This window comes from Carassius gibelio, chromosome B24 (genome assembly GCF_023724105.1).
Source record: "Carassius gibelio isolate Cgi1373 ecotype wild population from Czech Republic chromosome B24, carGib1.2-hapl.c, whole genome shotgun sequence".
Taxonomy (NCBI): Eukaryota; Metazoa; Chordata; class Actinopteri; order Cypriniformes; family Cyprinidae; genus Carassius; species Carassius gibelio.
This window is the reverse complement of record NC_068419.1, coordinates 21,045,444-21,333,801: the sequence shown is the minus strand read 5'-3', so window position 1 is coordinate 21,333,801 and position 288,358 is coordinate 21,045,444. Positions and strand designations below refer to the sequence as shown.

The following is a 288,358-nucleotide window of genomic DNA, read 5'->3' as shown; positions in this document are numbered from 1 at the left end:
CCTCATACTCACTTCTTCAGGTGAAGCTACTGTAGATCACAAATGATTCGCAAGAACATAGATGCATTTAAGTAGATCGGGGATTTTAAAGTCTTTAAAATAAAAGGCTGTAAAATGAGATATTTGAGACAACTTTTTATTCCAAAATCTGTCAATCTTTTTGTTGATCAATCACTCTCCCAATTAGCCTGATTTGAACTTGTCTCTCTCATGCTGAATGCTTATGCCTTTTGTAGAACCAGAGGAGATCTGGAATGACTCTGACCCCAGGGTTCGAGAGCTGGTGTGTGCTCAGTGAACAGTACTAGGCCAGTGGCACATGCTGATGACATATCAAGTGTTAGATTTGTGTGACCCAGATTAGGCCAGACTAAGCCTCCAGCCCTGGGCACAACACGTCCACGTTCAGCCCCCCTGCCACCAACAGACAGGAATACACACATTTAGCCAGCAGACAGGAGCTGAGAGCCAAAATAAACTAGAAATAAAAACTTCCAATGAGATACATAACCTGAATATGCTGTAGACATGTAAGCGGATGAAATTTGGCCAAAAAAGTTTCAACTAAGGGTCTCAGTAACTGTTTAATAAATCTCCCCGAGTGCTTTAACATATAACAACATTAAAAGCATGTCAATTCTTCCATTAAAATATAACTACTTTTTTTTTGCCTGTTTCTGCCACAGAATCCATTTTTTTTCTTGCAATTCTGAGAGTTATAAACTTGAATGAAAAAGAGTTGTGAAATTAAAAGTCTCATAGTAGAAACAAATAAAAACAACTGCTAGATGTAAAAAAAAAAGTCAGAATTGTGAGAAAGTCAGTCACAATTTAGTTTTATCTTGCATTGCAATTTTTTTGAGAATAATAATATTATTAATAATAATAATAATAATTTATGTATATATGTACTATATGTAAGTATTTATTTGTTTGTTTGTTTCTGTGGTGGAAAAGGCTTCCATATAATTTAGCAAGGATGCATTAATCATGATCAGAATTAAGTAATAATAATAATAATATTACAAGAGATATTTTATTTAAAATAAATTCCGTTCTTTCTATATTTTTTCACATAATCATGAAAATCATGAGGTCTCAGCGTCATTACTGCAGTCTTCAGTGTCACATGATCCTTCAGATCTTTCTAATATGCTGATTTTCTGCTCAAGAGAAATAATTATCGGTGTTGAAAACAGCGTTGCTGCTTATAATATTTCACAAGAGTTTACTGATCAAATAAATGCAGCCTTGGTGAGCATAAGAGACTCCCTTCAAAAACATTTTAAAATCTTACCAACCCCAGTCTTTTGAAGGGTTATGTACTTTGTTGAGTATTTGGTGCTTTTATTAGTGACATATATTATTGTTGTTGTCTTGTGGATTTTGAATACTGTGCTCTTAACAATGTCCTTTCAAAAAGCAGAAGGCTTGTTGTTTTCATCTGTAATCTTTTATTTTTTTGCTGCTGCATTTTCCGATAAGGATTCACTTTAATAGTCTAAGCATTTCTCCAGCCGTTTCCATGTAAGCGTCTGACACCCGCTGTTTGTGTGGGGTGCAGCGTGTGATAAGCAGAGATGTATGCCCCCCCATTAGGGTAATTAATCGCTGTCAGAAGCAGAGAGCGTGCTCCTGGCTCGCTAGCCGTTGGGCTGGAGTACACCTCCTCAACCCTGCTCTCCCTCTGCTAATAGCCCCCTTCACCAGGACACCAAATGATGGCTAATTAGCTCTATTGTTCCACAGCAGGGAAAGCTTGTCAGGTCCTCTGGGACACCGTTAAGTGTCTATCTACTTACTTATCTACATTTACAGGGAAACGCTTTTTTGGCAGCCTTCACAGACAAAGCTTTCTCACATGAGCACAGATTCACTGAAAATGTCACTTTTACTCCTGCAACCTCAAACTGAAACACATGAGATCAGGGATAGCTGTCACTATTTTTACCTCGTTGAATATTTCTTAGCCTTTTCTCGCTCCCTGTTTATAGTCACAAACTTTAATATCTACACTACAAAACCATATGAAATATTTCCACTGTTACGAAGAGACAGTTCATTTAGCCTGCAGTGGGGCATGGTGTCACTCCATTTGAGAGAAATTGTAAAAATGGAGATGGTTGTTTACTGGCATGGATTGAAGAAAAACACATAATGATAATGATAATAATAATATCAACAACAATATGAATATGAAATGTGAATAATAAAATAATAATTAAATGAAATAGTACCTAAAGGAACAAACAGGCCATGCTTCATAACACGTATCTATTTAAAGTGTATTATGGGCTATAGTGGCTTTCCAACTAAATGTAAAAAAAGTTACATTATAAAAAAAAAAAAAAAAAAAAAAAAAAAATTCTCATACAAAATGGAATACATGTGTCTAATCCAGTGTAATTACTGGATTAAAAAAGAATAATAATAATAAAAAAAAAAAAAAAATATATATATATATATATATATATATATATATATATATATATATATATATATATATATATATATATATATATATATATATATTGTGACAACATTCCTCAATTTGAACTTTATGAAAAATAATTGTAGATCGTACGAAAGATTAACTACTCTTTTTTGTGCTAGCCATCTGAAACCAACATTGATAACCACTAAATGTTACATTTGAATGATTCATATAGACCCAATACATTTTTCAAAATCAGGAGAATGTTTTCCGCCAAAATAAAACCTCTATAATTTTTAATTCTGAAAAAAAAACACAAAAATTATTGATATATTGCAGTTGTTTAAATAATAAAGTAAAATAAAATTACTTTGCAATACAATAGTATTATTGTAATATATTTATTTGTTGATTAAATTCAGTGTTTATAATGTAATAAAAACAGCATTTTTATAATATTAATAATAATTTATTATATTATTTATTATTATGATTTACAGTTCTTCCATAAGTGACAACTTTCCGCAGTCTCTTTAATAGCATATGCAAGTATACATTTTAGGAATATTGACATTTTTCATTCTGCATACTTTATATGGTCTGTGCTTGAAGCGATTCATCTGAACAACAAATGGTTTTAGGCAGTAATCTAATAATTTTATCAAGTGAGGAGTGCCTTTTCCCTTTGAAATGAATGGGATTAATTTGCTGTGAGTGGTTGTCTTCTCGTTGCTCTCTCATACTTCTCTTTGTCTGTTTAAATGTTTTTCTCCATACAGAAATCCTCCACCCACCCTACACCAACCAGAGCTCTGGTCAAACGATTTTAACGATTTTCTATGCAAGTGAGTAATGCAGGTTAAATGTATTTGTAGTTCGATCTTCAGCATTGGCAATTACAAAGTTTGCTGGTTATTAAAGTTTTGTTCGTTTGTCTTCTTGGCACTGGTTTTGTAGGTTAATTACTCTCATAAAGAGCCATGCCTCAGCATCAGCGTCTCATAATGCCTTGTAATACTCAAATTATCTTCCTGCTGTTTTACCAGAACATTGTTTGTAACCGAATTCATCTCAACAACCTTTAGCTTGTTTGTGTTTTTCCTCAATCTGGTCCTTATCGGTTGCCGTTTGATGTGATATCTTGGACATTTCAACACAAATTCGCTCATTTTTCGATTGTGTCCCCTCCAGGTGTCTGATAAAGGATTTTGAGCTCAGGCCCAGTGTGTTTGACCTTCTTCAGCATGTCTTCATCAAACAGATTGTGGGCCGAGAGAAGACGCTGCAGAAGCAGCTGATGGAGCTTATCGACCTCAACCAACAAATAGGTGTTATCGAGAAAACAAGGTAGTTCCACACAAATATCAGCTCTAGTGCTTTCTGTGAGTCAAACAATGAGTTTCACGTGTCACAAGTTTTAATTTGAAATGTGTTTCTAACTTTTACAATTTAAAGGCTCCTTTTATTTCATCAAAAATGTTGAGAGATCTACGGATTAAAGCCATTTACACTCACATTAAATTAAACTTCCAGCCATATTAGTGACATAGAACAAGTAACATTCTACCTATTCCAGTGAAGAAAAAAGAAGTACGCTTAAATTTATTGAAGTGTAGTAAAAATATATTTTAAAACTGGATTTCAAATTGTATTGTAGATATATTAATTACATTAATAAGGGTGCCAATATTAGTGGAGGGCACTGTATATATTTCTCATTCTCTGTGCCATCTGTGCTTAATAAGCAAGGTTTATGATACCCTTGTTGTCAGATTTGATTTCTATTTATTGAAACATAATATGGCAAATTATACTTAAAAATTTAACTATTATTGACTTGACATGCCGTTTCCATCTAGAGCATGTTTAAACATGTTTTAAACAATTTATAAATAAGTCAAAACTCAAGAATAAGTCCTCTGTAATCAGTCTTGAAAGCCAGAGATGCATCAGAATTACTTATATTTTTAATCTTACATAAACGCGTTCATAAAATTATAAGAATCTCTGCTAACTGGAGTGCTAGCCATTATAGCGGCACCATCACAAATCCTGCTATGCTACTAAGATATTAACTTTATTTGTATCATTTAAGCCATCTGGGAATATCTGAAAGGAGAGACAGTGATTCCAGGTATGAGATATTGACTGTTAGTCCCATGGGTTAGATCAAATCTACTTCCTGTGGATGTAGCAGTTAGCAGCTTCCTGTCCCGATCATATGTTGTGGCGACTTCCCTTGCAGCTTACCCAAAAGTGTTGACTGTGTACCCAATGGTGTGTTTTTGTGATTCATAGAATGTTGTTAGGCAGCTCATTTTTGCTGCTTCAGTGTATTATACTCTTTTAACCCTCTGATGCTCCTCATTTGGGAGTCACACTTGTGATCTTCACCTGACACTTAATATATCATTAATGACCTCCATTCATCTTCAGAACACAGTTAAAGATATTTTAGATTCAGTCCGAGAGCTTTCTGTCCCTCCGTTGAAAATGTATGTACGGTTTACTGTCCATGTCCATAAATGTAATAAAACATCTTCAAAGTAGTCCATGTGACATCAGAGGGGCAGTTAGAATTTCTTGAAGCATGGAAAATACACTTTGTTCCACAAATAACACAAATTATGACTTTATTCAGCATTGTCTTCTCTTCCGGGTCTGTTGTGAGAGCGTTCACAACACTGCAGTGTAGTGATGTCCGAATCATTCGATGATGAAAACAGCTGTTCAGCTTAATATTTTGATAGAAACTAAGAGTGAAGCTTTATTTTCAGCTTATATATATATATATATATATATATATATATATATATATATAATTGTTCATTTCTTTTAGGTGGAAAAAATCTTACTAACCCCAAACTTATAATAATAATAATGTATTTTGCATGCCTGTTACAGTACCTATTGTTAGTTTTATAAGATGCTAACTCAATTTACTGTGATAATTTTACTACATGGCTTTTGAAAAAATAAATCTATAGAATAAAATAACCTTGAAATAAAGATTTTGAAATTAAATATGGGCATCTTCAAATGACTTTGCAATATAACCATTGATTTTCATTTCATCATTACCTTTTAATGCCTTTATCAATAATTTCAACAAGGTGATTTGTGTGAGTAATTTCTGTGATTTCAAATTTCATGGTTGCAGGCATGAGCGGATCCACACCAAAAAAGGCAGCTACATGAAGTCTCAAAGTCAATCTTGTGACGACGTGGATGATCTGGCAACCCTAGAGGTTCTAGATGAAGTAAGAATGAATACAGGCCCCACAAGAGAAAGGCCAAAGCGCGCGTACACACACACACACACACACACACACTCACACACACACACACACACACTCACAAAGGTTTTGATCATCAGTACAAAGACTCAGGAAAGAATTCAGGAATTTTTTTTCCTTCTGTCAGACAGCCCATTCATTCCAGCTGGAATATTTTGTACTTCTTACATTTTCCAGTAGCGTTTTCCAGAGGGACTGTCAAGTGACCATAACTCATCCAAGCAGTCTCATATTTTAACTGTCAAGTGAATAAATAGACAGATTAGTGAACAATAACAGAGTTTGTATAAAAACACATTTAAGGTGATTTATCAATGTGGAGGGCTCTCATTGACACTAGATATATTTTCTCATCCATTATGGTAGCAGTGCTGACAGGAAGCACTTGTATTATGCTTTTGTCCTTGGACTGATATCACCAGATGGAGACCTGTGATGTGTGTAACTGTCTTGAATTGGCATACTGGCCGCATATGGCAGCAAAATGTACATAGTGTGCCATAATCACAATGTAAAGAGCCATTAATGCATCAGTCTACATAATGAATCATCTCAGTGTGTCAAGGGTTGGCCACGCATGAAAATGTGATATTAGATGGTTATGTTGTTGTGTATCGGTGTGCAGTGGTTTGATGGGATGGCCATCTGTGATTTTTAATTGTCTCTCTGTTAGAACACAATCACTGAACAGCTACAGAGACGTTACGCAAAGGAGCAGATCTATACCTACGTTGGAGACATCCTCATAGCGGTTAATCCATTCCACAAAACGGAGCTGTACACACCAGAGGTGGGAGATATTTCATTATTGAGTGCCATCAGCATTTCATTGTCTACTACATTCCTATTTCGTTGGCTTTCTTCCTCGCCTGTCAATCTGTATCTGTTTTTTGACATTGTGCCTTCTGCAGAAAGAGTGTATATTTAATTCTCCATTTTCTTGCATTCACATGCTCTCCTCTCTCTAGATTTCCGTGTGAAAAAGAAGTACACTTTAGTATACTTAAAAAAAAGAGTGCTTATTATGGAAATAATATACTTTAAGAATATACTGAACACTTAATTACATGTTACACTTTTGTTTCAGGAAATACAGTTGTCTAACATTTTATGATTCTCTGACAGCATTCTAAGGTTTATATTGGAGCCAAAAGAACGTCCAACCCTCCTCATATATATGCAGTTGCAGACATCGCTTATCAGTCCATGGTGTCCTATAATGCTGATCAGGTATGTTCCTCTGTGGTCCTAGAATATGTTTCTTTAAAATATTGTAACCTGCAATTGTTCCTTCAAAGAGATATTTCTACCTGATTTAACCCATATGAAGTAGTTTTCAAGTATTGTATTAGGTTTAGACAATGCTAGTAAATAATATTTGGTAACACTTTAGTATAGGGACCGATTCTCACTGTTAACTAGTTGCTTATTAGCATGCCTATTAATATATAATGTTGGCTGTTTATTGGTACTTATAAAGCATGTTGTTCATGACCATATTCTACTGCCCTAATCCCACCTCATACCTAAACTTAACAACTTCCTTACTAACTATTAATAAATGGCAAATTAGGAGATAATTGAGGCAAAAGTCATAGTTAATAGCGTGAATTGGACCTTAAAAAAGTGTAACTTATTATTTTAAGATTTAGTTGTTGTATGCGTCAGTATGCCCAGTCTCATGAAAATGTGTAGAAATAGTACGCCAAATAAAAATGAAAACTCATGGTTCTGACACACAAAAATGGACTTTGGCATGCATATAATATGCAGTTTTCGTGTGCTTATGAGAAAAAATTTGTTGGAGTGCATATGATAGGCAGATTTCATGTAGACAATATGCATCTACCCCACAACCCCAAACCTATCCATTACGTAGTGTATGCATGCCAAAATTCCATATTTGCGTATCAATACAACGAGTTTTTGTTTTTATTTGGCGTATATTTATACGCACTTCTGAACTGTTTGTTTCCGTGTGCAGTGCATTGTCATTAGTGGAGAGAGCGGTGCTGGGAAAACAGAAAGTGCCCATTTATTAGTCCAACAGCTGACCGTCCTTGGAAAGGTTCGGAAAGTGGCTTTACGTTTTCACTATTGTGTTATGATATGTTTTTGTAATAGAATGTCTTTCATTTCATTTAATGCTTTATTCTTCTCACATAATGACATAATTCCAACTGAATTATTGTTCTATCTTTTTGTTTCTTCAGGCTAACAATCGGACCCTTCAAGAGAAGATTTTGCTGGTCAATAGTCTGGTGGAGGCCTTTGGAAATGCCTGTACTGTGATTAATGATAACTCCAGTCGTTTTGGCAAGTATCTGGAGATGAAGTTCACCTGTGGAGGGACCGTGGTGGGAGCTCAGATCTCCGATTACCTGCTGGAGAAGTCTCGGGTCGTACACCAGGCCGTGTAGGAGACCATCTTTCTCATATTGCCTGAAGTTCAGCATTAATACAGAATTAAAGTGCCCCTATTATTAAGGGTAATGAAAGGTTAATATTTTGGTTTTGGGATTCCCCAATAATAGTAAACAATAAAAAACATCTAATCTAATCTAATCTAATTTGAGGTGATTGGTCCGATTGGTCTCATTTTCATTTCATCATAAGTCTGCAATGCCTGATAAAGCAGCGTTTATGAGCGCAGTGCTGCTTTGCTTGCAGCCATTACCAGGGAAACCGCTATTTTTATCGCTCAAAAAGCACCACCTAGTGGCACAGAATGAATTAGCATTTTCATTCAGACCAACAGGAAAAGACCAACATGTGGGCGGGCAATATTGGGATTTGTTTTAAAAACGACTCATTTCAATGATTCAGAGTTGACCATTTATTTTAAGAGACAATTACTTTATACACGGTGCACTTTCAGATTTAAAACGTTTCATTCACTTAGAGTTGTGTTACTGCATGAAACCTAATTTTCTAAAATACATCATAGGGGCACTTTAAATATCGAATGATAAAGACTGACTGAATTGACCTATATATGACCGGTATAGACTTTTTTAATAGTTTAATAGTTATCCTGTTTTATCAAAGTACATTCAGTTAATAGGGTAAAAATCATCTGTTGAAAAAAAAAGTAAATAAATAAATTAAGCAGCATGTAAAATAATAATAATAATAATTTATAATAAGTTTTATTTATGAATTTTTATATTTTATACAGTGCATTCAATAGATTTTGTTCAACAAGTAAATAAAATTTACTATGCTCACTTTTTCTTTTATATATTTTGATATGTGCAGGTCAGAATAAGTATGTTGTTTAATGTTCTTTCATAAATATAACTTTTACACTGAGTGACATTATTTCACCCACATTTTGACTTCAGGAATTTTATTTTCCCAAAACTTATGTGTAACCTTAAAAGTATACTTTACTTTTAGACTTTTAATCAGTGTGCTTACTATGTACATAAAATTGCTTTTAATGTAGCCATTTATATATGTTTATGAATGTTAGTGTAAGCACTCACATATTGGAAATTAAGAATATTCGGTAACACTTTATAATAACTGCATGCTATTAATCATTAGTTAAGCATTAGGAAACAGTTAATTCATCATTTATAAAGCATTAATAGACATTAATAAGCAGTTTATAAATACAGATATAAATGCTTTATACCTATATTTAAAAGCATATCTATAATGTATTTAATAATTGTTTTTTCATACTTTATTAATTATCAATTTATCATTTCTAAATTAAGTATAGCATTATTTACACACCAGTTATTAAGGAGTTGTCAATGGTTCACAAGATCACTTAGAAATTGTAAAAAAAAAGTAAATGATTAATAAACTATTTAAATGTGCATTCATACATCTTTTATTCAGACATATAGTAATAGTTACTTATAGTGTTAATAAATGGTTTATTAAGATGTATTTCTACTGTAATGCAGGGTTAATTCAGGTATTTATAAAACATATGGTGTTGTTAGTTAACTATTTTTGTGAGCTCATCTAAAGTGAGGACTATTTAAGCCTTGTAAAGCTTTTACAAATGATATTTAAAGGCTGTTAATATTTCTATGTTCTGTATCACTGTGTGGTGTTTGTTTCCGTTTTTTGTTTAGAAGATAACTGAGCCTTTAAATATCCTTTATAACTGCTTTACAAGGCATAACTAGACTCACTTTAGATGAGCTCACATAAATAGTTAACTGACCACTACTAAATGCTTTATAACTACCTGAATTTACTACATTTCTTGTGAATCACTAGCAACTCCTAAATAACTGGTTTGTAAATAATGCTATACTTCATTGAGAAATGATGAATTGATCATGAATAAAATATGAAAATACAATTATTAAACACATTATAGATATGCTTTTAAATCAAGAATAAAGTATTTATATCTGTATTTATAAACTGATTATTACTGTCTATTAATGATTTATAAATTATGAATTATCTGTTTACTAATGCTTAATTAATGATTAATAGTGTGCAGTTATTATAAAGTGTTACCAAATATTCTTTTCTTTTTTAACCAGTTTACTTGCTATCAATTACCGCCAAAATTTCCTCTCAACTGCATAGACACTAAATTCCATTCTATAACCAAAGATTCTACTTTTTATTTTATTTTATTTTTTTTAGAGGGGAACGTAACTTCCACATCTTCTATTATATCTATGCTGGTCTGGCTGAGAGGAAGAAACTTGGCCACTACAAACTGTCAGATAGCAAAACACCAAAGTAAGTTCTTGAGCACCTGATAACAGTCTGCCTTTTTTATCCGGATCCTCATCTGACGTCCTTATTTCTGTTTTGTACTCTCTGTTTTTCTCTATTCCAGGTATCTCCACAATGAGAATTTTCAATTAGTGCCCGACATTGTGGGCAATGCCTTCTATAAGGAGCAGTTTGAGACAGTGGAGCAGTGCTTCAAAGTCATTGGCTTCACCCTAGAGGTACACAAACCTAAGTGTTTACAATTTAAAAAAGGTTCAATACTATAGTGAATTTTTTTTAGAATCTTTATTTTTAGAATCACATTTTCAATAATAATTGTCACTTAGAACATTTATTTACTTTTTACATAATTTGAGTTCTTTATATTGGAGTTGATAGCCCTGATTTTCATTATACTAAAATGCAAATGTTTCTTTTGGAGAAGGGGCTAAAATGTTATTTGATTACTAAATAATGAGGTGTAATAGACAAGCGGAATGCTGATGTGCAGTGACCGTGAGAACAGCCTGCCAGTGCTCTGAATGCTGGCGATGGCCTGTGTGGAGGGTTATGTAGAAGTTGTGACCCAGTGCTCTAATGCCATCAGTCTCCACAATTACCATCAGGCGAATCAGTGATGCATGCTGGAAAACATTACCAGTGCCCATTTTGTCTGGAAGGCCACATCAGAGCTTATCTGTTAAATAAGATATCAGATATCCCAAGATCATGAAACCGTCACAATAGAGCGCAACGTAGTAGAGTGTAACCCAAATAATTTCAATGTAGATGCACCACAAATAATAGTCTGTAGAAGGAACAAATGAGAACTTATGTTTAATAGCCCATTTTTATGTAAATGAACAAAGCATGTAAAATATTTGTATGAAATATATATGAGGAAATGGAACAAACTTAGACGGACTAAATCCAGAAGAACCGTGGCAACGTCTCCAAGATGCTTCAAGAAACCTACCTGCAAAGCTGCAGTAAGATTTAGGCACTTGTGTAAAAATGCTGTAAAATGAAAATAATGTAAACAATAATCTCATAAATCTTCTTTATCGGTTAACTTCTATTAACTAAATTAAATCAACATTGGTGTGAGAATCCTTTGCATTTAAAGCATCTTTTTTAGGTAGGTTTCTTGAAGTTTCTTGGAGGCTTTTCCACAGTTCTCCTGGATTGAGTCTGTCTCAGTTTGTTCTGTTTCTTCATGTTATTCCAGACGGATGATGATGATGAGATCATATCTCTGTGTGGCACTGGCTGCTGTCAGACTCAAAATCTCAAATCTCATTGGATTAATACAATTAATGGGAAAAAGAATGTTTGGAAATGTAAACATATTTATTACTGAAACACTACAGCAAAAGATAGATATCAGTCTTTTAGTTGGTGAAAATACTAGTGTTCTGAACATTTTGACCACTGTGTGTGTGTGTGTGTGTGTGTATATATATATATTGGAACACCTGTTCAATTTCTCATTAATGCAATTATTTAATCAACCAATCACATGGCATTTGCTTCAATGCATTTAGGGGTGTGGTCCTGGTCAAGACAATCTCCTGAACTCTAGACTGAAAGTCAGAATGGTGAAGAAAGGTGATTTAAGCAATTTTGAGCGTGGCATGGTTGTTGGTGCCAGACGGGTCGGTCTGAGTATTTCACAATCTGCTCATTTACTGGGATTTTCACACACAACCATTTATATGGTTTACAAAGAATGGTGTGAAATGTGAAAAACATCCAGTATGCTGCAGTCCGGTGGGCGAAAATGCCTTGTTGCTGCTAGAGGTCAGAGGAGAATGGGCTGACTGATTCAAGCTGATAGAAGAGCAACTTTGACTGAAATAACCACTCGTTACAACCGAGGTATGCAGCAAAGCATTTGTGAAGCCACAACACACACAGCCTTGAGGCGAGTGGGCTAAAACAGCAGAAGACCCCACCGGGCACCACTCATTTGTAGGAAAAAAAGGCTACAATTTGCATGAGCTCACCAAAATTGGACAGTTGAAGAGTGGAAAAATGTTGCCTGGTCTGATGAGTCTCTGATTTCTGTTGAGACATTCAGATGGTAGAGTCAGAATTTGGTGTAAACAGAATGAGAACGTGGATCCATCATGCCTTGTTACCACTGTGCAGGCTGCTGGTGGAGGTGTAATGGTGTGGGGATGTTTTCTTGGCACGCTTTAGGCCCCTTAGTGCCAATTGGGCATTGCTTAAATGCCACGGCCAGCCTGAGCATTGTTTCTGACCATGACCATCCCTTTATGACCACCATGTACCCATCCTCTGATGGCTACTTCCAGCAGGATAATGCACCATGTCACAAAGCTCGAATCATTTCAAATTGGTTTCTTGAACATGACAATCGGTTCACTGTGCTAAAATGGCCCCAGAGTCACCAGATCTCAACCCAATAGAGCATCTTTGGGATGTGGTGGAACGGGAGCTTCGTGTCCTGGATGTGCATCCCACAAATCTCAATCAACTACAAGATGTTATCCTATCAATATGAGCCAACATTTCTAAAGAATGCTTTCAGCATCTTGTTGAATCAATGTCACGTAGAATTAAGGCAGTTCTGAAGGCAAAAGGGAGTCAAACATAGTATTAGTATGGTGTTCCTAATATTCCTTTAGGTGAGTGTATATGTGTGTGTGTGTGTGTGTGCGTGCGTGTGAAATATAAATCAGTAAATCTAAAATATGTTGTTTTAAAGCTTTTTGTCAGCATTAATCTCAGATCTTGTACAAAGAAATGCACTTAAAGGAATAGTCAACCCAAAAATGATAAGATAATATTAACTGCAAAAATTATCCCTTGTCCACTAGTGAGCAAGTGATGAAATGTTACATTTCCCCAAAAGTTTTCCGATGAATAAACAAACTCATCTAGATCTTGAACGGCTCATTTAAATTTTTGAACTAATCCTCAAAATAGAATTGAAGATGTAGTGTATTTCTAATCTTAATAAAAGCCTGATAATATCATATTAATGAAATGAAATGCCCCATAGGTGTTCTTAAAGTGAGTACACTTTCATCATTAATTTTCAGTATTACATTACATTTAAAGAGGCAACTTATTTTCCTAATAAATATTCCTTTTAATTGAATGCCAAGGTGTGCTAAGAACCTTAGTTCTGGAATCACTAAAGAAGCGGACAGTCACTGTTGGGCTTTATACCACTGAAATACAACTGGGTTGTTTAAACATAGATGTGATGTCATTTAATAAATCATGTTATTCATGCCTGGTGTTGCTTTTGTGGGATGTTTAATTGAATGCATTTTGTTGACTTTTTTTGTGTCATAATCTTATTAGGAGCTCGGGACTGTTTACAGTATCTTAGCTGGGATCCTAAATGCAGGAGATGTCGAGTTCACGTCAGTCGCTTCCGAACATCAGACGGACAAAAGCAACATTTCCAACATGGCCGTACTAGAGAGTGGTAAGAACGGTCTCATCCACTCTGTACAGCACAATCTTTAGATCTGAGCCTGAGCACAGTTATATAATCGGTCATGGGCGTTGTGCGTTTATGTAATTCTGAAGAGCTGCTAGAAACCCTAAGTCAACCCCTATTTGCATCCCTTTAGAACAAATCTCCACAAACAAGCCTAAGGTGGCTTGTTGCTCTTAGCTGACTTAATAGATTTAGAGAGGTTTATGGTAATTTTCACCAGCTTTCCCAAACCAGCTTATCAAACTCAAACTAGCAATCCACGTTTGACTATTTAAAATAGTAATGGGTACTATTCAGTATTAAATAGTAAGCCATTGTAGGGGTTTTAGTGCATCTGTAATTATACTGTGGTGATTTCATAAAGTGTCTAGGCTAATATTGCCCACAAACCCTTGCATGTGTTCACATGGTTCACAGTTGATGTTTATACTGCAGAAAAACAAATCATAATAATAACATTAAGGCAGGAGACAGCTGTTTTAAATATGTGAAGCTAAAAGTGTACCATAATTAGAAAAACACACATTTACTGATTTGTGCAAATTAAAAAAAAATATATAAAAGCTGGGATATGCACTACCATTAAAAAGTTTGTGTTCAGTAAGGCTTTTTATGTTTCATCAAGGCTGTATATATTTGATCAAAAATACTGAAAAAAACCCTTTGATTTTGTGAAATATTATTGCAATTTAAAATAACCGTTTTATGTTTTTTTGCTTCAAAATAGAATGTATTCCTGTGATCAGATTTGTATTTTCAGCATCATTACTCAAGGTTTCAGTGTCACATGATCCTTCAGAAATTACTTTATATGCTGATTTATAATCATTGTTGGAAACAGCTGAGCTGCTTAATATTTTTTTGGACCTGAAAAAAAAAAGTGATAGTAAAATTCTATTTTGAATAAATGCTTTTCAAATCAGTTTCAACATTGATCATAAATCAGCATATTAGATTGATTTCTGAAGATTCATGTGACACTGAAAACTGGAGTGATGGCTGATGAAAATTCTGCGCTGCGTCACATAAATAAATTATATTTTAAAGTATATTAAAATTGGAAACCAATATTAGAAATTACAAATATATTGTACAATATTGCTTTTTTTTTCTGTATTTTTTATTAAATAACTACAGCTTTGATGAGCATAAGAGCCCAGATCTCAGACATTTGAACTGCACAGAATATAGCAACAAATTTCAAAGTTAAACCCTCTGCTAAAGCTAACTGTATGTTCCTGTGGCTAAGTGGTAGAGCATTGTGTTAGCAGTGTAAAAGGCCCTGGGTTCAGTTCCCAGGGAACACACATACTGATAAAAAAAAAAAAAAAAATTATAGCCTGAATGCACTGTAAGTCGCTTTGGATAAAAGCATCTGCTATATGCATCACAATGTGAATGTATTTAGAAAGAAGTGAATTTCTTGCATAATTACCTTAGTTTATATTAACATATTTCATTTATTTTTTCGTTGTTGATGTTTTCTTTCTATGGATTTAGTTTTAGTTAAATGTATAACCCTAGTTTGTGGTTTACAATTTTATTGTATACCATAATTTAACCATAATGTTACATGATGCATGTCTCAATTGTCATGTTACATGTACTTGTAAGTATGTACCCAATGCAGTTTGCAAAATGGGCATATTGTTGTCATGTTTCTATGTGTTTGTACGTTCAGCTGCATCGCTGTTGTGTATCCGTTCGGACGAGCTCCAGGAAGCGCTGACCTCTCACTGTGTGGTCACACGGGGTGAAACCATTGTCAGATCAAACACAGTGGAGAAGGCCACTGAGGTACGAGACGCCATGGGCAAAGCTCTCTACGGACGCCTGTTCAGCTGGATCGTCAACCGCATCAACTCTCTCCTGAAACCAGACAACGACAGCCAGTCAGGGTGAGAGAAGAGAGTGTTCCCGATCTGTGAACCACAGTTTCAACAGATGCAATCCAATTCTTTCAATGCCACCATCCAGCAGAAACTTTAGAACTTCCCCTTACTGACCAGAAACTGGAAAGATATTCTTCCATCCTTTGTATCGATGTGTGAATGACAGATTTATTTTTTTATTCCATATCAATTTGTTTCTCAAGTCTATCCTTGAATTTCTCTCCAGGGAGGAAGACATAGGTCTAAACATTGGTATTCTGGATATCTTTGGCTTTGAAAACTTTAAGAGGAACTCTTTTGAGCAGCTCTGCATCAACATTGCCAATGAGCAGATCCAGTTCTACTTCAACCAGCACATCTTCGCCTGGGAACAGGTACATCCTGTCTCTGATAAAGTCATTTTATCCAGTCCTGGATTGTTTGGAAGCTGTTCTAAGCCTTTTGGGAGCATTTGTAGTTTTTTCCCTCTTTTTTTTTTTCTCAGCTTAACCTTATTTCCATTTAAATGGTGGTAACACCTCATCATTTATCATATCACGGTGTTGTGAGAAATGGAAGGAAGGGGAGTGGAATATTCAGTTTTCTTTTGACGCAGACAAGCGTGACAATTCCCCAGACTGACTGTAGCCTTGAGGGGGAAAGTAATTTGGTGCCTCTAAAGGTTTGCAACTAACCCACATTAGTGCCTTCATAAATCATCTGAAACAAGGGTTACGTCAGGAGCCGCTGACTTTGCTTGTGCTTCTATAAGCAGACAGAAAATGCTGCTTAAGGTAAACGTGTGGATGTGATGGCCACATTTCTGAGGTTGATGCATAATTCATTAGTATTTATATGGGTAAATCTCACAGACAAACATATTTATTTGCTAGGCAGTTGCTGTGAGGGTGCTAGGGCATCAATAATAATAATAATAATTATTATTATAAATATAGTGCTTTGCAATGGCAAGCACCACTCATATTCTGTGTATACAAATATGTCTACTTTTTATTTTATTTTATTTTATTGTATTATATGTATGTGTGTTTGTATGTATGCAGAAGAAAGAAATATCTTATGAGTTATAGTACAGTAAAACAGTAATACAGTAAAAACTTTATAATATTATTTTAGCACCATTAATGCATTATTTAACTAATATGATCACAAGGAACACATGATAGGTAAAAACTGATAGCCTGAATGCACTGTAAGTCGCTTTGGATAAAAGCTTCTGCTAAATGCATAAATTTAATTTAAATGTATTTTATTTTATTTTAATTTAATATAGATACATAGCAATGAAATTTTCATTTTTACACTAATGAAAATATGAGGGAAATGTAATTAAAATAATCAAAAACAAAAGAAAAGTCCAAAAATATGCTTTTCTGTTATGTTGTTGCTTCAAATCTCTGCCGTCTTTGCATCCCTGAGGCTTGTATGAGGCTTGTATGTCAGCAGCAGTCAAAAACGCAAAAGTTCCCCCCTTGTGTTTTAAAAAAAGTTTCACAACATTTTCAAAATGATTTGCGTTCAGACATATCCGCGAAAATTACCAAAAACGCTCTATTACGTACAGTATGCCAGGCCAGTAGTTGGCAATGTCACCTTGTTAGTAAACAGTACCTGTAGGGAACTGACGATTATATGATGTATATGATGCGTCTCCGCTGTTGTAATATTGGTGAAGTAAATCCGTTAGCAAACTCTTGAACAGCAACAACCATAGACTCCGCCATTGTTTTGTATGTTTGTTCGCACTTGCCTATAAATTGTCACATAACCTAACACATACTACGCATGCGCATGATGTAACCATTTTCAAAGATTCCTGTATTGGGTTTTTACAGAGATATTATTATTGTGGCGTTTTGAAAAATGTGCTCTTTGAAACACGTTTTCAAAAATATGCGTTTTCAGTCCCCAAAACGACGTTGTCTTGTAAACAAACATGCAAAGTGCATAAAAAGTTTCCCATTTTTGCCTGAAAATGTTGTTGTGTAAATTGCCCCTTACTGTCCCCCAAAAAAAGCTCTAATCCACACCAGACATTGGATTTCTTACAAGCTTCTGTATGTTTTTGATGCATTTCGCCCGTGAATAATTAGGTCCACGTGTGAATTGTAATTTATCAACATGTCTGTCTTGACTCTAGACTTCCATGACATTTGTGCTTTGGGTTGAGTGCTCTGCTCACAGGAAGTCATCGTGTAGCAGCCTGACACACACTGTAGCTCAGATTTAGGAGGATTCAGAGCTCAGGCATCAGCTAGGAGAAGTCTGAAGTGTTGTTGCAAGCTTACAAATATTAGTCGATCGGGAATGCATTTCTGTTCCTCTAGGAGAAATTCAGGTGCAAAACAACAGCAGCATCAAGCGTAAAGGTCACAGAAAACATCACATTCAGAGTGCAATAAAACAAGACATTTCAAAATATTAATGCATTGTCTCAGAATAAAAGAGTTCTTTTAACATTTTATGTAGAATTTGTCTCGCATGACCAGAATTTTTACTAGCAGCATGAAGTCTTGTGAACTTGCAGTATATTCAGGAAAGGAAAGGAATAACAGTAAAGGAATAACTGGTTGACATGGGTAGTGTAAAAACAGTAATATATAATACAAAGCTGAATTTTACCATGAAGTGTCACATGATCTTTCAGAAATGATTCAAATATGCTGATTTAGTGCTCAAATGAATTATATATGGGGATTATTTGTTGAATAGAACATTCAAGGAAATTGCATTTATTTGAAATATGAATTATAATTTTAAAAACTCTTTACTGTCACTTTTGGTAATTTAATTGCATCTTTGAAGGAAGAAAAAACATACACAAAATAAATTAAATTAAATTAAATAAAATCCCAGACTTTGGAATGGTATTGTATTAAATATTCAGAGATTTGATTCCAATAACCTCATTAAATAATTTGGTTGCTCTGCAGGATGAGTATCTGAATGAAGACGTGGACGCTCGAGTGATTGAATATGAAGATAACCGGCCGCTGCTGGACCTGTTCCTTCAGAAGCCCATGGGCATGTTAGCACTACTAGATGAGGAGAGTCGCTTTCCTCAGGCTACTGACCAGACCCTCGTCGGCAAGTTCCTCACAGCATCTGACCTTCTCCCTGAAACATCATAGAGCTTTAGCTTTAGTTGTGTTCATCTAGTGTCTTATGACCAGGGACACTTACACTGTCACACTCAAACACACACACACACGTACACACAGACCACAAGATCAAGAGAGAGACTGTCATCAAACATTTACTGCTTGCAAAATTTGTATCTGCTTTCTCCAGATGACACTCTCAACGAAGTCTTTGACTGACAGCTGAATAATTCAACATGCCAACACTAGACACTTAGCTGTTTTTCCAAGACTTAACTTTATTGCGTTATACTGAGTGAAATGATGGATGAATTCATTCATGTGTGTCTCATGGTATCACAAATTGTTGAATTAATTAATGAGGGCCGGATCGGTAGCGAACAAATACATGAACAAATGAGTGTGTGAGTGTCTTAAATGATGAATGGTTAAATCGACACACTACGTAAATGATGAAATACATTTTAATATTTTAATTTTAATACACTCGTAATTAATAAGCGTTTGTCTTTTGTTCAACCAGAGAAATTTGAGGACAACTTAAAGTCCAAAAACTTTTGGAGGCCAAAGAGGGTTGATCTGGGATTTGGAATCCATCACTATGCAGGCAAGGTAGAAATATTATATTCATCAATATTTATTTCTGCATTTTTTTTTTTTTTAATAGAACAGAAACAATGAAATGAAAGAGAATTAAATTTTTTGTTTACACGAAAAAGGACAATTCTGACATCATTCACATTTCTATAAATAAAGGATCCAAAATGGATTTTCACAGCAGTGTCAGCTTAAAAAGAACCATTTTGGATTCCCCAAACAAAGCGTTTTTTTATCCAAACAGTTTTTATTATAGTGTGAAGAACTTGTCCATTCTGCTGTACAGAAAATGAAAACACATTTGTTAAAATATCTTCTTTTGTGCATGTAAGGGTGAGTAAATGATGACTGATTTTGTATCGCTCTAAACCAGATGAATCTGTGAGAGTAATAGTATAGTAGCTGTAAATACATCTTGTTTCTCGTGCGGTTAGGTGATCTATAATGCCGGCGGTTTTCTGGCTAAGAACAGAGATGCTCTGCCTGCTGATATTGTTCTTCTGCTGAGGTCCTCGGAGAATGAACTGATCTGTAAACTGGTTACTCACCCGCTCACTAAAACAGGTTTGCTCTGACTTTGCACTTTTCAGAAATATTGAAAGCCTACCTACTGTTTAGATGCTTAATTTTCTGTCCTTTTTAATACAGATATATTATTTTTGTTGCTAAAGCACTAACAAATCCATACACATTTATTCATGCGCTTATATAACTTATGGTGTGTGTGTGTTTCATTCGTCCTCTCTGTATGAGACAGATTTTCTTAACAGTGACCTCTAACAATGTGTAATTATTACATTATTAAGTTTTTTATTATTATTATTGTGCTGCCAGAATAAAGAAAAAAAGGGACATTTTTGGTTGCTTTGAGTACATCCATCAGTTTCCACTACTTTAGTCCTGCAGTGTGAATACTTCTTACAAATCACTAATCACAAATTTATTGCACGCCAAATGTCTTGGTTCACCTAATTATAATACTAATCTAATGTAACACAAAGTATGAAACGGTATGACACAGATGCTGTTGGTAGATTTGAGGTTATTTTTAAACCAAAATATTCGTCTAACTGGTGCTTCTTTATGTGACCCACTAGAGAAAGCAATACTACTGTAGTGTATTTTAGCATGGCATAAGCAGCCAAATGGAAAGTATAGCCACATTCTATTAGATTACACTGCATTATAGGCCACACCACTATCTCACAGAATGGAAATGACAGTGCAAACACCATCCTGTCTGAAACGTTAAGCAGGGAGTTTGATCCATTGGTCTGAACGAATGAATGTAGCACTCTCTCTAGAAAAGAAAATGTGCTCACTCCCATGTGATCTGACGTGATGAATGGAGGTCGTCTGACTGACACAGTCGATTACGTCCTGTGAGATTCACTGGGGATTGTTTCCAGGAAGTCTGCCGGGATTTCAAACCTAAGCCTCATTCATAAGGCTTTTGTTAGCTACTTGACCAACTGTGAAGCTTATTTATCTGTCAGCATTGACCTCTAAAGACCATATATCCCAGTGCCTTTGAAATGGTTAACCTTGCAATAAATTGTAGATCATCTTTGAAGAACATGTGATCTAATCTAGTGAAGTGTCAACAGCAGATTTCTAATGTGTTTGGTTATCATAGTAAAAGCAGATATTTGCCCTGACCTCTCTCTTTGTGCAGGTAACCTGGCTCACACTAAAGGCAAGGCTGCGGGATCTGCTCATATGGGCACACAACAATCACAACGCACCATTAACTTTGCCAAGGTACCCTTATTTTGACCTCTTCTCCTCTCTGTACTATAGAGCTCCTAAAGGGATATGGTGATTGTAAAAAAAAAAAAAAAAAGTAGATGGAAGGAAAATTATGTTTCAGTGTATTTCCATTCACTCACAGAACAATTGCATTCTCCCATAAAACTTTGCATTCACCTGACAAGCTTAGCTATATGAGGTGTTAGGAAAAACATAAAATTTCACAAAATTCTGTGTTTTTGTAAGTGAAAACATTGTTTCTAAGGGGACACTGCTTTGCTAGAGAATATAAATGTTAAGTAACCAAATACAAAGTTTCTCAGGGAAGGCAATTGTTTTGCAAGAGATTGCAAATGTTCTGGAGAGAATGCAATGTATTTTTTTTTTTTTTTTTTGGAGTGAACGCTGTTTTTTTCAGGGGAACGCAGTCGTTTTGTAAAAGATTGCAAATGGTTATGAGGGAATGTTAATGTTTTGTGAGTGAACGCAACATTTCTTGTGCAAACAATAGTTTTGTAAGAGATTGCAAATGTTTTGGAGCGAACACTGTTTTTTTCAGGGGAGCACAGTAGTTTTGCGAGAGATTTCAAACGGTTGCGAGTGAATGTTCATGTTTTGTGAGTGAACGCAACATTTCTTGGGGAAACACAATAGTTTTGCAAGCAATCGCAAATGATTTCTGAGTGAACGCAATGTTTCTTGAAGGAAAAATAGTTTTGCAAGAGATTGCAAATATTTTGAAGTGAATGCAACATTTCTCTGGGGAACACAATAGTTTTGTAAGAGATGGCAAATTTTTTGGAGTAAACAGTGTTTTTCAGGGGAACGCAATATTTTTTCGATAGACTGCAAACGGTTGCAAGCAAATGTAAATGTTTTGTCAGTGAATTCAAAGTTTTTTTGGGAATGTGATAGCTGTGCGATAGATTGCAAATGTTTTGCGAGTGAACAGAAAGTTTATCAGGGGAACACCGTAGTTTTGAGAGAGATTGGAAATGCAATGTTTCTCAGTGGAAACGCAGTCATTTTGCAAGAGATTGCAAATGTTTTGGAGTGAATGAAACATTTCTCTGGAAAATTCATAGATGGCAAATGATTTGGAGCGAACGCAGTATTTTTTGGGCAATGCAATATCTGTGCGGTAAATATTTTGCAAGTGAACAGAACGTTTCTCAGGGGAACGCAGTAGTTTTGCAAGAGGTTGCAAATTTTTGTTAGAGATTGCAAATGTTTTGTGAATGAACACAAAATTTTAAGGGGGAATGCAATAGCTTTTCAAGAGAATTGAAATATTTTGTAGCAAGTTCAACGTTTCTCGGAGGAACACAGTTGTTTGTCTAGATATTGCAAATGTTTTGTGAGTGAATGCAAAGCTTCATGGGGGAAAACAGTAGTTTTGCAAGAGATTCCAAGTGTTTTGCAAGCAAAAGCAAAGTTTCTCTGGGAAATGCAATAGTTTTGTGAAAGATCATAAATGATGATAAATAAGGATGCAAATGTTTTGGATTGAACACAATTTCTCAGGGAAACACAATACTTTCGAAACATTAAAATATAATTTTTCCTCTCAACACATTTTTTTTTCTTTCCCATGACCATGTTCTCTTAGGGGCTCCATATTATTCTGTTATTTCTACTCTACCTTTAAGACCCCTATATGTAAATTATCTGTGTTATTGATTGGATAAATTTAAGATATTACCGAAGTTGCTTGGTGTTGATGTTTTAATGTGGGCATTCATAAGGCAGTGGGTTTATGTTTTTGGCTAGGAGCTTGAGAGGTTTCACTTTTTGGAATGTACTAATTTTCTTTCCACCTCTATTTTGTCTCTCTGGCTTTCCATACTACATACACATCAATGAAATTTCCATCCCTCCTTCATATAATGTCTTCTTTCTAAAGCTGGAGGGTCTTATGTTATTCAGTACTGTATCATTCAGTGAGGTAATGATCCTGTAGTATTTGTGTTGTACATTAGAGATGTGCCCAAAAAAGATATGCGTCTTTAGCCAGACAGCACTGTGTTCACCAGTTTTGGGTGTCTGTTTGTATATATGTGGGTCTTTCTCAGAAAACTGTGCTTTTTTATCATTTTATTTGAAAAAGTTACTTCTGAACTTTCAGGAAATCATTGTCCTCACCTCAGGCACAAATTACCAGCACAGTACTACCTGAGACATTAGCTGATCACCCTAGGTTGATGCATCCTTACAATTTTCCGATTTGGTGTGTGTGTGTGTGTGTATATATATATATATATATATATATATATATATATATATATATATATATATATATATATATATATATATATATATATATATATATATATATATATATTTATTATTATTATTATTATTATTATTATATATATATATATATATTTTTTTTTTTTTTTTTTTTTAGTTGCTATGCTGTTAATCCCAATATTGGAGGAGGAATAAAAAAGTTGTTTCCTGAAAATGACCCATGTCTGTGAGAATGAAATAGTTTCTTCTCATGTGACCCTACCAGCTGTCTAATAGCTAATGCATTTGTAGATTGACTGATTTACAGCTTGATTAGTTCTTATAATACACATTAGAATTGTGTCCCTGTGGAATTTAGGATAATTTCCTTCATGTGTTTATGTGCAGTCCACTCCTTTTTTAAAATATCTAAAATATAGAGGTTTTTTTTTTTTTGTTTTTTTTTTTTGGCATTTAGTTTATTATTCCCAAGAGAATAATTAGGAGAACACATGAGCTACTTAGAGCTCACATTCAGGTTGCACTCTGAAATGAATGAGCATTTTAAACACATTGAAATGATGTCTTTGATGACGACCTGCATACATTACCATTTATTTGCATATTTAAGCATGTTGTCTTTAGAAAATTTCACATGAAAGATTCCATCCATTTTAACCCACGTAAAATAAAAGCACCTGTGTCAGTGTATGATTCCGCTTTGTGTTCAACACTGAAACACCTTGATAATATAGCCTGGTGAAATATTCATGGCCCTTTCAAACAAGGAATCTGGCCTTATTGATGATTGTAATAAGTAATTAATGCTTCTTAGATTGCTTTTGCAAATAAATCCTGCAATTAATTTCATGTTATTTCTTTACTATATCATATCAGACCGTCTTATCATGATTTTTATGCATTTCTTTTTCAGTCTTGCTCTCGGAAATTAACTCCCACCCATGACAAAACAATGCTTGCCTTGCCTGTTGACACTGTACAAACGGTGATTTTGTGTTTACCCTGTCCTTTGGCTTTGTTGTATACGATTTTCCAAGAGGAGAGATGCATAAATTTACTTTAAAGATATAATTTTATGTTGATATTAAAGAACCCCAATATCCCTATTGTAGATTTTCATGACCACATGTTTTCAGCATGGTGAATATTTTGTGTTTGCAAAGGCGGAGAGCACAGGAGAGACCACACATCACCCCAGAGAGACCACTAACATGAAGACTCAAACTGTGGCCTCTTACTTCAGAGTAAGACTTTTGAAGACCTAATAATGATAAGAACCGATAAAAATATTGTCACTCTTGACCACCATATTGCTTTGTTCACTGTACTTTGCAGTATTCTCTAATGGACCTGTTATCAAAGATGGTGGCAGGCCAGCCTCACTTTGTGCGTTGCATAAAACCCAACAATGATCGCCAAGCCCATAAGTTTGACAGGGAAAAGGTTCTAATCCAATTACGCTACACTGGTATTCTAGAGACGGCCAAGATACGCAGACAGGGCTACTCTCACCGCATCCTCTTCAACAACTTCATTGAAAGGTTGGACTGATACTACATATTACTGTGCGTCAAGTTTATAAACCCCTTTTCCACCTAAATGGTGTTTATGTTGGTGCTTGAGACAATACTCTGCCAAGGGACCCATCCCATAACTGGTCTGTGTTTCAAATGACTTGAGAAATGAAACATGACAGTGTGAATGCATAACCCCACTTCAAACAAAACCATTATGGAGCCCATTATAGCTCATCATGATCTTTGGTCTTAGTTTTAAAAACTTATTTTTACATCCAAAGTAACAGCCATCAAAACTGGCGAGAACCACGTTTTAACAACCAATAATGGACCACTACTTCCGATACCAACACTAGCACATTGCTGGTGGAAAAGGATTGCCTCTTTAGACCATAATTTCTCAATTGTTATTTTGAGAGTTGCCTTTTACTAACCATTGGTCTTTTCAGATACTCTATATTAGCATTTAGAGCCAATGAGGAGCCAGCAATGAATCCTGAGACATGTGCTGTTATTTTGGAGAAGGCCAAACTAGAGAACTGGGTTCTGGGAAAAACAAAGGTTTGTGACTCAATGGCTTTAATAACTATCATCGTTGTTCAACCAAGCTCATAAGTCTGATGGTTATGTGTTTAGGTATTTCTTAAGTACTATCATGTGGAGCAACTGAATCTGATGGTGAGGCAGACCACAGACCGAATTGTTCTGGTCCAAGCATATATACGGGGCTGGCTGGCATTTAAACGATACCGTTTGATGCAGGAAAAACGAGAACAAAGTGCCGTGGTGTTGCAGTCAGGTGTGCTGCTGATCTTATTGTTGTTGACTAGATGTTAAAATGCAGAATCCTCTGCAGAACAAGCTCTAAATTTTCCTTTCTTCTAGCATACAGAGGACACAAAGTTAGGAAGCGAGTGGCTGATGACAAAAGCAAAGCAAAGTCAGAAGCTGTTATTACGCAATTCCAAGCAGGTACGACAAAATACATATTAAAAATGTATTGAAGAAACTCAATTAAATGAATTTAGAAAGAAAAGACTTGAACTAAATCATGGCATGTTCACACAGTTTGCAGAGGATATCTGGCAAGGCAGAAATACAAGGAGTTGCTAGATGAGAAGAACAAAGCCGCTGCAAAGATCCAGGCCCATTACAGGGGGCACAAAGAGAGGAAAAGCTTTAAGAGGAAAAAGTAAGTCCTGTTCTTATTCCAGATGGTTTTATCCTCCTACTTGTAGACAATGCAAAAATTTTCCATCAAAGGTTCATCAATTCAGTTTAAATTCCATCTCATCAAGCTCTTTGTCTTACTGGTTCCTTGTTTTGGTTTCATTTTCATTTTCAGTCTCTAACTGTTTAACAAAAGGTATGTGCTAACCAAAAACAATTAATGCAGACGTCCTAGAAAGTCCATTCTACCAAATTTGCAATATAGTATCAATTGCAACCGCCATACCAACTTTTTTGGAATGAAAAGAGAGAAGGCGTGAAGTGAAAATAGAGACGCCCAGTGATACCGGGATATTGACAACCTTGAAGAGTCATGAAGGTCATTGGTACACACGAGCCGCTTTTCCATCAAAATTACCTGGAACAATTTGTCCCAGGAAATGTTTTTTTTCCAACACCTGTTGGTGTCTGTGTTTCCATTGCGGTCTAAAGTACCGTGAAAATTAGGAAAATAGTCTGGTGATGTAGGACTGCGCGCAACTGCTCCTCCCAGTCTAGGGCCATCTTTCAGTACAAAAATTTGGGATTGCATCCTCAGCTGTTTGGACTCAGGTGTGTGAATTCCCAAAGAATCGGACAACACAAGTCTGATAATTCTACAAATGGAACAACAGTGTGCTTGACAACGTCAGTCAGCTAACCTTGGCTCCTGCAATTTCCCTCACTGTTTTTTTTTACAATAAAACGAAATATGATATCAAACACCAGTTCCTCTTTTCATTTTCATTTAAACATAAGCTATTTATAGGCGCAGAAATGTAGTTCAGGGAACATACATACATATCATATTAATATATTAATGGAATAAAGGCCAAACATGACCTATTAGATTAACCCAAAGCAAATTATATCTCATGTTTAACCACTACAGAGACATCAGAGCCAGTGGCAAATGTCGAAAGGATTAGCCGATTTGATGATGCTCTCACCAGTGTACGAGCACTGAGCACCCAATGATCACGTGGACCTAACGTCTCTAAAATCAGGGAAGCACATTTTTAGATAGTTGCAGTCTTTTCAAATAAACCGCAAATTTTTGTTTTAAATAACTATATTCTCGCCTGTAGTACTCTTAAAACTACATTTCATGACACTATAACAGTAATATTTTGAAAATTATGCGAATAAATGTTGGTTGAAATAATGTTCCATGAACTCAGCCAATCAGCATGTTCAGCGTCCAAGTCCCGCTGCCGAAAGTTCAGGACCATTGAAAAAGTACTACCTCTGAGGGGCAAATTTTTACCCAGAATTTTTAGATCCTGGTTCCTGCTTTGGAAACACACTGAGTACTTGCCTAATGTCCCTAGATCCTGGGGAAGTTCCTGCGATGGAAACAGACTTCTAGAGTAGAATCAAGAATTCTACAGTGCTATGGTAATATAAACTGATTTATTTTACACAGGGAAGCCATGCAGAAGGCAAAAGCTGAGAAGACAGAGGAAGTGACGGAGGCCCCATCAGAATCAGAAGGTCCAGTTACAGAGGAACCTCCACAGAAAGGAGGTGAAGTGGAAACGGATGAAGCTGATGAAAAGGCTGCTGTGGTCCTCCAGAGCAACTACCGAGGTTACAGGGAAAGGAAGAAATACAAGGAGCATCGGGAACGTAACAAGACTTTAACAGGGGATGAGCTGGCCATTTCCTCATCCACACCTGAAGAGGTCACTCCTGGAGAAGATTTGGATGCTATACAAGAGGAAATACAGGAGAATATGGAGGGAGAAGTGAAGGAGGCTGAGGAAGAGGCTGCAAGTGGAGGAGATGAGAACAATAAAGAGGAAACAAAGGCAGCCACTGTTATCCAGAGCAACTTCAGAGGTCACAAAGAACGTAAAAGACTCCAAGAGGAGGGGAAGATGCCAGTTAGAGGACAGAAGGAGACAAGTAGTCCTCCAGTTGAAGATGAGCTTCCTATTCCAGATCCACCACCTCCAGAAGAACTGATGGAATTCACTGAGGACATGGAACAGGAGGATGAGGCTCCAGCTGAACCACCAGGAGAAGATGAAGAGGCCAAAGCCGCTGTGGTTCTTCAGAGCAATTTCCGTGGCCACAAAGAGCGTAAAAGGCTCCAGGAGGAAGGCAAAATCCCCAAGAAAAAGCCAAAAGAAGATATGGCTAATCCAGACGCTTCTGAACCAGACATTTCTCTTGAGGAACTCCCACCACCTCCATTAGAATTCGAGCAAGAGCTAGATTCCAGTCACTCTCCAGGGGCAGATGAAGAACATGCTGCAACTGTTCTACAGAGCAATTTCAGAGGCCACCAGGAGAGAAAGCGATTGAGAGCAGAGAGAGAAAGAGCCAGTGGAAAAGAGGTTGAAGAGATGGAGGAACAGGAGGATGGGGAAGCTCTGGACATCACAGATGTTCGGCTGGAACGGAAGGGGGTTGAAGGAGAGGAGGATTCTCAGGCTGAGGAAAACCAGTATGATGAGGAGCAGGCCGCCATTAAAATCCAGAGCAATTTTAGAGGTTACAAAGACAGAAAGAAACTGAAAGCCACGTCACATAAACAGGATGAGGAAGTGGAGTCACTCTTCAAACAGGTAATTTTTTTTTTTTTTTTTTTTTTTTTTTTTTTACCCACAAAGGACAAATGTATCATAATTTAATCACCCCGATTATCAATCCAAACCTGGACTAATCTTTCAAAGAGTAGCATCCTAAATATGAGACTTGATCTAAGATATATATTCTTTGCCTCATGAATTTTTTGAGGCTTTGCACAAGATTCAGTTGATAACATTCTTTGTAACCTGCTCAGGTAACCAAGGTCTCTGAAGATTTCTTATCACTGCAGAAGAAGTTAAATGAAATCATACTTGCCCATCAGCTCAACCCCAGCGAAAATGGGATGTTTGTGAAAGGACAACCCATCAATGGCTACTTGAGCTACTATCAACCACCAGGTAAATGTCCTTCATAAATTTAGGTCCAGTCATGACTGACATCTTAGTAATTGTAATGACTTTTATGTAATGACTTAGAATTGTTGACTTTTACGTATTACGTAAAGCAAGTATATTTTGTAATAATGTCAAATTAAAAGTTTTACTTTAAGGTAAATTTTAAATCATTGTTTTAATGATCTTATGTCATGTTTTTAAGAAGTACAACATTAGTACTTGATTTTTACTTTGTGATTTGTTATTTAGTTTAACATTCGATTCATGTTTTTTTTAAATGTTCTAATCAACAAATGTGTGTTTACAATATATTTAAATACATGAAATACATGATTCAATAGAAACAGCATAAATGTATGCTTGTCATTACATGGGGAAGTACACTTAAATTAAAAAAGGCAAAAGAATAAAATATGGAAATTATTATGCACTTATATTCATATATACAGTGGGGATCGAAAGTTTGGGCACCCCTTGCAGAATCTGTGAAAATATGAGTAATTTTCAAAAAATAAGAGAGATCATACTAAATGCATGTTATTTTTTATTTACTACTGTCCCGAGTAAGATATTGTACATAAAAGATATTAACATTTAGTCCACAAGACAAAATAATTATTATAATAGTAAGTACATGTAATGTGTAACAAGGACACCTTAAAATAAAGTGTTACCAAAAACTCTACCTTAATTAAACTCCTGCAGTATACTTGTTGCTGTCTTTTTTTTATGAGAACATGAAGTTTCCTTTTCTCTAACGGAGACTGATCTTATCAAGAATTGGATGTTTAGTGCCACAACATGCAAATTGGGCTCAACAAGATGTGTCATCAGAAATTTTCCCCCAGCTGAGCAAATCTACTGTTCATTTGATTTCTGCTGCGATATGTCTAATTACTTTTGGGAGGATAATTCTTGCAGATTCTATTATTCCTGATATGCACCTTGTCTCTAAATGAAACCAGATTATTCTGTCAGCAGTGATTAAGGTTTCTGTGTTGACAGATATGACCTCCTGAGCTGTTTTCCTCTTAATCTCATCTGTGAAAGCTGAACTTCTACAAAAATCTCGTTTAAGGGATTGCATTTGCTTTATAAATACTGTTGTCAGCTGCCCCATGTTTATTAATGATTTATTGTGACTGTAAAAATGTCTTGTTTGGAAGCTCCACAGTCTAAATAAATAATCTTAACGAGAGTCTTTCTGTGTGGAAACAATTATTATTGTACAAATATTATTGTTTCCACTGGAAGTGCCCTTTTGAATGGCAGTCACATTTCCATGTACATGAAAGGTCTTTAAATGCTAATCGCATTGCATGCAAAAGTGCCCCAGCAATTAGAGCAAGCATTAATATAAGAGCCGCAAATTGGCTTTATACCTCTGAGCAATCAAGAATTGGCGATGACCTTTCAAGTGACACATTTAATAAATATGACAAACTCTCCAGCCTGTGCCCGCTGGTCCTGATGGGCATTGATTAATTTTCTTTTTGCCGGACCTTTCTACATGATAAACAGAGCCTGAGTTAGCAGACGCTATTCAAATACACCAAAGGTCATTTTTGTACCTTTAGGTGTTGATTGCAAAGAAAGATCATATTTGATAAAGTATTCTGTATCAAAACACACTTCTTTGACAGTACTTACTTACAGTCTACTTATGTTATGTTATGGTAACATAAGGTAGCTACATGTATTAATGTTATTTTCAGTGGCAGGTTCAGGGTTAGTACCAACTTAATTATTATTACCTAGTTATTGTAAGTACTGTGATATATTAAACTAAATAAAAAATTTTTATTTATATTTAAATGTAAGGCCCTGCTTTATAAGTGGCCTTAGACTTATGAATGAACCCTAAGACAAACCCTAATCCTTACCCAACCCATATAGTAAGTACATGTAGTTAATTAATATTACTGAGTATTGAAATAAAGTATAACCGTGTTTTGCAATAAAATATTAATATAGTGAGTACAATTTGATCTAAGTACACAGTAGTTAAGGCCACTTAATAATGTACATATAAAGTGGAACCAAATGTACTATTTTTGTATTTTATGAATGAGCTTATCCATAGTTTAAATCATATTTATTAACTGAACAGATGTAATTGAAAGTATCTGTGCTGATTTGAATTAATTTGAAGAAATGCATTCTGAAAATATTATTTGTATTTTAAATAAAATCAAAAAGATGCTAATAGTTCATAGACTGTAGAAATTTTTATTTATAGAAATTTTACCCATTTCATTTATGTAAAACGATGCATATCATTAAAGCTGCAGTCAGTAACTTTTGATGCTCTATTATGTCTATGAAGAATCACAAAGGTACTGGGTTACTCCGCCGCGGTACCCCCGAAGCAATCTAAAATAGTCTGAATATAAACACTTATTACAGGTGCACCCTAGTGATTCAGGACAAGCTAAAAACACGGTTTGGAAAATGGATTCATGGTGTACTCGCTTATTATATACATTTTGTATACTTTGAACACAAAAAAAGTTACGGACCGCAGCTCTGATTGGTTGTTTCTCTTACCGCTCCCGATAAGAAACAACCAATCAGAGCTGCGGTCCATAACTTTGTTTGTAGTCTGTCCGTAAACTGTCCTGTGTTTATATTCGGACTATTTTAGATTGCTTCGGGGGTACCGCGGCGGAGTAACCCAGTACCTTTGTGATTCTTCATAGACATAAACAGAGAGTCCTTCTGCAACACGCAAGCAGTTCTGTTTATTAACCGCTAGAGCGTCAAAAGTTACCGACTGCAGCTTTAAGTGTATTACTCAGTTTATGTTAAAACTGTGTAATCAAGTGTATGGGATTTTTATAATAATAATCAGTGTAACTAAAGGTACACTATTTAAGCCATTTAGTGCAATATCTATTTTTCTGCTCAGTACAAGTTGCATTGTTAGCTTAGCAACTTGCTAATATCAAACTCTGCTGGAGTCAGTTTGAGCCTCCTGCGCAGTTCAAGTGAAGCCCATGCTGAGCATTTCATATCAGGAATTTATGAGGTTCAGTATCAGCTAGGTTCATTCTTATTCTCATTATTTCTTTTACTTGTCTGTGTCAGTGTTGGAACATGTTGTGACTGGACGGCATTTCTGATTGATAGCAAGGCTCAGGGGTTAAACAATGCCGTACGGTTTGTTCGATAAGAACAAAGGGGTCAAAGGTCAGCTTGCTGTTGTGTGCTGATCCTGTTCTTCTGTGTAGCAGTGGGGCTCACCACCAGGGAATTACTTGTTCTCTTTGCTCCTTATTCACACCGGAGACCTAGAACACTACATATGAGATCAAATCTTGAACAGGTTTAAAAGTATTGACTTGAGATATTGCATTTCCTATTGGTATTCACTTTTATTTTTCTCATCTACAGCCGACACAAAGCAGTCACGAACGTCTCGCCGCACACAGCAACCAAAGACCCTGAACACACCAGAGGACTCCACGTACTACACACTCATTCACGTGAGTCAGCTTCACACAATGACTCCGCTTCAGCTTTAATGATCTTTCTCACTTTCTCTCTTTTTCTGGTCTTTTCCAGAGGTCTGTTCAGGATGATAAAAGGAGGCCAAGGAAACAAAGGTAAATCAATTAGCAGAAGTGTTATACTAAACAACAATGTGCTCTCTCCTGTGAAGCTGCTTCTTTGCAGACAGTGACAAAAGCTATGGAATGGTGTACTGTACACACTAGTGTACCGCACACTCACTGAATATCCTGTTTTACTTGTGAATGCTATATATCAGTTAAGGCTTGAGCATTTCATGTTAACTTTAAGAGTGAGAAGGTCAGTAGGAGAGACAAATCTCTGGGGCTCTGATAACCGGCCCATGTTCTGTCAGAGAGAAATAGAGGAAGAGATTGGCAGTGGAAAGAGAGAAAGCTGAGCGAGAGAGACAGGGGACCAATAAGGTATCTGGGGAGAAAAAGGACGAGCTGAGGACATGCAGGTAATGAAGGTGTACTGCAGTACAAATGTGCAGAACTAGAGAGACAGAGCAAAGAGATGGAACAGAACACTCTGTTTTCCTGCACTGTGTAGCTGCCACTCGAATAAAACCTTACAAACCGCACCCAAGTCCCATTTTACCTCAAAATCTAAAGATAACAAAAAGAAATCCTATTCTGCTTGAAGAAAAGAAGCATATATTTGACCATTGGGATTTTTGCATGTTTTGCTATTCTTGGCATTCGTTTCATGATGTTCATGATGCATGATCTTTAAGACTGTTTTATGGTAATACAAAAATAAGTATCAAAATGTTTTGTCATTTTTATATGAACATGTTTTGTATTAATGTTTTGTTTGTTTTGTCACATTTTGATCAATTTTATAGGTTTCCACACATTCTCCATTTAATTATTATGTTAGTTATATAATATAATTAATTCAGCATAAAGTCAAAACACCAAACAAGAAAATACTTTGTTTAAATGATGATGATGATGATGATGGTGACGATGGTGATGATTATTTTATTTTTATGGTCATAAATAATCTTTATATGGATATTTTCTTTTTGACATTCATTTCATGATATGTATATGTTGCTCTAAACTTAGGAAATGTCATGAAATGAATGTCATCATAATCAACCTCATCAACATCATCATTAAAAAGTGTTTGCTTGTTTTTTAATTTTAGTAATATTTGGTATGCTGAATTAATTCTATTTATTATATAACTAACATTAACATTATTTTAAGTATCTTCATAAAACTATTGCATATGATCACTTTAATTATCTTTAAAACACTTTCATGGTAATACAAAAAAAAATTAATAAAATAAAAATAAAGGCTAAACATAAAGTATTACATTTTTCCATTAATGTTTTATATTAATGTTTTATTTTTGGCATTTTGACATTCATTTGACGAGGTTTTTCAAACAAATTTGCAATATAATATAATAATTATATAATTAATACAATTCATTCAGCATAAAGTCAAAACACCAACTTATTACTAAAATAAAAAATAAACTCTGTATTATTATTATGTATAACGATAAACATTCTGTATAACTATGCAATATATAATCATTTCCGTATTAATATATTTTATATTAATGTTTTACTATTTCAAGTATAATATTATAAATAATAGTAATAATAAATGATATTAAAACAATAATTGTTTTTGACAGACAGGAAGTGCATCAGTAGGCCAGTGGAGCTGACTGATATAATTGCATCAGTGGTCTGGCTGGCAGGCCGTCGGCTCTTGGCTTCAATGGTTTCATAGATCTCTATTTTCATTACATAACGCTGCTGATAAACCCTGAGACAATGAGTAAAGTCCACTGAAAGAACATTTCCATTTGAGTCCATCACCGCCGAAAAGCCAGCTATAAATCAGAGCCTGTCCTGAAGGCCGTCACTTACATACTGCAGAACAGCCATGACATCCTCTCAATACGACATAATGGCCACCCATTTATAGCAGCCTGCTAGGACAAAATAGATGTTATTTATGATCTGGAGCAATAAACTTTGTCTGAATGCAAGGAGGGGGGGGTTCGGTAATAAAGAATTCACTAAAAATAATGTCAGTGGATGATGTGAGTTCTACTGAAATAAAAGTAGTTCATGATTATTCTGAGTCTTCTGAAGAAACAGATCAAAGACTTTGGCCTGTTCCTCACACGAAGCTAATAGTTCCAAATCCATCTATTTTCACCAGCCCCAAAAGGCTGGACAATGATGACCAGTACTACCAGGGTTTGTCCAGCACAAAGTCCACAAGCCTGCCCAGTGACAGACGGCGCTCAAGCAAGCGGAGATCTTCCACTGAAAGAAGACGCTCTTCTGAGAGACCTCTGTCTGATGTGCCCAAATCTGATCTCCCTGAGGACCCGACGGAGAAAAGGTGAAAGAACATTAAACATTTGCATCCTTCTGTCGGTTTAACAAATACGTTGACCTCCGTGCAGCACACAGCACTGCACATGATAAATGTGTTTGAGCATAAGATGCAGGTATCAAAATGTAAAAACCTCTCTGCTTTCTTTCTCCTTTCTCATTTGCGTCTTCATTTCCGTGTGAAGTCACGCTTTATCTGAACCATCTCTGTCCACAGGCCCTCGTTCTCTAGAATGCCCTCTACAGAGAGTCAAAGAGAGGACAACCCTTATGACTACAGAAAGATACTGAGGAAGACCTCCCAGAGACGAAAGCTAATAACACAGCCCTGACCATCAAGCTTCAGAACTTCTGTAAATAGTGTCAGTGACTGATGAAGTCAGCAGAAAATGCTGGTTGTCCTAAAAGGGATGACATTTCTGGCATCATTTACTCACTGTTATGTCATTCCAAACCCGTATTGTTTTCTTTCTTGTGTGAAACACAAAAGGAGAATTTTTGAATAATGTACCACCTGCTCTTTTCCATGCAGTTTTCATGAGTCAGGTTTGAATCACTTGAGAGGATTCATTCACAAATCAGACTGATCCGGTACAACTCACTGCTCACTGGAGGGGAAGTCTTTTTTTGGGTGACCTGTGTCTTTAATTAATATGCCATGTTTTCAGTCCATTTATTGTAACATGGTATGGTTTTCCATGAAAACACTGGCTTTAGTTTAAGTAGTTACACAAATAATGACTACTTAATGTGTTTTGCTGTACAGAATGTAATACTACTTGACTAATCAGAGACTTGAATAAAAATTATATTTCTTTTTTGTTTTTGTTTTTTATATGGACAGAGCATTTGTGTTGCTCTTGTTTGATTTTAAACCCCAGTTTAGCAGTTGGTGTTTTCTGTAAGCCTCTCTGTGAATAAAGATTTGTTCTCTTAAAATTGACCTTTATATTTGCACAAGTTAGGTTATATTTGAATTACTGTCTCTACTGGTAAGTCAGACTTGCCACCTCATTTATTCACAAACATACAAATATGCGTTATAATAATTCCCCAGATGCACTGGTGATTAAATATTATATTTAATTAAATTTGTTATTAGCCTAATTAAATGATAAACAATGTACATAATGGCTGATGTTAAACCTTGAGCAGACTAAAGATATTATAAATATAATAAATACTATATCAGCTCATTTCGTTTATGCGTCCTTTTTTATGCAAAATACATGATATGCTATTAAAACATTCTGGATTTCATGTTAACATAACAATGAAGAAATAAAGATATGGTTTAGGGATACAGATTATTTTAAAATATTTAACGCAGGTTACTACCATTATTCTAACACAAACTCCTAATTTAATTTCGTAACTGATGGAATAAATCAGTCTATTTTAGTGTGATGCTTTTTATTTTTTATTTTTTGAGTAACATGGACTGCAGTTAAACAATACCTTTTTTCCCCCCAATGTAACTCTCTTGGCTTTTCCAGCCTCATGCAAACGCTAAATTTCGACTTTGTTATTTTTGCTTAACCTGTTATTTTCTACATCCTATATTATAATTGTAATTGATTTCCGTTTTATTTGGTTTTTCATTGTATTATATGCATGCGGAATAAATGGCCTGCTGTGTGCCATTGCGTACGATCGCCGCACACAATTGAGAATGGTACTGAAAATAAAGAAATTCACAGTAATGTTTTTATTACTTCTAGTTTTTCCTGTTCATGTTTGAAACTGAATTCTAAGTTTCCTTATTAATAAGAAATGTTTTAATGATAAAAAGGGGGCATACAGTAGATATAGATATGTCATGGTCCATGGAGCAGCCGGGCTGCTCCTCCTCCTTCTGATGAAGTCTGCTCACTCCTAGAGTAAAGCAATTACAGAACCTAAAAAAAAAAAAAAAAAAAAAAAACTTGTGCCTACAGCACAGATGCGGGTGGTGCGCCAGGAGGGGCATAAACTAGTGTGTGTGTGGTCACGATTAACGACGCAAAATAGTTCGTCATGACCCGATTCGCGTCGGAATTTCTCTGGTGACGTGAAGCAGATTATCTTTACGCCACAAGAAGCTTTTATTACCACTAAACTTGCAAGTTTGCCCGTTGGAGAGCCGGGGAAACGGACTGCAAGAAGTGCTTTTTAAAAATGTTCTATGCACTCTTGACTTGCATTTGCAGCTGAGGCATGTGAAAGAGAATGAGAGCTATTGGATGCCTGCGTCTCCATCAGTGCCAGCGTTTCTCCATGAGTTCAGTGACGGTCTCCAGCTGCTCCAAATCATTGCGCACGGCGCACCAACTGAATCTAGACGCTCAGCCTCGGCTGTTCTCCATCTGAGGGCTTTGAACATATTTTATGAGCACCACAGAAATTAAAGCACTTGATTTGACTCGTTTGGACAGGTGTGATTGTAAATACATCGCGCACGCAGCTGGGTTTCGATTCAGCACCACGGCCGCGGACAGCTCCTGTTTCCCCGTGACGCGCGTCTGGATGGCTGCTGCTCGCGTTTCTCTGTCGCTGCTCTGATCCGCTCCGTTCGCGATGGCATCTCACGGGTTTTGGTTTCTGGGTGCTGAAAACGCGTCTGGAGACGGCAGTCAAAGCCCGAACACTCGTAAGTGGCATGGCGTTCAAAAAGAAGATTGAAAATATTCTGCATGATTGTGTTTATGTATCAGTGAGGCTATGAGACAAAGAAATGCGACATTTGTTGTGTCAAGGTTAATTTAAAACCTTGTCCTTGAAATATCATGTCAGTTGTGTCGTAATAATAATAAACAACAGATTTTAGTTTGGTATTTTAAGCCCAGTTCCTCGCCATGGATTATTGATGATGTTAATGGAAGTTTTATGACGGATATGGTGTTCAAATCCCACGCGCTTGATCGTTTCAGCCAGAGCATGGTGTCAGGCGGCGGCCCAGAAATTCTCCGGAGGAATCGGCTCCAAATTATGTGGTACGTTTCTTTTTAACATGAGGTTTACATTTGAATCTCATCTACCTTCGTAAAATGTGATATGGTTACGAAAAGCGCGAGATTACATTATCAATTTCATGTTTTCCTACTGAACTGTTCAATGTTATTGAGGACATTTATTTTCTTCTTAGTTTGTGTTTAAACACAAACGAATTGGGTGCTCTTAAAAAAAGTTACTCTTTCCTACAGTGTGAGATGCTGTTGTGTTATTCAATTAATAGAGTAATCGTGTCTTCTGTAGCTCTGTTAAATGTCGGGGAGGCTGAGAAAGCAGCTCAAGCCCCAGTTAAAGCAGAAGATGGGTCTACAGCCGAGAGCTGCGGCTGTAATAAACCCTGTAACTGCCCCAAAGCCGCCGTGTGCTTCTCTGATCTCTATTCAACAGGTAAACCACAATCACATCGCTATCGTAACTGAAAAACTGTCCAAATTACTCTGATGATCTGTTTTCATGATGGGTTATGTTGATTACATGACGTGGTTTTATTCGATTTAAATATATTTTATTTAAATTTATTTTTGTATGTTGTATGTTCACCCAGACTGCTTTATATATATATATATATATATATATATATATATATATATATATATATATATATATATATACATTTATATATATATACAATTTTAAATGTCATTTCTGAAACATTTATATATATATAATTATATACAATTTATGTGTGTAAAAATAACTAAAATAACATTAATATAAATAACATTGTTGTGTAAATTATTGTATTAAATGTAAAAATGCATTTCGGAGATCTTGTCCTTTGTTTCTTTTTCAAGGTTAAATGAAGCTATTTTACTCTTGATTCATGCACTGCATGCAGTCATCTTTTTTATTTCAATGCACTCGTGTTATTTATTCATTCATTTGTATTATTATTATTTTATTATTATTTATTTTTTTACAGATCTTTTACCTGCACTGGATGGGGACGCGAAGACCATGAATTTCCTGCAGGAGGTTGTGGATATAATGCTGGCTTATATAGTGGAATCTTTTGACAGGTCAACGAAAGTGATCGATTTTCACTATCCAAACGAATTGCTCCAAAGGAATAACTGGGAGCTCTCGGACGAACCCGAGACTCTAGATGATATTCTGATCAGCTGTCGCGCCACGCTAAAATACGCCATAAAAACGGGTGAGCGTTTTCATTTGTAAATTGTAAATTATAGCCTATGCTCTGTAAAAAACGTTAACCTGCAATTGTTGCCTTAAAAGGATTATTTCTATTGGATCTAACCCAATAAAATTCGTTTTGTTGGTATAAACAGGCATTCTTGACTTGAATTTATTTTTGAGTGTAGCCTAACATTTTTATATACACTTATAGGATATATTTTATTGTGTTTTCTAGTATTAATATTCATTATATCTATATATAATCTAACTTACATTCTGCTATTGATTGTCTCGCTTGTAAAACATTTGTTTAGCTGACCGAACCGCAAGCATCAGTGTGTGTTTGTGCCTGAAGGCGAAACGAATCAGATCAGAACATGATGTGACGTGAAATTAAATGAATGCGTCTAGAGACGGTTTTATTTTCTCTGGTGGCATTTTAACTGACTGGTATTATATCGAAAATTTATTGTCGTTTTGGGAATAATTATGAATGATCATAAAGATTGATTGAATTCCTTGCTGTCTGCGCCGGCAGACAGCAAGAAATCCCGTTTGAGCTCCATCTGAAGTGAGCGACTATTAATAGAGGGCCATAAATAGATTATAGATTAGTGGAACATGAATGCTTTTGTACATTTAAATGATTAATTTTGTATTCTCCCTCTATGTTATCTCTATCTTCAGCACACCCCAGATATTTCAATCAGCTCTCCACTGGGTTAGACATGGTTGGCTTGGCTGCCGATTGGCTGACTTCCACTGCCAACACCAATATGTGAGTGTGGGTCTCCTTCCAGTAAAATACAAAGCAGGTTGAGATCATTTCCATTTTCTCTGCCTTCATAAACATTATTTTGGACTGGTCTTTGTGGTGGCTGGCTTAACCCTACAGATATCTGTTGAAAGGAATAAAGTGAAAAGCTGCTGAATTCAGACGAGCAAAAATAACCTCCACTCTCTCATCTTGTGCTTTTCACAGAGAGAAAATGAGACGGAAATTAAAATGACATTCAGGCTAATAAGAACAATCATTTTGTGTTGGAAATTAAAGTTTTAATTTAACAGATGCTTAATAAAAATAACTATGTAATAACGATGCAATTACAATGTAATAACGATGCAATTACAATGTAATAACAATCTAACGTTTTTTTTTTTGTGTAGGCAAAATACAGTTTTGTTTATTTGGTTGTTTTAGATATCAAATGTTAAACCTTTTAGAAATTATTCTTTACAAAAATTATGCACATTTTCATCATCGTCTTTAGCTTACTGCAGTGACACACCGCTGGAGAACCTGTAGGCTGTTGCCAAATCCTCTCAAGCATCAGTTGCGAAACAGGTTGTCGTGATGTTTGCTTGTCGTGACTCTTTTGTTTTTTCTGGCTTGTGTAACTGGGTCATGTGATCTCTGTGCAAACAGGTTCACCTATGAGGTGGCTCCAGTCTTCGTGCTGTTGGAATACGTCACGCTGAAGAAGATGAGGGAGATCATTGGCTGGCAGGATGGCCGCGGTGATGGAATATTCTCTCCGGGTAAGCAGCTGTCAGTCTGCGTGACCTGCCTTAAGATGTTGTGAAATGAGTGCGAAAATGAGCAAGTACGGGAATCGGCCAAAAGTGTAAAGTTGTTAGAAGAAGATGCCTTCATTAGTCTTTGAAGTGTATATATTATTATATATATATATATCAAATTTAAACTGAGAAATGATGAGGACGGTCACATCAGAGTAAATGACATTCAGAGCCTGAGTAAAAACTGTCCGAGGTCAAGCTTTACCTGAGTTATGGAATGAAAGGCTTGCTTTATTGTCCTCTAGGTGGCGCCATTTCCAACATGTATGCCATGCTGCTGGCTCGTTATAAAATGTTCCCCGAGGTGAAGGAGAAAGGAATGTCATCCGCACCAAGACTGGTGGCCTTCACATCTGAACATGTACGTCTGTTCATTTACTTTCAGTATCAAGAGAGAGAAATAATAATATACTGTAAACATATAAATAGTCATTTTATTTTAAGTCAGAATGTAAATCGTGAAAGTCATTTGTCCAAAACACTCCCCAGATACAGTACATAATGTTAATACATACATTACACTAAACTGTATTTATGTCCACATTTTGATTTATTAACAAAGTGAGTGAGTGAGAGAGAGCAGTCAGAGTATAATTCAGACATTTTACATAAAAATGTATTTTCTGTGTTGCCCAGTGAAATTAATTTATAAGAGTAAAGCGGTATGGAGAACAAAAAAAGAAAAAAAAGAAATATTTAGGAATATTTTTCTTTCAAGACAGCAAAATTGCATGTCTTGTGAATTTATATATAATTTCAAAAAAATGGCTTGATTATAGAACATTTTCATATATGCTTGTAACTGTTATTAAATAATAACATTATTATTATAGCAAATAAAGACATTAATCACTATTATATTGTTTTTTGGAAGGTTATTTCAAATTGTATATGCAATTTAGTGCATTAATGACTGATTATGATTTTCAGAGCCATTTTTCAATCAAGAAAGGAGCAGCTGCACTTGGAATCGGTACAGAAAGTGTCATCTGTATTAAAGCAGATGAAAGGTTAGTCTGGATTATCACTACTGATGCATTACTTCATGATCGCACACTTGAGAAATGCACGTCTTATAATCACTAAACCATATGACTTCTTTACTGCTCTCATTTCTTCCAGGGGTAAGATGATTCCTTCCGACCTTGAAAGGAGGATTATTGAAGCCAAGCAGAAGGTAATTTCAATGACCGTGTCTCCATGACCATCTCGTGTGTCTCTGTTGGATCTGTTCAAATAATTTGTGTGGTTCTTGTGGGCCCTTGAATAACTCATTGATTTCTTTCTCACAGGGATACGTGCCGTTCTTTGTCAGCGCCACGGCCGGCACCACGGTTTATGGTGCCTTTGATCCTCTCATGGCTATAGCGGACATCTGTAAGAAGCACGATGTCTGGATGCATGTGGATGTGAGTAGATCTGCTTTCCTGGACTCGCGTGAACTTTCTGAAAGTTTCACCTGTGCAATACCGACAGTGGACTGGGATCCAAGAGTGATCTCAGTGTTGGCACATCTGAAGAATTGTTCTCTGGATGCAGAACTGAGGACTTTTTCAATTGCACTGCATTACAGATCTCAAAGGGATTAGTTCACTTAAAAAAGAAAATTATGTCACTCTCCCCCTCGAGCTATTCAAAACCTGAGTTTATTCAAAACCTGAGGGAGGGTTTTTTTTTTCTTTTTCTGGTGAACTCAAAAGACGATATTGGAGTATTATGGAAAAAAACAACTTGAGAATGAGTACATGATGTCATGATGATTTTCATTTTGGGGTGAACTATCACTTTAAAAGTGTGCTATTATGCACTTTGACAAAGTCTTGATTTGTACTAGAATAGGTTAGAATAGGTTTGTAGGATAGCCCTAATAATACATTTTTTTGTAGTTCTTGAAGAGTGTCTTCTGTTAAAGAGAATATCTCCTTTTAGAGTGGACTTTGAGCTTTGTAACATTGCAGATAATTTTATGTTTAAACAGCAAGATTACACAATAAGACTAAGTGAGATTGAATCAGAAAAGTGCAAAAAAAACAAACAACTAGAACATGTTAAAACCTGTAGTGCAATTCCCTATCAATAAATCCAAAGAACAAAGAACACCCTAGCACCCAGAACAACTGCAAAAAAAAAAAAACTAACTCTCCAAACACCTCAGAAACTGCATTGCAACAGACTTGCAACCAATAGAAATGCTCCAAATGGCCACCAAGTGATTCATTAAAAACCACTCAGAACACCTCACCTAGCAAGGAAGCACCTAGCAACACCCAGCCACCACCCAGAATTTTTGGCTGCAGCATATTTTGCACAAAAGTAATCTCCAGAACATGTACAAATGATTTGTTGCTGTTGAACCAGCTGCGTTTGAAGTGTGGCATAGGGATAATTTAGCAAGCATGTAATAAATGTCATCTTTTAGAAGTGTAGACTGTTTCTAATCAGAGGAATTACCTTCAGTCAGTCTGTGTGAGTGTGTACATGTGTGTATTCACTCTCACGGGGCTGATAAGATTAATAGTGTTATTTTATTTTCATTATTATTCATTTTTCTCTGGTGTTGCTGTCACCCCTGGCATTGTGGCAGCATGTTGAAGCTCATACGCGTGCACTGCGTTTGAATCCTCTCAACTTCATTCATCTGACCTAAAGGCAGCAGCTCTATAGTCTCAAATGGGCTGTCAATATAATATACATATAATTTGCTGAATGTTCTACAGAAGAAATACAATACATATTTTAGATAATAAAAATCAGTATTACGGTTTTTTGTATATGCCAAGATGAAACATCCTTTATTTAAATGTGAAAGACAAAGCGTGTTTCTGTTAACACATGGTAAACTTTAGTTTACTTTTAAAACTACTTTTGTTTCTGTATTCATACAGGGAGCATGGGGCGGAAGTTTGCTAATGTCCCGGAAACACAGGTGGAAGCTGAATGGAGTCGAGAGGTCAGTATAATCTGCAGGTTCTTTGGATTCAATGTCTTCTTCAGTCAAGGAAATCGATCCATCTGCTTCTATCAGCTGCACTTCTTCATCTATGTAACTCTTTTATATCCTAAGCTAGCCAGTTCACGGTCTCAGCAAAAGCTCTGAGAATGTTCATTTTTAGCCCTCCTCCTCCCCAGCACCACCTGTCTAGATCTGCTATGAGGGGTTCTTCTTTATATTTTGCAGCAGCATGTTTCCTAAAATCTTTATGTCTGAGCAGGTTTATCAAGTCTTCATACTCGCTCCGCTGTGTAGCGCATCTAGTCAGCCAAGATCAAACTTACCATACACCTTATTCTTATCAATAAATGCATTTAGAGAGTCGGCATGACTGAAATATGATTGAGACATCCACAAACTTCAGTGTGAAAAGTTTACCCTTGTGAAATGAAATGGGTTTGATCATTTTTCTGTTGACTCGATGTTTCACTGCACAGCACAGAGCCTCAGGGAGAAATCTTGTCTCAATCAAAATAAATGATTATATAGCTATTCATTCATTTCAAGGACAATGACTTGGTATTTTAATTCTTTTCTGTATGAACTGACAATTTTAGGGCTAATTCTATGACCTGGAACCCTCATAAAATGATGGCTGTGCCCTTGCAGTGCTCGGCTCTGCTGGTTCGAGAGGAGGTGAGGCTGTCTGCTGTCTTTATCAAAACCAAAACATATTATCACATCATATTATTACAGAGACCAGTATTAAACCACTAAGTCATGCTTACAAAACATGACATCTGCCAGTCAATACAACTAAAAGTAATTATTTATTTATCTATTTGACATTTTTTGCCCTTCTCTTCATGTTATCTGTCCCAGGGTCTGATGCAGAGCTGCAATCAGATGCAGGCCTGTTATCTGTTCCAGCAGGACAAGCAGTACGACCTGTCCTATGACACAGGGGACAAGGCCCTGCAGTGCGGCCGCCATGTGGACATCTTCAAACTATGGCTAATGTGGAGAGCTAAGGTATTAAGAGCGTCAGGTTTTGTATTCTTAAAAATAACATTTCAAAATATTAAGCTATTTTGCATTTCCAAGAGTGTGCATTAAAGACATTTGGGACAGTGATTCATTCAAATAGGTCGGTTGTATAGTGAGATTTATTGAGGTTTATTGTGTTATTACATTGTTTGTTCTCTCATTTCTCCTCTGAAGGGCACTATTGGTTTTGAGGCTCAGATTGACAAATGTCTGGAGCTTTCAGAGTATCTCTACAACAAGATCAAAGACAGGGAAGGATATGAGATGGTGTTTGATGGAAAGGTAAGTCTGATTAAATGCATTTATTTCTTTAGGCCAACTGCTGCATCTTATCACCAGTGCTTTTTATTTGGAAGAGAATTGAGGAATTAGAAAGGGAAGGAATTAAGAGGAATGTTCAAATGAGTAAATACATGGGCTTTTCTGAGCAAACAGAACTTTTTATCTCAGACGGCACGTAAACGGACCACAGACAGTCTGTGCATTGACCGCCCTCAGCATATTATCCTCAATAGTGCCAATAATAATGTCACAATATAGCCACAGTAATTCTGACAATTTCTCTTTTTTAGAGTGAGGTTACTGTACCACAAATTGAATTGATTTTCTGTGGCAGTCTACTATTGTGATATAATCGTAATATTATATAACCCACCCCTATATGGCTTGAGCTAATGTGTGGGCTTTTCCTGTATAAATAAGTTTCAGTGTTGATTATGCTTTTCGTTAATAGTCAAAAGTCTGAATATTTTGAAGTGAACATGAAAATTTATCAATAAATCATCAAATCTTACTAACCCCCAAATTTGAAAAGTAGTGTATAATCATAATTAATTAAGAGATACCGCTTAAATACTATTTCATATATTGTATTTATTTATTTTTAACGTAAAAGTTTTTTTTTTCAGAATTATTGAAATTTATTCTGAATGTAAAAATATATACATATATTCAAATTAAATCAGTTTGTTTCATTTATGAAATGTATTCCAAAATAATTTCCCAGAAAATAGTTCATGTGCATAAAAAATGTGTTTTTCTAAATTCTATCTGATGTGTTTTAAAAATAAAAAATCCTCTCTGAATTTAAACGTAAGGCCTGCATTTCCAAGTAATTTTGTCAAATGCAGAGCTGATTGTGTGTGCTAATTCATCTAACATGAAATGTTTCACCCTTGAAATGACTGAGCAGTCGTTCGAGGCTCATTTAAATGTAAATTGTGTCTGGTGCCAATTTGATAAAATGATTTGGCTGGAGGCTCCTTGCTGAAGTCAGTGTAGTGCAGGGCGAGGAGGGTTGCCGTGTTGCAGTATGATAGAAACCCATTTAACAAAACATTTCAGCTCTCAATTTCATGTTTAGCAAGCTCTTTTTTGGTTTTAGCATGCCGAGGTATGACTCAAATCAGTGTTTTGTCTCTATGTCCCACCATTTGAATGGCTAATGAATCCCTTTCACTGGTGCATGGAGGCATTCTTCTCTAGTGTGGCCCCTGGAGCCTCACAATGAGGACGAGGGCCTCTAATGGACTGTAGTGTCTGTCTATGAGCTACCTGCTCAAGCGCTCAAAGCCCTCATAGCAAAGCCTTTTGATTGAATAGATTACATGGCTGCTTCCAAACTGACAGCGACAAAAATTCCCATTATGGCCCCAGACGGCCCCTAATCACATATTCCGTCACGGATCTTTAATGGACTCCCCAGAGTGCTCTATTTATGCAAGCGTGTGTTGTACGTTAAATTGAGTGATAGGTGTGTGTATTGCGTGAACGTACGCTGATGCTATCTCCTGGCCGTGTGTCCTTGCAGCCTCAGCATACCAATGTGTGTTTCTGGTACCTTCCACCCGGCGTCCGCTACCTGGAGGACAAAGTGGAGAAAATGAAGCGTCTGCACAAGGTGAGAACAATTGGTGATGTGAACTGAGCTTTGACGTTTCAGAAGATATTGCTTTTGCAGCAGTGGTACAATGAAAGAGTAACAAAAATGTAAATTAATCTTCATGCTCTGTTTTGGGGGTTGGAAATACCCTATGGGCATTTGAATAAGCCAAAAGCATATTTAACATTGAAATTACACATTTTTTGTATATTTCATTATACTGTCTTATGAGAATTCAAGACTTTTTTAGACGCAGCTCCTCTATATACAGTTGGCACCATGTCTTACGATGACATAGATAAACTTACAGACATAAGGTCCCTGCGGTGATGTCATTGTAGGGGGAGGGGCCGCTCATCAGGTGTCCTTTTATTGGCTGGCTGCTCTACAGTCACTCCCATGCCAGCAAAGCTCTAATCGGCTATTAGTCTGAACAGATGGTGCTCATGTTAGTCATGCACAGAGTCGCTATCTAACCCTGCCCACCAGGGCCGTGCACAGACCTTTTGAGGGGCATGTGCTGAAACTGAAAAAGGGCACCCCCCTCCCTTTTTTTATATCAAGATTATTTAGTAAGCCTGCATAACAGGAAGAAATGGTCACATCTTCATGACAAATTCATTAACACCAAATAATAGTCTCAAAAGCTTTAGATTTATTCACGATTAATAACAACCATAATAATAATATTAGATAATTAGATAATATAGATAAACAGGGTTTTAAGGGCTTCTTTAAACCTAATTACAACAGCTCTTGTGTACTCCCTCTTTTTTAAATTGCATTTATAGCGAAAAAAAAATACTTGACTCATACATAAACATGTTAAACAAATAATACAAATTAGCTTATAACACCAAACAGAAACCAAAATCTTTTTTTTATTGAACTTTATGCACTTTTTTATGAACTTTGCAAAGAAAAAGAAAAAAAAAAATATATATATATATATATATATATATATATATATATATTCTCTTTTTTAGCTATTCTGTTTGGTTTTATAAGCTAATTTGTATTATTTGGTTTACATGATTATGAATGACATTGAGAAGAGGGGAAGGTGAGCAATGAGTCAAGTATTTTTGACAAACTTTTTTGAAATATAATTTAATTATGTCCAACTCAATTCCAGATTATAAGAAACTATAGCCATACCGTTACTATAACATATCCAACATCCGCCTACCATGTTTTACTACATTTTATACATGTGAGGACAAACGGAGAGTATACCAAAACATGATTAGCTTAAATGTTAATAAATTAAGTGTATCAGTAATCATAAATCAAAGAAGAAATTTCTTAGAAATATATTTTATAAATGTTATCTAGGTGACGAGGATCACTCGTCGCTTTGTGTAAGTTCCAGCACGAAACAGCGCGGGGGCGCACCTGTTATGATTTTCCGATGGTAAAAACAAATTATATGTTGTTGCATTACTTATCAATATATAGTTTTTGACCAGCGAATGTGTGCAAATGTGAATTTTTTTCTGTCCGTCATTAAAACGGCGACGGCGCCTGCCGCTGCGGGCATCACATTACATTTTCATCTACAGGTTACAAACTAGTTTTTGTAGCTATATAGACGGAGCGCTCAGTTTTTCCTGTGGTAAAATGCATTTGGCCAAAATCGCATTTTATAAATGATTAAATGCTACTGTATGCACAGGCCATTTAAGTGTTGGCTATGTATTGGCTATGACTAGATGGCAAATGCTAGCACTCTCTCTCAGGCGACACCCCACATGTCTCAGTCAGTCAGTCAGTCAGACATCAAATAAATAAAATATGAGCCTTTACAGACATAGTGTTTAGTAGTACTTATCTAAACAACAAGATATTTATTTACCCTTCGCAAAACTTTGTTCAGCTCAGCTGTTGTCTACTGTGCGGCTGCTGTGGAACTTCAGTTGATTCAATGAATATAGAGGGGGCGGAGTTATCAGCTTACTGACAGCTTGAGGATCGAATTAGATTTACACAAGCTCGTTTTAAGAACTTTCATTTGCTAAATATTTGTAAAACAGACAGACAGATGTAAAGTGTGACCAATAGCATTGATAAAAATTTTTTTAAAAACACCACCAAAAAAAGGGCACTTCGGAGTGTAAGGGCAAAAAGGGCATGTGCTCTGCACAGGTTGAGCCCTGCCTGTGCACGTGCCTGCTGCCCACAAACCCCTCCTCATCTACCTGAAACTAGAACACTTATTCTTTGTCCTTTTCAAAGGATAAAATTGGTTTCTGGAGACTCTTGAGTAGCAGGATATTCACATAGGTTTGAGTATTTATGGTGCAGGGACAATGCATTTTTTAAGACGTATATGAAAAGACACTGGACAGGTTCCAGTATATCAAGGCTCATTTCCTAGAGATGAACATGGTTTTAAGAGCTGGATACAGGCCGCTGCTGATAATAGCTGTACACCTGCAAAAGATTTGAGGGGAAGTGAGTGTAATTATGTGGTGATGAGCGGCTGTGTGTCTTTTATTCAGATTACAGTTCCACATACTGTCCAAAACTACTGCTCTAATCAAGTGAGTTCGGCTCAGGTTAAATCAAGGACAGTACATCATGCTCATTAGGAAACACTGGATTGATATTACTGGTCGAGATTCAGGTCAGGCTTTAGTCTAAAGTATTACAATTCTGCAATGAATTTAGCCAGAAAGGGGTTCATGTTTGTAAGATATTTTGAGTCTTGTCCATTGGTGTTTTGGTTTTATTATTACCTGTATTATTAAATGCAATCTAAATAAATGCAACAATTACGTTTCGAAACGTAATCAAAGCTAATAAAGTATTCTCTCACAGGTTGCCCCTGTAATCAAAGCCAGAATGATGGAGTACGGAACGACCATGGTGAGCTATCAACCGCAGGGCGACAAGGTCAACTTCTTCCGTATGGTCATCTCCAACCCAGCCGCCACCTTTGAAGACATTGACTTCCTCATTGAAGAGATTGAGCGACTGGGACAGGATCTTTAAAAACCTAAGACGCCAAAACCTGTTATTCTTGTGTCCCCGGATGGATCGAATATTTGTTGTGAATGTAACGGTAAATCTTTGATTCCTCTTCTCCAAAGTCATATAAAGATAGTATTATTTAAGAAAATAATAATAAAAAAAGACAATATGAAAATATCTAGACGTTAGTATTGTAGCGTTGTTGTGGGCTTCGTGGTCCAAAGCCCTGTAAAAGTGTTACCGTCTGCTTTTACTGTCTGTCTTAGTGTCTTTGACATGACTTTGTTTGTTTACATGTGTTTATTGAGAATATGAAGAGTTACTAGCTTCTTATTCAGTGCAGGTCCTAAGTTTCTATTTGAACAGTTATTCAAAGTGCCAGATTACAGATTATATAATAATAGAGACGTATTATCTAAATCACTTCATCGTACCACAAGTTTTTGTATTCTGAGACAATGTTTGACTTATGTTTGATCAATTTCTCAAGATACAGAACCATAGGAAGAGTTTGGAAAGAGTTTCGACCAACTGTATTGAGTGTGGACATGAAGTTCATATATAGTTTAAATTATTCTCAAAAAACAAGCCAAAATATAATGTTAATAAAGCGCTCTAAAATTATATTTACAGGAGGCTGCCAGTGTCTTTAGTGAACAGCAATGTTATATAAACATGTCTATACAGTCGCATATTATATGCTACCGTACTTCTAAAATTTGACCAAATTAAAATTATAATTATTACTATTATTATCTTACTATAAAAACATTATAATCCTGTTTGCAGGATAAAATCTTTAAAATGCTTCCCTCCCCCTAATAACGTGCAATTATCTAATAATATTCTTTATTTCTTTACTCGGAAATTCAGAATTTCCAACGTAATACTTGGAAAAGTGCAATAGAGTGGCATTTGGATGGCAGACGATCTTAGAAACTTCTAGGTAGATGTTCACTTTTTAAGCAAACAAAGTGAAAAAAGAAATCAAATAGGCATATAAATTTTTTCGACAATGTCCCCTGGAATGCAACAATAGCACATGCATATCAAGTACTGTATTAAAACATGAAATTAAATGACAAATTTAGTCTATATATGGAGTAAAACACTTTCCTACATAATAGCAATAGATTTCTTAATTTACCGACCCATTCATGTACTTATTTAGCTTTCTTATACAAAATTATAGATATTTCAGGGTATATTAACAGAGCTAAATTTAATGTTATATATAACCTCCAAAAAGAAAATAACACATAAGCATAATAAGGGTTCTGCCCTATGATAGTATGTAAATAATCTTTTAAGATGTTCTTGATCAAGTACATATCTATGTGAATACATCACTGTATTGTATATAAGGCAGAGTCTATTTGTGTGGTAAATAATATTTTCTCTATTCAACAGATATTTAATCATAAATGGTAGATTCTGCTTGAATGTGTGTGTGTGTGTCAGATGTGTTGAATATGATGACTTGTGTAACTGCAAAGATGAAGGATCTGGCTTTAAATCCACTTGAAGCCTCTGCATTTTAACATATTAACTCAAAATGATTATTATAGCACGTTTCAGTGGTTATGAGAGCCATTTCTGAACCCGTGCTGGTTGTATTTGTGCCCAAGTGATAAACTTGACATCCTGTGCCAATTTGTATTTTTGTGTGTTTGTAACTGTATTGCCTTAGTATTAATTGCCAGTATTGTCTAGTTCTCCTAAAGAGGAGCTTGTGCACTTTAGCTTATATGTATGATGATCTGTCCAATGGATGTTCTTAGTTTGATGTTTTATGAAACTGAGCGTTGTCTGAATGTGTCCCAGCTTGGACGTCAATTCGAGATGAAAGTTGCTTATAGCTGAAATCCTTTGTACATTTGCTAATGCTACGTTACTGCCTGTATCCTGTAATAGTCAGCCCTGCTGAAAAACACAGCTGAACCCAGCCGAATCTGGTTTAATATTGGTAACAGTGCATTTCCTAAAAGTATCTTAGCTTGAATATAATTAGTTGGTACCAACAGTTTGGCATTTCCTGAATTTATAGTTCCAACAAACATTCGCAAACAGCAACGCAAAATTTTGTTAACATGTGGTTAGAAATATAGTTTCTTGTTATTATGACATAAAGACTTATGGAGCAAAATAAGTATGCTAACACATAGTACAATCTATAGCTATACAATCTATACATTTATAAATTTAATTCTACGACTTTTCTTTTTTTTGCATACTTGCTCTAGTACCAAGAAGGAAAGAACCAAGAACCAAAGTACTGAAGCAGTCCTCAGATGCCATGTGTATTTATTTACAGCAATAATTGCTTTAATTTGTTACCTGTTTGACGTCAATTTACAACAGTTCTAACCAATGTGATTCAAAAAACGAATGCGCAACAAAGTTCCTTTCTGTTTTGGAAAACTCATCGCTAGCTACTTTCTAGAAAGATGCATCGTACTAAGGTGGTTAAGCAGTGAGTAATGTCATTGTACAGGAAACGCACTCCTGCTCAGGCAGGAAAACCAACTTAAACCAGCTAATCCGGCTAGTTCCAAAAATTAACCATGGTTTTATTATAGTAAAAGTGTAGTAACCATGTTTAATGGGAGACTGAATTGCGTGTTGCAAACCCATGGTTAATTTGTGGTTACCATCGTTTAACTGTATTAACTGTGTTTTTTGTTTTTATTTGTAGTAAAACCGTAGTTAATTTTCATAAGGGTAAAGCTGCTTTTCAGCATGGAAGGAATGCTAAGTTGGTAATTTTCGAGATATGAGTGTTCTTTCTGTCCCTTTTCAACAAGCTGTGTCACATAGTTTATGTATTTTAAATCTCTCGTATTCATGACAAATGCATCGACATCCTCACCGTGGTAGTCTTGGAACACCCACTGTGCCGTCTTTCCCCGCTGCTGCTACAAACCTGCTCTCTTTGCACGTGCATGAATGCCTTGCCTTCCGAGCTTGTGAAATACAATCCCAGATATCCACATATATATGTATATTTAGTGCAACCTGGTGTTAGTTTTAGTGGCGATATGGATAGCTTAGCTTCAAATATATAGTACACTGTTGCTAGCTTGCTCACTCTGTGTTAGCATTATCCGATGTATTTATCTGCTAAGCAAGCATGTTCTGCGTGGCTAGAAGTTGTATGCTTTCGCGACTGTATACTGTATCTCTATCTTTCTCTCTGTCTTTCGCTTTGGATGTTTTCCGCAGCTTTAATATTAGCGTGTGTAGTTCCTTGGCATGCCTCTATATAAGCATATTCAAAGTCTCGATGTGTCTCTATCGCACTCTCTTCTTCCTGTGTCTCTCTTTCTCTTGCTTTGCCCTGTAGCAGCTCTCAGACCTTTAAGAGCAGTGTATTCCCTGCTGTTTCACGGCTACCTATCATGTCCATCAGTTTGTCATATGAGGAACTCATGTGCTGTCATGAACCTGACCGAACAGGGTAACACCATGTGACTGAGTGAATTCATTTGTTTTGTTTTTTCTCACTCAACATTGCTTGAAAGTAAAGTGATTGTCTGAGGATCTGATGTTCAGAAGAAAATAACAAACAACTAGTGTGTTGGAATTATATAGAGCGAGGCAGATAATAGACCCTCTTGAAATGTGTTTTACTTTCATGGGAAACGCCAATAAATGTTACTGCCGAACAAGTCTGTCTGGATTTTTAATTATCCTCATCACTTGATTTGAAAGACAATGGGCTCTTATGACTAAGTACCCTCCCAGAAGTATTAGATGCTTAACTGAAATATACTTTAATGCCATTTCTATTGAAACTTGTATGTCATGTATTTGAATATATTTATATTTACACATTTGTAATAAAGTTTAAGTTTTATACATTTAAAATATACTAACTTTAAAATATAGTCTACTAAATATTAGAGCTGTCATGATTATTTTGGTAGCTTAGTAATCGGTCGATTATTCTGACGAATAATCATACAATTATTATAATTAAAAAAAAATTCGTAATAGAAATATACCTAAGCAAACAAATAGCCTTTAAAATGATGCCAATGGTGTGATTAAAAAAAATAAAATACTTAACTGTGCAATGAAATCCTTGTTTAATATTGGACTAAAGAGCATGTAAAGGGTTAGTTCACTCAAAAATGAAAATTAGCCCATAAATCACTCACCCTGAAGTAATCCTATGTGTATATGACTTTCTTTCTTCAGATACAGTAAGAGTTATTTTAAAATTGTCTTAGATCTTTTAGGCTTTTTGATGCCACTCAGTGGGTGTTGGATTGCATCGGTCCATGAGAAGTTTAATAAATAGCACATCCATAAAAATACAAAAGAATTGTCTCACACTGCTCTGTGGGGTAAAAAAAGGCCTTCTGTATTGAATCTATGTATTCATAAGAAAAATATCCAGATTCAAAAAGTAATAATTACTTTAATCTAGCTGTTGTAAAATGGTAGCAGCTCCTGTGGAATAACGTATGAGGTCAGCATTGCGCATGCGCCGATGAGTCTCATGAAAACGAACGTTTGTTAACAGGAGCAAAGGAAGCAAAGTTTACTTACTTTAGCAAAGATAAACCAGTCTCCTCTTGGCTTACATTGTAATCCTCCGACATTCTTCTTTACAAATCCTCATTTTGTACTTCTAATTAGTGACGTTGTTTTGATTTGATCTCTTCGCTGCATTTCAGCGTACGTCACTTCTGAGCGGGGTGTGCACAAAGCTGACCCTATACGCCATTCCCCCGGAACTACTTCATTTATAACAGTGAGCGCAAACTAGACAATCAAATGTAAACTCAGAGCAAGTTTTATTTTTCTTTATTTTGAAACTATTTGAACAAATAGCATATTGAGAAAGATATTGATGTATTCTTCTATATTTGTGAAGGTTTATAAATTATTCTTTTTGACCTTACAAATCTGATGAAATGGTGCACGTTGTGGTTCCAGATGAACATTATAATACACCCAAACTCACAACAATATGCACAGATGGAGTTTGAGATGCTAAATGATAACCGTTTGTGTGGAGCAGCATTTACTGTGAACAGCGTCGCCATAAGTACGTAAAGTACATGCATGAAAATAATTAGAATGCATATATTAAACCTGCATAACATTTATTAATCGAATCTTAGTGTTTGTCAATTTGCAATAGCATTATTATGCTTTATTCCGATTTTTAAATGGGTTTAATATATCATGCAGCCTAGGAAAAACGGGCTAATAGTTCGTTTCATGGATTCTCGCCTTTGGAATGCACCACTTCCGATATTTTGCTGGTTACTTGACACAGGCAAAATGTATTTTATTCATAATTAAACATTTGTAATGAAGTTGTAATTTATTACATTTAAAATAAATTAATGCATTTAGCAGACACTTTTATCCTAAGCAATTTACAGTGCATTCAGGAACATATGTTCCCTGGGAATCGAACCCACAACCTTTTGCACTGCTAACACAATGCGCTACCACTGAGCCACAGGAAGTCAATCAATTATTGTATTATATTTCTTGAATATGTGGACATCAAAACGTATAAACTCAGAGTAAGTTTTATTTTTTATTTTGAATTTGCGATGAACAGATAGCATATTGAGAAAGTTATTGATGTATTCTTCTGTATTTGCGTAAGTTTATAAATGATTTACCTTACAAATCTGATGAAATGGTGTATGTTGCGGTTCCAGATGAATGTTATAATAAACCCAAACTCATTAAAATATGGATGGAGTTTGAAATGCTTAAATGATAACAGTCTGTGTGGAGCAGCATTCACTGTGAAAGGATTCGCGCTGAGACACACTAAAAAATAAAAGATAATTAGAGCACAAATATTAAACCTGCATCACATAAATGTATTTGATTGAATCGTAGCGTTTGTCGATTCATAATAGCATTATGCTTTATTACGATTTTTAAAAGTGTTTAATTTAACATGTAGCCTTGGAAAATGGTCTAATGCCGCGTTTCCACCGAAATTACCCGGAACATTTTTACCAGGAACTTTTTTTCCCAGGAACTTTTTTCCCCCCAGACCTGTTGCTTTCTGCGTTTCCACCGCGGTGTAAAGTACCGGGTAGATTAGGCAAATACCCTGCAAACACGTCCACTTGGGGCCCACATGGGCCTCACTTGGGCTAGTTGGGCTTTGGCTGGGCATGGGCTTTGTTGTTGGGCCCCACATGGGCAGTAGATGGGCTAAACTCAGTGGGCTCCAGCTAGGGCTCCACAAGATATTATGTTTTTATATATATATATTTAAAATTAATTATGTCAGACATGGATGCTTTTTTTAACAATAGCCACTAGGCTAGGGTCACTTTTTATATGAATATTATTAGACTATTAAGCTATTTAGAAGCCATAGCAATTTAATAGTGGTCTGAAGCACTATACTACTTTCAACAGACAAGTTTGCCACAGCAGGTTGCACAAAATGTTCAAACCTAAGCAGTGCGCACTGTGTGCAGCGCACATCCGGAAAGCTCCACCCCCATCACTGAGCGAAAGAAGTTTGCCCAGCAACAATTTTGCCGCCTTGAGTCTGCTGTCCGTTAAGGATCCATTACGGTGTCGACTGGACAAAAGACAGGTAAGACTCTGCTTCAATGTATAATAAACAGGGGATGATTTTACAGTATGATGTATGTTAACCAAAAGCTTTTTTGGAAAGTATTAGTTAAGAGGCCAGGGACTAGCTTTTCGCGAATGTAAACAATTAAACCTGGTTAAGTATGCGTTGAACAGACGAGTTTAATTTATCAAGTAAATATCATGCATAGCTTATTTTGAGTGGTTGATTTGAATACATTGTTTAGAAGGATTTGATTGCGAACTTGTTAGCAAGGCAGTCGAACAGGCAGTTAGCAAGCTGTTAAAAAAACCCTCTAAAATGTCCATTTCTCCGCTTTTACCATCTGGTGGCATTTTAATGTTTGCACTTGTTGCATTTACAGTTAAAGCAAAAACACTGATGAAAGTCCATTTGATTGTCAGCAATGTTTTATCGGCTAGGGTGTTGTGCCAAGGCACTCATTGCCGCCTGGATTTGCATCCCATGGCCGCGGGAGCACGCAGAGAAGCGGAGTTTAACTGCTGCACTACGAATTCACCTCTTAAATGGAACAAATAGCGACGTGGAAGGGTTTTCCATAGTAATAAGGGACTCATTTATCTAAATAAATATGTTTATTTGTCTGTTACATTAAGGCGACGTGTGAATTGTTTAATGCGTCGTTTAATATTGTGGATTAATCTACAGTGTTTTCCTAAGTTCCATATTGCCATGCACTTTAGCTACAAAGGCCGACTGATACAGGGGTTTTCCTACATTTTTTCGCGGCCGCCATAGCAAAAACATTTGTCCCGCCATTTGATCGGTGAATGACTGCTGGGGCGAAAATAAGAACGAGCAGAGAGAGAGAGAGACACGCCCGGCCGCGAGCGCACACTCTCACCGTCTTCAAACAGCACGAGCGCTGTCTGGCTCTCTCTCCCTCGCGCATATTAATCGAAATCAATTGAAACACGATAGTAAAGGGTTCGGCCTTAACAGAGAGATAAATGCTATCTTACAAATAGTTTACTTATCAAATTGAAGGCTACTAAGAACAGATGGTAGAATCAGCCACATTAATACCAGCTTACCAAACTATATGATTTGCAATTGTACTCTAGAGTTTGTCATTCCCGATCCCCTGTAATCATAGCTAAAAACTAAAATGCTTTTTTTTATTTTCTATTTTTTTAATATAGAATAATGGAGTGTTCAGAAAGAACTAAAAGGAGGAAAATATCAGCGAAAGTGGAGGAACATTTGCGTCTCCTTGAAAAGGAGTCTATGATTGATTTGTTGGCACATGACTCTGAAAACGAATACCAACTGGATGATTTGTTAGAGCATACTGAAAGCGAAGATTCCATGGACACTTTCTACGATGCTTGTGATCAGAACTGTTTTGAGAATTCATCAATTGATTTAGAAGATGAAAATTCCTCAGATTCTTTTTATGATTTTAACATTTCCTCATTTGATGATTTGGATTCTGAAAACCGGGTTCCAGGTGATATGCCTGGTTGTGATAGTGACTGTGATTTGCATGGAGATGTGTGTTCTGACTTGGAAGATGACAATGATGATGATTCGCATGGGATTGCAGAGTGGGCTGCAGAATTCAACATACCACAAACAGCGCTGTCTGCACTTCTTAAAATCCTAAGGAGAAAGGGTCTTGATATCCCAATGGATGGCAGAACTCTTATGTCAACTGACAGATCTTGCAATGTGGCGAATATGGCTGGGGGGTCCTACTACCACTTTGGAATCGAAAATGCTCTCATAGCTGAACTAACATCTTTAGGACATTTAGCAAATGTGACTGATACTCTCACACTTCGAATTAACATCGATGGATTGCCCTTATTCCGTAGCTCCAGTTTGAGTCTGTGGCCTATTCTGGGTATGATTAAGGAAATTCCAGAGTGTAGTGTCTTTGTAATTGGAGTGTACTCTGGTGTGTCCAAACCCGCAAATGTGCAAGAGTATTTACAAGAATTCATTGTAGATATGAAAGCAATTTCTCAGAGTGGTATTGTGTACAATGGTGTACATTTCAGGGTACCATTACCTGATGCTTTTATTTGTGATGCACCTGCTCGTGCCTTTCTTAAATGCTCCAAAGGCCATACGGGCTATTATGGGTGTGAGAGGTGCACTCAAAAAGGCCAGTACATTAATGGGAAGGTGGCTTATCCTGAAATATCAGCAGAGCTCAGGACAGATGAGCAATTTGGCAGGCAAGGCTATCAACAGCACCAACTGTCAGCCTCCCCCCTAAATGACCTGGGTATAGGTTTAGTTACCAGTTTTGTGTTAGATTATATGCACCTTGTCTGCTTGGGGGCAATGCGTAAGTTAATATTTCTTTGGTTGAAGGGGCCGCTGAAATGCAGGCAATCTATGAAGTTTTTTGTTGTAATGTCAGCATTTATGGTTTCTATCAGGCAATATTTACCTAGCAATTTTACAAGGAAACCACGATCTTTGTTTGAATTCAGCACATGGAAAGCTACAGAGCTTCGGCAATTTTTACTTTACACTGGGCCTGTTGTTCTCCTCAATAATATACCAAGTATAATGTACAGAAACTTTTTACTTCTATCAGTATCTATGAGAATACTTCTGAGTCCTGCCTTATGTTCTCCTGACAATTGTGACTATGCTGAGGAGATTTTGAAACTCTTTGTAACAGATTTTGCTGCAATTTATGGTGCTGAATTTGTCAGCTATAACATGCATTCATTGATCCACCTAGCTCAAGATGCACGAAATTTCGGCCCGTTAGATAGTGTTTCAGCTTTTCCCTTTGAGACATTTTTAGGTAAACTGAAAAAACTTGTCCGTCGGCCTCAAAACCCTGTCCAACAACTCGTCAGGCGAATCCATGAGAAGCAGAAAGTGGCAAGCCAAAAGACCACATCAGTTTTCAGCCCACTTAAACAGCTCCACTTTTCTGGACCATTGATTAATTCAATTGCAACATGGGAACAATACAGGCGTTACAATGATGGACAGACACTGATCTCCTCCTCTCGTGGCGATGACTGTTTTTCTGTAGGGGGAAGGATTCTTATTGTGCGGAACATTTTGTCACATTCTGGAACTGTTAAAGTCCTGTGTAATTTCTTTGAAACTGCCAAATCCTTTTTCACCTATCCAATGGACTCATCATGTCTTGGAATTCTTTTTGTTTTTAATTTATCTGAAGACTTGCAGCTGTTACCTGTGGAGGAGTTAAAAACAAAAATGGTGTTATTGCCACTCAAGACTGGATACGTGGCATTGCCACTCCTGCACTAGTGTGCTATTTATTATTATTTTTTATTGTTTGTTTTAATTTTTTTTTGCATGTATTTGTTTTTCTTTAAGCATGTTACCTTTCGCGATAGTTGAATTAATAAATAGTGGAGGATTGGCAGTTATACCGACCAAGTGGTTTATTGGGCCTGAGGAGGATGAATGCTACTGGCCACCAGCAAGGATGAACATGGCAAAGGCGGTCATAGAGCAACAGGACCCTCACACTGACTGGGCGACATACAAGTTGACTGTCAAGAGAAAAGTCGGTAAGGTGTCCATTTGTACGAGATTATCTGACATAATGAGTTCACTGTTGGTTCGGTTTAAATTAGCTCTGAATGAAACTAATTGCCACTCATTTGTCTGTCTCCCAAAGCAACGTATGAAATTGCCCGCACAAAATTAGTCGAGTATGAACAGAACACAGATGTACCAACGGAATCTGATTCTACAGAGAATATGGGAAGGGGGAAGCGCAAAAAGAGGTGAGGGTATTTGAACTACTACTACTACTAAATGGATGATGAAAATTTGAATTTCCCAATGACACAGGAAGGACAAGTTTTGTGGGAGTTTTGTTAAGTGTACCGTATTTTCCGGACTATAAGTCACACTTTTTTTCATTGTTTGGCTGGTCCTGTGACTTATAGTCAGGTGTGAGTTATCAAAATTAATTTGACATGAACCGAGAGAAAACATTACCGTCTACAGCCGCGAGAGGGTGCTCTATGCTGCTCAGTGCTCCTGTAGCATACCACTGAAAACAACTGAAATCTGTTAACTGAAATATTAACTTAAAGACAACTGAAAAAGACTGAATGCAAACAAAATGCCCCCAAAAGAAAATCCTATTCTGCAGATTACAAACTGCAGGTAGATAAATATGCAGCCGATCTGATAGGTGACAGGAGCACTGAGCAGCATAGAGCGCCCTCTCGCGGCTGTAGACAGTATTGTTTTCTCTTGGTTCTTGGTTCTAAATCAATGCGACTTATAGCCCAGTGCGACTTATATGTTTTTTTCCTCGTCATGAAATATTTTTGGACTGATGCGACTTATACTTAGGTGCGACTAATAGTCCCGAAAAATACGGTATTTGGCTCAAAGCTGTCAAAACTAGGGAGGTAGACAACAGATATACAATTAACCAATAATAAAATTAAATGTAATCAATTAATAAAAGTAACAATCACATGTTTAGAGGGTTAAAAGAGATGTATACAAATGGATGTGTGCATGCCTGAAGGTGGAATGGGGTGTTGGAACAGATGCTAAGGATCCATGTGAGTGTCTCTCTGGTACCCAGAGTGTTGTCATACTGTATATAGATCAGTCATGGAAATTCTCTGGTGGAAATGTGTACGAACCCTATGTTTAGTGGTATCATCTGTTGTCCAAAATGTATATATATATTTTTTTAACCAACTGTTTTTTAAAGTGCTTTAACTCATTGATGTGCTTGTATATTATAAATTTCTAGACGAGTGATTTTGTCCAGTGACGATGAGGATGATGTCAATTGGTCCGGCAGCCAAATCAGGCCTACACCTCCATCCACCCTCAGGTAATCACCTCCATACTGTAAATTTTTTTTACCATTTAGGTGATGATCATTTCCTTTGGTTGGGTTGTTTGATTCTTGGCTTTTTTTGTGCGAGTTTGGGGTCTTTGAACAGTGTTTAGCAAAACACATAATTTGTTGCTTTGAAAGAAACCAAGATGATCAAGTTTTCAGCCTCATAAACTAGAATAAATCACTAATCTTATTTCTGACAAAAAAGATTAGAACATCTGAACCCGTTTATTCTTAATAAGAACTTTTGTTTCGAATAGACACAAGATGTTGAATTGCCTCAACTTCAAAAGATTTTTTTTTTTTTTTTTTCTATCACAGACAACTTATTTTCAGTTCGTACTGTTATTTACAAAAGTTGAGTCAAAAAGAAAAAGCTAGGAGAAATTAGTACTAAGTTTTTTTTTTTGTTGTACGAGATTTTTACAGTGTTGATTTTTGTATGGTGCATCCACCCTGAGGTCTGTGCTGACACCTCCACCGCCTCCATCCACCCTGAGGTCTGTGCTGACACCTCCACCGCCTCCATCCACCCTCAGTTCTTCACCATCATCTGCTAGGCCGACACTTCCACCACCTCTGGGTAACCTGAGATGGCCTGATGTTTCAACCCATCACCACGTCACCATGTCACCAGAAACCTCTCAAAGACAAATCAGGGGCAACATGTTTGTTCGCATCTTAACACTGATTGAGGAGATGAAAGAGACACAAAAAATCCAGGGGAGGATGTTACAAACGCTTCTACAACAGCGTGGCAACATCGGCACCACCTTCTCTTCTACCCCCGAGGGTTTCCCCCTAAAGACAGTTAGGGATGTGGAAATCATGGAAGAAAAACTGGCAAACCCAAACTTCATGTCCGAACTGGTATGCATGTTAAGTCTAGGGTAGTGCAACTCAATTAAATTTTATTGGGGGGCTTGCAGTGAATTTGATCTGAAACTTCCCAAGTGTGCTCACAACTTTTTGACAAGTTTTAGATAATTAGTTTATTAAATTAATAAAGAGACAAAAAATACCTTGAGATATGTTTGGTAATTGTATCTGAATGAATTTAAAGTTAATTTGCTATATTTCAGATCAATATATTTGTTTTCCTTCATTTTAATTAACACTAACTTTATTCTCATCTGAATTATAAATACTTTATTTCTGTATAAAATAATACTACCATTAAAAACATTTGATTTTGATTTTTTTAATCAATGTAGTGATGCCCCTACCATTTCGATTCAATACGAATACATGTACCGTTCCACGCCTAGCTCACACCCATGCTTCTGGCAGTTCTTTCATGTTGAGTGGTTTACTCCAGTGAGCAATATACTGTAGATAAATTTGCTTTGTATTGCCTTTGTTCCCCCTCAGGTTGCAGCTGTGACTGACATAGGAGGGGGGACTGTTGACGAGGCCACAAAAAGGATGATGACTTTTCTCCTAGACCATGGCCTATCCAGGCAGTATAACTTTGTGGGCCGAAATGGGAAGAGAGAGTTCAAGGCCTTAAAACTGTATGAAGTAATATATGGTAGGTGTGCATGTGGATAATGTTTTAAGTTGTACCCATAATAGAAAGGTGTCACAATACCCTAACGTTATAAACATGTCAATTTTAAATATTGTGAATGAAGCGTTTGTTGTCCTGGCTGAGCAGTGTGTTCGCACATGTCTCTCAGTTGCTTAGCTTGTGTGTTCAAGAGTGTTATTTCTAATAATAATCTTAATTTATATAGCTCTTTTTTTAACATAGTTGTCTACAGTCCTGGCTGAGTGTTGTGTTGGCACATATGAATTAAGTCATCGTTATATTTGTTTCTTGAAGGAGGCTTAAAGAAAAACGCCATGACCAGCCAAATCACCCGTAAAGATGCCGAGAAGGCGGTCTCCAAGTGGCTCATTGGTGCTAGGGACCGGGGGGGTAATAGACAGGCCCGACAGTCAACCCCTCAACAAGGACTTCAGGCTTCAGGCTCGTTTGAGGTGGAAAGAAACAAATTCTGTTTGTGACAGTGAGGGAACACTGTGCAAAAGCATGTTGTCATAAATTTTACTTAAATAAAATGTAATTAATTCTATTACTGGTATCCTTGTTATTTTAGCTTGTTTAACCCAAGGTGTTCGGGTCTGTGAGACCCATTTTCAATGTTTGCTAAAAGAAAAAGTTACGCTATTTATTAACTGTGTCCTCCTCCTAACTGGGCCTGCTGTGTCTTGTCTGTGTGCGCGAATGTTTTTTTTTCTGCACCTGCTATTCACACACAAAGTAACAAAATTGTTACATTTCAAGCACTTTCACCTGTTCTAAATAAAGTTCTAAGAAATGAGCACCAATAATGATAAAAAATCTTGTTTCTATTTTTTTTTTTTTTTTTTTTTTATAATTGAATTTCCATGTTTTCATCCATCATATGATCATAATTGTTATCTCACAGGGGTAAATGGCGAATAAGAACCATAAATTATGTATATACCATTGGTAATATTGAGCTAAAGTAAACATCTGTTAACTATTTTTACATAAATTGTTGTGGCTGTATTGATTTAAAAGCCTAATAATGTGGTGGGTCCACCAGACTCGGGGATATTGGCTGTGTAACAAAAATATTAACATCTTACAACTGTTAAAGAACTGTATGGACTGACTGTAAAATAAGAATTAAAATTTGAATTTGTTCAAATTCCAATTCCCCAAAAATAATAATAATAATAATAATGGTTATTACCCATATGGGTATAATAGCAGGGACCCATAATCAGCCCACATGGGGCCCAGCTAGTGTGGGCCCCAGATGGGAGAAACCTGGGATGCCCAAGTAGGTTTTAGCTAGGGCCCATGTGAAGCCCACCTTCAGCCCATCTGGGCTTGCCCACATGGGGCCACCATGGAACCCCCGGACAAAATTAACTGGGCCCCATCTGGGCAGCCCAGATGGGGCCCACTCACCAGCCCATATCCATCCCTTATGGGCCCCACATGGGTGTGTTGACAGGGTAGACTGGTGACGTAGGTCTGCGCGCGTTTCTCAATACAAAGTACTGCTGATTTGTTTGTTTTTTTAAAGTACGCTGATTTTGGACGTGCATCCTCGGTAGTTAGTTCAGACTTTGTGCATTCGACTCGGGAGTGTGATGTCCGCGACGACGCAAGTCCGGTAAATCTATAAACAGCAGCATACTTGATAACTTCAGTCAGCTCGTCTTGGCTACTGCAATTTTCCTATTTACAATAAAACGAAATGGGATATAAAATACCACTGCCTCCTTTGGTTTTCATTTAAGCATAATAACAGCTGCAGAAATGTACTTAGTTCAGGGATATGTGTATATGCAGCCATTACAATGAAACGAAATATTATATAAATTTGCCTTTTTTATTTTCATTTTAACATATAGATAAATTGAATACAGACCAAAGAAAACCTGTTAGATTTACCCCGCAGCTGAATTATATGTTATGTTTAACCACTAAAGACACATCAGAGCCAGCGGCACATATCAGAAGGTCTAGCCGATTTGAGGCTGCATCTCGGCGGATACATGAGGACTGAGCTCCCGCTGATTGAGTGGAGCTCACCGTCGCAGAGATCGGCGAAACACATTTTTTAAATAGGCACGGTCTTTATAAATAAACCATAGATTTGCGTTTTAAACAACTACATTCTCGCCTGAAATACTTTTAAAATTACATTTCATGACACAATAACAGTAATATTTGAAAATGATCCAAATAAATGGTGGTTGAACTCAACCAATGCTGCGTGAACTCAGATGGCTTTGGCTACTGTTATTTTCCCCTCAGTATATTTACAATAAAACGAAATAGGATATAAAATACCACTGCCTCCTTTCGTTTTCATTTAAACATAATAACAGCTGCAGAAATGTACTTAGTTCAGGGATATGTGTAACGTTATATACATCCATTACAATGAAACGAAATATTATATAGACTTGCCTTTTTTATTTTCATTTTAACATATAGATAAATTGAACACAGACCAAAGAAAACCTGTTAGATTTACCCCGCAGCTGAATTATATGTTATGTTTAACCACTAAAGACACATCAGAGCCAGCGGCACATATCAGAAGGTCTATCCAAGGTGAGGCTGCCTCTGGGCGGATAGATGATCACTGAGCTCTCCCTGATCGTGTGGAGCTCACCGTCTACGAGATCGGCGAAACACATTTTTAAATAGGCGCTGTCTTTATAAATAAACAACAGATTTGAGTTTTAAACAACTACATTCTCGCCTGAAATACTTTTAAAATTACATTTCATGACACAATAACAGTAATATTTTGAAAATGTTGATCCGAATAAATGGTGGTTGAACTCAACCAATGCTGCGTCAACTCAACCAATCAGGATGTTTAGCGCCAAAGTCCCGCCCCCGAAAGTTCCTGAACTTTAAAAAAGTACCACCTCGCCAGCAGGGACTTTCTGGGGGGCATTTTTTTACCCGGAACTTTTATTTAGTTCCTGGTTCCTGCGGTGGAAACACACCAAGTACCGGACCAAGTCCCTAGTTCCTGGGTAAAGTTCCTGCGGTGGAAACGCGGCTTTATATTGCGTTTCATGGATACTCGTCCATGGAATGCACCACATCCAGTATTTTGCTGGTTACTTGACATGGGCAAAATGTAATCAAGGGTTTTAATTATTTTAATTATTTAACCGAGTACTCTAATTGAATTTGAATCGTGACAGCCCTTCTAAATAATTCTAATGTAGGCTAATATCAAATAACACACTACAGTTAATATTATGATCAAGTATGTTACATGTGCTTTAGTATGTTAGTCAGCACATTAAAATAAGTGTAGCCTACTTATTTAAAGCATAACAAAAAATAATAATGATTACAAAATATTAGAAATATAATTGAAATCTTTAAATTCAATATGATTACATAAAGTACACTTTTTGCCAGTGCACCTTTTTCAGAAGTGTATATGCTATTTTTCGGTAGTGTTTCTGGATTACAGCCTGCTGAAAATTAAAAGTTTTTTTTTTTTTTTTTTTTTTTTTTTTTGTTACATAAAAGTTACATAAAGCCATATAAAGTGAAGTAGCATGTGAAGAGGGTGTTCAGTAAATATTTCAGAGCACAGGGAGATCTGGTGGTTTACAGGCATACAGTCATGCCTCTCTTGAATATCAAACACTCACACATCGCCTGGATCTGTACCACATTACAAATGGCAGAGCACTTGACCTTCAGTACTGTCAGTATTAACAGCATTTCATACATGCCTCCACAGAAACGCTTTTGTGCTGTTGAGGGGTATATATTCAGCATTTGTACTGCTCAGTGTGCTGTCATCTTCAGTGTATTCTTATTTGATTCTGAGTCAAATGGTAGTAATAAACCAGCACAAACTGCAACTTCTCTCTTTCTCTCTCTCTCTCTCCCTCTCTCTCTCTCTCTCTCTCTCTCTCTCGCCCTCTCTATCTATCTATCTATCTATCTATCTATCTATCTATCTATCTATCTATCTATCTATCTATCTATCTATCTATCTATCTATCTATCAGTTGGTCTGTCTCTCTATCTCTCTGTCCCTGTTCTACTTAATTCTGTTGTGACTGATAGTGATTTGTAGTGGTAGATTATTAATAAACTAGAAAGTGAACACTAGATTGCTATGATTATTTGAGTCATTGGGGATGTAATTTCACATTTCATCAGGGTGCGTAAGATGTGTTGTGAAGTAGTAGGGCTGCCAGAGGATGTGACAGGAATAATGAATTGCTTTGAGTGTTGAATCATTAACTGATGTCAGCCTACAGGGGGCACTGTGGCGCCACTGTGCCACCAGAATAATAGTTTAACATTTGTTAATAATAATAGTTTAACATTTGACATTTGTTGACATCCAAAAGTCATATCCCAGCAGAGTGAATATTTTTATATGTTTATATGAATATGTTTGTATTTGTGTAGGTTCTTTAAAATATGTTTATATGTAATATATATATATAATACTGAGCAAACAGTGATCCGTGACATTAGTTGAAAATTGTATTATGTTGAATATTAAAGCTTTGTGGACACATCATTGCTTTTAAATTTGTGGAGTACAAATTATAGTTTTGATTTTTAGGTAAAAAGATACAATAATAATGTAGTTGTTATTATTATACTATATTCATGTTTTTCATGCATAGTGTTGCTATTATGACATACATTATCTTGAATTAAAATATGGGCAATTAAATATAAATATTCACAATACCTGTATTTAAGTAAAATAACACATTTTACCCTGATACTGCTCTGTCTGTCCTTGCATATTCAGTTATTCAACTGAATAGTCAAAATATTATTTTAAATAGAAGATGTGATTTAATATTTTACATTAATGAAATGTTAAAAATATATAAATAGCTATTAATAAAAATGTTATCAAAGGCCATTTATGAAATTGGTAAAAGGGAGGGTTCTTATCCCAGTAGTGTCTCTTTGAGTAATTTTACTTTTCATGCTTTAAGTAAATTAGCTTATATTTATCTTCCTTAATAACACACTGGCTGATGCATTATCATCCTGCACATGCCAAACTGTGTTTAAATATTTGACAGTTTTAAAGTAAATACACATTGTTCTTAAAGGAGGGTGTTTTACCCTCATCTTATGCAAAGATGCTATGAAAGAAGAAAAGCATGTGTGCTATTCACAGATAGCTTTATAAATACCAAACCCACTATCTGAGACACTTCTGACACTCATTTCACATAGATGTGCAGCTGCAGACTCAGCTTTACTGAGGTTTGCTCGTGCATGGCAACACCAGAGAGCAAAAAAAAAAAAAAAAACACTCTGCTGTCACTTTTCAGAGATGAAAAAGCCAAATATTTCTGCCTGTTTTCTTTCTCTCTGCATACATGACATACATTTTCCAAGCTGCCCTTTGTTCTTTTATTTTTGTTCTGAATTGTTCTTGACAGTCAGTCACAGTGTTTACATGCAATCATCCAGAGTTCTCAGTTTTCCTCTTTGGTTTTCTAAATTTTTTTTTAGTTGCTTTCTTCTGTTGCTGCTTAAAAATACTATCTTCTCCCTATATAGTCATGAGATCTGTCTCAGCTATACATAGAAACCCATCAGTTTCGCTGTTATCATTTTAGCCCTGTTTCTTCTCACTTCACTGCAGATAAACCGCATCAGCTATTTCTGTGATGTGATCAGAAACATCACCACCAAAAGCAATTCTGCTGAAGTCTTGACTTTAGAGTCTCACATTTACTTACTTTGGGAATTCTAATTTAAGGCCAAAGGGGCTTTAAATCTGTAGTTTACTTTCTGCTTATGGCCTTCAATGTATGTAGAATGATTAAATGCATGCCCTGTCTTCTGAAAGTTTGTATGGTATATTTTAATTACATTTCAACCCTCCAATGCCTGATATACACTGATCAGCCACAACATTAAAAACAATGACAGTTGAAGTGAATAACACTGATTATATTATAACGGCACCAGTGGATGGGTAGAATATATTAAGCCATCAGTTTTTGTATTTTATGTGTTGGAAGCAGGGGGAAAAAATGGCAAATGAATAGATTACTTTGACAAGGGCCAAATATTGACGGTTGGATGTGGTTTCTATGGGGTTTGCTCGACCAACATACAATACATGGAGGCCCCACTTCTTAACTTGAGGACCTTCTGTTAATATTTCAGTGCTTGATACTACAGGACACATTCTGAGGAGTCCATGCCTGAACACATCAGAGCTGCAGCACGAGGGGGACCCACACTATATTAGGTGGGCAGTTTTAAAGGAGACATGACATTTATTTATTATTATTTTTATTTTTTTGTTTAGTTCTTTTTCCTTAAAGGGGGGGGGGGGGGGTTAATTGGTCGTTTTCACTCAATATCCTGTTAATCTTGAGTACCTATAGAGTAGTACTGCATCCTTCATAACTCCAAAAAGTCTTTAGTTTTATTATATTCATAAGAGAAAGATAGTCTGCACCTATTTTTCCCGGAAAAACACGACCGGCTGGAGGCATGATGTGTGGGCAGAGCTAAAGAATCACGAGCGCCAGTAGGCTTTTGTGTTGAGAGCATGTGGAAGCTGTGACATTATCGTGAGGGAAAAACCATCATCCAAAACAAACCATGGCTTACAGTCAGATTCAGCCGTTTATTTATGATCCAGAATCAGATCCGGAGGCTGAAATTTAACAAGAGCAGCATCAGCAACGATGTCTCTATGTGGTATGTACTGAAACTGTATATATTTGCTTAGCGGTTTTGGAAAATGACTAAAGCTGTGTCTGAAACCGCTCCCTATCCACTATATAGTGCACTATATGGGGTGTCAGCCATTTTGTAGTGCTGTCCGAATTCCAAGTTAACGATTTCATTCCCTACATTTGTCCACTACTTTTTACCTACAATTCATTCTGATTTCGAGTGTACAACCGATGTACACTCGCTGAAGCACTATTTCCCACAATCCAATGCGGAGTAGCGTCGAGCTGGAAGAGAGAGCGGGAGCGAGCGAGTTTGAATGAGAGATGAAGTTTACATCTTTATTATTTCTGTTTTGACGTTTTTCCAACATTTTTTATATTAAAATATGTTATGTAGGCAATAACCCAGTTTAATATTTGACCAGTTTAATACGTTAACTTACAAAAATGATGATAATTTGGTGGATAATTTAAATTTTTTCGTTAATAAAAGGTAGTCTATTCTGATGTAAAATTAACGGTCGCCTGAGGACGCTCTACAACCATCTTATCTGAGCTCAAAACCCTGCTTGAACAAGTGTCAAGATACTGATAATAATAAATACATAATTCTGAACGTGTTTATGTGTGTTTATTTTCGTTCTCAGTACGTTATTTTAATAGCATTTAATGATTATGAACACAAAAGCATTACAAAAAAAAAACAATTAAATAACGTTACCATCGCTGAAACCACGAAGCTGACGCGGAGGTATGTATAACTGCAATATAAAGTAATTTTGAGTATTATTGCTATTAGTATTATTTTCTAAAATTAGGTACATGTAATATAAAAGTAATGTTACATATGGCAATGTTTTTGCAACCACTCCAAGTCTCACACGCAGTGTAGGCTGTACGTCACTGTCCGAATCTGTTCACTTATTTTTTTGAGTGAGCGATTTCAGACACAGCTTAAGTTCCACTTTGTCGTCTTTTTTTTTTTATTTATTTATTTTTTTTTAAGCTGTACATGTGGAAAGTGCAGTTTGATGACAACATCGCATGTTGTTTACTTGATGTGCTTACGCGCCAATAGCTAAGTTAACAACACAGAGATATTTGAAGCAGTTTTACTCACCGCATGCGGTTCCAACACACGATCGTGACCCTTTTCAGTTGGGACTGCATTATCCTTAAGAAATAAACGATGTGCAAATCCGGCGTCAAACTGGGCCTTGTTTGTAAAACAAGCATCTTCGAAATGCAGGGGAACAAACACAAACACTTGCACAACTCCGTTGATGCTCTGTAAAAATAAACTCCATCCACTGGTCCCTTAATGCTGTTTTTTCTTTGGTAATCTGTGCAGGGTTGTCTTGCCCTGGCAACCAAAAACACACTCCTTTTGTGACATTTCGCGACGCTCTCACTCTGATCAGTGAATGTCTGTTGTGCTCTCAGTGCTGTGCTATTCGGGAGCGTACGATCTTCCGGCAGAAGTGCCCTCAGGACCCATATAAGGAAATTCCGCTCCATCTAACGTCACACAGAGCCATACTTGAAAAAAACTTTCCGAAACTTGTGACAAACCGGAAAGAGTATTTTTGAAACAGAAATACTCCTTCAAATTTTTGAAACTTTGTCCATGTTTAGCATGGGAATCCAACTCTTTAACAGTGTAAAAAACTCAGTATGCATGAAATAGCATTTCACCCTGCCTTTAAGGTTTGATTGTGTTTATGGGGAGCAGTCTAACATGTTGCTTCATTAAAAAAAAAAAAAAAAAAAAAAAAAAAAAAACATGATTTTTAAAATAATTTATTTTTTTCCACATTGCTCTGTCCCTTCTCCTATAAACGCGCTGATCATTACCTGCTTTTATGAAGCTCCTCCCACAGAAATACGCAATGGGCTCAGATTGGTTAGCCGGTCCAGTGGGTTGTGGTTGGCTAAAACGACTTATAATGGTGTCTAAATTAGCCGTTTTTGAAGGCATTAAACTGTCAGAATTTTTTTAATACGATCTCTTTATTTGCATTTAACTTTCAGCATCATAACTTTGCAGACATTGTTTATGCTCAAACAGCAAATTACACACTAATGATAAAAAAGTCAAATCGCAGTCAACCACCCCTTTAATATGTAATGAGGTTCACTTATAATAAAAACTTTTTTTTTTCTTTTGCACAAATGTATTTTTTTTTTTTTTTTTATGTATGTGGAAAAATTCTGATTACCAACCCTCATTCTGTCCCTATGTCTAAAAATGTTCTGGTTTTAGGGGCAGGACTTTTAAAACTTGTCAGTAATCATCCAAATCATGAAATGATTTACTTACAGTGATGCAACTGCAGTCAGATCTAGTACAGCTGCAAACTCTCCATTACACGTTGCCTCACTTACAAATCTGAATGCTGAAAAAAAATAAAAAAATAAATAAAGCATAATTCTCCGACATGATCTGGGCAAATTTGATTTCTCATGTCATGACCCCTGTAATGTCATGGATCAACAGTTTTTTGATACTTTTAGAATTGTTCAAAATATTCACACTGATGTTTTGTGTTCTTGAAGGAACCTTTTTGAAATGGTGCCGGTGTGACAGTCTGAGGAAACACAAATGGTTGCCTTAAGTATATTTTCCTTTTTACAGAAACCTGTAACAAGAAAAGCAGATGCAAACTATTTCCTAAGGAAACATAGAAGCATCTATATTGGGGTGCTAAAGCACAAACAGTGCGGCATTACAAACTGTTGACTTTGATAGATTAATTTAGATTAATAAATTAATTTCAGATAAATAAAAAGTGATTTTAAAAAAATGAAAACCTCTAAACAGACTGTCCCCTCTGCTGACAATACTAGGCTTCAGTTGTTTTTTAGGCAGTACTGTCATACATTGTTTTGCTTGTATTGCTTTACTGGACAGTTAATCCAAACCAGATGTGTGCTGCAGGGCCTTCACAGGACGATATTCAGCCCAACAGCCCAGTGTGGCAGCAGTATATCTGATGCGGTGTCACCCCTGAACATCCTGGGGTATCTCCTGACATGCAGAAACTCCAGCCATGGGTTCGAGAGGTCAGATTTCAGAGGAATCTTCAGCAGTAAGATCTTAGAAATTTCCAAAAGGCAGTCCTTTACGCCTGTTTTATCATTGCAAGGATTCAATATGCAAATACAAATGTCAACCCAAGGTCTAGGAATGTATAATTTTTCAAATTGTCAGTTTATAGATAACCAGGATTCATTTTTGCCCTGTGTAAATTATGAGCTGTGTGTAAAGTTAAACATTTTCTTAGCTATATACTGAGCTACCATTTAAAATGTTGGTGTAAGGTCTTATGAAGTGAAGAGTGGTGACCCATACTCGGAATTTGTGCATTGCATTTAACCCATACAAGTCCACACAGTTGTGAACACACACACCTTGAACACACACCCGCAGTGGGCAGCCCTAATTTTTAATTTAAATACTTTAAAAATATATTAAATGTAAAAATTCCACAATATTGCTGCAACGTGGCTGTTTTTCACATAATGCAGCCTTAGTGAGCACAAGACACTTCTTTCAAAAGCATTAAAAAATCTTGCAGACCATAATCCTATATATTTTCTATAGGCTACAGACTCACAGTGACATAAGCTGTGCTCAGAGTATTCAGCTTGTGACTGTATATTGAAGGTAATTTGTTTACAAACCATTTAATCTCTCAGTGGTTGCTCCAGAAGGAAATTAACCTCAGCACTCACAGGGGAATGGATTTGATCTCAGCTCTTAAAAACTACACCAAGTACATCTTACGTCCTGTCAGAGCCTGAGCTCTCGATTGTTTCAGGAAAAGAGAATTCTTTCTGACATGTTTTGGAACAGTTCTAACACATTCCTGTTCTTTCACTTGATTTTGTTGTTTTATATTCTTGGCTCCTTCTCAGTTCTAATTGAAAACAAAATCAGTCAATGTCACTCAGTTCCTGTGAACAAAACAGCTTTGGAATCCAAATTGAATTTTGCTTTTTCTGAAGAAAACCTTTGTTGTGCTACATTAAATTTACATTTAGTCATTTAGCAGACGCTTTTATCCAAAGCAACTTACAAATGAGGACAATGGAAGCAATCAAAATATTTTTTTATATCATTACATAATAAACAAAAACAAAACAGAAAGAGTAAAAAAAACAAAATAGAGCAAACTAGTGTCAGAGGCCTTTTTTCATTTTATTTATTTATTTATTTATTTTTTGTTAACTATAATACATAAAAAAGAAAACAGATAAAATACAAATAGATTAGAGAAGAAAGTTTTTTTTTTTTTAAGAAAGCAAGCAATAAGTAAATTAATAGAGTGCACACTAAAAAGGACATGATTTGGCTATATATATATATATATATATATATATATATATGTATATGTATTTATAATAGAATTAGAATAGTGAGTGCTAAAGTTAGAGAGTCAAATAAAGATGGAAGAGATGTTTTAAGCTGATTCTTGATGAAGGCTAAGGACTCAGCTGCTCGGATTGAGTTGGGCAGGTCATTCCACCAAAAGGGAATATTTAATGTAAAAGTCTGTGAAAGTGATTTTGTGCTTCTTTGGGACATACACATAACACACTAACACAATTCTAATATTCAAATCCATTAAATGATTTTTAAGCTGCTTTAATTAGGACAACCTGAACTGGGAACACTTCCAATAATACATGATGTACTTACTAGATTGTTAGAAGAAGGGCATCTACGCTAATATTAATCTGTTTCTTTCTTATTCCAAAGTCACCGTAGCACCAGATCCAGTCTGTACTCAGATCAGATGGTCTTTGCAGTCATCTGGAACCAGTACATATCCAGCCCAGATGGTGGATCAGTACCAATAGTGAAAAGCCAGGTTTTCCAAGAACTGAGCCCTGAGGTACCCCAGTAGTTAGATGTTGCATCTTTGACACCTTACCGCTCCAAAATACCTTGAACGCCCTATCAGAGATAAGACTCAAACAACTAGTATGTCTACTATGAGAGTGTGTCCTTTTAGCAATGGAGACATTAGCAGAGAAGGAAGATAGGAGTGACTGATACACATTAAGGTCAGTAGGATTTTTTGTTTGTGCCATACTCTTTAAGCAGCCCTGAGTTTAGAAAGATGCTCGCGAAGAACAACAGATAACCAAGGGGCAGAAGGGATGGTACAGCCTGGCCTGGAAGACAAGGGGCAGAAAGTGTCTAAATAAGATGTAAGAGTGGAGTAAAAAGTATCAGAAGCACTGTTAGCATCAAGAGATGATAACTGTTTAGGGTGAGGATACGAAGATGAAACCATAGCAAATAGCCAGGAGTGAGAGTGAGTGTATGTTATTATATAACAAAGACAAAGAAAACCGATAGAGTAGAAAAATATGTCTGTTTTGCATGTAATGTTGTTGCTTAGATCTTGCTAAGTAGTGTATTTTGAGTGTTGCTACAATATGTGTTTGTTAAGGGTGTTGTTGGAGGTTGCCATGGTATTACTATGCAGTTGGTAAGATGTTCTGAGCGTTATTTGTGCACTCCTGTGTGGTTGCTAGGGTGTTCTCATAGTAAATTAGTAGTTGCTATAGTGTTGCTAAGTTGTGCTTTTTTAAAATGTTGTTGTGTAGTTGCTAAGGTGTTGCTAATTAGTCTATTTCAAGGTGGGTTGGCATTATTATTCAGTTGATAAAGTATTCTGAGTGTTTAGTGCATTGCTGTGCGATTTCTAGGGTGTTCTTGTGGTTAATAAGTGGCTAAGGTGTTACCAAGTAGAGTAAAATTTTCTCTGAGTTTTGCAATGTAGTTGATAAGGTGTTGCTAATTAATGTGTTTTGAGTGTTGCTACAATAATTAAAGGAGTTGTGGGTGGTTGTCATGGCCTAACCTAATGGTTGGTAAGATGTTATAAGTATTTTTATTATGTTGCTGTGTGGTTGCTAGGGTGTATTCATGGTTAATAAAGTGTTGCAAAGAAGTGTTGCTTTTCTTTTCTTTTATTCTTAATTGTGTTGTTGTTGGTTGCCAGGGCATTAATATGCTGCTGCTAAAAATTGTGCTTTGAGTGTTTCTACAGTATGTATGCATTACTATGCAGTTGGTAAGATGTCTTTAAAAAAAATCCATATCTACAGATTTAGAGCCTAGAGGTTTGTTGAAATCATTAACCTTGAGTATGAGAATAGCAAGAGTGATGCATCTTAAAAATGTGCTAAGAAATATGAAGTCATGGTTTGTGGCAAAAACAATCATTACATCTTAATAAAGTCACTTACTTAATCTATATTTAATTAACAGAACTCATTTTTGTCAATGTTCTAACTGAAATCCAAGCACAGCATGAAATGAGTGCCATCACATTATAGCTGGGCAGTGATTAGAATACCACACAGACACCTAATATGTTTTCCATAGAAACACGGTTAGTTCATCTTTATGAGTTCATTGGAAAATGATGCTGAGTGGGAGGAAGCTCTTTGTGGTTAGTGAAACTGAAAAGGCTTTCATGAGCTGCAGACTGTGAATTTCTCTCTGTTTGTGTGTGGTGACCTGCTAGCCTTCATTAACATGCCTCACTAAACAGCCTAATGAGAATACAGAGATGAGATGTAGGAGAGAAAGAGGGAGAGAATGAAACTAGCGATAAAACGAAAGAGGTGTATGAGATAACAGTGACAAAAATCATCACATAATATTTCTGAAAAAGGTCATGTATACTGTTTCTATGCCTCAAGTTCATTAAAAACAGATAAAGGTGGCCATCTACAGATCTGCTTGACAGACTGGAATAATTGTATCTTTCAGTTTAAAACATTGCTTTGTGTATTTTTTTTGTCACAAAGTGAAATACATGTGAATCAAAAATTGCCATGCTGTCAAATTACTTTGTTTCCTTTGAAAGGATGTGTTAAATGAAATCTGTTTAAAATATTTTTTTTTTTTTTTTTTTTTTTTTTGCACTAGGACATTATCATCTTGAACCACGTTCTCATAAAAGTGAGTTATGTTTTCATAATTCACTTTGTGTAGGTATTCTTTAATGAAAGATTATACGTTTTGTTTTTTAGATTATTAGTAAACTACGAGTTACTCTCTATGTAGAGCATTTGTTACATGCTGTCAATCCTTTTGTCACAATCGAACAAAAATGCATTGCCATTTTATGCACTCACGAAAGTCTATTTGAAAAGCTATAGGCTATCCTCTAATGTAAATTATGAGTATTCCTGTATACACTTTTTTCAATTTGTTTATATTCTAAAAATACACATTCTAACCAGAATGGAAACTTCTTGATCACTCACAGAGCAGTTTTGTTTGTGAGAGCATCCAAGCTGTTGTGTTTAATTCATTTTAATTTCGTATTTAATTTGTGTAAGAGCAAATGGTTTGTTTCTATGTGGACTAATGAGTATATGGTCAGGGATGCTTGGAGAGGAACACACTGCATAAACACCACACATATCAAAATAATTATCTTGTCAAGAGAGATTTTTCCCAGTTAATCCTTCCTTTGGCATTCATAACTGTTTTATTTTAATCCACAACTGATCTTCATTTTCTGTTTTCCAAGGGTTCACATGCATGTATAAACTCCTTTCGAAAGTCCTCTGTATTTGTATCTTTTTGACTGGATATACTGTATCACAAGTCTGTTTGTAAACTGTAAAACATACTGTATAAGCCAATCTAAAAATCATATTTCGAAACCAACCAGCAAAAATATCCCTTTCCAAACTACTGTGATTTTCAGGATAGTTATATGTTAATTATTCATACAGCTCTCTCTCTCTCTCTCTCTCTCTCTCTCTCTCTCTCTCACTCTCTATAGTTGATATCTGTCTCTTTTCCTAACCATAGTGTTTTATATGGATACTTTTTGTATGCAGCAACATCTCATTTGATCTACGGCAGAAACATCTGGTTCCAGCACGCCACACACCTGCTTTCCATTCCCAGAGCAGACAGATGCATTCTATTGTTTCACACAATCAGTTTTCTCACTAATTTAAGCACTGTTAGTCATGTTTCGGCAGGCATTCAATTGTTTTTCAACCAAGTTCCTGAAAACTTTTGCCAGATAAAGTATTGCTGATACATCAAAGGCACTATTAACTCTGATGAGCATGATTCTTTATCACATTTTCACAGTTCAGTATGACGTCCTGTACCGTTTCAATACTGCTATCTGAAGTTTCACCAAATTGCTGACCTCTTGAGCTTGATGCTGTGCCCAGTGGAAGGATGTCTGGTGCCCATCTGGAATCAACCCACTATGGGTGGATCCTGAATGTATGGGTTAGCAAAAACTGGTAGGGACATTTACCTCCAATTATGAAGTCGAACAAATCCAATAACAACCACATGTAGCATGTGCTAGATTTAAAAAATCAACCAAAACTGACATTATCAAGCAATGTTTTTTTTATTTTTATTTATAAAAATGAAGTGGAAATAACCTGTTCTCTACTAAAGTATAGAACTGGGTTAAAATATACTGTAAGAGTAGTACAGTCCATTTAGACTTTCAAGTAGATTGTATTTCATAGAGCCACCAAAAAGCTTTAATAAAATATTAAGAAGCATATTTTTTTTTAAATAAAAGATTACACTCTACATTAATTCTACAGTAAATGAATGGTATACTTTGGTTTTAACGTGTTTTACAGTGAAGGCAGACATGATATTAATGTTGCCAAATGTTTGTTCACTTCACTGTAATCTGTAGTTTGAGCACACGCAGAAGCAATTAAGCATGGTATGCAAAGACACCAAATGGCAGACATTTTGGCAGAGTAATAGAAGACATATGCCACTTACACCATAACTTAGCATGAATGGACAAATTTGTAAATGTTTTGTGTTTTTTCTTATTAATTACAATGTCAGGACATTATGGTCAGCAGTATTCATTCATAGTACTAAATTTAAATATTCAAGAGCTGAAAGATGCATAATGATTTCATTATTTTGTTATTTTGATTTCTATAATTTCTATAATATTTTCTATCATTTTAATCTTTTATATAGATCAAGCTATATTATTTGAATCCCAGTTGTTTCAAAAGGGCAAACACAAAATTGCGCACTGTACAAAATAATGCACCTCAGTGTTGATAAAGTGCAACAAAATCATCACATCAGCTTACAAATATACATTCTTTCTCTTTAACAAACACACTTTCTATCAAACATGCACAAAAATACTGTATGCACACATTTAAATGGATTACTCCCTTGGGAAAAATTGGTCACTGCTCAACCAGCCAAAGCACTGAAAAAGTACTTTTTAAAGGTTGTATTAGTTCATTATTCTAGCCAAGAAAAATGTAAATGTGTATTTATGTTTAGGTAACTGAATTTTTACAATGATACATCCCACCTTTCTCCTCACATAATGCCAATGAACATAAAATCTGAATACCAGAGGAGTATTAATAGCACCTGTGCATTTCAGCTTTTAAAAATGAGCCATTTTTTGGAAAGTTCATCTGTTTAAAGTTCTCTACTTTGTCTTATGAAAGCACCAATTTTTGCAAAGTATTTTTTCAGTTGATTCCGGCACCTTAGATCGAAATTGCATACTTGGGATCATGATGCCAACCAAAGAATGGAGATGTTGGTGTCGCCCTCATGGGTGATCTGGTTGATCCGGCCACGAATGCAATCCAGAGAAACATAAATGGCAGTACCATTCTGCACTTCAAAAGAAGTTCTCAGCCCCACGCTGGCCCACTCACTACCTTCAGGCATATGTCCACCCACCTGCTGGACCAAGGATGCGGCCTGACTTCCATCTGTATCTTGCCGGTAAAGGGTCAGCTTGACCACATTGCAGGAGTGGATCAGTTTTAGGTTGAGTGCCACACTGACCGTCCCAACATCTGAAAACACAAAGTTCCTCTGAGTATGCGGCTCACCAGATCCAGCTAGTCGAATTTGGTCTGTATTTGGGCTCATCTGCCTAAAGAGAAGGGGTTTATTTCGCACTGCCCCAGAGGGTAGACCTGCTCTTGAGACAGTGGCTGTGAACATGGAGGAGACACCGGTAGGGATCCATATCAAGCTCAGCATACTAATCCCAGAACTGTCACCAAAGTAGCGGACATTGCACTGAGACGGGGCAACAATTTCAAAATTGAGCCAGTCTTCACTGTCCACCCTTGTGGCCCCAGAAAGGTTGATGGAGGTGTCTCTGTAGTTAACGCCAGACTTGAAGGAGCGTAGCACCTCCTGGTTAGTGCCATTTCTGTTGACATAGACAATCAGTGTGAAACCATCTCGAACACAAGAATGGCCCATTGAATAGATGGCCTGTTGGAGTACAAACTTTACCATGCCGGTCTCCATGAAACGAACCCCGCGGCTGTCATGGGTCAGAGCCACTATGTAGGGATCAGAGACAGTGGCTATACGGAAGGTGGGGCGATAGTTACTCTGGTAGTGGGCTGAAGTGGAGATCTGAGCAGTCATGGCCACAGCGCCTGTGTCATGGGATAGCCAGAGCAAGCTGAACGAAGCTCCGCCAAGCTCATAGGCTTGGATATCTTTACTCTGGTTGCAGTATTGGTTGGGACTCTTCAGCACAAGTGTCAGAGTATGATTGGGTTCCACCTCAACTGCTGCACTTACAGTGACACCCTGGAAGAACTTCCTTTCAGGCTGCTCAATTCGAACCCCGCTGAGATCTCTAGCCTCCTCTTCACTGCCATTTATCTGTATCCCGACTTGGAGAAAGTTCCTGCAGCTATGCTTTAGTGCAATGTTGTAGTCTATCCAAACCAGTCCATGTTGTTGCAGGATGAGGTAATCATCATGGTTGGTCAACAGGTTGTTTCCTGCTTTGCCACGGATATTGAGCTGTAGCCCAGGATAGATGGAAGTACTCTTTGACTTTGTAGGCGGTATGGCAATCGAAGCCGTCCAGGACTGTGAGAGCATGTTCTCAGTCACAGTTCCACATACAGCATCACTGGTAAAAGTGCAAGGAATGCCAACAGGCTCGCCATCACAGTCTGAACAAGCATGGCACTCCTGAAGTTCTTGATTGTAGAAGTACTCATGACCACACAGCCCTGCGGACATCTCCCTCTCAGAGACGCCGAGACAACGAAACCCACCTGAAGAATGAAACAAAGAGAAGCTTGGTGAATCCCAAGATGCCGTTTAAAGACAGGCATCGAGGTGGCATTAAGTTTTCTTTTTTTTTTACCTGGGGTATTAAGACATTTTACTCGCTCTCCACACAGGCTTGGTAATTCTAGGCATTCATCCCTGTCCTGTTGGTAGATATTTGTTACTCAAAGACATGTTAAAGATTAAGACATATAACTTGGTCTGCTGTTCATTGAAATCTTATGTGTTGCATGCATAATGCAATTGCTGCCACATTGTTACCTGGCACATCCTATCAGCATTGGGGGAGCACTGTGACACCAGGAAGAATCCAGGGGGACACATTGTGCAGCTTTCACATTGCGGTGGATCTTTCTGGAAGTCGCAGTATTCTTCAGGCCCACAAGCAATTTGACAACCCAACACTGGATGGCCTGCATCTCCAACTACATTCACCACTTTGGCATCCCCATCTACCTTATGCACAGCATAGGACTTTTGCAGTTGAGTACGTGCTTGGCTCTGAAGGCCGGCCAGGTGGCTTTCAAAATAGCTTTGTAGTTCTCCCTCCATGCCTTTGAACGAGAACTGCTTGACTGTCTCAGAAAGCAGACCGTACTGAGCCTTCACCACATCCATCTGCTCGTACATGCGGCGTTGCTGGTTGAGTATCTCACGCTGCTGGGAGAGGAGGGCCCCCTGCTGTTCCACCAGTCTCTGCTGCAGATCACGGATCACTACTTGTTGAGCTCTCAAAGCCTCCACCAGTTTCTCTTGTCCCTTTGCCAACTGAAGATGCAAGATAAGTGCATCCTCGGAAGGGACCTCATTCTCTCCTGTTAAAAACAGGAAATAGTTATATATATATATATATATATATATATATATATATATATATATATATATATGTGTGTGTGTAAGGCGCTTGACAACAGGGACTTGGGGTAATAATGCCACTTAATTGGACAACAATGCCCCTGCACAAACAAATATAATCTATTACGTCTGTTGCTAACAAAGTGAATATGAATAAACATTAAATGTGGCGTTATATTAAGATCTGCTCATGTTGTGCCGTGTTTCATTTTAGGTGTTTTTACAGTGTTGCGCATTTTAACCAATCACGGAAAATTCTGCAATGCAATGGCAAAACAGAAGAGTTCAGATGAGTTCTCACTGAAACTCATCAGTTTTGTTGAGCGTGTGCCCGTTCTTTGCCTGAAATCCGGACTCTTGCGAATTCCCTCATCATAAACAACAAAGTGCAGAAGTATGTACAAATTCATTTCACAGTTTATACATTTTCAGAGATTATAACGATAGTATTTTTATTTTTATTTATTTTTTGAGAGAAAGAGAGGGTGCTTAAACTCGCAAGATCAATGTTAGTGATAATGTCATATATAGCAATATTTTTTTCACTGTTTAAATAATCGTGGAAAGGAAACATTATATAATTATAGATTTCTGGCATCATTACTTAATTGTAATCTCGTTAAATACAAATTTAGTCCCATAAATTTTTAACCCTATATGACCCCCATGTCTGGTTCTTGCCTAAAAAGACATGTTTATGATTTTTAATACATTTGGCTGCTTTTAGCCTTAAAATGGAGTGGGTTCACCCTATGGAAAGAGTAACTAAGTGTACAGTATATAACTCAGCAAGTGTATAATTAGCTTTAAGAAGAGAACAAACTGTACATTTAACATGCCTTTAACAGTGGAATACACTGGTCTTATTAAACTGGATTGTAAACATATTTGGATTTACATGAGAACAACTATTTGGGAGTAAAGCAACATTCAGAGTTTATTTAAAGATGATCCAAACAGGAAATTCTCTGAATCTAATAAAAAATTTTGATATGTGAAGGTCAAAGTTGGATCACACATTTTTAAAACCAAGTGCTATTTTTTTTCCAGTGCTAAAACTTTTTTCAATCATATGGAAATGGATCAAAGTAGTCTGCAATGTCTTGACAGTTGACTGCCAGCAGTTCTGCTGCTCTACCACTCTCTCTTTAGCCAAGCAGATGTGTACGTTTGCAATAATAGTTCTATGGCAAGCTGTCAAATTCCCCTATTCAGTGATGTATTGGAATTCCAGTACTGATGCGAAAATTGAATAAAGTATGAGTTTCATTGAGCCTGATAGTTTGTATACACTCCCCACCCTGTGGCATGCATCTCATATTTTTCAAAGTACATCAAATATCTCACACAAGCAAAAACAGGTCTGCATCCTTCTCCAATAAAGAGCATTATAGAGATTTTCTCCGCGTAGTTTGAAGTGCATCATTAAATAGTATGAAATAGAACCAGTTGTCTAGAGGGTATTTGTGAAATTGATATAAATTAAAATAAATAATTTACAATGTATTATTTTATTATGTAATTTATGTATTTATGTAAAACTAAAATAATCAGGTGGCTACACATGTTGGAAGCAAATAAATATATATTATGAAATTACCATAGTTGACGACCAAAAACCTTGTGGTTATAACATGCTACTTTTTTTTGAAAGTGGAAAAATGCATGAAAATTAAACATTCAATGTACTCCAAATAATACCATGGTATTACCATGCTACTGCATATGTTCAACAAAGCACATGGTCATACAATGGTAGCTATTTTTTGTAAGTGGTATACACAGTCCAAAGTACTTTAGACAATACCATGATATTATGTGTTTAATAAAGCACAATGTAATGCCATGTACTTTTTGTACAGTTAAGTGGAATAAGCAACAAAATAACTTGTGCTGTATGTCATTTTTTATATGAATATAATAGCCCACTCTGTTTACTTAAGTGTAACACCAGTTTTAAAACAAGATTCAAGTGCAGAACAGCTGGAACCACTGTTTCAATTCACCTGGTTTGATGTCACAAGTGAGCTGAACTCCCAGAGGAGCCCCACTCTCTGAAGCGGGATATCCAATGTCCGGAAATTCCCCCAAAAACTGAGCGGCTCTGTCTGCCACATGGATGAGGGGAGGCTGGCTGGTCCCGAGCACACATCCGTCTCCAGCACAGGATCTCGGTCTGGGGTTCGGTCGTATCCTAAGAGGCAGACGACACTCCGTTCCTTTACATTCTCTGGTGGCGTTCATAACATGATCTGGTCTTTGAGGAGTAACGCAATCTGGGCACACAGCACCAAAAACTCCAGCGACGCGCGTCTGGACGGTTTCCCTTGTCTTGTCTCCGGACCGCGCGCGCTGGGACAAAGGCGTTGCGTGATGTTCCGATGGAAAGCTGGAGGGAGCATGATGGTGATTTATTGATCTGCTCTGTGTTATCGGATTGTGCTGTCGCGGTGGTCTGGACGATCTGCCTACCGGACAGTGTGATCCAGAGCAGGGTCTGGGGTCTCCAAAGTCCCCAGAGCGCGCAGAGCAGAACGTGCACAATACACAAACCAGGAACAAAAGCGACTTTTTGGGTGGCGGCATTATTTAATCATTTATCCACCTAAATAAAGAAAATAACAATTATGACTTGTGAGAAACTACGCGTTTAAAAGAGTATACTGACACTACACACCTACTAAAAGCACAGCAAAGTCCGTTATCATTTAGTCCAGTCTGATCCGGAAGATAAAGACGGTTTTCATTTTGTATGTATCAATCCGCAGTTAGACTCTTTAAACAGCAAGATGATTTTACCTGCAGCTGTCTTCTGTTGGAATGTCAGTGAAAATATAAACAGCAGGAGGTGAGCGTCTCTCCTCCACTGGAGTGTGTGTGTGAGCCACTCTAAACACTTCAGAAGGAGAATGGGCTGTGTACCAAAAATAGTGAGCTCCCTATCAAGTCAACATTTTAGACATCATATGTAAGCGCAGCATTTTAGGAATCACGTGTTTACATTACTGGTGCACATTGTGCATTTGTGGCCAAATCAGGCATGCGCACATGCAACATTTTAAAGCATAAAATATGCAATAACATACCTTTTGGGCAATGTTAGCAGTAAAACTTTTGTGGCACAATCTATGGCATTCTGTTTCAAGAGTGTTTAGATAGAAAGCTTCTGCTCACACATATATAATGCCTAAAACCAAAGCATGTGTGCTTTTTTTACTCTGTGCTACAGTAATTAAACTCAAATGTGCCGCATAAAAAGTCTAAAATTCTGCATGCATCTACAGCATCCCAATGTTTCTAAAATGATAAATAATTCTGCAAGCACCAGTTAATGTCTCAAAACTGTACGTGCAAATCATGGCTAAAAATGTTGTCTAGTTAGGCAGCTCTCTAAGTTTCAGGATGCAGCCCTTATGTGGCATTCCAAAGCCTTAATTAGCATCAGGTTTCTCCAGCCAGAGTTTAACCCCTCACTCTCCCTGGCTTTCATCTGTTTTTCATCCTTGATGTTTATTTTCCCTTTTTCGTTTAGTGTATGTTCGACAGTGTTCAGCTTGACACTTTTAACACCGAAAGCCTGAATTACACTTAACAATATCTCACTGTAAATGGTGGTCCAGATGGAATTAAAAAAAAGAAAAAGTTTTCTTATTTTAAACTAACTATTTCCTCCAATATAGTGATTTGACCACAGACGGGAATTCAGTTGGTGCTGTGGAAGTTTGTAATAGAGGCGTCATTGTGGGTAAAGGAAAGTTGTGTTACGACCAGTGTCACCTTTGTTTGTGACCATGTCAGTATTTTTTTTAAAGATAGACAGGCTTTTGATTGTTTAAACAGCTGTTGTCTGTCATTCAGAATCTGTCAGGCAGAAGAAAAAGTCTTAAAAGGTCAAAGTTTATTTGCTAGAGTTCAGCCGGCCATACTAGACACACATTTGGAGAGGACAGACAGGAATCCAGAGCTCTTAATGACTGAAAACTAAAGAGCTTTCATTATAGTGTTCACGGCTTCAGGATATTCTACGGTGCATTGGTTAATCCAAATACATATTTAAAAGCAAAATGAGATTATTGAGTTATTGTTGTCTATAATGTTATATATCCATTTTTAAATATAGATAATCACCCAAAAATGAACCCTAAGCCTTCAAATTGTTCCGAACTTGTATTTCTATTTTATTTTTTCTTCTGCCTTTTAACATTGTTTAACATTCATTTTTATTATTATTTATGGATGTTGTATTCACTATTACACATAGCTGTTTGGATATTTTGAACAATTCTGCCACCATTCACACCCCTTTGAATGTTATGTCAGCTGACGTGTGCTTTTGCTTGGGCACAGGCTTAGTATCTGGATATAAAAAATGTGAAGTTTGAGTTACTGAGACATTTTAATTAGGCTACAATGGATGGTTTAAGCTGTGAAATCTGTATTTCCCGTTATAATGGCTGTAATGAACCACCAGAGTGTGTGATAGTATTGAATAGTACAGACCTGGGTTAAACCAGAATAATGAGTCGACTGTGGCCTAATGGTTTTAAAAGACCATGTCCCCTCACACCCCACCAGATGGGCTTTTGAAGTCACTTGAGACCTAGTGTACTTCTCTGAAAAGTGCTGAAGTATGTCTGTTCATTGTCAGATCAGGCCATGACTCATGAGCCATGCTGTCAATTTATGCCAAATCATTAGTCTGCTTTCATTCTCTGCATAACATTTGACAGCTAAGGAATAGTTCACACACACACACACACACACACAATTAAGGTGTTTTAATAGATAGTCGCTTCTGTATAAAGAAATTTAAGGTCCGTGATCCATAATAAGGCTTCCTTCAGTGAAAAAAAGTCCATCCCCTGTTGTCCTCTCACATCAACACCCACTGACTTATTCGTTTAGAACTGTTTTGGATTGTTTTGGCTGTGCTCGATCTATGCATATTTCTCACCGGATTCAGACAAGGCGATTTTTTCACTGGAGGAAGCAATATTAAAAACATCTTAATTATGGAATTTTTTTCATACATTTATGGACTGGAGTGGCGTGGATTACATGTGGGTTATTGTGATGTTTTTATCAGCTCTCATTCGGATGGCACCCATTCACTGCAAAGCATCAACAAGTGATGTAATGCAACATTTCTCTAAATTTGTTCTGATGAAGCAACAAGTTCATCTACATCTTGGATGGCCTGGGGATGAGTACATTTTCCTTTTAACTATTCTCGTAGATGAGGGCATGTGTCTTTGTGGTTGGAATGAGTCACACAATCAGTAAGAACACGCTGATATTAAACAGTATTTGTATAGTAAATCATTTTGTAGTCTCAGCAGTGCATGTTACATAGTAATTATTTCATGTTGAAGATGGTTCAACTTTTGTTTTGACATTTACCACAGTTGTTGTTGTTTGTTGTTTTTTTGTTTGTTTGTTTTTTATCATGTCAGTAACTTTGTACAGACCAACAAAAACATCATGGCATTATTGTGGTTTACATGATGTCAGATATTTCTGGTCTCATATGGTTTGGTTTGTGCCACACAGTGTTTCTAAAAAAGGGTGGTCTATTTCTCCTACTTGAGCTGGTGGGGGCTTCTAAGGATAAGAGCATATTAAAAAAGTCATAATAAGTCATAATAATTGGTAGCAAATGGTAAGATTTCAATTCTCTTTTAAGAAAACTGTGGATGCTGTAGGTTTGTTGTAATTCAAAATTACTCTGAGCAGTGTTAACTATCTTGTTACTTAAATTACAGGAGGTCCTTAAATGTCCTGAAACTGTGTCTTTCTAGGACTTGTGCTGAACAAATGTAAGTTTGTATTGCCTTAGTATAAATTCCCAAAGTGGCTTAATTGTCTGCATCTATCTACATCCAGCTGCTTCCGACTCAGCACAACAACATGGACCTGAGATTGTTTGCTCAGCCGCTTGAATGGAAAGAAACATTGTTTAGGCCTGATTCGGTTAGACAGTCTATATTCTACAAGTTTAGCTTGAAAAAGTAAGGAATTGTGGAACAGATATATTGCTGACTCTATAAACCCCATGATGTCAAATTGAGAGTTTTGTGGCTTTTATTCCCTTTCTTTTTATTTTGAATCCATCAACATTCATTTTTGGCATCTATAGTGCTGTAGTAAATAACCTTTATACATTGCATAAAACATTCTTTATAGTGAAAAAAAGTATGTTTCGATTGTTTTAAATGGTCTTCACATCAAGATGTTTTTTTTTTTTTTTGAGGAACTGTTCACTGAAAGGTTCTTTGGGGAACCAAAACTTGTTCATCTGTGGGATCGCTGTGAAATGAAGACAGGAACATGCTTTCCCAGATTCGATAGGAAATATGTCAACACTGGAGAAAACCCCATGAAATAAAGAGGTACGTTTTCTTTCCAATGCTATTTCCTTCTTTATCTGGACAAAGAATGAAAACCAAAAATAAAGTCCAAACGCACTGCTTTTTTTTTTTTTTTTTTTTGTCCTCCACACTGCAATAAATAATTTCAATTTGTGAATATTTTCTTTGTGTTGTTCAATATCCCAACACACTACATTCCATACACTATATATTATAATGCAAATCTAAATAAATCAAACAAGCACAATGAGGAATAAAGCACAGCTTACACAGAAGCCCCTTTTCATCAATTGGAGAACAAGTGATGTAGTGCTAAATTAAAAGTTTATTCTCATGAAGAAACAAACTCTTCTACATCATTGACGTAGATCATTTTGGTTGGATTATTTCTATAGCATTAAGAATTTTTATAGTTGCATGCAATTGCTTCAAAAGCAAGCAGGTTTATAAAATGACATGGCTTCGTATTATGTTGAAACGTATCATTGCTGATAAAAAGCAGACATGTATAACAATGTCATTGATCATTAACTGGGAGAAATGCTTATCAATCATTGACCAATATGTAATCTACAGAGAAATAATGAACTGGTTGGCTTGTCTTGCACACAATCTCAGCTGTGCACTTGTATGCCGCTGTTTTTCTGCGTCAGATGGAATGCAGAGACAGGTTTAGACCTGAACTTCCGTGTCAGGCAGGAAGTGTTGGTGACTAACATATGAGCGCGACAGCTCAGCAGCCTGCTGCATGTGGGTTGGGTGGTGTCCACCGTTAAAACAGGAAAGAGAAGCATTTTACAGAACTTATTCATGACCCCATATCTTAGTTATTAGAACCGCCAAATCAGCCAAGGTAAGTGATGTTTTTTCTCAAACAAATGTCAATTTTTAGGACTAGGTTCAGTGTGTTGTTGATTTTGGTCAAATGCCTGTCACATCTGACAATAATCAGGTAACAAAATGATTTTGTAGAATCTCTGGTGCCTAAAAGTAGTCTAATTCCACAGTTCTGTAGATTAATTTAATTAATGACTCATTTTGATGACTTTACTGATTGCTTTAATGAAAACAAAAAGGACTTTAAATGCTAGACCAGTACCTGAATGTTGTGAGTCGGTATATTTGACTATTGATTAGGGTCCAGACATAAAGATGACATGGGCAGATTTGCTTTTGACCAATATGTAGTTATAGACTGGACAGAAGGCACTGTGGAAAATAGCTCAAACTACTGACTCTTCTCTTCTGGCTGAATTAATTGTTAATTAATTCATAATAATATTGTTGTGACTGGTTACATGTTGCACTGTTGGACACAGCAAACAGTACAGATATCAGTACCATATCAGTGTGATAGTTGCTAATAGTTTTGGATTAACAGTAGTTTCATATATCATTAAAGCTCCTCAAAACGTATTCCTGGTTCCACTGTGAATGAATCATCAGTGCACGTTATTCCAAATGTAAAAATCGTTGTCATTATACGTTTTAATCGAAATTCGATTATTTGCAAAGTCCTCAACAATCCACTGAAACTCCCACTTTACAGAATCCAAACAATTCCTGATGGATAAAATCATTGATTTCATTGAAATATGCCACAGTATGGAAGTAAAGCTGGGAATGTCATTTCATGTTGATTTAGAATGGATAATATATGTTACATTTGGTAAAGAACAAGACTTTTTGCTGGTTTGCGTGTCCTCAGTGGTCCAGTATCTCTGTGAGTAATTATGTCTGTCTCATTTGGAGTAACACATGTTTTTCAGGTCTCTAAATTAGCAAATAACAATAATTTGTACAATAGTGACTGAAGGAATTAGAATGTTGTCTACAAAATGTGATTCAGAACAATGTGAACTGCATATGCATACATTTTAGCCTCAAAGCATACTTTTTTTTTTGTCTCTGGCTCTACTTTTTTATGTTAAAGAGGTTTAGTGTTTCAAGCATAACAGCTCACAGGTTAAAGTACACAAGCACTGTGACAGGAATCACAGAACGGCACACCAGCTGAACTAAAACACTGTGCCCGAGTGTTTGATGAAGAAACAAACAGGAGACTGTTTTTCTATCAGGTTACCCCAAAGTCAACAGTCCGTCTGGGTCTGTAATGACTGTTTTCCCCCTGACTAAAATAACTACTAAGGTATGATAGCATCTCAGTGATTTTAAAAAGCATTACTGCAGCAACATTATAGCTACTAGGCTACTCAGAGAACTGTGAAAATGAGCTGTTAAGATATTTTCCCAAATCATGGAATGCTGCAAAACAGATGCGTTTATAGGTTTATAGGTTTCCTTGTGTCTCAAAAATGACATTTTAAGGTTAAAATATTAAGTCAGTTTCAGAATCAACTCTTATCGACAGTGTTTGCTATAAAGCAGGTATCAATATTACTATTGCATCAAAAGTAGGATTTTGAACCAACTCCAAAGTAAACTTTGCCATATACTGTATCTAATTGTGTACTTTTCATGCTGTTCAAATAAGTATACCATAAATTGTGTAGCTTATCAAAGTGCTTTGCTATATATATATTGAAGTGTACTTCTTTTTCACAATGGACTCACAATAATCTAGTATGAGTTGCACACATTTATATCAGAAATTTAAAGAGCTAAAGAGTTAATGAAAGGAAAATATATCCATCAACAAAATTCATAACTTTGTTACAGTTATCCTTCAAGGTAAGACCAGTTTGACTGCAGTAAAACTAAATAACTTCCTCGATATTTAATCCAAAGCACATGTAGTTTTGAAACAGATGGAAACATTGAGCTCATTTCTTTTCCAGACATAAAGTCCTGCACAGATGCCCTTGATATGGACTGTTATAGTTACCATAACACTTAACAAAACACATGAAAATGATTCTTGAAGCGTAAAAGATACTGGTTAATAGATCAGTATCTTGCTTGTCCTCATACGTGTCAGATAACCAAAGATGTACTCAAGGTTTCAACAGAACTAATGCTGGGAAATTACACGGTTTCATTCCTTCCTGTATTGATACCGCAAATCTATGTATCATAAATCGAACAAAAGACATTTGCTTATATTTTCATGAGAATATACTGATACTATAATAATGCCCGTGCTTATCAGTTGTTTGGAAAAAGACAGGTATAAGAAGCACCGTATTGTGATGGTTGCGTAGAGATACAGTAGTGAGTGTCATCTGTTTCCGGATGCTTTCAACATCTTGCGAGGGGAAGTGTCTGTAACCACTTCCCCATGTGTAGCAGCACACAAACAGCTCTCTGATTGGCTGCACGACAGTACTTCATTTAAACAAGAAGACGCAGCATTGTTTAACTCACAGGTGCACGACTTTAGTCTGACCCATGTTAATTAAAGAGCTTGTTTTAGTTGGAGTATTAGCACAACTCTTATTTGAATGAAGAATAACGTGTGTTTTATTGTTTTGTTCAAGTAAAATAAAAAATAATTAAAAAAAACATGCATTTTTAATAGAAAATATGGTTTATATATTTTTTTCTACAATGAAAAAATATCAGGTAAACATTCTAGTTTAAAAAAAGAAAAAACATAATACAGTGAAGGAGGGCTCGAGTCCCGTCTTCAGTGTTTATGGGATTTGCCCATTTTATCATCCAAGTAAAATGTTTCTTTTCTCAGACTGAAAAGTTCGCTTATTCTCAATAAGCCGAATGAGGAATCATTCATGTCTGTGGCACAGACCATGCGATACAAGCTAGACGTCTATGTATGAAAAGTGCATTCATTCAAAGCAGTTTCACAAACGAATTGCTGAATGTGGGAGAATAAGAGGGAAGTGGGCTTAAGTCGGTTATTTTGGATCAAGAATACAGATAATGAGTGTTTTATTATAGTTGAAGCTGAAAACTCAGAAGTGAAGATAACAGATCCTTTTTTAATATGGCTCATATATTTTAACTGTGATGAAAGAAAAGTTTAATCTAAAACATGAATTGATTTATTTACTTACTGCATCTCCAATGTCTACAGTAGAATGAGACAGAGAATGATCTCTTGGCAAATTTATTTGCACATAATTCATACTTTCTGTATTATTGTACACGCAGGCAGTGCTGAGCGTTCATGAGCAGGATTCTGCATGTCTTGGCAAAGAACAAGTTATGCAAGCCATGCTTTTATCTATAGCCTCTGGATGGATATTGTGCAATGTTTAGCTTTGGGCAAGGTTTTTATTTTTATTTTTTTTACCCATGTGCACAGGTACTCCTGTTACTCTATATATGCACTCTGTATTACCAATCACATGCTGCTGTAACCATAAAAATAATGGCACCATCCAAATTCTGCAATTCTGCACAGCAATCACAAAACTACTTTTGTTGCCAGATTATGACAACACCAGTAGGACAAAAACTATTGTATCTTATTAGATGGGAGGATGTTCAGCTGAGAATGCTGACTCACTTGTAGACTCAAAATATAGTCAGGATGTTTGCATGCATGAATGTTCAGTGACGCTTCACATTATCACACTACAGGCTCATGAGACACATCGGTTTAACACACGGAGGAGAAAATAAAAGTGACAGTGTAATCTAAATCAATCAGACGGTCATGCAAAAAGTTTCACAAGCCACCAGTTCAAGAGCCCTGGGTTAGAACGATAACTGGCCCGTCTTTATTGCAAAATAAACACCGACAGTGTGATCAGGACCCAACATATAGTGGAGGATGAACCTGTTCACTGTGAAGTTTACAAGCATCACCTTAAAAGGGTCAAATTAGGCTTTTTTAAAGATAATTACTTTGTGTATTTGGTATAACAGAATAAGTTGACATGCTTTAATGATTGTAAGTCCACTATGCCCTGCATCTCTCAAATGTGTCCTGTCTCTCTCAAATGTGTCATTTTCTATAAAGTCCCTCCTTCCAAAAACGCAGTCTGCTCTGATAGGCCAACTGACCCAGATCATTGTGATTGGCCAAAAACCGCAAGCACTCGTCGGAAATGTTATGCCCCCTTCCATAACCGCGAGTTTCATCTTTTAAAATAAATGTTAACACGGGTAATAATGTCCTTAGTTTTACCATCAGTTCAAGCCCGAAAGAGGAACAGAGTCTCATGATAGACACAGTGATGAAGTCTCTCTCTTGCTCTCGCTCTCTTTCTCTCACACACACACGACGCGCAAAACTCAGAATTTGAACAGTCAATAGCAAATACCTAAACTAAAAACAAAACATACTTATAGTAGCTGATTCAGAAGTGTCAGATTGTCGTAGCAAATCTGACTGACCTCCTCTCCTAGGTTCACGAAACGGTCGTCCATAAAATGTATTGCTGTTCTGTTGTAAGTAATCTTAAAGATTCCTAAATGCATCTACTTTCGGAAGGCCAAATAAAGTGGTTTTGCTTTTACCTAAATACACAGCAACTCCCTTCAACACTGTGTTACTGAAACCACATCTTCTTTCTTTGCGTGAACATTTGGGTGGCATTACGCAAATATTTCCACATCGTGACGTAGACATGTGGGGGGCGTGTTTGAATGAGCCATTTCAGGGGGCGTGGCAGAGTCTTAACTTTGATAAAGAATATCTCTTTGGATTTGAGACTTTAGTCTTTGAAACTTCAGGGATCTTATATATGCAGCTTGCAACACTCCAAAAAGAAAGAAAAACTTGAAATCACATCATATGACCCCTTTAAAATAAAGCGTTACCAAATATTTGACCTCTAAATGTAGTGACTGACCAAACAGGATCCATTATTCCAGAAAGTATTGCACATGGATATAATAAATAATAAATGAAATTACACTGAAAATGTGTGTGTTTACATTCAATGGTCAGAATGCATTTTGTTTAAATTAGGCCTGTGTTCATACCTCAAGTTCTGTGTTGAGTTTCTGTGCTGAACTCTATTGCGACAATTCAATTCTAACAGTTCTATTGCGAAACTTGTTCTAAAGATGTTAAATTCTCATCTCCCAATTATTCCTGTTGCAGATGGATGACATTGATGCAATGTTCAGTGACATGATGCAGGAGATGGATCTCCTAACGCAGGTATGTTTCTCATATCCTCAAGAAGGGAAACTGGCTAATCAGTGCAATGTGTGCCTTTGTGTGCTTTTAAGTAAAAAAGGTATGGAACCACTTCATAAAAAGATATATGTCTAACATTTTTTAGTGTGTCAATAGAACACAGCAATTATATCCCATTCAAACAATTCCAGGTTGGATATACGATGCATTGAAAATGTGGATATTTTCTTCTTGCAAGTATGAATTAGAGATGGTATAAGTCAGATGCTAACAGTATGAGCACAAAATATGAAACAAAAGTGGGAAGCACATATATTAAGCCTAATATGCATATCACATTTGTACGTCAATAAGATTATAGTTCCTTTGCTGTTTGTTCTGTAGTTTAAAAAATACAGTAAAAAACATAGCTTCCATATTTGTCTTTCATATGAGTCGTTCCGCATTTGTCTTTTCACAGAGTTTTGAAGCAGAAATAGTGTCTGCGCCTTTGCCTAAACCTTCCTCCATTCCTGACCCTCAGGAAATGAACTTTTCCATTGGTTTCACAGATCTGAATGGTAAACAATATTTCAGCCTAATATGTTTCACAAGTGTCCGCTGTTTTACTGAGTTATTTCACCAAAAGGCTCTATTCATCAAGTGTTGCTTTTAGGAGGAAATTTGTGATTAATTAACCATAAAATTGCTTGAAATTATGTCTGAGTGCGGCCCAAAGATGCACAGATGGAGCTGTTTGAAGTGGAGAAAGTTTGCTGCAGTCAAAGCTGTACTTGTTAAAAAAATGTATTATTTTATGAATTCCTTCCTCATTTCATGTTGTCACGGAGCTCCACACATGACATTAATAAATTTCACAAATTAAGAACTTACTAATTTTTTATTTATTTTTTTACTTGTAAACCCAAAACTTTTTAATTTGAGGCCAGTCATGTTTTATGAATTCCCTCCCTGGTTTTAATTAAATCCTGACTGCTCATTTGGCGGGAAATTGTTTATTAGTGGCCACAATATACAACATAATCCCATAAAAATTTTAAATATTTACAAATGTTCCTATAGCTCAAGTGGTAGAGCATTGCGTTAGCAAGCGCAAGGATGGGGGTTTAAATCCCGAGGAACACATGTTAGGAGAAAATTGTTAGACTGAATGAAATGTAAGTGTGTGCTAAAATGAATACATTTAAATTAACTGGTGGGTTATTTGTATGTTCATACTTTCTATATCCTTTATATATTTTCACATGTTCTAATTAAGTCTAGGTGATGGGGTTGGGTGGACCTTCATGCTTATTATTAATCCTATGTTGTTGTTTTTTTTTATCATGCTTAAGGAATTCATATGAAATAGCACACCACTCCAAATGTGACATTTATTTAATTATTTTTTTACATTGTGACCTCTAAAGCATCTCTGCATGATATGGAAGACAATGACTTGGACGCCTTGATGGCTGATCTGGTGGCAGATATCAGTGCCACGGAAGAAAAGTTTGCCACAGACAGAGATGCGTTTAAGGGGTCAGCTCCAGTTGCCTCAATACCCTCCCAGCCTCAGAGTAATTTTAGCCTCCAAGCATCAGCTGACACCTCCAGACCTGCAACTTCCTTCAACTCCATTGCAGCTCAGCCCCCACCACCCACCTCCACACCATCGAAAGTAAGTATCATTCTGAATGGTATGCACACCCTCAGGCCTCATGCGGTTAACACGTACATTGTTGAAGATTACAGGGTTTATTTTAACACAGGCCGAATGTGTTTGAACATAATGGAATTTAAGTGCAGCCAACAAACTGCAATAACTTTTTGAAGTATGAACCTTATGAATGTCTACAACATCCATTTCGTAAAAAGTAGCTTAACCATAAAATGTAATTATCCTCATGAGTGCAATGTTAGCTGAGCTGGATAGTCATTGAATGTTATTTTCTGTCTAGACCAGTGCTTGGCAGAATGTACAGCAGGAGATATCCAGACGGTTTAATAATGCAGATCATCTCGGTTTTAAAACCTTATGTGAGATGCCTACCCAACAAGCACTTGAAAGCATTACAGATGTTCTTGTTCTTCACCGATGTGAAGGCTGTTCTACAAGTTGGGCAGCATAATTATATTGCCTTCTGAGAAGGATAGCATTACGTACATCTTTCTTTGGAACCCAGAATGCCTGCTGATATTTTAGAATATAGGCTATTGAACAAACTTGAAACTATTTGTATGTATTTAATTCAAATTAATCACATTACTAGCTTAATTTCTGTTAAAATTATCTGACCTCAGACTGCAAGACCAGACAACATTATACCATCTTCCTTATTCATTTTTATATTTAATCTGCAGAGAGTCAAAATAAACCTTGCATTTCCCATATACAGAGCCCTTTAATGTCACACTGACCACATGACACCACACACATCATTTTGTGTCTCCTCAGGAAGAACTAGAGGAACAGATGAAAGCAGATAAGATCAAGCTTGCTTTGGAGAAGCTAAAGGAGGCCAAAGTGAAAAAGGTGAGAGATAAAGTCGTTTGAATCGTTTTTCCGTCTTGAATGGACCTGAATGGTGTCAAGTATATTATTTATTGCAGTTAGACACTGCTCATGATGATTCATGCTGGCTTTGGATATTCTAAAACAGCTGGAGACCTTCACAGCATTGAGAGTTGCTGGATGCTAAGTTCACTGGATGCACAGCCGAGTCACAGACAGTAAACCCAAGTAATACATTGTTTCCCCACTATATTTCTGGCATACCCCATGCTCTTGCTACACCGCAATAGGACATGGATCTGGAAAGTTTGGTCTGATGTGTGCAGTGTAACATGGTGTTAGAATATTGCAAATCATATTCTTTTGTAAATAGTTCCAATGTTTCATCTGTCTTGTCTCTTCATAATCTTTAGTGTAAACTTACCTTAGCAAATGCCCTCCAACAACACCTTAATGTTCTCCTTCTCTGAACGTCCACTGGGGGCAGTGCTGCCCTGGTTGAGAAATGCGGTCTTGGTCTTGACTTAGACTCTATACTTTTCAGGTCTTGAATCAGACTTTCTTCAGGCCTCTGTCTTGACTCTGACTCAGCCTTCTTTAGGGTCTCTGTCTGGACTTGGACTCGACCCTTTCTCAGGTTTCTGTTTACACAACGTTTTCAGCAAAACAAAATGGGAAACATAGTTTATGAATGAAAACGCTACAGTTATTGTTTCCATGTGAACATCCAATATGGGAATCTTTGAAAACCTGCATGCATGCCTGTGCGTAGTATGTGTTGGGTATGTAGACATGCGCAGTACGTGTCGATTTTGAACCTTTTCAATTTTTGACTACATGGTTGTCGAATAAATGTAGCCTCAGACTTCACCCTCGTCAGGTCTCTGTCTTGACTCTGACTCAACAACTTTCAGGTCTTTGTCTTAACTCGGGCTCAAACATCTTCAGGTTTTTTTCTTGACTCAAGACTCAATACATTTCAGCTCTCAGTCTTGACTTGACTCAGGCTGAACCATCTTCGGGTCTCAGTTTTTACACTGACACCACCGTCTTCAGACCTCTGCTTTGACTCAGACATAACACTTCAGATCATTATTTTAAATCGAACTCAGTCATCTTCAGGTCTTAGGCTGGTTGACTCAATCTAAACCTTTTTCAGGTTGTTGTCTTGACTCTGATTTAACATTTTTCAAGTATGTGTCATTACTCAGACTCAACTATCTCTTTAGATTTATGCTTGATTCAGACTAAACATTTTTTAGGTCATGGTCTAGATTTGGACTTGACCATCTTCAGGTCTAGGTCTTGACTCAAGACTCATCCAACTTTTGGGCTCATTTTTTATTCAGACTTGCATGAGCTGATCTCAACTAATTAACTGTCCAAAATTATCATAGAAATGTATAGATCCATTATCATACTATCAACAATTGCATAAGTTAGGTGTATTTTTTTAGATCCATAATTGTACCATCATCAACTGTCAACAATTGCATAGGTTATGTGTATTTTTGTGTCTCGTAGTATCATGATAAAGTATCATGAAGAATAAACAGGCTCTTAAGCAATAAAAGAGCAAGCTTTGAGTAATCATTGTTTGCAATAATAAGGCTCAGACTGCAGGATGGATTAACAGTCTGGTTTCTTATTATTCTGGTTATAGGTGACATGACCCAAACTGAATTAATGCCTTCATTGAGTGATCTAAAGCTGGTTACTCAAAGTGGTTTATCCAGTGTGCAGTTGTAACATGTTGTAACAGTGATTACAGCAAGAACATATAGTTGCAATGATAACTGAAACAATGTGGTGATTACAAAATATGACTACAATCAAAATGAAACCATTCTGAATGCACTAATATACACTTTTAGCATGATTGTTGATATTCAAATTTCATGCACCATTGCAGACAAAGTAGTTCCCCAGAAAATGTATATATCCTCTAAAACCAGTGTGTGCTTATGTTTGGCTCCTACCAAGCTCCTTAACATATTTCAATTCAATTTTCTTTAGCCAGAAGTTCCACTTTGGTTCACTTTGCAGAATATTCTGACCAAGAACTGCTAAACTTGGTGACATCTTATGACCAACATAAACTGTAAAGCATCCAAAGGTTCCAAATGCAGATGCAAATCACCACAAAAAACAAACAGTATGCAGTTATGCTGTAAACTATATTTCGTTTAACCTTGTTATTTATGGTTTGTTGTGTAGCTGGTCGTGAAAGTGGAGTTAACGGATGGCAGCTCAAAGACTCTGATGGTGGACGAGAGACAAACAGTCAGAGATGTGATGGACAACCTGTTTGAGAAGACACATTGTGACTGCAATGTGGATTGGTCTGTGTGCGAGACCAACCCTGACTTACAGACTGGTGAGTATCATCCGGGTACACACAGACCTGCATGTCCGTTCACTTGACATCAGGCGATGATTTCAGATGATGAAGTATGTTTTTACTGGCGTGCTGACAGCCAGGCTGCAGTGAGCTCAGAGTACAGAGCTGACCTACCACTATACACATTCACTCTCATTCACCAAACAACAGGTGGGTTTAATTTACTGCCCCAGACACCGTCACTCAACTTCCCTATCATGAGAAAATACAGTCCTTATGATCGAAATCCCCAATTTCTCTTTCTCCATCTGCTGCGAGGCTTCATCTGCAGCCATTAGCTTGTGTTTGCTTTCTGGCTGCCAAATTCTAGATGAATAGACTGGATTTATCTTGTGTTATTCCATTCGTTCTTATCCCTAGAGAAAAAGAAGTGCACCTGTGGTGTACTTTAAAACATAAATAATACATTTAAAAACAAAACGGTACGTGAAGATAATATATTAATTGAATTAAAATGCCATGTAAAGTGTACGTAAACATTCACTTAACATAGTCTTGAAAGTCTAATTGCAAGTATATAATTTTTACTTTTCACATACACTACAAGTGCAAATTTAGTGCACTTGTTTTTCACAAGAGAAAAAAACACGTGGAATGGTGGAAACCAAATATTATATTTTAACTATTGGCACTACAAAAAAATTGACCTCTTTGCTGTCAAAAGTATTTGTCTCTTATGCTGCTTTGTGTTGGCATCTCTCACTGAAAATGAACTGTCAATGCAATCTTACCAAAAGAATGTAACTCACCAACTGTGTTAAAGATCTTTGCTAGGTTCATTTTAGACAAACATGATGATATTTCCTACTGTAAGTGAATTATAATCATGAGGGAACATCTAAGCAGCTCTGACACACAGACACAGTATACTTTTATACTCTATTGGCATTTCTTGCTTTCTACATAAACAGCTCTTCACCATCATCTACTCCCATTTATTAGAGTACTTTCATCGAGCTGAGGGACACAGGAAATCATACATATGCTCAGGGAAAATAGCTTCCATGTTATGCCTGTGAAGCAGACTCACATGGGTGTGATGCCAGTAACCACATCAAACATCAGACCACCCATAAGATCTCTTCATTCCAGTTTTTAATCAGTATATGTGATATTCAACTGAGAATCTGGGAGGCTGCAGACAGTATATATATATATATATATATATATATATATATATATATATATATACAGTATTGTTCAAAATAATAGCAGTACAATGTGACTAACCAGAATAATCAAGGTTTTTCGTATATTTTTTTATTGCTACGTGGCAAACAAGTTACCAGTAGGTTCAGTAGATTCTCAGAAAACAAATGAGACCCAGCATTCATGATATGCACGCTCTTAAGGCTGTGCAATTGGGCAATTAGTTGAATTCGTTGAAAGGGGTGTGTTCAAAAAAATAGCAGTGTGGCATTCAATCACTGAGGTCATCAATTTTGTGAAGAAACAGGTGTGAATCAGGTGGCCCCTATTTAAGGATGAAGCCAACACTTGTTGAACATGCATTTGAAAGCTGAGGAAAATGGGTCGTTCAAGACATTGTTCAGAAGAACAGCGTACTTTGATTAAAAAGTTGATTAGAGAGGGGAAAACCTATAAAGAGGTGCAAAAAATGATAGGCTGTTCAGCTAAAATGATCTCCAATGCCTTAAAATGGAGAGCAAAACCAGAGAGACGTGGAAGAAAACGGAAGACAACCATCAAAATGGATAGAAGAATAACCAGAATGGCAAAGGCTCAGCCAATGATCACCTCCAGGATGATCAAAGACAGTCTGGAGTTACCTGTAAGTACTGTGACAGTTAGAAGACGTCTGTGTGAAGCTAATCTATTTTCAAGAATCCCCCGCAAAGTCCCTCTGTTTAAAAAAAAGGCATGTGCAGAAGAGGTTACAATTTGCCAAAGAACACATCAACTGGCCTAAAGAGAAATGGAGGAACATTTTGTGGACTGATGAGAGTAAAATTGTTCTTTTTGGGTCCAAGGGCCACAGGCAGTTTGTGAGACGACCCCCAAACTCTGAATTCAAGCCACAGTACACAGTGAAGACAGTGAAGCATGGAGGTGCAAGCATCATGATATGGGCATGTTTCTCCTACTATGGTGTTGGGCCTATTTATCGCATACCAGGGATCATGGATCAGTTTGCATATGTTAAAATACTTGAAGAGGTCATGTTGCCCTATGCTGAAGAGGACATGCCCTTGAAATGGTTGTTTCAACAAGACAATGACCCAAAACACACTAGTAAACGGGCAAAGTCTTGGTTCCAAACCAACAAAATTAATGTTATGGAGTGGCCAGCCCAATCTCCAGACCTTAATCCAATTGGGAACTTGTGGGGTGATATCAAAAATGCTGTTTCTGAAGCAAAACCAAGAAATGTGAATGAATTGTGGAATGTTGTTAAAGAATCATGGAGTGGAATAACAGCTGAGAGGTGCCACAAGTTGGTTGACTCCATGCCACACAGATGTCATGCAGTTTTAAAAAACTGTGGTCATACAACTAAATATTAATTTAGTGATTCACAGGATTGCTAAATCCCAGAAAAAAAAAAATGTTTGTACAAAATAGTTTTGAGTTTGTACAGTCAAAGGTAGACACTGCTATTTTTTTGAACACACCCATTTCAACTAATTGCCCAATTGCACAGCCTTAAGAGCGTGCATATCATGAATGCTGGGTCTCATTTGTTTTCTGACAATCTACTGAACCTACTGGTAACTTGTTTGCCACGTAGCAATAAAAAATATACTAAAAACCTTGATTATTCTGGTTAGTCACATTGTACTGCTATTATTTTGAACAATACTGTATACACACACACCACAGTGTCTGGGTTGGCACCAATGCACAGGATTTGCAGCATTTGGTTAATGACTTAATGATAATCATTTTGGTAACACTTTAGAATAAGGAACGTACATATTCACTATTAATAAAGAGTTTTCCCTCAATAAACTCCTAATTTGCTGCGTGCGTAATAGTTATGTTTAGATATTGATTTGGGTTAGAGGATTTAGAATTATTGTGCAGAATGAGGTATTAATGTGTGCTTTCTAAATACTAATAAACAGCCAGTATTCTAATATGCATGCTAGTCAGCAACAAATTAATTGTGTTCCCTTATCTAAAGTGCTGCCATCATTATTTCTGAAACCATTTTTTCCCTTTTATTTTTATGCTACTTTCAGGGGATCTTTCGGCTTCATTCCAGTAAATAAGCCAAAGTCATGTTAAGTTAACCGTTTAAAAAAAGAAAACAGCTTACACCAGTTACTTTCAGAGGAAGTTTGAGCTTGCTGTTTACTTTCATGCTGTGTACTTCTCATGCTCAACAAAATGTGTGTTTGTGCAATTAATGCTAATATCATGGGCTTTTTTATGAATGTTTGTTTTAAATATTTGATCTCACTTTATATTAGGTGGGTTTAACTACTATGCATCAAAAATGAAGTGGAATGTACTTAATGTGTTCATATTGTATTGCAAAAGAGTATTGTCTTTTGCTGCTATTGAGGTGGGACACAGGTAAGGTTTGGCACAGGTTTGGTGGTATGAGTAGGTTTAAGGTGTAAGGGGTGGGGTCAAGTGAGTGATTATGAATGCAATTACATAAATTTATTACAGATGTATCAAATCATTAATCAATTTTTAGTAGTTAAGGACACCTTATATAAAGTGGGACCAAATATTTCAAGTTTCTGTGGATAAAAGTCTTTGTCAAATGAATCTTTACAGAACTTAAGTTTTAGGGGATGGTTTTGATTATCAATATTTAGTTATAAAAGATAGATGACATTTGAACTGAGTTTGAACTTTCCACAGAACGAGGGTTTGAGGACCATGAGAACCTTGTGGAGCCTCTTTCTACATGGACAAGGGACACAGAAAACAAAGTGCTTTTTCAGGAGAAAAAAGACAAGTATGAAGTCTTCAGGAACCCTCAGGCAAGTGTTTGGACAGCTATTTGTGCTTCTTGATTATACAAGTTAAATGACTAATAAATAGCTAATACTTTAGGGACCAGTTGTCACAATTATCAGACTGTATATGTGTACTCATAAAGCACATATTAATGCCTTGTTTTGCACGACTCTTCTACATCCCTTAATCTTACCATAGACCTAAATTTAGGAGTTACGGAGGCAAATGTCATGGTTAATTGTGAGAACTGGTCACTAAAGTCTGACCAATAAATACTATAAAATTGTTAAAAATAATGAATACTTTTCCCTTTCCTTTGCTTGGAATAACTGTTACATTTCTAACACTAAAACAACTTCTCTATTTCTTGTACCCTGTAAGTTCACTGAAAATGGAACAGAAATTAGGAAAGCAGTAAATCTCAGCACATTGAGAGGTTTCTCTAATGGTCGAAATCTAGAAGTGGCCATTTGTGTAGAACGATCTGTCTTTAAAGGTGCCTCGTGGTGATGTACATGGATACTTGATGATCAACTACTGCAGTTCTGCTGAATGCTAATCCATATCAAGTCAATTCCAATTTCTTTTACAGAATTTTTATTTGTGGAAAAAGGATAAGAAATCGCTAACCGACATGAAAGACAAGGACAAGGAACAGCTTCTGGAGGTACGTCTGGCTTTAACTTTGATAGAATCGAGAGGCTTTATCAAAAGATACAGATGAAGACATAAATCAATAACATCATAACTGAACCCTCTTGATCATGTAATGCAGGTCTTAACAAGTCTGATCCAATTTCGACATAACTTTTTCACCCTCATGTCATTCCAGTGTGTGTTCTGCAGAAATGTATATAGAACCACATGAGTGTTAGCGAATGATATGTCTTCATGTCTGTTTTTGCATTTCTGGGTGTAGGAGAACTTCTGTGGAGCCTCCGTCATTGTGCCTGATCTGGAGGCAGTTCTGTATATGAAGGAGGATGGCAAGAAATCGTGGAAACAGCGCTACTTCCTTCTGCGGGCCTCTGGATTGTATTACTCACCCAAAGGCAAGACAAAGGTCAGCTAAGGCAATCCAGACAGTAATACAGTGTATTTTGACCAGACATGAATTTCAGAGAAATTCAACTCAATGTACATTGCATTGCTATAGTACTAAATAGTGCTGTCAACCGATTAATCGCATTCAGAATATTTTTGTTTGCATAATAAAAGTGTTTTCTTTGTGTTTTTTTATTATGAATATATAAATACACACACATGCATTTATACATTTCAGAAATATGTCATTTTTATATATTAAATATATTTATAATATAAATTATATGAATATAGATAGCCCATGTAAACACATGTAAATACTTAAATTGTTTATACTTCATTTTTTATACTTTTATAGTGTCAGATTTATACTGTATGTGTTTGTATTTATATATACATAATAAATATACACAAACACATAATTAATGCATCAAAAACATTTATTTTGGATGCGATTAATCGTTTGACAGCACTAGTCCTAAATAATAACTGGCTTGGGGAAAAGGACAAGTAACTAGATTTTGATGAGTAATGGGTTTTTCTCCGTCTTCACCAGGCTTCACGGGATCTTGTGTGCTTGGTTCAGTTTGACAATGTGAACGTCTACTACTGCAAAGAATACAGAATCAAATACAAAGCACCAACAGACCACTGCTTCATTCTTAAGGTACGGTTTCAGCCCATGGTTTTGAAAAAGAAACACATCTAATTTAATTGAATGTGCACTTTTAATGTACTTGAAATCTTGAAACATATACATACAGTACACAAACACACACATTCCAAGTTAGAATAATTTTTAGTATATTAAGTACAAAATTAGTGCGTGGAAATGGAACTCTTTAAGTACATTATGGAATTGTACTTTATTTTTAACCTGGTATATATAATAAAATATATGTATAACAAAAGAGGGTTGCTTTAGAGGGTAAAGACAGTACACATTCTTTCAATAATCTTTTGTTGTGCTTTAAAGACTAAACTTAAAGCACATGAAGTACTAAAGTACTTGACTATGACTGTAGTGTTATAGTTGATATTAATTTGATATTACATTTAGGGCCGTATCATTCAGCCCATGTAATGTGGCAGAACGCAAGTGTTTTTGTTAGTTTCAGCCAGATGTAATTCTCATTTGCCTGTCTTGCTCCACTTTGTTTAAATAGCAAATGCATTTGCGCCCATTTATGCGCCCATGGGTGTGCTGGTCTAAAAAAGGTGTCCGCAGTGGCATTGTTGGCGCATTGCTATTTTGAGAAACTGAAAATAGACTGCACCATAGATCAACTCAAACTTGGTCTAAAGTCTGGCGCAATATTTTTCTTTCTTTTCTATAGGCAGGTGCACAACACACGTACACTTTGTTTATTACACCCACAGGGACGGATCACACAAAAAAAAAAAAAAAAAAAAAAGTAATCCGCCATGTACTAGCAAACCCACCATGATGCGGGCGCAAGGGTATGGGAGATGAGACTATGATTGGTTTATTACACGTTAAGCGCAAAATATAAGTTAAGCACATTAAACCCATATACTTTAAAATGTGTGCTTTTTCACAAAGGCATACAGATGTTTTCATATTCAAAAGTCAAGTTTTAAACTGATTTTCTTCCTAACACACACTCCGCAACCCTGGATTCATTTTAAATGTTTAAAATTTATGTAAATACATATGTAGATTTGAATGAACATATCTCTGTATTAGCAGTGCCTGTGTGTAATTGGTTCGTTTTGCAACACTTACACTTGAGTTCTCAACTATATTAACAGAGTTCACAGAGTCATATAGTTAGTTCCTGATTTATTACACATGTGCAAAAAGCAAAAGTAGATGTTCCAAGCCTAATATGGTCTTTTGTTTTCAGTGTTTGTTTAGAGCAGCAATAGTAAGAGTAATAACACAGAGAAGCTTCAGAAATCTCATATTTTTAAGGAATGTGGTCATTTTTGTTCACACAAATTGTTTGTTTATAAGGTAGATCTATTTAATAGTAATTTTAATTGCAATAAATAAATAAATAAACACTCCCCTGTCTATAAAATACACAGAATTGTGACACTGGACAATTTTAAAACCAAAGCAGAACTTTTCACATGGACATTAGCAGTAGAAACATGCAGAAGAGCTAGGGTGGTGGTACTCGTTTTCCTGTTGTTTTTCCAGAGTCTCAGCTGAGATTTAGAGGTGTTTACTAACTTGAAATCTAACTAAAAAATGGCGTTCTGTTCTCATTCTGTGAGTAATGCAAAGAAATTGTGCTTCTTGGACTTTGGTCCCTAAAGCAAATCCTTGTTTTAAAATGCTGTTCTATCAGCAGTAGTCATGGACATGAAAGCAGACATGAAAGACGTGAGGCTTATAGCACCAGAAGCTGTAGATCACATCCCTCTTAAAGCTTCCATTTCCCCCTGAGATAACAAGAAGGAGTGGTGTAATGGTGTGACTGGGTCAGAGGTTTGAAGATGACCTTACTGCAACCCTTCAAATTGCTCCACTGCTCCAAAACTACATCCCTGAATGAAATTCCTATTTAATTACTAACCTACAGTAGTAGTAATGGCAGACAAACCGGGGTTAATGGGCAACCTCAGCTTTTCAAGTCATGTGCCATAATAACAAGGATCTTTAGGTACTGCCGGCAGTAGGGCATTTATCTGATATTTATGCACCATAAATCTGCTGGGTTCTCTTTTATACGTCTCCACTAAAAGACACTTAAGCTGGTGGGTGTAACTTCCAAACCCTGGGCTGCTAAACATAAACTGTGCAATAATTATTTGAAGGTGTGTTTCCTGTATTCCTACTGCTTTAATATATAATAAGTAACTAAATGACTACCCCCAAAGATAAAAGCTAATGTGTTGCATTTAAACTTCCAGAATCCAGGAAGTGGTTGGGGGAAGCATCTTTTCCTGTTTAGTGAGCATGGATGAGAGCTGACATTAGCTGTCACAACAAAAAACATAAAGGGATAGGGGTTTGAAGCTTATCTATAGACACAAATGAACGTCTGGCCATATTGCAATAATACATTTATCATAAAATACTTTTTTTTTTAATTCATCTTTTTTTATTGAAGCTAAATTGCTTTCAGATATACAGTATCTTACATACATTCTAAAGATCAGATATAGGTTCTAAAAATATATCAGAAAATACAAACTGAGTGTCTTCAACATAATAATAATGATAATAATAAAAGTGGCATGTTTCCTGAAGATACTACCTAGTGGACGTAAATATAATGAGAACTAAAGGGGGCCTAAAAGCAAGCCCTGTGGCACTCACCACTAACCTATGTATATTTGGTTCACACAGGATGGGATCTCACGCCTTTCCAAATTGATATTTTATTATTTTAGTCTATGGTCTAGTAGCCTACTACAAGTAGTGAATGTTCAAAACTTTGTGTGTGTGTGTGTGTGTAGACAGTTTTCAGAGCCTGTCTGTAATTAAAGTCTTTGCACACAATTTAAAATACCTCAAACTAAGTTTTCTCCAGTCTACACTGTTATATTGTGTGAATTTCTCCTAACAATATGTCTAAGTAGTGAAAGTGTGACTATTGCTTAATTGTTTTTCTAATTTTAAACAAGTCAAAGAGATAATATCACTGGCTACAAAATAATGATAACTTCACTTTTGAACATCAATCCAAAGGAGACAAAAAAATACCTTACTGTATACATGATTCTGACAAAACCAGGTCCACTGACATGCTAAACTCTTCAAGGAAGCATGACAAATCATCACATTTTTTGTAATACTTTCCAAGGGTGTTGCAGGCTATGTCTAAGTTAGGAGTGTCTGTGTTTTAAGTTAGTCAAGCAATTGGGAAATAAAATGCAAACACATGATAAAATGCAATACATGATGTAGAACCAAAAATAAACCTAGCGACTCAGACTGTGCTCCAACAGAAAAGGACATGCATTATTTACACAACTTGTGCAATACTTCAACATCATCAAGTACAACACTGTCTCTGCCTCTTTTAGCAATATTTAGGACTAATCCTAATGTATGGCATTAGAGGGGTGATGGCAATCAAAAATGTGATTTTGTGATTTTATTGTGCCATCTACTGTCTCTGCTATGCAATTACAGTTCAGTTATTGTTCAGTAATCACCAATTGTCTATTTGGAGAAAGACTAATATGATCAAAACACAAACTAACTTTGCATATCCTTAATAATTTGTTACCAAACCAAAGAGAGAGAGAGAAAAAAAAAAAAACACATAGGAAATACATTGTCCGAAAAATAGTTACGTGGTTTCACAAATCATCAAGGAGTAATGTGGAATGTAATAGGGAATATAAACAAATGCAGTGTTATTAGGTGTCACAGTCTTTATATCAGAGTACACAGTGGTTGATATGGTTACTGTGATCTGTTTTTCAGCATCCTCAGATTCAGAAAGAATCACAATACATCAAGTATCTGTGTTGTGATGATGAGAGGTCCATGACTCTGTGGGTGACTGGAATACGGATTGCAAAGGTGAGTGGGAACCAAGCCATAGAGCATACATTTGTAAATATTTATAAAGTAGATAATGATAAATCAAAAGAAGACATGAAGCATTGGAATTATTATTCTAGTTTACAATACAAATATGCACAGTAAACTTTAGCTACTGTATGTTGTGTCCGGTTCTATCGTTGAACTTTGTCTTGGGCATTAAATGAATAGTTCACCCAAAAATGAAATTATTTCCTCATTCTCAAGTTGTTCCAAAACGAGATATTTTGAAGAGTGCTGGTAAATGAACATTTGCTGGTACCCATTGGCTACAAGCATCTATTTTGTAAAACATTCCAAATGTTTTATTTGGTGTTCAACAGAGGAAAGAAACTTGGAACAACTTGACATTCAGTAAATGGTGATAGAACTTTCATTTTGGGGAGAACTATCCCTTTAAGTCCTTCTACTGTTAACGGTATTGTTTTGTCATGATTTCTTTCATAGTATGGTAAGCAGTTATATGACAACTACAAGGCTGCTGTGAGGAAAGCTGCAGGCTCTGCGACCTGGGCGAACCGCACGATCCAGACCTCCTCCAGTGCATCGACACCCTCCCCTACACCTAAAGGTACAGATCATGGAGCTTGACAGATCATCAGAAAATCTATCATTGATCTTGCTATATTAACATGTTAAAATGATTCTGAGCACATTTAGAAAGGCTTGTATATATCTTTCAGCCAAAGCTGCGAATGGACATGCTCCTCAGCCTGCAGTGGAGACCAAGGTATCTCTCAATCTATCAGCTGTTTTAGTAACGGAGTACAATGTGATTATCACTAATATTATAGGTACCAGTTCTCACTATTAACTATTTGCTTATTAACATGGCTTTCCAACCCCCCCCAAAAAAGAAAATTCAGAAATGTGTGTTTTCTGAAGATGAACAAAGGTCTTAAAGGTTTGGAATCACATGAAGATGATTAATCCATGACAGAATTTGAATTTTTTGGTGAACTGTCCCTTTAACATTTTGGCTGTTGAGTAATACTTATAAATTACATATCTCGCATGACCATATTCTACATCCCTAATCCTACCCAACATCAAAATGTACAACTACCTTACTTACCTAACTATTAATAAGCAGCAGATTAGTAGTTTATTAAAGCAAAAGTCGTAGTTAATGGTTTGCTAATGCCGAAAACTGAACCTTAAAATAAAGTGCGACCATATTATCATATAAAATGGTGTTTTTAACTGTACTTTCAAGTGCGTTAACAAACAGTCATGCATTTTGTTGAGACTTTAAGTAGACTGCAAGTGCACGTTCAATACAATTAGGCACGCTTCTTTTTCAGAAGGCTATATGTTCCTTGAGAATCTTCTTGTTATATCATGATTTATTTAGAGTTCTCCTGAATGTTATTTCCGGTTTGTTTTTAAAGGGTCCTGGCAACCAAACATCATTTCCAGAGATCCTGCCTCCTCCTCCACCTGACCCCATGTTGCCTCCTCCTCTCTCTGCTCCTTCCAGCACGACCAACATTAACAAGATTCCTCCACCACCTCAATTCCCACAGTCCTCTTTTCCACCTCCACCCATGGATGACATGCCTCCTCCACCACCTCCTCCAGAAGATGAGCTGCCTCCCGACTTCATGCCTCCTCCACCACCTAGTTTGACATCTTATGGGGGAGCAGCGCCCCCACCACCACCACCACCACCTCCAGAGCCCCTTTCGTCTCTTCCACCAGCTCCTCCTGCTCCCCAAAACTTTGCATCTGCAGGTGGAGCACCGCCTCCACCCCCACCTCCACCCCCAGCTCCTGAACCGGCTGCCCACAGACCCCCCGGCACCATCAGAAAAGTGGCTCCATCTCCACCTCAGAGGACTACACCTCAACTAACAGCGCCATCAGGTGGCGACTTCATGTCAGAACTGATGACAGCAATGCACAAAAAGCGCGGTCAACAATAAACCTGAAGTCTGGACAGAGCTACTTAACATGTTTTCATAGTTGGACTGAGGAACTGACCCCAGAACGGTTTTTTGGTGTGACATTAGGACAAATTGGAATCATTTAATGTTTCTGTTGTTTGAAATGTTTTTATTACACCACAATACAAAAAAATTGTAAATACTTTGCTCTAATGCAACTACAATATAAAAAGCAATATGCTATATCATCATTGCAAATGGAATGTCAGTATACATGGTAATGCAAAGTTAACTGTTAAACAGATTCTGGCAGGCCTTGAGTTCTAATTTAAATGCATGATGCAAAGTTTAATGTGCTAATATGCAGAATGTTTTGATGCAAATGAATGTACCTTACATTGAAAAAATAAAAAATAGATTAGGAAGAACAGCTGACCCTCAGCTGCTGAGCCCAGGATGGAGGTTTACTGGAGTATCCGGCTCTCTCAGCCTCCGCCTGCTCCACAAACGGCTCAGTTAGAGTCTTCTGCAACAGCGCCACCTAGAAATAGATCATAAGATATTCTATCACATATGAAAAACAATAGTCTGTCTGAAAAAAACAACAACAAGATTTTATGTATAATTGTCTTGCCTACAGTACATTTCAAAGTAACATATTAAAGCAAAAGTTCATCTGATGTAGTCATACCTCTGAAAAGTCATTTCCCTCTGCTTTTCTGATAGCAGATTCAGCCATCCAGTTCCTCAATACATACCGTGGGTTGACTCCTGAACAATAAAAACAAAAGTCAACACACACAGAAACATATAAAAACATGACACATAAAACCATTACCATTCAAAAGTTCAGAATCAATAATTGCAATGATGCTGACAGTAATGGTTCACCTTTGCCTTCACAGGAATCAATAAAATATTCAAATATCAAAATAGAAAACAAAATATTTCACTATATTTCTGTTTTCACTTTTGGTAAAAAAAAATGCAGCCTTAGTGAGCACATAAGACTTCTATCAATTGCATTCCAAAAAATAAAAACAAATCCAAACTTTTGAATGGTGGTTTGCCATGGCGTACTGTAATGTAACAATATATACAACATAGCCCAAAAGATACCTTGCATTCTGTGCTGACGTGCTGCATCTGAGTCACTTTCCATCCTTAAAGACACGATTTAAACATCAAGATGTTCATTTCAATGCTCTAATGTATGCGAGTGTAGATTGCAGCAATTTTACCTCGACAGACGCTTTGAATACAGCTGAACCCAGTCTCTGAAATACTCGTGTGATAAGAGGTCTGACAGAGCCCACATGGACTGTTAAGAGAGACACGGTCACAGTTAATGGAGTGAAGTCATTATTATATAGATCATGGATATTGCAGCTGCTGTGGGAGTGAATGGAGTGGAAATGTACCGCAGGAATGGATCCCGTCTGCAGCTGGGACAGAGTGACTTCACTCAGCTGTCTGAAAGTCATGGTGAAGTCTGCTCCGGTGTCCTCCATCAGCTCCAGTCAACACATCACAAACCATACATTATACATTCAATTCTACAACGCTTTATATGTAATGTTACTACTCTTTGTATGTACTGCAGTTATTACAACAAGACACTAAGCTTAAATCAATTTGGTTATTTAATACTGTATAGAATTAAAATAATCTAACTCTAAAAGTTTTTAGTAAAAAAAAACATATAAATAAATGAATATACAGTACACACCAAAAGTTTGGACACACGTTCTCATTCAAAGAGTTTTCTTTATTTTCATGACTATGTAAATTGTAGAGTCACACTGAAGGCATCAAGGGCTGTTTGAGCAAGAAGGAGAGTGATGGGGTGCTGCGCCTCCACAGTCACCGGACCTGAACCCAATCGAGATGGTTTAGGGGTGAGCTGGACCGCAGACAGAAGGCAAAAGGTTCAACAAGTGCTAAGCATCTCTCGGGGAACTCCTTCAAGACTGTTGGAAGACCATTTCAGGTGACTACCTCTTGAAGCTCATCAAGAGAATGCCAAGAGTGTGCAAAGAAGTAATCAAAGCAAAAGGTGGCTACTTTGAAGAACCTACAATATGACATATTTTGAGTTTTTCACACTTTTTTGTTATGTATATAATTCCATATATAATTCCACATGTGTTAATTCATAGTTTTGATGCCTTCAGTGTGACTCTACAATTTTCATAGCCATGAAAATAAAGAAAACTCTTTGAATGAGAAGGTGTTTCCAAACTTTTGGTCTCTACTGTATGTCTCCCCATCTATCTCTCACACACACAGCTCATATTTACCTTAAGAAGAAATGCAATCACATATGAATCCTTTTCTTGATTTCCCAGAAAGCCTAACTTTGCTTTGAACAGTTCATGGAATCTGTAATAAAATACAAATAAAAAAATTATTAGAAATGACTCAGAGATTAATGCTGTGCTACGTGCAGAGTTTAATGGCATGCTCACCTTTGATGGTAGGTTTGGGAATATTCTCTCAGTGTTTGCAGACACCTGAAAAGAACAAATGAAACGATGCATGGATCAGCCATTTCATTCCAGACCAATACAATCAGAAAATAAAGAGCTCTTACTGTGACAGCTGATCTGAGGTCAGCAGTGGTTTCAGAGCTTCTAGAAGTTTCTGTAGATTGAAGAGGCCCACATTAGCCTGAGCTCCTATACTGTACCGGCCCTCATCATCAGACGTGTTGGGGACAAAATCTATAGAAAAAAAAAAGAAAAAAGAAAATGCTATCACATTGATGGGGCTTTTTTGGGGGGGGGGGGGGGGGGGGCTTTAGGTTAGTTTCATGTTCACTTAACACAATACATTAATGCAGTGATTCATTATTAATTTTTTACTGAACTATATTTAAAAATTAACATTTTATTAATTATATATGGTACGTATATATTCACAAACGTTATACGTTATGTTATACAACAAACATTAAACTATTACAGGAAAACGGGCACTGATATTTTGAAGTATGGGAAAAAGAAAGTTACTTGGGTCATATGATTCCATAAATCCAAACGGGCCATAGTCAATGGTGATAGAAAGCAGACTGAAGTTATCTGTGTTGCATACTCCTTCGTGAAGATGCAGATCATAGGGTAGAACAGTTTGGTTATTCCGTTAAATCTATAATTTAACAGATTGTGATAATTACACCAGTAAAGAAGAGTCAACGAACCATGCGCAAATCCAACGGACATCCATTGAGCGATTAAATGTAGGGTTTCATTCACCACTCCAGAGAAAAACACCTGAAACCCAGTGAAATACAGTCAAGCTGGTTAGAAAGTAGCGCTGCGCAATTAATCACATTTCTAATCGCGATTACATTTATGGATGCCACAATCACGTGATCGTTCAAATGTCAATTTAATTAATTGTTCGGCACACTTAAGATAAGTTATTTTCTTTCTACATGTTATGTTAAGGGGTTTTCCATTGTTTTAGTTTTAGTCTAACATTATAATACTGTTCATATTTGTTTTTAATCATTTAAAGAAGAAACCAGTCCGATGTATATTTGACATTTGAGGCTTAATACTATTGAAAAGCACTAAAGGTTACAGCGTTTTCAGCTTGTATATTTTCATATACAGCATGCAGTTGCATCAAACAATGATATAAACATCATTCCATGTAAATTGTGATAATCATAGTTAATAATCACAATAACAATTTCAAGGGAATAATCGATTATTATGATTTTTGTCATAACTGCACAGCCCTATTAGAAAGTATAAAATTGCTTTGCATTACAACTAAACATATGAGAGACACTGAGATACATACCACATACTTGTCAGGGTCATCCATCGCGATAGATTTAAAATACTCTTTAATTATAAAGTCCAATAATGTCCTAAAAATCAAAACACAGAAATGCAAATCATTAAAAAGCAAATAAGAGTGTGTCTGAGAATACACATTACCCTCCTGAGTTAAAGTTAGTTTACCGCAGGACATCGAACTCTCCGGTTCTGGTTAATATCTCCAGCGAACCAATACGAAACCAGGACCTGGCCAGGCGCAAAACCACCGCTCCTGGTGGACAGAGAACAAGCACATGCCATGATTTATAAAGATAAAGACTGATAAAGAACAATGTATTCATATCCAATATTTGTGTTCATCTGATTGTAGTTTTACCTCTTTCTTTTATGACATTGCCGTTATAAAACAGATCCCTCCATACAGGCTCCTCACTTACAACCAGACTGACCAACGATAGACAAAAGAAGAAAAAGAATACATGAATCAAAATAAAGCAAAATCTGAATGTGGTAAATGCAGTATTCATATTTTTCTGCATGCCCATAAATTCTCTCACACCTTACTAATTAGCGTACATACATATGAGACTGTGTATAAAACACTATTTTACACACATATAAAATAGAGTATAATGTGTATTTTACGCACCTGAGGGCTCTGCTTGTGGGAACCCCCAGAAAATGCATGGCTTCACTGCACAGGAACTCCCTCACTGAGGAGCGAATCACGGCCCGTCCATCACCAGACCTGCGTGCACGACAGCATGAATATATAATGAATAACATCTAAGAAAAATAATGATGTATTTCTTAAGATAACACACTGTATAAGTCAAATACTGTGAAAGCACAGAAGCAAAATTCACCTGGAGTACGGTGTCTTTCCTGAGCCTTTCAACTGGAGTTCCCATCTTTCACCTTTTCTGGATATAAAAGAGAACGCTTGTCACATTCAGAACACTTGTCACATTTCTAAACTGAGATATGTTCATTGTCCAGCTGCATTCTTTAATGAATACTTCACCCAAAAATAAAAAATGCCATGAATTTACTCTCAGGTCAGACAAGATGTAGGTGACTTACTTTCTACAGTAGAACACTGAAGATTATTTTTAGCTGATTTATAATATGCACGTCAATGGGTACCGTCACATTGAGAATCTAAAAAGCTGTTACAGGAAAAACTAAATGAATACTTGTAGTTCCTGATGATATATTGAAGTTTTATGACGCAAAACAACTGATATATGCAGTAAACCGAAGATTATTTACAATATTATATAACTGTAATCCATAGCCTCGGGCAAACAGCACTGGGGCTCAAGGCTTCTGTTGCATTCTGGTAGCAAAGTCATGTGTGACGTGATGCCATTGTGGTTTACAACAGATAGGGAGGACACATGTGCATACCTCAATATATCACCAGAAGCCACGGGTATTACTTTTGTGTTTTCTGTAACTGCTTTTTTGACCCTTAATGTGACGGCACCCATTACCTTGCAGATTGTGAATGAACAAGGACCATGGGTTGAGCTAAAAAAACATCTTTACTGTTTTACTGAAGAAAGTCACCTATATCTTGGATGGCCTGAGCATGAGTACATTTACAGAAGATTAAAAATTATTGGTGAACAATTCCTTTAAACATTGCGTTAGATGATGAGAGTTTCAAGATTATAGAGACATCTGTTTAAAACATTTACCTGTTTGTATATTCACCCAGTAAATGTGCTCTTCCATCCCCCAGCTGTCCTGCCCAATAACCAAACTGTAAAGATAATAATCAAACAGGTAGTTGAAATGCTTATGTCGTTGCTGTCAGGTTTGAAACATTAGTTTTACCTGATGGCCCCCGTATCTGTGTGCAAGTGGAATAGAGCCAGGAAACAGTTTTCCACCACTGACACAAAGAACAAAATCTTCCTTCTGAATCACAGACTCATTCAGATCCAAAATATTCCTCAACACATCCTGAAATACATATAAAGACAATACAGTGAATAAAATGTACTCTCATGAATACAATGGGACTGACAAGCATTGAGACAAGCTTGATTGAATTCCAGCTTCTCTTGAAATCAGTTTTATCAAAACAAGTCGAATAGGAATTGATAAGCTGAAAACTTAGATCTCTTTTAATAAATACTTAAATATAACTTATTACAATAAGTTTGCTTGTGACTAACACAGTGTACAAATGTTTAATAGCATTTAGGCATTATATGTAATAGTAGCAATTGATTTAAAGAGGTGGTTGTCCATAATTTTGTGATTTTTTTCTTGTATGGCACCTTTGACTGGCAGCTACAGGTGTACTATCAGAGAAGCACAGTTACTACAACAATATACCCGGGTTTGACTGAGGGTTTGTTACAGCACCTGTGACACAGCAGCCAAGGTCAGGGGCTCTTTCAGAGGGGTGGGCTGACACTCTGAAAACACACATCTGTTCACAGTACGAGGAACATGACCATCCACCTCATCCAGAGGAAGAGCATCTGTAAAACACAGAGAGAGAGAGACTCAGCCACAGTCAAGGTGTAAAACAGCACGTAATGCACGTACACTCATAATGTAAATCTTACCTAAAAGTTTTTGTGATAATGTCAGTGGTATTTCTCCATATGTTTGTACATTGGTATAGAAGTTGTTCTGCTCAAACTCTCGTTTATAGCAGCTTTTACTCTCACAGAAATCTTGTTCGTCCACACATGTAGCGCCAGCGACGGCCGAAAAAAATACAAATAATGTGAAACCATGTTTTGTCATTACATCAATCTCACAAACATGAAGTTATTTGCTTCCGTACTTAACCTCATCACGGAACTAGACGAGAAATCAGTACTGTTGTCTTTGCTACACAAACAATACGTCTACCCGTTTGACTAGGGGGCACTCGGTGGCTCAAAACGCCACGTGAACATCTGTTTGTTTATTTATTTTAGTGCCTACAAAATACAGCTGATTCAATCTATTAATTATTTGGATTCAGAACTTGTAGTTTTATAGATTCATAACCCTTTTTAACCCTTTTAAGCCACTTCCCCGTTTTTCGCCTATTAAACCGCATCTGGACACTTTTATCTCCAGCAACCCCAAGTCAACCATTTCATCAATAATCAATATTTACTGTCGCAATAATTTAAGTGATCTATTAAAACATGTATATATTTGTATCTATTGACTAAAATAACGATAATATAATTAATTAAAATAAATATATATATATATATATATATATATATATATATATATATATATATATATATATATATATATATATATATATATATATGTATATAATCATATAATTTGTTATATAATACATGTATACTATTTTTATAATGTTTATGTCTGCTTGTATTTATTTATTTTATTAACATTTTTTTTTAAATATTACTTATTAACACGTTACTATTAAAAATGTAAATAGTTAAAAACAACCACAAACACAATAACACTTATAATTATTTAGAATTATTATTTAGAATTTACGAATCTGACCAATTAGAGACAAGCTATGGGCCACCATACCACGCCTATTTTATAACGGTACACGTTTTGTAATTTAATTTTATAATATTATTTAACCCCTCTCTACTCACTGGCCTCCGTTACACATGTAACTATTTATAATTAAAATTGAAATATACTACTACTACTACTACTACTACTACTACTGCTGCTAATAATAATAATAATAAAAATAATAATAATAATTTATATTTAGTATCTAGAATTTACGAATTTGATCAATTCTAGACAGTTTATGGGCCACTACACCACGCCTATTTTATAACTTGCACAAGCAAATCTCTTATTCTATTTCTAAGACTGCCCTCCTCCAACAGAAGTACCTCACGTGACCTTCTATGGGAATTACTCCCTTTGGCAGCCAGCCTCAAGCGGTCAGTCGATGAAATGCAGTTTTTGTCAATTCCTTATTGGCTTCACGAGAGAGAGCGCGAGGTTGCCGCTCGGTTACACTACATCAGGAGGGCGAATGTTTAGCTTGTAATAGTTTTAATATTCGTATATCATGGAGTGGTTTTTGTAAGGAACGGGGGGAGTCGTGACTGAACTATGTTAAAGGGCAAGAATTCACGAGAGACCCTTCCCATGTTATCCGCACTACATGCTCTATTTATGTTTTTCAGGTTTTATTCCGGCAGGGCCCTGTATATAATTTTAACAAACCAATGACTATTGCAAGGTATGCATACCTGTCAAGTATCCCGTTTTGGCCGGGAAAGTCACGTATTTTACCCTTCTTTCCCGCCGTCCTCCCGTATTAGTATTTTCCCGTAAATCTCCCGTATTTTTATTTATTTATTTTTTTTACCTGCGTTATTAATAAAATAATAATAATAAAAACATTCCCAATCTGAGCTCTGTCACTAGTCTCGCTATAACTCCCACCTGTAGTAGCCTGTCGCGAGGGGTGTGTGAGGTCAGATGACATGAGTTATAACGTGGGAAAAACAACAACAACAAAAGAAAAAACAGAGACGGATGATGGATGCTACAATAGAGAGTGAAGGCACACCTGCCAAAAAACCAAAACCCATGTGTAAATACCAGGATAAATGGGACAGCGAATTTACTTTTTTAAAGAATGCAAAGTCTGCAACAAATTGGTACAACAACTCACTAAAAGAGTAAAAGAAAAGTTATGTGAAATGAAAAGAAAAACTGTTAAAGAAAAGCAATATGAAATGAAAAGAATGTGTGGAATTAAAATAAAATGTAAATGTAAAGACAAGCAATGTTAAATTAACAGAAAATATGCAAATAAGCCTTTAAATAAATGCTCTTCATATATACCCTTTTGTGTTTTAATTTGGGCTATAACACCTGTCTTAAAATGTAAGGGATACTGGAGCTTTGTTGGGGTGGTGGGACTGCTCGCAATGGGCGCTGGAAAATTTCCCTTATTTTCAAATCCAAAACTTTACAGGTATGGGTATGTCAATGTAACACATGTTTACTAATTAATAAAGTACTATTAGATAACGAATATATACATTTTTATGCATAAGGACACTGGGGCAAGTTGTTACATGGGGAAGGTGTCAATCAAAGGACTCAATTAAAACCTTTTAGTTATGACTACATAATATTTATAACAGGCTAAAATAGCTGTTTGGTGTTTTAAAATTATTATATTTTTTATTAATTGCAAAACATTTGAATTTAAAATCTTGATTTTTTTAAAATCTGAGGTTAGTAAGAGGTTTTCTATCTATCTATCTATCTATCTATCTATCTATCTATCTATCTATCTATACACACATAAACATAATTTTTTTATTTATTATTATTTTTTAAAGAAATTAGGTAACGGTTTATTTTAAGGTGTCTTTGTTACATGTGTTACAAGTACTTACTGTTATAATAACAATAAAAGAAACCTAATTACATGCAAGAAACCCGAAGCCAAATCCTAATCCTAACCATATAGTAAGTACATGTAGTTAATTAATGTTACTCGGTACTTACATGTGTAATTATTACACTGGCTGTAACATGTATACCTTAAAATAAAGTCTAACTGAACTAAAATAAAAATTCCCTCAGCTTGGTTGCAGTCAACTGATCAAAAGGGAAAGAAGAGACACTTCAAATATTACAAAAGATTGTTACAAAATATAAAATATTACAGATGTTTCTATTGCAAGCAACTATTTATCAAATAATCGTACATAAAATAGATCACAGTATCCACAAATATTAAGCACAACTGTTTTTCAAACAGCAAATCAACATTAGAATGATGTGAGTATTATATAACTATTGTCACATCCACACAAGGAGAGGAGAAGACGGGTAAGTATTTTCGTGAAGCTTTATTAGCATAGCACTATAACAGAGCAGGTAAGTGTGGTCACAGACGGTGAATCTTCAAGCACTGATCAACTGGTGAGTTCAAGTACAGAGCTAAGCCAGTACAACAAAGAGTCACTTCCCTTAATCGCTGTGTCTGAATCTCCACAGAGTCACAATTATGGTCCACAAGGAGCAGGCAGAAGATCCACAAAGAATGTCCATGCAATCTTGATTCCAGCCGGTGAGTGAGTGAGTGAGGTGAGTATTTACAAGGTGTGGTGATTGCCGGTGCAGGTGCAGGTAATTAGTATTCAGGTGACGGTTCACGTGGGCGGTGCATGGGAGATTGAGTGGATGGTGACTGGCAATGGTGACTGGGGCTGAGGGAACGAGCTGAGGGTGTGACACTACCCCCCCCCCCCCCCCCCCCCCACGGGTGACTCCAGGCACCCTAGAGCGGCGACGGGGACGACCACGACCTCTGGGAGCCGGGCGGTCCGGGTGTTGTCGGTGGAACTCTTCGAGGAGAGCCGGATCCAGGATGTCATTGCGTGGTACCCACGACCTCTCTTCGGGACCGAACCCCTCCCAATCTATGAGGTACTCCAGGTGGCCGTTCCGCCGCCGGGAGTCGAGGATCTCTTGGACCTGGTAGATGTTGTCTCCGAGGATCTCGGGTTGGTTTGGAGGGGGAGGCGGTTCCGGTTCTGTGGAGGAAGGAGAAACTGGATCAGTGTGACGTTTTAACAGTGAGACGTGAAACGTGGGTGAAATCCGGTAGCGTGGTGGTAGGTCCAGGCGGTAGGTGACGGGATTTATCTGGGAATGGATGGTGAACGGCCCTATGTAGCGGGGACTCAGCTTTTTGCAGGGCAGTCGGAGGCGGATATCCAGAGTGGAGAGCCAAACCTTGTCTCCAGGTAGATAGACGGGATTAGGCGATCTGCGGTGGTTAGCGGTCTCTGTATGCCTCCGAACTGCCCGTTGGAGATGGATGTGAGCTGAGTCCCACACCCTCTCGCTCTCCTGGAACCAGTGATGTACCGCGGGCACCTCAGAGACTTCTCCTGACCAGGGAAACAGCGGTGGTTGATAGCCTAAAACACATTGAAAAGGGGTTAAGCCTGTAGTGGTTTGGCGAAGGGAGTTTTGGGCATACTCAGCCCACGGCAGATACTGGCTCCAGGTATCCTGGTGTTGGGAGCAGTAAGTACGGAGGTACCGTGAGATTTCTTGAATCTTCCGCTCGGTCTGGCCGTTGGTCTGAGGATGATATCCAGAAGATAAACTGATGGATGTCCCGAGGAGTTGGAAAAACGCTTGCCAGACCCTGGAAATAAACTGAGGACCTCTGTCCGATACAATGTCCTCTGGAGTGCCATAATTCCGGAACACGTTGGTGAAGAGGGCTTCGGCGGTCTCGAACGCTGTGGGAAGACCTTTTAAAGGGATTAGTTTGCAGGATTTAGAAAAACGATCTACAACAACCAGAATGGTAGTGTACCCCCGTGAGGGGGGAAGGTCAGTGGCGAAATCCACCCCTAGATGGGTCCAGGGTCGGCGAGGAATGGGCAGTGGTTGTAATTTACCCACGGGAAGTTGACGAGGTGTGGTGGTAACGGCGCAGACCGAGCATCCGAGGATGTACCGGGTAACGTCACGAACCATGTTTGGCCACCAGTACTTCTGCTGGATGAGCGAGAGGGTTCGCCTGCTGCCAGGGTGTCCTGAGCCAGGTGACGTGTGCGCACTTTCCAGTAGAGGAAGTCGCTGGCTTGTGGGCACGTACATAAGACCCGTGGGAACCTCCGGAGGTGCAGGCTCCTCGAGGGTGGCGGCTCGAATTTCCTCGTCGATCTGCCAGAGGATGGGCGCGAGGAAAACGGAGGGTGGCAGAATCGAATCAGGCTCGTTGGTGTCTGGTTCTGGTGAGTACATACGGGACAGGGCATCTGCTTTAGTGTTCTTGTGACCGGGCTGATACGTGATCTGAAAATTAAAGCGAGCAAAGAAGAGTGACCAACGAGCCTGACGAGCATTGAGTCTTTTGGCGTTCTGCAGATATTGGAGATTTTTGTGGTCGGTGACAACAGTGAAAGGAAACTGGGCTCCCTCTAGCCAGTGCCGCCACTCCTCAAGGGCGAGTTTAATGGCCAACAACTCACGGTCTCCGATACCATAATTGCATTCGGCAGGAGAGAGTTTCCTAGAGAAGTACGCACACGGATGGAGTGAGCACGGTTCACCAGACCATTGGGATAACATGGCTCCAATGCCGTGATTGGCCGCATCAACCTCTACGACGAAAGGCTTGGACGGGTCAGGATGTCGAAGAATGGGTGCTGAGGTGAAGAGGTGTTTAAGATGGCTGAAGGCCTCTCGAGCTTGGGGTGTCCAGCGCAGCTGGCGCTGACCTCCTTTTAGGAGGGATGTTAGAGGAGCCGAGTGCAGGCTGTAGTTCTTGATAAAGCGTCGGTAGAAATTGGCAAAGCCAAGGAAACGCTGAAGTTCTTTCACCGTTGTGGGCTCCGCCCAGTTGGCCACAGCATCCACCTTGGCAGACTCCATCTGAACTCCCTCCGCAGAGATCACGTATCCGAGGAAGGAGACAGTAGTGCAGTGAAACTCGCACTTCTCAGCTTTTAGGTAGAGGTGATGGTCTCGGAGTCGTTGTAAAACGTGGCAGACATGGGTTTGGTGTTCTTCTATGTTCCGGGAGTAGATCAGGATATCGTCTATGTAGACAATGACGAATTGGTGGAGATAATCACGGAATATTTCGTTCATGAAACTCTGGAAGATGGATGGACTGTTAGCAAGCCCATAGGGCATAACCTGATATTCGTAGTGCCCGGCAGGGGTGATGAAGGCAGTCTTCCACTCGTCTCCCTCTCGGATACGGATCAGGTTGTAGGCACTGCGGAGGTCGAGTTTGGTGAACACCTTGGCTTCGCGCAGTTCCTCCAGAGCCGCCGGAACGAGTGGTAACGGGTAGGCGAACTTGACGGTGGCGTCATTTAGCACCCGATAGTCGATGCATGGTCGAAGTCCGCCATCCTTTTTGGGGACGAAGAAAAAACTGGATGCAGCTGGAGATGTGGATGGTCTGATGAACCCCTGATCGAGAGCCTCCTGGATGTATTCCTCCATCGCCACCTGCTCAGGACGGGAGAGTGGATATATTTTCCCATGCGGTAGCTTGGCACCTGGCAGCAGGTCGATACAACAGTCCCAGGGCCGATGAGGCGGTAATCGGGTGGCTTGTTCCTTGCTGAACACATCGGAGTAGGAGGAGTAAAGGGCAGGTCTTCCTATGGAGGTGGAGTGCAATTGAAGGTGCGGTGGCGCAGACTGTGAACTCTGGACTGGTGAACGGTGAATGTGACTCTGGCATTCCGGGTCCCATGCCTGGATTTCCCCTGTGCTCCAGTTGATTTGTGGATTATGTTGGGCCAGCCACGGCCTACCCAGGACGACGTCAACGGTAGCGCGAGGAAGTACGAGGAGGGCCAGTTGTTCCCGGTGTCCGTGGGGCAGAACGAGTTGTAGCTCGTGTGTCCTTCTAGTTATTTTGCCACCGCCTAATGGTGATCCCTGGATGGTAGTGATACGGTAAGTGGTCTCATTCTGGATGATGGGAATACGGTGCTTGGTTACGAAGTGAGATGAGATGAAGTTGCTGGCGGCTCCGGAATCCACCAGGACATGGATGGAAAGATTACGTGAGTTAATTGTTATCTGGGCTTTGATATGAGGTATGTGAGATACTGATGGGGTAATTGAGACTGTACTCACCATTGGGCGAGGCGGACGGACTGGGCAGGCGTGGATCAGGTGAGTGGCCTCGCCACAGTATAAACACAGCCGCTCCTGGATGCGGCGCCTCCGTTCAGAGGCATCTAGGCGGTAGGAGTCGGTGATCATGGGTTCCTCCTGGTCTCGTTGGGGCGAGGGCGTTCTGGCCGATGGAGAGATGGCATATGAAGCCGGGGAGGCACAAGCCGAGAGGTGCTGAGCAACATTTATTGTCTTTCTAATGAATGTCTCTAGACTGACATTATCGTCGTAAATGACCATTTGCTTTCTGATCTGGGGTTTTAAACCTTTACGGTACGCAGCTAGTAGGGCAGTTTGGTTCCAACCACTGGTGGCGGCTAATGTTCGGAAACGGAGAGTGTAGTCGTGTATTTCAGCGGCTCCCTGCTGGAGATTTAAGAGTTCATCATGGGTTGAGAGAGGAGTTAGAGCCACCCCGAACACTTCCTGTAGGTGAGTGACGAAGGCGTCGAATGAGGATAGAACTGGACTTTTGGAGCTCCAAAGAGCCTCTGCCCATTGTAGCGCTCGTCCGGTGAGAAGAGAGATCACAAAGGCGACTTTGGTGGCCTCATTGGGGAATTTACAGGTATTTGCGTTGACGAACAGTGAGCACTGCAGAATAAACCCACTGCAGCCACTCGGTTCACCCGTATAGCACGTGGGACGTGCAAGGGCCGTGCTGTTGGTGGCGGAAGCACCGGTTTCGGTGGGTGGTGAAACTGACTGTAGTACTTGGCGGAGGGCAGTCACCATTTCGGTGAACGGGTCCGGAGCAGCTCCCTGAGCTGCAGCGTTAACATCCATGGGAGATATGAAGTTCTGTTTTTGGGGCTGGAATCCTGTCACATCCACACAAGGAGAGGAGAAGACGTGTAAGTATTTTCGTGAAGCTTTATTAGCATAGCACTATAACAGAGCAGGTAAGTGTGGTCACAGACGGTGAATCTTCAAGCATTGATCAACTGGTGAGTTCAAGTACAGAGCTAAGCCAGTACAACAAAGAGTCACTTCCCTTAATCGCTGTGTCTGAATCTCCACAGAGTCACAATTATGGTCCACAAGGAGCAGGCAGAAGATCCACAAAGAATGTCCATGCAATCTTGATTCCAGCCGGTGAGTGAGTGAGTGAGGTGAGTATTTACAAGGTGTGGTGATTGCCGGTGCAGGTGCAGGTAATTAGTATTCAGGTGATGGTTCACGTGGGCGGTGCATGGGAGATTGAGTGGATGGTGACTGGCAATGGTGACTGGGGCTGAGGGAACGAGCTGAGGGTGTGACAACTATACTTTCTATAAAAAAAAAAGAAATATATTTTTAAGAAAGATACAGATTTTGAAACTGATTTTCAAAAATAATAAACACACCCGAGTGTCAAGTGTGTCAACCAGCCCTGATCTCTGGTGAGTACATTCATACTTTTATTGTTTTAATAAATAAGGAAAAACTTTTTAAAAACAAATTTTGGTTTCTCTTCATCTCATCCCTGTTACAGTGTGATAATTATGCATTTAAGTACTACATAATATTAATTAATTACATGTACATACAAGGTTAGGGTTTGGTTTCGGGTTACTTGCATGTAATTATATATAATTAAGTGTAATTATTATAGTAAGTACATGTAACGTGTAACAAGGACACCTTAAAAGACTACACAAATGTTTAATGTGTTTATTAAGTACTTCACTGTTTGTGTTTCAGGCACAGGAAGAGATGTCTGTACACAACAGGAGTCTGTTACAGCACATACAATGATGCAAAGCTGAAAGATCCTTTCTCACTAGCACAAAAAGACTTGCAAAATTTATATGATGACATAAAAAAGGTACATCCAGAGCACTTACCCAATGCAAAGTTTTATAGCATTTAATGCCTTTTATAAAGAAAAGTACTGCAACTGACCTTTTAACTTCCTGTTTCAGCACCTGAAAGCACTGTGTTATTATTACTTCGAGGTAAAGAGAAAGCCTTTCGACCAATGATTGTAATCCTGATGGCTCGAGCTTGTAACGTCCACAGTAATAAAGATGGGTGAGAAAGCCCTTCAGATGTGTGTGTATTCATGATGTGAAGCATCAGTCAGTGTTAATAAAGCAGATCTGATGTCCTCAGGGTCCTGCTGCCGGCGCGCAGCGCTCCATCGCTATGATCTCTGAGATGATCCACACTGCCAGCCTGGTGCATGACGATGTTCTTGATGATTCAGACACGAGACGTGGCAAAAACACTGTTTATAAAGTCTGGGGAGAGAGAAAAGTGAGTAACCCATCTAATCAGGAAATAGATTTGGGTTTTTTTCCGGGTCTTAACATTTTAATTTGCCCTTTCAAAAAATGAAGGACTTAAGTCAAAGCAGAAAGTATTAAATTCCTGAAGTTATGCCATTCAACTTTGTTAAGTGAGCATCTGTAACAAAATTATTTTCCACAGTATTTTTTCCCCTCAATACATATATATATATATATACACATGTAATTAAGCAAAAGGTACAGGTACGAAAAAAAACAAAACTTTTATACAATACGATTTTATCAATTTCACAAAATTACAATTATTCAGATGATTTTTAAAGAATGATCTACTTTTTTGCACACAGGCCTATTATTAGCAATTGTCAGTCCTCTGCATCAGACTCCTGTTATGGTTGCTAATTCAAGTTAATCATTTTATAAGGATAATTGATTGGAGAAACCCTTTTGCAGTTTTGAAGCACAGCTGAGAACTCTTGTACTAATGGAGCGTGGGAGTCTTTAGGTTAGTTTAGTATCTGAACATCAGCAGCTGTTTGTTTGTTTACAGGCTCAATATGGCCAGAAAGAAAGACCAGACCCATCAGTCCATTGCTGTCCTTAGAAAGGAAGGCTACTCAATGAGAGAAATTGTGAGGACACTTAAAAAATGTAAATTAACTAGTTATACCGCCTTCAGAGCTCAGCACAAACCGACTCTAACAAGGACAGAAAACGGAGTGGGTATCCCCGATGCACAACTGTGTGTAGTTTAAGACAGACGCCTCACAGATCCTCAACATGCAGCATGTACTAAATAGTACCCATAAATCACCAGTGTAAGCATCAACAGTGAATTGCCAAGAAAAAGCTGTATCTCAGACTGGCCAATAAAAACAAAAGACTGAGATGGGCAAAAGAGCACAGAAACTGGACACTGGAAGACTGGAAGAAGGTGTTGTGGACAGATGAGTCCAAGTTTGAGGTCTTCAGATCAAACAGAAGACGCAGAACAAATGAAAAGATACTAGAAGAGTGCTTATACCTTCAGTCAAGCATGGAGGAGGCAGCGTGGTGAAATAGGAGATTTGTACAGATTGGAAGTGACCTCGAGAAAAAGGATCGCTATCACAAGATTTTGCCACGCCACGCCATACCCTATAGACAACAGATGATTGAGGCCGGAGGTCTGAGTGTAGTGGAGGCCAGCACAGTCTCCGGATCTGAACACCGTTGAGCAGCTTGACCGCAGGGTCCAGAGGAAGCCAATCCATCTTGTGGGAGATGCTCCAGGAAGCATGGGGTTCAATCTCATCAGATTACTTAGAAAGGTCTGCCAGGATCACATTCATCATCTCCATCAAAATCGTGATTTCTAACTCGGGACAGTGTCAGCGTGTCCTGTTCTTTTGCTATATTTCCTATTCAGACTAATTTCATGCGTATTTCCATGGAAAACAATGACATTTCTAAGTGTTCCCAAACTTTTAAACAATAGTGTATACTGTATATACATATTCAGTTAAAGTTACTTCTATATTCTAGTAGTTTGGAGCAGAAGCATTTAAAACATATTCTTTTTTTTTCTTTTTTTTTTTGTAAAATGAATTAAAGTAATGTTGCAAGTTGTATTTTTAAACTTGAAACATTGCTAATATAATACATTTCCATTTAAAGACTATACTGACACACCGTGTTCCTTTCAATTCTATCCCAATTGTTGTTAATGATTGAAAAATAAGCAATGATATTATTATTATTTTTTTTATCTGGAACTGTTAGGCTATCCTGGCTGGAGATTTCCTTCTGTCAGCGGCGTCCATGGCATTAGCTCGTATTGGAAACACTACAGTAGTGTCTGTGCTGTCACAGTCATAGAAGACCTTGTGCGAGGTGATTTGATACGGGTTTTATAAAGTGGAACGTTTATATTTGTGACCCTGGACCACAATGATTTATTTTCAGCAATAGGCAAAAATACATTGTATGAGTCCAAATTATCGATTTTTCTTTTATGCTAAAAATCATTAGGATGTTAAGTAAAGATCATGTTCCATGAAGATATTCTGTAAGTTTTCTACGGTAGATATATCAAAACTTTTTTGATCAGTAATACACATTTCTAAGAACTTAATTTGGACAACTTTAAAGATGATTTCTCAATATTTAGATATTTTTTGCACCCTCAGATTACAGATTTTCAAAAAGTTGTATCTCAGCCAAATATGATCCTATCCTAACAAACCGTACATCAATGGAATACTATTTATTCAGCTTTCAGATATACAGTATTGTTCAAAATAATAGCAGTACAATGTGACTAACCAGAATAATCAAGGTTTTTCGTATATTTTTTTATTGCTACGTGGCAAACAAGTTACCAGTAGGTTCAGTAGATTCTCAGAAAACAAATAAGACCCAGCATTCATGATATGCACGCTCTTAAGGCTGTGCAATTGGGCAATTAGTTGAATTAGTTGAAAGGGGTGTGTTCAAAAAAATAGCAGTGTGGCATTCAATCACTGAGGTCATCAATTTTGTGAAGAAACAGGTGTGAATCAGGTGGCCCCTATTTAAGGATGAAGCCAACACTTGTTGAACATGCATTTGAAAGCTGAGGAAAATGGGTCGTTCAAGACATTGTTCAGAAGAACAGCGTACTTTGATTAAAAAGTTGATTAGAGAGGGGAAAACCTATAAAGAGGTGCAAAAAATGATAGGCTGTTCAGCTAAAATGATCTCCAATGCCTTAAAATGGAGAGCAAAACCAGAGAGACGTGGAAGAAAACGGAAGACAACGGAAGACAACCATCAAAATGGATAGAAGAATAACCAGAATGGCAAAGGTTCAGCCAATGATCACCTCCAGGATGATCAAAGACAGTCTGGAGTTACCTGTAAGTACTGTGACAGTTAGAAGACGTCTGTGTGAAGCTAATCTATTTTCAAGAATCCCCCGCAAAGTCCCTCTGTTAAAAAAAAGGCATGTGCAGAAGAGGTTACAATTTGCCAAAGAACACATCAACTGGCCTAAAGAGAAATGGAGGAACATTTTGTGGACTGATGAGAGTAAAATTGTTCTTTTTGGGTCCAAGGGCCACAGGCAGTTTGTGAGACGACCCCCAAACTCTGAATTCAAGCCACAGTACACAGTGAAGACAGTGAAGCATGGAGGTGCAAGCATCATGATATGGGCATGTTTCTCCTACTATGGTGTTGGGCCTATTTATCGCATAGCAGGGATCATGGATCAGTTTGCATATGTTAAAATACTTGAAGAGGTCATGTTGCCCTATGCTGAAGAGGAAATGCCCTTGAAATGGTTGTTTCAACAAGACAATGACCCAAAACACACTAGTAAACGGGCAAAGTCTTGGTTCCAAACCAACAAAATTAATGTTATGGAGTGGCCAGCCCAATCTCCAGACCTTAATCCAATTGAGAACTTGTGGGGTGATATCAAAAATGCTGTTTCTGAAGCAAAACCAAGAAATGTGAATGAATTGTGGAATGTTGTTAAAGAATCATGGAGTGGAATAACAGCTGAGAGGTGCCACAAGTTGGTTGACTCCATGCCACACAGATGTCAAGCAGTTTTAAAAAACTGTGGTCATACAACTAAATAATAGTTTAGTGATTCACAGGATTGCTAAATCCCAGAAAAAAAAAATGTTTGTACAAAATAGTTTTGAGTTTGTACAGTCAAAGGTAGACACTGCTATTTTTTTGAACACACCCCTTTCAACTAATTGCCCAATTGCACAGCCTTAAGAGCGTGCATATCATGAATGCTGGGTCTTGTTTGTTTTCTGACAATCTACTGAACCTACTGGTAACTTGTTTGCCACGTAGCAATAAAAAATATACTAAAAACCTTGATTATTCTGGTTAGTCACATTGTACTGCTATTATTTTTAACAATACTCTATATATATATATATATATATATATATATATATATATATAACATTTTTCCTTAATATATACATGTATGTGTGTTTATACAGGTGCTGGTCATATAATTAGAATATCATCAAAAAGTTGATTTATTTCACTAATTCCTATTTGGGATTTTCCTTAGTTGTCAGTTATAATCATCAAAATTAAAAGAAATACAATTTTGAAATATATCAGTCTGTGTGTAATGAATGAATATAATATACAAGTTGCACTTTTTGAATGGAATTACATTTACATTTACATTTATTCATTTAGCAGACACTTTTATCCAAAGCGACTTACAGATGAAGACAGTGGAAAATATGATCTATAAGTGCTATTGGAATTGGTGAAATCAACTTTTTGATGATATTCTAATTATATGACCAGCACCTGTACGTACGTAATAAATATAAACAGTCCACACAGATATAGTACTGTATGTTAACATAAACTTTTATTTTGAATGATGAATCATTTTGCAGTCCTATGTTGTATCAGAGTGAATCTCATGAAGACATGCCCAGATTCCATTTCACCAGTAAATCTTTTTTGTTTGTGTGGTGAAATATTGAAAAAGGAAAGCTTTTGAAAAAAATAAAGAAAATGTACAAAAAGACAGAAAAACGTTATAAAAAAAAAAAAAAAAAAAAAAAAAAAAATTCAAAATGTGTATTTAATAAGAAATTTATTTAATCTGCATAGTCATTTACTAAATAACTTCATGGAGCATGATCTTTACTCAATATCCAAAAAAATTTGGCATAAAAGAAATCTCTATAATGTTGACCCATACAATGTATTGTTGGCTATGGCTACAAATAAACCCACGCGACTTAAGACTGGTTTTATTAATAGAACATATTCCTTCATTTGATATGGAAGTGTTACTCATAGTCCTCCTTTAGGAATATGACCTGGACTAGTTTTCGATCTGTTTCTTGTGATTCATCCCATTAGTATAGTTGAAGAATCATCTGTAAGTGGCTGTGAACATCTTGGTTTTGTCACACAGCGTGACGGTGTGGAGCAGACGAACCACCTCACCCAGCACTACTGCCGTCGACAGAGCGAGACGCGCTCATCCAGCTGACGGAGCTCCAGAGATCAGAGGATCACATGTACACGACCTCCGTTAACCTCTGTGTGAGCTGCTCTACTGGTACAGAAGCAGAAACTGGGTCAAATCATTGTGATCCCAGGTGTAGCACAGATGGAGGTCTGCGGATCCGTGACAGATGACCACTGAAACATCCGTCCACACTACGTCCTTGGTGATGTACTTCTGTATCAAGTGCTTAAGAACAACCAAAGCCTTAAACCTCAACCTTAAACTGGCTGTTTACTCAAATTTAAAAAAAAAAGGTATTGTTTTTTTAAACCTTCTGTTTGACTCTTCTCTTCTCTTTCCCATCGTGGTAACACATGGCCAAAAATGCAAATGAACAGGTGCATTTTACATAGAATGATTTATTATAAAAGACTGTACAATTAAATCTCAGTTGACATTATAAATAGAAGTTCTGAGCCGAGTCGAGCTTCAGCGCAGATGGAATTCAGTTGGAACACTTCAAACCTCTCGAGGCATCAGCTCTGAACACCTGACATGACTGACAACGGTCAGATGTAGATTCATGACATCAGTCAGCAGACAGTATGACTCCGAAAACAGCTCAAAGAATGGAAATCGATGAAAGGTTTAAAAAAGCTGAATTAATGCCAGACCCGAGTTGAGTAACTAGTTCAGATCTCAAGACTGCGCCGGTGATGCTCCTCAGTTCATTGTTCACTGCACCAACCACAGTATTGGTAATCAAAAAAATAAAAAAAGAGTCCAGCATGTAAGAATTGTGATTGGTATTGATTAGAGACCTTTAGACACTTTACAGACTAAATATGAAAGCCATCTACACAGAATTCATGTTTGTTCATTGTAGCAAATAATCATTGTGTCATTAACTAAAAATATATTAAAATGGAAGGAGAGAATTTTGAGACTTTAGAAAAAAAAAAAAATGTGCTTTGCATTTTTGTTACCTAAAAAAATTATTATATCAATCAATATCATTAAAACATTAGAGCATACAAATAAGTAGTCTACAAATGCCTATATAAAAATGTGTACTGTAAAAACAAAGATGAAAGCAGAATGGAATTTAACGTTTAGGTTACAATACATATTTCAATTTGGTATGCATGCTTTACGTTAAGATTTTGATCCACTTTGGGCAATGACGTGTTTTAAGAGAAAACTAAAATGAATTAATTCAGAAGATGAGTGATCTTTTTTTTAATCCAAAATGTGCAAACAAATGTAAATGGAGAGAAGAGGTAAAGGAAATCAAATAAATGGTAGACTTTTAGTTGGAAATGTCATCAAAGCAGAGACGGTCATCTACTTTTTATGTACACTGGCTTCCTCCGAACAGTCGGTCGTCCCGTCTGCCCACGTCCACCCATCACCACAAAGATTCTCTGTTTGTGAGGAACAAGCACTGATCCGTGTTTCGAGCACGATTACACTGAGTGTGATTGTGAGGGCCGTTCTCTTCAGTCGGTGTAGTGCATGATGGACTCCACGTAGTTCCCGGGAAACAGTCCAGTGACGCCGCTGCAGACGCCCTCGAACCAGCCGTCGTCATTCTTCTTGATGATGTAGATGATGGCTCCTTCCATGAAGCTCAGTTCATCATCTTTGTCCTTGGTGTAGTCGTAGATGGCAACCACTGCAAAGATAAACATAATGTCAGGAAATATCGGTTATTAAATAATAAGCCTCTTCAGACTCTGCACCATATTAAAGGTGTTCTTAAGCAACAACAGGATAAAAGACACACATGTTCAATAAAGAGCTTTATTGCTTTTATTATTGAGCCATTTTATTTCCTAAGCATGTCACTATTATGTTTTCATTGATATTATTATTGATGTACATATTCATAATCATTTCATTAAATACGGATTAGGAAGTTAGATTATGTTAATAACTAACTTATATGTTAGTAATACTACTAACATATATAAATCATTAAAAATAATTTACATTTTTTATAATTTATATATTTTAGTAGTAGTAACATTTAAATTAAGTCATTAACGTAATGTAACTTCTACAGTATTTAATGAAGTTATTATGAATGCTACATGTATCAATAAAAATATCAATATAACAATAGTTACATGCTTTTAAATAAAATGGCATAATAATAAAAAAAAAAAAAATTATATTATATAAATTATATGATCATTATTTAATAAATATGCATTGATTTTTATAATTAAATGTTAATGTATTCACCTAGAACACATGATATGTAAAAATTGATAGCCTGAACACACTGTAAGTCGCTTTGGATAAAAGCGTCTTCCAAAAGCATAAATTTAAATTTAATTTAACTTTAAAAAAGAAGATACATTTTATATAATATAAACAATATGGTAATTATTTAATTAAACAAATGTTTCTAAATAAATGTTAATAAATTAAATGTTATTATATTATTATTATTATTATTTAAATAATTGTTTATAATACATAATACAATCTAATATCTTTAAAAATATAAAGTTACAAATTAATAAATGTCAAATATACAAATGTTAATAAAAATTTTATTAAAGATAACATCAATAAAACTAAAATATAAATAGTTAAAGCTAATATATAAAATGTTATGTACACATGTTTGTTAAAGGTAATAAAATACAAATATAAGAGTAACAAATGATAAAAACAAGTTACATGTTAATAATAACATTAATTATACATGTATACAAATGTGTGCAAATAAATGTAATTTGAGAATAAAGGTTAATAAATAAAATCAATATATAAACCATGTAAAATATAGCAACAACATTAATAATACATAATAAAAACATAATAGAAATATGATATAAATTACTTGTCAGTAAAAAATGAAAATGAAATCAAATTTCAGTAAAGAAATAAATTACGTAGTATTCAGCATTGATGTTTAAAACCCCTCACCTTTCTCGATGTAGGACTTGGGGGCCCACTGAGGGTCTCCGTCTGCATACGGGTCACTGTACTGCACTACAGCTGCCTCTTCATCTTCATACTCGACTGCTGGAGGAGGCGGAGGAGGCGGAGCCTCGTCAAACATGGGCATGTCATCAGGAGGAGGAGGAGGGGGAGGAGTCGGGCTATCTGCAACTGACATCCAGCAAACAACAGAGTCAGCTTCAGAGCCAATGAAAGCACACGCTCCGTGCTGGGCATGCCATCCAGCAGCTCACCGTGAACACATGCTCATGCAGACCGGTTAGTAGACAAGCACGAACAACAGCCAATCTGACAACATGCAGCTATGGATCTCTAGGGAGATAGTAACGCACATAATACACAGTACACACTCAAACTAGAAGAGGGAGCAAATGATAACCTGACTTTATCTAAACCTTTTTTGACAATACTTGAAACGTCATATCAACTTCAACTTTCTAAACTTTCATATTTCCATTTTATATTGCGTACTAAATTCTGATGGGAAATTGTTTGATTTATTGACGCTGAAAATGAAATAGATGAAAAAAATGAATTTAATACTTAAATGAATTAGAAATGTTTCCTTGTCCACTAGTTAAAATCTAGTAAAAACTAGTTTAGTTATAAATAAATACATAAAAAAAAAAAAAAAAATCATCAATAAGTCTTTAAAAAGAAACTAAGAAAGCACATTACAAAACAACAACAAACATAAGCCTAAATTATAAAAGATAAAATATTATAAGAGTACATTAATACTACTAAAATAATACTGACTTTTTTATTATTATGGTTTATACAACGTTAACAGTAGGTTAAAAAAATATTTTTTTCTGATATTATTTTCTATATAATATTTAATTAATTTGTGTTAGCCTGATTACATGATGAAAAATCATAAAATAATAATTATGAATAATTATTAAATTACACAGCTTGTATATGTATAATTCATTTTTAATTAATAATGATAGTGATAATAATAATAATAATAATAATAACAATAACAATTATTATTATTATTGATGCTTAACCTTTCCTCACAAAATATAAATGTAAAATTATATTTTAAAATATTAATATTTGGGAGCACATAAAGCCAAAATGAACTGTACTGGATCAAACTATCCCTTCCAGTCTAAGAATAACAAGCTGATCAGATAAAGTTCAGTCAGAGGTTTTAACAACAACTCATCACAATACCAGAATACATCACGAGAGGGCAGCAAAAACCACTTTGTGCTTTTATTATTAAGACAACTTTCTGAGATAAAGTGCACTCACAGAGCATTTCCTTTGCAACTTGACAAGCTGTTAAAGCGTTCTTGTATTAAATGCATAACTGTTTTAACCAATGCCGTTTTAACACTGGGTCAGTTAACAGCTTTCAATTCTTCCCATGATGCATCAGTGTTGTTTAACCCTACCCGAAGCTTGCTGGGTATATATCAAACACAAAGCTGAACACAAATGTAGTCCAGTGAATGAAGAAAGAGCGTCTAATATCACACAGGGGAAGTCTTTATTGGCACTGATTACGTCCGAGATTAAATCCCAATGTAATCCAGAATGGAGAACATTCTGACAAAAAACAAAGAGGGCCTTTCAAGAATTCTTTCTCCAAACAGTCTATTAAGCCTCTTTTAGGTTACATAAAGCAATACACACTTATGTAAATGTTTGACACACTTCTTTGCAGGCTTTAGGCGTGAGGAAAGGCTTTATTGTAGCGCACTGTTTGAATTGTTCAGAATGAACAATGTCTACGACAGCACAGACAGACAGACAGCACAGCCAGAACAGACAGAACAGACTGACGGACAGCACAGACAGACAGACAGCACAGACAGAACAGACTGACGGACAGCATAGACAGACAGCACAGACAGACAGCAAAGACTGATGGACAGCATAGACAGACAGCACAGACAGACAGACAGCTCAGACGAAAAACACAGACAGACAGACAGACATACAGCACAGACAGATGGCACAGACAGAACAGACAGACAGACAGACAGAACAGAGAGACAACACAAACATACATATAGCACAGACAGACAGACAACACATACAGACAGAACAGAAAGACGGCACAGACAGAACAGACACAGACAGACAGAACAGACAGACACAGACATACATATAGCACATACAGACAGACAGACAGAACAGACACAGACATACATATAGCACATACAGACAGACAGACAGAACAGACACAGACAGACAGACACAGACATACATATAGCACAGACAGACAGACAGACGGCACAGACAGAACAGACACAGACAGACAACACAGACACAGACAGACAGACATACATATAGCACATACCGACAGACAGACAGACAGAACAGACACAGACAGACAGACAGCACAGACAGATAGAGCTGAAGACGAGGGCAGCATGCAGTAAACCTCTAACACATCCACATGCTGGCGGGAGAAACGCTGGGGAACGGTGGCCATCAGACTTACTGTTTTCCTGTACTCTGGCCACAAAACCTGTGAGCGGGATCTGTGGGGTAAGCTGAGCCATGGGGGGAGGAGGGGGGGCCATAGACACTGAACACAAGCACAACGCACCGACACAGAGGAAAGAGAAAAGCAGGAAGAGAGAGAGAGAGAGAGAGATAGAGAAAAGCAAAAAACATCAGGAATTTTAAACTTATATACAGGAATGTAGATAGATAAGACAGACTGGTAAAGTTACATGACACTCAGTTTGTAATGGACTGGAAAAGGATGTTAATCATTTTATAGAGAAACTATTATATCACAACAAGTCATTTCTAGTGACTCTTTTAGTATCATTGAGATACTATTATAGTTTATATACATATTATATATGTGTGTGTGTGTATATATATATATATATATATATATATATATATATATATATATATATATATATTAATTACACAATTTATTATATTGTCTGGTTTAGTGTTAATCTTAGGTAAAGTTTTAGGATTTTATTATTATTTTTTTGTTTTGTTTCAGCTGTAGTTTTAGTTATTTTAGTATACCCAGGTACTGTACACTCAATAATAATAATAACAAATGGTGCTTTCACTGCTTCTGTGGTCGTAATGAGGTTAGTGTGTACGGCCGCACACCTGTGGGAAGAAACGGGCTGTTCCCTTCATCACAGATGGGATGTGCCTGCATATCTTTTTTTATATATTTTCTGGTTTAATGTTAATCTTTTTTTATATATATTTTTGTTCCAGCTGTAATTTTAGTTATTTCGTATACCCAGGTACACTTAATAATAATAACAAACGTTGGCTTGGAAACTTTTTGAAAAAAAGAGAAAGGTTTTTAGTTTTTTTCATATTTTATTTAATTTAAGTAAACATTTATTTTATATCAAGTAACTTTTTTATCTCCCTAGTTAACTATAATAACCATGGCTTGTAAAATATTGTAGCTAAGCATAATATTTTCAATTCAGCTAGATACTAATTATAGACATTCCCATTAAAGATTTATTAATTTCCATGTTTATTTCAAGCCTTAACTAACAGTAATTCTCTCTGATGAAGATATGATGCTCGTTCACAGACAGTGAGATTTAAAACCTCAGCTTTAATGCGATAAATAAATCTCCGTTCATAAGCAGGTGGCCACCGGGCCGGTTCTCTCACTGCTTCTGTGGTCTTAATGAGGTTAGTGTGTACGGCCGCACACCTGTGTGAAGAGACAGGCTGTTCCCTTCATCACAGACAGGATGTGCCTAAAAATACCCGGGAATTATGATGCTTCGATATGGCTTTCACCAAGCTAGGGCTGAATTTAAAGAAATGAAACTGTCACGATGGATCTCCAGATGTGATTTAATTGGCTGTGGGTTTGTACGTGTCTGTATATCCGTGTGTCGTTCTCCGTCTCTTACTTGCGTTTGTTCCCCCGTTAATGTGCGGCTGCTGCAGGGAGAACTGGGACGAGACGGAGGGCGCTCGGCGGTATGTGCCCGTGGCAGACACCATGGAGACGGAGGAAGTGCTGGAGCCGTGTCGGGAGATCTGCCGAGATATGGTGCCGAACTGAGACATGGGGATGGGCCCCAGACCTGGCCCCGCAGCCACAGCTGTTCATACCCAGAGAAGAAGATCCAGAAGAGGACCGTGAATGACACACACACACAAGCAACGAAAGATTCCCAAGATTTAGTAGTTTTACTATCAGGCAAACTAAGAGTGAATCTAACAAAACATGTCAAGTATATTTCCAGGTCATATTTCATAAACAAAAACTGTGAACCTTTTTTGCCATTGTGGCATTGTGTGTGTGTGTGTGTGTATATATATATATATATATATATATATATATATATATATATATATATATATATATATATATATATATATATATATATATACATGCATACATACATACATACATACATACATACATACATTATATATATATATATATATATATATATATATATATATATATATATATATTAGGGGTGTAACGATACGCGTATTCGTATTGAACCGTTCGGTACGACGCTTTCGGTTCGGTACGCGGTACGCATTATGTATACCGAACGGTTCGTTGGACTAATTCATTATATAAAAAAAAAAAAGAGAAATATAATGATATGCGTTCAACAAGGTAGCCCAATAACCCAAACGACGTAACAGGCAACGCCCCTGACACTCCCGAAGAAGAAAAAAACACCATCTTATATGTTTATGTTAGGCTACTCAGCAGGCGCTCGCTCACTCAGTACGCGCTGAAGGCTCGTTGCAAAATGGCCAATGCGTTTAACAGACTAGAAATGAGAAGATCCTCCAATAACCAACAGGTCTGGTGTTTGGGTGCACTTTGGATTCCCTTTAAGCTATAATGGTGATGGCAAGAGAGTGGTGGATAAAAAAACAACGGTATGTCGCATCTGCAACACGACAGGGTACACCAGCGGGAATACAAAAAAAAAAAAAAAAAACACCAGCGGGAATACTTGAAACATGTCAACTCATTTACGCTGACATCACCTTATTGTGTCAGTATCTGGGAAAAGACGAAAAAAATGAGAAACAAGCACGCAACAAACTATCCCTGCAGCATTTAGACACCGGTATTATAGCTTACAGGGAATCCAAAGTGCACCCAAACACGAGACCTGTTGGTTATTTTAGGATCTTATATTTCTGGTCTGTTAAATGCATTAGACATTTTGCAACGAGCCTTCAGCGCGTACTGAGTGAGCGAGCGCCTTAGGGGGCGTTCACATATCGCGCCTAAAAACGCGTGGAAAACGCTAAGCACGTCTTTCTCCTCCTTTCCAAAGCGCTCGGGCAGAAGCGCTCATGAGGCGTCTGTCTTTGCTAAGCAACAATGACGTGCTCTCTCCATGAGACGCGGAAATTTCAGCGAAGGATAAATGGATTTGCAAGCTCTAAAAATCGCTTGCAGTAGCTCTGCTACTAAATTTATTTCAAAATTGCAATCCATATACAACTGTGAACAGCTGTTCCTTCATCTTGGCTGAGTTTTCAACGTTGTTACGGGAAAGGATGAAGCTGATTGGTTGGTTCTTGTCACATGACCCGCGGTGCGCTTGCAGCATTCTGAAAAGTTGAGATGTTTTTACATTTTGCTGTATCTAAAACGTATCGAACTGAACCGAACCGAACCGTGACATCAGTGTATCGTATCGAACCGAACCGTGAATTTTGTGAACCGTTACACCCCTAATATATATATATATATATATATATATATATATATATATATATATATATATATATATATATATATATATATATATATATATATATATATATATATATTAGGGGTGCTCCGATCACAATCGGCCGATCGTTATGCGCATCTCTTCAGTAAAGCCAGTTTTCTAAACAGCGGTTAATTCCTTCAGGTGCGTGATTTCACATAGAGCAGCTGTTACTACACAGAGCCATTGTTAACTGAGAAGATGCGCAAATAAACGCTGAAAATGAACGTGATTTGCGCATCTTCTCTATTAACAACGGCTCTGTGTAGTAACAGCTACTCTATGTGAAATCACGCACCTGAAGGAATTAACCGCTGTTTAGAAAACTGGCTTTACTGACGAGATGCGCATAACGATCGGCCGATCGTGATCGGAGCACCCCTAATATATATATATATATATGAACAATTGCAAGCTTTTTAATCACACAACTCTGACTTTATTTACTCAGAGTCCAGACAAATTCTGTCAGAGACAAAAAAGTCAGATTTGCGAGATGTAAACAGAAAATGAGGGGAGAAAAAAAAAAAGTCTGAACTATGTGATATTTTAACGCGTGTTGGAAACAAGCTTCAATATGAATATTAACTTGGACATGTTTCACCAGATTCACGAAGATAGCCTGGGTGTGTGAGAAACCCAGCCTCAGATGAAAACAACATGACCAGCAATAAAACACACACAGTTAGAAAAGCCCTGAGAAAAAGTAGCAGGTTTTTAGTCCAGGTTTTAGTGTTTACACTGCAGGGCAGATGGGATTTCCTCTATAGGGAGGTTTCCTGTTGACGGTGGCAGATAACTGACACGCTCTCTCTGATAGTGATGGCTGGAACCAAGCGGACAACAAACACAGTGGACAAACATCTGTGTGACATCACAAGCCTTCAACAGTGACATATGATACAAACATCTCCAGCTGTGTCAAACCTGCTGTTGTGATGAACAGGACTATGGGACAGGATGTTGATTAATACTGTATATCATCACATCAATCCAATGGGTTACATTACACTGGGAAGATGTTAAACAGGAGGAAAACAGCGGCTCTTTCAGAAGAACCTGTTGTGAGGAAGTCTCTGACTCACCAACACAAAGCTAGAGGTTTAAAGATGTTGCTACACCGTTTCTAAGATATATCTTTATTCTATATTTGTCTTCATTATAGCTATTGTCCTTAGTGTGAACAGGTCTACAGGATTTTTTTGCTGTTATCAGACACCGCCATACTCTTTTTATGAATAATGGGAAAAACTTCCAGGCAGTTCAGAGACTTCTCCACAGTGCACTGATTTAAACTGAAGCAGCACAAAACCACCACCCAAAATAACAAAATCACCACCACCATCCCCAGATCTGAACAATTCTGAAACCCCACAGACAGACACGTGGACGGTGGAACGGGAACGCTGGTGTTGTCCGGGACAGATTTGCACAGGTGCCGACAGGGCTGGGGGAGGGGCTCACCTATAGCAGCAGCTGGCATTGGAGGGCCCTGGCCAGGGAGGGGGGGTGGAGGAGGAGGGGCCCATGCGGGTGTGACTGAGGGGTCAGAACCAGCATACAAGAGAAAACACATCTTGAGGACGATTCATTCATTAATATCAAACAGACATGTAAGCCTTGTTCAAAACCCCAGTGAGGTTCCTCGATGTCTAAAGCCCCGTTCACACCAAGAACGATAACTATAAAGATAACTATAAAGATAACTATAAAGATAACGATATTAGCGTCCACACCAGTGAACGATATCGTCTGTTTATTGTGAGCGCACGTGCGTCTGCCGCTTTAAATCCTCGAGCCCTTATAGCAGGGTGGATTCTGATTGGATGTCAATGTTTGTATCGTTCATCAGCTGGAAAAAAAGACATTCTGAAAATGATTCCAACGATACTGTTTCTCTATGCTTTTATCGTTACAGTTGTAGTGTGGACATCCGCTATTCTTTAATAATGAGAACGATTTTTAGAACTATATCTTTATCGTTATCTTTATAGTTATCGTGCTTGGTGTGAACGGGCCTTAAGACTGCATCCTAACCCATCTGTAACCTGAAAGGAGACTAAATGGACATATTCTACATGGGAAGGACGGAGTCAAGTATATGGGACACTCAGTTGACAACTGTGTGTGTACGCTGTGAAAAGGTTTTTGACCCCTTCTTGTTTTTGTTTTGTTTTGTTTTTTGCATATTTGTCACTTTTAAAAGATCCAGATCATCAAACAAACTTTAATATTACACATAGATAAGCCAAGTAAATAAAAAATGCAGTTTTAAAATAATGATTTAAATCAATAAGGGAAAAACCGGTCCAAACTGCCCTTTCACTACGTGAAAAAACGAATTGCCCCCTAAATCTAATAACTGGTTGTGCCACGCTTTACAGCAACGACTGCAATCAAGTGTTTGTAATAACTGGCAATGAGTCTTTCACGTCACTGTGGAGGAATTTCGGCCCGCTCTTTGCAGAATTGTTTTAATTCAGCCACACTGGAGGGTTTTCAAGCATGAAAGGAGTGTTTAAGGTCATGCCACAGCATCTCAATCGGATTTAAGTCCGGACTTTGACTAGGCCAATCCAAAACTTGTTTTTCTTGATTCATTCAGAGGTGGACTTGATGGTGTGTTTAGGATCACTGTCCTGCCGCATAACTCAAGTGTGATTGAGTTTCCGGTCACAAACTGATGGCCAAACATTCTTCTTCAATTAATGCTTCCATCAATTATGTTTGACTGTTGGTATGATGTTCTTTTCATGAGATATTTTTTGGTAAATTTGAGATGAGCCTTTGTGTTCTTTTTGGTCAGCAATGGCTTTTGCCTCGGAACTCTCCCATGGATTCCGTTTTTGCCCAGTCTCTTTCTTATTGTTGAGTCATGAACCTTATTTGTGAAAGTGAGGCCCGTAGGTCTTTAGATGTTGTTCTGGTTTCTTTAATGACCTCCTGGATGTCTACTATTTTGTTTCTCATCCGTTCTTGAATTTCTTTAGATCATGGCATGATGTGGTGCTCTTTAAGCATGCTTCACTTTGTCAGACAGATTCTATTTAAGTGATTTATTGATTCAACATGTCCGGCAGTAATCAGGTCTGGATGTGGCTAGTGGAATTTAACTAAACTTTCTAAAATAACATGGTTAATCACAGTTCTTTCATGATTTAACAGGAGGAGGCAATTCATTTTTCACATAGGGTCAGATACACATTGCTCTTTTAAGAATTTTCTCTGGGCTCGCTCAGAGAGTATGCCTGCACTTAAAACGTGTTCAGTGCAATCGCGAATCTCTCCTCTTCGCTTAAAGTAAGCGTGTATGTGCGTAGACTGTGTCCAGTGCGTTCGCACATGGCCAAGTACTCTACTCTTCGATTTCTTTCTCTTTGCTCTTGGCATAAACGCTGTCAAAACGCCAACAACCAATCAGAAATAGGCTTCAACGACTGACCAATGAAAACGCGACATCGTACATGGAAACTTATTAGTTAATATTGAATCGCACATGGAACACATGGAATAAGTTCACTGAAGTTCAATCAAGATGAGCCGAGATGGATCTCAGGTAACCATTTTTATTTGTTTTGATGTTAAAATGTCAAATGTATCATCTTGATTGAACTTCAGTGAACTTCTTATTCCATGTGTTTCATGTGCAGTTCAGGGGAGAAAAGAAAAGAGAAGAAAAGAAAAAAAAAAATTCCTAGAGAAAAATCTTACGTTTTGTTATACAAATACACATATATAGATACATAAGGAGTATAAGGGAAAAGACACTGCATTCAAAGGTCCTGTCAAAATTAAATAACATTAATCCAGGAAAAGCAAATCAGAGGGGCTGATTCAGTGTTGCTATGGCGACTGAAAGATTCGGGAGAGAGATGTGTGTGTGTGTGTGTGTGTGTGGTGGTGGGTTCTGTTCTTCTTAGCTCCAGCAGGTATCTCATAGAAGAACAGGACAGTGACCTCTTTTCTTACTAAACTTCACTTTTTTTCAGGCAGACCACCCTTTAAAGTTTCCCCACTTCCTCTCTATTTCAACCTGTGCTTTTGCAGTGTAGTGGCCTACTTTAGCAAACCTTTAGCTGGAAAAATCAGGCCATGAAAGCTGTAGGCATACAATGAACAGCTAATCCTGCACCATTTCTCACTCTGGAGAGCAGGACATACTGCAGCGTTAAATACCCACATGTAGAGAGTACGTCTGATTCTCAAGTTGGCCCTAACCTGTAGGACACTGTGCTTCAGATAGTGTGTTTTGGCAGGAGCTGTATATGTGGGCTGCTGCTCACCTGGGACTGAGTTGGGAATGGAGGGAGTGGGTACGGCGATGGGAACAGAGATGCTGCTGCCGCCGCTGTTCTCTCGGCTGCCACTGCCCCCGCTGCTGCCACTATAGAGAAAAACAGGACGTTTCAGCATACTATGGTACATATCATACTATCTCTGATGTATGCAGATTTTCCACACATGGAAAACCCGGCTGACATACTACATTTACCAAAAGAGAGAATACTGTGTCCCACAATGAAATTTGCCTTCCAATGTGAAGGCGATATTAACAGGGATCTTTTTCTGAGCTCATCTGATGGTACTGCCAGAAGACAGCACATTAATAGACAAAATAAAAGTGCAAAATTACCATATTAGAAGTGCAGTTTGATTTGGGGAAGAATAATTGAATTGCAATTTTTCTGATAAAAACTGAATTATTTAAAAGCTCCAGGTTTGCTGTACTCGTTTGTAAGGCTGCGCAATTTGTTCCCACCAAAATTGAGATTATATATATAAAAAAAAAATAATAATAATAATAACTAGGTTGTATTTAATGTTTTGCCATATTAGCTTATTGCATGCTATTGCATGGCAGACACAGATTTAACATTCAACAATACAATGCAAATATTTTTAGGAAATTGAACCTAGATAAAAAGAAAAAAAAATTGGTATATACACAATTCAAAACTATTTTTTTGATGTACTTGATAAAACATTTATTTTTAATGGGTCTAACAAAAGAAACCCCTTAAAGTGTGCCCTGATAAAACATAATAATAGCAATAACTGTATTAGAATTATGCAGTAAAATAAAATTATTATGGTTAACATTATTATTTCTAAATAAAAACAAGAAATATCACTATTGCAATGTTTCACTGTATAAGAACAACATAAAAAAAAAATAACATCAGGTGTATTAGCACTGTTCATTACAAGTCTGGGAATATGATTGCTGCATGTTACTTTCCAAAATGAATGTTAGAAGCGATCCAACACAGAGCTAAAACAGCTCATGAGGAGCAGCATTTACTGTGAACCAAGCTGCTATGAAACAGTGAAAACACTGAATCATGAGCTGTCAGTGTGTTAATGAACACAGCACTATGCCTCACTCTGAAAATAATCTTTTTTAAGTGGTCAGATGATGCAATTTCAAGCTTTCCTTTCTCTTTGGAGTGTTACAAGCTGTTCGTGAACAGATAAGATTCCTAAAGTTGCAAAGAATAAAGGCAAAGCAAAGCAATTTATTTGTAAAGCACCTTTAAAAACAACAGTTAGTTGACCATTGTGCTGTACACCTTTTAAAACAAGTGCAAACAAATTAAATTAAATAAAAAAATAAAAACCTTCCATTACACAGCAATATTATACAGCACCGAGACATCTGAACACACGACATTACATGACAAAGTATCACTAAATAAAAACCTATAAAAAGCCAGGAGAAAAAAAAAGAAAAAAAGAGATTTGAAAGACACCAGTGTGGAAGCTGTTCTTTTATATTTAACGCCATATAACGCCAAACTGTTCCAGAGTCTCGGAGCCATCACTGAAAAGGCACGATCGCAATCAGCTTTATAAAGAAAATATGCGTTTTAGAAAGACTAGGCATAGAGGAGAAACAATAATGTACAGTATGTGGAAAATAATGTGTTTTTTTTTTTTACATTAAACCGCATAAACACTTCATTACACCAAATACACAAAATATTATTTTTAGCTACATCACATGACCCCTTTAATAAATCACAGCCTTTGTGTTTTGTTAATTGCACAAAGCCATATTGCAATTTTGGTTTTGTTCTGATTAAATATGCTCTACTACAAATATCCAATATTGCTTGATGCCACAATGAGATCATTATATCTTTACATTAAGATTAATCATTACAGTATGTACAGCGTTTTACACAAGTAGTTGTGCACACAGAATGTATACCATAAGTACAAAACAGCAAGCCGTAAGCAGTAAGCAGTAAGCTATTTTTCTGTTCTGAATATCACAGGCTCACATGATAAAGTGACCTAGATATACACTTGCCTCTGAGACACATGGCACTACTATATCCATACGTGGTTATGCGTATGTTCAACACAGATCAATTCATGGATTATTCAACACTATAGCGCTATGAGCATCATTGCATCAGTGTTACACCCCCACATGGGCACAGCTTCAGAAATCAGGCCTGATCCTCTGTGTTTGCCATGTGTCCATGCAGCTCCACAGAAACCAGAGCAGCAGGGAGTCCCACGCTGCACTGCAACAGATCTCACTACACCAGCACTGAGTCTTTCTCGTTTCATTGTTTCAATTCTGGGATTGCAAGAATGATCCAATTTTAACTGGAGATAAAACTACATCTTTTCAAAACTAGTTGTGCTGTGGGCTGCCTGAAAGACTGTTAAACTTTCTCTTTTTTTTTTTTAAACATGTATTTTTAATTTATATGTGTATGTTATATATGTGCTGGCCAATGCTTACATTTCTTTTTTCACGATCAATTGCATGATTTTTCTGCAATTAATCATGATTAATCACATTGTTATTCGCAAAATTCAATAATGAATAAAAAAAAAGGTGTATTGCGCAATTTTATTTTAGAAGTACTGCTATTTGAACAAAAGCGCAAAAACATTTGTTTGCAAACACAACAGCCAATCAGCTGCTTAAAGAGGAGTTGCTAAAAAAAATAAAAAAATGCATGCTTAAGAATTATCTCATTATAACATACGAAATGTTGACATTATTAGTGGTCGACCGATATTTATTTTTATTTTGGACAGCCGATGCCAATATCTTGGAAAGCAGGGTGGCCGATGGGCAATATCATGCTGATATAATTTTATTTAATATTAAAGAAATTTGAAATCATTTGAAAATGGATTAAAAAAATAAGTGTGTCAAATAAACATTTATACTTTGACAATATACTTTTCAACAAATAAACAAATATTTAATAAAAATAGACTAAGTTTGCAAGGTTTTTGAAATGAGATGTTCATTAGTCATTCAAAAATTTGTTTAAATTATATAAATTTGTATTCAGCATTTGCTGAATGCTGACGGCAAACAAGAAAGTATTATGTTTGAATTTCTATTACTAACAACATAAAAGCAATAGTTATAATCCTTTTTTGTATGTATACATTTTATTTTCTTTGTTTAACAGTTCTATCTGATTATTAGACTGACTTCTGTCCATGGACAGAACTGTTAAAGATGACAGCGAACAAGAGGGAGAATGTGAGCACTGTGTGTTCAGGCACTGCTGCTCTCAGTGTTGTCAAAATAAAAGTCACGCCACGAACGCTTCAGCCAAACAGAAAACGTATTGGCTGATGCAGATATTTGAAAAATGCCAAATATCGGCCTTGGAAATTTATCAGTCAACCACTAGACACTATCAAAGATGTGTTGTGCCTATATAAATGTATTACTTTATAAATCTATTACTGATGCACTGAGAATTTCTGTTTAAAATGTTGGACACACTACTAGGCCAGAAGCCAAAATGGGCAATACATTTGTCTAATGGTATAAGATTGTACACGACAGTAATACATTAAGTGCTTAGGATATAAATTTCTCATATAGTCACACAGCCTGTCCATTAAGTTAAGAGCTGTATGAGAAACCAAATGCTTCAAAAGAGGGAGGGAATTGAACCTTGCAGCATGACCGATATATGTGGAGGGGATGATGTGGTGGAAATCTACACAAATGCACAAAAAATATCTATTGTAAACACTACTCAACATCACTAACCAGATCACTAGGTCTATCTATAAATTGAACCTTAGAGAAACAAAAATTGTTAACTGACATTGTTGTAACCCATAATGCATCAGGCACCCAAAGAGCTCAATTTGGTTCAGATGAAGACAGCACAAAAAGAGCTGAATATGCAAGAGTGAACACTTCTGGAAAGCAGATAATGGCTCAGGTGGAGACATGGAATCATACTTCATCTTAATTACACATAAGAAGCTCATATACAAATCGCTGATGCTGCTAGAACTGATGCGGATGATTAAGACTGTCAGCTACATGTCAGTACTCAAGAACAGCTTTTATAAGATGTATTTAAAGGTGAACCAACAAGAATATATATCAGGAGTTAAAACAATGAATCTCTGTTCTCTTGTGTCACTATTTTTCATAAAACTACAAACTGAGGTTGTAAAGATGTTTTTATTTTTAATTTTTGATGCTCACTAGGCTGCATTTATTTGTTCCAAAACAGTAAAAATAGAAATAATTTGAAATATTAGACTTATTTATCAAAATTAATTTGACATGAACCGAGAGAAATGAACCAAGAGAAAACATTACCGTCTCCAGCCACGAGGGGGCGCTCTATGCTGTTCAGTGCTCCTGTAGTCTACTACACTGAGCAACATAGAGCGCCCTCTCGCGGCTGGAGACGGTAATGATTTCTCTTGGTTCTTGGTTCTAAATAAATGCGACTTATAGTCCAGTGTGACTTATATAGGTTTTTTTTTCCTCGTCATGACGTATTTTTGGACTGATGCGACTTATACTCAGGTGCGACTTATAGTCCGAAAAATACAGTGTATATATGTATATATTTGTTTTTGCAACAAAATTTCAATACAGTACTAATAATGTATTTCGTGATAAAAGCTTTAGCAATTAAATAGCAACATGAAAATTTGAGTAAAAAAAAAAACTATTTCAGCATTCCACTGCTCACTTTATTTATTTACTTATTATTTGTTGGATTAATTATTTTAAAAGCTTGGTGTAAATTGGCCCTGAGAATTCTTTAAAATGTCTACTTGTGTTTGATAAAGGAAGGCTTGGAATAACAAGCAGTTTGATGGATTCAGCAGGCCACTCTCACAAGAGCTGGCGTGTGTTGCTACTTTCTACACAAATGAAAAGTTGTGTGTTATTTATGGCATTACAGTCAGCATTAACTAATGAGGCCAATTCATCAGTCATTTTCCACATGTACCAATGCAGTCCTGATTGTGCTTAGTGAAGGGGTATTCCCTCTGGTCAGGAGTGCGGTTGAGGTGTGATGACATTATTAACAGATGTTAGACGTGTGGGTGTGAAAAGTACAGACTGCACACTGGGAACATTCAGAAACACCCGGATCAGGTCAGTCATTCAGACACCATGAAGAGCATGAGCAAAATTATAAGATTCCCAGAGGAAGTCAAATATGCTGTGACATTCAGAAACAAAACTGTGGAGGCTGCTGGGAAAAGTGTGGGAGAAAGGAGTGGAAAACAGGGAAAATATGATTTCTAAATTCATCAGTAAAGCTGGTGAACATTTAATGCAATGTTTCATGTATGTGGACACAATGGCAAATAATGCGTACAAAATTACTTAAATTAAACAACTTTAATTATTTTATTATTATTAATAGCATTAATAACGGAAAAGTTTTTGCTCATTTTATTGTATTTATATTTTATTAATAAGACCAATAAATAATACTTATAGTAATAATCATAATATCAACTACAAAGGATTAATGAAAATAAACTACAACATTACAAACAACAAACAAATAATTCTCATAATAAATAAATATCAAATAGCTAATTTTGTACCATAATAATAATCATAATAATGGCAACAACAATAATAATAATACACATTATTACTAAACTGCACTAAACCATTTCAGATATAATAAATAGATTAAATAAACTTATTTTATAATAATAATAATAATAATAAACAACATTAATTAAAATTGCACTCAATCCATTCAAAAAAATGAATGAATGAGTGAATGAATTAAACTCAGTTTTGATTTTTGGGTTACCTGTGGGTTCTTGTTCTCTGGTTGAGAGATGCCGTGCGTCCTGGACTGTGTTGGCTGCCCAAGCGAGCTGGACTCGTCATGTAATCGTTGGGCACTGTTGGAGGTTTCACCGGCTCAAGTGTTTTATAAGGAGTGTTACGCCTGCATATGCATTTAAAACAAACAACCAAAAATATTAGAAACTTAAAATAATAACATGATTTATGGCTTTGTTACTGAAAACAGCTGTCAGTGTCAAACTATTGTCTGATTTAACAAACTGGTCAGAAACCTTTTCTTTCTTCTCACAATGAAACACATGAGGAAATCAGGTCTTACCCAAGAGTGCCTCGTCCTGATAAGGGTGGGCTGGGAGGTTTCTGTGTCGGGGGATTGGTCCTGGAGAGAGTTCCTCCTCTGATTGACTGATTGTTGCCGTGTTGCTGATTGGACAAGCAAAACATCTGTTTAAGCATTTGAACAGAGCCTGACCTCAGATATTAGAAATAAGACCAAAGAAATGGAGATGAAAATACTCTTTACCAGACAAAACTATACATTTCAGCAGCAAATGACATAAAAAGTCAAATAAAAATTCCCAAAAACTAAACATTATTTGTTAACTAATTCATTGTGTTGCTATTTCTATTATTATTGCAATTAATGTTATCAAAATACAGTGTCATCATTTTGCTAAAACATACAAACAAAAACGTTTTATGCATTGTTTAAGCATGGTTGAAAGCTGTTTTTTGACGATACAATTACTTTCATGAATACATTTTTTTTTGCATAAGAATACTTTACGATTTAACAAAAAAATAAATAAACTAAATAAATAAAATAATGAACTCCTGTTTATGTTTAATGAATAAGAACCATTGATTCCAAATGACAAACACAACTAGAGGTCGAGTTTTTTCATTGGTCAATGTAAATATTTTGAATATGTATCAGACAAAAAAAATTACAATTAAATAGTTTAATGATAACAAAAATGAATGTTGCCATAAATAAGTAATTGTACAAAATATATTTTACATTTAAAATAAAAACAAAACGTTCATCATTAACATTTATTAATAGACATAGAAACAAACACAATGGGACAACTAACGGTCTTTGACAATCTCAAAATGCTCAAATGAACCGTGCTGATATCAGTCTATCACATCATCTTATATACAAAAACCAGACATTAACTATGAAAATAAAGTGCAAACAAAAAAACAGAACTGATAACAATGTAAGAGAAACTAAATTTGTCTGGCATACCAAAATGTAATCACATAGACAACTGCGTATTTCTGTTGCATGTGTACTTGATTTAGTGTTAAAACGTGTAATAATCTTTCAGTGATACAGCTATTTCAGATCACTTTTGCAGTGGGATCGATCTACAACTACTGCACATGATGAGGTTACGAGGAAGGGATGAACACAGAAATATGAATATGTATCACAAGGGACGATTGAAACAGTTGATCAGTAATGAAGGTAGGGGTGCTCCGATCACGATCGGCCGATCGTTATGCGCATCTCTTCAGTAAAGCCGGTTTTCTAATCAGCGGTTAATTCCATCAGGTGCTTGATTTCACATAGAGCAGCTGTTACTACACAGAGCCGTTGTTAATAGAGAAGATGCGCAAATCCACTTCATTTTCAGCGCTTTTTGGCGCATTTTCTCAGTTAACAACGGCTCTGTGTAGTAACAGCTGCTCTATGTGAAATCAAGCACCTGATGGAATTAACCGCTGATTAGAAAACCGGCTTTAATGATGAGATGCGCATAACGATCGGCCGATCGTGATCGGAGCACCCCTAAATGAAGGGGTCATAGGACAAGTACACTTACCTTGGTTTTAAGCCACTAGCGTGGGCAGAAGAGAAAAGACAGTGATTTATAGAACAAAAAGAGGAAGAGAAAGAGAGAGAGCATGTCAAAAACCAGCATGTCTCAGTCTCAGAATATCTCCGCACCAGACATTCATTTCATCTCTCTGTCCACACCACAGGGCTCTTTTTAGACCGTATTATTTGGGTGTGACCTGTGGTATGTTGGTGTCATCTATGTGATTATCAGAAAAATGAATAATTTCAGGATACATGGTAAGAAGAATACAAACTTCTCTGTGAAGACAACTTAGTCCACTAACTCCAGAAAAACAGGTATCTTACCAAACAATAGCTGTGAGTACAGTGACTGTCCTGCACCACATGCACATTGGGGTATAACTAATGCACTGTCCCGTATGAGTAATGAGAGCAGAAGTAACCGGGACAATGCTCATAACTTAAGTAGGCAGAAAATAGAAATTATATAGTGTATAAAATCATTAACAAGTGACTATTTCAGCAATAAAGCTCTTGAAGGCAGGTTATACTGACTCTAAAAGCTGATGTTAGGCACAATTTTACAGCATACCTGCCCCAAACAAATAAATCAATCATAATATTATTAAGTAAAGAAACCAAACAAATACAGAATCTAGATAATAATAATACAAATAATAATAATAATAATAAATAATAACTATTAATAATTTATTAATAACTAAGCTGTTGAATTATTAGCTAATTGTGATAAATCACATCCAAAATAAAAGTTGTTTACTTGTAATTGGCATATGTTTATGTATAAATACTTTAAATACACAAACATGCATATAAATATTTAAGAAAAAAGGTTTATATTAATTTTTTTATAAGATAAATTATTTATTTGTAAATACGTGTAAATATTTTCAATATATAAATACTATGTGTGTGCAATTATATATACTGTACATAATAAATATTAAATATCAATAAATAGATGGATAAATAAGAACAACCAAATAAATAAATCAAATAATAAACAAAAGAAACAAAATAACTAAATAAACCAAATATTATATAAATTCTAAACAAATAAACAACCTAAAGAGATATATTCATATCAACAGATCGACCCTCTACACTGCGGGTAAATCAGTCGCACAGGGCGACTAAATTATGTCTAATATTAGCCAATGGGTAATAAATTCTCAAATTTTACTCGCTAGTGTGTGAGTTGGATGCTAAGTATAAGTTAAGCACAGATAATATTCATTCGCCAAACACTGACTGAGCACTTCAGAGTTTCACTCTCCATCACGTGATTTGTGCTGTTTTTCCATTCATCTGAATGGATGCGCAGCGCACCTGTATTTGACGTACCATAAACTCTAGTGTGAAGGTGCATGACTCGCTATCGCTTTATCTCACACACGCCCGCAGAGAGAGAGAGAGAGAGAGAGAGAGAGAGAGAGAGAGAGAGAGAGAGAGAGAGAATTGCGCTGATTTTAAACGATATTCTTTATTGTATTTTCCTGTCAAAATAACGGCATTACTTTGGAATTCTTCAACTTTTAAATAATGCCATTTTATTTGTGCTAATGCATAAACATCAATCTCATTGGCTGGCGCTCACCTATTATCGTCCGTTTTGATTTCAGCAAATTAGTTTGTGCAAATGCACAAAACTTGATTGATATTCATGAATCCAGCAGCTCATTAATCCTTAGAGGGTTTTATAGTTCTTATTAATAGAATTTGTATCATAATTATCTTATCAGTATTTATTTTTTTTTTCCAATTTTTATTTTTTTACAGAAACAATAAATGACCAAAAAAGCAGCACCACCAGTCCAGTTAAAATGTTCAGTTTCAATGACTAATATGCATTCAAACATGGTTATCAAGTTAATTTATATTACCAAAGTTCTATTATTATAGTTTATTATAATGCTTGACTGACTGATGTTAAAAGTGTACTTTCTGTAGATTCAGTCGGGCGAGTAAACTAAATAAAATCACTAGCCAATGGTGATTCAATAGTCAATGTGTCTGTAGAGGGCTGAGAGATAGAATGTTTGACTTAAAAATCTACACACAAATACATTCAGTTAATATTAGAAGAGCCCTATGGTGTCCACAATGCAGAAAATGTGGACAGAATCAAGTCATAATCATAATTTTTGATTAATACAATTTCATTAAAATGCATTAAAATGCAGTCCAAATGGAGTTAAATTTAATTCATACATATCACAACACATAGGAGATCCTAAACAGACAAGTTTCTGATCTAAGCAACCGTTAAGAATTTCCTTCAGCCAATAGAATGGTTTCGGGTTCAAAGGGCACAGGATTCTGGGTGAACTGAATCTTACACAACATCAGTTCCACGACCAGATACACAGATGTACATGTGGTGTTCATTTAGATCTCAGTGGAATCGGTAGAGAGTAAAATCCTGCCTGAGCCAGACAGAAATACGACTTAATTTATCACACTCTGACAGCGCCAAAATCCTCCACACGTTAGACTGCGAAAGCACTTAATGTTCACTGAAACAGATACACTAGTAGGCAAAAAATATATATAAAGGAAGTAAAATAAACTAGATAAAAAAACCTTTTGAAAACAGCGTCTGAGATCTCTTCTGCATTCCTGCGGCCGCTGACTAGACTGAGTATCAACTGCCATTGAAAATAAATCTCATCTTTTGCAAATACAGTCAGTTTGGCTGAAGATGCTGTAATTGCCCTGTCAGGTGAAGGTTATGGCTTCTCTTACTGAACGACAGCAATGCAACAGTGTAAAGGTGTAATAAAAGACTGCCAGGATATTCAGTGACAGCAGAACGCACAGGACACGCAGAAGAAAAGGTACAAAATCTGTCACTCGAACAGTACCTTTTCAAAAGGTGTAATAAGTGTAATATTAAGGCGCTAACATGTACTTTTAACATACTGTACTAATATGTAGCATAATGTAATAGTATGAACCCAGTAAGGGTCAATAAAGCACAAAAGTCTAACTTTTAAAAAAGTGACAATCCAGAACTGTGAATCAAACTAGGCTAATGATACATTTGAAACTTTGTAGTGGTAATTTACCCAAAATGTTCATTGTACTGCACAGGCCAAAAAAATAAATACAACGACACGAAACTAAACATATAAATGACATTTGTGTATTTTTCTAAACTACATATACACGCACACAAACAACTTCATATTCTTAATGCATCATAAGCTACCTTTCTTGAATAAAATAAAATAAAACAAAACTAACAAAAAAATAAATAAAAACATAACAAAAATCAACCATAATACTAATAAGAAATATTAAGGAGCAAATTAGCATATTAGACACTGAAGACTAAAATAATGACCATTTGAAAATCTACTCGAATACACAACAGTTATTTAAAAATTGTAATAAGATCTCAATATTACTGTTTTATTGTATTTTGTATCAAATAAAATGCAACTTTGGTGAGCACAAGAGGCAGTGATGTCATGTTTGTGTTACTGAAAAGTTGACATTAATAGTGATTTACTGTCAGTGGAAACAACTGGCTACACAAACAACCAGCAGCTCGATCTAACCCCAGTAAATGTAAACAGCACACACACTAATATTGATTATACATGAGGCACATCTAATAAACTCTCATAATCGATTGGCTGTTGGTTCACAGGAGTCATTTCAGCCCTACTCCTTCATGAACGCCCATCACACTCACATTCATCACTTCAGATAACACCGATGCATGCTGTCAATGCACTGAAAGGGCTGGAATGTGAACCGCATTGCTGGATTATATGTATATATTTTTTTGTTTTTTTAAACTCACTGCCTTCCTCTATAAACTACAGTAGAAAGGGGCGTAATTTGTGCCAATCAGCTTATTTCGTCCTTAACCTTCTTACTCCATTTTAAAGACAAAACTTACCACGCAGTGTTGACAATGTTAATGTCTGCTGGCAAACTCATTTTCAATGTTTCATTGTTGCAGCAATCAACTACAGGTACACCAAAGTCAGAAATATTCAACAGAATGTGAATCAAACTAGGCTAAACTTCCCATCTACTCTTGCTCAGATATATGGTCACACTTGAAAAACAGAGAAACAAGTTGGAAGCAATGAATATAGTTTTAAAAGACAGCAAATTATTTACCTTTACTCCATGGCCCACATCATCCAGAACTGTGTAGTCGATGGGCTTCCTGATGTACCTCACCGGCCGCTCAATGTTGCCCGGAGCGATGATCTTATGAGTCCTAGATGTGTTTTTATTCGTTGTCAGTATACCGATCTCTCGTCGGGCGACCTTCTCCTTATGGATGTCCACCGTCTAATGAAGATGCCAGAAAAGACAAAAACAAGATGAAAGAGTAGCCGGGTTTCCATCAAAAGCTGCACATTCGGATTATAGTTTTAAAACATTTACGAAAAAAGCGCCAATTCCATCCAACGAGTCACTTCCTGATAAACTGGCATTAAATATCACTAAGAAAAGTAGGAGAAGACGACGCCTCAGAGTGAGCAGACGAAACGCAATAAATGCGGTCATTGCTTTTGCAGGTGAATGCAGGGAACCGCAGACTTTGCTCCGGCATTTCAGAATGACAATAACAATTCAACAAAATCGGTCCGCTGGTTAGTCAGGTTATGCTGTCCCATAGCGCAAAGTAAGGGTGTGAATCACAGGATAGCTCACGATATGATACAAATCACGATACATGGCTCACAATACGATAATATCACGATACAGCGATTCTGAGATAATTGATATACTGCTAGACAAATCTATAATGATACACCATGATATCGGTCTATGAAAACAAAATGCCTGTGAAAAGGTTAAGTGCAAATGCATACTAAAAATACTAATTAACTAATTGACTCTCTACAATCTCTGATGAATTCCGTTGGGTTTTCTCTGTATTAGAGCTGTTTTGAACTTATTGTTTTGACGCATTCGTTACCTTGGACTAAAAAAAAAGTTTACAGGAGTTTTTGTTGCTATTGTTTTTGTTGTATTGTACTGAATCAAATTAGTAATCAATGAACTATTATTTTACCACTCTGCATGTATCCCCTGACATATGCATAATTGCATATACCCTCCACTACACCACTGTAGACACTCTTTGGAAAGAAGGTTGAAATGGCGCAGTTGCAATAAAAAAAATAAAAAAAAATTATATATATATATATATATATATATATATATATATATATATATATATATAGCGCCTTATTGTAGGAATATATTGGAGTAAATTGAAGTAATGTATTGTAATAAAATATTGATATTTGGCGCCAGATATTGATTCTCGAATCACATGGAGAACGATAACAATATATTGCCATATCGTCCCACCCCTTGAGCAAAGTCACATGACTTGTTTTGAATGCTCATGCATCATTTCTATTATTCACATCAACTCTTTTTCACACAAGTCAAACACCACCTCAAGCAAATAATTTTTTTTTTTCCAAATGAAGGGATTTCTTTTTCTTAATTTGCCATTTCCATCATTCATTCCTGAGGTGATACTTTAAAATGCACATAAAAAGAGGGTGATGGAAACATAGCTAGTGACAACAAGGTCAAGAATTCAGTCTTATCTGTTCACATACTAGTCAGAATCTTAACTGTTTTTAGTATAAAAGTCTGGGCTAAGTAAGATTTGTTTAAAAATTAAATTAACACTTATTAATATACACACATACTTAATTTATTAGTGACATTAAAGACGGTTATATTTATTATTTAAAAAATATTTCTACTTGTATAAATATTTACTGTTCAAAGAATCCTGCAAAAAATGTCACCATTTACACAAAAATATTAAGCGGCAAAAGTGTTTTTAACCAGAGCATGTTAATGTGAAATTCAGTTGGTGACGTGTTGGTGTTCAGTTTTAATGCTCGATGCTGAAGTTTTTTGTTTTTTCTTCAGCGGTGTGATTCACTGCAGTGTCTGTACCCTGCTGGGCAAGACAGCTCCGGGTGTTTTAAAGGAGCTTGTGAAGAAGTGAAACACTTTTGACCTTAAAGGGACACCATTAAAGAGAGGGAGAAAAAAAAAAACAACTAATGGTGTATAAAACAGCAGGCTGCCTATTTCTCAGACAAATAGGGAACAGAAATCATATGCTGTGTCTCAATTTGCCTACTTGTACTACATGTTATATGAAAGTGTGATGAAATCATTACATTAGGCTCAATACAAACTACAGTGAAAGTTTCAGCCACTGCAGCCATTTCTTTCCACATGTCTAAAACTGAAAACATTGTAATATTAGCCCAAAAAGTATACATAGATGCATACTAAGAAAAAAAAAAAAATCAACAAACACCAGAATAATGTATCATCCCGGATGATGATGTACAAACTTGTATTTTTTTTTTTTAAAGGACCCTTTTCAAAACCCCAATACTAATAAATAACAACAATGTTTATAATGCATGAATAAAGTCTGATAATAATTTGCGGCGTTCATAAATGTATATTACTTGTCAAATTGTGTCACATAGTTTTACATGCTTGCTGATTTGTTTATAATAACTTGATGTGGTTTTCAGAATTTTTGAGGACCTTATGTAATCTGTTTAATACTTTTCCCAAAATTTGGTGTCCATTTTAATTTTTCTGAAAAAAAAATAAATAAATAAATAAATAATATATATATATATATATAATATAAGTTAATTCCTTTTAAAGGAAATACTTCATTTATTTCCCCCCTAAATATAGTTATTCACACAGCTGTTCAAATTACATTGATGAAAAAAAAACTCAATTATGTAATATTCCCAATAAATTAAAAAAGGTTTAACAAATTATTTATTAATTAGTAGCAGTATTAGTACTTTAAGAAGAACATACTATTAAATACTAATGTGTTTGTGAATTTCTTCAAAACTGAACTTGTTTGGTTTGTAGTGAAGACCTACAGAGTTTCTGATTGCATTTGACAATAATCACAGACACTAGTCCATATTGTGTGTTTTGTGTCCATTTAACTTGATTAATTTCTTGACATTCCATGCTTCACAGCAAATGTCATTATTAGCACTATACAACTCGTGATTATGTACATGTTTTACACACAGCTGAAGTCACAGGCCTCTATGTTTTTGTTCAAAATCCAGGAGTTTTCAATGACCCTCTGACAGAACTCAGAACCTACTCTACAAAACACATTTCATCTTTAACATAAAACACACTGTGGAAACTGATCACATATAGTCATCAGAAGAGTATGAGAAAAATCCCTCATAATGGAATTATGGCATTGTATGAGAAGTTTGATTAATGGCTTGAAAATAAATATGCAGATTCAGTTCAGTTCATTCTGCCTACAGTACATTATATCTATCCAAAGGTCAAGATCACTGGCACAAAATGCTGACACAATGAATGGCTCTGAATAACTTGCACTCAGAAGTACTGAGAGGTTGCAGTACTCTCTCTAGCACACGGGAGACTCGGAGCAGATGCGCCAGGCCTCTTGTTGGAGATGAAAGACCAGCTGAGGATCCAATTCATTTCTCAAAGATGTGGTGTCAGAATAGGCTCCAGCTCCTATTCAACATCAGGAAGAAGGAGGCTTGTTTTCTTTTAAAGCAGATGCATTTAAAAGAAGTTTTCTCCTCATTACTTAGTCATCTCAAAAGACACTGGCACACTGATGCACTACTGACGTAATATTTGATACAGAAGCCCTTGATTTTCACACACACACACACACACACACACACACACACACACACACACACACACACACACACACACACACACACACACACACACACACACACACACACACACACACACACACACACACACACACACACACACACACACACACACAGCTGTGGAACTCCAAAAAATTGCCCGGAAAACTAAAATAGTGTCAAAAGTGCTTATTAAAAGTACAAATTAAATAAAATGTTAAAGGGGTCATATGATGTTGCTAAAAATAACATTATTTTGTGTATTTTGGTGAAATGTAATGTTTATGCGGTTTAAGGTTCACACATTGTTTTCCACATACTTTACATTTATTGTTTTTCCTCTTTGCCCCACCTCTCTGAAACGCATCGATTTTTACAAAGCATATCTTTCTGAAAAGCGAAGTGTACATTGATTGGCCAGCTATCCAGTGCTTTGTGATTGGCTGAATACCTCAAGTGTGTGACAGAAACGTTTCTCCCCTTCCCATGCTGTGAGGGCGTTTCCCAGCACGACAAGACAAAAACAATTAAACTAATTACAAACGAGGCATTTGTTGCATTAAGTGGGGACATAATTACTGATTACAAGTACGTATACAGGTTTTTTTACACATTGCATAAACAAAAAAAAATATGAGACAGGAAACAAGTGCTACTCTACACGGCTAAAAACTCATGTTTGAATCATCAGTGGCAAATTCTTTAAATGTGAAAACGTACTTACAGGCTGTGAGTCAGAAGCGCCAGATTGTCCTTGCAAAGTTTGAATCGCCCCACTTTATAGAAACAAACACCGGCACTGTAGCCTACTTTCCCAGTCCTCGTCCTCTGAAAAAATGCGCTGCACACATCTGAATACTTGGGTTGAACTGTTCTGGAACAGTGTTTTAAATACAACTTAACCACTGCTTTCTAGTTGTTATCTCTTTTGGAAGACCAAACAAAGTGGTTTCAACTTCACAGCGAAACACAGCATCCCCACAACTTGTCGGCAAGTGCAACAGCGAGAATAAAAGTTAATCTTTCTCTATGTGAACATTTAGTTGGCATTATGCAAATCTTCCCACATCGTGATGTAGACGTGGGGGTGTGTTAGAACTAGCCATTTTCGGTAGTTGTGGTTGTCTCTTAACTTTTATGAGGAATATCTCTTTGGATTTGAAACTTTAGTCTTTGCAACTTTACAGATCTTCTTCATGCACCAAAACCTTGTAACACTCCAAAGAGAAAGGAAAAATGTAAATCGCATCATATGACCCCTTTAAAAATAAAATGTAAAAAAATTGCCATGTTCATTACTAAATTGAGCAATAATCAGGGCTTTAGACTGTGACCAAAATGGTCGCATTTGCATAATTAGGTTCTGAAGCTAAAGTAAAAGAGTGCTCCTTAAATCAGAGAAGGTGAACATGTTGGTATTCTTGTGGTATAACATGCAAGTCCTGTCGCCGACAGCCACTTTAGTTCTACTTTCCTTTTTGTTTTCATTATGAAAAGCTTGTTTTTTTTCTAGATTCATTGGATTATATAATTATTTTCTCTTGTAAAAATGTGACAACAAAATTGCGAATTCGAAAGCGAAAGTATCGGAAACCCGGCTTATAATATAGCAAAAGAGAAACTCCTGTTCTCAAATCAAATTACAAATAATACTACAGATGAAAAAGAATGGGTTGAATGTTAATCATCAAAAACGTTATAGCATTTTACAGTAAAATTGCATATACAAATTACTAAATTACATATATGAAGTAACTGTCCGTTAAGTTGGTTAAGTTTTTACAATCTTTTTCTGTAAAAATTATACACCTAAATCAGGGTTAGCCAGCAGTATTCATACATCCACTTGAGAATTTAGTGTGCATGGACTGGAGTACACTGTAACAAAAAATAAATGAATAAAAAAAGTTTATTTGCTTTGTTTTTTTGATTTTTCCCAGTTGTAAATGTGGATGGACAAAAAATAGATGTTAGATGTTAGAAGTGCTGTAAGTGAAAAGCAGTTGCTCTTTTGGGGAGTGAGTGGAGCTCAACAATCAGCAGTGCAGCTGGCGTTGGGGAAGTGGGAGGGCAGCGCAAACTGACTTCATCTCCTTCCTGTGAGCCGAAATATAGACGTGCTGAAATGAGTTGCTACATATTGCACAATGTGTGCGGGTCCAGCTTTATCAAATGCCCTCAAAAAAATACAATGACGTGTGCCATTGTTTTGAATGCAAGAGCTTTCTCCTTGATTGATGAGGGCTAGGCTTGAGCAAAATGCCTTTTCTGGTTTCAAACTGGGAGTATTTCAGCATCATATGTTGAAGGCCAACACTGCTGCCAAAACAGATCACATGTACACTCTATGACATTCTCAGTCTTCCCTTGAGCCCTGAATGGCTTTCACACATTGCTAATCAGCATGTGGATCTAACTAATTACAAATCACAGCAGGTCATCTGAGTTTGGCAAGACTGTATCTGCTCTATAGTCTTTTGAAGCCAAACTTTTGAGAGTTGGCATAAAGTCTGGTCCACATTGCAGCTTATTCAGGCCAATAATCACTGACACTGATTAATATGTGAAACGACCAACCAAAGAACTTTTTTTTTTTTTTTTTTTAACTTGATATTTAGAATGGGTAAATCTGGAACCAAATATGCAAGAGCAAAATGTTTGCACAATTAAATCTAGTTTACTTTGCCCTCAAAACTCTTGAAAAATTTTCAAATATTCATTTTCACAAACCACACACACACAGGCAAATCCAGCTGCTATTTCTTCCATGGAAGTGTTCGTTGGCCCTCAAACCCAAGCAGATACATCTCTGTGTAAATCATTCATATAAAGAATTCTGGAGAAAATTTGTGTGCTCAATTTGGTACACCAGACTCCAGCACACAACATACAGCCAACCAATCGGAATTGAGCATTCTAAGAAAGTGCTTTATGTTTTCTTGTGCAGTAAGCAACACACAGTCTGTATATGTCTATGTACATGTTCTCTTTCAGTGATGCTCAAAAATGCTGCCTATCTAGGCAGCTTACTAGGTTTTGAAACAGCCGACTCTTGCTGAAGCAGAGATGATACACTGCACTGAACTTTTTTAATGCACAGAAACATTTTTGCGATATTCTAAACAGTTTTCATACGCATTAATAATGTTGTATTTAATTCCAAAGGAAAGGATTCACCAGTATAAGTGTATTAAAAAAAAACAAAAAAAAAACAATTGTGGTTGAGGGAACGTGGGGAAAAGTACCCTGTTCAACACTGTATCACTGCAAACTTTTACGCCGTCGACAAACGCACTGCGTTTTTTAATACATCGTTTTTACGCATCTCGTCACACCAGAGCTGTCAAACATGTGTAGCGATGCAATGTTGTTTCTACAAACAAAAATGAACTGTTTATTCAATTAATAGTTAGCTTTTTATGCCGTTAAAAACAATAAGATAAACACAAACTGTCAATATAATCTAAAATGTTGCAGAATGCTGAAGGAGAATGAACTTACTGGGTTTGCCAGAGACGTGACAGTATGCGGAAACTTGTGCGTGATAAATTCAACTCTTCACGCGATCTTGCATATCATGAGCGCGTGCTATAAAACGTACTGTAACCAACATAAAATATTACTCTGCCAGCGGCACTATCTTCAGCTACAAATACTTGGAACAATGCTGTCGTTTCAGTAAACAGTATGCTATTTTTATTTACCCACCATGGTGGCCGGTAAGTGAAGCGAGTTTGCCCGCCACAACACAAAATCACCCGCATTTGGCTGGTGGCGGGTGCTAATTTCCATCCCTGGCATTCATCAATGCACAAGAAAGAGACCTAAACTGAAAGTAGAAGCATAACCACAGTTTTGCAATTTTGGTTTTATGTTGATTAATCATGAGCTCTACATTTTACAGTTCGCAATCAATGCCTAATGAAATTATGCCTCGGACCTTGCATTAAAAGGATGCATCAAGACTCATTATGACCTTGAGGGGATCATGTGAAAGGCCTCTCACAGACACATATATATTTCAGTCTGGCAAGTACTCGGGGTTGATGTAACTGCACAGTTTTTAAATATAGATTCGCACATTTAATTTGATAATTTAATAAATTCATAGCTTGAATGAGAATCAATACTGTTATGATCATAAGCAGTTTCTCCTAAAATAATAATTGAACACAACAAGTACTTTCAATTTGTATAGAAAGTAGTGTGTTAGCTATGCAAAAAGGTTTTTTTCATCACCTTTCGAGAGAGAGTGTTGTCTTTCTCACAGATAAAAGCTGCATACATATAAAGGTGTTGAAATGGAAACTGTTGCACTGGGTTTATGACAGAATATATTTGAAGCACTTCTGAATACGAGTGTGTTGACATTAATAACTGAGCATTCAGAACATTTGACCTGACAGCCGTGTTATTACTGCATGTACTATTCACAGCCATCATGAACATTTTAAGCAGCCGCTATCAGCACTTCAGTCAGTACTAGGCTTCTAAAATCATTCTCTGTAATTATGAAACATTCTCAACAAAGCATAATTTGTGAAATCAAAGAATTGTAATATATGCCTAAGTCATTATTATAGTAAGTAAACCGAACAAACATGAACAGGATTGTAAAATAAAGTGCTACCTGTTCAGTATTTTTCCAATGTGGAGTATACAGTATTTGAAATGTGCAAACAGTTTTTAAATGAATTAAATTTAGTGAATTTTCCAACTGCACTGTAAAGAATATACAGGCAAAATGAGAGATGCATCTATACAGATCAGACAGACAGTTTCACTTCAGCATTTGACAGAAAAAAAAAGAAAAAAGAAAGTCATTTCAGCAGTTTAACGAAGCGACCCCAGGGGTGGCATGGCTTCCGGAAAAGCCAGCTATGCACAAACAGACAGAAGAGTTGCACATATCTTTAGGCGAGGGCTGAGTGGCCTGTAGCACACACCCTGAGCAACACACACCAACACACACACAAACACAACCACTTTGTGTGGCTATGTCAATAAGACTTTCATGCTAGTGTTTAATAGTAAAACCACACAATTATTTCTGAAATGAGAAATGGACCACACCCTGATTTTTTTTTTCTTCTTTACTGTAACAACTGGAGCCCCACAGCAGGCTAAATAACATGCGAATCATCATTTGTAGCACATAACTAACAGGAGAAAATGAAATGGACTCGGTCTCATATCCAGCACTAAACGGAAACACTTGGTGATTAAAAGCGAGGAGCAGTTCGGTTAGTTTAGATTTCAGCTCACAAACAACATTACAGCTGAAGGGTGAGGACAGGCGCTCCCTTCACAGATTACGGCTGTGTCATGCTCCATCTGCCTTTGGCTTCTCTCCGACAGGGTGACCGCGAACATCTGAGGGCTGCTATCTCTACAGTGAGCCAGATGAACGCTTGCTGTAAGTAATATGAATGAGGAGCCAGCCTCAAAACTGAGCCTTTACTTTGCAGAAACAGGTTGAAAAAAAAAAAAAAAGTCTAAGAGTATATGGTTGTTTATAACAAACGAAAAAAACTTCAAATCAATCTCATGTATGACAAAGTTGAAGAAGCATCTATGCACATACAAGAAAGATAAGTGCAAAATGATAAATGGACAATATATTATGAATCTAAACTTTCTGATTACTATTAATAAAAAGACTGGACATAATATTCTGATAAGAAGGATTTGAGCTTTCCAACAGTGAACAGCTAAGACTAGTGTAATCTGCTGAGACAAATCTAATCTCTTCTCGCTCCTGTGGGAAAATAATTTGAACGGTTAACGTGTCCAGATTGGACACAATCAAGTAAATAAGATGTTGAGGATCGACAGAGGATAAAAGAGATTGACAGACAGAGGTAAATAGTACACACCGAAAGTCTTGGCAGAACAAATGTTTCACAACAGAGAGAGAGAGAGAGAGAATATGACTTCAACTCTTCAACTAAGAGATTTTCAACATCAGGTTATAGGGACGTCTAAAAAGTACCAGATGTATGGAACTCTTCTGCACTTTTTTGCCAAATGGATTGAAGTCATTCCCCTCAGAAAAGCATTGGGCAGTTATAAAACTGTTCTCAGTATCTCTAGCAATTTAAAAATATATTAAGGTTCAGAGATGTTCCATTTGAGATCCAGTCAGTCATGGAGCTGGGCCAAAAATAAAAATCACATGATTGATGGACACTACGAAACCTCTTTAATTGTCACGGTTCACATCATCTCATTCCAAAATGACACATTTTGGCCAAACTTGATTGTCAGGAAACAGGGGAGGCAGGTTTTCCCTACAATCTTATATCTAAAGCTCCATTTCCTGTTTGTATGAAAAGCATCTGCCAAGAGCACACCAAGGGAGACGGTCAGGAGAAATGAAGACAGAATGAGAGTCTGACTTGCTAACTCAAAGTGCAAGGCTAACTATTTGCAATCCACAAGCAACATCCAAGTGTCCAGAACCTCCCTGCATGGCATACATTCTGCAGTCTCATTAATTTTAAACTTCCAGTTTGGTGAAAGTGAACAGAGCTGCAGCACAAAACAGAGTGTTAAACTCATAATTCCACAGCGTAATAAGGAATACAGAACATCAGAATCATCTGATTATCTCGCTTCCTAATTGAAAATATTCATGAACAGACATGCAGCTTCTAAAGTTGAGAAAGATCAATCAAACCTAACTTAAGTGAAAAACAGGAAATGCTAGAAGTAGTGTAGTCCTTGATACTGGACTCAGGTCTTGAGGCCAAGAACATATTTTTATGGTTTTGGAGTTGTCAGGGACTTGGATTTACACTTGAGATGCAGCAGATAAGTTTTGTGGTCTGTGCCGACTCAAGTGGAGGTTTGCTGGACATTGATGCAAAACCAAGCTTCATTCACCCAAATGGAAAGCAGGGTTACACTGTCTGAATGGTTCAGACCCTCTTCAGGTCTTGAGTCTTGGAGGCTGGACTTGGACTCAAATGAGTTGGTCTGGAACGCAGCATGACAGAAACTCTCTGGGACTGAAAATGGTTGCACAGAAGATTACAAAGACGCAATTTTTTCCTTCGGAACAATCGTGACTGATGAATTGTGCAAACAAGGAACATGTATTAAGACAGGGGTCAATTTGGATGTCATGTCGACTTCAAGTGCCCTTAGAGGAACCTATCACTGTGAGTTAATGGGACACCATTGATGCTGATGGGATACGCATGGAATCATTTCCAAGCATGCTGCCCTTAGAGCTGCCTTTCATTAGATACCTCCGTAGCTCATCAGAGATGCAACCGACAGACAAGGATTTACTCGCAGCTATAAAGAGGGAAAACAGCAAAACGAGACCTGTGTCCTTGTGTTAAGCCAAGTCTTCAGCTGGCCAGACAAAGCGCTGACTGTTCACAGTCTCTTAGCAGCCACTTCATGTGCTGGTCTAGGTAGCAGCACTTCAGTCTCCCACGCTCCGAGCCAGGGCTGACTCCAACACCATATATCCGTGATAGAATGACTCAAAACATTCATTGAGGATCTAAAAACAGTGAACCCCAGGCTTGGCTTGCTGGCCCATTAGTCTGCTGCACTGATGTTCTAATCTAATTTGGCCACACGCTGGCGGTACGGTCTGTCTAATAGGCATTCAGAGGAAGAGGGAACAGCGAGAAATGCTGTAAAGATGGGGACATTCTCTGTCAGCAAAGCTCTGGGTGTGCCTCTGCTGAGAGATTATAGCCACTTTATAGCCATTAGTCACCTTCCAGTGGAATAGAGCAGTCATGGCTGATCTGCGGCAAATAGCACTGAGGCTACAGGATTACGGTTTGCTTTAGGAACTACTACTATTTACAGAGATGACTAGATGTTTCTCACAGACAAAGAGTCATTTTGAGAATTATTTTGTCTGCGCCTAAAGGGTCACTGTCCTGCAGAGTTTAGTTCTGACACAACTACCTGGAAGTTTCTAGTGATCCTTGAAGACCTTGATTAGCTGGTTCAGGTGTGTTTGAGGACATAAGTAAACTCTGCTGGAAGGTGAGGACCTCCAGAAACAGACTGGACACCTAAAGTTTGCTCAACTAAAGATACACAAAATGCAAGTTGCCACTAAACGGTAATGTAGTATGCAGTAGAAATGGATAATAAAACAACAAAATGACATAGGGCGCAAATCCTGTGCAAAAAGCCTGCAATTTAGTATTTTGATTCATCTTTTCCAAACTTTGTGGAAGTTTAGATACTTGCATGAGGGTTTCCGTGTGTGTGTGTGTGGAATTGGCAGCTAACAAAGCATGGTACTCCACCCCTGTTTTCTGTGGAGTGATTCAGAATACTGATGCATCAGTGAATAGCTTTTTCCCCCACTTTTAGTACAACATGCTATGACAGAAAGCCAGCTCACAGCCAGCGCCCTGTTTTTAACATAACCACCCTATTATCGCCATCTTTGGAGAGAATCATGATTGAAACTGTAAGTAGAGGCTGTATGAAGAGAGAACAGGCCTCTGTTGACCATCTTAATAAGCCTGTCTTAGAGCCATTCATGAAGCCCACTGTCATTGCCAGACATGCATATGAATGGAGACGAGACCTGAAAATACGCTCCACTGTACGCCGATTAATCCCATCAACATCTGCCGATTAAAGCTCTAATGTGATTGGCAGATTATATCAGTCTAGTAATTCTAGGTTCAGTGCTTCACTGAGGGCAGTGTTTGTGCCACGAGGGTGAGAAAGACAGAACTGGTGTTTGTCGAATAAGTGATCCAATTCTGAGAATCTTTCGATGGTTGAAGGTCTTGTTGACAATGCCATAAAGGAGACAAGTGATGGACAAGAAACTAAACCTCAAAAATGCCAACAAACTGTATTTTAAAGATGAGAGTTCTATTTTTTAAAGTTGCCTAGTGAGATGTCTATCTACTGCCACTGCTGCAAACACTCAACAGTATGCTTCTTTCAAAAACACCTTATTGTATGTATCCTTTGTGGACAATTCAATACCAGATTGCATTGTGATGAGCTCAGTGAAAAGACTAAACTAGATTTACAATTTAGATTATTCAGTGAAAAAAAAAAAATCTAAACATTAACTATTTTACCCATTTGTTGAGTGTTTTAAGTATTTTTTAATATTTTTTTAGAGCAACACACCATTAGCGTAGCAACATGCTAACATCAAACTATATTTCAATTAATTGTAAGTTTCTGAAAAAGATAGTGTTATTGTCTCCACGTAAACTACTCAAATGCAAATTTGTAAAACCATTGACGTCAATATGCATGCATTATGAATTTAGTCTATAGATATATGCGCGGGTGCGTAGTGTTTCTTTACAAAGTGACATAACCCCCTACTGGCCTGGCATGCACAATAAAGTGATAGTAATTTTCGCAGATCTATGTGAATAGGGGTCATTTTAATAATGTCAATTCTGAGATTTTCAAAATGCATCGTGAATCTCTCTCGAATCGATTCTGAGCTTAGTTTTTAACAGCAGATGACGCTGTAGGCATGGTTTTAACCACACACTCAAATGCTCATGAAGAACAGCACTTGTGCGTTTGGCTGAGTAATGTTAGTGTTTAAATTTACTTGCACATACTCTTATGCTTTTATGAAGCGAGATAAATGTAAACACGGCCCACTGTGATCATCCTTGTAATTCACTTCAACCTTTTCGAACTTTATGAACGATTATTTTAGGTTCAAGTGGTGTGTGTGAAAGGAACTGGAAGCAAGCAGAATATGGCTATTTCCAAAGCAAGCAGAGCCATCTGATGTTCGAAACTAAGCTCAGAACCGATTTAAGAAAGAATCGCGATGACTTCAGAAAATCTCAGAATCGACGCGGAATCATTTCTCGATTTTGTGATGCATTGATTTATTGTCCAAGCCCTACATATAAAAGTGGTCAAATTTGCACAAGAATTCTACTGGAGAGTTTTACATCTCCATGATGACCAAAATAAATATAGAGATGCATTTGCGATGAACAAAGAGAAACGGGGTACAAAAGAGATGACCCGAAAACAAGACATAAATTAACCACTCAGTCACTGTGAGACAAACATTCATTCACATGGAGAAGGTCCTAAAATAAAAGAACCAACTAATGAAATCCCTACACAGACAAGGACAAAGCAAGGGAAATGTGATGGAGAGAGAGATATTAGACAGCTTTAATATCTGACCTGAGATATGTGGTTGATGGAGGACTCCATCCTGCGCAGCTGCGAGGCCTGGATATCCAACAACTGCAGGACATTATTGGCTAAGGCATTGATCTGGTAGGCCACGCTTGCCAGAGACTGGGTGGTGTAGGCTTTTGTCTCCTCCAACGCTTTCCTCTTATCCTGTGCCTGAAGGTCAAGGTCAGAAAAACACCTTAATGCACATTTTCACAATAACAACGTCTAGTCTCAGATAGACCTCCTACAAACTGCCCACGGACTATCTCATATATAACCCAAAGTAACTGGCTAAAATCATTCCTACTGTATCTGCCTGGTTTAAATATAACTTCTAAGAGACAAACTGTGCAAGTTTTTAAATAACAGCTACATTTAAAGGGTAACAAGTTGTTACAGTTTTCAAAGCAATGGTCAAGTCACTGAATTTGATCAAATTAGCAACTTATGTGGTTTGTGAGCAAACTAAATATTCAATCAAAACTGTAAAATGTGTTATTTTCAGGGAAAAGTTGGTGCATATTTGAAGTAGTTTCCCACATTTGAAGTCATCGGAAGTGTAGACATTCCATTCTCATATGCTACATCATCTGCTTCATTGTGAAGCGATCGGTTTCTGTGGTATCTTCAATTTCCTGTCAAGGTGGGTGGACAAAGTAATGTGAAATATTTACAGATATTCAGTTTTCTACTCAATCCAGTCATTCTCAGTAAGGCCTGAAAAATAGAATCCAACATATATAGTTTTTATTGTTCATTTATACATTTTTCTAGTTTAACAAAGTTCTAAAATAGTTTACAATTAGAAAGGTAAAATGATAAATTAATTGAGTTTTCTTTTTTAAACCTTGTCCACCTTGTAAATCATAAACAACTGGTAAAATCATTTGAGATATTTGAATACTGTTGTTGCCTTGGAGTTATACATCCCAAAACAAATGAAATAGAAATAAAATGACATTTAACAAAACGAATTTGATATAACAATAACAGTAATAATTTGAAAAAAAAAAATGCAATAATAATAATTATTTTTATTATAATTGTTACTTTTGGTTCTGTGTATTTATTATAGGATAATTCAACAAAAAATGTACTGCAGAAAAAAAAGGTCTTATCTTTCACCTACATTGTGGATGCTAGTTTAAAAGAGTTCTGAATGGCACAGCTGTTCTGTAACAAAGAGATTGAAGAAGAAAAAAAAAAAAGGAAAAAAACCTGCGTTAACCACAACCGCACAGAAATGAAACTTGTTTTTTTCTAACTGTGGTATTTTCAGTTCTCCATTTGGCCTACCTCTGTGGTACACCGAGATATCATTAAGGTAAACAATCTGTCATGCAAGACCTTCTGCAAAAAGACATCACAACCTGACACATCAAGTGCAGGTAAAACATTACTGAAGCACCTGCAGAGAGGAGGAAACCATGGTCTGCATGTACGTTTTAGGATGAAATTAATCATATATTTAATAAAAGATCTGAATAACAGAGAAAAGATTTCGTTTCATCACATAAAAAAAGTCTAGACTTGTTTGGATGGAAAATATGGGCCAGATGTGTTATAGAGTTCCTGTCTGAAAGAATGAAGAAGTGCTTCCTCCAGAAAGTGATGAAACCGCAGCAGCAGTTTGCTAGAGAAGACATTACTGTATGTCTCTATTAAATACATGAACATACACAAGAAGTCATTTACACATGGGGGCCCTGGCTCCACAGGCATTCCCCATAGCAAATTATGTGATGAAGGTATGCAATAATATTGTTGTACAGATGTTCCACTGAAACATGGAGCAGAGCTTCTCTTCGGTCAAAAGTCAGGCTATTTTTAGCAAGTGTTTGGCAAGAGAAATAGACATTGTTACACTAGACTATAGAGATATACATAAAGGTTGGAAATAGGTGTGTGTTCATGTTGCCTATACAGTAGTTCAGGGCGCTGAAAACCAACAAAAACGAAGATTTTAAACCCTGTCCACATGTCAGAAGACACAAACTTCATTTTAATGGTGCAAAACAAGATGTGTGAATACGATCCAAAATTCTTAGGATTGTGCCATAAAGGCAGGTTGTAATCTCATATCTCTTAAACAGAACATCTGGTCCATTTCCAGTCTGGATGTACGGTACTATCATCAGACATTGTTGTAATTCTGTTTTATAACTGTTCTGTTGATTGGATTTTCCCTATGAGGCGTCTGTATATCACATAGTCCACATCCAGCTAAAAGAAATACGTGTAAGGCTTTTAAAAATGATTTTTTTTTCATGTTTTAAATGTGAACAGTCAGCCTTCAGTCTTCATGATCCCTCAGAAATCATTATAACATGCTGATTCTTTAGAGAAAACAAAAACACCTTTATCTGAAGGACATTTCACACGGAAACAAAGTTTGATTGGTGTATTCAGAAATCTCCTAAAGCTTCCCACGAAAGACAAGTTCCCAGAAGACAGGAGTATCAATCTCTTTTTATCTTTTCTACGGTCACGGACACAAAAACCCAGAGATAAGAAAAAGAAAAAGGTGGAGGGGATAAACGCAACTCTCTTGTCGAACAATGGATAACTTTAACAGAGTTAAATGCGACCTTTTAGAAAATTCGGAAAATCGTATTAAATAGTAACTTCCCACCAACAAATTGCTGAAATTCCAAGGCAACATCCTGTAAGTCAGTTAGACGTCTATTGACAACATGAAGGATTCATTTGACCAATCACAAGGCTAGACTAACATTACCATTATAACTGACAACTTTTTTTTTTTTTTTTTTTTTTGAGGGATAGTTCACCCAAAAATGTGTAATCATTTACTTATCCTCAAGTTTGTATGAAATTCTATCTTAAGTGGAACATAAGAGATATTTTAATAAGATATTTTGAAGAATGCAGTTAATCAAATAATAAAATAATGTGGGAAACATACTATGGAAGTCAATAAGAAACAGAAACTGTTTGGCTACGCAATTTTTTTTTTTTTTTTTAGATCTCCTAAGTTCAGTGGAAGAATGCAACTCATACAGGTTTGGAACAATTTGAGGGTGAGTAAATGACGATTAAAATTTTTTTGGGTGAACTATCCCTTTAAGCTTAACATCTGCACAATTTCCCACGAGGCATAGGTAGATAGTTAGAATTTTTCCTAAATTCCATTTTTTCCCCAAAATATGATTTATTTATTTTTTTGACTCCTTTTTAATAGTTAAATTAAAGTTTATTAATTTACAAATCATGTATAATTAATTAAAACCACAAAACTTCAATTTCACATCAATTTAATAAAAGTTTAACTAAAGTTTCATGTTTAGGGCCCTATGAAATGTCGATTATTTGAATGCATAAAAAAAAAAAAAAAAAAAAAAAAAAAAAAACTTAAAGTAGCCTTATGATTTTTTTCCCTCTCAGAAATTCTGTGTTGTGCATTTACAACTTTCTGGTTATCAAATGAAGGCATAAAACATTAATTTAATTTATCTTTGGATTATTGAAAATAAAGCTTATTTTATTTTTTGGTAAACAAATGGGATTTACTATTAAAACATAGAAGAAATGTTGTGTGATTTTTCCTGAAAAAAATAATATGTTTGTTTAATTTTAGTAGTAGTAGGTCTATGTACATTATACTGAGAAATAGACTTTAAATCAAACCGGATTTTGAAGGGTTGCTGTGAATACCTTTACAGTTCTGTGTATGTGATAGGACGCTAGTTCTACTCAAATCAAACGGTCAAATGCTCATGAAGTGACTCTCAGTTTTATTTTTGGAGATGATATTCATGTGTTTAGATCCTCATTTAGAGAGACATAAGATGCTGAAAACACTGAGTATCACGCGTGCTTCAGTATATGTGTAATAAATGAAACCGCCCATCTGTGCCATTCATTAACAGACACGCAGAACATTCAGGATTCATAATTAAATCGACTTTTGTGGCTTAATAGTTACAGATACAGTAATGACCTACTTTTAAATAATTCATTCAAAATTGGACACATTCCGTGACATTCCATGTTAAACTATGAATTACGTTTTTATGATTCCACGATTCCGCATCACCGAAATCATAGGGCCCTGCATAGGGTAGGTAGGCTGTTCCTGGTTCTAAGTTCACAGGAAGGAAAAGCCTACGTTTCCTCTCTAGAGAAAAGTGCGTATCAGGAGGGACGCTCCACCCTGCAGACTGGAGGGACCACAGGAAGGAACAGTAGCTCTCTTGGACACTTTTGTTGGACATGCAGTATTTACTTGGAGGGGACCGCTAATTGTTTTTGCACCCTTTCTGGCCATGAAGAAGAGTTTGTGATGTGCATCCGGTAGAAAAAAAAAAAAAAAAAAAAAAAAATTCTGCTTGAACTCTTCAGAAGAGCAGAATGTGGGGATTTGTTTGGATTTCCTGTGGTGCTAACAGCAAGTTCACTCTGCTCTTATACATATCCTGAAGGAAATTTACTCGGAATATCAGGTGAAAAAATGCTAGGAATGTCCCTTATTAACACTGTGTAACCCTTGAGAAGATACCCCCTCTGCTTCGCTCTCTTGACAGGAAGAGGTTAAGGGATATGACACATCCAGTAGTTTGTGTTTGTGGGTGTAGTGGCATTCTAGCATTTGTAAAGAACTCAGCTTTGAGACTAAACTAATCCACTAATCGCTTACCAGTCATTCAACATGAACAAGTTAATGTATTGTGCACAAACATGAACAATAAACAATAGCATGCAGGTTAACAATAACCTAGATTACTTCATGCCATAATAGTTTATGATAATGAATCCAATAATAACGAAACAAATTTAAATCTTTGCATTTTTGTTTTGCTTTCGATATTTGTAACTGCTTCTAACTAGCATATGCATTAGATTTGAGACAGTTAGCAGCTATAAAATTCTTGTCTTAAGAACATATGCCAAGATCACTGCTTTTCAATCCATAATGTTTGTCTGTATTGGAATACAAGACCACATTTTACATTACCATTCTGTAATACACACTGACACTAGTCTGATTTTTTTTTCATTGGAAAAAAATACATCTCTTAAAGGGATAGTTCAGCAAAAAAAAAAAGAAAAAAGAAAAAAGAAAAAAAAAAGAAATTTTGATGTTTATCTGCTTACCCCCAGGACATCCAAGAAGTAGGTTACTTTGTTTCTTCAGAACACAAACTGAGATTTTTAAGTCAAACTGTTGCAGTATATCACTCTTATAATAAGTGGATGGGAATCACGGCTGTTAGAACTCTCGAGCGTGTCCTCCGGAGCACGTTCTCAGCAGCAGGTGCATGAGGTGTGTTCTTCTTCTTGCTTTATGATGGATTGTAGACTTATAATACCACTGACACTATCTACAATCGCATTTAGGAGTGCCAATGGTCCACTTGAGAGATAGGTGGCGGTAATGCACTTATAAGTCTACGATCCACCATAAAGCAAGAAGAAGAAGAAGATGACTCTAACCCTCTACATTATGAGTAAATCACTTGCATATGCGACTAAATCTTCCTCCTGGCTACCAAATTATATCTAATATTAGCCAATGGCTAATAATTATATGATTTTATTTGCCAGTGTGTTAGTTGGAGGCTAAGTATAAGTTTAGCTCAGATATATTTTCACTCGCGAACACTCAGTCACAATGACTAATAAGCATTCAAACATGGTTATTAAGTTTACTTCTAATTACTAAAGTTCTATTCTTAAATAATACTTGATAATTATAAAGCTTGACTGACTGATGTTGTATTTTCAGATATTTAAAAAGCTGCGCCATTTTACAAAAAAATAAATAAATTATAATATATATATATATATATATATATATATATATATATATATATATATATATATATATATATATATATATCTCTAGTGAGTAAACTAAAATATTTACTAGCTAGTGGCGATTCAATTGCCAAGGTGTCTTTAGAGGGTTGGACTCACACTCCTGCTGCTGAGAATGTGCTCAGGAGGATGCATTCAGGAGAGTTCTAACAGTTTGGACGTTGCGTAAATCAGAGGTAAAAAAAATAAAAAATAAAGATATAAATAGTTAAAATTTGAGTTAACAGTAACAACACTGATTAGTAATCAACAATCCATAAACCTGGATGAACTGATGGTTTAAAGTTTAAAATATTAGCATTTTTGTTTCTTACTCACTCCTATTCTTCCACCTCAGAAGACATCGATTCATCCACTGGGGTACGAATTACCCTCATGATGACAGTATGTGCTTTCTGGAGTGCTACAATTCTGGCACCTATTCATTTGTACCATATGGACTAGATGGATTATTTTTCAAAAAATCTCTGTATTTATCTGGAATGACATGTGTGGGTGAGTAAATGAAAATACTCATTTGGAATATCTTTTAAGACCAATTAGTGAATAAGTCATTCAAGCAACCCACCAACTACCCTAGTCAGTTTTGAACATATTTAGCGTTTATAACAGTGGCCAGTTTACTCTGCCCTAACAAACGGCCCGCAGACATTCTGTTGGTTGTTAGATTTAGAATGACAGGACACATAGTCATTTTCACACCAACCCAACAAACGCCAACAGTGTTTAAACACTGACTTCAACACATCTGGTATTTTCTAAGGCAGTGCAAACTAATCTTTGCAGGCTCAGTTTGTCCAAAAATGATCATTTACTGTGGTCATCATTTACTCACACTTTTCCTAGCCAGTATTATTTATATTCTCATGAATAGGGATGTAGCTATATTTCGCGATTATAGTGACCTAAATTATCACAGTTATCAGTATTATCACGGTATTGTTAAAATGTGCTTGAGAAGTTAAGTACAACAAATAAATCACTTCCGCAAGTTTTATATTTAAAAATCAACAAACAACAAATAAAATGACTTTTTGTTTTGCAAAATTACTAAAACAATAACATTACCAACGATGTCCAGATTTTAAATGACAACTTGACTGACAACAGTTTAATAGGATGTTGATATATCTAATGTAAATGTTCAAATCAATCTTTGAAAAAGTTTAATAAAAAGGTAAACCTCACATTTCAGCCTTTAAATAAAGATATAAGTCAAAATGATAATTTTATCTGCTCCATAAATAATTATAAATAACTTATCTGAATTGTTTATATGTGTAGAATCCACATTAGCTTGTTTTTCATCAACCGGTCAAAATTCACAGCAGGGCAGGCAAATTCGGTCCATTTTTGGCCAGACAGATGCTGTACACAAACTGAATGTAAATATAATTCTCTGAAAATCCACTCTCTGACAGCAGGTGGCACTTAAGGAAAAGCTGAATTACAGCTGTTTCCCGTAACTTGTTCAAATCGTTGAAAGATGTAAAGGTAATACTAACCGTTAAAGGTGGGGGGTGAAATGCTCGTTTTCACTCAATATCCTGTTAATCTTGAGTACCTATAGAGTAGTACTGCATCCTTCATAACTCCAAAAAGTCTTTAGTTTTATAATATTTTATAATATTATAATATTTTTTAGTTTTATAATATTCTTCCAAGCGGGCCAGGGCCGGCTAATCGAGCCGCGCCCGGGCACGGTTCGGAGCACTCACACTAGTCAAACGTACCGCACTTTGGTGGTCAAACGCACTCGGGCACGGTTCAAACTGGCTAGTGTGAGTACACCCTTACTCACCGCATGTGGTTCCAACACACGATCGTGACCCTTTTTCGTTGGGAGTGCATTATCCTTAAGAAATAAACGATGTGCAAATCCGGTGTCAAACTGGGCCTTGTTTGTAAAACAAGCATCTTTGAAATGCAGGGAACAAACACAAACACTTGCACAACTCCGTTGATGCTCTGTAAAAATAAACTCCATCCACTGGTCCCTTAATGCTGTTTATCTTTTGGTAATCTGTGCAGGGTTGTCTTGCCCTGGCAACCAAAAACACACTTCTTTGTAACTTTTCGCGACGCTCTCACTCTGATCAGTGAACGTCTGTTGTGCTCTCAGTGCTCTGCTCTACGGGAGCGCGTGCTCTTCCGGCAGAAGTGCCTCAGGACCCATATAAGGAAATTCCGCTCCATCTAACGTCACACAGAGCCATACTCTAAAAAAACTTTCCGAAACTTGTGACAAACCTGAAGGAGTATTTTTGGAACAGAAATACTCCTTCAAATGTACAACTTAATTTTTGAAACTTTGTCCAAGTTTAGCATGGGAATCCAACTCCTTAACAGTGTAAAAAACTCAGTATGCATGAAATAGCATTCCACCCCCCCCCCCCCCCCCCCCTTTAATGTTGTCAAAAAACCCGGTACTTCGGTGCAAAATTGTTTTTAAATGTGACTGTACCAGCTTTCTTTAAGTACCGGTGTTACCGAGTTCCCGGTCAACCCTGTTCTTGACGCAGACAGTGCTATGATTTCTGCGAAACAGAAAACGTGGACGGAATCTCAAAATCCAGTCATGAAATTCAAACTTACATTTTAATATGGAAAAGTCATGGAATTAGTCAAAGTTAGCATAAATTAATCAAATATCCATTCACGTCAACCCGTCAAAATAAAAGTTAATTTTTACATTAAGGCCTTGTGCTAGAAATATTACTATTATTTAGTAGAATGTATGTGATAGTGCTACTACTGTTGAAAAATGTATTAAAACATTTTTAATAAATCACACAATATTTCTTCCATGTTTTAATTTTAATAGCAAATCCCCTTTATTTACCAAAAAATAAAATGTTTAAACTATATCAATTAAATGACAAATCAAATTTGGGTGAAACTTGTTTACTGTTTTTAATTATTATATTACTTGTAGAAAAACTTTAAACACAATTTTAAATAAGTATAAAGAATGGCATTGGTTTAATTTTTAGTGATAAAAAGTTTTTTTTTTTCTTTTTTTAATAGCATATTTTTGTGTTTTGCTTTGGTACCGAGAACCGTGGATTTTCACTGGTATCGGTACAGAATACTGAAATTTTGGTACCGTGACAACACTACTAACCGTGGGGAATTTTATCATGATCTACTGTCAAAAAACGGTAATGGTTACATCCCTACTTATGAGGCAAAAAACAAAAAAGTTTGAATTAATGTCCAAGTTACTCTTTTGCACAATGCAAATAAACAAGAACATGGCCCAGATTATTATTTTTATTAAATCATTTTATGACTTTTCTCAAGAAAAAAATGACAGGCTTTGCTGCCTGCAAATTACCATATTAATCATAATACGGTTAAAGACTATTTTTGTTGCGACAGATTCAGCACTCTTATTTTAAAGAGCATGTCTCAAGATGGAGCCATCTGTTGCATTCATCTGTGCTCCGTCCTTCTCATGCGATCTCTAAAGTGAAAGGAAGTCATACACATTGGGGATGTTTGATGATGAGTATATAGCGAACCAATTTCCATTTTTGGGTGATTAGCCCTTTAAAGAGTTCAAAGTGTGTGTCCTTTGTGTCAATTCTTTCATGCAAAAGAACAGATGGAAGTCAAGGCCAAAGAAGCAGGGTTGTAATTACAGGCTTCTGATGGCTCTTTAATCTGTTATAGCCACTGGGTTGTAATCGCCGTGTCTGATCACAGGAAGGGGCATTCAAGAGCGTTTCCCACCCAAGGGCATGCTGGTTCCCAACACTGCTTGGGTGAAGGGCCAGCTGAGGATCTCCACCAGGAAAAATAATGAGTATTTGTAGGATTTACTGATGCGCCAGCGAAAGAAGGATTATGGTCTTGGGGCGTAATCTAGATACTGGCATGAGCAATGCTAACGGCACTTTCCAGGACATATGTTAGCTGGAGATGAGCTAGCGATGGTTAAGTCTGGTCTCTCCCAGGATAACTGTGCTGGCCTCTGACCTCGATTCTGTAAACAGAGACATCTGGGGGGTTATTGTTTCCATTTCCATGGGAGACACTCAATGACATCCATGCACAACTGAAGCATACAGTGGCCTCAAAACGTAGTTTGACGATAAAGCCACATTTAAAAGTGTGAAAATCATTGCATTAGACCAGGGGTGTAAGACTGCAGTCTACACTAAAATATACTTAAAAAAAAAAAAAAAAAGATTAAAAAAAATATATATATACATCCGATTTTAAATCTCAGAGAGAATTAGGTCTGTTATTGTGGCAACATTTCCACCCCTCGAATGTGATGATGAACGAAACGAACTGTGATTGGTTGTTTGACATGTCGGTGTGCCTTGGTTAATGAAAGCTGCCATGGATTTCAGACCTTCAATCTGGTCTGGCTACGCAAGACTAGGGTGTACACTGACTGTTTCACAATCAAATGACTGTTACAAATTGATTTCTTTAACGAATCACTCAATAAAACTCACAAACTCAGTAGACACTGGTATGAATCCTTCACTCACTAAATCTATCAGAGCGGTTACTGGATCAAAACACTCAATGAACTTCAAATCATTACTTTTATTGATGTCTCTCAAAAGAAGTTTAGCGTATTTATATTGTGCAACATAAATCAGTCAAAAACTGCCGAAGTTTGTATAGGTCTGACTAGTTATCAAATATCAGATGAGAAAGGTATTCAAAATAGAAGTCCCATGTTAAAAAGGATGGAGCCATGATATGGCAATCTGCCCAAGATGGAGTCACCCTTATTCAGACTCGGTGACTCATTCAAAGAGAAACAAGCCATACCTGTGAAGGCCACAGGACAAACAGCTAGATTAAAAAAGCTTATGACCTCAGTATTTTATAAGTGATATCAGTGAGAACTCGGAATATTCTCACAGTTTTGCAAACTGACTGAATGCGTTTCAGTGGTTGACCACTTTTTTTTTTTTTTTTTTTTGCAATTCACCAATCACATTTTTCCAAAATATCCAAACAGTATATTACATAAAGTGTCAAGTGCCGAGTGTCTCTTTCAGAAGTTCTGGTGTAGGTCTTTCATATCACAATAAAATCAGGCTTATTGTTCTGAACACAATACTTCCTCCACAGAGAAGCCACGCTGGAACGGTGGGCAGTGATCTTCACACTTGTCCTATTATATGGAAAATGCTAGTCTGCAGTACACTTGGTTTGCTGAAGTCAGTGCCTGGGTCATGAAGGGCAGAACACTCAGAGACTAACAAGTGCCTTTGAGCTGGCCATGTAAAAAAATAAATCAAAATCAGGGCACCTCAACTCAACAGAAAAACTAAGAATGACTGTTGGAAACATCAAAACGTTAAGTATCAGAACACTTTCTTCTCTAAACTTGCGTATCCATTTTATGCGCATAGCAATGGAGGTCCACCACCTGTTCAGGAGTGTTTTCTGTTTCTGTCCTTCTCACTAAGCCAGGTGGTTTGTGTTCATTAATGCATCCTTGTCAGAAGCCAACCTGTCCACGGAGGTTACAGCAGCATGCGGTCTCGCATTCCAAAAGAGGAACAGTTGCTGGACAAACATGCAAATTGGTCTCTGGAGTATTTAAAACACAAATATTAAACTTTTGAATGCATCCATGGGTAAAGCAAGGCACCTTGCATTTGCATAACCCATAAATGTAAGTGTCCCGAAGTTTCCTCACTCTCATGTCATTCCAAATCCAAACTTATTCCGTGGAACGCAAAAGGAGAAGTTAAGCAGATTGTCCAAGCTGCTCATTTCCATACAAACACTTTGGAACAGTTGTAAAATTTCACGTGTGACTCCTTTCAGATATTATGGATTTAAGTTCGTTACAAGGCGATCATACACTTTATAAGATTTGGAATATTGCTCATGAATCGTATGGAGTACTTTCAGTGTTGGGCAGCAAAGTGTATTTTTATTTCTTACCATTCCTCGTTACTTTGAAACTAATACACCGCCTCAAGAAAAAAATATGCATTCTCCAATTCATGAACAAGCTGATTATTTCATAATTTTGAAACTGTTCTGGATGATTCATTTGGAAATGGGACTTGATCTGATTGCAGCTGATTCAATGATCCGTGAGTCTTTGTATCGGACTCAAAACAAACTGAGAACTGATAGCTTGAACGTGCATACAACTGATGGTGCAAGACCCCGCCAAATGTATGTACTGATGATTGTAAACGAACATGACTGTCAGTTATTTGTGAACTAAATCTGCTGTAAACAGAACCTTTATATCATTAGGATGTCAATTCCTATTACAGAATTGTTGCAAAACTTTTGCGTTATTTTATAAATGTTGATAAAAAAATTAAATATTGCGAATTGACAGCATTCCCATTAACCGATGTTATGTGACTAAGAGTACATTTTTCCTCTCACAATAAGTCACACAAACAAATGTTAAACGTAAATAGATAACGTTAAAATAATGCAACTAAACGCAACTTAATATTACACAAGTGTTTTTGTATTTTGTTATTCACTTACCTGCACACTTTAGTTATAAGAAATGTAAATATTTTAGTATATGAAGAGTTTATCTGCAAAAACAAAACTTTTTTTTTAGGAATTTTCTAAATTTTATGAGGTTATCATGTTATTATTGTGTTTTATTGTGCTAGCTGCATTTTGTTGTTGTTATTTTTAACCTAATCAAAATAAATAAACAAATAATAAAAAACGAACAAAAAAATGATATTTGTAAAATTGCTAAAAATGGAGTTATATTTTCTTATAAATAAACTCTTCATGTTAAAATGTTAATGTTTTGACAGTAAATTGCTAGGTATTGATGAGTGCGGACTAGAAAAATTATAAACATGGTACATCAACCTGTACTTTTTACATAAAAAAATTAAGTACTTTCGGATTCAAGTACTCATGTAAAATTCAAAGAAATGCTTGTACATTTCCATGAGTAATACATTAGGGTTTCTGAACATGAAATCAAGCGCTTGGTTTGATTTGAGCACTTTCGTGGTACACGTCTTTTTGACACGCATTCTGTGCTTTTTGGAGTTCGACAGCCATTAGTCAAGATCTACTTTCATTTGCACAGAAAATAGAAAACGCCATTCTGCCAAAACTTCTCCTTTCATGTTCCACTTTAAAAAGAAAGTCAGAAGAAGGGTATAATGATGAGTAAGTCAACTATTCCTTTGACACATTCTTTGCATTCTGGGTAAAATAAAGTCTCTGGATGTCATCTGTGATTCAATCCAGAATGAGAAAGATCAACATTTCCACATGTAGGCTAGATACAGCAGTGTGACCCGTCCTGCCCCTGGAGGAGACGATCGACTTCACGGCACTCCTTACATGCTTCACATGCCTCTCTCTCTCTATCTCTCTCTCTCTAACACACAGAGAACATGAGAAAGTGGGACAGTGGCTGACACAGACCCACTCCCACCATCTGCTGCTGCATCATCACAGCGACACAGTCATTCACAGGAAGTGTCTTCATCCTGCGCTCAGGCATGATGTGGAGAAAGAATAGACGGGGTGGAGAAAAAGCCACATGGCAGCCTGGAGGCCGTACTGTCAAGCCAGGACTTGAACACTAGACGCAGTGATCGGTTTCCCATCGGAGTCATCTTCTTCTGCGGTCGCTGCTGTAGTATCGGTGCGACTCAGTGCATGCTCGGTCTTGCAAAGGAAAGGGTTGCCATTTTACATCAAACCTGACGGGCCGCTTTGCGAACAAATGTTGCGCTACCTGTCGGGCAACTTTTTCTTAAGGAATTAGAACATAATCACACCGTGGTAAACACCTTGATAGTGTTGTTTTAGTGCAATAGATCTCATCCGTGGTTTCATTTTAAGCACTTCTAACAGGTGTTAATCATCTTGAGAGAAACACAGGTTAGAGAGATGGGTTCGATGTTTGCAAACATCTGACACAACTGCTTACAGAGTATTTCACTTTCTTTAAAAGTTCCTTTCAGGCTGCGAATCAAGAGTGTGCTGAACCCTCTTGACATTTAACTGTCAATCAGTTTCAGCAATTAGTTCTGATAAATGGACAATATACAAACAAATAATAAGAACAAAAGGTATTTTTAAACATTTATTATTACTGAAATTGTAAATAAAGGCAAATTATTTCAACTTATATATTTATATATATATATATATATATATATATATATATATATATATATATATATATATATATATTATTCGAGTTTAATAAATAATTATAAAAACTTACAATAATAATAATATTATTATTTAAAAAAATACATTAATAATTAATCAATACTGAAAGCCATTGTATAATTACAAAACTTATTATATGAATAAAACTAAACAAAACTTAAAAATAAAAGTAGCACAGATAAAGACTTGATATATTAACAGTTTGATATACTTTGATGTTTTAACAGCTGTCTGTAAAATCAGTTTCATATCTAAATAAATTCGAATTAAATGAAATATTTCAGTTTCATTTCAGTTTTTTCCCCCTGGAAAATAAATCTGTTGAGTTCACAGACAGCGCTTTGAGGAAGCAGATGTGACACGATAGAGACACGATAAACTGATCTATTAAAATATGACTTTAGCTCAACTCAACTCTTTTATCTCTCATGTTCGCATATGACACGATTCATTTCTCTCTTCGAGCTTATTAAGGAACGTGTTTCGTAAAGAAATGTATCGTTCTGAAGAACAGACAATTCTCACATCCTCCTTTTCTGAAGTTTCTGGTGGATATCAGCAAAACTTCTTATGTGTGAGTTAAACAGTCTCCAGACACACCCTCAATGTAAACGACACGAATCCCGTAACGACCACACATCTATTTAACAAACTACTTCAACAAGAGCAAGTTTTTCAAAAGATCGCCCTTTATGCGCTCAAAGTGATCTCCCACAAGCAGTTCATCCCTGCTTTTCTATTTTACAACCACATTTCCTGTCGGATCCCCGCAGCAGTGCTGGAGCTCCGCGCGTGCTTACCTGAACATAATTATTCTCACAGTAGTCCGCGACCCTCGTGAGGTTCTGGTAACTCTCCACGAGAGCTCGTTTACCGGCGGGGATTTCTTCCTCTAGTAACATCTGCAGCTCTGCCATCTTACATGTCTCCACAGAGCTTCCTACTCCTCGTCTCTGGGATTTGATTGAGAGCTCAAACTCAGCCCTAGTGATGTCGGAATCGTTCATTTGAGTCAAATCTTTTTTCATGAATAAATCGAACCGGTTCACAAAACCGGTCTGAACGATTCGTATATCGGACTGAGTCGGGAAAAGCTGTCCGCGAGTCAACGACTCACTGAATCATTGTACCGAGACATCCACGACTCGCATTGAGCCGGATTATCTACGTCAGTTTTTGGAGTGAACCGAGTAGCAGGAATGACATACAAAGAAAGTTAGATCCCTGTTAACTGAAGATATTATCTCGATATCTCCTTGAATCTCTTATTGGAATAATTTATTTAAAAATTTAAAGTGGAAAAAGATTTGGTCTTTACAACAAAAATATTTTCCCACCAATAAAGTGAAAGAAGTATCATTTAAAATATTTTTTTTGTTAATTTTTTTATGATTAAATATAAAAACAATATTGAGACAAGATGCTCATTTTGCCAAGTTCACAAAGAAACTGTTTATCATCTATACTGAACATCTTTGGAAAGTTATGGAAACATTTATTAAAAATAATATCCAACAAGACAGATCTGTTACTTTTAAAGATATTATTTTTGGACACTTTGATTCCGATTCAAATAACAACAAATCTTGTTTTGTTATAAATTTAATTTATGTACTGTGAAATTAATAGTTAAATATTGTGTTTAAATTTTTGTGAGAGTTGAACCAAATAATTAAATGGCTACAACACAACCGTTTTACCTCTAACTTAATGAAGAAAATACCAATAAAGAAGAAAAAAAAATAAAAAATAAAATATATATATATATATATATATATGGTTTGAATATTTAATGGTACCCCAGGGACGCAAGATGACGCCATTACGTACTGACGCAAAAGAATCAGAGAATTGTTTATTTTAAAGGGTTCGTTGAAAGAACTGTTCAAAAGAGTCGATTCTGAGAAATGAGCCAGACTTTCCAGCGCATCCTTTCGCCACAGCGACACCATCAGCTGATACATTGTTGCTTGCGCGAATGGAACGTTGGGAGTTGTAGTGTTACAATACATCTAGTAACGAGGGACGGAACACTTTGTTGTGTTCCATTAAGTGTCAAAGTGTTGCCTCTCCGTCTTTTGAGCAGGAAATTATTAAGCGCATATGTATCTTTAGACATATTCCTCAAAATATTGCTAGGCACATTCAAAGTTCGTAGCCAGAAACGGTTTTTATGTCAAAAACTCCCTTGGGTAAGCTTACATCGGGGAACTACATTACCCGGAATGTTACACGTGTAGATATAGAATTATGTTATTTGTAGGATTTAAACGCCATTGTTGCTAGACTTAACGGCAGCGTCGCTTTCTAAAGGAACTACAATTCCCAGGAAACACCTGAAGTATGCTTTCATATGTTGTCTGGCAGGTACGTATTCATGAGGTCGTAGTCTCCAGCGCAGCAGGCTGAGCAGCAAATGGTAAAGTATCAAAGGCTCGTGCTTGTTTTGACGCCGTTTCAATCGTTTCTAGTGCAAGTTAATAAAGAAATATCACATTAAACAGCATTCACTGCACTTTCAGTTATGTCTTGCTTGTCCTTCACGATTTGTAAAGACAAAATCGATTGTTTTTGGGCTTTGTTTACTTCTTTTGGAATGATAAACGTCTCATGAACGTGTAACGTGCAGCTTACTGTAATTGCGACAGATACAAAGAACACTATGAATTATATAAATCGATTACTATAAATGTAACTTTGCTGGTAGGTCGTGCTCGATCTTGCTGTAGACTGTCATGATGGAGGGTGACAACAAACCAGTCTACGAGCAGAGCTTCAATGCTGCTGTCAAAGTCATCCAAAGTTTACCTTCAAACGGTGAGTAAATATGTCGCAGTCATTTAGTAAACACTGTGTATCTTGTGTTATATTAGACAGCAGTGCACGCGATCCCTCACCTACTTTCTCATGAACGCTGCAGTTTCATAATCAAATAACAAATTATCACGGGTTTTCACGGTCAACGCGATTAGCCTACATTCAGCCGAGCTTAAGTGCTGAAATAGCCCTGATCAGAGACTGTGTGTGTGTGTGTGTGGTGATAGTCTCATGTGATTTATCATACATGTCAACATGCAAGATATATTAAAGACAGGCTAACGGAATGTCTGTGTGGAGGGATAGTTCACTTTCCATAAATAAATAAAACTTGTCCTTGTTTGCCCCCAAACAAATATGCTGTTATTTGTGTATCGTTTGTTTGTGAAACATGTTTCTGAGTTTTTGAAGAATCTTTTTTCTGATTTTTTTTTTTTTTTTTTTTACATTTATTTTTCATATTTTTATGGTGCGTTATAACAGTAATATTCTTTGAAACAACACAAGGATGCATACAATCAGTTTTTATTTCAGTGTTTATTATTCCTTTAATGTGGAATGAAACGTAATAGATTCGGACAAATTGTCTAAGAATCAAAAGCAATATTTACTGGTTTGAGTGAAATTTTAAGATTAAATAAGGTAATATAAATACATTGAGATATTAAGTTAAATTGAAATGTAGTTAAATTTCTTGATTATAAAGTTGCAGATCCCTTGCGTGCTATCAGAGCAGTGAGTCTGCGACCCATAGACATCACCAGACTCAGGCTCTTATGCTTTGAAATGCTTTTCCCAGCCTTTAATGCAGACAATTCCAGCTGTTGATTGTTTTGGGGATTTTCTGCCTTTAGTCTCCTCCTCAGCTGGTGAAATTCATTTTGTATCGGATTTAAATCTGGAAATTGATTTGGGCAATCTAAGACTTTACATTCATTTGCCCTGATAAAGGCCTTGACTGAACTGGCAGGGTGTTTTGGGTCATTGTCCTGATGTAATATGTAACGCTTTCTGATGATTCTGGTGGCATTTTCTTGAATGTTGATAGCCAAGATGGTTTTGTACCCTTCCAAATTCATCCTGCTACTGTCATCAAACATTAAGTCTTCATTAACATTGAGAGGGCCTGTTCCAGAGACAGCCATGCATGCTCGTCCCATGACACCACCTCCACCGTGCTTTACAGACGAGGCTGTATACTTGGGATCATTTGCAGTTCCCTTTTTTCTCCACACTATTGCTTTCTCATCACCTAGATAAAGGTTGATTTTTGTCTCATCTGTCCATAAAACTCTGTTCCAAATCTCTGCTGGCTTTTGCAAACTCTAATCTTGCCTTTCTATTTTTGGTGCTTGTCAGAGGTTTGCATCTTGCGGTGTAGCTTCTGTAATTCTGTGTCAAAGTCTCCAGCAGACAGAAGATTGTCAGCTTTCTGAAGGTGGTTGGTGATTTTACAGACCCGTGTTTTACGGTTCATTTTCACAGCTTTAAAGATGTGCCTGTCATCAACTGCTGTTGTTTTTCTCAACTGATCAGGTCGTCTGTGGTTTCTGATGTTGCGGGAAGTTTCCAAACTCTTGATTTTCTCTATGTCCTTTGTTTTTGCTATAGCTCTAATTGACTTCCTCTTTTCATTTAGCAACCAAATTGCTTGCTTTTTTCTCAAAGTAATACCAACACAGCCTTTAATAAAAAGAACATCATACATTACCAGCAGTCAAACATGGTGGTGGAAGTGTGACGGTCTGGGGATGCTTTGCAGCTTCAGGATCTGGACGATTTGCCATAATTGATCCTAAGAAGATCCTAAACAAACCTTTTCATGGCACTATATATGTATATATATATATATTTTTATAAAAAACACTATAATACTGTATGTACATGTACATATATGCATACATTTGCATTACATTTACATTTAGTCTGTTAGCAAACACTTTTATGCAAAGCGACTTAAAAATAAGGACAGTAGAAATAATCAAAACCAGCAAAAGAGCAACAAAATGCAAGCGCTATGAGAAGTCTTGGTTAGCCTAACACAGTACACATAGAAAGGTGTTTTTATATGTAATAAATAAAATGAAAACAAGTATATAGAATAGAAAAAATAGGAGACGCTAGTGTTAGAGAGACTTGTTTATAATAAATAAAAAGAAAACAAGTAGATAGAAAAAGAACAGAGAAAGCTAGTGTTAGAGGCCTTTTTTACAGAAAACAAGCAGTTAGAAAAATGAATAGCGAGCACAAGTGTTAGAAGTCTGTTATAAATTATATATATATATATATATATATATATATATATATATATATATATATATATATATATATATATATATATATATATATATATATATATATAAAATATGGGATGGCACAATAAAGCGACATTCACTTGCAGAAGGCAAGCTACTAGAAGTCTGAAGTAATGCATTTAGGTGAAGGGGTGTATTGATGTTAGCAGCTACTGGTAGATGAAGAGAGGTGTGACGTGTGTTCTTTTCAGACTAATCTTATATGTATAAGCTATATATTTATTTATTTATGTATTTATTTCTTTACCACAATCTAATATTGCATTACTTTTCGATTTAAAATTTTCTATTTATTTATTTTTTTTCCAGGTTCATTTCAGCCTTCCAATGACATGATGCTGAAATTTTACAGCTACTACAAGCAAGCGACACAAGGCCCCTGCAACATTCCCCGTCCAGGGTTCTGGGACCCTATTGGCAAAGCCAAATGGTACTGAACCTGCTAAATGTCTAGATTAGTGAATTTCATAAAACAAAAAAAAAGAAGTTTAGTTATAAGTGTCAATAGTTCTTAAAGGTAAAGTGTTTTTTTCCCCCCCCTCACTATTAAAATAGTCTCTCATATCCCAGTTTAATGAAAAGCTGTTGACATTCTAAAGAGTGCAAACAGTGCGAGCTTTTTCAAAGCATTGCTCTGTTTGTGCTCTCATGTTAGTTTATGGCTCAACCAGTGGTGTGAGTTTAGGGATGGACTACCTGTTCAACCAGTGGCAGACAGGGGTAGTGTTTGCAGTTCCATTTCTTGCCACTAGTGTGGAAAAATGACAGATTTCCCCATGAGTTTACACCATTCAGACCGGTGTCCATAACCTAGTGAAAATGAAATGTTGAAAGTTCACTGAGATAACAGATCAGTATTAGTATCACATCAGGTTTGTATTAATAGTAACTAGTGCCAAAAAAAGTGCAGTTCTGCAGAAGTCTATTTTAAAATTTGTGGAAAGCCTTTAATGTAACCGAGAATCAGATGAGTAAGAAAGATTTCCACACAGACCATTTTACTATGCTTTATGCTATTTTTTGTTCTTCTTTCTTTTCTACCTGCGTCTGAGAAACCGCTGCTAGAGTTTCAGTTGATTGTGAGATGACCGCAGTGTTGGCAAGCTTATGAGAGCAGGGTTGTCACTGACCCGTCCTGCTGCTTGTGTTTAGGGATGCATGGAATTCTCTTGGGGAAATGCAGAAGGAGGAGGCCATGGCGGCCTATGTGGAAGATTTGAAACTGGTATGATGTTTTGGATTTTTTTTAGCAGTTTTTAAAAACTTGGTATGAATTAATGTAATGGTGTATGTAACTTTGTTGTGTAAATTTGCGAATAGATTCTGGAAAGTATGCCTGTAACAAATGAGGTCGAGGAGCTTCTGCAGGTCATCGGACCGTTCTATGAGCTCGTTGACGACAAGAAGAAGATAATGCAAGTGTCAGATTTGAGCACAGGTAAACTGAACAACAGTTCCCTCATGGGGCATATGTGTGTGTATGTATGTGTATATATATATATATATATAATTAAATGAGCAGCACCTGTATATATATATATATATATATATATATATATATATATATATATATATATATATATACAGGTGCTGCTCATTTAATGAGAATATCATCAAAAAGTTGATTTTACTAATTCCATTCAAAAAGTGAAACTTGTATATTTTATTCATTCATTACACACAGACTGATATATTTCAAATGTTTATTCCTTTTAATTTTGATGATTATAACTGACAACTAATGAAAATCCCAAATTCAGTATCTCAGAAAATTAGAATATAACTTAAGACCAATACAAAGAAAGGATTTTTAGAATTTTAGTAAATAGCGATAAAATCAAGAATGAATTACCCCTTTGTTTCATGTTCAGCCCGCTTGGAAAGATTTGCTAGGCAACTTGAAGGCAAGTAAACAGCAGTGTGTTGTCCCTCAGCGGCCTGTGCCCTTAGTTCATAGTGCCATAGTCCAGGTGCTTGCTTTGATGCCTTAGTTGTTCACTCACTGCTGTTATTAGTTAGATTAGTCTGGGGTCTGTGGTCTAGCTTTCCTCTTTTTGTGCAATAGTCCTGACAGAACAGACCTTTTAGAAAGTGTGCATATCAAATTTCAGAACATGTCATCGATGCATCATCTTACATGTGTATTGTTGTTGTCTACAGGGTTTGGGAGCATGCTAACATCACCACCCAAAAGTGTCACAAAAAGCATCATCAGGACGATGGAGATGAACGGCAGCCTGGACAGTTACCCCATCAAAATATCAGAAACTCCACAGATTAAATCATTAGACATGAAAGACAGAGAAGATGATAATGAAGAGGAAGAGAAAGATGAAGAAGAGGAGGTTAAAGAGGTGAAAAAAGGTAAACCTCATAATTATTTTTGCTCATAATTAAGGTGCAGTCACATACTGCTTCTGCTGAAGAAGCGAAAGATTTCCCCAAGCAGATTTTTTAACAGGTTCAAGGTGGTTGTACAGATTTGCTAGCTGTGACTTCGGTATGACCTGTCCTTTATAGATTGTTACACTGTTGACAGTAGACAATGGACCTTTTGATTGCCAGCAGAAGTGTCAAAATATCTAGAGACTAGATATTGGGATTGGCCAGTTCACAAACAAACAACCCAGAACACTTTTTTTAAACAGTTTTGCATTGGTAACAGCACTCATATCTCCTTCATAATGCATACATGTTTTAGTAATAATAAATTTGCTCCATTGCAAAATGTGGTGTTTTTTAGCCTCCCAACTGAAGAAAAGGGCTTCTGCAGGAAGACCTAAAGAACGGATATCTAACGGAAGTATCGGCCAACATAAAGTCCTTGCCAATGGGACGCATGGGTCCAAGTCTGATCTGAACAGACAGGAGTCAGAAGAAGACTCTGAAAGCTTTAACCACGAGAGAGACATCATAGAGCTGAATGGACACATCAAAGGTGAGAAGAAAGACATGAGGGTAAATGACTTGACTTTTAAAAGTAAGCTCTAGGACATACTTGCAGTAGTTATCTGAATCACTCTCTTTATATGTGAAGCAGAAGACGTGTCCAGTTCTCACCATGTGGCCAGTGATTCGGACAGTGAGGTGTACTGTGACTCCGTCGACCAGTTTGGTGGAGAAGAGGTTAGTAGATTTCAGTTACACTTAATGATGAGAGATCCAAAAATTACTTGATGCTGGGAGTGTAGGATCCAGTAATAAAGGGATAGTTTGCCTAAAAAAAAATACTATGGAAGTTTGGTTAGCCACATTCTTCCAAATATCTTCTTTTGGGTTCAACAGAAGAAATAAATTCATACAACATCAATTTCAAACCAAACAGTTTTCTATTGGTCAACACTGAGATTTCACATGACCACCTTGAACCCGTTGCAAATTCTGCATGGATTCCTATTAAAAAGGAGAATCACTAAACAACGTCAATGTGACCTGCATCTTTAGTCTTTTAGCGCCTCTGTAATGGTTTTAAAATCTCCCAAAATCATGCAGTAATGTGAGTAATGCATGTGCTTCTGTTCCTGGTCTCCAGGGATCTGAGCTACATGTCAGCCACTCACTGGACGTGGCCGAGGAGAGCCACAGCACACTGTCCTCCACAGGAGAGATCAGATCAGAAGAGGAACTGCTGGGACGGGAGGAAGGCGTACAGCATGGTGGAGAAGACGGACGGAGCAGCAGAGGCGGTTCTCAGAGGCAGGGACTTCCTGCGAATAGAAGTGACACATCTGTGGTCAGGAGGGGAAGAGGTACAAACATAGCAACCAAAACAACAGTGAAATCATTTATAAAATCTGTTTCAAAACCTTGCTAGCTTGCTGCTATGCCTACCATTGCTTCTGTTCTGTTCCAGTGTTATTTTTGACAGCAAATTTTGTTTTAGTTTTAGTCAAAGTCTTTTGACTAAAATGCAATTTGGTTTCAGTCATATTTTAGTCATTTGAATTGTTTTTAGTTTTAGTTGATATAATACGATTTTAGTCAACTGAATCTACAGTAAATTTAGTGGGCTAAAATCTAATGGGTTTAGTTACAGTGCATTTATTGAGCATTTCTCTAAAATTTCCAAACTCATTATATTGGTTTGATTTTAAAGGGTTGATTCACCCAAATAGCAAAATGACGTCATTAATGACTCACCCTCATGTCGTTCCAAACCAGTAAGACCTCCGTTTATCTTTGGAACACAGTTTAAGATATTTTAGATTTAGTCCGAGAGCTCTCAGTCCCTCCATTGAAGCTGTGTGAACGGTATACTGTCAGTTTGAATGTTTTGAAGAATCGAAAATACATTTTGGTCCAAAAATAGCAAAAACTACGAATTTATTCAGCGTTTTCTTCTCTTCCGTGTCTGTTGTGAGAGAGTTCAAAACAAAGCCGTTTGTCATATCCGGTTTGCAAACGAATCATTCGATGTAACCGGACCTTCTTGAACCAACACCGAGCTGAGCCAGATAACGAACAATAGACTGACTCGTTCATAAGTTATTAATGAAATAATTTTGCTATTTGGAAGAACTAACCTTTTAAGATTTTATCATGATAGACAACGATTTAACTGCGGTGACACACAACATGCCTTCTTTTTTTATTAAATAAAACCACTTCTCATAAAGAACAAGAATACGGTCTTCTTCTTAATTAAATATAAATGTTTATACAGGCTAATTATGCATTCTTTATAGCAACTTGTTTACCATATTCTTCATTCTTTCAAACAGACATATATTTCTATAAATACATTTAGATTAATCATTAGGGCTAAGTTTTTCATGATCAGTGCGTGATCTTCTGTCTTTCTTTTGTTGCTTGATTAACAATGACTCGGACAATAGCAACAAAATTAGGCTGCTATCCCTTTAAAACTTAAAAATGTACTGATACACGTTCACTTAAGACTTAACCAACTGTGGTTATGTGAATAGTCAAAACGGACAATTCAACATTATTTTGTGTGTAATTCTCCGTTCATGCGTCACGAAAGGGTACTCGCGCACTGAGAGACGCGCTCTCTGTGTGTGTGTGTGTGTGTGTGTGTGTGTGTACGCTTCAGTGTCTGTGTCATGTGTTATATGACATGCAGCAAGTGTATGTTAGCTTATGTCCCACTGGTTCATATGAACACATCTAACCTCTGAACCACGCAGCAGATTAGTTTGATTGAATCTCTTCCCAAATCGTCCCTCCCCCAAATTTTTGGTCTCGTTTTTATTCATTGACGAAAATGTCAATAGATGTACATCTTAGTTTGTGTCATTTAAAAATAGTTTTAGTTCGTTATTGTCTCATGGTCAGCAGTGAAAAAATGTTGTTGACGAAAATTGTTACAAATTACGAATTTGTGAGTGCACATATGTTACCTTAAAATAGTCTCTAGGATTTGGAACAGGGCTGCAATCCTCAAGTAAATTTGTTTTTGGAAACTTTGTTTCTTTAATCTGTTAATGATCTACAGAATGTTTGTGCTGTTTGCACATAATGCAGCTGCTTCTCCTGTGTATCAGGGTCCAGGCCACCTGCCTTTGGCTCGGGGTCAGCGGGACCGCAGCAGGGCAGTGGGGGAGATGGGGAACGCTGGGGGACGGATGGATCAGCAACACAGAATCTAAATGAACAGATAATGTGTGCTCTGGCCAGACTGCAGGACGACATGCAGAGCGTGTTAGAGAGGCTACACACACTGGAAGCTCTCACAGCCTCACAGGTTACACACCGTCCCTTTTTACTCAGTACAACATAGAGGACACTGATTAAGTATGAAATATTACATTTTTGATTTGTCATGTTCAACTTCTCAGGCCAGATCCTTAGCACTGCCATCAGACTACCTGTCAACACCTGCAAATAAAACAAAGAAGGTAAGATCATTTTAATAAACTGATTGATGGGATTCACCAAAACATGAACAATCTGTCATCATTCACTCACCCTTAAGTTGCTCCAAACCTGTATGAGTTTGTTTCTTCTGCTGAACATAAAAGAAGGTATTTAGAAGAATGTTGGTAACAAAGCAGTTTCTGGTCTTTCCCCTTCAATGGAAGTCGGTGGTTACCAGGAACTGTTTGGTTACCCACAATCTTCAAAATTGTTAAGAAGAAAGGAGAGCATTCATGCAGCTCAGACAGCTAGCAATGCTGAGGTTATGGGTTCGATTCCCAGTGAATGCATGAACTGATAAAATGTAAACCTTGAATGCATTGCAAGTCTCTTTGGATAAAAGCATCTGCCAAATGCAGAGATATCAATTTTTTTTTTCGTCTCCCAAATTATTGAATTTTAATTATGCCATTGCTATAGAATGGGTGCTTATGTAGTATTTTCATAATCATTTATTCCTATTATTTCTACTTCCCAGAAACCATCCTGGTGGCCTTTTGACGTGTCTCCTGGGACTGTGGTGTTTGCTGTCATCTGGCCGTTTGTGGTGCAGTGGCTCCTCCGTCTGTATGTGCAGCGCAGGAGGAGGTACGCACTGTCCCATTTTACCACTACTGCTTAAGTGTTATTTTTATTTTTTTATTAGTATACAAATACAGCAATGATACGCTGATTAAAAGTGACATTAAAGACATTTTTAATGCAAACGATTTCTATTTGAAATAAATGATGTTCTTATTAACTTTCTAATCATCAAAGCATTCTAAAAAGTAAAAACATTTTTATAATAAATATTCTTATGTGTTTTAACATTAATAATAATGGGAAATGTTTCTTGAGCAACAAATCAGCATATTAGATTGATTTCTGAAGGATCATGTGACACTGAAAACTAATGTAATGATGCTGAAAATTCAGCTTTGTATCACACAAATAAATTACATTATACATACATTAAAATTAGCGCTGTTTAAAAAGAAATAATAAGCTAATTTTAATCTCATTAATTACATTATGCTGATTGATCAATGAATTAATTGAAAATTAATTGCACATTTGCATTGAGAAATTACACTAAATGTTAATTTAAAGTCATTATAATGTTAAATAAGAAAAGCACTGATTAGACATTCAAAGGAATTAGGTATTATTTTCAAAGCTACTTTTTATATTTGATTCAACATTGAATTTATTACACAAATTCTTAAGACTGCAATGTGGAGATACCATTGAAATTATTATTTATACCATTGTAGTGTTACTCAAAGATGAACAATGCTTTTACTGTGGCTTTGTTTGAAACCATTTTTAGCAAAACATGGACGATATAATGTCTCAAATTTAACAAAATATTAACTATTGATGTAAGATATTAAGGGAAAAAAGCATCATTCTCGCTCGTGATATTGCTAATATGATATAAATATAAGACAAAAACCCATGCAGCGGTATTTTTGCTCTCATATCTTGAACATTTAGGGACATCACAGCAGTTGCATGCAGTGTAAGATGATGTACAGGTCCAGGCGAGGCGGGTGCATTCATCTTTTTTTTCATATTTCCATAATCAATCATACATGTTAAATTGATAGTCCTAATTAAAATAGATATGTTTTTACATTTTAAATTGTAATAATTTTTAATATTACAGTAGATACTACTGTATTTTTTTATCAAATAAACGTAAAAGAATCTTACTGACACTGTACAGATTACCTCTACGAAATACTTGACATAAATTAAAGGAATAATTTCCCCAAAAATGGAAATCAATGAAAATGAACTAATCTAGATTTTGGATGGTCTGAAGATAAGTGTATTCAGTCAAGTCAGTTTTCATTTTTGAGTGAACTACTGCATGAATATGGTTTGAATCATTCATTGATGCAACCGCTTGCTGTTTCACACTAGTTTGAACATAGCTCAGGAATGTGCAACAGATATGATCATATTTGAGGCAAAAAAAAAAAAACCTTGGCAAATGTGCATGTGACGGCAGGCATGTTAAAGATCGGCTCATCTCGTTCCAGAAGAATCAACTGACTGATGGTTTGAGCGCTCTGCAGACCCAGAGGAGAGTTTGTCAGCCTGTCCCGAGATCTCGAACTCCTGCACTATGATGACACCCCTGAGAATTAGCAAACGGAAAGACCGAGAGTGAATGTACGGCGATGCAGCTCATCACAGGCTTTTTTGTACCTTTTCTTTTTCAATGTAACAACTTGCTAAGTCAGAAGTCCCCAATTTCAGTAATTAAAACTAGAATTTCGTAGTAGTTATGGAAATCTTGTTAATTGAAACGCACTATTAGGGGCATTCTAATAACTTTCATGTCAAGTGTATAATCATTCAGTGTTCTGCGCACATAGCTGCTATCTGTCATTAATACTGTAGCAAAGTGGAAGATGCAAAGGGGATTTCTGCTTGAATATATCTCTGATTCTTGCCATGTTTGATAGAAAAGAGACCATGGTTGGGGTTTGAGCCGTAATGGGAATAAATCAGGATTCCTAAATTGTTGGAGGTTGTAGGAGTAAGATTTTGAAATGCACATAAATATCTAGACTTAGCGCTTGTTCAAATGAGCTGTGGTGCTCTTTAAAGCCATAATGAAAAAAAACATGCATATTAAACTGACCCTTTGCTTTGGAAATCTGAGAAAAGAGTCCGAAGGCAATATAGAAAATGACGTTCTTCATCCATTCAACGTCCCATCATGATTCCTGCCTGCAAAGATCAGACCTATTTGGTACCCTCAGAAGTGTGTAGGCACAAAGCCACACATCTCAATGTCTGAATGATGCCGGCTTAAAGGAACAGTTCACCCAAAATTGTGAATTTGCTTAGAATTTACTGTCCCTAAGACCAAGGTTTCTTTAATCAGAACCAATTTGGAGAAATCAAATCACTTGCTCACAAATCGATCCTCTGGAGTGAATGGTTGCCGTCAGAATGAGAGTCCAAACCATCACAGTAATCAGAAGAAATGCATGTTTGAAATACATATATCATTAAGATATTTTACATCAATCTCTTGCTTCCAGCTAGCTAATATATCTCCATCAATAATATTGCTTTCTCCAGTGAAGCCATCTCATCTGAATCAGGAGGATGTTTCTTACAAACACACAGCTTTTCATTTCACAGTGTTTTGAGCAGCCGTTTGGACTCTCATTCTGACGGCACCCATTCACTGCAGAGGATCCACTGGTGAGCAGTAATGCATTGCTACAAACAAACTCCTTTATATCTTGAATGGCCAGAGTGTAAGAACATTTTTATAGCATTTTTCCGCCTTTATTTTTGGGTGACCTATTCCTTTAAAAATGGAATACCAAAATAAGTGTCACTCATTTGAAAGAAAGACAAGCACACTTTTCAAGAAAAAACATAAAAAAATAAAATAAATAATGATAAAGGGGTTGTTAAATAAATGAATGCAGTGACATTCAAACATTAGTGTGGCTCAAGTGTGCAAATAGTTTTTTGGGTCCAATGTATTTTGTCAGTGCATTTCTCAGCACTGTTGCATCATTACTGATGTTAATTAATGCTATGGTGAATTATTACTGCAAGATCTGTGTGCATGAGAAGTTTCAAATCTTTATCAATGTTTGCAAGATGTAATTGAGAATCGAAAACTACCCGGGTTAAATTGCAAAGCACTTTCAATGAATGTGAAGACAGTGACCGATTAAGAGTTGAAAAATTAACATTTGTAATGTTTATAGCCCTATGACTAATAGAAGGCTGAAATCTAATGAATCATGTAAATTACATAGGTAGGTTTTTTTTTTAAATGAAGTTTTTTGTTTCATTGTGGTTTGTGTAAATTAGTCAATAATGTTAATAATTCCTTTAATAATTGTATATTAGATATGTGCAAAAATATATAATTTGGAACAAGTTCTATTTTAATTGTACTATACTGTAATGTAGCATTTGCGTATATTATTCATGTCTGTAATACTTGGAATCATCTGTAGAGCAGGAGGTTCTTGATTTAATGCTTTTGTTCAGACTTAAACACATTATGTTCCTATTAAACATTTCAAATTTTGCCTTCAGTGCAGATGATCAACCCATGTTTCTTCATTGTCACGATCCATGTCATTCAATATGTTAGACTACGCATTATTAAAAGCTTTTAAAAATCTGAGTGATTTGTATTCCCATATTAATGCTACGAGAACACTTACATCATCAGTTGTATTTTTTAGCTGTTGTAATTTTAATATAATCAGTGCTGGATTATCAGTACTTACACATTGTAGTCCATTACATGTACAAACATTGTACAGTTTATAATATGGATTGCAAATAGATAATGTATTCTGATTACTTTTAACACATGTAAGAAAGTAAGGACCCCTCAGGTAGTGAAATGTATGCATTTATGCTTACATGGTAAAAAAAAAAAAACTGCATGTTTAATATCCAAAGTAAATTAATTCAGAAATAAAGCTTGATTATTAATACAACAATTGTATTTTATTTAATTAAACATTTCTAGAATCATCTGAAACCTAGGCTTGTAAACCACATTTTTCAAAGTGTTGTATATGCATCAAATTATTATAAATTGACAAAAAAGTACTTTTTTTTTTTTTTTTAAGCAGCGACCATGTCCAGAATCAAACTTGCTGTAGACTATATAAAATATTTAGCATGTTAAAATCACAATCCGACCAGCATCGTTTCAAGAAAACATGAGTAAAAATAGCAACATCTTCAATCTTAAATCAGTACAAACATTAGTGTTACATAATATATTACTTTTTCCAAATAAACATAACGGAAGACTTTATACAAATATTGCAGCATGTATGTGGATAAGTGTTAAAATCCCACCTCGCAGCATTTCAGGACACTTTCCAACATGAGTGAAGAGAGAAGAGAGAAACAGAAGGACAAACAAGAGCACTGTGTGTGTGTGTGTTACAGACTGAAGCCTGATACAGTGAGATGCTGGGCCGTGTTTCTCGCCTCAAAGTACGAGGTGTCTGTCTCATCATCGGGCTGAGGGATGAAGGGCATAGTCTGATGGTGAAGGTTTTCCCAGTCCACACCTTCAAAGAACGGATGTTCCTTGAGCTCTACAGAAAACACATTAGTATCGACGTCAGTAAATGGTACAATTGAGAATTAAAGAGCCACACAGATGGGAAATCAAAAATTACCTGTATTACAGTGTATGATGTAGCTGTCCATCAGTGTAAACAATGCGCAAAGTAATTAAACCAAAAAGTACACGATTTATAAAGTTAATGGCTTCTAAAGTAAGGAGTCAACTCTGAATGGCTGAAACGAGTCGTTAGAGATTTCAAATCCTTTCCCCATCTCTATGTACGTCACTAGGAGCACTTTGCATAATAATCTCCGCCCACCGTCATGGGAGAAACAAAACTCTGACCTGCCCCACCCCCACACACAGACGCTCTGGTTGGTGTGAGAGCATCATGTCGAGGAGACAGTGTGTTTTTAATTGTAAAGGCAAGTTTGTTTTATCTTCACTGCCAAAAAATGAATTTCAGAAGAACCAAATGGTTAAATTCATTTTTACCACAATACCAGAGCAGTACAACAAATCCCTTTTGTTGTGTTCACAACATTTCACTGATGACTGCTTTTCTAATCTCGATGAGTACAGCGGGATTTTCAAAGCGTTTGGCCATAAAAGAGGGTTCATTACCAACTTTATTTGGACCAACAAGCATCTCCGAATCACAACGCGAAGTATGATTATGAAGTTAGGTGTCTGTTTCCTCCCGAGCGTCTTATCAGTATGTGTGCTGTCTGCAGCCTTTCTCTGCGCTGATCTTCGTTTACAAAAATGTCATTAAAATCAAGTGTAACTCCGTGAATACTCAACGAAGAGACATGAGAGAGATATCTATAGAAAGCTTGACATGTCTACTTTAAAACTAAACATTTTGCTGTCGAAAACAGATATTCTGTGATAAAGTAATCCATATGAAAACAACGCGGTGTCCGTTTTTCACGTCTCCATTCAATATATCTAATGTGACCACGCCCCCGCGCTGAACGCTATATTCAGATTCAAACTGAAGCGCGCGGCTTGAATACGCACACACAGAAGAAAAAGCAGCGAGACTGTTCAAGTTTTTTATTTTACTGTTTGCTTCGCGGTGAGAGGAATAAGACATAATTCACCCCAAAAAGATGCTAACGCATTGTTTACCATGAAGTTGTGTGGGGAACAACCAATCAAAACTATGTCAGTTGACCAATCAGAACACAGTATGCAACCGAAAGGTGGGGTTTAAGGAAACTGAATCTTTTGAACAGCTTCGCGCGAACTGTTTGGGGATCTCTGAGAATTGAGGTAATTTTAAAATGATATTTTGACAAAATGACAATGTTTTTTAACCTTGGATGGATTTAAACCTAATGTACAGGACTTATAAACAGTGATAGGAAGCTTAGAATTTTCATCTTACTGGCTCTTTAAGTATAAGATGTTAGTGTGTGTGGGTGTATGTATCCACCTTTTAAGCCAGCACGTTTGGCTGTATCCATAGTGAGCAGAATCTCTATGGCATTTCTTGCGTTCTGGGTTAACTCCTCGTCTCCATCTGGCCACGGTATATCTGTACACATCATTCATGAAGCACATGTAGATCAGACACAGTCAACACTGCATTAGTGTACACATCATGGTGTAGAAGACAAACAAACTTAAATATCCATTCATTTGAATATACTTGAGGGGCACAGATTTACACATAACGGTGGGACCATTCTGAGATCATAATGAGAAAATAATAATAAACAGTTAAAGGGACAGTTCACCCAAAAATGTCATTGTCATGAAATATTCACCCTCGTAACCCGTAACTTTTCTGCAAATTCATGTATAATAATTTGAAATAGCAAACAATTCAAGAATACAAAAGATTGTTTAATGTATTTAAGAAATATGTATATATAGTTAAAAAACAAACATGTATTTATCTCTGGCCCTCTCACCTCTGTTGAGAATGTTCTGGAACACCAGCTGAGGGGTCTCATCGTTAAATGGTGGGATTCCTGTGAGGAACTCAAACAGACAGACACCTAGCGCCCACCAATCCACCATAAAATCTGTAGGAAAGCAAAAATTTTATTAATTGAGACTCGTTGTTCTATCTCTACAAACATGAAACTTGGCACAAAATGTGTTAGAATGTGACCACTATTAGAAAGCAGTGACAGCAGCGCTCGTGAGTTGATTTTGAGGGGAAAAGGAAACAGCCACAACACACAAAACCAGCTTGACTTGAACTCGGGTATCATGATAGAAAAGGTCATATTACAAAACTGAACAACAGTCAGTCATCAGGTCATAAATAATGTTCTTAGGAGTCTGAAAGGAAGATGCTTAAGTTTCAGACATGTATACCTTCAACTGATCAAGAAGTGGCACAAAACAGACAAAAATAACTATTTAAAAGAAAACATAACTACAAAACCCCAATGCTAGAATGTGCTGGGTGGTTGGCAGGGTGTTGCCATGCAGTTGCTAGGGTGTTCTGGGTGGTCAAAAGAGTACACCTCCAGATCTCTGGATTTACCTCAGTCCCTTCCTCGATGCAAAGTTGATAGGATTTTTTTATTATGAAAATGGTCTGTTTGCTTGGAAAAGTAATAGAACGCCTCTTCTTAAGCTGCACTATTTGAGGTATCTTTTATACCCATAGAACAAACGTGAACTTATTTTAAATTGTCAACATGAACGTATAGTTCAGCTTTTACACAAACAAAGCACAGCCTTTCAAACATACTACATTTGACAGAGTGAGCAAAACAAAGGCAAAGTTCCATCTTTTTCAAACATTTTTCTCCAATTTTGTGCCACATGCACTGTACCATACCTTAGCATACATGTAAAACTGAAGTACACTTTGGGCTTAACAAGTATATCTAAATAATACAGTACTTTTGCGCAACAGACGAGTGCATATGGCTAGATTAGTAGGTCCACAAGGTGGCAACACTGACATGGCCACTGTTGTTTTTTTCAGACACACATACGCACAAAAGTTAAAAAGGACAACTAAAACTACAAAACCACATCAGACACCCAAATTGACAAGGGCTAGTGTGAAGTTTAAACAACTAAAAATAATTTAATTCTCAACTTCTACAGAGAAATACCGCCAAAACGAACATAGATGGAACTTTCTAGTGAGGATTTGTGGAGTATATGGAGTGTGTGAAAACTGCTGTAAAACTTTCCCCAAACCATCCCACAGTCTTCCAGCCAAACAGGTAGTCCTGTCACCAACAGTTTAGTCAGAAATTGACATGTCACTTTACTCGAATAAAGAAAGCAATGCTTCAAAAGTACTACAAAGTTAGTGTTCACAGTTTTCAGCAAGTCGATCCATAAATGTTGTTTACTTGACTCTATTAACTAATATAACAAAATATTTTTCACTGAATGCCCCAGAATTCCCAAGAACCATCATTTCAGACAGCATTACTGAAGCATTAAGGGAGGTGAATCAGGAGCTGCCAATCACAAAAGCTGCAGCCCATAATGGAATTAGCCAGCCACGTCCTTAATTCAAGGCCCCGATATACTAGCGCGACATGATTTCCAACAAATTAGGCCAAACCAAAATTTGTTTAGCATTTGTTTCAGAAGTTCAAAGCATTTTGCTGTAAAATATTGCTTTAATTTCTAAACAAATTGCCACTGGTCCATGGCCATTATGTAATAGGTAGGTTTGATCTGTGGTTTTACTTTCTTTGATGTGCAATTAAAATTAAAAGCAAGACAAAAATTTTGTTTAATAGTGTAAATGTGTTGTATAAAGTGCTATATAATTAACATTACTGGAGTGCTGAATTGCAGAGCTGGTGGAAACTACACATCACTATGATTAGATGCTTTCCTAACTGCTGTTATTTCATGGCTGTCATTTTGCTGTGTGTTTACATTGTTACTAAGAGGAAAGCACACAGCACATATATACACATTCGTCGAATTGCAGAGGGTGGCGTCAGGAAGTATGCTACCAGCATACCATTTGTCTGGTATTTCAAAATTATATTTGAAAAAAAAAGACTTGTGTGTATATCGAGGCCTTAATTCGGTAAAGCTGCCCATACATGCACCAACATCTGCATTGGTTGGAATCTTACTGAATACAGTTTAGCATACTTACCACAACTTACAGACCCTGAAACTAAAACATAATGTGTGTTAATGAAGGTAAAGTACAAAATTCAGTCTTTTTTTATATTAGGTGTCTTTATACTTGAGATAATGGTTGACCATTATCATTACCCAATATTTGAGGCAATATTTCTACACGTATTCCTAGGGATGTAATGATTCACTCAACTCATGATTCGATTCAGTTTTTTTTTTTTACAAAATAAGATTTTTAGATTTTTAAGATTTTTTTAAAGACAAATTATGAATTAAATGTGTGCTTTTATTATTGCTTGGACAAAATGCTGCATATTTCTTTGTGAAATTGAAATATAACTATAAAAATATACCAATATAGCACTTGGATATTATTGCTCTTTTGTTGGATTTGATTGCTTCTAGGGGTGGCACGGTTCGCTGAAAAAACCCCAAACTGTTCGGTTCACCACACACGGTTCGGCACGCGCTGGGACCGTAGTTCAACTTGAATCTGATAAAGCATCTGTAATATTGTTTGCTATAAATAACACGTAAAATAAACAGGGTTCCTCTAACATACGTTTCTGTTGATGGATGCGAATTCTGGAATACCAGACATTACAACAGCGATGAGAACAAAAAAAAACCTAGACAAGCCATTTACTCTTCTTTAAAGGGTTAGTTGACCAAAAAATTAAAATTATGTCATTAATGACTCACCCTAATTTTGTTCCAAACCCATAAGACCTCCGTTCATGTTCGGAACACAGTTTAAGATATTTTAGATTTAGTCCGAGAGCTCTCAGTCCCTCCATTGAAACTGTGTGTACGGTATACTGTCCATATCCAGAAAGGTAAGAAAAACATCATCAAAGTAATCACGATTCAGTTCGATTTGGTGAACTGGTTCAATGGCCATTTTGGTAAGTATCCTACTGCAGACACAGCCGGATGAATTGCATTATCTTAAAGTGACAGTCTTTATATTAATCGAACAGCAACAACAAAGACTTAACTCACTGCTCTTGATTAAAAAGCTTTTATACCTTTGATAAAGAATAATCTTTCATTTATACATTGCAAAATGCAATGATTACTTTATTCAATTTCTGTACCTAAAAACTTATGCAAGACCTGCCTTAAAAAAAAAAAATAATAATAATAATAATAACTGAAAATCACTGTTTATTGTTTGTATCTTTATTGTATTTATTTGTGCTGTTGCTTGTAGTTGGACAGAATATTCTTCTTTTTTTAATTTATTAGAAAGCATCGTTTTTCTATAAACATAGCACATACCGAACTGTACTGAAAACCGTGACTCTAGAACCCTGAAACAAACCGAATCGTGAAAAAGTTGAACCGTGCCACCTCTTGCTTCTATTGTCCTCATCTGTAAGTCACTTTGGATAAAAGTGTCTGCTAAATAACAAAACGTAAATATAATGTAAATGTAAATAACAAAACTAAATGTACATTTTAAAACAAGCCCCAAATCAAATAACACAAAAGAAATCTCTATATTTATAAAAAAAATAAGGCTTTGTCTGTGCTCTTTCCATTTTAAATTAGAGGGAACCAATGCATTACAATCATGATCCAAACAAAGATGCTGCAAACATGCAACATGAGAGGTTTTTAGTCTAAATTAGACTGTATAATTTTGAAATCTGAAGCAAAAACAGATGGATTTGACTTCGGTTATGTGAAACAATGCATACAAAATATCTGCATGAAAGAGAAACAGCAGACGAGCTGAATGAGACAGAATGAGACAGATTCACTCTCAAGCAGGTGGCACTTAAAGCGCTTCCTTGGTTTCTGCTGTTAACAAAGCAACACTTATGAACTTTAATATGCATTATAAAGAGGCAAGATGAGAATCAAAAATACCAGACAATAAGTTCCCCTCAGAAAAAAAAACGTTCATATTGACTCCTACCCCTAACTGAATAGCAATTTGTTCAGCATCTCAACTGATTTGAATCGTCACATATTTGACATCGATTTTCAACCAGCTTGCAGTTAATCGTTACATCCCTACATATTTCTATAACTTGACCATTTAAATGCTTACCATGAGCTTTGCCTAGTAAAAGTTCCGGTGCCAAGTAATCAGGAGTTCCCAGGATAGGAGCCCCTTCCACACGTTCTGGACCTCTACGAACACTTTTTGGCGTCCTATAGGGAGTGTGAGACACAACCATCTGCTGTGGAGTCTAGGAAAGAAAAAGCAAGCATCCTTTCATTTCCAATTCCAATTCCAACCCTTTTTCTCCAGTTTAGCCAAAAGATTCTCACCTGGTAAAGTGAGCTGCTCAGACTGGGCCTTTTCTTCTGAACTGGAGTCACTGCAGACTGGGCATTGTGAAAGGAGGCTGACGCAGATAGCTCCATGGCATCCAAAGAGGCCAGGCTGAGATGTGAAGTGCAGGAGCGGTTTATGGAGCTGCAGTAGCTCCTAAATGCAACCATGTTCCTGGGTTTGAGGAAGCCAGGTGATTTGACCATACTGTCAGACAGCCCACGAGGATGGTCAAGAAGAGAACGCTCAGATTTACCCCTATGCTGCTTTGCACTGCTGTGCTTTGGTGTAGCCAAGGTGGGCCGGGCTGCCGGTGTGACTACAGAGATCTCGTTTTCATCCAGCTCTTCAAAAGAGGACGAAAAAGACTCTTGTTTAACCACTGATATCTCATGGGCTGAGCCGTCCGAATCTAAACTAAGACTTCTTCTGAGATTTCGGTCATCACCGGGTGAGGTCGGGCTTTTAGGCAAAGCCTCCTCACCTTGATCTTCGAGATCACAGAAGAGATTTTTGGCCACGGCTATGGGACTAGATTGCTTTGGGCCCATTCTCTCACTCATCTGTTGACATATCGATGCACTTTTAACATCACCAAACCCCACAGTAGAGAAAATTCCTGTCAAGCCTGTGTGGGCCCTTGAGTTGTCCTCAGGAATGTGGTAAGACCTCTTGTACTCAGTGTCGTTTTTCTTGCAATGGATCTCAGCCTGTTCTGGGCTTTTCTCTACTTCATCAAAAGCTCTCTTTACTGAGGATTTGGACTCTGTTGGCGGCTCTGGTTTGGGAATGGTCTTATCAAATGATCGATGGGGATCAGCTTTACCCAGTGCAGTAGTACAATGGTCGGATGCACCGAACTGGAGCCTCTTTGTAGAAATCTCTGGTTTAATAATTCTGCTGTTGTCCACTTGGATATTGAGTGGAGTCAAAACAGTGCTGTGATCTTGAGCTTGAGCTGGAAACATCCTCCTTCTTTCCACCGGTGTCAAGGGAATGTTTCTTGACATTCTATTGGCCACTTCTCTTCTGCTTAACTGTGGAAGGTTCTCGCCATCTTGAAAATTCTAAATTGACCAAAACGCACATTAAAGACATTTGTATTATAAAAGATCTCCAATTCAAGTACATGCTGTTTTCAATTCATCAAATAATTATGAAAAATTTATTCGTTTGTTGAGCACAAAATCAGCACATTAGAATGATTTCTGGAGGATCATGTGACACTGAAGACTGGAGAAATGGCTGTGAAAACTAAGTTAAATTCTACATTTTATATTAAAGCCTAATTAATTGATTATACTACACTTGATTTTTTGTTTTGTTTACATTTTTCATAATTAGCATCATCAATTATCAACAATTAGCACATGATAGGTAAAAATTGATAGCCTGAATGCACTGTAAGTTGCTTTGGATAAAATATATATGTATTTTTTTATTTTTATTTTAAATGCATCCAAGCATGGGTATGTATTTATATAAACACATGTACACAGTACACACACATATACTGTGAAAAAAAAAATTATTGAGGATGCGATTAATCGTGATTAATCATTTGACAGCACTATTTATTACACAATATATTGATATCAATTAGGGCTGCACGATGTGTCGTTTAAGCATCGATATCACGATGTACGAATCCACGATAGTCACATCGCAGGATGTGCGATGTAGGTCGTAGTTGATCCGTTATTCATTAACTGTACGGGCCAGCTGCTCCCCGGCCCTTGACGAATGTGATTCGCAGATTAATTGCACAGCTTAACCATCACAGAGTGAAAGTTTTGACAGGGCAGAGAGAGAGAGAGAGAGAGAGAGAGAGAGAGAGAGAGAGATAGAGAGGGATGGGGGGGGGCAGAGGGAGAGAGAGACAGAGGGAGAGATATACTGCCTCGCGCATATTAATCAATTGACACGATGGTTTCGATGTTTAAAGGTCCCCTTCTTCATGATCCCATGTTTTAAACTTTAGTTAGTGTGTAATGTTGTTGTAAGAGTATAAATAATATCTAAATTCTAAAGCTCAAAGTCCAATGCCAAGCGAGATATTTGATTTAACAGAATTCGCCTACAAAAAACGACCCGTTTGGACTACAGCCCTCTAGTTCCTGCAGTAATGACTTCACTTAAACAGTTTTGTTGACTAACCACCGGCCACATAAATTCACAAAAAGGGGGGCGTGGTACGCTGTACTTGGAGATTAATGGTTACAATTTATGTTTAACTTGGTTCCCGAAAATTATATTCCACATGTAAAACTATGTGCAGCTCATTTTGCTGAGGACAGCTTGCTGAGGACGGCTTGCTCAATCCCAATCAGTTTAATGCCGGATTCGCACTAAGATTATTCCTGAAAGATGGAGCAGTTCCCTCTTTGTCTGGAGAAGGCGTTGTTTATGGACCACAACCGGTAAGTGTATTTTATTATTTAAGTTGGTGCGTTTAACAGTTTCTGTAACTTATTACACAAAGGGCAACGCTGTTTAGCTTTGTTAACTAGATGTTAGGGCTGTGCAAAAAAACGAATGAGATTTTCATGTGCATCTCGTCAGTAAAAACGCTCCTGTGATTATAAGTACATCTCCAGCACGTGCGTTCTAGCCCAATCACGTTTCCAGGAGGGCAGCCTGCTCTCAGCTGCTGTCGAATCAGAACACAGGTACCGCTGGCCCAATCAGAACCCGTTACGTATTTCTGAAGGAGGTACTTCATAGAACAAGGAAGTCATCAGCCCGTTTTTATGACAGTGAAAACAGCGGTATACAGATAGGTGAATTGTGTGAAAAATACTGTGTTTTTTTTACACGCGAAACATGAACACGTTATATTGCACATTGTAAACACAATCAAAGCTTCAAAAAAGCGCGTAAAACGGGACCTTTAAATCATTTAAAATGAGAACGTAAGAATGCTCACATATTTTTGTTTGTAAGAAATTTTTTTATTAGATTTCATATCGCAATATATATCGCAGAAAAATAAAATATTGCAATGTAATTTTATCCCAATATCGTTCAGCCCTAATATCAATAATTAATTATAGAGTTTTATTTTCTTGAAATTGATTAAATGTACTGGTCATTTTGAATTGTGCTACTCACTTCCCCTACTTTTATTTTGATTACCTTTTCCATCATTGATTGCTCAAAAATCAATTTTATATACTGTACATTAAAATGTTGTGAATGTTAAAAAGAGTAATGCTGATACCAAACCTGCTCATCTTCCCACATCGGGCTGACACAGTCTTCAGAGTCAGTAGTGGATGGTAACAGACATGAGTGTGCACTCCCAGCACTCAGAGTCTCAAATCTCTTCCTTGACTTCATCAGCCTCGGTGTCAAACTCCTAGCCAGCAGGCCAGGACTAAACACACTGTTGGATCCTAGAGAAGATCACATGTTAGGCTTTACAATGTTCCACTAGAGCAAAAACAACGGAAGACTTTCAAAGCACATCATTCTGAAGCATACCTAGAGCTCGAGTTGTGCATACTGGTGAATTCAGATGATCAGCCCGTCTCTTCAGCAGAGGCGAACACAGTGAACTATTCCTCTGCTTGACTTTGTCACAGGACATGGGGCTGCCCAACACTGTGCTGCCGTGACGCTTGCCTTCGGTCACCGGGGTATTCTGCCAATTTAAGTCAAAATATGACATTGTACAAACGGTTTCAAACATTTGTTTCAGATTTAACCATTTCAAACACGTTTTAGATGTTGATTTAATAATATATTTTGTTGTTGAAACCAAGATAGTTTTTCTTCCAAAATGCTTTGATGAATGGAAAGTTCAGAAGAGCAGCATTTATTTGAAAGAAATCTTCTGTAGCATTGTTAATGTCTTTACTGTCACTTTTGATCATTTTAATGGGGTAAAACTAAACTTTTGAAGGATACTGATATTGATTTAGTATTTCGTAGATAATAAACTTGCTGTCACCAAAGAAACATTAGCTAGCGGACAAGAAGTTTTTGTCCAAACTGCATAAATGACTTGCAATAACTGTCTGGAAAGCTTCAATTAGAAAGAATAAGTTAAAATGATATGCAAATCATCAATATATCACGCTGTATGCCACAGTTAATCAAAAAATGTGTTCGTTATTTTTAATATAGCTAAGAGTTACATTATAGCCCTTTTATTTAAATTTACATTCAAAGATGAAAATTTGCTACTAAACTAGATATTTGATAAATTAGCTATAATATTTCATCAAATCAAAGCTAATGAAATAACTACAGAATCATCAGGGACAGCAGTAAAAAAAAACATATTGTTGAGCCATGTAATATACAAATGAAATGATTTTGAAAATGTACTCACGAGGCCAAGAGAGCTTATCAGTGACAGAACCTGACCAGGTGTCCTGAAATAATCTTTCTTAGGCTTCACCAAAGAAGGTGTGGTTAAAATGTCCATCAGGTTGAGTTCTGGAGGACGGGGAAGGACAGGTTTGTTAAGATCACAGACAAAATAGTTTAGCATTTTTGTTGTAAACAACATTAATAAAAATATATATTTGTAAAAAAAAACATACCCCTGTCAAGTTTGACCTTGGAAAGCCCGAAGTCAGTGAGTTTAATGTGACCCTCGTTTGAGATGAGCATGTTGTCTGGTTTTAAGTCTCTGAGTCAAATGACAAAAAGGATGTCAGTTTGATAAACAAAAGACTTCAAATGACTCCTAATTCTCCTGTGAACATACTGTACCTGTGAATAATCCTGTGTCTGTGAAGGTAATCCAGAGCGAGTGCGACCTCGGAGATGTATTTCAGAGACATGTCCTCATCAAAGTATCCATAAATATGAAGAAGTGATTTTACATCTCCACCAATCAGATACTCCATTACCTAAAAAAAGATCATGCTTGCACCTTATAAAGTTTCACATTTAGTAGTTCACCCAAAATGTTGATTTGCTGAATACTCATTACTCATCCTCAGGCCATCCAAGATGTAGATGAGGTTGTTTTATCATAAGAACAGTTCTGGAGAAATCTAGCATTACATCACTTGCTCACCAATGGATCCTCTGCAGTGAATGGGTGCCGTCAGAACAACTGATACAAACATCACAGTAATCCACATGACTTCAGTCCAGTTTTGTTGTCTTGTGAAGTGAAAAACTGCACAATGATCAAACCATCATTAAGATGATTTTAACTTTATAATATCACTTCCTCTAGTGAAACAGTCATCACATCTAAATTAGTGATAGGTTGTTCTTGAATGTGATTCAGGAGTGATTCGTTCAGTCACACATGCGCAAACTTCTATACTACTGGAATTAGTCTAAACGTTCACCTGTTTCAGCCGGAAAGAGAATTAATAATAATAAAAACGAACTCTTTATTAAAACATTCAGTTTATGGAAAATAACCATCATGACAGAAATTCACACATAACTGTCACACAATAAACTGTAAGATGTAAAAAAGTACAATTTGAGACCAGAAACAGTAACTGTAAGAGTAAATAATAATCATAATACTGATGATGATAATAATGACCTTGTTTGTAAGGAAGCTTGTAAATTTCTCTATCCAATGCTGTCACGTCACGTGAAAAAGGAATGAACGATAGGTTAAAGCCTTTTATACAGTCTATGGTCAAAGCTGATGTGTCTGTCACGTGATGAAGGAACAACTCAAACCCGAAGACTCGTGAGATGAACTAATCAATTTTCTTTCCGGCTCAGACCGCATTGTTGTGTATTGTTTGTAGTGTGATCAATGTTTGCGCAAGTACTACTAGACATGTTAGGGAAGTAACATGTAAAATTGTAATTATATTTTGATAAAAATGAACGAAATGACTCAAACTGCTGAACAGCTTCTTTGCTGAACGAGAGTCAAAGGTCCGAGTCGGTAAAATGATCCGAACTTCTCATCACTAATCTGAATCAGAAGAGAAATATGCAAAAATGTTGGACCATATATAAGCGGAAACAGTTCAGCACAGTTTTAAACTAAAATGTGATTGGATTTTGATGTGATAGGACAACAGGGATGGACTTTTTTTATCGAAGGAAGCGCCATTTAGAATTACAATATTTTAGCCGAAGAGACTTAGAAATTAAATTGCCTTTATAAGTTGGTTTCTTACAAACACAGTTTTTTCACTTCACAAGACGTTAACTGATGTACTGGCGTTGTGTGGATTATGATGATGTTTTTAATCAGCTGTTGGACTCTCATTCTGACGGCACCCATTCACTGCAGAGGATCCACTGGGGAGTACATGACGTAAAGCTAAATGTCTCCAAATCTGTTCTGATGAACTCATCCACATCTACATCGCTTGAAAGTTATTAAGTAAAAAAAAAAAAATTGGCAAATTTTTAGATTTGTGTGATCTATTCGTTTAAATATTTTCCACCTGAGGTCTTTTGGAAACCTTTACCGGTTTTCATGAGATCCATCTTTGTACGTACCAGATAGACTTTAGTTGCAGTCTGTAAAGAATAAAACAGGTGCACAATAAAAGGACTTTTACTGAGAGCCAGAGCATCTCTCTCAGCTCTCATCTGATCAGCCATGTTCTTATCCATCATGTCTGCTTTCTTCACCACCTGACAATAAATAATAATCATAACTGTTTATCAGTGCTAACAATTACAAAAAATGGTTAAACAATATAGACAAACAGTAACTATAATAAACAAAAGCTAGTAAACTTAGTTTGCATTGGCAAATTTAGGATAACATTATATACAAAACATAATTTAGTATCCCTGTACCTTGACTGCATAGAGTTTGGAGTTGCATTTCTTCCTGGCGAGGTAAACCTTCCCGAAGGCTCCTCGGCTGATGGGTTTGACCAGAGCAAAGTCCTCGATGGAGGGAGCTTTCACTGCGCTGTTTGAGCCTTCGGATGAGATCCCACGATCTTCCATAACTGCAGTCTCTTAAGATATTAATTTGATCCAGCTAACGTTAACGTGAGTTCACTAACTATTAGACTGAATCACTGGTCTGTCGTCTCACCGTGCAGTCAGATGATCTTCAATCAGGGAAGTACGAAAACGATTTATGGTGATTACATTGTTAAAAAGCAAACACATAATCACCACAAGCGTTTTCACACGCTACATGTATTCATTTTGCATGAGTATGGATGAGACGTTCAGTCCACTGCGTCCATTCTCAATTCTTCTGTTGACAAGCGCGAGTCAGTCGTTTGTTTTGAAATTTGAAATGCGCGTCATAAATTGGGTCCTAAGACGCAGTGGTTAGTCGCCCCGAACCTATGCCCCGAACGTCTGAAACTGAAAAAAAAAAGCTTAGTAAAGATTGTATAAGAGCTGATGTTTAATGTATAAATGATATACTTTTTATTTTATTCTTACACTAGAGAAATTGTGTTAAATGGTTAAATGTCTGCAAAACGAATCAGGCAGAGACGTTGGCTCCTTTGCAGATGTTTGCTGGAGCGCCCTCTGTTGGCCAGTGATGAGCTCGTTAGTGGTTATTCCTCCAGGGGGCGCGCGGCGGGTTAGAAATCTCCGAATGTGTTCGTAGCTCTTTGGAATATCTATTTACAAGAAAATAAAATCCCAAAGATTTTGGAACCTAGCCCACAAACGCAATTCCGCCTGTGTAGTTTCTAAAGAATCTTTATTTTACATATCCTCGTAAAATAATTACAAACTTTAATCCATCATCAACAGCGTTGTAACAAAGATCAAGTCACATGCTGCGGGAGATTTTTTTTTCAGTTTACAATGCATTAAACACCCCCCTTTCTTCTTAATTTGTTTTTATTTAATTATTTTGTTATTCTATATCATTTTTTTTCATGGTTGTTTTATTTAGTTATAAAAAATAACAATTAGCAGACTATACTACTGATTAGTATTTTATTCATTTTAGTAGCCTAATTATTCATATTTTATTATTTAAATGATGTTGTTGTTTTTTTTTATTACGGATTAATATTCATCTTAACGGGCTGATTATTCAATCAACAATTATATATATATATATATATATATATATATATATATATATATATATATATATATATATATATATATAACCTAAATCATAAGAAAGAAAATAACACAAAATTCGGTAACACTTTAGAATAAGGTTCCATTAGTTAATGTTAGTTAATGTATTAATTAACATGAACAAACAATGAATAATACATTTATTACTATATTTATTCATCTTCGTTAATGTTAGTTAATGAAAATACAGTTATTCATTGTTAGTTCATGGTAATTCACAGTGCATTAACTAATGTTAACAAGCACAACTTTTGATTTAAATAATGCATTAGTAAATGTTGAAATTAACATGAATTAAGACTTATAAATGCTGTAGAAGGATTGTTCTTGCTTAGTTCATGTTAACGAAAGTAGTTAACTAACATTAACTAATGGAACCTTATTCTAAAGTGTTACCCAAAATTCCACTACTATTAAAACGAACTAGATATTTATTAAAATAATTGTACTGCCAAGCGTAACTAATGTAAATAATACATTTCATAATTAGAATACATTTCACCACTGAAGCCAGGAATTACAAATGTGATATTGATTTTATATAACAGTTCAATAAACAAGAAGTTAATATCAAGAGACTTACGGTTTAGACCCCATATTCCCTGTTTTTGCTCCATTTCTAAAACAAAATCATTCCAAACACAGCTACTGTTTTGCGTACCTGAGCAACATGATAGTGTTTCGTTCCTGAATGAACCAACCGTTTAAATGATTCGGTTCAATCGCTCACAATGACTCACTTATTAACAGTGACTCGCTGCCACCTACTGGCTGTTTTAATTTCACATTTAAGGTAACTTCATTTTTAAATAATTTAATACATCAATTAAAAAAAAAAAAAATATCATAACATATGTATTCATTTATTCATTTATGCAGCTTCTGTTTTTTTTCTTCTGCATTGCACAGATCAGTTTTGTTGATACTGGCCAATCATTATTAATGCCAATCATTCTTAGTATTTGACAGTTGTGTTGTAAAGTTTGTAATAAAATAAATTCCACAAAAAAATATTATGTAATGTTAGCCAACTTGAAAAATAGATACACATTGAAAAAAAAATGTTTTTCTTATTTTTTATTTTTTTCATTCAAATTAATCACCAAAGACCAGTCTCCCCTCCCACCTCACCTCTCTCTCTCTCTCTCTCTCTCTCTCTCTCTCTCTCTCTCTCTCTCTCTCTCTCTCTCTCTCTCTCACTCTCTCTATCCCTCTCTCTCCCTCTCTTTGATCGCAGGTTTTGGATTTTGGAAGGCAGCTGTCGTGCTGCTCCCTCCTACAGAGCAGAACAGACGCTATATTCATCTGGCTCTGAAACTCCCCCGAGCGGCTTCAGGACAGACGGAGAGGAGCACAATAATATCATTAATGCAGCTGGTCGCAGACACGCACGCCTGATCTGACCTGATCCGATCCACTGGCAGTTCTTACAATGTGGAAGATCTGCGGTGTCCTGGTCGCCTGTGCTCTGCTGCTCGTGCTGCATGTGCGAGCTCAGACTCCAGACAGGTAAGTTTCTTCTTCAGTTCAGTCATGATGCAGCGCACTGGAAGCTCATGTATGATCGCACAGCGCATCTCACAAATATAATATAAGTTTTATTACTCATAATGACCGTTTGAGGTTGAAATGAATGCGGCATCGATGCAGGTATTTATTTCTCTTCTCTTGTCTAGACAGACCTTCACGTGTGGTGGGAATATCACGGGACAGTCGGGTGTTATTGGTAGTCAGGGTTATCCGGGCGTCTATCCGCCGAATACCAAATGTGTGTGGAGAATTACTGTAAGTATGAAGAGACTCAAACTGATTTATCATGTATGCAGGTAAATGAAATGCGACTGTAAATGTCGTTTTTGGCTCTCCATGTGTATATTTTCTGAAATAAAACCAGTGCCTGGTAAAGAATAGTGTTAAAGTGGATTTAGTTTTAGTTGATAAAGTTGATGTAGTTTTAGGTTTTAAATACTGCAGCAATTTTTTTATTGTTATTATTATTTATTAATTAATTTATTATTTTTTGGTGTTGCCATGTTAAGAAGAGAACAAAAAAACACACCAATCAAGTCAGTATGGCAAATTAACCAATCATCATGCAAATGTAGTGACATCATTGCTGTAGGTTCTTTTACAGCCTTGGAATATGCATTCTTCTTTTTCATAAAAAAATAAATTAAATAATAATAAAAAAAAGTGCCTTATATGAATTTATTTGTTTTTAATCCAAAACTTAATCCACTGTTGCCATTATGCTACTTTTGCACTGTTGATGTGGGTTGTTTTGTAGTCAGGGTTTGAGCGAAATGCTGCTTTGATGGAAGGGAAAACCATGAAAAAAAACAAAACCTGTGATTGGGATAGTTTTGATTAGCAATAGTCCTTTTTTCACATTTCTGGGTTTTTCAGCAGCAGAATTCATCATATTGGGTTAACTTCGAGAGCAGTGAATGGGAGAGTACCACAAATATATTATGTATATATATTGCATTCCCATTTGCTCAAATAGCAAAAGAAAATCTCTGCAATAGTGTTTTCACGACTTTCAATCAAAGTGAAAAACACTGACAAAGAAAGATTTAAAGTTTACCATCTTTCCCATAGACACTTCATTAGAAACACCCTCGCATTAGCGTTAACTACGTTTTTCATAATTTGATACCAATGTGATTTAACACAAAGTATAGTTATAAATGTACATACATTTCAAGACATTAAAATCAAAACATTAACAAATGTAGAGTATTTGCTGGTAGTCCGTTTGGGCTGTTTTGTTTCAGACCTGGCAACCCTGAACCCATCTGCAGAACACTTTCAGAGGAAAAAGGTACAAAAGCTGTCACTGCGGCTGTACGCTACCCTTTCAAAAGTTAGTGATCTGTATGATTTTGGTACTTATATGTGCACTTTAGGTAATAGTATGTACCTTTAAGGTAGCAATATACCCTCTTAAGGGTTAAATAAGGTACAGACTTGTACTTCTTGAAAATGTACCGCCTCAGCTTGAGAAAGCTTTTGTACCTTTTTCTTAAAGTGATATATGTCCTGGAATGTACAGTAGCCACACAACACCTGCGGTCATAAATAATGGACTATATCTACAGAACTTCTTCATTGAATACAGTACACGATGTGAAAGTGTGTCGGACTTAGTGTGAACTGCACATTATTTACTAATTAAAAAGCTTGTATTCTAGACAGACAGATAAAACAGACTTTATCACTAATCAAAGTTTGAATGCTTCTGTATAAGTACTGTAAAATGTATTAGGAATTTGAATACTGCTTTGATTTGCACGGCTGTAATGATGATGCAATAGAAAGTCATGGCAAGAATCAGTATGTGTGTGGTAGTGATCTGTCTTTGGTTTGGCTGCTGGCCACATTACATCCTTGTGGCAACTCCAGACTCATTCTAACGTTTTATTGCATTGCCGTCATTGCCTACAAGAGACTCAATTGGTGACCTGTCTGACTAAGAGGGTTTTTCCACTTTATTTTAAGAATCTTAATTATGCTGCATAATGTTTTCCGTGTTGCTGCAGTAAAATACATACTATAATATATTGGAAAAGGACGTTTGTTTGTTTTTTCCATGATTTTCTCTTTTCTAAGCCATGAACCAAACCAACCAGCTCAAAAATGAATCACAACATTACAAACTTAGTCATTTGAAAAATACAAAGACATTTAAAAAAGGGCATTTTAAGAAAATGTTAATTTTAATAATAATTTATGCCGTGGTCACACTAGACATGAAACTGCAAAGGTCATGATAGGATGTCAAACACTACAGTGTCATTTTTAAAAACATAGTTCAACATTATAATCCAAAATGTTACACTTTTGCAATGCTGCAATCCTGATTTAAAATGTGTGTACTTTTAATTCAGCTAGTTGGTCACAACGTCTTCTATTAGTCGCACTTCTTCGTTTCATGTCTGCGAATGACACAATCGAAACAGAAATGACAGAACAATACAAATGGATAACTATAAAGTCTGCCAGATGTTGGGTCTCAGTGTGACATCTGTTTCTTGCAGGTTCCAGAGGGCAAAGTGGTTGTCCTCTCATTCCGTTTCCTCGACTTAGAGAGTGACAACCTGTGCCGCTACGATTATGTGGATGTTTATAGTGGCCATGCCAATGGACAGCGTCTTGGCCGCTTCTGTGGCACATTCAGGCCAGGAGCCCTTGTTTCTACAAACAACAAGATGCTTCTACAAATGGTATCTGATGCCAATACAGCTGGCAGCGGCTTCCTGGCTGTGTACTCTGCTGCCCACCCAAATGAACGAGGTAAGAACATCATACAAATGGACCATAAAATTGTCAGGTAATAAGACAGAATTCCTCTGTTCAGACCCAAAGGAGTTTAGTAGGTGTTTTTAGGTGTTTAAGATGTTTAAAGTTCAACAGTTTCTTAATTGTATTTAATTTTTCTGAATATTCAATGGATTAAATGGTCGTACCACCTTTCCCTTACTTGCATCCTAAATAATCAGAGGTGTCAAGTAACGAAGTACAAATACTTCGTTACCTTACTTAAGTAGAAATTTGGGGTATCTATACTTTCAGCCGACTTTTTACTTCTACTCCTTACATTTTCATGCAATTATCTGTACTTTCTACTCCTTACACTTTAAAAATAGGTTTGTTATTGCTATTTCATTACTGCTATTTCATTCCGGCTTCTCATCATTCAAAAAAAAAAAAAAAGCCTATCCAGATAAATCACGCCATCCGGATGAAGTGAATTTGATTGTGGTTGGATGAGAAGTATAAACATATACCATTCCGACACCCTATTGGTTTGTACGCAATCCATCGCACCTGCACATGACACAAATCACATCACACTCCTGGAAGGACAAAGCCAGTGTTGGGTTCGTTTATCAAAAAATATATTTCTTAAAAAGTTATTTTTTCTCACTACTGGCTCATTTACCAAATGAGTGCTTTTTCTTCATCCTCCACAAATTCAGCTATTGTAGGTTGTTCGGTAGCGAGACGTTTTAACAAATTATCGTTTGCGATTGACAATGTTGTGATAAGTAGGATATACCAATTTTGTAACTCGTTACCCCCCCCCCCCCCCGAGCACTAGACATAGCAAACGTATGCTATCCATCAAGAAGGTATCAGGATTATGAGTTATTTTTCATTTTTAGTTTTTGATTAATCACTTGGATTAATCATTCATTTTGACAGCACTATAATGTTTATTGTAAATAGACAACCATACAAGGGTAATTGTTACTAAGCCTGCACCAATGTTCTTGTCCATTGCCCTCAGATTCCTGCAGCTAAGCTTGGATATACATTTACATTCCATTAAAGGTTATTGATTATGACATGCTTCTGAAGTTTGACTTTTTGCACCATAACAATACTTACAGGCAACTAGTCATCATATCTGTAGTTCTTTAATGTATCTGCATTGTACTAAAATACATTCATTTTCAATGGACAAATATGCAGCTGAAACATCTAGCCTAGTGCATCCCAAATATTTCAACATGAACATTTTAATATAACATAGTCATTATGGCCTATGGCCTTTAGAAAAATGTATTTTTGAGGAGGTGGGGTAGTGCACAATAGGCTCCTGTGGTGCGGCCTAAGCTTTTGTTCTTAATGGCATTTTTTCCTTACATTACTTTTACTTTTATACTTTAAGTAGTTTTAAGACCAGTACTTATACACTTTTACTTGAGTAAAAAGCTTGAGTTGATACTTCAACTTCTACAAAAGTCTTTTTAAACCCTAGTATCTATACTTCTACCTGAGTAATGAATGTGAATACTTTTGACACCAGTGTAAATAATCAATGTTTCCATCGATAAATTCAGCTATTATCGGGCAAGGATTGTGTCGAAGAAGACAAAGGGTGACTTTAATGAGCATTTAAGATCTATCTGACAGCTCATAAAGAAGACAGAGGTCAAGAAAATGCAGGAGGAAGAGAAATGAATCTTTGGTACAAACATTTTCCGTTTTGTAAATAACAGAAAGATTGATTCTAAAGGCAGAAAAGCCTGGTTTTAATTTCACTAGTTAAACATAAAGAGACTTTCTCTGCAGGGCCTGAGAGTTGATTTAGACTACCCTAGGATCTGGAGATCATTGCAGTGGATTTTGTGGTATGATGTGGAATTTCTCACAGACGGTTTTCCAGTGATTCAGTGATTGGGCAGACCCCCAGAGGCCGTCTTGCTCAACGAGTAAATGTATAAGCGATAAGACGTCTGCTTGGCCAGAGCAGGACAGCTGGAATTTACATGATTTAGATTGTGTCTCTGTGTTTTGTCATCATTAGTTGGCAGACAGCTGTTGTGTGCTGGTAACAATGGAAGCTTGCAGTCATTACATAATGATCGCAGATGTTATCAGGTTTTGGTTTCGTGGAAAAGATATGTCCGTGGTCAGTTTGGTTACCATTATGAGTGAATCTAACAAAAGAAAAAGAAGTAAAATTTTCACATTTCACCTTAAGTTAATAATGTCCATAGTAATAATAAAAATAAATTTTATTTTATGTAATTTAATTATATAATAAAATTAAATTACATAATTATCTCATATATACTATATTTCTAAATTAATAATTAAACACAATAAATTTTTTCACTGAGATCCACTACTTTCAGGACCACTAATATTTTAACATTATTTTTGCATTAATTTCATGACATTTAAAGGACAGTTCACTGATTTCTAATCAGCTTTGTACTTGGTATTATGTATTTATTATTTGTCTGTGTTACCTGCATCCAGATATCCCTGTTTATTTGTCAACAAAAATTAATAAATTTTACCTCTTCCGATGTTGGCACCTTTTGACAGCTCCAGGGCTTTTGTTAAATTTTCTGATGCAACAAAATTTAATGTATGAACTTCCGCATTTTTTTCTGACTCCAGCTGTAGTCCACTTTTTGTGAATCTCCCCCACATTTGAATGGGTTTTGTTTCACAATCATCTATTAATGTGCTTGGACACAGAGCTCTGTGAACAGCCAGCCTCTTTTGCAATGACCTTTCGTGTCTTGCCCTCCTTGTGCAAGGTGTCAATGGTCGTCTTTTGGAAAACTGTCAAGACAGCAATCTTCCCCATGATTGTGTATCCTACAAAACTAGACTGAGAGCAAATTTAAAGGCTTTGCAGGTGTTTTGAGTTAATTGGCTGATTAGAGTGTGGCACCAGGTGTCTTCAATATTGAACCTTTTCACAATATTCTAATTTTCTGAGATACTGAATTTAGGATTTTACATAGTTGTCAGTTATAAACATCAAAATTAAAAGAAATCAACATTTGAAATATATCAGTCTGTGTGTAATGAATTAATATAATTTACAAGTTTCACTTTTTGAAAGGAATTAGTGAAATAAATCAACTTTTTGATGACATTGTAATTATATGACCAGCACCTGTAGATGGTCCGGCCCCAAACACACACCATTGACCATCCCAGTTTTGCTGTTTCAGTCTACTGTAGACCGAATTCTCAAATGAACTTAAGACATAAACCCACAGATTGCTTACTTAGGACAATAAACTTGTATAGAGCAACATTTTTTAAAATCTAAAAAGTTTTTCACTTTCATATGTGCAATATGTTATTTAAAATGTTTTGCATGATAAATGACTGGATACATTTTTGTCAAGTTTAGTGACATTAAGTCTTTTCAGTATAGTGTAGTGATCCAAACAGCCTGTTTCAAATTGCACACAGTTTTATAGTGCACTTTCATCATGTTTTCTGGTGCAAAATCAATGCACACAGCTTTTGGCAGGATTCAGTTCTACAAGCAGCAGGTCTGGATAAAAGGTTTCGGACGTGAAGAAGGATTAAGATCTGCACATGATATTTCTTCCTACTGCATGTTTAAAACAAGTCTGTAAACTCTCTCATAATGACAAGACTGTTGGGAAGGACATTTTAAAGCCAGCTGAATATGATGCTGTGCAATTATCTCATGCATTCCTTTTAATTAGGGGTGAGCGACATCATGCTGCATGCTCAGTCTATGTTTAGAGTTTAAAAGAGGGAACATTTCGTAAACCTCTGTCTGGATGGATGTTTACAGGCGATCAGTACTGTGGTGGGAGATTAATAAAGCCGTCAGGAACCTTCAAGACCCCCAACTGGCCAGAGAAAGACTATCCTGCTGGAGTCACATGTTCTTGGCATATAGTAGCACCAAAGAACCAGGTGGACTAATTCATGCATTTGCATATTATAGTTTCAGTTCAATCTTTAATGTATTATTTATATTTAACTTGAATACAGACAGGAATAGTACTTCAGAGTTTGTTTGTTTTTATTACAGATTATAGAGGTGAAATTTGAGAAATTTGATGTGGAGAGGGACAACTACTGTCGTTATGATTATGTGGCCATTTTTAATGGCGGAGAAATCAACGATGCTAAAAGAATTGGGAAATACTGTGGTGACAGCCCACCAGCGTATGTATCATTTCAGTCGTATTAAATCAGTCCTTTGCACCATTTTCAAAATATCAACATGTAGCTTTTAGAAGTACTTCATTATTTACGTTTTACATTTACATTTATGTATCTCTCTCCTTCAGACCTGTGTTCTCAGAGGGGAATCAGCTCTTCATTCAGTTCCTCTCAGATCTCAGTTTAACAGCGGATGGCTTTATTGGCCATTACAAATTTAGACCAAAGAAGTTTACATCCACAACCATTCCACCAACCACGACAGCACCACCCACTACCACAAGACCTATACGTAAGTACATCCACAAAACCTGTTTAGAGAGCATTTCTCCCTAATCATACTGTATGTAGTTGGTGACCTTAATGTTAGCCTACATTACAAGGGTTGCGTTTGGGTTAAAAGTCAATGACTACTCATTAGACATCACTATTTAAACGCCAAATTCAGCATTCCCAACTTGAATGCTACCATGTTTGATTTCCTGTGAAATTTTACTGACATTTACATTTAGTCATTTAGCAGTTGCTTTTATCCAAAGCAACTTACAAATGAGGACAATAAAATAAGTCAAAACTAACAAAATAGTAACAATTTATAAGTGCAAATACCAAGTCTTGGTTAGCCTAATGCAGTACACATAGATTAAAGTTAAATCATAATTAAAAATAATTCATATAATTATTATTACTTATTATTAGGGCCGGGACTCGATAAAAAAAAAAAATCTAATTAATTAGAGGCTTTGTAATTAATTAATCGAAATTAATCGCATTTTAAATCGCATATAAATATTTGACCTGAGAACAGTGAGAAGTAATTTTTTTTCACATGGATTTATAGTATACCATTGAATAATGACTGAATACATAAGCTTAAGCAACAAAATATTGTTTATTTTTGTTCAACCAAGTCTAGCAGACCAGTGCAATTTTTGCCATGAAGTGTAGCAATAGCATATTTAAAAACAATTTAGAAATAGTACATTTCAGAAATTCAGGAAGCTTATAGGTGCTGGAACCTTCTGTAAAGTGTTTTTTTTTTTAAGTAAAACACAATACTGTCAATTACATTCACATTGGAAACACTCACTATTAGAAAACATCTCTCTGTTGCTTCAGAGGCCATAACATACTAAGTCCAACTCTCAATAACCTTGGCCAAAACAATAAAGAGTTCAACATAAACTGTTGCACCAACAAAATAATACATAGTTCAACATAAAGTGTAAAGTCCACGCTAGCTGCTATATGTTTTGCGTTGAGGTGATACTTGAGGCTCGATGTGCTGCAGTGATATGCGAAGCGATCAAGCGAACGCTAGTTGGTGCTTCAGTATAATCGGTCCGCCGAAACAAATCCAGTGAGAAACGTTCCGCGGTGCAAAAATAAGTTATTAAAAATGCGGGAATTTTTTTTTCTGTAATTAATTAATCTTAGTTAACGCGTTATTTTTTGTGTAATTAATTAATCTCAATTAACGCGTTAAAGTCCCGGCCCTACTTATTATTAAATAATTATAATTAATCAAAATTCATAAAAGATTAATATTGCAGCAGCATTTTGGATTAGTTTTAGAGGTTTGATAGAAGTGACTGGAAGACCTGCCAGGACAGAACAAGAGCTTTGACAAGGAGTTGTGCAGCATGTTCCGAAATAAATGGCATGATCTTCCTAATGTTGTATAAAGCAAATCTGCAGGACCAGACAATTTTAATAATGTGGTCTGAGAAATTAAGCTTATCATCAATCACAACTCCAAGGTTTCTGCTGTTTTTGAAGGAGTTATGGTTGATGAACCTAAATGGATGGTGGAATTTTGATAAATTGATAGGTTTGTTGAAACCACAAGCAGTTCTGTCTTAGCCAGGTTGAGTTGAAGGTGATGGTCCATCATCTAACAAGAAATGTATGTTAGACAAGCTGAGATGCAAGCAGCTATCGTAGGATCATCAGGACGAATTGAGAGGTAGAGTTGAGTGTCATCAGCATAGCAGTGATCTGAAAAGCCGTGTTTCTGAATGAGAGAACCTAGCGATGGCATTTAGACAGAGAAGAGAAGTGGTCCAAGAACTGAGTCTTGAGGCACCCCAGTAGCTTGTAGCGACTTGGACACCTCACCTCTCCAAGGTACCTTGAAGGACCTATCTGAGAGGTAAGACTCAAACAACTGGCGTGCGGTTCCTGAGATGCCATTTTCCAATAGGCTTATCAGGAGAATCTGATGGTTCTCTTATCAAAAGCAGCAGACAGATTCACCAAAATACGTATAGAAGATTTGGAAGCTGCTTTTTCCAGTAAGGCTTCAACAACTGAAAGCAAGGCTGTCTTGGTCGAATGTCCACTTCTGAAGCCAGACTGGTTGCTGGCCAGGAGGTTGTTCTGTGTGAGAAAGGCAGAGACTTGGTTAAAAAGCTCGTTTAAGTGTTTTTGTAATGAAAGGTAGAAGGGAAAATGGTCTATAGTTCTCTAAAGCCCCTTTCACACTGCACGTCGGACCCGCAATATTTCCGGAACATTGCCGGGTCGCCTTCTGTGTGAAAGCAACCACATCCGGGAATTGATTACCGAATTGAACCCGGGTCGGGGACCTAGTAACATTGGGGGGTTCGACCAGGGACGAGCGCTGTGTGAACAAAAGCCAGATCTTATTCTGTGTCGAAGTGATGCGCGTTATCGCGCGACTCTTTTACCGGCTGTTTTGAAGGAAGATCAACATTCGCGACGAAAACATATGTGCAAACTGTAATGAAGCAGAGATCAGTCAGTTACTCACTTTCCGCGCTGACACCGAGCCCGTTTGCTTGCTTCAGTGAAACGTATAACGTGCCTAGCGTTGTCGACTCGTACATTACACGTCACGCGCTGATGTCACGTGTTGTTACGGGATCTTCAAGGGTTGTGTGTGAAAGCACGCACATATACCGGGTCATCACTGGCAGTGTGAAAGTGCCAAATCTAGCGACCAGGGACCAATTGCAGGAACACTTTAACCCTGTATTTGCAGGAATGGCAGTGTGAAAGGGGCTTAAAAGAGCTGGATTAAGATTTTGTTTCTTATAAAGTGGGGTTATACGAGCCTGTTTAAATGTTGAGGGAAAAACACCAGTGTGAAGGGATGTTATTAATTAATTAATTTATTTATTTATTAATTTATTTATTTTTCTCTTTTTTTTCCATATTCTGCTTTTTGTAGTTACATTTTTATTGGATTCCCTTTTTCCATTTGAATGGTTAAATTAAATTGTATTAATTGAAAAGTGTGTCTTATTAATTAAAATAATGAAACGATGTAAAAAAAATTATAATTGATGTTTTGTTTCTAACATGTAAAATGTAAACTATTTCTAAAATATAATTATTTTTAAAATGTAAGTTTTTTTTCTCCCAAATTCTTAATCATTTTCTGTTTTTTTTTTCTTCTATTTTAACGGTTTATTTAAAGTTTATTAATGAAAATGCATGTCTAATTAACTGAATTCATAAAATGTTAACAATTAAATGTATTTATTTATTTATTTATTTACGATAATTAGGCCCTGTGAAATGTTTTAGTTTTTTTAGTTTTTTAATTACCAACTATTTTTAAAAGGTGTTAAATGGAGCTGGAAGTACAACACTGCTTCAATATAACTGGATTTAATCGACCAAATGATTTAATGAGCCAAAATATTTAACATATTGTTATTTTGTGTCCACGCATGGTAACCTAAGCAGACAAGCCTTTTGGCATATATACTGGTATTATTATGTAAATGTAAATGACAGAGAGGAATTTCATGTAATTTTAAAACCGTTTCTTCTTTGATGTCAACTTTATCCAATTTCTGAAGCTTGTACCTAACCCTCACTCCCTCGCTTTATGCACGCACATACTAAAAGATAAGCTCTTCTGGCTCAGAGTCAGTAAGCTACAGTAAAACAACTTTTTGAAGTCTTTATTTGCTATCTCTGCTCTCCTCTTCAGCTTTGAAGTATTCTGCAGCGCTGTGTCAACAGAAATGCAAACGGAAGGGAACCCCTGAGAGCCACTACTGTTCAAGCAACTTTGGTAAGTGCCCTCTGCAGTTGATTCTAACTTTTTTAGCTGACATACTGAAGACCCACACACAAACGAATGCAGAGTGAGGTGGGACCTTGTGGGTGGGGGCAACAGAGTAAGTGGAAACAAGTACTGATTGTTCACATTTTGTCTATAATCTTAGGTGCATGTTTTTTTTAGCATGCTATCTTTGGCCTGCTGGTTTGTGTCAGTGTGTTTCAAGAGATTGCTTGAGCAGTTTTTGCCATCAGCACAGTGGATTTGTGTGTAGGATACAGTGCTCTTGTGTAAATAGACTGCAGTGGACTGTGGGTAACTGTTGGTAAATGGGAGTGTTGATTCAGTAGAGCTTTTTTGCCGCAGTCACTGCCCCTGGAACAGCTCTGCAATGTTCATGTCCAGGAGCGAGCAGATTTTTCATTCTGGTTACTGCTGTTTACTTGGATTTGCATATGGGGAAATCCTGTGGTCGGTGGAGAGCAGAGTCACATTGAGAAACAAGAACCGAATGTGAACGATGGTGGAAAACTACATGCACATGAAGTCAAATTTGTATAATCACACACTTTATGTACCAGCCAGCCTCGCGCTAATGAATACACACAATTTTAGGTCAAATAATAGACATTTTCCAAATTTACCAGTTTGATTCTGCTGCTTCTACTTCTTGCTTTATCAGTTTTGTATGGAAATCCACTGAACAAAAAATAAAGGAATCGTGACTTTTTATCTCACAATTCAGACAATTTTTTCCTCACAATTCAGACTTGTTGTCAGAATTATGTAATATAAACTCACAATTACGGGTTATAAAGTCATAATTGCATGATAGAAATGTACAGTTCTGAGAAATAAAGGCAGAACTGCGAGATATGAACTCATAATTGCAAGAAAAAAGTCATATTTGCAACTTTATATCATGCAATTCGGAGAAAAAAAATTGAATTGGGAGAAAAAAAAGTTAAAAAGTCTAGATAAAAAGACATAAAAGTCACAATTACCTTGTTTTATTTTTTATTCAGTGGCGGAAATGGGTTTCCATAGTTTAGTTTATTTGATGTAAAAAGTATTGAAATTAAGAAAGGACCCATAATGAAGACAAAATTGTTCAATGGCTGAATTTTGGTATCAGTCCAAGTAAATAAAAGTAGTCTCTAAAGGATTTTTTTTGTTTGTTTTTTTGTTTTTTGGACCCATTAGTGATTACTGGAACAGTCATCACTGCTGTAACACGAGGAGGTAGCATGTATGCCACCATCTCCATAATCAATGTCTACAAGGAAGGTAACCTTGCTATCCAGCAAGCTGGAAAAACCATGAGCACAAAGATTGTCATCCTTTGCAAGAAGTGTCCCTACGTCAGACGAGGTAAGTGCCTTCTTCAGCTTTGGAAAATGGTTACACTAACATGCTGGACAGTTTCATCTTCCTCTGAGATCTGCTGTAGCACATCTCTGTAATCTCTCATACTGAATGCAGAATTGTGTTCCTGTTAGTAATGCTTCTTTGTTTGTCAGTGTTTAAAAACAAGGAATTATTTCAGTTTATTTTCCACTTCATTTCTGAGTTCCAGCATCTGTAGCATGATGTCAGTTACCACAGACTGAAATAACTTACAGGTTTTCTGTTAGCTCAAGCAGCGAGTTGCTCCCTAAATGTGCATTCAGTAATATGGTGCCAATTTAACTCTTTCTCCACCAGTGTTGGAATTTTATGTAGTTTATCGGACAAGGTTTCCCTGCCCTTACAAAAAATAACCATGGTTTTATTATAGTAAAACTGTAGTAACCTATGGTTTTTTGGCGTATTGACTTACATTTGTATAACCACAGATTTACTACAAACACCATGGTTAAACTATGGTTAATATAGCAAAACCATTGTTAATTTGTTTTTACCATGGTTTAACTATAGTAACCATGGTTTTTTGGTTTTATTTGTAGTAAAACCATGGTTAATTTTCATAAGGGTGCCAATGACAGAAATTTCTGGCTTTCCGTTTTTTCATTGTTATATGGTAGGGGGCGCTATTACACATCTTCTAAAAGAGTACAACATCTCTGGATCAAAACAGGTTAAGAAGAAAATAACACAATCATTGAATGTTAAACAGCATATACTGCCTAACCTTACTGAATAAAATGTCAAAAAATATTCATAATACATATTCATATTTTGGAGGCCATGAAAATTTTGTGAAAATTATCAAAAATGCTGGCGGTGGCTGGCAACATAGAAAGGGGTGGAGAAAGAGTTAAAATGTTTTACATAATATAAAAATATGAAAAATTGTATTTTGGTGAACAGTAGTGTTCCACATAAAAAATAATTGCTATTTGAAACAACACGAGTATAAGTAAATGATTGCAAAATGTTAATTTCTTTAGGGTCAACTGTTCAATTCAATTTGTTAAATTAAAGGTGCTGTATGTAAGTTTTTGACTCTACTAAAGCATAACAATAACATGTTTGCAGATATTTAAGAAACTTGCTAATTTAACATATTTGTTTATCTGAAAAACAATGCTACAGTCAGTTATTCTCTTTTGAAAATGTGCGTCTCTCTCAAACTAGCCCAATGCCAGTTTACCCAATTGTATTTTGGCACCCTGGGTTGGCAGTTGGCAGGAAACACCGTGTATTTTCGTTTCAGTCATAGAAGCTGGCAAACGAAAGGGGTCAGAGCTGGAAATAGAACTTTCTGCCCATCCTAAAAAGTGTCGACATACATCTAAAAAACTTTATGATCAACAACGGTCTAACATAGTGTAAAGGTGCATTCACACCATATCGGAATTCCCGTAATTACGAGATTCAACTTGTAAAAAGTGTTCACGTCCTCGTAGAACTCGTAATTACAACTTGTGAACTTGGAGTTTTCTGAGAGCTACGACTTGTACCACATGTCTGCTGTACCACCTGACCACTGCAGGTTCTGTTTAGGTGTTGATGGTGTTGCCATAGAAAAGCCTAATTCGAGTCAGAGGAACAGCTCGGAGTAGAACGGAAATATCTCCAATATTTTGATTTTGGACTTCAATACCTAGTTCAACAACTCAGTGTCAATCCTACACACAGCACCTTTTAGTGGTGCATTAGTCGACCCATTAAATAGTGCTTGCTAACATATAAGTTAGCAGCCAAGCTCAATGTCAAAATGCTTTTATGATGAAATCTCTCTGTCATATGTTTATATGGCATATAAACATATGGAGTGGATAGTGCAAGTGAGACCTCAGAGAAAAGCTGATCCAAAGCCCTTCCTGAATGTTTCTGCCGTTCCGTCACTGCATTCAGGTTTTTTCTGTGTGGTGTCACTAGGTTTGAACTACATCTTCATGGGCCAGGCAGATGAGGATGGCCGTGGAATGATCGCCCCCCATCATTTCATCATGGTTTTCAAGGCCAAGAACCAGAGGGCCTTCAACATGCTGAAGAACAAACGCTGTTGAGCTCTTACAGACAATCTTTGGTCTCAAAATCCACACATTGGTGTGTGATTATTTTATTTTTTTTTGCCCTGCATGTCCCAACTTCCTTCATCGCCCTCTCCAGAGGAGCCCGAGGACTATTGAAGCACATTGGTTCCTACTTCTCTTCTTACTGTTGTGATGAGCATCAAAATGACAGAAAGAACAAAAGTAGTAAGGCATGACAGGTGCAGAAAGCTAAAATGTAAAGAACAAGATGATGGTGTTTTGAATGGCACAGTTTACAAGATATTTCTAGATTTTTGATCAAATAGCAAAGTTAGAGGTGCTTTGTTGATGATGTCTAGAAGGCAATAAACAAGTAGCACACCTTTGAAATCATTCTGGATATATTGCATTTTGTTTATAAAATATTTTAATAGAAACGGATACCTAGTGATGAATGTTAAGTTATAAATTATTTGTTTTATGAAAGAAAAAATAAAGTTCATTATCAGTAAATCTTGGATATTGTCTTCATGATTTATTTGGCATCTGTTTATTTGTGTTTTTTGTAAATGTTTGGCATTTCTTCCAGAGTCAGATTTCAACTGATTTGGAAATGAAGATTTAAAGGAAGGTTCAAAATATTCAAGTAGTTCAAATGATCATGTCAGAACATCTGTTTCTAAAATTGCCTAGGGCTCAGAGTGCTTGACTATGAAGGGCACTATTCAAACATTTAACTCCTTAATAAACTCTTGAAAGGAACAGGTTTATTTTTAAGAGTTTCTTTCCAGCGTCAAAATATCTGTCCTGTGTAGTTTAGGTCCAACCCTAATCAAACACACAAAACACTCAAAGTCTTCATGATCACTTGAGATGAAGAAAATTACAAGCAGGTTAGAAATGAACATTGCAGGACAGTTGGTTCTGTCAGGACCACTACTGTCAAAGATGATTGACAATTAGCATAAAGTTTGGATTGCCAGTTCTTGGTTCCGTTCTTGGCAAGTACTCAGAGTGCTTGACTAACATGACCTGCCAGAACTACGCTACTCTAGATTCTTTAGGAGCAGGGTTGAAGACTGTGTCTTTACAACACATTAACTGTGAATTAATCTTAAATTACATATTCAAATACTGCAAGTTACTAAGAACTTATGCAAGTTCAATTAAAAAAAATTCTTCATAATAAATGTTATTTATTTGTAAAGAATTACACTTTTAGAAAACAAGTAGGATGCAAGAATTTTACACAAGTTATGATTCTGCAGGCTTTGGTGTAGAATAAACAGAGCATACAGTAATACTATTCCAGTAGAGTCCCAGGACTTTTTCGTCTTCCAAAGAAAAAGAAGAAGAGCATTGTTGAGCATGCTGGGTCACTTTAAATAAATGGACATGGCTTAGTTTCTGGGGTAAAACATGGCATATTTGGAGGTGCGGAAGCCCAAAAGATCTCTCATTTCATTGCGGAATTTGGAGAGGTCTTGCCGCAGATCATTGAGGTTCTCTACCGTGGCCTGGTCAGTGCTCTGCATCTTCTGCCTTGTGGAGGTCAGGTAACGGTGAACAAGACAGCACATAATCTTCTGATAGTTCTCATCTCTTTTCTGCTTCAGGTTCTTCCATTCCTGGAAGCAAAGAGTTAGAAGATGACTGGCATGCTGACTGTAAGGCATAATATGTCTAGAGCTTGCTTCTCTTTAACTAACATGGTGCCAATTCCAAGTTACCCCTTTTTTACCAAAAGGGTACACACTGTGGTACCAGACCTGATTCTTGGCCAATCCTCCGGCAAACCTTTTGCAAAGTGGTGTAATTTTTTTCAACCGAATTCACAAATGAACTATAAGAGGATATTATGTTGCTACATGCTAATTATACTACACAGCTAGCCAAAAGATAAACACAGAGCCAGAAGTGCCCAATCCTGCTCCTTTAGGGACGACTTCCTGCAGAGTTTAGCTCCACCTGCCTAGAAGTTTTGAGCACACCTAAAGATCTTGACTACCTGATTCGGTTGTATTTCAATTAAGTTTAAAGTTAGAGCCTTCCTGGTGCAGGATTGGCATCCCTGGTGTATGCAGTTATGGAGTTGTACATAGTACTGAGAGTGAATCTTGCATACCGACAGTTCTCATAAACCAGGGGTGTCCAATCCTTTTTTTGGAAGACCACTGTCCTGCAGAGTTAAGCTCCAACCCCCCCAAAAAAACAATCCATCCCCTTTCCAAACCCCTGCTGAGTTTAGCTCCCACACAACTATCTGTAGGTTTCTAGTAATCCTGACAAACTTGATTAGATGGTTCAGCTGTTTTTACTTGGAATTGGAACTAAACTGAACAAACCTGTCATAAACTTTGAGCTTTCTGTTGTTCCTGCTCTAGAGAGATTGAAACTGAACAGGCAGATTTACAGTCTTTGTGGGCAACCAAGGGTGTACATATGTCCACCTGTCCATATGCAAAATAAAGACTGTAAATCTGCCTGTTCAATTTCAATCTCTCGATCAATCAGGGTTGGAGCTAAACTCTGCAGCGCATTGGCCCTCCAGGGCAGGGAAGTCTTTAAGAGCAGGAGTTTTTACTTGATTGTCAATAGGTCAGTTATCCATAAATACCAATAAATTAAAACTATGGATAGACAGTGCATTAGGCAGATTTTGCCAAATATAAGTTCATATATGACTTACATACCTTGAGGCTATTTTGTCTTTTGACCTTGCCTGTGGAGGTGTGGGAACAAATCCATTTGCTCAAGCTGATGACCAAGTAACACACGGTCTTGGGAGAGGGTAGGATGTTGAAAGGTGGAGGCAGTGTGCACTTGTCATCGAAGTAGCTGAGCCACAGCTTGGCCCGGGCAAACTTCCACTCCTTATCTTCATGGTTCTGAAAGCAGATAAAATCGTCAAGGTACAATAATGTCTTCACTACCTAATGCTACCTGCCTGATGCATATTCCCACGTGTATAAGTAACTATGTGTATGTGCATTCATTCATATCTTCCTGATACAAAGAGTAATATACCTGAATATTGCTATCTGTTAATATTCCTATTTATCACAATTGTGAGCGATTAGTCACATGGCACTTGATAACTTAGGTGATTTTCAGGTCACCTATTTCCAGTGTTATATGTGCCAGCTGATCAAAGGTTGTTGAGATGAACAGGAATGATAATGGATAGAACTCCTTCAAACAACCGTTTAGACCACATTCAAATCTCTACTGCCCCCATCAGGTTTGGAGAACCCATAGTGTTTATGTGATGTTAACACTAGATGAATATGTGAAACTTCTTTTATTAAATCTACTCGTCAGGAACACATCATGCATCATGTTGAGAAAGCATCAGATCATCTCAAGGGTCACTTACAGCAATCTGTCTGAAGCTCTTATGCAGCATGGCCACTAGGAGTTTGGTGAGAACGATGACTACAACAATGTTGTAGGTACCGACAATAAGAGCACCAACAAACGACCGCAGCTCCTCTGTGTAGCTAATCCTTGTAACAAACAGAGCCACATGTGCCAGGGAAAAAATGTACCAGAAGAGGGCGTAACATGTCCCCATAAACCTGGAGAAAGTTAAAGATAAATGATTATGGTAAAATATTTTATTGAAATTTTTTTTCATGGTCAACATAGTACCTTGCAACTTTAGAACAATAATTTATGGCCTTGTCCCAAATCACACCCTAAACCATTGTGGTCTTCCTCTGAGTATACTCTTTTTTGACGTAATGCTGCTTTGACTGTCATGTAAAAGTCAAAAGGAAGCACAGCAGCTACAATGGGGATGCTCAGGAGCACACTTCTGAAAGCTAAAATAATGAATGGGAAACCATACAGTCTTGTGGACTTGATGGACAGATGTACACGGAAGATATTGCAAGTCTGCAAGACCGCAAGTGCACATGAAGTGTGCCAGTTGGGATAGGGCTTGTGTCACAGAAAGCTAAAAACAGTTTTGTCTGTCAAATACTTTTCAAATGGGTCATATCATGAACTCAAAACTGCCTCCCTAGTCCAAGAAGAGCATTTATTTAAACTAAGATGCAAAAGCTAATTTTGAAAGAAAAAAATACATGATATGGTCTCTTTAACAATTACATTTCTGATTCGTGTAAATTAGAAGAAATACAAAGTACGTGTGAAAGGTGTCGTTGCTCTGCTCTCGACAGAAGATGCCCGCGCAGTCCTTGGTTATATTTTTGGAGCTGGATAGGTCCTTGTCTTTTCCATAGAGCTGTGTCAGACCAATGGTGAAAGAGATGAGTACGAGCAAGAATAAGCCAAGAAACTTGCCAAACTCTTGTAGCATCTGGCCCATGGAGATCTGCAACGAAAAACACACCAGTCCTTCCACATCAAAGCCTGAGCAGTGCAGACTCACTTACATACAGAGAGCTATAGAAAGGCTCTTAATTTAATATAAATATGTTCTTAAATAAGTTAATTTTAAGTGTTTAAGTGGACATTTGACTAATTCCATATATAAGATAGCAACTAGTCACTGATAAACACATTTCGGGTAAATATTGGTTTGGCCCATCAGGGGGTAATGGCAGGGGAACATTTCCTGGTAGCTACATTAAGCAACCCTTACCTACAGTAAACACATAGCGTTTTTAAGGTCTCTGTGTCTATCTGTGCTTTCCACTGGTCTTTCCAGTGTGGGTTGAGGTAAGGGGTAAGATGAATTCCTTGTGTCAAGTCTGACTGGTGAACCGTAATGTTCTGTACTGTGTGTTTGCTCTGAAACATAGCCAGGATTTGGGGGATTTTTTTTTTTTTAACAACTCCCATTAAACAAATTCATTTCCGTGTCACTCTCAAACCCCCTGTAGGCATTTTCCACACCTAATATTTTTCAACCTTTTTTTGAACTCCGGAATTTGCACTAGCCATTTGAAACTTATGTCTCTGACACAAAGCCCCAAATCCAACCCCAAGTGATTACGCAGACTGAAAGAACTCTTTAGAATATTCGATTTGAAGCCTGATTAGAAATCGTATAATACTTTATTATACAACAGTTTGTTTAGTCCACTATTCCGACTGCTTCAAGAGTGCTGATATTTTGTATGACAGCGCTAGAATGTTTCATTGTTTATAAATGCTCATGACACTGATTAGAGTAATATTTATTAATAACAATTTGTAAATTAATGTTGGTGTTGAACAGCATTATTTGAAATGTAATATTTATTATTATTTTTTTTGTAACAGTGATATTATCTATTTTCATTAGTTTAATGCTTAATTTCTATTATTAATATTATTAGTATTAATAATAATAACAAAAAAGGATCATGGATTATGGATTATGGATCCCAAACATTAAAATGGTAACATATAATAAAAAATAAAAAAATAAAAACAGTTTCCATCTGGCTCTGCTAATGACTCTTTTATCCAAGCAAGCAAGGGTTTGGCAAGACACCAACCTATCAGATATTTCTCAGCAGGCATGTTAATAATCAGGGCTTATCATCCTGACAAACTCAACTAATTCAGACAGTTACTGTAGCTATACAAACACCATTCTGCTCCTTAAATTTAAAGTTCAAGCAGTCAGTTGGACATCTCAACTCTTGCCCTCACAAAGAAAGAAATATGTCCTCAGACGTTTATCCAGGGGTGAGTCAGTGTTTTCCACTTATCTTTCCTTTGGGAGATTTACTGGACACTCTTAGCCAAACAATGACGCATGAGGTAGTAAATGTCTGCCTTCCCAGTCTGCTGTATGAAAACTTGACTGTGTTCTTTGTCATTCTTGTATCTGTTCATCATACGTTTGTATGGTAGAGGGAGTGACATAGAAAGCATTTAAGAATGTGGGTAGGTTCATGCATTAAAAAGCTATAATACAAGGGACTTTCCTCTAAATATCTTTATTTGGGTGTGTGTTCATGCGTCAATCCATTACAGCTGAGAATGTGTGTTTCAAACCACACTCCTTAGCAAGTTACTTTTCCATACAGCAGAGCCAGACACTGATTTCAGTCTAAGAGCACGTGCCGGAGAGCAGAGGGCCACTCACACATAAACTCAGGACTGACATGGTGTTACTCACGTCGAATACCGGAGTGCTCAGAGAAGAGCACTGCTGTATTATGCAACCTCCCTGAAACTACTGCAGAAAGACGATGGCTGCTAAAGACAGAGCTGCTGAAGTCATTTATACAGGGTGAATCTCATGAAGACTGGAAGACTGAAAAGAGTGTAGCATTAGCATTGCCAAAGACACGGATTTAATCACGACAGAGTGATACAAGTCCATGTTTTGTGATAAGTAAGATAATTATCAAAGGCCAATCCACAACGTGTTATAGGTTGCACACCACAGTGGCTGGAGGCAAGATTTGCAGCTCAAACTTAATAATTTGGGATCTTTATGAGCATCTATGGAGAAACTTCAACATCCATAGAACCTTTCCATTGGTTTGTCTTTATAGTGGGAAAAGGTTCTTTAGATCATTCAATCTGATCACTGATTGTTTTTTTGAGAACTAACAAAAAAAAGTACCTGCATTTGGCAGGTGGCGGACGTTACTTCATGAGATTCAACCCCATACTATAAAAAATCCATATAAATGAGAAATGAAACCCTATGGCATAGATCCAAGAACAGAGAATTGAAAGAGAAAAACAACTCAAGAGAACTGAAAACTGACACTTGCAGCACTGATAAGATCACAGGAAAACTGAGAGAACTTTCTGGCATTCTGTGTTATCGTTGCAACCGCTGGGCATTACGTAACATAAGAAAAAGCTTCAGTGGTTAAACACTCCAGTGGATGTGGCAGTAAATGGATAAGAATTACAGATAGAGGAAGCTGTGATTACCTGTAAAGGCCCCAAGATGGAGCTGGTGGTATACATGAAGAACAGACGGAGATAGCTCAGAACATTGGCGAACGCAAAAAGGCCTTCGGCAACCAAGAGGGGATGGAACGCATCCCAATTTTTCCTGTCTTCAAATGGCTCTTCACCAACGTTATTAAACTGAAGCAGAGGACAAAGGAAATGCTAAATTATGTAGTTTCTACAAAATACCTGTATATATATCAACACACACACACATTTATATAATATAATATATATATAATTATGTATTACAAAGTTGATATATAAATATATTTACACATGACATGTTCTGTATTTTACACATCTTTGTGTTGTTTCAAACTCTTAATTTTCTTTTTAAATGGAACACAAAGGATAAATTGAAGAGAATAGTACTTCTTTTGTGTACCACGGACGAAAGTCAGTCATAATTTGGTAATTTTCCTTTAATAACTTGGTAAAGTGCTCAGAATGAAATGTTCTGGACAGGGTTTATACCTTGCTGTGAGCCACCACTTTTAGGGCAAAAGTGGCCAAATAAAGCGAGTTCATGACAAAACTCAGCTGGTTGCGTGACTCTTCCAGGAAGTCCTCCAATCCCTCATACCACAGACGCTTCACATCAGACCACACCATGCCTGCAGAGAGAGGAATTTGCTATCAGTGCAAATAATCATTCCTGCAGCAAATCCGAAATTCCTTGCAGCAGGTTTTTTTATCACCTGTCAGGGGCAATGTTACTCAAAGAACCATGCTCTGCACTCTGTTACTCAAACATGCGCCCTCTGCACTCTGGGCACTCTTGTTTTTGGGAGGTGTTCATTTGCACTGCCACAATACTTTAGGATCGATATTTTCACGTTCTGAAGGCTTCAAGTGCCAGTAAAACCAAGTAAAAATGCATATGCTTTTCCAAACAGCTGTAATTTTCGCTGCATTGCATGTATGCGTTCTGCGCATGCGCAGTGTGAAACACAGGACGCTATAACAGGAAGAAGCTCCAGCGTATCAACTACCAAAGTCGTCTCTGTTTATCGAGCTTGGCATGAATGTATTTGAGAGTAACTGGGGTAAAACCTTAAGCTTCTTCGGTGTTTTCGTCGCGGCGCTCGCCGCTGTTTTTTACTATCTTGAGAATTCATTGATCGACGAGACTTTCCTGACCTTAATAATTTGTCACACTGCGCATGCGTGAAATGCGTTAAAAAAATTGACGTAATTAATGACAAACAACTAATTAACGTCGTTAATGCGCTATTTTTGACAGCCCTAATATATATATATATATATATATATATATATATATATATATATATATATATATATATATTTAAATAAAAATATGTCATTATATTTATTATATAACTGTGAGTAGCATAAACTCTGCAAGCAAGTCTGCACTAAGTCTAAACAGTATTTACAGTAGATGCTATTTATACTATGCGCAGATAGTGGCAGATACCATTTGTGTAAAATGGTATGGTGACCCATACTCAGAAATTGTGGTCTGCATTTTACCCGTCCAAAGTGCATACAGACAGCAGTGAACACACACACGGAGCAGTGGGCAGCCATTTATGCTACGGCGCCCGGGGAACAGTTGGGGGTTCAGTGCCTTGCTCAAGGGCACCTCAGTCACGGTATTTCCGGCACGAGACTCAAACCCACAACCTTAGGAGTTAAACTCTCTAACCACTAGTCCACAACTTCCCCATTTGCACTTCAATGTGTTGTAGTACATAACAAAACAGCATATATATATATATATATGTGTGTGTTTGTGTATAAACATGGAAAGTCTTGGACACGATTCGAAAAGGCTAAATGTTAAAATACACAGAAATAAAATTTTAGCTACATATGTATATATCTGTATATATTTATAGCTAAAATTTTATTTCTGTGTATTTTAACATTTAGCCTATTATTTTAATATACTTAAACTCAAACTATAACTTTTAAGTTTCACCTTTTAAACTTTTTTTCACTTCAGCAATAATTTGCCAAGTGTCTTCTTTAACAAGAGTGATAAATGGTAATAAATGGATCATAAGTACTTCATAAATTTAATTAAGTACAATAAAGTCCCCTAAAAATACAAAATAATAATAACAAATAAAAACATTATTAAATTAAAATATAGTGCAGCTTTGGAACGATGAGAATTACGAGAGAATTAGCATTTTTGAATGCACTCTTGCACAAATTGCACTCTCCAAAGCATTTGTGTATTTAATGGCTTTAGAGACAAAGCACACCCATGATGCCAGAAAATTAAATGATATTGTAGCTCTACGGTGTATCAGAGTGAATCAGACAATTTAAGATTTGATCAGATAGGTGTTGAATATTTCAAAGAGCCAAATTCTACAAAGAGGCCCAGAATGATCTGTCCAGATTCTAGCGCCAACCAGTCTGAAGCAAGGCTAACCAACTCCACAGTTTAAACAGCTTGCAACATTAACACAAAAAAAAAAACCACTTAGTGATAATCCAAACTCAAAAAGGAGATTGTTGATTTTGGGGTAACCAAGTAACCAAGATTGATTGTGATTCCATTGGAGCTTTCCGGGTTTTGCAAGCCCCCTTAGCATCATACATTCTGTATGTCTACCTATATCTGATTAAGCCTTATGAAGCATTGAAGCATTTCAGTTAAGTGGTTCACAAAAGGGATCATTTCTCAAGGCTTTATTTGCTCTCAATACCACCTGGTTGCCAAAAAGTCTAAAACGAGCAGATACATTACAGGTGACCTGATGTGGTCTGTGATACACTTTTTTTGCGCCAATTAAGGCTTAGACAAAAAAAAAAAAAAAAAAAAAAAAAAAAAAAAAAAAATATATATATATATATATATATATATATATATATATATATATATATATATATACATACATGTATTTCCACATAGACTAATCTATTTAAATTAATATAATGTGTATTTTATAATGATAGTATAACATAATACAACATAACTGCATATTGGCTTGAAATGAATGGGCATATCAAATGTGTTTAAATCAAGTCTTTGCTCATAATAAGTAGGAGAGGCAATATCATTAGTCTAAAACTGGAAGTGGCTGGGTTAAACAGTGCGAAGGACTGAATTTTCAAGATTCAAACCCCTTCCTGAACCACTCTGGCCAAACGAGGCTTCGGACGTCATTACTCTAAAACGATACAAGCCTCAATACGTGCTTCACTGACAACTGCTGGGATTTCTCGACACACGCACCAAGCTTTCGACACAGAACGTAAAGTAATATCACTACACGCAGGACCGGTTTGAAAACCAGTTTCAGCTGTAAAAACGAAACAAAACGAAAAAAAACAATCAGTGGAGATAACACACCACAAAAACCACAGAACTCACACAACTAGTTTTGAAGACCGGTAAATGATTCCTGTTGACATTTTGCACACTGGAGGGCATGACTTTACTCAGCTCCCATGGGCTAAATACAAGTTTCATGTCAAAATTTCAATTGACATTCTATTCACGTCATTTCTGAGGTTGCTATTATTCTGGATGTGTTACTAAAAGCAGTAAACAACAGAATTTTAAGATGGAAAGGTTAGTTATTTGATCAGAACAAACAGGAGATCTAATGAAATATATTTTTAAATGTTATGAATTATGATGTATATTCGTAAATTAGCAGTGTAAAAGAATACTCTTCCTCCCTCTTGTGGTGTACGTGGAGTTTTCATTTTATTAATCATATGATATTCTTAAATCCGCAGGCATTTGTGGTCATAAATCATGATCTACTTTTTATTTTATTCATGAAGGTTAAGTCTTTAAAGAAAGAAATTTGACAAAAACTAAAACAAGTGCCATTAGCAACAAATTACCCAGTGGTATTATGCTAAAGCGCTCCAGAGAGATGCTAACCACTAGTTGTGTTTATAACTTCCGCATCAAGGAACATTATCTATGTAATTTATCGGTCATACTAATGGTTTTGTAGAATTATGAAGAACAGATGGATGGCATGTATGTTTATAATGCAAAGAAGTTCAAGACTGGTGGGTCTGTTTTAATTATTCAATTCGTTTGCTTTTTGTTGAAACAGCAATCACAGCACACTATTCTTGTTTGGGTCATATTTGTCAGATAGGAAGCACATGCAGAGAAAATAGTAGATGAAAACTTTTCATGTTCATACACATATGAACGTCTATCCTCACCTATAATCCAGAGAATGAGAAGGTAGTCTATCAGCTCCAAAGGGGGACCCATGGTGTTCTTCTTATCCTCGTTGTAGACCAGTGAATAAAGGTTTAGAAGGAGCAGAAAGGTGAAGTAGGAGGCACTATGGATGATGAACTTGATAAAAGGTGTGTGGATGACCTGGCCCACTCGAGAACGGGGTCCCAGCAGGTAACAGATGGACAGCAGAGGCCACATCAGCGCCACGCTCAAAACATACAGGATCTTCAAGCATGTGTGCTTGCGGCGGTAGCTCGCCATCTCGCCAAACCACACCGTGTTCAGGAACTGCTGACAGTTGGACTGGGCAACGAACTGTACAGATTGGAATATGAGAAAATGCATTAGAAAAAAAAACATGAAGAAAAAAAAACCCAAGATATATGCCTGGTGCTTTCTTATAAAATAAATGTTGAAATATCAACAATATCTGGCCATTGGTTAAAGGGATAGTTCACCCAAAAATGTATTTCTCTATTTGTTCCAAACCTGTACGAGTTTCTGTTGAGCATAAAAGTAAATATTTTGACGACTGTTGAAAACCAAATAATTGATGGTAGCCGTTGACTTCCATAGCATGTTTTCCCCTAATATTAAAGTCAGTGGCAACCATCAACTGTCTGGTTACCAATATTCTTCTAAAGATGAAAGAAACTCATACAATGTTGGAAATAAAAATGATACAGAAATTGCATAAATCGAGTTTACATTTTTGGGTAAACAATGTCTTTAAGGTTGTTAACCGGGGTACATTTCCCAAAAGCATCGCTGGCAGGTTTTGCTGTTAGCAATATAGTTCTACGATATGTTGTTTCCAGAAACCATTCGCAAGTAGCATTGCAAAGTTGTGTGGATGGAACTGTAGCCCACAAAATACTGTATAGTTTTACGCTAGCATGACGTGAACTTAAATAGATCTTGCTTTTTAGCAAAATAAGCAAGCTAATGACCATGCTAACATCTTCCATTCCATATACTGCATACAAATTTCATTCTATGTCTTTCAGTTTGTCTGGAAAATGAAAGTGCTGGATGTGCATGTAGGTATGTTGATGTTAGAGTGAACTTGTGATGGAATCAAAACATCTGCAATCACAGCGAAACAATGGAGAACAAAAATAGCGATGTAGTCCACAATGGTCAATATTTACGGCCATAATGACATTCAGTTTCAAAGCAATCTATTTACAAAAGCTATATCACCTTTGTGAATTATCATTGATTTCCTATTATTGAAGCAATGTTGTTTGAACAACAAATGTGCTACAAAATCACTATGTTATGGGAAACAGACATGACAAGCTAGTTCATTTTAACATGATGTGCCATACTATGGTAGTTAAGTAGGCAAGTTACATCATTGTATGGTTAGATTTAGGTCATTCATACAAATTCATACAAATTGTGCAACTCATAAAATACGTACGATTTAGCAAAAATCGTTTGAATTTGTACGAGTAAGCTTGCATGAATTCGTATGAATTAGGCACCTCATAAAATATGTATGAATTGCCGTGAGATTAGGCTGGAAATGCACCCCAGGCTATTGAAGATACAAGCATAGTTTTGTTAAAAATCTTCATTAACCTCCTTTTGGTTGTATTTTATGGCCAGTTTGAGGCGACTGAGGTTCATGCGTTCCTCTAGTAGGCCTCTCTTGTCTACGTGGTCCTCACTGGACGTGTGGTTCAGTATGACCTCCAGCTCGCGAGAGTTGCGGGCCTGAGCCAGCAAGTCCTTGGCGAACATCTTGCATTGCTTGGCAAGTTCTTCATAATCATTGCTGTAATATAATGACAACAAGATCCAGAATGAGAAACACCTTCTTTCTTCTGGATCTGTCATGGTTTTTATCGTTTTGAAGTCAATCAAAGAAGACTATAGAAATCATAAAGTTTGGACTGTGATTGTTTCATAGGGGAACATGGGCGAGTGTCAACATTTACAGGTCCCTAGATGTGATTGTTGGCAATTGTATTGCTACTCGAAACAGAAATGCACGTTTTTGTTCCACCAGAGAAAAAATTGTCTGAACCACATACTTTTTGACAAACAAGAGGTTTGTATTATAATATATTTCTCATCCAAATTAACGTCTCTGAGTTGACTGAGAAATTCATGTATGCCAAAAACTGCTACATAAAAAACCTAATGGTGCATGCCTTACTTACTAAGAAACTATTTTGCATTCTTTACGTTTTATTTAAAATCTAATTACTGACCTATTTATTCCTTATTTGTGACAAAAAAGCATAATATGAAATGAATCACTCTCTTCCTTTCAAGCAAACCTGAAGACACATTGTGAATTTGTTTATATTTAGCTATTGATTTGGAATTTAAAAAACATTCTATACTGACCATGGGCAAGCATCCTCACTCTTTTGACAACCTTTGTCCCCATTAAATTATCTGCTATAAATGCATGCATGTAAAACTGTCAAACCAATCTGCTCTTTCCATTTAGCTACGATCCCTATGAGACCTCTTTCCCTAATCACTCTTCCATTACCGAAACTCCACTTCCACCAGGCTTAGCTCTTTCAGATCAGCACTGAGCTCGAATGCTCTCAGAATGGGGTCTTCTTCTGTAAGCATGATCAAGGATGGGCTAGCAAGGCATCGATAGATATCTAGACGGAACCTGCAAGAGACACAGATGGAGGATGAAACAGAACACTCAAAATAATGCAGTCAAACTCAACTCCACGTTGTAAATACACTTTAGGATTGCTGTTTGTGCTTTTCAAATATATTTATTCTTCAGTACAGACTTCACAAAATCTCAAGATATCTATCATATATGCTAAAACGTTTGTTCTTAAAAGATCTGACTATGGCCTTGATAAGTCTTCAATTGTATTCTTGTGATTTTTTTTTTAAGGATTTTTGCTCCTTTGAACTAATACATCTGAACTGTATCTTAAAATAAATTTTTCATTAACACTGCCTAAAGTGAGTAAAATGGCTTTTGAATATTTTGGCTTTTTTAGACTATTCATTCACTTCATGGTTTGACTACTTAAAAATGATTGCCTTGAGTGACGGAGACTGTCCTTCTTGTTCTTGGCATTACAGAGGGTGCACTCGCACCCTACAGCATGGGGTCGTGGCAGAGAGATGTCTTGTTTTAATAGCATGGTCAAAATCTCATAATTGTTCCGGTGGGCAGCAAGAATGACTGGAGCAACATCCATGGTGGTGGAATACTCTGGGTTTTGAATGCGCTGCATCAATTTCTAAAAAAAGGTATACAAGGATCTGATTATGCAATATGACATTTTGAGGACAATTTAGGTACGTTTTAAATAATTTGTATTTATTAATATATTTATTGATATAAAAATATTAATATTTAGTTAATAAAACAAAGTATATTAATTGATATAAAAATACTAATATTTAATTAAACAAACAAATATATATATATATATATATATATATATATATATATATATATATATATATATATATATATATATATATATATATATATATATATAGATATTAATAAATTATAATAAATGAAAAAAAAAAAAAAAAAACTAACCGCAATAGAAGGTTTAGAGGAACGTCTGGGCCGATGGTTTAGCAGGATGTCAACTGCTCCTACCACTTCTGAATCAATAGCCACTAATAATGCATCTGTGGCCTGTGGCACACACACACACACATACACACACAAATCCATCTCAAATGATCAGATTGCTTTTATCTACCATGTTATGCATGATATGTAATATGTGACATGTTATGATGGTGTTCTCACCTGACAGCCATGATCCAAGAGCAACTGCAAAATGTCTAGATTCTCATTTTCGATTGAAATGGTGACCGCATCTCTCCCAAGTACATCTACACAGTTAATGTTTAATTCACCATGTCGTTTCTCCTCCAGAAGTTTCTTTACCATGTAGTAGTCTCCTTCAGATGTAGTAAGGTAACAATATATTAGTTTAATGGTTTACACAATGACATCAACATATGCTATCAGAAAGAGAGGACAGCAGTTTTTGATGGAAACTAATGTAGACCATAAAGGAGAGATATCCTTCCATGAACCATTTTAGGATTTCTTTATATGGTAAAAGAATAGCAACTGACTCTTGTCTGCACAATGTAACCGGAGGGAATCCATTCGTTTTCCAAGCTGTTTCTGGAGTGCTTGGAAATAAACTATGCACTTCTGTTAAACAAAACACTACACATTGAAGCATTAGTCAAGCTCTCAAAATCTACTTACCTCAAAACAAATCACTATTACCTAGAAGTTTGTCATGTAAAATGAAAAGGAAATTACTTAGAACTGTTAAAACTGTTAAACTCTATTATTTCACTCTCACATCATCACTGTTTCATTACTTTTCTAAGAAATCCAACGCACTTCTTTAAGTTTTGTTTCCCTAGTTGTTCTACATGGGACCAATTTTTGATTAATTTATATAGTGCCCTTTCCCAAGCTCAAGGACACTGTATAAAAGCATTAACACAATATACATTTGATTAACATAATAATAAACAGCAATTTCACGGTAAACTAATCAATTAATCAAATTAAGTGTACAGTAGACGTTTGCCCAGTCGGGGTATAGCCATTATTGCAGTTGCATATTATATACTGAAACAGAAACAGAAATACATAACATAGTATAGGTAACAACAGTAAAAGGATAATGTGAATAAATAAACAAAGAGTAGTAAATGCATCAACAATACACAGAATGAAAACACAGAGAGAAATTACAGCTTGTAGTAGGCTAAATATATCTCACCAAACGTTGCTGTGTGAAGTCAAAATCATTTTTCTTCTTAAAAATGTCTTAATTTGAGTATATGACAATATGATGATCCATCCAAACAAAGCAAGAACTCCACATATTTGTAAAATATCACATGTAACGCTACCTATATATTACAGTAGGCTATACCATTTTATCAGAACAAAACATTTAGTATTAGAGCATAATTATTTGTACAAAATTAATAGCAATTCATGTTATTTAAACCAAAATAAAAGACATGGTAAAAACCAAGCAGCTAAAATCTATAACATTATTATTATTATTATCATCAATAAATGTATTATACAATATATCTAAGCAACACCTCCTTTAGAGTGGTAAATGAACTTACCCTTCTCGCAGGCCAGCAGAAAGAGCTTCTCGTCCAGAGTGGTCTCCTCCTTCACCTCTCTGACGTCTTTTAACGCCAGATATTTATCCGGAGAAGACGAGTCCGTGCCCTGATATAGAGCAGCCATTATAACGGAGAGAGAGTACGGCAAAGCACTGATGTGCATCCCACCGAGCAGAGCTTACACCTTTATACACATGAAACCACCGAAATCACCGAAATTAAAACAAGAGCCCTGGTCAATCTTGATGTAAACGACGCTACGTGCTCTGATAAGGCCCTCGCGGTTTATGAGAAATTGATTCCTGTCAGAGCTCTTTATGTAACATCCGCTTCTCCTTTTATGTGTATGGTACGATAGAAAAAACATCCATCAGCATGTATAAGGATCATCTAAAGGTTTTCATAATCAAATCTTCCCTAATAGATTGTAAACACAAGAAGAGGCTGGAGCATCGCGATGTTCTGTAGCAATGGTGCTGATGCTGCTGCAAATGCGCATGCGCGCTCTGTCACTGCCTCTGGAGCATCAATAGTTACATAAGAAATGGATGTCCGCAAGAACCTTTTTTATTAGCAAAGCTAAAGTGCATCGTTTAATATTGCATATTTAACAACATAATTATTTTGAGCGTGTTTTCGTATTATTACACTTGTGTTTAGTGTGCCGGTGATGTTTTATTTTTAAAAACGTTCAATCGAACCATCAAGCAACTTACCAATGAGGACAATAAAACAAGGAAGAACGATTAGCATCCGGGAAACAATACACGCATCTATAGTTTGTGTTTGCATATTCCATCGTGCCTCTGATTATTGAAGACAAACATCAATAAAAACAAAACAAAATGGAACAATAATATAATATAATATAATATAATATGACTGATCAATTTATTAATCAATTAAATGGGTAAATCAATTGTTAAAATGATTATATGGTTAAATAAAATAATTAAATGATAAATTATTATAAAAGAATAAATGAAAACAAAGACAGTAGAACATAACACAAATGTTTGGTTGCTCTCCTGAAGCAAAACACACACAGTTTACATTAGAGGATCTTCAGATCCTTAATTTCAACATAAGTAAATATAAGCCAATTGGACATTTATTTGAGTTTAAGTATTTTATTACTTCACTTGTAATAAACTTAAAGATTCCACGTAGAAACAAAGCTTTTGCAATAAAACGTAAACTACAAACAAGTTTAAAAAAAGATACTTGACTAAACGCACACACAAACTGGTGTACATACAATGTAGTATGTCCATGCATGGATCCATCAATTCAATGTCAATTTTTTATATCTAAAAGTAATATGCATGGTACTGTTTTGGTAATGTAATCTTAAGCAAGTTTAAGCATTATGAAATTAAAAAAGTGTCAAGGTAAGTTAGACCTACTTTCATAAATGGCAAATTTCAGAGACTGAAATAGTCAGTTCAGTTAAGTTTAGTTCAATTCAATTCAATTTTATTTGTATAGTGCTTTTAACAATACGAATCATTGCAAAGCAACTTTACAGAAAATGTATGTTTCTATAATATTTAGTATTAGCTTATCAATGGTGACTCATTTTATGTACACACTGCAGAAATGTTCGGAAAACAGACGTAATCAAACAGATGACTAACACTATTAACCACCATTATTATGATGCAATCAAACTAATAGCAAAATTTGGTAATTCTGTATGTTGTTTCAGGGTTAGCATCATCTGAGGTCCTCTGAGGGGTTTACATTATCTCTTCTCAAGTGTTCTGGATCCAGACTGGAGCTTGTGTAAATCATAGCAAAACAGAGAATCAAATAGAGACATAATTAGCATAGATGCTGTTCCAACCAATTAATATTAATTAGTTTAACCCAATCTAAAAAATAATAATGTGCATTTGATCAGATATGCTGCAGTACAAGATTATGAGATGCATTATTTGAATGCTTGACCAAAGAGATTTGTCTTTAATCTAGATTTAAACAGAGAGAGTGTGTCGAACATGATCAGGAAGGCTATTCCAGACTCCAGAGTTTGGGAGCCAAATGCAAAAAGTTCTACCTCCTGTAGGGGACTTTGCTATCCTAGGTACTACCAAAGTCAAGAGTTCTGTGACCTTAGAGAGCATGATGGATTGTAGCGTGGTAGAAGAGTAGATAGGTATGCAAGAGCTAAACCATTTAGGGCCTTATACTGTAATAGAATTTAGTAACTGATACAGGACTTAACATGTAGCCATTGCAGAGACTGTAAATTGTAATAATCATATTCAGTTTTCATAATGAAACAATGCAAGATGTAAAAGTTGTATGACTTTCCTATTTGTGCGTTAGAATGTAGTATACCGATGAAGAAAATTAGAATATCCACTATGACGCAAATTTCTCTTAGGTCTAGTTGTTGTTTTACTACTGTTCCCTGCAACGTGAGCATATACGTGCAGCTTTGGCAAAAGTTTTCAAATTTACACAAATATTAATTTTCACAAAATCTGCTGCCTCAGTTTTTATGATGGCAAATTAATAATAATTGCCAAAAAAAAAAAAAAAAAAAAAAAAAAAACCTCTTTGGCTTAATCCCAAAAACATTTCCACTGCATTTCAGCCTTGTCACAAAAGGACCATCTGATCTCATGTCAGAGATTTTCTCATTAACACAGGTTAGAATGTTGATGAGGATAAGGCTAGAGATCACAGTTATCATTGCTTTGAACAAGAAGGGATTCACAGGCAAGTATAATGTTGCTGGTAAGATTGCACCTAAATGAATCATTTATCTGATCAATCATTTATCATCAAGAATTTCAAGTGGAGAAGTCCAGCAAGTGCCAGGACTGTCTCCTAAAGTAGATTCAGCTGCATCATCGGGGCATCACCAGTGCAGAGCTTGCTCAAGAATGGCAGTAGGCAGGTGTGAGTGCATTTGCATGCACTGTTAGGAGAAGACTTTTGGAGGATGGCCTGGTATCAGGAAGGGCAGCAAAGGACCCGCTTTTCTTCAGGAAAAACCTCAGGGACAGACTGATATTCTCCTAAAGGTACAGGGATTGGACTGCTGAGGACTGGGGTAAAGTATCTTTCTCTGATTAATCCCCTTTCCGATTTTTTGGGGCATCTGGGAAAAAGCTTGTCCGGAGAAGAAAAGGTGAGTGTTACAATCAGTCCTTTGTCATACCTGCTGTACAGCATCCTGAAACTATTCATGTGTGGGGTTGCTTCTCGGCCAAGGGACTGGACTCAATTACAATTTTGCCTAAAAACACAACCATGAATAAAGAATGATGCAAAAACATCCTTTGAGACCAACTACTCCCAACCATCCAAGGACAGTTTGGTGATGAACAATGCCTATTCCAGCATGGTGGAGCACCTTACCATAAGCCAAAAGTGATAAATAAGTGGCTCTGGGAACAAAATATTGAAGTTTTGGGTCTATGGCAAGGAAACTCCCCAGACCTTAGTCCCATTGAGAACTTGTGGTCAATCCTCAAGAGGCAGGTGGACAAACAAAACCCCCCAAATTCCGACAAACTCCAAGCATTGAATATGCAAAAATGAGCTGCCATCAGTCAGGATGTGGCCCAGAAGTTGCCAGGGCGAATCACAGAGGTCTTGAAAAAGAATGGCTAACATTGCAAATAGAGTCTTTGCATAAACTTATTGCACCTTTCAATAAAAGCCTTTGACACTTATGAAATTCTTGCAGCAAAGATTTGAACTTGAACTTGAATTTGAACTTGATTTGAAAATAACTTTTGTGGGAGGGGCCTGTGCAGAACTGCATCATTCTGACAGGAGTCTCAGAACAGCCTGATGTGAGAAAATGATTTTAAAATAGGGATTAAAAAGGGTGGATTTTTATAATTATAGGATGGACCTCTTGCCTGTTTTTGGATGTGATTTTGGATTTCCCATTAAATACTGCGATTGGATCTCTTGTTTCCTGTCTGTATTCGTAAAAGTGGGTTTTGCACGCTGAGCCACTCCCCCTCACCATTCCCCTCATGGCAACAGCAAATGGTTCAAGGTTGTGGCATGAGGACATAATTTCTCCATTCCCTCCATCAGGGAACAAGGGCTATGAATGTAACTGATTCTCGCTATCTACGAGATATGTTGTGATGACATACTGTAAGGGGTCTTTGGAAAGTGCCACATTCTGAACCGTCTCAACTCTGTGACGCTGCAAATGTGAACAAGCCATAGTTTGCTAAAATAATTTTTTTCTATAATAGTTTTTGCAAAAGCTATGCTAAGGTTGTAACGTTCCCAAAGCACAAATTCACTGACTTAGGTACCAAAGAGGACCAAATGGTTTTGTACATCGCTGCTGGAGAAGGCCATGCTGCTGTTTTTGGAAGGGATTTCAACCTTCAGTGAAAGATGGCTTCAGATCATTCCTATTTGTTCTTCAGAACAGCTTCCCGAAACACAGCAGATGAATGGCTTTGTGTAGTATAATAGCTTTTCAAAGAACCACTCAGCACCGAAGCAAAAATCAAATGAGTGTATGAATGCCCTAGACATTGAGGCTTGACTACGTGTTCTGTCTACTAGACTAACTGAGACTTATCATGGCAGTTGTATTCTGTTGTTGTTCTCTTGCTGTCTGATTACTTCTATGGTTCTCATTTGTAAGTCTCTTTGGTGTTTTCTCATATGTAATCACAACAGAACTAATAGTAACCGACAGATAGGGAACCCTAATTAAACACACCTAAACCAGCTAATCAAGGTCTTACTAAGCATGCTAGAAAATTTCAGACAGGTGTGTTGAGGCAAGTTGAAGCTAAACTCTGTAGGACAATGGCCCTTCCAAGACCTTAATATAAGGCTATAATGCATTAACAACTCATCAATTAAATATTTAACATTTTATATTCTGCATAATTATATATGTTTTTGGACTGGAAAATATGACAATATGACATGGATTTAGACCAACCTACAGTATTTTGTCTTTTCTACATAAACCATTCACACAAATGACGGGGTGTTCCCAGCAGGAAAGTGATGTCAATGCATAACCTCTATATAAGCAGCTACTTCTAATAAATATAATCACAATTTTAGGTAAAAAAAAAAAAATGGAGACAGACAATGCAGTTATAAGATGATCTCTTTATTTACAAATTGGTATGTTTAAGGTTTATGACACTTCTAATGCAATTAATTTTAGATGTTACATTGTCCATTATTTTTTATGCTATTTGTTAGCATTTCGTTGAATCTGGTTTCACGTACAGTACATTGTCTTATTGTATGTACACTGTAGATGATGAAGAAGCAAGATGATTTTTTTTGGGGCTTTGTGATACTAAATGATGAATCATGCAGGACAGACATATGACAAAAATGTTTTGACCTCATTTGCAACGATAACAGGTCCTGGGTGAATATTTTCAGTTAGATAGTGACAGGAAGTCATCTGCCAGACATCTAAGTAGATTAATCCATTAATATCTCTGAACATCTCTTTCATCACTGTGTTCAGCTGCATTGTATACCAATCACTTTGAAAAATATTCTGTAAGAACACAGATCAGATTCAGAATTCCATGCACACACAAGGAAGTTTTCTAGCAACTAAGCTTTCAGTGCTTCTAAGCTTCAAGACAATAAAATCTACAACCCCAATTCCTGCGAAGTTGGGACATTTTGTATAATGCAGTACAAGCAAGAATCTGTAATTTGTTCATTCTCTTTAACTTTTATTTAATTGACAAAAGTACAAAGAAAACATTTAAAAAGTTTTTACTCACTAACGTAAATGCATTTTGTGAATATGAACAAATAGAAATTTTGATGGCTGGAACACACTCCAAAAAAGTTGGGACAGATGCATGTTTAAAGGGGGGGTGAAATGCTCGTTTTCATTCAATATCCTGTTAATCTTGAGTACCTATAGAGTAGTACTGCATCCTTCATGACTCCAAAAAGTCTTTAGTTTTATTATATTCATAAGAGAAAGATAGTCTGTACCGATTTTTCCCGGAAAAACACGACCGGCTGGAGGCGTGACGTGTGGGTGGAGCTAAAGAATCACGAGCGCCAGTAGGCTTTTGCGTTGAGACTATGTTGAAGCGGTGACATTACTGTGAGGGAAAAACCATCATCCAAAACAAACCATGGCTTACAGTCAGATTCAGCCATTTATTTATGATCCAGAATCAGATCCCGAGGCTGAAACTGAACGAGAGCAGCAGCAGCAACGACTCGCTCCGAGCAGGGCTCGAATCCGGGTCTCCGGCATGGGTGGGGACGCACTAACAAGGAAGCAGAGATATTTTAAGCAGTTTTACTCACCGCCTGCGGTTCCAACACACGATCGTGACCCTTTTTCGTTGGGATTGCATCATCCTTAAGATATAAACGATACGCAAATCCGTCGTCAAACTGGGCCTTGTTTGTAAAACAAGCATCTTCGAAATGCAGAGAACAAACAAAAACACTTGCACAACTCCGTTGATGCTCTGTAAAAATAAACTCTATCCACTGGTCCCTTAAATGCTGTTTTTTTTGGTAATCTGTGCAGGGTTGTCTTGCCCTGGCAACCAAAAACACACTTCTTTTGTGACTTTTCGCGACTCTCTCGCTCTGATCAGTGAATCGTCTGTGCTCAGCCTCGCAATACGGGAGTGCGCACTCTTCCGGCAGACGTGCCCTCAGGACCCATATAAGGAAATTCCGCTCCATCTAACGTCACACAGAGCCATACTCGAAAAAAACTTTCCGAAACTTGTGACAAACCGGAAGGAGTATTTTGGGAACAAAAATACTCCTTCAAAACGTACAACTTAATTTTTGAAACTTTGTCCATGTTTAGCATGGGATTCCAACTCTTTAACAGTGTAAAAAACTCATTATGCATGAAATAGCATTTCACCCCCCCCCCCCCCCTTTAACACTGTGTCACTTCAAATTTCATTTTAATTAGATTATTTAATTGTATAGGAATTAAGGATCCTAATTGTAAAAGTTTAGCAAGCAAAATTTTTGTCCAGTCTCTTTTGAATCAGATGCTCAGTAGTCTGTTATTGTCAATGTCTGATTATCCTTTTTGCAACTGCTATTTTCAATAGGATTCAGGACTGCAGGCAGGCCAATCTAGCACATACCGGTCCGGATCCAGACTTGGAGGGAATTCAGTCCGGACTTGCCTCAATTTCATATTTCATTTTCAATTTCATCATGTATTTGCGAGCTGCATTGGTAATCTGTCAAGCAAGGACAATACGTTTAAAGCTTACAGGCGTACATCGTCCACCTGCAGCATCTTCTGGGATTTCTAACAGTTCCAATCTCTCAGGGCTGTGTTCCAGTTTAACTTTTTTTAGCTAACTTCCCTCCATCTTGTTTACTTGGGTGTATGTCATTGATTAAGTTGCATGAGTGCCCACTACTGGCAGAAACTTTGGAGGCCCTGTCTCAAATGGAACACTTCATGTGCACTTTCGGTCTTGCACACTTCAGCGTATGCTTTACATTGGTCTTTGGTCATTGGCTTTAAGTGTTACATTGGTCGCCACGTACGTGTGTCCATTAAGTTTATGAAGCCTGTGTAATACTTTCTGCATGATAAATCCGGACACATTCACGAACTTTGCAGATGCAGACTACTTGTATTTGTACTACCGAAAGCGTAGGCTGATGGTGTGTTCCACAACAAACATGGGAACAAGCAATTGCCCAGAATTATTGCACATTATTGCACATCACATCCCGTCTTTATATTGTTTCATCGACAGATTCTACAGGTTCGAGTAGCAACGGGCTTCTTCACACAGCCTGTGCATGTGCAATTGCTCACAAGCACCCCTCTCACCACTTCCCTCTCACCCCATCACTTCTGTCCATGTAAACCTTTCCTTCAATTAAATTTTTTTATGACATCCAGTGAGCATTTGACATAATCAGGCGATGTTTTACCACGAATAGGAGTAATTATTATTTTGTTTTTTTATCACTTAGATTATGGCCAATTGACTTAAAGCAGTGTCCAGTGTTTCCCATACATTGAGTTATTTGTGGTGCCCATCACAATATCAAAACTGACTGCCAAAAACAGATTTTCCAAAATGATTATTCTTCATTGAATAAACTGAGCACTGCACATTTCAAAATTAAAATGCAGCGCGGGTGATTTTAAATGAATGTATCATTGAAAAGCTTTGATGTAATTTCCACTTTCCTAGTGTTTATGAGCGCTGCGCTTTTTTGATTACAGCCATTACTGTGTAAACAACTATCTCCGCTCCTGCTGGTAGAGAATTATATTGCATTTGCAAGTCTGTGGGAAACACAGGTGTCTGTCAACAAGCATAAATAAAAAGCATGCTTCAGAATGGATTTGAAAAAGTGCTTTGAGCCATGTATTATTACTATAAATTAAGGTACTAATACTGCTAATACTATTACCATCTTGTGCCCTGCAATCATCTTTTACTCAAACTCAGTTTTATGAGATTTTGAATGCAAAGGGCACATTATTTTTATTATTTTTTTCCTTAAATAATTTTGATTTGTTATGCATGTTATGTATTTTAATAAAAACAAGTTTTATAATAACCAGTTGCTCTGGTCCGGACCTTTGACACTGACAAAAATTCAGATTTGGACATTTGAATGTAGATTTTGAGATCCCCTGTCCTAAGCCCCTTTCACACTGTGATTCCGGCAAATACACGGGTAAAGTGTTCCGGCAATTGTTCCCGGGTCACTAGATTTTACACTTTCAAACTGCCAGTGATTACCCTGAATATGTGCTTGGTTCACACACAACCGTAAAGGTCCAGTAACGACACGTGACATCAGGCGTGACGTGTAATGTATGAGTCGAAAACGTTTCACTGAAGCTGGCGAACGGCGTCAACGCAGAAAGTGAGGAACTAACTGATCTCTGCTTCATTAGAGTTTGCACATATTTTTTGTCACGAACGTTGATCTTACTTCAAAACAGCCTGTAAAAGAGTCGCGTGATAACGTGCGTCATCACTACAGCATGCCGTTAGATCTGGCTTTTGTTCATACAGCGCTCGTCCTGGGATTGAACCCGGCAATGTTACTAGGTCCTCGACCTGGGTCCAATGTGCCAGGTCCGATGTACAGTGTGAAAGGGGCTTTAGAGTAACAGAGAGTCAAGTTGCATTTCTTGATGCAGCAGCAGACTGTGGTAAATTACAGTGGTTTTATAAAGTACTATATTTATGTATAAAGTGGCTATATTTAACACTCCAGCACTGAGGTTTCTTGCCTTGCCCTACATGTAATATGATTTCTCTGGATTCTCTAAATCATGCAATTGCAAAATGTGATTTTTGATTTGTTTGACACTTCTCTCATGAAATTTCACACAAAGTGATGAGCCATGATCAAGCTTTGCTTGCAAAGACTGAGATGCTCCTTTTACATGATACATTGACCTATTACCAGTTCACCTGCTTAGTGTGAACTGTTTCAAAAAGTTTAAAGTGGATATTATATAACATTTTCACTTTTATTTTGCATCTGTCTCATCTTTTTTGGAATGTGTTGCAGCCATCAAAATAAAAATTAGTTCATGCTTACAAAATACATTTACATTGGTCAGTGAAAACTTTGTAAATGTTTTCTTTGTACTTTTTTTTTTTACAAAATGTCCCAACTTCTCTGGAATTGGGGTTGTAAATATATAAAGACATTAACATAAGAAAACAAGGGAAAAAAATAGTGTTTGAAAAGTGACCAAGTGTACCTTTCGTCCTGCAGTGTTTCCAGATTTGATGATGACAGTAGTCTGTGGTGCACGACTCAGCAGCGCAACCACAGACTGACGAATTTTAGCCACTTCATGCACATAAAATGTTAGTGGGTGAAAAACCCGGTGGGCAGCAAATGTAAAGACAACAACTGCATCAGATTCACCAGCTATTTCATCTATATCATTGCTGATATAATGCAGGTCAGTTATGAGCATTTTACTAAATCGTAAAGGAACACCATGTGGCCTCCAGTGAATAATGATATTATTTTTCAATTCCACAGCCATCAGGGGTCCACCTGTACGAGGAGTGTGGAGGTCCATTCTTTTTAAACCTAAAAACGATAAGCAATACTTACATTAGACTCATTTCTTTATTAATTTCTTAAAGAGCAGTCCCAAGAAGTATACTGGCAAATAAGGAATAGTTTACCCAAAAATAACCCATTTACTTTCCTTCATGTAATTCCAAAGTTGTTTGACTTTCCTTCTTTTTCAGAACAAATATATATATATATATATATATATATATATATATATATATATATATATATATATATATATATATATATATATATATATATATATGTAACGGAGTTTAAATAATGCTGTTAAATTCATGCATTAATTGGGGGAAACTTGACATTGGCTGGCTGTTGAGTCACTCGCATTTGTGTGCGTGATATTGTGGGCGGAGTTACGTAATTACCAGCAGAGTCTCACATCTCTCACTGCTGATTTCTGAGCAACGTTGATGCTTTGATAGCCTACACTAACCAGCTTTTGGTCGTGTTTGTCCCAGTTTTGTCTGTCCCAGACCCAGTAAAGCAAGACTTGAGTAACCATCCACCTGCTCTCCGTGTGATTTGATCCACACACACACAACCAGTCACATATATATATATTCTGACAAAGGTGTCAATTTTCTTTTTTTTTTTTTATATATATAATTAAAGTCACTGGAGTCCAGTTAGGGTTGCCACCTTCAATTCAAACTTAAAACATATTTTCATAAAAAACATTAACTGCTAATGAACTTTAGTAGTTGTATAAGGTGGTGTGAACACAGATTTTGGATAAAATATGTGTCATGGTTAGCAGACAGTAACACCATCCAAACAGTGAAACCACTAAATAACCAATCTACAAACATTTCTAAATTCATATAAAACACACTTTTTTATCTATTTTATATAGTCTATTGTTAATTCTACAGTAGCTTATTGAATAATGCAATCATTTAAATTAGTTAAATTGCTTATTTGCTTCACGTAGGCACTATATTTTTATTATTAAATATATCTATCTTATGTCTGATTAAAATAATGCTTATGTGTCTGACTGTGCACCTTAACCGTAATAAACAAATTGCTAACGCTTTAAAATAAGGTTCATTAGTTAACTAAATTAATTAACATTAACTAATAATGATCTGCACTTATACAGCAATTGTTCATCTTTGTTCATGTTAATTTCCACATTTAATAATATTAAAATCTTGTTAATATTAGTTATGAAATGAACAGCTTTATTTCTATTAACTAACATTAACAAAGATGAATAAATACTGTAACAATGTATTTCTTACTCATTGTTAGTTCATGTTAGTTAATACACTAATGCTTAATAAATGAACCTTATTGTAAAGTGTATGAATGTTGTTAACCCGAGGCATGCTATCGCAGATCTGACAAGCCACCGTGCGCAACAGAGAACACTCGCCGACAAATTGTGCTTGATACTCATTTCCGCTGACACTTTCCAGCCAAGTATTTGATTCTTCCCACTTTCGTCGGTACTTTTGCATCCGCTTTTGTTTCAGTGCTGGACGCTGGGGGGTATCTGTAGCAGCCTCCACCATTCTGCCAAGAGACCCGCCCTCCTCTGACTCTGATTGGCCGTGAACCTGAAACAAACCAGAGCCGTTGAAAAACAAATTTAACGGCTCTGAAACAAACCAATCAATCCAACGATCGCAGCGTGTATTACCCAATCAGGGGCAGAATAGGATAAGTCTTCACAGAATGCCGGTGGGATGATTTGCATGAGATGCTGCATTGAAGACAACTCCAAAAATACGGGACAAACCCCGTCCCGTATTGATTCAAAACGGGACGCACTATTTTATTCTCAAATACGGGACGATTACGTATTTTAAGGGACGGGTGGCAACCCTAAGTCCAGTGTTGTTCTGGACACCACTGATTTTCACTATTAGAAGAAAAATAAATAAATGAATATAGAAAGTCAATAAATTCATGAATAATAATGAATGAATAAGTCATGAACAAATTTTTATTTTTGGTGCACTATATCTTTTTAAAGAGGTCATCAGATGCCCATTTTCCACAAGTTGATATGATTCTTTAAGGTCTTAATGAAAAGTTTGTAATATAGTTTGGTTAAAATTTCTCAATGGTAGTATAAAACATCACAATTTTTACCATCAAAAACAGCTCTGTCTACAGCATGCTGTTTTATTGCATTCCACTACATTAAATACTAATGAACTCTGCTCACCCTACCCCTCGGTTCCGTGCTGCTCTCTGAGAGATGGCAAACTTTGGCCACATTTATCGCAAAAATCACTAACTAGCACATTAATAGGAAAGGCGATTTGCAAAGATCCATTAAAGGGTTCATATGATGCAATTTAAATTTGTCCTTTCTCTTTGGAGTGTAACAAGCTCTTGGTGCATAAATAAGATCTTTAAAGTTGCAAAGACTAAAGTCTCAAATCCAAAGAGATATTTTTTATAAAAGTTAAGACTTGTCCACGCCCCCCTAAAACACCTCATTTAAACACACCCCAATGTCTATTGTGTTGGAAGATTTGCATAACACTGCCCAAATGTTGACGCAAAGAAAGAAAGCATAACTTTTATTCTCGCTCTAGTATTGTTGTTGCCGCCGCCATGTTGTGGAGATGCTGTGTGTTTCATTGTGAAAGTGAAACTACTTTATTTGTCCTTTCAAAAGAGGACTATTTCTGCTTCATCATGTCTAGAGCTGATCCGTGCTGGTCATTGGATCGCCGGTTCGGCTTTCACTGTGGACAAAGCGGGGTCCAGTCCAGGGTGATCACATGTGGTTGCTCCTTCATCGAAGCTGCTGGACGTGCCATTCTCAAGTCCACTGGCCGTTCCTCACTCAAATCTGCAGTGTGTGACGCTGTGTGATCTACTTTCATGTTTTCACTGTTATACACTGGTGGGTGCTATTACACAAGGCCGCCCTATGGGGGACGGCAGTGTGGGAAAATCAACATCCGTGTTGTGCCTCGTTCCACGCCCTCTCGGAGGAGAAGAGGAGGGTATTTGATCGAGCCGCGTCCAGCAGGGAGGCCGCTCAACAGCTCTCAGACCTTCGTCAAGGCACATCTTCAGTCACGGACTACTCCATCGAATTCCGTACCCTGGCGGCCGCGTGCCAGTGGAACGAGGCAGCGCAGTGGGATCGATTCCTGCATGGGTTATCCGACCGTGTTCAAAAGGAGATTTACCTCCTCGAGCTGCCCCCCACACTTGATGGATTAATCAACTTGGCCTTACGAGTTGATGCACAGATTAATCGTCTGGGTCGCCAGCCTAGTCCAACGTGCCATACCATCTCTCCAGTTAGGGGGCGCTCGAGTCGAGAGAACGCGGTCGGTCCCGTCGATGACCACGAGCCCATGCAGGTGGGTAGAGCTCGGCTGTCCCGGAGGGAGAGGGAACGGCAGAGGTCCCAAGGACTATGTTTATACTGTGGAGGCTCGGAACACAACATCTACTCATGCCCGGTAAAAGAGCCAGCCCGGTAGTAAACTTGAGGCTACTATAGGGTGGGAACTCCGCTGGGAAGTCCTCAACAACATCATCGACCCTCCTTCCGGTGAAACTCTTGTGGAAGAATCACTCTCACGAATGTCACGCCCTTCTGGACTCTGGAGACGAAGGTAATTTTATTGATTCTTCCCTTGCACATCACCTGAACATTCCTGTAATGCCTGTGTCTCTTCCCATCCATGTCACCGCACTCAACGGCCAGGAACTGCCTCACGTCACACACCACACAGAACCCATCACACTAATCACTTCTGGAAATCATCGCAAAACCATATCCTTTTTTCTCATGGACTCCCCTGTTGCTCCCATTGTGTTAGGTCACCCCTGGTTAACTAAACATAATCCACGAGTGGAATGGGGTTCCAACACAGTCACATTGTGGAGTGAAAGTTGTCATGAGTCTTGTCTGGTTTCTGCTTGTCCTGTTGTCCCTGTTTCTGTCTTTCAGAAGGAGAACATGTTTTTGCCAAACGTGCCCATAGAGTATCTGGACCTGAAGGAAGTGTTCAGTAAGTCCCGTGCTGCTTCTCTTCCTCCGCATTATCCCTACGACTGTGCCATAGATTTAGTTCCAGGTAAGTCTCCGCCTAAGGGCAAGTTATACTCTCTTTCTAATCCTGAGAGGGAGGCCATGGAGAAATACATTTCTAATTCCTTAGCATCTGGGTTCATCCGTCCTTCCTCTTCTCCAGCGGGGGCGGGATTCTTTTTTGTGGGTAAAAAGGATGGTTCTCTGCGACCTTGCATTGATTACCGAGAGTTGAACAACATCACGATAAAGAAGACCTATCCATTACCACTCATGTCTTCAGCTTTCGAGAGGTTGCAGGGAGCATCTGTAGTCACAAAACTGGATCAACACGTCAGACGAGTACTCCAGAGGTTACTTGAGAATGGGCTTTTTGTCAAGGCGGAGAAATGCGTATTCCATGCACAGTCTGTTCCCTTCCTAGGGTATATCGTCTCGTCCGAGGGAATACGTATGGACCCTGACAAGATTAAGGCTGTGATAGATTGGCCATCTCCAGATAACCGTAAGGCCCTACAGCGGTTTCTGGAGTTCGCCAATATCTATTGCCATTTAATTCGCAATTTCAGCCAACTAGCCTCACCTCTGACCGCCTTGACCTCTCCCAGTACTCCGTTCAGGTGGTCGGATGCAGCTGAGGCTGTGTTCACTAACCTCAAAAGCCGCTTTGTTTCGGCTCCCATCCTTGTGGCCCCTGATCCCACATGGCAGTTCATGGTGGAGGTCGACACGTCAGAGGGGATTATCTCCTGCTGAACGTAATTATGACATTGGTGCCACCACACCTGGACCAGAGCCCTCGAGACTATGCTTTGGGTGAGGGAGCACACTAAGGGCAAGGCCTATCACCACCGGTCAAAGCCTCCCGTTTATGTTGTGGGTCAAAAGGTGTGGCTTTCTACCAGTAACATTCCTCTGCATTCCGTTTCTAATAAATTAGCTCCCAAATTCATTAGTCCGGTGACAGTCCGCCTCAAATTACCTCCAGCGTACAGGAGGATACACCCCGCCTTTCATGTGTCCAAAATTAAACCTGTGTTCTATGCGCGTATTAATCCGCCTACTCCGGTTCCCCTGCCACTGCGTCTCGTAGATGGGGAACCGACTTATTCGGTTAATCGTATTCTGGACTCGAGACGGAGGGGATGAGGATTCCAGTACCTGGTGGACTGGGAAGGTTACGGTCCAGAGGAGAGGAGTTGGGTACCTGCTAGGGACATATTGGATCACTCCCTTATTGATGAATACAATCAGCAGGTAGGCCCTTCTGGGAACTCCAAGAGGAGTTCTTGGGGGGGGGGGGTACAGTCATGGGTACTGTCACGGTTGGTAAACCGTGATCTCTGGGTGTTTGCACTATGTGGTGAAGTCTGTGTGTTTCGCGTCTGCACTGATTAGTTGTGGGCGTCTCCGTTAATTATCAGCAGCAGTTGAGCACTTCAATATGCACAGCTCTTGTTACCATGCAAGTAAAGATGACTGCCCAGTGTTTGTTTCTCTGCAATACTGCCGCGAGTTCATCTTGAGCTTATGGTCCATGGGCCGAACACATCGGCACCTACATTTCTGAACAGAGAACCTGGGTCGAGTCTTTCAGCATGTAGGCTTGACATTTTTTGTTTTTAATTCTTCCTCTCAGCTTATTACAGGTCACACATTTATGTATGATTCTTGACACCAGTCTCTTGCCTCCAATTAGCCACATGTCATCAGATGTCTTCCCTGATGAGCGACCTTTGCATGGTAATGTCTCACCAATAAGGTTGCTACGTGGTGCTTTCTGGGGACAATGATTGTATGTTTCTTTTCCCAGGGTATGTCAGCCAAAGGAATGCATCCTCCAACTCTCAAAAGGCCGTCCTTGGATTCAGTTTCTTCAGAGGGTTCAACTTTGCAATGACTTCACCTCTGGAAAGGCATTTCATCTCCTCAGCAAATGTATTGCGTTGAGCATTTCTGATGACTATCAGTCTTGCTTGTGTCGGCTCATCCATATTGCAGTTTGAGCCCTTTGCACAAATAAGTTACTTCCAGCTGGAGAAAAGACCTGGCCTTGTGAATGAGCTTGGTAATGGCTCAAATAAGTGACTTCCAGCTGAAGTGTTCAAATCTGTTTGATCCCAGCTCTCCTTCGAAGATCTTGGTTATGAAAGCTTGGATCTGTGGGTGTACGTTTGCATCTGCTTCAGGGTCAGTGAACTCCTCTGGCAGTGAGGTGTCTTTGGCTAAGAAAGCTGGACCTTTGAACCGGTTGGTGTCTTTCAACATGGCAGCTGGCACTGAGTGAGCCCCATGGTATGCAGGGTTGTGTTCTGTGCTGACAAAGTGCCATTGTTCCGGGCTTGAAGACTTTCTGATGCATGTGACTTTGTTGGCGACATATATATATGGAATCTTCTACTTGTGTTGTTGATATAGCCCAATACAATCTGACTGTCTGTGTAGAATGTGACTTTATGGATGTCTACATAAAGCTCTTCTTTAATTAATTCTGTCAATTCAACAGCCAACACAGCAGCACAAAGCTTGAGCCGTGGAACAATGTGAGGGGGATAAGAAGCCAGCTTTTCCTTGCCCATGAGGAATTCAGTGTAAGTGTGTCCATTTTTATCTGTTCCTCTGAGATAAGCCACTGCTGATATGGCCATAGTTGAGGCGTCAGAGAAGATGCAGAGTTCCCTGTGTTTTGTGGAGAAAAAGGAAACTGGCACATAGGGCCTGGGGTCAACAATTAGCTCTAGATCCACCAAGTCTTTGGCCCGCTCCTCAGGGGGAAAGGCATCCATGGTCGATGGCCTTTTCATTGGTGGCAAATGAGGAGAGCCCATCATCAACATAGGACATTCTCATGACGAATTGTGTAGCTTCACTGTCCCGTTCCTTTAATCCATGCAAGGCTTCTCTTCTCAAGCCATAGATGGCTACTGCAGGGGAAAGAGAGTAGCAAAAACATGCACTGTCATGCGATACTCAGTGATGTGTTTGTTTGGGTTGTTGTCCTTTGAACCAAAAAATCTTAGAAAATCATGATGATCTTCACGGACAGTGAAGCAGTAGAACATCTGCTGGACATCTGCAGTTACCGTTACAGGCTCTCTGTGGAGACGCATAAGGGCCCCCAGTAGGGAGTTGTTCATGTCAGGCCCACTGAGAAAAATGATAAAAATCAAGCACTACACATATTTGGTATTTTTTCTGTGGGTGATAAACACCGAATATTGGTATATACCAGCATTCTTGTTGTGGCCTCAGTGCTGGGGCAAGGTCTGCTTGATCAGCATCAAACATTGCTTGCATGAAGTTGAAGAAGTGTTCTTTCATGCCATGTTTCTTCTCCAGTATTCGACGGCGGGAGACGGGTCGATTGACAGCATGTTGTCTCTTGTTGGGTAGATGCAGCCTGTTTGGCTTAAATGGAGGCGGTGCTACCCAGCAGTTCAAGGAACAACTCAACTTCGATGGACAGGCCAAGCTGATTGTGGTGCTGTGTTGTTTGAAACACCTCTCTGTCCAGGCTATCTGCTTCATTGGCTGCATGAGACACACATGGACAGGTATGGGGTGATACAGTGCTGTCAATCTTCTCTCTGATCATTAAGTTGTTGATGCATGGGTTAAGGATGGAGTGGCTTCCGCTTGTCAGCACACTGGTTCTAAAGACGCTGGCAGTAGTGGTTTTATGTGCTCTTCACAGACAGACATCTCCTATTATCACCCATTCAATGTCGAGTCGCTGAGCAAATGGTGCATTGTGTGACCCAATACATTGTTCACGCAATTTGTGCAGCCTTATTATGTCTCACCCAAGTACAAGGAGGATCGACACGTTGGCATCCAGGGGTGGGATTTTGTCTGCCAAGTGTTCGATGTGTGGATGATGTCTGGCTAACTCTGGTGATGGTATTTCAGACCTGTTGTCTGGCAGCATGTCACACTCAATCAGAGTAGGCAAGGGAATGTGGATGTTACCTTCTACTGATTCCACAATGAAGTTGTTGGCGTGTCGCCCTGCTGTATCCACCACTCCTGAGTCCTGAGTCTTCAGAGTGTACCTCGACCCTGCACCTTGAATTCCAAAATGTTCAAAGAATTCTGTTCTTCCAAGGGACTTATTGCTCTGCTCATCAAGAACAATGTAAGTCTTCATGGCTTTGTCTCTTTGGCCAGCAGGATACACTAAGGCGAGACAGATTTTGCAACAGGATTTTGACATCTTCACACTCCCACAGATTTCTGTGCATTTGGATATCACAGACAGAACGACCTCCAGCGGCTGCCACTCCCCGCTGTGATCCACGGTACTCACATGTACATCAGTTTTCCATGGGGCGGCCCTGGATGTAGCGCTGACAGGTGTTTGTCACTGTTGCACTCCTGGCACAGCAGAGGCCTGTTACATTCCTTAACAACATGAGTGGATAAAGCACAGTACTTGAAACAGATGCATTTTTCTTTCAGATACGCTTTCCTTTCCTCAAATGATTTGTTTCTGAAGCCACAACATTTTTTCAATGGATGAGGCTTGTTATGTAGTAGACACTGTTTGTCGGGATCCTCTTGTTTCCTGACTATTGTTGAATTATCACTGTCACTGCCACTTGTTGAGACTTCAGTCCTCCTCACAGCAACTGATGTTCTCACGTGAAACACTTTTTTCTGTCTTTGTTGCACACCATGCTCCTGTAATGCTGGCAAAGCTAGGATCATTGCGTGTTTTTGCCTGTTCATAAACAAAGTTGACGGAGAATCTATTGGTCTTTGTAATGTGACCCTGCAGTAATCCAACCCTCTTGTAGATTGGGTGGGAGTTTCTGGACTATTGGGCTTACTCCACTGGAGGTGTTGAGATATGAGAAACCAGGTAAGTGTTCATCTGCTCTGGCTGCTTCAAGTTCCATGAGAATGACTCTTAGTTTTCTTAACTTGTGGTTTTCTTTGGCTGAGATCTTAGGAAATTCCTCAACTTTTCTCAGAAGAGCATTTTCAATCACGTTAGGTGAGCCATAAACATCCTCCTGTCATTGCCACAACATCCTGAGGCCTGTGGGTGCACTCCAGTGAGGCACCACTCTGATCCTTTTAGCTTGCTCAGATGACGAGGGTCTGAGCCATTTGCACAGCAAATCAAGTTCCTCCCTGGCGGAGAGTTTCAGGTCATCAGTAGAGCTGATAAAAGACGCCTTTCAGGCCCAGTAGTTCTCCGGCTTGTCGTCGAACTTCAGTAGGACCTGAGCTCACCAGCTCTCATCGCATTAGGTACTTCCCTAGGTCTGTTGCAGCCACTGCACTGGGTAGGCTTCCGTTGTACATAGGGAGTGGCTATGTGTAGTAAAACTGGGGAGGCTTGAAATCGTCACTGGTTTGTTTCACATTGTGGGAGAGCTCATTGTATGATTTTCTCTGTGCAGTGCTGGATATCTGATTTGGTTCTCCTTTGTACAAGTAATGTTGAGTTTGCTCAAGAAACTTGTGTTCACTAATTTAACTTGGTGACGTGTTGACCTGATTGTCACATCTGTTCGCTTCACTGTTGTCCATGAAAAGCTGGCGCACTGGTGAGGTAGTCTGTGGTCTTGTATCTGATTTTGAAAATGCAACTAAATTTACTGTATTGGCTGCTTTTGCACGCTGATAAGGCTGGTGATCTGGATGTATCATAGGAATCTGCATTGCAGCATTTCCACAATGAATTTCGACTGGAGTTAGAGGCATTGTGGTTTTTTTTTTTTTTTTTTTTTTTTGATGAAGTGGATTTAACAGTTCATATTCTTCCTCAGCAGCTCCTTCAAGGCTTTCAGCTTTGGCGTTAGCAGCAGCCACCACCCTTGCTAATTTCATTTAATTCAAGCTGGCGTTTAGAATGGCTTGTTGTTTTAACAGCTCTGCCTCTTTCCTAGCAAATGCAAGCTCAGCACATGCAGCTTCTGCTTTAGACCGTACTTTCAATGCCATAGAATTAGCCACAGATTGTCTGCTGGTTCTAATCCATCCAAATCCTCTTCTTCTCTTCTGTGTGCCATATGATGGTTGCTTTAAAGGGTTAGTTCACCCAAACAGCAAAATTGTGTCATTAATAACTTACCCTCATGTTGTTCCAAACCCATAAGACCTCCGTTTATCTTTGGAACATAGTTTAAGATATTTTAGATTTAGTCAGAGAGCTCATAGTCCCTCCATTGAAGTTGTGTGAACGGTATACTGTCCATGTCCAGAAAGGTAAGGAAAACATAAAGTAGTCAACATGACATCAGAGGGTCAGTTAGAATTTTTTTGAAGCATCGAAAATAAATTTTGGTCCAAAAATAGCATAAACTACGACTTTATTCAGCATTGTCTTTTCTTCCGTGTCTGTTGTGAGAGAGAGTTCACACAGAACGAGTTGATTGACACAGCCGTCTTAGCTTTTTTTCTACGCTGGAGCTGGGACATGAAGAGACAAGAATGCACTGAGACTAGAATGGCTCCTATGCGACTAAAGTGTTTTTGCTGTTAGATGTAAAAATTAACATAGCAGTTGTCATTTAATCCCGACATCTAAGCCCTGAAGATTCAGAGGATTATCATTATCTTCTTTTTTGAAGATGTTTGTGTGAATCATTTATTATACAGCTTCAGAGTGAGTATAAGGGTTTTTTTATGAATCTTTGTGAATCGCCTTTCCTAATAATGTGCTAGTTAGCAAGTTTTGCTGCTAAATGCACCTAAATGCCCAAAGAAACGAGGGTCAGGAAGAGCAGAGCTCATGAGCATTTAAAGGGAAATGCAACAAAATAGGTTGCTGTGAAAAGACCTGATTTTAACAAGGTAAAATATGTTTTTTACACTACCACTAAGAAATTTCAACCAAAGTATGTTATAGACTTTTCATTAAGATCCTAAAGAATCATATCAACTTGTGGAAAATGGGCATCCGATGATCTCTTTAAAAAGAGTCCACATACTTTTGGGGGACTATGTATGCAAATTCCTTATTTAATTTATATTACACATTGACGGTATCAAGTCTTAAAGAAAATTCATATTCATAGTCATATTGTTGAATTACTCGCCTTGCACATTTTTTTCCAAATATTCAAACCACTGCCTTGTGGTGGAGTCTCCCAACAAGTAAACAATTTTGTTTTTAAGGCAGTTTCTCATTTCTGAAGAATTGAACTGTTGATTGTTACATACAAAAGACTTCCAAACATCTTTGAAATAGAACCCAGCAGGAACTGGTGTCGTCAAGTCAGATCTGCATCTCTCTGTTGTGCCTAAAAGCAAATAAACATTTGTCTGAAAAGACTGTTAACATGGTTCATTCTCTTGTAACCTTACATTAGATTTCAGATGATATCAGTCCTCTGATATGTGGTTATTTTGACAATTTTGCTTTTGTAAAAAATAAAGAAGATATTGTATGAACAAAAGTAAAATAAGATAAATTGTACTATTTTCATTTTCATGCACATACAGGCATTTTTTCAGTGAATGAAAAATTGCCTGTATGTGCATGAAAATGTTATCATTAAGATAAATACGATTAAGAACATTAAGATGAACGACAACAACACACTGCTATTTACTTCTTATTATATTCCAAACAGGGTCAAAATATGTTAAATACATACAATACATACATACAAAATATGTTAATACATTCTCCATATGTTAACATACCTATGACTTCAGTGTTGGGAAGGACATTTATGATTGTTTTGTCTCCAATAATGGCAACATTTGTTAATTTCCTATGGATAAATAATAACACATTTTCTACTTTAAAAACATATTTATAATTCGGCTGAAATGTATTTTGAATATTTTCAAACTTACTTTGAAAAAAGTCGATTCTCAAAATGATTTAATGGGCTTTCAAAACGTCCCATGGAGTGACCAACCATTTTGTCACAGGGAAGTCTCTTCGGTCTCTCACACTGCCACTCATTCCCTGTTTTTATATCCTTATACTCACAGCAGCATTTGCTTGTCCTCAAACTTCCTTTGGCACCCCACTTAAGATTACATTCTACTACTTCACTGATCTTGGTGTTCTTGGCTCCTGGCCCTTCAAAGTGGCCATTATAGTGACTGCGTGGGAATGAAGACTCCCTGTATTTTTTAAGAATCTGCACAACCTCACTGGAGTGCTCAAGACGTACAAAAACTTGTGCCTGACCTTCCCAGGGAAGAAGAAGAAGAACTGAGTAAGTCCCATTACGATGATCCACAACCTCCCCGTACACACTTGCCTTCAAGAAGAATAAAAAAGGTTAAGTGTAATGCACTTTAAATAACAACAAACAAACAAACAAATATCTGTTAGTTAAGTAAGCTTATAAATATAAACATAATATGTCATATTTTGTAAACAAATTAACAATTAACAGGCAATCAAAACTCAATATGACACGTTTGTATGTTGATTTGTACAAAAATTGATCATAACATATAAAATAAATTCACCTTTAGTTTTGAATTGAAAAGCTTTGCTTTGAAAAAATCTCCTCCATATCTTTTCAGGTTCTTGTTGTGGTCTCTGGCTGTGATAATGACGGAGATGTTATCTCCCACTTTGTAACTCTGTTTCAGTTCCACAATAGAGAATGTTGAGTGGACTGGACTTGTGCTCAGATTCAGCTGAGTGATTTGTTGATCTGGACCAGGCCAGTCGAGAGCCTGCTGTAGTCTTTCCCACTCCTCATCACTGATTCCCATCTCAAGTGTGGATATTCCAAAAGAAGAATTATTCATTTGAATAACTGATTTGGGACTGGGGGGCAGAAATGGTCTCATTTGAATCCCACCATTCAGTCCACATAGAGCCTGAGAGAGGACGAGGATATCAGTTACACCAAATTCTCTTTTTTTTTTTTTTAATAGATGTAGTTGAATGTACACTGTAGAAAAAATCCACCTATTTCAACTGAAAATCATAAGTTCAGTTGCATTTCAACTTCAATTAAAGCAGCAATACAAGTGCCATCGCACCTGGGGTCACTGCCACCCGGTGGCTTAAGGTGAACGGCAAATGGTGGGCAATATAAATTTAAAGTGGTAAATATAGTGAAAGTGTAAGTGACGTGACATACAGCCAAGTATGCTGATCCATACTCAGAATTCGTGCTCTCCATTTAACCCATCCAAAGTGCACACACACACACATACCATGAACACACACCCGGAGCAGTGGGCAGCAAACACTCTAACCATTAGGACACGACTCCTCCTAAGAGGAATATGTCAAAGTAATTTATATGTGCCATACATCCTGCTGTTAGCTGGTGGTGCTCTGATTATAACTAAATGTTGGCATGCAGATGTCTTCAAGCCAGTATTCTTACCAAAAATATGAAGTTTTGGGCAGATCCGACATTGCATATTTAAGTTAGTGTAAACTAGGTGTAATCCCAAATAGTCGACCAATCTATGCTTTGATTCGAGGAGCCTGATTCGACTACCAATCTAACAGTCCAATATTCGAGGGGTAGTCTATGCCATTTTGACTACAAGCTCAACTGGGGGAGCTCAAATGTCTGATTTCACATAGAACTACCGGTTTTATCCCAACTACCGGTTTTATCCCAATAAGTTAATATACAGCCTATTATAATAAGGCTGTGAGAATCTGAAAAGAAAGAAGCTCCAAAATAATAAATTAACTTTCCATAATCCATGACTGACAGGGATTTAAAACTTTAAAACAAGACTCAAACTGACACAGAAACTGGATTTTTTCGATCAGGTAAGGTACAAGTGATTTCAAAACATTTCAGCCGGTGTATATATATTGTGGATATATTATTTACCTGATATAAGATCCATTTGGTTTTGAGTCAAGAGCTTCATTGTAGTACTACGGTGATATCTCTTCAGCCCACAGTGCGAGCAGGTCAAACTACAATGCAGAATATTAATAACTATGACTGGGACTGTTACATAGATACTATTATAATGAGAAGACCATTATACTAAAACGCTATGAATTATTTTTTAGTTTAGCTGGCGTGTTTCTGCACATTGTTTCGTGAAGAATGCATCCACAAAAGGAGATCACATTCAGAGCCCCGCAGATATGTTCATGTACATTCGGGCCCTTTTCGCAAATAGCCTTAATATTCTTAATACGTCTTAATATTAACATTATGTTGTATAAATAACGATGCGTATTCTATATGAAATAATGAGTTGAATCCCATTGATTAAAAAACTTGCTATCAAAAATGCATCACTCTACTGGTCATATTCAGCGCCCGCAGCTCAAAACAGAAATGCAGAACATTAACTGCTAACATTTTAGACTAACATTATAATGAGAGCTATTGTATATTATTACACTATTGTAAAAAAATAAATACAAATAATAATGATAATTGTTATGGTTTCCCCAAACGTAAGTGTTAGCTATTTGTTAATCAAAACATAAAACATTAATTACACCGTTTTTAATCTGCAAGGTGCACATTTATCTGCACGTTTTCCCTGTATGTTAAAATCAGTAATTATGTTAGTTGAATGTCTGACTTGACTCTTGTTAATGTATTTTGCCCTGCACCCAAATATGATTTGACTATCAGTCGAATATCGGCAATATTCTAAAATTCCAATTCTATGAAAATCCTTAGTCAGGGACAGCCCTAGTGTAAACCAAGTAATTTCTCTAACTTCATGTTTAAGTTCATATAAAACAAGTAATTTCATCTTATCAGCAGGTGGCGCTATTATTAAGGAATATTGTCCTGAAGATGTGTTAAGGCATGGACTCTCATCAAACATGAGAAGTTAAAGGACTTGTAAGTCTGTGATCCGCCATAAAGAAACAGAAGAAAAAGAAGAACGTGATGTTTTTTGGCAGATCAGACATTGTATGTTAAAGCTTGTGTGAAACAAGACACTTCCTGTTAGCAGTAGGTAATGCTATAACTATAACCAAATATGATCATGTAGATGTCTTCATGAGTTCATGAGTTACAATAACTTTCTTGAGCACTCCAGTGAGGTTGTAAAGATTACACTGAGGGCCGATTGTTGGTGGGAGGAGTGTGGCCCAGATCAGTCAGTTGATATGTGGCCCAAATCAGGCTAAGTTTTGAGTTTTAAGTTTTGATCTGTTTGTCCTCTAGAGGGCGAGTGTGTTCTGTCTTTGTTTTATTAGGGACTGACTGTCGGCACCTGTGGATGCTGTATGTTTGGCATAAGAAGTCCGAGCAGCCAGATCTGTGCGGCGGGCGAGGTGTTCAGCGGCAGCTCTGTGTGCCTTATTGTTGTGTCCTACTCCCCTTAATTTTCCTATGGTTATGTCTTTCATTTTGTTAATAAATTCCCTATTGTACGAGCTGTGTTGTCTATGTCCTCATGTGTGTTATGGCTGTGGTCGAAATGTTTTAGTTTTTTTTTGTGTGTGGAGTGACGTATCTTGCCCGTCCTGGAAAGTGTTTGGTGTAACTGCGGTGGTCCCACGTGAGTATTTGCCCTATATTTTTGTAGTCGCCGGGTAGTTTGGACCTGCCACTTTGTTATTTTGTCTTTTTTTATTTTTGGTGGTTATTCGGAGTGGGGGTACGTTTCAGTTCACGTGTGATTCTTGTTAATGGGATCAGTGCACAGGTGGGCATGAGTCTAGCGTTTAAAGTTGCCCCTAGCCCCTAACACCACTGAAGACTAGATAAAATTGTTATAGGGTAAATGCATATATTTATTTTAGTGGGATCGCTGTTAGTTGCAATTAGTTTGTAAGCCGCATTTGTTTAGTTGCGTAAGTGATCATTAATTAGTGAGAGCTAGTTATTTGTACACGTGCATGTACGGGTTACATTAGTTTGTTATTTGAGTGCGGATAAAAGTTCTTTGAAATGGCTTCGGTGGTGGATGTTTTTCAGGAATCTCTGCTTTCACTGCTTTCACTGTATACAAAAGAGCAGTTGTTGCAGATAGCAGTCTTATAAATAGAAATAACCTCTATGTATAGGAATTTAAAGGAAAATTTGCGGAGCATACTGAAAAGTAATCTTGTTAAGTTGGGTGTTTTAGAAAGGCCCTTGGTAAAAGAAATGGCTGGTCCTTCTGTGGGAGATCATGCTTTTCGTTTGAGAGAATTAGCTTTGAGAGAAAAAGAGTTGGAGTTCGAAAATGCAAAATTAGAGTTACAAAATCGTGAATTGGATCATTAGTTTGCATTAAAACGAATGGAATTAGAAATGGCCAATAAGAAGGGTGCTGCTGTCTCTGAATTTGATGTGGGACGAAATCGATGGATGGTTCCTCCTTTTTGCGAAAGGGATGTTGAGAAATACTTTAGTCATTTGGAGAGGGTTGCTACTACTTTAAAGTGGCCTGCAGATTTTTGGTGTTTGTTACTGATGTGTGATCACTGGTTAGGCGCAAGAAGCTTATTCTGCCTTGACTATAGATGAAGCAGCAGATTATGAAACCATGAAATCCGCAATTTTAAAAGCCTATGAATTAGTTCCGGAGGCATATAGACAGCGTTTCAGACATTATGTAAAACTTTCTGGTCAGACTAATGTGGAGTTTGCACATGAGAAAGAGATCTTGTTTGATCGATGGTGCGCGTCTAAAAAAAGCTGAAAGCCGAGAACAGTTGCGACAAATAATGTTGGTGGAAGATTTAAAAAATGGCTTGCCTGCTGTTCTTTCTACGTATTTAAATGAACAGAAGGCTGAGGCGCTTCACAACGCTGCTATATTAGCTGATGACTTCGTGTTGACGCATAAGGTAACATTTAAGGAGTAGTCATGGGACTGATATCCTGTTTCTTCATCAGTCTTAAGTTAAAAAAATCATCTAGCAATAAAACCGTTGTTCCTTCTGATGACAGGGCTTGCTTTTATTGTAAAGCTTCTGGACATTTAATTGCAAACTGTCCCGTTCTTAAAAGAAGTTTAGCCCAAAGTCTGTAGGTTTGATTTCAGGTGATTTTTCCTTTTGAAATCTGTTCTTTCACCTGACTCCATGATGTGGCCCGAGAAGGCTGGATATGGGCCATTCCTGAATAGTGGAACTGTGTCCGTGTCTAGTTCTAGTGAGTGTGTCCCTGTTAGCATCCTTCGAGATACTGGGGCTGCTTTGTCATTCATTTTGGAGGGAGTATTACCATTGTCCGAGAAGACTGCTACTGGTACTTTTGCTCTCGTTCGAGGTTTCGAGATGGGAGTTCTAGAAGTTCCATTACACCGTGTTCACTTGAACTCCGAATTGGTGTCTGGGTATGTGATCGTAGGTGTTCGTTCGTCTTTGCCCATTCTTGACGTAACTTTCATCCTGGGAAACGATTTAGCTGGAGGCAGTGTGTGGAGTTGTTTAAATGTGCCACCTGAAGTGGTAATGTCACCTCTCGTTGCTACTACTTATGAGTGTGCTGTAAAGCACCCTGATATGTTTTCAGCATGTGTGGTTACACGCTCTATGGTTAAACCTGATGTCTCAGACGAGGTTGAGTTAAGTAGTACGTGGTTTGAAAATCCTGATTTAACAAAGTTGTCTTCTGTTACTCCGCAGGGGGAATTAAATCTGCATCCTCTGAGTGCTGAAAAGGTTTTTAAAACCTCTCGATGATTTGTCTCTGTCTTCTGATAAACTAATTGCCACTCAAAGGTTAGATCCTACGCTTGCGTCATTATTTGAAGTGGTTCATACAGAGCAGACATTTGGGAATACACACCAGGGTTACTTTCTCAGAGATGGGATATTGATGAGAAAGTGGGTGCCTTCTAACTCGTCTGATATCTGGAATGTTGCTGATCAAATTGTGATTCCGGTTGATTATGGAGACATGATCTTAAGTGTGGCTCATGATGGTACGGCTGGTCATTTGGGTGTAAGAAAAACATACCATCGAGTTTTATGTAACTTTTACTGGCCCGGTTTGAAGAAAGATGTGTCCTGCTATTGTCAAACTTGCCATACTTGTCAAATGGTTGGGAAGCCTAATCAAACTATTCCTCCTGCTCTGTTGTTTCCAGTTCCTGTGGTGGCTGAACCTTTTGAACACATAATCATTGATTGTGTTGGGCCTCTTCCTCGTTCAAAGTCTGGCTGTAAATACTTGTTGACCATAATGTGCGTGACTACACATTTTCCTGAGGCGGTACCTTTTACGTACTATAACGGCGAGAATGATATCTAAAGCACTCGTTAAGTTCTTTACAATGTTCGGTTTACCGAAAGTAGTTCAGAGCGATCAAGGTACTAATTTTACATCTCGTATGTTTTCGCAGGTGCTCAAACGTCTCCATATTAAACATGTTTTTTCATCTGCTTATCATCCTGAGAGTCAGGGCGCATTAGAAAGGTTTCACCAGACCTTGAAATCTATGCTTCGTGCGTACTGTTTTGAACTAGAACGAGATTGGGAGGAGGGAATTCCATTGCTACTTTTTGCTTCACGCGAGGTAGTGCAGGGATCACTCGGGTTTAGTCCTGCTGAATTGGTCTTCGGCCATACTCCGCGGGGACCTTTGACAGTCCTGAAAGAAAGTTGGCTATCTGATCAAAAATGTAAATCTCTTCCTGAGTATGTTACTGATTTTCGTGAATTGGCTAAACAAAATCTTGAGAAAGCACAAGGTAAAATGAAGGTCTGGTATGATAAGAAGGCTAGAGAACTAAGTTTTAGACCAGGTGACAAAGTGCTGGTTTTGTTACCTGTGTGGGGAGGGTCGCTGCAAACCCGGTATAGTGGTCCTTATGTAGTGGAAAAGAAACTGTCCGACCGTGATTATGTTATTCATCTCCCAGATTGCCGTAAAACTTCTAAAGTTTTTCATGTTAATATGATTAAGATCTATCATGAGAGGGAGTTGAGTATTGAGAAGTCTCTGAAATGTGTTCCTCTCAGCATCAAGCCAACTGACGTGACTGCATCTGTAGGCTTGGCAGTACATGAACCGTTGTATGAAGAGGTGGGACCTTCAAGATGTGTAGTTGAGGGCCGGTTGAGAAACTCTGAAGTGTTACTAACCTTGTCTAGTCAATTTTCTCATTTATCTGCTGTGCAACAAAATCTTGAACTTGGTGAAGAACTTCTCTGGATTGTTTAGTGACATTCCTACTCAAACGTCTGTTATAGAGCACAATATAGATGTAGGATTTAATGCTCGACCAATAAAGCAACATCCGTATATGCTAGAGAATGAAATTGCAGAGCCTAGTATTAGTCCCTGGAGTTCACCGTGTTTGCTGGTGGGGAAGTCTGACAGTTGTTATCGATTCTGTACTGACTACCGGCGAGTAAATGCTGTAACCAAGGCTGATTGTTATCCATTGCCGAGAGTAGATGACCGTGTAGATCGTTTAGATTCCGCTACGTACGTTTCAAAACTTGATTTGTTAAAGGGATACTGGCAGGTACCTTTAACGGGTCGTGCTAAGGAGATTTCAGCATTCGTAACTCCTGATGCGTTCCTTAATTATACGGTAATGGCTTTCGGAATGCGAAATGCTCCTAGCACGTTCCAGAGACTCGTGAATACTGTTCTAGCTGGCGTATCTGGTTGTGAAGCCTATTTGGACAATTTAGTATTATACAGTTTTTCCTGGGATCAGCATTTTAACTTGCTTGGGGAGGTCTTTTCTCGTTTGGCAGATGCAAAGCTGACTGTAAACTTAAGTAAATGTGAGTTCGGTAAAGCTAATCTAATTTATTTAGGTAAAGTGATAGAAGGGGGACAGGTTCGTCCAGTTGCGGCAAAGGTTACCGCAATTTGTGAATTTCCACCACCTGTTGATCGAAAACAACTGCACTGTTTTTTAGGGATGGTCGGTTATTATCGAGCATTCTGTTAAAATTTTGCAACTGTGGTTTCTCCCCTTACCGATTTGCTAAGTCCTAAGCCGTTGTTTCACTGGTCAGACTTGTCAGATTGCTTTTGAGAATGTTAAATTCTTGTTGATTTCAGCACCTGTTTTGGTGGCACCAGACCACTTGAGACCTTTTAGTCTTGCCGTGGATGCGAGTGACGTTGGTGAGGGAGCGGTTCTTCAGCAGAGGCGTTCTGATGAAGTAGAACACCCTGTCTGTTACTTTTCAAAAAAGTTTGTTGCTGCCCAAAGGAATTATTCTACTATTGAGAAGGAGGCTTTGGCTTTAGTCCTTGCCATCTGTCATTTCGAGGTCTATTTGACTTGCTCTCATACTATTGTTGTGTATTGTGATCACAATCCGCTTCTTTTTTTTAATTCAATGCCCAACACTAATCAGTGTCTTATGTGTTGGAGTTTGACGTTACAACCATATGACCTCGATATCAAACACATTCGAGGTAAGGATAATATGGCGGCTGATGCCCTGTCCTGGGTCGGTTAGGGGCATAAACTAGAGAGGTAATGAAAAGGTGAAGGTTCACTTTTGCGGGGGGTGAAGGTGTAACATATTCATGTATTTGTGATTTGTTGTTTTAAGTTTCGATCTGTTTGTCCTCTAGAGGGCGAGTGTGTTCTGTCTTTTTTTTATTAGGGGCTGATTGCCGGCACCTGTGGATGCTGTATGTTTGGCATAAGAAGTCCGAGCAGCCAGATCTGTGCGGCGGGCGAGGTGTTCGGCGGCGGCTCTGTGTGCCTTATTGTCGTGTACTACTCCCCTTAATTTTCCTATGGTTATGTCTATCATTTTGTTAATAAATTCCCTATTGTACGAGCTGTGTTGTCTATGTCCTCTCGTTTGTTATGGCTGTGGTCGTAACAGTAGCTAATCGCATCTCAGCTTGCCTAACAGACATTTCAACTCAAACTTGCCAAGACAGAACTGCTTGTGGTTCCAGCAAACTCATCATTTCCTCACAATTTCACCATCAAGTTGGGCACATCAACCATAATTCCTTCAAAAACAGCCAGAAACATTGGAGTTATGATTGATGATCAGCTGACTTTCTCAGACCACATTGCTAAAACTGTCCGGTCCTGCAGATTTGCTTTATTCAACATCAAGAACATCAGGGCCTTAATTTCGGAACATGCTGCACAACTTCTTGTTCCAGCTCTTGTTCTGTCCAGGCTGGACTATTTCAATGCTCTCTTCATAGGTCTTCCAGACCAGTTCTATAAGACCTTTACAATTAATCCACAATGCAGCAGCAAGATTCATTTTTAATGAGCCAAAAATAATATGTCACTCCTCTGTTTATCAATTTGCACTGGCTACCAATAGTTGCCCTCGTAAAATTCAAGGCATTGATGTTTGCCTACAAAACCACCACTGGCTCTGCACCCATTTGCCTAAATTTATTTCTTCAGACTTATGTGCCCTCTAGAAGCTTGCGTTCTGCAAGTTCCTACACCATGACTGCAACACTATCTAACCTAAAAACCACAAAATAAATAAATAAATGAACAGGGAGCATGTACATGAGAAACACTTTGACAAAGAGGACAAAAACCTTAGAAAAGAAGTAAGAAATTTGTCAGCATTTCTGAGTTTCTGATTTGATAATGTAAACACGCCAACTCACAAGAAACTTAAACAATATAAGAACAGCCTATGAATGAAAAAGAAAGAAAATAAACAAAATCAGATAAAAGTAATAGAACAATCTCTAGAATCAAAGCATTTCTGGGAACACTGAAACACACTAAACCAATCTTACCATGAAGAGTTACCTATCCAGAATGGAGATGTGTGGATAAGCCCCTTATCTAACATCTTCAGCAATATAAAAAAAAAAACCATGAACAAAAGTCACTGTACAATAGACTGTGTGTTCTAGAGCCAACCTTTAAAGAGTACCAGAACACCCTAGATTATCCTTATACACTAGCTGAATTGTGCCATTATACAAACATTTAAATCCAAAAAAGCATGTGGTATCGATGCCATTGTGAATGAAATGATTAAATGCACAGACCACTGACCATTTTTAAACTGTTTAATATCATCCTTTGTGCAGGTGTATTTCCCAGCACCTGGAACCAAGGCCTCATCACCCCAATTCATAAAAGCAGAGACAAATTCGACCCTAATAACTATCACGGAATATGAGTAAACTCTGAACTAGTGCTGCTGTCACCCACAAAAGAGGGTCTGCAGCAGCACATGGACCTCCTGCACACCTTCTGTCAGACATGGGCCTTGTCAATTAACCTTAAAAATACTAAAATGATGATATTCCAAAAATGGGCCAGTCACAAAAACCAACATCACCGTTTCAAATTAAGCAACATGCCCATAGAAAACACTAAAAATTACACAAACCTCGGAATAAACATCAGTAATATGACTTGAGATACAATGCACGAAGAGCATTTACGCAATCAAGAAAAATATAAAACTTGACATCCCAATTGGATACTGGCTAAAAATAATCCAATCAGTTGTAGAACCCCAAAATACACATGAACTAGACGAAGTGACTGACAACATGGGCACTATTTTCTCTAATACATTAGAAGCTGTTGCCCCAAACAAATTGAAAATTGAAATTTTCAAACTTAAAAAGGTTAGAGAAAAACGTACTGTGCCATGGTATAACAGTAATACTCACTCTCTCAAGAAAGTAACTCGTAGTCTTGAACGCAAATGGAGAAAAACTAACTTGGAAGTTTTTAGAATTACATGGAAAAGCAGTATGTCCAGCTATAGACAGGCTCTAAAAACTGCTAGGGCAGAGCATATACACAAACTCATAGAAAATAACCAAAACTATCCAAGGTTTTTTATTTAGCACAGTGGCTAAATTAACAAATAACCAGACACCACCTGATTGTAATATTCCATCAACGTTTAATAGTTATGACTTTATGAATTTCTTCACTGATAAAATAGATAACATTAGAAATAAAATAGCTACAGCGTCAGTTTCATCCATCGCACCCAAAGATAAATTGCAGTGCTTTACAAATGTAGGACAGGGAGAGCTAAATAATCTTATCACTGTATCTAAACCAACAACATGTTTATTAGATCCTGTACCCACTAAATTACTGAAAGAGTTGTTACCTGTAGCCGAAGAACCGCTTCTCAATATCATTAACTCGTCGTTATCTTTAGGTCACGTCCCAAAACCATTCAAGCTGGCGGAAATTAAGCCTCTTATTAAGAAACCAAAACTAGATCCTAGTGAACTGGCAAATTATAGGCCTATTTCAAATCTCCCATTTATGTCTAAAATTTTAGAAAAAGTTGTGTCTGATCAATTGAGCACCTTCCTGCACAAAAATGGTCTGTATGATGAATTTCAGTCAGGTTTCAGGCCCCACCATAGCACAGAAACTGCACTTGTTAAAATTACAAATGATCTGCTTCTTACATCAGATCAAGGCTGCATCTCATTTCTAGTCTTACTTGATCTTAGTGCTGTGAGTATATAGTTGTATCTGATCAAATGTGCATTCTTATTCTTTAGCTTTTGTTAAAATAATTAATTTTACTTTGTTGGAACAGCAGCTATGCTAATGATGTCTCTATTTGTTTCTATGTTTTGCCACAGGATTTACATCCCGTGGTAACTAGGATTTACACAAGCTCCAGTCTGGATCCAGAACACCTGAGAAGAGATGATGCTGACCCTCAGAGGACCCCAGATGATGCTTACCCTGAATCAACAACCGAAACTAACTAATATTGCTACAAGTGTGACTGAATCATATATTAATTATTAATAATATTAATAATTTTCATCATCTGGCTGACTATGACTTGTATACATTTTTCTACAAATCCTGTCATACCTGCACAAACTGACAGTCACCACTTATAAGCTATTACTAAATATTGTAGAAACATAATTTTCTGTAAAGTTGCTTTGTAACGATTTGTATTGTAAAAAGCGCTATACAAATAAACTTGAATTGAATTGAATTGAATTGAATTGAATTGAATTGAATTGAATTGAACCAATCACACTCTATGGATGTGAGATCTGGGGTCCACTCAAAAACCAAGACTTCACCAAATGGGACAAACACCCAATAGAGACTCTGCAAGCTGAATTCTCTAAAATTTTTCTCTGTGACCATGTACAGACTCAGTGACCATAACCTCACTATAGAGACAGACAGACCTGGTTACCAAAAGAAGCAGATTGTCTCCACACTGCACATAACATGAAGTGGAGACAGAACTGCACTCTTTAACAACATGCTCTTATTATGCTCAAATTAGGGACACACACAAACTGACATGACAGGATCCAGTCCTTCTCCTGTCTCTTTAATAGAATTTGTATTAATACTTTTGTTTTACTGAATACAGATATATAGACTCTATATGCTATAGGCTACTTCTATTCTTATGTATATTTGTGTTAAATGCCTTTTAAAATGTTTCCATGCTTTGGCAATGTAAAGATACTTTTTTTTTTTTTTACCATGCTACCTGAATCTTAAACAAATCACTTTTCCAAACATAAAGCACACAGATATGTTGTGCAAAAGGGAGAGTGTCCTAAACTTGTCTTTTACAAATGAAAAACTGGTTTGAGACTTTAGGAGCAGATCACGCGGTTGTCATGATGCACTTGTGTTTGTGCTAAAAAAAAACATTTAAAAAAGGTCGGAAATGCACCCTCTTGTGACCTTTTTCACAAGGCAAGAATCTGCGCAAAGAAGAGGAGCAGAAAAAAATAACAATTTAGCGGTAAAAATCACTAGTTAAGGACTGTGTATTAGTCTGTGATGTTTATGTAGCCTAGAATTTTGAAATATCCTTTTTAGAACATCTTAACTGGCAACATCTAAATCTAACAATCTAAAATCTTGCCTATGGCACCAACATAGCCTTACCCAGCCCTGGGGGTACTTTATGGAGAGCTTTGAGAACCACTGGCCTATATTTAAGAAAACATTCTACAAGTGTGCAAATCTCATTGCAAGAAATCATGTACTGTAAGTTTGCAACTTCTGTCAGTGACTTCAAATTTACTGGTACAAATGTGTGGCTATTCTCTACAACTACAAATACAGCTGTCACAAACACTCAGTTGTTATGCTCCAAAAATACCTTCAAACCCAGTAGTTTTCAAAGCAGTCCAGTGAGCACCCCCAACCATGCACATTTTCTCTGTATCCTTCACACCTGATTCTACTCATCATCTCATTAGTAGAGACTGCAAGACCTGAAATGGATGTGTAAGATATAGGGAGACATACAAATTGTGAGGTGCTAGGGGCGCTTTAAGACCAGTTTGAAAACAACTGTTCTGATTTCAAGGACTATGACATCAAAACAGTGTCAGGGTCAGACCTGCTTTCACTAATGGCAAATATCAGAGACTAAAATAGTCAATTCGCTTAATAAGTCAAACTAAGATGTTTTAATATAAATTGTTTGAAGATCCTATTCATTTCTTAGAATGTGGTATACTATAGGCCCTATACTGATAAAAAAAAATATATATATATATGAAACCATTAGATGGCAGCAATAGACCGTTTCTTTTAAGTCTAGTAGATTCTTGTTGACCTTTCTCACTGGAACCCGAGGATAGGACACCATGTAGTTACCTACTGTATATACAAGCAACCTTTAAATGGTTTATAGATCTAGTTATCTGTTAAACAGAAATATAAAATGTATTTTACAAAAATGCGCTTCAGTTTAAATTTATGATTTTTTTTTTACATTGCCTTGTAACTCCCATAAATCACCTTTTGTTACTTTTTTTTAAATTGAAGGGTCAAAGATAAAAACTCTACAGTTGAAGAGTGTGAGTGGGTCTATTTCAGAACCTAAACCTGGTAAGATAAATCTCTAAAGTAATGTTCTTGTATCCAGTGTAGCGTATCAGACCCGAACCAGACAAATTAAAGTCGATCAGGACTATGGTTGAAACACAAGCTGAATTCCTCAGAAAAGCAACAGGAAGTTGTAAATCATTCCTAGTGCCACAAGTCAGAAGATAACTAACCAACCAACTCTTTCACTGAACAGCTTTCAACATTAACACCACTAGAACAATTATTGACAATTTCAGTTCGGAGAAGAGATTGTCAAATTTCGGGCAAGTAATCAAGATGCAACACCGGCCAGGACATGTAAACCCATGAGAGAAATGAACAAGATCCTTGGATTGACTTCCCCCCCATCTAGCAGAACCAGACTGAAAATGCTAAGGGGGCCTCTTAACCTCTGGTCCCCACAGAACATCTTTTGTCAGAAAATGACACAGGAACGGCCTTTTCTAGATATAAATGTACCAAAATGAACTCAAAAGGACTTAAAAATTAATCAGTTCATCGCTTAACTCCATATTTATTTATTTGTAGGGTGGCCATATGTGCCGTTCATACGGGACACGTCCCAGCCACGATTTGAATAATGCCTGAAAGGTTGTCTATTTGCACTGTGCAGATTGATCGTTGTGTGACATTCATGAGAGCTATAAAGAGCAGAGCAGACGGCTCCTTATGCTTTCGAATCGCTTTCATGTGTTTGTTCGTTCGTTTGACTTTTGTGAGCATTGTGGAGCACTTTGCTTTTTTTGTATTTGTGCGCAGCGATGCTTCAAGTCAATCAAACGAACAAACATGTGCGCATATTTGCATCACTTTGATCGTTTCCTCTAGATCTCAGCTTCTCACACGCAGCCCCACGATTGGTCGATTATGTACAATACCTGCATGTTATTGGTCAAACTGCTCTGGGTGTTTTAGGCAATATTAAAATCCTTGCCGGGACGTGTCCCATATGAACGCAGCATATGGCCACCCTATTTATATTTAACCCTCACATTTGACTATCATATTTATAATCACTTATTGTGTATGTCTTTTAATAACTATTGGATAGCTTAAGGATATATATTCATGTTTAGTATGTATGTGTTTGAATCTGTTTGCTTGAAATGTTTCTGACCATCAGTTATTTGTCAAATGTATCATTCTTGTTATAGGAATCATGTCCAAAATTATACCCTGCAAGAGCAGGAAAATTCGGACCACTTGCTTGATAAGATAATATATGATTTATATATACCCTGAGCAAAGACAATATCTAATTGGTCAAGACAACATTTGAGGTGTGGCCAAAAGGCCATTTTAAATGCTCAGGACACCATCAAATCATGCTTTTAGCTTTGCTTCATAGCTTTTGGCTTTTAGCTTTTAGCTTTGCTTCTTAGCTTTTGCTATTAGTCATGCCTGCTTTTAGCTTGTAGCTTTGCTTTTAGTCATGCTTTAAGTCATCACTGTTAGTGTTCTTTGAGCGCGGGTCCAGTAGACCTGCTGCTTCTACTTAGGCACATTGAGAAGAAACACCACCTAGTCTTGTCAAACTTTGCTTCTGTTTTTTTACTTTAGTTTATTTTCTTTTCCGTTTGAGAGTTTTGTGTTCTGAGTTAAGTTTTGTAATGCCGTGTCTCCGAGTTTGACCTCGAGTACCCGTTCAACTTCAACCAGCCCACACAACTCCGCATCGTCAGCCAATGCCCAACCACGGGCTTCCCAAGACATCACTTCAACGACTACTAAACATCTATCCAATCAGCAACATTGGGGAACCCACTTTCAATGACAACAAAGGGAACCCCTTTACACAGGAGACGCAACTCCTCCAGACATTTGTACTGGTGTATCTAATATAATTTTAACCTCATTGAGGAACTCAATGCGAGGGTTAATTAAGTGATTGATGGCTGTTGATGTCTATGCAATTTCACGTATTGCTGTAAACTTGGGATTTCACATTTTCATTCTCTTAAACTCATTGTACCCTAACTTTCTATCTTCCTGCAACTTGTTTGAATGTGGGAGTGCGTGTGCTTATGTGTTAGACTAGTTTATATGTCTTAGATCTATCTAATAAAGCCTTATTCATATTGAAAAGAGAAGTATCTTGTTTATTGTGCTTACAAGTTAATGTCTTAAACTGCTGCTCTTGTTACTGTGCTAATTAATAGTGTTTTCACTATAGTTTGATTATTAATATCCTGTGTAGATTTGATGTTAAATGGCTCATTCAGTGAATCGCAGGGCGTGTCACGCTGTCTAGTCTCTGTTTCCCTGGGTGTCCACTAGTGGGCTCACTTCCCCTTAGGCACTTCACCGTAGGCACTACTAATTCCCACTAGCCTTGTCCCTTCATCATAGTAATTGCACTCCTGCTAATTGCACCAGGTGCCTTCACTTAATTGTCATTAGCCTCCCTATATTTACCAGTCCTTTCCTGTTGTCTGGATGGAGTCCTTACCTTTCATGATCCCAGTCTTCTCGTCCTCCGAGATTCCTCGTCAGCCTGTTCCCTTTCCTGTCCCTTCCCTGTTTGTTTTATTTTGGATGATTTTCTGGTTTTGACCTGGCTTTGTTGGATTATTCTTTGGATTACCCCTCATTAAACATACCTGCATTTTGATCGCTCTCGCCTTGTGTATTACTGGATCGCGATCGTTAAAGAAGGACTCCATCAAGAACACGATCCAGCGGTATGTTTGTTGGGGTTTCCTCCCCAGCCAGTATGGTGGAGCGGAGGGCAAAATATTTAAAGCTGATCATCCTCCGCCAAGAGGGCAATCAGGTGGGTGCCATGGCACGGGTCTTATGCGGCCCTTAAAGACACTTTCAATATCGGGCTGGATGACCCGGTTCCTCGGATCGAGATGAATCAGTTGGATGCCTATAGTTTTTGGCAATTAGTTTTTTTACTTGCGTCATCGATCTCCGTGGAATACCCCAGCCACACCTGACTCTCCCGATGGGATGGCTAATTCTAGACCGGGGTCTACAGGCAGGAGGACCGCCAGCCCATTGCCACTGCCCAAGATGGCTGCCAGCCCAACGTCACGATGCAAGATGGCCGCCAGCCCAACACCACAGCACAAGATGGCCGCCAGTCCAGCGCCACTGCCCAAAATGGCCACCGGTCCAGCGCCACGGTCCAAGATGGTCACCGGTCCAGAGTCATGGCACAAGATGGCTGCTTGTCCATCACCTCTGCACAGAATGACAGCCACAGTTGACCCTCCAAAGTCGAGTCAGGTTCCTGTTGACCCTCCAGAGTCGAGTCAGGTTCCCATTGACCCTCCAGAGTCAGGGCTAGTCACCGTTGACCCTCCGGAGTCAGGGCTAGTCACCGTTGACCCTCCGGAGTCAGGGCTATACACCGTTAACCCTCCGGAGTCAGGTCAAGTCACCGTTGACCCTCCGGAGTCAGGTCAAGTCACCGTTGACACGGCAGAGTCAGGTCAAGTCACCGTTGGCACGGCAGAGTCAGGTCAAGTCACCGTTGGCACGGCAGAGTCAGGTCAAGTCACCGTTGACACGCCAGAGTCAGGTCAAGTCACCGTTGACACGGCAGAGTCAGGTCAAGTCACTGTTGATACTCAATGAGTTAAGCACTACCACAGTTAGACCTCAGGAGTCAAGTCAAGTCTCTGGTGATCTTCAAGGACAGAGTCAAGTCACTGGTGATCTTCAAGGACAGAGTCAAGTCACTGGTGATCTTCAAGGACAGAGTCAAGTCACTGGTGATCTTCAAGGACAGAGTCAAGTCACCAGGGTTCTTCATGGGAGAATTCAAGTCACCAGTGATCTTCATGGACAAAGGCAAGTCACCATTGATTTTCATGAACAAAGGCAAGTCACCATTGATCTTCATGAACAAATGCAAGTCACCAATGATCTTCATGAACAAATGCAAGTCACCAATGATCTTTATGAACAAATGCAAGTCACCAATAATCTTCATGAGCAGAGTCAAGTCAGCATTGATCTTCTGGAATCCTGTATAAACACCATGGGATTACCAGAGTCTCGTCACTTCTCTGTGGAACTACCAGAGCCTCTCGACGTCTCTGCTGATCTACCAGAGTCTCTCCTCGCCTCTGCAGAAATTCCAGAGCCTCGTCACGTCTCAGTCGAACTCTCTGAGCGCACGACTGATTCTGTTGTGGCCACGGAGGCTACCCTTAACTTGTTCATGTTCTCTGTTTTAGACTTGCCTAACCAGATTTGCTCTCCTGTTTATTCGACCACACGGATGTGGTGGTTTTCTGCGCCGGCCTGGGGGGCTTTTGTCTCGACCACACGGATGTGGTGGTCTTCTGCGCCACCCTGGGGGGCTTCTGTCTCGACCACACGGATGTGGTGGTCTTCTGCGCCTCACTGGGGGGCTTTTGTCTCAACCACACGGATGTGGTGGTCTTCTGCGCCGCCCTGGGGGGCTTCTGTCTCAACCACAAGGATGTGGTTGTCTTCTGCTCCGCCCTGGGGAGGCTTCTGTTTCGACCGCACGGATGTGGTGGCCTTCTGCTCTGCCCTGGTGGGCGTCACGTTATGTCCTTCCTGGACTTGTGTTTTTGTGGTTGTTTTGTTTTGCTCTTCTGTCTGTTTTTCCATCTATGGACCTAGCCCTCCGTCCCTCCGCCTGATCCTCCGCCGGTCCACCTCCCTCCTGGGTTTCTTGTCTGTGTCTTTCTTTCTGTTTCCCTCTAAGGACCTGGCCCTCCGTCCCTCCCCCTGATTCTCCGCCGGTCCACCTCCCTCCTGGACTCCTTGTTTTTGTGTGACACTTCTCTTGTCTCTGTTTCCCCATTTTACCTGGTCCTCTTGTCTCTGTTTCCCCATTTTACCTGGTCCTCTTGTCTCTGTTTCCCCCATTTTACCTGGCCCTCCGTCCCTCCCCCTGGCAGCTGCTCCGTGGAGGAGGGGGTAATGTCACTCTGTCTAATCTCTGTTTCCCTGGGTGTCCACTAGTGGGCTCACTTCTCCTTAGGCACTTCACTGTAGGCACTACTAATTCCCACTAGCCTTGTCCCTTCATCACAGTTATTGCACTCCTGCTAATTGCACCAGGTGCCTTCACTTAATTGTCATTAGCCTCCCTATATTTACCAGTCCTGTCCTGTTGTCTGAATGGAGTCCTTACCTTTCGTGATCCCAGTCTTCTCGTCCTCCGAGATTCCTCATCTGCCTGTTCCCTTTCCTGTCCCTTCCCTGTTTGTTTTATTTTGGATGATTTTCTGGTTTTGACAAGGCTCTGTTGGATTACCCCTCATTAAACATACCTCCATTTGGATTGCTCTCGCCTTGTGTCTTACTGGATCGCGATCATTACAGGGTGTCTCAGTGATCAGCCGTGAAACAGTCAGTGATTCTGTTTAAATTCCCTTTAAAATCTTAAATGATTCCCTTTGAGCTAAATTGACCTGTTTCCCTTACACAAGCTTAGTTCAGCACCAGTCAACCGGAGTTCTTCATTCTTGCAAAATTATTATAATCAGTGTGACTGTACCTCTTATATGTTATTCTGTTCTACGGGCACAAGACAACAACTGCAAGTTTATAACAAGTTTCTTTTTAATAAGCTCTGCCTCTGTTGGTCAGAAATAATGAAATATAGGCTCTAGAGTTCAGGATGACCACCAGAGATTTCTATTGTAGTCAGATAAGCAAACTCTGAAAACACACACTCACAATGTAATATACTGTGCTACAAAATCTGTGCCCATAAGTAAACTATCCCTTGAACATTACCTGCTTCTGAGTAGATTATTTTAAGAGAATACATTGCAATGGCTGCTTATATACCTTAAAATTGACCTCAGTTTTTAAAAACTGAAAGCTGATGTTTTTTTTTTTTTTCAGAATAAAATGTACCAGGGGATGTTGCTAACTCTGATCATGTATACTTTCTGGAAAACCCCTCCATTGTCTATCAGTGTTCTTGGATTGAAGCTAAAATTCAAGAGCTGTATATAATAATGTCAAATATTCCATGGTCCACAGTTTTAAAATTTGAATTAAAACCTAAATAAAACAAATACAACAAGATTATAAATGATGAGATCATACAGGGAAATTATACACTATATATATATATATGTATAAATATATATATATATGTGGCTTTTATATTTGTCCGTCAGATGTTATGCTGTACCCGACATAAAACCTACTTTGCCTTTATTAGCTTATCTAGTAGAATAGAAATAGTTCACTCATTAACTCAAGGAGTTTTTTATAGCTTATAGTTATTTATTGACGGATTTTGCCCACTTCATGAACATAAAATGTTATCAGGTGAAACACCAGGTGGGCAAAGAGTGTAAAGACAACAACTGCATGAGGAACACCAGCTATTTCATCTATATCATTGCCGATATAATGCCGGTCAGTTATGAGCATTTTAGTAAACGTAAAGGAACACTATGAGGCTTCCAGTGAATAATGATATTATTTTTCAATTCCACAGCCATCAGGGGTCCACCTGTATGAGGAGTGTGGAAGTCCATTCTTTTTATTCCTAAGAAACATAAGTATTACTTGCATTCATTGTTTTAAATGATCAAATATCTTTCCAGAGTTTATTTCCTTATTGTACACTGCAGGCCAAAAGTTTTATAGGCACCTAAGGGATAATAAAATTCAGATAATGTAAAATGTAATCATTTACACACCCTCATGTTATTCCAAAAACTTTATGACTTTGCATAAAACAAACAGACACTGGAGGAACACTATGAGGCTTCCAGTGAACAATGATATTATTTTTCAATTCCACAGCCATCAGGGGTCCACCTGTACGAGGAGTGTGGAAGTCCATTCTTTTTATTCCTGAGAAAGATAAGTATTATTTGCATTCATTGTTTTAAATTATCAAATATCTTTCCAGAGTTTATTTCCTTATTGTACACTGCAGGCCAAAAGTTTTATAGGCACCTAAGGGATAATAAAATTCAGATAATGTCAATTGTAAACAT

At 37.2% G+C, this 288,358-nt stretch overlaps 12 protein-coding genes across 31 annotated transcripts in view; 6 read left to right on the top strand and 6 right to left on the bottom strand.

The window, feature by feature from the left end:
* Positions 1 to 35,980, top strand: part of myo3a (myosin IIIA) — an 84,249-nt gene extending 48,269 nt beyond the window's left edge. The window contains exons 8-35 of the mRNA XM_052596830.1: positions 3,214 to 3,279; positions 3,626 to 3,781; positions 5,595 to 5,694; positions 6,404 to 6,520; positions 6,856 to 6,960; positions 7,715 to 7,798; positions 7,944 to 8,146; positions 10,354 to 10,452; positions 10,553 to 10,667; positions 13,765 to 13,891; positions 15,588 to 15,804; positions 16,025 to 16,172; positions 18,732 to 18,885; positions 19,423 to 19,511; positions 19,931 to 20,060; positions 21,172 to 21,257; positions 24,659 to 24,739; positions 24,831 to 25,036; positions 25,462 to 25,573; positions 25,649 to 25,811; positions 25,898 to 25,984; positions 26,081 to 26,204; positions 27,648 to 28,794; positions 29,013 to 29,157; positions 32,548 to 32,639; positions 32,719 to 32,759; positions 34,863 to 35,048; positions 35,259 to 35,980. Of these exons, the coding sequence (XP_052452790.1) occupies positions 3,214 to 3,279; positions 3,626 to 3,781; positions 5,595 to 5,694; positions 6,404 to 6,520; positions 6,856 to 6,960; positions 7,715 to 7,798; positions 7,944 to 8,146; positions 10,354 to 10,452; positions 10,553 to 10,667; positions 13,765 to 13,891; positions 15,588 to 15,804; positions 16,025 to 16,172; positions 18,732 to 18,885; positions 19,423 to 19,511; positions 19,931 to 20,060; positions 21,172 to 21,257; positions 24,659 to 24,739; positions 24,831 to 25,036; positions 25,462 to 25,573; positions 25,649 to 25,811; positions 25,898 to 25,984; positions 26,081 to 26,204; positions 27,648 to 28,794; positions 29,013 to 29,157; positions 32,548 to 32,639; positions 32,719 to 32,759; positions 34,863 to 35,048; positions 35,259 to 35,373 (4,495 nt within the window). The 3' untranslated portion in view covers positions 35,374 to 35,980. The remainder of the gene's footprint in view (positions 1 to 3,213; positions 3,280 to 3,625; positions 3,782 to 5,594; positions 5,695 to 6,403; positions 6,521 to 6,855; positions 6,961 to 7,714; positions 7,799 to 7,943; positions 8,147 to 10,353; positions 10,453 to 10,552; positions 10,668 to 13,764; positions 13,892 to 15,587; positions 15,805 to 16,024; positions 16,173 to 18,731; positions 18,886 to 19,422; positions 19,512 to 19,930; positions 20,061 to 21,171; positions 21,258 to 24,658; positions 24,740 to 24,830; positions 25,037 to 25,461; positions 25,574 to 25,648; positions 25,812 to 25,897; positions 25,985 to 26,080; positions 26,205 to 27,647; positions 28,795 to 29,012; positions 29,158 to 32,547; positions 32,640 to 32,718; positions 32,760 to 34,862; positions 35,049 to 35,258) is intronic.
* Positions 35,981 to 37,046: 1,066 nt separating this feature from the next.
* gad2 (glutamate decarboxylase 2) lies at positions 37,047 to 53,249 on the top strand. Its single transcript, XM_052596795.1, has 16 exons — positions 37,047 to 37,670; positions 37,951 to 38,013; positions 38,276 to 38,419; positions 38,955 to 39,188; positions 39,857 to 39,947; positions 40,596 to 40,708; positions 40,993 to 41,108; positions 41,678 to 41,757; positions 41,870 to 41,924; positions 42,040 to 42,156; positions 43,633 to 43,697; positions 44,297 to 44,375; positions 44,562 to 44,711; positions 44,901 to 45,008; positions 46,537 to 46,626; positions 49,429 to 53,249. Exons 1-16 carry the CDS (start codon positions 37,598 to 37,600, stop codon positions 49,600 to 49,602), a joined length of 1,752 nt encoding a protein of 583 aa, XP_052452755.1. The 5' UTR covers positions 37,047 to 37,597; the 3' UTR covers positions 49,603 to 53,249.
* A 6,317-nt stretch (positions 53,250 to 59,566) lies between these two features.
* Positions 59,567 to 64,006, top strand: LOC128012828 (uncharacterized). Of its 2 annotated transcripts, none has more exons than XM_052595371.1 (6): positions 59,567 to 59,706; positions 59,817 to 59,925; positions 60,921 to 61,004; positions 61,514 to 61,883; positions 62,385 to 62,544; positions 62,839 to 64,006. In XM_052595371.1, exons 1-6 carry the CDS (start codon positions 59,622 to 59,624, stop codon positions 63,021 to 63,023), a joined length of 993 nt encoding a protein of 330 aa, XP_052451331.1. In that variant the 5' UTR covers positions 59,567 to 59,621; the 3' UTR covers positions 63,024 to 64,006. The 2 variants fall into 2 exon arrangements, with proteins under 2 accessions (XP_052451331.1, XP_052451329.1); XM_052595369.1 differs by having other exon boundaries at positions 61,475 to 61,883.
* A 13,624-nt stretch (positions 64,007 to 77,630) lies between these two features.
* On the bottom strand, positions 77,631 to 84,068 carry nell3 (NELL (neural EGFL like) family member 3). The gene is made up of 5 exons (XM_052595532.1): positions 83,882 to 84,068; positions 83,211 to 83,809; positions 80,611 to 81,164; positions 80,426 to 80,492; positions 77,631 to 80,333 (listed from the first exon to the last, which is right to left on the bottom strand). Exons 2-5 carry the CDS (start codon positions 83,788 to 83,790, stop codon positions 78,805 to 78,807), a joined length of 2,730 nt encoding a protein of 909 aa, XP_052451492.1. The 5' UTR covers positions 83,791 to 83,809; positions 83,882 to 84,068; the 3' UTR covers positions 77,631 to 78,804.
* A 4,201-nt stretch (positions 84,069 to 88,269) lies between these two features.
* On the top strand, positions 88,270 to 110,554 carry LOC128013268 (amyloid beta A4 precursor protein-binding family B member 1-interacting protein-like). Its single transcript, XM_052596117.1, has 14 exons — positions 88,270 to 88,425; positions 93,547 to 93,606; positions 94,046 to 94,145; positions 94,995 to 95,245; positions 96,023 to 96,100; positions 98,297 to 98,456; positions 102,318 to 102,439; positions 103,009 to 103,083; positions 103,336 to 103,479; positions 104,017 to 104,127; positions 107,869 to 107,967; positions 108,436 to 108,559; positions 108,672 to 108,718; positions 109,380 to 110,554. The coding sequence occupies exons 2-14, from the start codon at positions 93,547 to 93,549 to the stop codon at positions 109,911 to 109,913; spliced, it is 1,905 nt and encodes a 634-aa protein (XP_052452077.1). The 5' UTR covers positions 88,270 to 88,425; the 3' UTR covers positions 109,914 to 110,554.
* LOC128013269 (protein adenylyltransferase SelO) lies at positions 110,016 to 116,501 on the bottom strand. The gene is made up of 19 exons (XM_052596118.1): positions 116,251 to 116,501; positions 116,045 to 116,163; positions 115,508 to 115,636; positions 115,369 to 115,433; positions 114,532 to 114,588; positions 114,315 to 114,413; positions 114,042 to 114,109; positions 113,849 to 113,936; positions 113,685 to 113,754; positions 113,074 to 113,146; positions 112,886 to 112,969; positions 112,468 to 112,597; positions 112,343 to 112,387; positions 112,175 to 112,256; positions 111,296 to 111,388; positions 111,116 to 111,195; positions 110,994 to 111,037; positions 110,566 to 110,645; positions 110,016 to 110,415 (listed from the first exon to the last, which is right to left on the bottom strand). Exons 1-19 carry the CDS (start codon positions 116,432 to 116,434, stop codon positions 110,293 to 110,295), a joined length of 1,713 nt encoding a protein of 570 aa, XP_052452078.1. The 5' UTR covers positions 116,435 to 116,501; the 3' UTR covers positions 110,016 to 110,292.
* Positions 116,502 to 130,927: 14,426 nt separating this feature from the next.
* On the bottom strand, positions 130,928 to 184,060 carry abi1a (abl-interactor 1a). Of its 10 annotated transcripts, XM_052595847.1 has the most exons (12): positions 183,841 to 184,060; positions 169,040 to 169,207; positions 155,292 to 155,468; positions 151,156 to 151,170; positions 149,640 to 149,743; positions 149,322 to 149,462; positions 143,523 to 143,623; positions 140,704 to 140,778; positions 137,389 to 137,583; positions 135,969 to 136,055; positions 133,469 to 133,654; positions 130,928 to 132,203 (listed from the first exon to the last, which is right to left on the bottom strand). In XM_052595847.1, the coding sequence occupies exons 1-12, from the start codon at positions 184,045 to 184,047 to the stop codon at positions 132,028 to 132,030; spliced, it is 1,632 nt and encodes a 543-aa protein (XP_052451807.1). In that variant the 5' UTR covers positions 184,048 to 184,060; the 3' UTR covers positions 130,928 to 132,027. The 10 variants fall into 10 exon arrangements, with proteins under 10 accessions (XP_052451807.1, XP_052451810.1, XP_052451809.1 ...); XM_052595850.1 differs by lacking the exon at positions 135,969 to 136,055 and having other exon boundaries at positions 183,841 to 184,058; XM_052595849.1 differs by lacking the exon at positions 140,704 to 140,778 and having other exon boundaries at positions 183,841 to 184,057.
* Positions 184,061 to 185,319: 1,259 nt separating this feature from the next.
* On the top strand, positions 185,320 to 198,208 carry acbd5a (acyl-CoA binding domain containing 5a). Of its 8 annotated transcripts, none has more exons than XM_052595966.1 (14): positions 185,320 to 185,459; positions 185,748 to 185,857; positions 188,482 to 188,602; positions 189,325 to 189,397; positions 189,493 to 189,610; positions 190,044 to 190,076; positions 190,333 to 190,536; positions 190,916 to 191,110; positions 191,213 to 191,298; positions 191,705 to 191,921; positions 193,677 to 193,876; positions 193,971 to 194,030; positions 194,528 to 194,637; positions 196,049 to 198,208. In XM_052595966.1, the coding sequence occupies exons 2-14, from the start codon at positions 185,776 to 185,778 to the stop codon at positions 196,167 to 196,169; spliced, it is 1,620 nt and encodes a 539-aa protein (XP_052451926.1). In that variant the 5' UTR covers positions 185,320 to 185,459; positions 185,748 to 185,775; the 3' UTR covers positions 196,170 to 198,208. The 8 variants fall into 8 exon arrangements, with proteins under 8 accessions (XP_052451926.1, XP_052451925.1, XP_052451933.1 ...); XM_052595965.1 differs by having other exon boundaries at positions 191,210 to 191,298; XM_052595971.1 differs by having other exon boundaries at positions 185,322 to 185,459; positions 191,210 to 191,298; positions 196,083 to 198,208.
* Positions 198,209 to 198,518: 310 nt separating this feature from the next.
* On the bottom strand, positions 198,519 to 212,704 carry mastl (microtubule associated serine/threonine kinase-like). Of its 2 annotated transcripts, none has more exons than XM_052595963.1 (13): positions 212,494 to 212,704; positions 212,247 to 212,413; positions 211,941 to 212,078; positions 210,219 to 210,358; positions 210,047 to 210,135; positions 209,833 to 209,939; positions 208,980 to 209,139; positions 208,722 to 208,891; positions 205,493 to 206,563; positions 205,269 to 205,410; positions 201,040 to 201,153; positions 200,559 to 200,660; positions 198,519 to 199,145 (listed from the first exon to the last, which is right to left on the bottom strand). In XM_052595963.1, the coding sequence occupies exons 2-13, from the start codon at positions 212,400 to 212,402 to the stop codon at positions 198,988 to 198,990; spliced, it is 2,547 nt and encodes an 848-aa protein (XP_052451923.1). In that variant the 5' UTR covers positions 212,403 to 212,413; positions 212,494 to 212,704; the 3' UTR covers positions 198,519 to 198,987. The 2 variants fall into 2 exon arrangements, with proteins under 2 accessions (XP_052451923.1, XP_052451924.1); XM_052595964.1 differs by having other exon boundaries at positions 212,247 to 212,404.
* A 2,036-nt stretch (positions 212,705 to 214,740) lies between these two features.
* Positions 214,741 to 229,952, top strand: pcolce2b (procollagen C-endopeptidase enhancer 2b). Its single transcript, XM_052596785.1, has 9 exons — positions 214,741 to 215,027; positions 215,195 to 215,303; positions 217,559 to 217,814; positions 221,605 to 221,729; positions 221,848 to 221,984; positions 222,110 to 222,273; positions 225,946 to 226,029; positions 227,221 to 227,388; positions 229,342 to 229,952. Exons 1-9 carry the CDS (start codon positions 214,951 to 214,953, stop codon positions 229,470 to 229,472), a joined length of 1,251 nt encoding a protein of 416 aa, XP_052452745.1. The 5' UTR covers positions 214,741 to 214,950; the 3' UTR covers positions 229,473 to 229,952.
* Positions 229,953 to 230,191: 239 nt separating this feature from the next.
* On the bottom strand, positions 230,192 to 246,137 carry LOC128013657 (short transient receptor potential channel 1). Of its 2 annotated transcripts, XM_052596783.1 has the most exons (13): positions 245,641 to 246,137; positions 244,277 to 244,431; positions 244,058 to 244,159; positions 243,544 to 243,746; positions 243,020 to 243,151; positions 242,095 to 242,290; positions 240,486 to 240,822; positions 236,790 to 236,929; positions 236,292 to 236,450; positions 233,591 to 233,778; positions 232,816 to 233,017; positions 232,133 to 232,327; positions 230,192 to 231,067 (listed from the first exon to the last, which is right to left on the bottom strand). In XM_052596783.1, exons 1-13 carry the CDS (start codon positions 245,804 to 245,806, stop codon positions 230,840 to 230,842), a joined length of 2,403 nt encoding a protein of 800 aa, XP_052452743.1. In that variant the 5' UTR covers positions 245,807 to 246,137; the 3' UTR covers positions 230,192 to 230,839. The 2 variants fall into 2 exon arrangements, with proteins under 2 accessions (XP_052452743.1, XP_052452744.1); XM_052596784.1 differs by lacking the exons at positions 242,095 to 242,290; positions 243,544 to 243,746; positions 244,058 to 244,159; positions 244,277 to 244,431; positions 245,641 to 246,137 and having other exon boundaries at positions 243,020 to 243,040.
* Positions 246,138 to 263,534: 17,397 nt separating this feature from the next.
* LOC128013112 (uncharacterized) lies at positions 263,535 to 274,998 on the bottom strand. The gene is made up of 5 exons (XM_052595825.1): positions 274,906 to 274,998; positions 268,181 to 268,540; positions 267,551 to 267,966; positions 267,395 to 267,465; positions 263,535 to 263,911 (listed from the first exon to the last, which is right to left on the bottom strand). The coding sequence occupies exons 1-5, from the start codon at positions 274,996 to 274,998 to the stop codon at positions 263,535 to 263,537; spliced, it is 1,317 nt and encodes a 438-aa protein (XP_052451785.1).
* Positions 274,999 to 288,358: the final 13,360 nt, after the last annotated feature.

What these genes read in the sequence shown, in the direction of transcription:
- gad2 (XM_052596795.1), top strand. Translation starts at nt 37,598, where the DNA reads ATGGCATCTCACGGGTTTTGGTTTCTGGGTGCTGAAAACGCGTCTGGA. An exon ending in TGATGGAATATTCTCTCCGG is followed by an intron (nt 40,709 to 40,992) that starts GTAAGCAGCTGT and finishes ATTGTCCTCTAG; the next exon opens with GTGGCGCCATTTCCAACATG. An exon ending in TTATTGAAGCCAAGCAGAAG is followed by an intron (nt 41,925 to 42,039) that starts GTAATTTCAATG and finishes TCTTTCTCACAG; the next exon opens with GGATACGTGCCGTTCTTTGT.
- LOC128012828 (XM_052595369.1), top strand. Translation starts at nt 59,622, where the DNA reads ATGAACATGGCAAAGGCGGTCATAGAGCAACAGGACCCTCACACTGAC. An exon ending in GACTGTCAAGAGAAAAGTCG is followed by an intron (nt 59,707 to 59,816) that starts GTAAGGTGTCCA and finishes TGTCTCCCAAAG; the next exon opens with CAACGTATGAAATTGCCCGC. An exon ending in CAAACTTCATGTCCGAACTG is followed by an intron (nt 61,884 to 62,384) that starts GTATGCATGTTA and finishes GTTCCCCCTCAG; the next exon opens with GTTGCAGCTGTGACTGACAT.
- nell3 (XM_052595532.1), bottom strand. Translation starts at nt 83,790, where the DNA reads ATGCCGCCACCCAAAAAGTCGCTTTTGTTCCTGGTTTGTGTATTGTGC. An exon ending in CACTTGTGACATCAAACCAG is followed by an intron (nt 81,165 to 83,210) that starts GTGAATTGAAAC and finishes TGTTTTTAACAG; the next exon opens with GAGAGAATGAGGTCCCTTCC. An exon ending in ATGCTGATAGGATGTGCCAG is followed by an intron (nt 80,493 to 80,610) that starts GTAACAATGTGG and finishes ATCTACCAACAG; the next exon opens with GACAGGGATGAATGCCTAGA.
- LOC128013268 (XM_052596117.1), top strand. Translation starts at nt 93,547, where the DNA reads ATGGATGACATTGATGCAATGTTCAGTGACATGATGCAGGAGATGGAT. An exon ending in TGGTTTCACAGATCTGAATG is followed by an intron (nt 94,146 to 94,994) that starts GTAAACAATATT and finishes TGACCTCTAAAG; the next exon opens with CATCTCTGCATGATATGGAA. An exon ending in ACCCTCCCCTACACCTAAAG is followed by an intron (nt 108,560 to 108,671) that starts GTACAGATCATG and finishes TATATCTTTCAG; the next exon opens with CCAAAGCTGCGAATGGACAT.
- LOC128013269 (XM_052596118.1), bottom strand. Translation starts at nt 116,434, where the DNA reads ATGACAAAACATGGTTTCACATTATTTGTATTTTTTTCGGCCGTCGCT. An exon ending in ACAGATACGGGGGCCATCAG is followed by an intron (nt 115,434 to 115,507) that starts GTAAAACTAATG and finishes TTATCTTTACAG; the next exon opens with TTTGGTTATTGGGCAGGACA. An exon ending in AGGGAAATGACTTTTCAGAG is followed by an intron (nt 110,416 to 110,565) that starts GTATGACTACAT and finishes ATCTATTTCTAG; the next exon opens with GTGGCGCTGTTGCAGAAGAC.
- abi1a (XM_052595847.1), bottom strand. Translation starts at nt 184,047, where the DNA reads ATGAACGATTCCGACATCACTAGGGCTGAGTTTGAGCTCTCAATCAAA. An exon ending in GTGAGAATAATTATGTTCAG is followed by an intron (nt 169,208 to 183,840) that starts GTAAGCACGCGC and finishes CTTGACCTTCAG; the next exon opens with GCACAGGATAAGAGGAAAGC. An exon ending in TCAGGACGAGGCACTCTTGG is followed by an intron (nt 149,463 to 149,639) that starts GTAAGACCTGAT and finishes ATGCATATGCAG; the next exon opens with GCGTAACACTCCTTATAAAA.
- acbd5a (XM_052595965.1), top strand. Translation starts at nt 185,776, where the DNA reads ATGATGGAGGGTGACAACAAACCAGTCTACGAGCAGAGCTTCAATGCT. An exon ending in CCAAAGTTTACCTTCAAACG is followed by an intron (nt 185,858 to 188,481) that starts GTGAGTAAATAT and finishes TTTTTTTTCCAG; the next exon opens with GTTCATTTCAGCCTTCCAAT. An exon ending in ACCAGTTTGGTGGAGAAGAG is followed by an intron (nt 191,299 to 191,704) that starts GTTAGTAGATTT and finishes CCTGGTCTCCAG; the next exon opens with GGATCTGAGCTACATGTCAG.
- mastl (XM_052595963.1), bottom strand. Translation starts at nt 212,402, where the DNA reads ATGGAAGATCGTGGGATCTCATCCGAAGGCTCAAACAGCGCAGTGAAA. An exon ending in AGACACAGGATTATTCACAG is followed by an intron (nt 210,136 to 210,218) that starts GTACAGTATGTT and finishes CATTTGACTCAG; the next exon opens with AGACTTAAAACCAGACAACA. An exon ending in TTTACTAGGCAAAGCTCATG is followed by an intron (nt 201,154 to 205,268) that starts GTAAGCATTTAA and finishes GCTTTCCTACAG; the next exon opens with ATTTTATGGTGGATTGGTGG.
- pcolce2b (XM_052596785.1), top strand. Translation starts at nt 214,951, where the DNA reads ATGTGGAAGATCTGCGGTGTCCTGGTCGCCTGTGCTCTGCTGCTCGTG. An exon ending in AATGTGTGTGGAGAATTACT is followed by an intron (nt 215,304 to 217,558) that starts GTAAGTATGAAG and finishes TGTTTCTTGCAG; the next exon opens with GTTCCAGAGGGCAAAGTGGT. An exon ending in CTACTGTTCAAGCAACTTTG is followed by an intron (nt 226,030 to 227,220) that starts GTAAGTGCCCTC and finishes TGGACCCATTAG; the next exon opens with TGATTACTGGAACAGTCATC.
- LOC128013657 (XM_052596783.1), bottom strand. Translation starts at nt 245,806, where the DNA reads ATGCACATCAGTGCTTTGCCGTACTCTCTCTCCGTTATAATGGCTGCT. An exon ending in CCTCTAAACCTTCTATTGCG is followed by an intron (nt 243,747 to 244,057) that starts GTTAGTTTTTTT and finishes ACCTTTTTTTAG; the next exon opens with AAATTGATGCAGCGCATTCA. An exon ending in AAGTGGTGGCTCACAGCAAG is followed by an intron (nt 236,451 to 236,789) that starts GTATAAACCCTG and finishes CCTCTGCTTCAG; the next exon opens with TTTAATAACGTTGGTGAAGA.
- LOC128013112 (XM_052595825.1), bottom strand. Translation starts at nt 274,998, where the DNA reads ATGGATAACAATCAGCCTTGGTTACAGCATTTACTCGCCGGTAGTCAG. An exon ending in GAGAATCGACTTTTTTCAAA is followed by an intron (nt 267,466 to 267,550) that starts GTAAGTTTGAAA and finishes ATTTATCCATAG; the next exon opens with GAAATTAACAAATGTTGCCA. An exon ending in TCCCAACACTGAAGTCATAG is followed by an intron (nt 263,912 to 267,394) that starts GTATGTTAACAT and finishes GTCTCGCCTTAG; the next exon opens with TGTATCCTGCTGGCCAAAGA.